Raw genomic sequence first — 288358 nt, forward strand, 5'->3', positions numbered from 1 at the left:
ATGGTATCAATCTGTGCCTGTAGGGGCGCCACCTGGCCCCTCCCCACCTGGTGTCCCAAGTACACCACTGATCCCTGCCCTATCTGGCACTACTTACTGGCCTTGATAGTGAGGCCTGCCTTCTGCAGAGCCTTCAACACTGCGCAGAGGTGTTGCACGTGTTCCTCCCAAGTGGAGCTGAACACAGCAATGTCATCCAGGTATGCTGCGCTGAATTCCTCCAGCCCTGCTAAAACCTGGTTGACCAGTCTCTGGAATGTGGCAGGGGCATTTTTCAACCCAAAGGGCATGACACGAAACTGGAAGTGCCCCTCTGGCGTTGAAAATGCTGACCTTTCCTTGGCCCCCTCAGTTAAGGCAATCTGCCAGTACCCTGAAGTCAAATCAAAGGTGCTCAGGTACTGGGCAGCTCCCAACCGATCCACAAGCTCATCAGCTCTGGGGATGGGGTGCGCGTCGGTCTTGGTGAACGCATTGAGCCCACGGTAGTCCACGCAGAAACGGAGTTCTGGGGGGCCACCAGGTGTAACAGCTTTCTTAGGCACTAAGACCACTGGGCTAGCCCAGGGGCTGCTGGAGGGCCCAATTACCCCTAGCACTAACATCTTGGAAACTTCTTCTTTGATGCTAGCTCTGACCTTGTCAGTGACCCTGTAAAACTTCTGTTTCACAGGCAGACTATCTCCAGTGTCCACATCGTGGACGTACCAGTTAGTGACACCTGGGGTCATGGAGAACAGGGGGGCGAACTGACCCAAGACCTGGCGACAGTCCTTCTGCTGCTCTGGGGTCAGGGTGGGTGAGAGTATCACACCATCCACTGACCCATCTTGCTCCTTGGTTGCCAGGAGGTCAGGGAGAGGATCAATATCCTCCTCCCCTCCAGCATCTGTAGCCATGAGCATAGTCACTTCTGACCTCTCAAAGTGGGTTTTGAGGCGGTTCACATGCAACACTCTCAGGGGCTGCCTGGGAGTCTTCAGGTTAACCAAGTAGGTAACCTCGCTCTTGCACTCCACCACCTCATATGGCCCGGTCCACTTGTCACGGAGCGCACAAGGCTCCACCGGCACATCACCCACACTTTCTGACCAGGGTGGAACTCAACCAGAGAGGTGTTCTGGTCGTACCATCTTTTCATTTCCTCCTGGCTAGCCTCCAGGTTCTCTTGAGCGAGCTTCCTGAAGCGCTTGGTCTGGTTGCGGATGGCCAGCACGTAGCTGAACACATCCTGAGGGGTTTTCCCACGGTATTTCTCCCACCCCTCCCTCACCAGAGTGAGAGGCCCTCTGACAGAGTGGCCATACAGCAACTCAAAGGGACTGAACCCTAAGGATTTCTGAGGCACCTCCCTGTAGGCAAACAACAGGCATGGTAACAAGACGTCCCACTTCTGCCTCATGGGCTCCTCTAGGTCCATAATCATGCCCTTCAGGGTGCGGTTGAATCTTTCAACCAACCCATTTCCTTGAGGGTGGTAAGGAGTGGTGAACTTATATGTCACCCCACACTCCTCCCACAGAGACTTCATGTACCTAGAGATGAAGTTTGTACCTCTGTCAGAGACCACCTCTCTGGGGAACCCCACACGGGAAAAGATCCCCATTAAGGCATGGCCCACCACGGGGGCTGTGACTGTCCTGAGAGCGACTGCTTCCGGGTACCGGGTGGCATGGTCCACCAAGACCATGATAAACCTGTTGCCTAAGGCTGTCTTGGGGTCCAAGGGCCCCACGATGTCAATGCCCACCCGCTCAAAAGGGGTGCTCACCACAGAAAATGGTTGGAGGGGTGCCACGCACTTCCCTCCGCTCTTGCCACTGGCCTGACAAGTTTGGCAAGACTTACAAAAGGCAGCGACGTGCTTCTTCATCTGGGGCCAGTAGAAGTGGGTGACAAGCCTGTGATAGGTCTTGTCTTGCCCCAGATGTCCTGCGAGAGGTACGTCATGAGCCAGACCCAGTAGGAAGTTCCTGAAGCGCTCGGGTACCACCAGCACACTGGCTGCACCGGGCTCAGCGAACTTAGGCTCACTATAAAGTAAGTCATCCTCCCAGTAAATCAAATGTTCCTTGGACCCCAGGCCTGCTGCCTGGTCTGCAGCCTGCTGCCGCACACCAATGAGGGAAGGGCACTCCTTCTGAGCCAGGCAGAATTCCTCCCTGGAGGGACCACCATCTTGCTGCCACTGGGACAGCTCAGGCAATTCCCCCAGTTCGGCCACCTGTTCCCCTGTAGGTTCCAGGGCATCCCCCTCAGGTTCTGCTTCCTCCTGGACCATGGGAACAGTGGGGGCTGGTTTCCCACACCCTCTACCCCTTCCTCTCTTGGCAGGTCCCTGGGTCATTGTTTCAGGCTCCAGTTCTGCTAATCCACCCTTACTGGCTGCCATTGCACGTGTGGTCACACAGATCCACGCAGGCAAGCCCAACATTTCCAAATGAGTTCTGTGCTCCATGTCTTTCCATGGAGAGCTATCCAGGTGATTACCTAATAGACAATCCACAGGCAAGGCATCACTTACAACAACTTCCAAAATAGCGGAGACTCCTCCCCAATCAAATGGAACACGTGTCAACTTGCAGAGGCGCACTGAACTGTCAGTTGCCACCACAGGACGGAGTACATTGGGAATGATCTGCTCTTCTGACATCTGTCAGCGTGACACCTGACAGATGTCACGCTGGCCCCTGTGTCTCTCAGAGCTTCTATCTCTTTTCCATTGATGGTCACCTTCTGCCCATATTTTTTAGTGTTTAGGGGCAGAGAGGTTTCCTGGGCCATCTCTTGGTCTCCTAAAGAGACAAGGGTCATCACTGCTAACCCCTCCTCCCCACTGGAAATTAAATCCCCTCCCAAAGCTACACTGGCTAACTCCGGGGTTGGAGTACCAGTGGGTGCTGGAGGTTTGTTTGGACATTTGGGGGCAATGTGCCCCACCTCCCTACATGCATAGCAAGTAGGCGGGGACCTGTTGTCCTGCTTGCCCTTACGGGGCCAGGACTTCTTAGGCTTGGGGGGTTGAGACTCCTTCTCCTGCGAACTATTTTGGAAGACTCCTTTTGATTACCCTTGTCCCCCCCACTCTTCTGCTGGGGACCCTGTCCACCTTTGGCTGGGGTACTTACCACCCCCTTGTGGACACTGGTGCTAGTCCAGCGGTCCGCCTCCTTAGCAAGCTCACTGGGATCAGTTAACTTGCTGTCTAAAAGATGCTGGGGCAGCTCTGGAACACATAGACTACTCAAGTGCTCCCAACTAATCAAGTGACACAACCCCACATAATCAGTAACTTTGCTGCCCTTTATCCAACCTTCCAGTGCGCGCGTGTACATACTCACACACTCCACTCAAGTACTTGAATCAAGCTTCTTGAAGTTCCTAAACTTCTGGCGGTACTGTTCTGGAGTGAGCCCATACCTGAGACATAAAGCCTCCTTCATAGCGGGGTAGGATAAAGTACCTGCTGCTTCTAAGGGTGCCAAGAGATCCCTCCCAGAGGCCTCAAAGTGCTTCCACAAACCTGCCTCCCAATTCTTCTCAGGCACTTCATTCATCTTCAAGGCAAGCTCATACGATCTAAACCACGCATAAATATCCTCGCCCCTCTGATAATTCTGTACCAGATCTTTTGGTATGTTTACTTTACCCGCCTGTACTGGTTGTGCGCTGCCACCATTAGGACTGGACTCCACCTGTTTAGCTTTAATGTCCACTTCCCTCATACTCAACTCATGAGCCAACTGGAGTTTCTTCTCTTCAAAAGCAAGAGCATTACTCCTTTACTCCGACTTCTTTTCACTTTCAAGGCGCAGTCTCCTCTCTTCTGCTTGGGCTTTGAGTTTAAAAAGCTCAATCTCATGGGCCCTAGCTCTCTGATTATCCTCCAGCTCCTCTGGAGAAATAACCCTACTGGAGTGGTTGCTGCCAACCCTAGACGCTGGCCTATTCACTGGCAAATCACCGGATACAAAAGCATTCTCCTGTGTGCCTCCCTCTCCAGTAACATCTTCTGAATCAACATGTTTGGCCTCCCACCAGGCCCTTAGAGCTTTCTGTAGCTCTTCCTTGTTTGAACTGCCCTTCACTGGGCATCCAAGCTGCTTGCAGAATTGCTTCAGCTGCTCCTTTTTATAGATGAGCAACTCCTTCGTTCACAGCTTTCTGAGACATGATTCTTCCTAGACTTCCAAAAATAGGTTTCACCAAAAAGAAAAATCTTGTACAATCTGTGCTGCTAAACTAGACTAGTGATGTACAAGAAATCACTGCAGGTCAAGTGCAAATATTAGTTCAAAATCCACACCGCTGTCCAACAATGTTAGATCTGGGGGTCTCTAATTGGCAGAGGTAAGTACCTTAGACCAAGTAGGGACCCTTGCTTCTAGTCAGGGTGAAGGAATACACGCAGTAGATAACCCCTGCTCCCCCTCTAGGTAGCTTGGCGCAAGCAGGCAGGCTTATCCCCAAGGCAATGTGTATAATAAATGCACTTAACACAAACAATGATCCCCCATCCACCACAAACTGAGACCACACAGGTAAGTATATTTATAAAAATATAGCTTTATCTATTTGCAGCAATCAAAAATCAACAATACACAATGGTTGCTTCATTGCAGAAAGGTTGCACTTAATCTTGATGGTTGCACTGATTATCAGGAAGTTCAAATGTAAAAATCGGTCTCAAGTCTCTGTAAATCAGTAGTAAAAATACCACTACGGACTTATCTCCATCAGCTCTTTAAATGAAGGGTTTGCCAGAGCAATACCAGCGTGTTCCTACTTCAGAATCAGCCCTTCGAAATACTGTGCCCAATCGATGCAAGCGCTTTTCCCCCAATGGCTTCAGGCGCACCGCGCCGAACAGAGCAGACTCGTTCCCAGCCCCGGCCGGTCCCAGCAGCCCTCCGCCCGCTCTCAGATCCTCGGGGAGCGGCGGGGAGCTAGCTCGGCGATCCGAGCAGGGACAGACAGGCCAGGGGCCGGGGGCACTCATGGCGCTCCCTCGGCGAGGTCGGGTCAATCTTCCCCGGCTTCGGTACTGGAAAAACGGCTCTCGCGAAGGTCCCGATGACGTGGACCAATCCGGTCGCGGCTCCCAGACAAGCCTCCACAGATGCCCGGGAGTCAGCCAATGATAGCGCAGCTCCCAGGACAAGCCCGCAACGCTGCAGACGCCGGCAGCCAATCAGGACACAGCCTCGGTAATGACGCGGCGGCGCTAGGCCAATCCTAGCGCGGTGTTTGCTGAGGGGGCTCGTTTGTTTTGACCAATGGGAGCGTGGCGGCTTCGTTCTTCGGCCCCGCAGCTCCGACCTGGGACGGCAACCTTGGAAGGGTATTTCTGGCCCCGGGCCGCGGCGGTGAACAGGCGGCAGATGATGTTTGAGGGTGCAGGTCACAGCAAGACCGCCCTCACGGCCACACAACCTTTTTAGAGCAGAACTCACGAGGGGAGACACCACGGACATCTGACCCTCGCCGAGTATGTGCCGATGAGCACACCGATCTCTGCCCACGCTCAGCAGTTGGTCATAAGGCACGCACCAGGCCACGATCTTCGCAGCGTCTTGGAGTTTCTTTAGGAACCTTTTAACCCTGGGTTCCAGGAACAGGAGGCCAGCTCTCTCAGGCCCTTGGAGATTCAAGTTGAAGATACAGCACACAGCAAAGTCTTTTTAGTTCAAGCAGGCAGGGTCAAAGCACACAGCAAAGTCCCTTTTCTCTTCTCAGCTTTTAGTTGAACAGCAGAACAGGTCAGTCCTTAGAGCACACAGCAAGGCAATCTTCCTTCAGTTCTCCAGCAGTTTCTCTTCCAGCAGAGGTTCCTCTTTATGGTAGAATCTGATTTTCTGTTGTCAGGGGTCCTTCTCTTATACACCTAAACGTCTTTGAAGTTCTTTCAAGTCTTTGTGCAAGTGGGCCCTGATCCCAGTCTAAACCAGTTCTGGGTGTTGCTGGAGCACTGGGGTTTTCCTGGCTTCCTTCTTTCTTTCAGTATCAGGGACAGAGGTGACAGTCGCCCAGCGGGAGGTGGAGCCAGCATTGTGGTCAGGCAGGCACAGCCCTAGTCACTCCCAGGAGCTATCTCCTCCCACTTCCTTGGCAGCAGATGCAGCCTTTCATCCACGGGCTGACTCAGACAACCTCCTGGGGGCTCTGCAGCCCCTGTCACCCTCAAACCAGACAGTCAATCCACAAACAGTCCCAGGCACACAGAAAGGATAGACAATAGAACAGCCACTTTCTAAAAGTACTATTCTCAAACACAGAATTTAAAAACAACCTTTCCTAAAAGATGTGTTATTAAATTCTGAGTTCAGGGATATCAATCACTTATGTCCAATCTTGTTCCTATGGGAAGATAGGCTGGTATCCATTGGGACAAGCCTCCCCCATGTTAATCTATGGAGCAAGATAACCTTGCAGTAGTGAGCACACAAAATGGCTGCTGCTCACCACCAGAGCATGTTACCTGCACTAGTACATGCTCTACCTTACCCATACACTGCACCCTGCCCAGGGGGGTACCTTGAGCCTTCCATAGGGGTGACTGATGTGCACAGACAGGGAAGGGTTAGGCCCAGCCAGTGGGGACACTGGCCAGGCGGACATGGCAGTCCACTGACTGCACACAGGCACTGCGCTGGTGTGGGTGGCGCAATCTGCGCTGCAGGCCCACTAGCAGCATCTGTCATCACCAGCCCTGGCACACACAGTGCACTTTACTAGGGACTTCATGGTGATACAAATATGCCAATCAGGTATACCTAATCAATATGACAATTTATATAGGGAGCACTTACACTCTGGCACTGATCAGCAGTGGCAGAGTGTCCAAAGCACCTAAACCAGCAAAAACGAAATCCAGCACAGCATCAAAAATACAGGAGGCAGAGGCAAAAAGATGGGGGAAAACCACTCCAAGGGTGTCAGGTCTAACAGATGGCAAGCAACCCAAACTGCCAAAAGAGCCAAGGGACCCATACATGGACTTAATTGACCCTGAATAAGAAAATTGAATAGAAAAAGCGGGTTGGAAGGACAAAGAATAGCGCATAACAGTGGCAAATCATAGGTTGCAGCAAGCAAAAGAACAGCATCTGGTAAAAATGTGAATTCTACATTTAGAAATACCTATAATTCGAATATTCATAAACGCTTCTCTCGAACAAATCTAAACCTTGCCGTTAGCAGTCATTTTCCCAAAAAGTAGATAATCTTTATGGAAAAGGTCCCTACAATACGAACAAGCGAGCTTCAAAACATGACATGACTAAAAACAAAGTAATACATTGGTTTATGACCTGCAGCAGTGTTATTATGCCAGTTACAGTGGTGAGGTGCTGAGGCAATATGTTACCCAGATGCCACGGATCTCTGAGACTACATTAAGATCATCCTACATGATGTCAAACTAGGCCAGGCCTAATCATACTTGGCATAAGGAGCATCTTTATCTTGACGGATCGCTGATTCAGTAAGGTAGATAGATTCCCTTTCAAAAGTAGCAAATTGGTCATTGCCAACGATAGGATTATAACATCTGGCAAAATTGGGAGCAGGTTTACTTCCTCCTGTGGGTAGAACACAAACGCTACTGCATCCAGTCTTTGGCCTTGCAGTGGGTTGGATGCAGGCATTGACCATAAGCCAGGACCTACTGCAAAACCCCAATGCGCACACCTGAAAGGAGTTGTCCTCCTGTTGTGAATTGGGTACAGGGCCTGACTGAAGTCCAAGGGCCTCATTTATGAGGCCTTGCGTCAGTTTTGCGCTTCCAATGCGTCACTTTTTGTGACGCTTCGGCGGCGTAAAACATGCCTCCTGTTTTTTTGTAAAATCTGTTTATTAGCATTTTAAAGTTTTAAGATACAGTATAAATAACAGTCAGTTTACCATGACATTCCGCCCATGCCGGTTCAGCTTTCAAGCATCACAGATCAATACAAAGTGAAATCTTGGAGCCACGCTGACAACGTCTCTGAAATGAAAAACATGTGCACAGACCAAACTATTACAGGTAAGGCCCTATTTGGCGCCCTAAGCATTTGCTCATAACTATCTGTTTGTTCAGTCTCGCACAGCATCTTGTCTATAGGGTGGATCCTTTAACTATGGACTTGCGCCTAGAAATGACATTTATCTAACAGTTACACAAGATAAAACCTTAAACAATAACGGCAAAAACACATACATCCGTGTGTGCTGATCCCCCCTCCCCCCCCCCCTTCCCCCCTCCCCTTCCCCCCTCCCCTTCCCCCCCAGGCACCCGCCCCCGTGTGCAACTACATCTGTGGGCAAATACGTGTCGAAGGCTTGCGTGTCTAAAGGCTGGAAAACTGTATGGCAGGTTATCCGGACAGCACATCAACCCGCGTTGTGCTCCAACCCCTCAGGCCATTTACCTAGGTCGCTACAGCAACCGAGTCGCTAGTTCTCCCCGGCAGTTGCAAGGCAGTGAGCATGCGTTCCCATTGTTCCACCATAGGTTCTTTTTGGAGCCCCGTCGTTTCCTCCCTCCGTATGGATATCCATTCCGCCCGGGCCCACGCCTGAAGGGAAAAGACCCATGCCTGCGCAGCAGGTGGCTTGCACGCCTTCCACCGCCTCGTAAGGAGGCGCTTTGCCACCACCAACCCCAGGTCTAAGAAGTGGGAAGAGGCTTTATCTTTGGGCGACCTCTTGAAGTGGTGTAAGACGTACTCAGGCCAGTTAAAGTGAATGGTGTGTCCTGTGCACCCCTCGAGTATTCCACGTATCGTGCTCCAGTAATCTCCCAGTCTAGGGCAGTTCCATAAGAGGTGGACCAGTCCTGCGTCTAACTCATCGCATATGGGGCAGGACACGTCTGAGCGGTGGAAGTACCTATTGATTAGCTCAGGCATAAGGTAGGCTCTATGGACGATGAAGAGTTGTATTTAGCAGAAGCGCATATTTCGGGGAATGCGCACCGAACTTTTAAGAACTCTCTCCCATTCCTTATCAGTTAGCGCCCGATCCAGGTCTCGTTCCCACTTGCCTCTGAGCGGAGCCAAGCTGAACTCTGTGTGAGCTCTTAGCGATGCGGCAAACCAACGGACCAGTGCCTACCCCGCCCCATAACGTGCAGATATTGTATGGTTAAGTGTTGTTCAGGCTCTGTCGCCATGTCTCCCCATCTAGTCGCCATCTGTGGCACAAGCGACCGATGTAGCAGGAAACCCCCAGGGGGTAGTCCATCCTCGGATACTAGTGTCTCATAGGCCACTAGCGCTCCATCCCTGAAAAGTTCACCCAGTGTCTGGATATCAGCTTCTCTCCACTGCCCCAACATGGGGTGCGTGACGGCCCCTCCACCCTGTGGAGAGCCCTCCAAAGGTATAGCAGGCGCGTACGGGAGCACATTTCGAGTGAGGAACAGGGCTCTATGGAAACATTTGTACGCCACCACCAGTACCAGTCCTCCCCTGTTCGTTGGTAGAAACTGTTTAGTCAGTGCTAGCCGATGCCGGGCCACGCCCCAGATGAAGTCCCGCAAGACCGTGTTGAGCTTTGAGAAGAAGGGGGCTGGGAAAAATAGTGGCAGATTGACAAAGTAGTAGAGGAGGATGGGCAGCATGACCATTTTGGCAAGGCCTACTCTGCCCGTGATTGTCAACGGAAGCGTGGACCAGAAGCTTATCTGAGATCTAAGCGCTGTCACCGCCCGCCCCAGGTTTCCGTCGAACAGGTCAGCTGGTTGGCGATAGATCTGGATCCCCAGTTACCTAAAAGTATCAACCTTCCATTGGACTCTCATGTCCCCCAGGCAGTGCTCCGGGTCCTCCACCCCGCTATTAAACATGTATAAACAGGACTTGACCACGTTTACCCGAAGCCCCGAGATTTCTGCGAACTGACTCAGCAGTTGGGCCAGCTGTTCCGGTATGCAGTTCACGTCTCGCACAAATACCAGCAGGTCATCAGTGTAAAGCGAAACCTGATGTATTGCGTCTCCCAGGGGGATTCCCGCGTCCAAAGTCTGCTGCAGTGCCGCCGCCAGAGGCTCTATCGCCAGCGCAAACAGTAGGGTCGACAGGGGACACCTTGCCTAGTGCCCCTGCCTACTGCCACCGCATCAGCAATGTAGGAGGCCAGCCGCACACGTACTACAGGGTTTTTGTAGAGATGGTTGACCATTTGTAAGAAGTCCGCGTCAAAGTCAAAGCGCATCAACACCTCGTCTAAATACCCCCACTCCAGGCAGTCAAAAGCCTTTTCCAGATTGAGCACCAGGCATCCCACTCTAGGCCACTGCTTTGTTGCCTCAGCCGCTATTCGGAAGAACTGCTTAAGATTCAAAGATGTGGACCGTGCCGGTACAAACCCATTTTGGTCAGTATGTATAAGGTGCGGAACCACCGGCGCTAGCCTTTCAGCAAGCAGCTTTGCCAGGATTTTGTAGTCGACGTTGAGCATTGCTAATGGCCTGTATGAGCCCAGTGCTGTGGGATCTCTATCCGGCTTAGGTAATGAGACCAGGAAAGCCTCCCGCATGGACGGGGGGAGTGAGCCCTCATCAATTGCTTCGTTATACACGTGTAGGAGTAGGGGTGCCAGGGTGTCTCTGTAGGCCTTGTAGTATTCGGCAGGTAGACCATCGGGCCCCGGTGTCTTCCTGGTCGCCAGGGCCTGGATTGCATCTCCCACCTCCTCCAGCGTGAGGGGTGTATTAAGGGCGCCCTGATGCTCCTCTGAGACCACAGGCAAGGTGACCGAATCTTGAAAGTTTCCTAGTGCATGTCTGGGACCGGTTCCGCGAGCCCTGTACAAGTGTGTGTAGTGTCTAACCAAGGCACGATGTATCTCACGCTGCGTGTATACCACCTCCCCCTCTGCTGTGTGAAGAGCTCCCATGGGGGCACCCCGGCCCTCTCTTTGTATCAGACAGGCTAGTAGTCGGCCAGCCCTATCCGCTCTGGCGTGTGTTCGAGCTGTGTGCGCTGCATAGTTTTGACACCGCAGTTGTTCCATATGAGTTTCATGTTTAGCGCGCAGGTCGCTCAGCGTGCGTGCGTGTTCCCCGGTCCCTTCACCCTCCCTCTCCTACTGTAGGAGCTCATTTTCCAAACGCGTGAGTGAAGTGGACAGTGTTTTGCGTATGTTCCACGATGCTCCCTTGCAGTGTCCCCGGATGGCTACTTTGTGCGTGTCCCATTCCATCGCAGCGCTGCTTGCAGACCCCTAATTAACCTCAAAGTAGTCAAGGACAGCAGTGCCCAACGAGGATCGGAACTCTGGCTCCTCAAGCGCAGCAGGCTGCAGCCTCCACGTAGGCACTGGTGAGAGGTCTGCCTCCCAGCTAAGTCTAAGCCGTAGTGGGTTATGATCAGAATGTGTTCTCCCCAGGTAGTCCGATTCGGCAAGCAAGGGGAGCAGCGACTGGGTGCCAGCTATCCGGTCTAACCGGACATGCAGGTCATACACTGAAGAGTAGTATGAGTACAACTTGTCCGTGGGTGTTGCACATGCCATAAATCGTATATCTCCCAGTGTGCGAGCCAGTCTCTAAACGCTTGTGCATTGGACGACACCGTCAAGGCTCGGAGTGGGGGGGAAGGAGCGGTCCAGTCCGACATCCAGTGCCATATTAAAGTCCCCGCCTAACAACCAGGGGAGGCCGTGTGGACTTGATTCAGTGCCGCTAAGAAGGAGGGCTGGTCCGAATTTGGGGCATAGAGTGATCCCAGCAGGATTTCCTGACCGTTTAACTTTCCTCGCAGTAGGCAATACCTTCCCTCTGGATCCACTTTTGCGTCCTTGCAAATGAATGGGACACCTGCCCTCACCCATATCAGTGTGCCGTGTGAGTGCGCAGAGAAGGTGGTGCCATGAATTTGTCCCCGCCAACGCCTGCAGAGTTTATCAAGCTCATCTGTGTCATGTGTGTCTCCTGGAGAAGGGCGATCCCCACCCCATGTCACTGCAGGTAAGAGAAAACTGAATAGCGCTGTGACTGTGTGTGCATGCCGCGGATATTCCATGCCAGTATATTAGTGTGCGTAATGTGTCTGCTTAAGGCGGGGCCTCCGCTTACCAAGGGAGCATCTCTGGGGGAGGCAGTGTACAGAATCTGGGGGGGTGGGGGAGGGGAGTCAATATGCTACATGTTAAACAGTAAACAATTAATAAGAACATTGTAACTTAAAGGGCGAGGCCCCGGTGAGGCGTACGTCCAACTTCAGCAAGATCCACCCTCAAGAGAGGTGGGAAGTCAGCTCAGTGGCTGTCTGGGTGAGGGTGCTGCCAACAACTCAATTTATTTATTTATTTATTTATTTATTTGTATAGCGCTAGACTCGACTCCCGAAGGAGTATCTCTGCGCTTTGCTCAGCCAGCAGGTAACAGAAATGTTGCTCAACAGATCAGAGGTGGAAAGGGTAATCAAATCCCGCCCCAGTCTCAGACCCCTGATGTATCAAAAAAGCGCAAAAGGGGTCTAGAGCGGGCGAGCGCGTAGGTACTGTGCGGGCCAGCGGAGGCAGAGCCCAGGAACCGGGCAAGTGTCTAGCGCTTTCCGTTACTGGCCAGCAGCCACTCTCGCATGTACCTGGTCAAGTATCAGCTTGTAGCAGCCTGCGCATACGTGCCAGGAAACCCCCTCCTCCCCTCCCGATATAACATCAAGTACATCACCAGTGTATAAAGGATACATTAAACAGTGTACTCCGGGGCAGGGGTCCCTACTGGGCCTTTGCGGACCACTAGTCAGTCACATGAGTTGGTCAGCTGTTTGGGGCGTCACCACCGGCATGTTCATGTCCTCGGAGAGCACTGTGGACGGGGATGAGGAGCCAGTGATGTCTATATCTCGGCGTAGCTAGGAGTCTATGCGGCCGGCATCATTCACCACTCCTAAGGTCGCAACCGCATCAAGTGAGTCTTGTCGCTCCATTCTCCGCTTCTCTGGGCTGGGCGCAGCAGGGCCCGGGCCGCGACGGCTTCCTCTCCTCCGGCATCTCCTCGAACGCTGTTCCTGCCATCCGCTGTCTTCTGAGCTCATGGGCCGTGCCCCCCTCGATTGACCTGACTCTTTTAACCAGTCCCAGATGACCAATGGAGCATCAAAGAATCGGGCACGATTACGCGGAGGCGAGAGGGAAATAGCAAGGAGTAGGGCAACTCGAGCTCCCTCAGCTTCTTTTTCACTGCCATGTACGTGTTTCTCCGCCTCTTCACTGCTGCTGTGTAGTCTGGAAAGAGCATCACGTGGCTGTTTCGCACTGTGAGTTCTTCTAGTTTCCTAGTCTCGCGCAGTACCACATCTCGGTCGCGGTAGTTTAGGAGCTTAAAGAGGAACGGGCGAGGTCGGGCTCCAGGCTTGGGCGCCTGCGCTGGCACCCTGTGCGCTCTTTCAACTGCAAAGTGCGGGGACAGCACTCCAGGGGGTAGGATCTCCTGCAACCAGCTCTCGGTGAACCGCTCCGGGTCTTTCCCCTCTTCGCCCTCCGGCAGGCCAACCACCCGTATGTTGTTGCACCGAGAGCGCCCTTCCGCATCCTCAATGCGGTCTTCCAGCATGTGCATTCTGTCCATGATATCCTGGAGTGCTGAGGTATGTGTTTGCACCACAGGTTGCAGTTCCTGAAGTGACTGACGCTGTGTGGCAACCGATTCCGTCAGCTGGCGATGGTCAGCATGTAGAAGGGAAAAGTCTGAGGTGACCTTATCTATCCGGGCCTCAAGCGACGCTTTGGTTTGTTCCAGGGTATTTCCAATGCATTCCACCGCCGCCAGCACAGTATCCATCTTGGCAGCCAGGGCTGCGGTCGGCCCCATGTTTCCACTCTGATGCCCACGAGGCGAGCCAGGATCTTCAGCCGCGTGTTGCCGCTGTTGGGATTTGTCTCTTAGTCTGCCCATTGCCAGTTGTTGCGCGGTAGGCATCCGCGTTGATCACCAACGGTCAGCTCCCTAGTGAGAGGTTGCCACGTAAGGGCTGAGAAGTAGGCCTCTGCACCCACCCCGCTGCAGCTCCGACCTTAGTGCGATGTGTCCTGACCCCGCCAAGCGGCTACACTGCGGCGTCTGAGTGACTGGCGTCTTCTGCCCGCGCTGCGGACATCTCTGGCTGTTCCGCTGCACCCCTTTGTCGTCTGGAGGGACTTCCGAACTCTCGCTGTTTGGACGCCTTACTTAAATCTCCGCGCCAGCAACCTGCGCTCTTCCCGTGTTTAGAGTCTCTGTGCGCTACTGCTGTGTTGTCTCAGATTTGGTGTTTACATTCAGGTCGCAAACTTCTGGTGCCTCCTATGCGCACGGCTTGGGCCGCGTTTCTGGAGGGGCTTCCCAACTGTGAGGAAAGGAGCGGCGATTCTCATCCTAAAATGGCACCCAGTTCTCTGTGGATCAGGGCACGGTGGCACAGCCCTCGTGTCGTTAGCGCCCTGGGGCCCCCTGAGCGCGTCACAGTCCCGGTTCTCCGCACCAATCCAATGCCCTCCCCGGCGGGTGCTCGCAGTGCCAACATGGTCCTCAAAGCCTCCCTGTCGATAAGCTACCAAAAGCGGTGCCTGCAATGCTCCTGGGCAGATGCTAATGCTCGAGTTCACTCACTGTCAGGGCCACTCTCCCATTGCAGGGTCCCAGCATTGGAGCGGCTCTACCTGCTTGTGTTCCCTGGGCTGTCCGGCGGCTGTCAGGGCTCCGCTGGCATCGTCTCTCTCAGCAGCAGGGTCTCAGTAGGGTTCCTCTAATTACCACTCGCATCCCCCTGTGTGGCTCTCAGCCCTGTGTCCGCCGCTCCAGGCGCTACTAGGCGGCCCTCCTGCCCTCGTGTGCCTGCGCCTCTGCGGGGCCTTCCCAGTCCGCCCTGGGTCCCGCTCCTCACCGGCCCGTAAAACTTGCCTCCTGTTGCGCGCTATTTACAAAGAGATGCATCTAAGCAGATGCGTCACTTTGTAAACCCCTGCGCTACATTATACCTGCGTCAGATATAATGTATGCAGGGGGGGTGCGTTCCCCCGCAAAAGCCTTGTAAAAGTGATGCAGTGAAATCTATGAGATTTCACTGCGTCACTTCTAGGACGCTGTTGCGTCAAAATCTTGCGCCTGACTGACTAAGACTGATGCAGGCCTTTGCACATGGGGCTTGCCCCATGTGAAAGGACGCATTGCTGGAGTCGCGTCACTTTTGTGACACTCTCCAGCAATGCGTCACTTTTGCGCTTACAGATACGTCAGAAATACTGACGTATCTGTAAATCCTTGCGACATGATGCGTCATACATTAAATATGACGCATCAGGTATGTCGCAAGGAGTGTGCACTGAGAAGTGACGCATCGCTGCTTTCACGCAGCGATGCGTCATTTCTCATAAATGAGGCCCCAAGCCTTTAAGTGGGGTAAGTGCACTATTATAAAAACACAATAATTCAATAAAAAAAAAACAGTTAACAGAGTTATTGTTAACTTTCTTATAAAAATGAACATATGTTTAACAGGCTCTGAAATTTACTGTAAAACATACTGAATGTTAAGTTGTTGTGTCAAAACCAATGAACTCTCATCATGCACTGCGTAGACCTCACATATGCCATTACTCATGTCATTTTAACTAATATCATTGATTACCTTGTGTAGGTCATTTCAAAAGGCAACATTAATGACATCACTGATTACAACTCTGATTATGTTAGTGATACAACTGTTGACATGACCCGCACCATCATACACTGATGATGGTCCCACATATGACAGCACATATGTCAAGGTATACACCATCTTGATAACATACCTGCTAATATCCATACTGACATCATCAACATGACTTTATTGATTATATTTAAAAACAACAAGAGAGAGTGAGGGTGTTTTACAGGAATGAAAGGTAGGAACTCCTGGTCCCCTTCTTGAGAATTTAGCACAACAGATGGAGGAGTAGCCCCTGAAGGCGTGACAGAGAGAGTCTCTGTGCCTAAAGCTTAAGGCTTAATCTAGCACTATGTGCCCAACCTTTACGCAGGACAAAGCATGTCCTTTTAGAAGACCCCTCACTCACCAACCTAGTTGGTGACATGCTTCATCATTGGGGTCCCACCCCGAAGGCCAAGTGCCAACAGGGTGTGCTTCGACACCTGATTACAGTGGAGCGGGTATTTTTTCTTTTTTATATGTGCAGTGATATTAAAAGTGATACGTGGTTTAAAAAGGGGCCAATACTATTCACTACAAGACTTTATTCCTGAGTGACTGGACACCCTAATAAAAGAACTGTGACACCTATGTCTAGTTAGGTAGACTCCGGTGTTCAAGACGTGTAGTGTTATAAAATAGCGACGTGTGCTATGTGATTTAAAATACAGGTTTACATGTTTCAACCATCTGACCAAGGCTATGTCTAAAGCCAACTCTGCAGCACAGAAACAAAGGCCATGATAGGCCGGGCTTGGTGCAAATGAGATTTGGGCTGGTGGCATGGCTGCAGCCTCCTCACAATTTGCACAGCTGATGGATCTGTGCTTTGGGGTAGGCTCTTTGCTGGTGTTGGCACTTACTTATCCCTATTGTGTCTTCTCCCAAACACTCAAACTAAATCTCCCATCCTAACCCTCCCCCTTGCCCTTCTATCTCCCCTTAAATCCCATTGTATGCTCTTCAAACAGGAAGGCAGGCTACCAAACATTACCCGAGATATGACTTCTACTACCATTCTTTATTCCCGCTAACTTTCCACCCTCCTCAACTGTAGTGCTACCTCTACCTCTTCCTTTACTTTATCTCCTCAAATCGCTTTAGTCCCCATGAACCACTATTTTCTTTTGCCGTCCCTTCCTCCAGTAACACTTCAAGAGCTGAGCTGCCTTCTTATCTTGTGTGATGAATACAAATGTATTAAACATCTAAAATCTAATATAAGACTCTTAACCAGACCTACTCTTCCTTACTGGAATCTGGTTGGTAGATGATGTTTCCTTGCTCCTTCACTAGGCAAGCACCTAGGTTACGGTAGCTTCACATGAATCCATTTGTCGAAGAATGGATGAGTTTGCTATTGAATAACAACAAAAAATAATGCCTCCTCACACTCAGGTACTTTTTCCCCCAGGCCGTGGAGGGTCATTTTTCTTTTCTTCTGGCCTGCCCCACTAGGTATTAACTGGTGATAACAGACAGAGAAAAACTGATCATCCGATATAAATAGGGTGGGTGGTCTGACATCCTTACCCTGATGGACCCTCCCCCTCATCCCTTCAGAGTAAGCTTTCCCACAGCAGAACCAGGGGGCATCACCGCAGAAAAGACAACAATTTGCCGGACTCATCTAACAGAGAGAGTGGACTGAGGGTTTGGTGGAATGGGAATTCTACCTTGTTTGTAGGGGACTACAATATCCACCACACTCTAAATTGGACTCTATGCCAACAGGCAGTGTGAATCTCTCCTTATCTGCTTCTCCACCATGTCAACTGTCTCTAGCTGATTTCTGCAGATTTACAGAATGCTAATGAATAACAGAGTATTAACAGACACATTGCTATTTGCAGTCTTGAACTGTACCTTAAATCATCTTATTTTAGCTTGTAATTTGACAATGTTAACCTTCCACAGACAAGATCAATTATACAAATCTAAAGGTTATTCATTTCAGTGATCTCATTTCTAGGCCTACATATACATCTGGCCACATGATGAACACACTCTTCTTGCTGCATAGAGACATCACAGAAATAGGAGATCTCCTTGTTATCTAGGCTGACAATCATGTCATCTGGACTGACAACCATCTACTTTGTTATAAGTCTCCTCACAAGTACCGCTGAAGCAATAGTGGCTACCTAAAGGCAGTGACCGGATTCTCATCTCTTTAAGATCTCATCTTCTGACCAAATCATTGTTGTAAATCAGCTCTATGACATGCACCAGCCGACTAATTTTTCTCAAGTTGTCCACAATAGGAAATAATTGACCTACGTTCCCTTGGAATTACAAAAAGATGAGGAAAATAAAAATGGAAATCACTGAACAATCTACATGACTAAACCTACCCCCAATGACTGAAAAGGATCCATAGGTCTTCCATCAATAAAGGGAAAAAACTGTTTTATTCCAACAGGGTCTACAGAGTTGTGGAAAATTGGGTTGTTGGCTGGCTGGGGAGAGAACCCTGGTCGAGCAACAGCCACAATTCCTTGCAGGGTGATCCACAAAAGTAATTAAATTAACCTGTGCTTATCCCTGGATAGCTTGGCACAAAGCACAGTCAGGTCCACTTAGAGGCAATGTGAAAAGTATTTATGCAAAACACAAACAGTAATAAAGTGAAAACACAACACAAGAAAAATCCCAAATAAAATTTGAAAACATGAGCACATTTTTATAATTGATTAGACACAAAAACAACAAAAATCCAATCAGTAAAACCAGAGTTATGATTTTTTAAAAGTTTTTAGTACAAACGAACACTTCAAAGATCAAAGCACTACCCGTGAACGACTAGTCGCTTGAGAATAGGTAAAAGTCTAAAAATATGGCCAACTGCAATGGAGCGTGGTTCGGACACAAGAAGCTGATTGGGACTGGTCATCAACTACCTTTGGATTTAGAAGAAATTCTGAGAAAAAGTGTCTGAGAAGGTAAAGTTCAGTGGGGCAAAGCTGCAGGCAGTGTCCAAGGATGGCCCTACCCGTCGGATGGCCTTGGGTTGAAGCCACAGTGAAGATTTCTACATTCAGACTTATCCATTGAAATGAAAGTCCGAAAATCTCTAGCAGGATGAGGCAGAGGGTGGTAGGCGAAGACAATTCCACAAGGTCGGATATTCCTTTTACGAAGGGCCACTGAAAAGGATTTGCTGCTGTGGAGAAGAATGTAGTGGTAGAAGCCGTGAAGTCAATCCTACCGGCGATGCACCTCGGGCAGATCGGCGAGCAGGTTGGCCCTGGTGTCTTCCTGGTCCTTAGAGAACTTTTGGGTCAAAATTTGTTTAACTCCCCAGTTTTGGTTTTTGCCAATCTGGAAACCTTTAGCAACACAAGCAAGGTTCAGGACTGGTGGGACACCTCTTAGGGGCTCAGGGCTCACTCAGGCTGGGTCCATGTACAGGTTCAAGATGGTGGGAGACTTTTATGTCCCTGTGACTCTGTACAGGAGGCCAGCAAACTAGTTCTTGGGGTAACTTCTGGTAGTCCTGGGTGCAGGTGAAGATCCAGGGCTCAACAGCCAGGCTGGTCTTTGAGGGTTCAAGGCAGGATCAAGACAGCAAGATAGTCCTTCCAGGTACAGCAGCAGTCTGGCAGAGCGCACAGTAGGCGGCAACAGCAGGCAGTTCTTTGAGAGTCCATCTAAAGGTCCAGTGGCGAACTAACCCACTGGTCTGAAGGACCTATTTTTTTACACAGGTTCTCTTTGTCTGAAAGATGGGAGAAGCTTTTTGAAAGGTTCTTTGACATCCATGGAATTTTCTTACTCCTCTGCCCTGGCTCTAACCTGGTTGCAGTGACAATACAGGGTAGATAGGCCCTTTATGTGAAGGCAGAGCACAGGCTATTCAGGTGGAAGTGGGGTTGTATGTCAGCTTTGTCCCCTTATCCTGACAGCAGATGGGCCATTGAGGCACATCTAATCCATCCATTGTGTGACTGTCTGGGAGTAATTCACAAAGCTTGTCAGCTACACCCTGTGATGTGACCCAGTCAATGCTACAGGAACAAAAGGGCCAAGGACAGGAAAAAACCAACTTTCTAAAAGTGTAATTTTCAAAGTTGTAATGAAACATCTGACTTTACCATTAAGGAGGGTTTAATTATCATTACATTTTCATAGGTACCAAACATGATATAACTACCTGTTCCCAATTAGGAATTACAGCCTATTAAATGTATTAAGGAAGCCTCAATGTTATCCCATGGGAGGGGTTCGCCTCACAGTAGTAAAAATTGAATTTTGGAATTTTTCACTACCACGACATGTAAAACTTTAAAGTACATGTGCAACCTTTTAACTAAAGAGCACCCTGCCCTATGGGTTGCCTTGGGCCTTCCTTAGGTGTGACCTATATGTAATAAAAGGGGAGTTTAAGGCTAAGCAAGATGGTTTTAATGACAGGTTTAGGCTGCAGTGACAGGCATGGGACATGTTTTAAGGTGCTACTTAAGTGGGTGGCGCAGTAAGTGCTGCAGGCCCACTGGTATTATTCAACCTACAGACCCTGGATACATGGTATATCACTCTACAAGGACTTACAAGTAAATTAAATATGTCAATTGGGTATATGCTTATTAAACTCAACAAGTATGAGAGAGATACAGGATACCTCTCTAACAAAAAGGGACAGGGTTCAATATTCATCAACAATAAAAATCCCTTTTGTGAGACACATTCACATTAATCCATCATTAAACGTATCTTTTTGTGGGAAAACACTCTTCCATCTATCATCCGCACCATTATTTACACAGTCCTGAATGATGTAGGAATGTCTTCTTTTATTACCAATAATAAATCCTCAGTTTGTAACTTTATGCTTGGTACAGTGAGCCAAAAGCATCTACAGTATCATAGAAACATTTCTTTAAAACATTATTCATGATCAATATATCATCACAAAACATTAAAAACATTAAAAACAAAATCTCTCTAATTGTGTCAAATACACAATAGACTTCTTGACATGTATATCCTAAACAAATACTTTTTCATCATTGACGCAAGAAAGAAACCATTGCACTGCTAGTATTCACCTCTAAAAACAAAAATTAGGACACAGTATATCAATGCAAACAGTAATAATTTACAAGAATAACAATTTATATCACACTACCATGTCAATAAAAAATCACAAGAGTGTCAATTTGTATATCATACAGAAATCTCTGTGTGATATATAAAATGATACTCGTGTTATTCTGCTTGTATTTTGAGATGAAAACTAGCATCTCAATGGTTTCTTTCTTGCGTCAATGATGTGAAGATATATTGATCATGAATAATATTTTCAAATATTTATTTACATAATACTGTGGATTCTTTTGGCGTCATTGTACCAAGCATACTTTTAAGAACTGAGGATTTAATATTGGTAATAAAAGGAGACATTCTTAAATCATTCAGGACTCAGTGTATAGATAATGGTGCAGATGATAGATGGATGAGTGTTTTCCCACTAAAAGATATGTTTAATGATGGATTAATGTGGATGTGTCTCACAAAAGGGATTTTTTTATTGTTGATGTATATGCTTATTAACCCCTTCCATGCTGCCGCGATTCTGCGCCTGTGCGGCAGAATCGCAAGTGGGTGGGTTCATGACGGCCCCAAGTCGTCATCAGCACACGAGCACCGTAATGCATGACGGCTGGGGGCCGTCATCAGCATGGAAGGGGTTAAACCATGTTTAAAGGGGCAAGCACTTTAGTACTGGTAAGCAGTGGTACACTGAGTCCTACGGCCAATAATATTTAATTCACTAAAAAAGTGAAGAGTAAAAGCAAAACATTTGCAGAGCAGGCCAGGTCCAACAAGAGTCAAAACCCTTCCAAGGAACATTGCAGAGTTTCCATGTAATTCCAAAACCTTGTGTACATCAAAGTAAAAATGTGTATTCTCTTATCTTTCTGTAACACCAAACCAGACCATATTGTTTCCAAAGTAAAGACTCTGGATCAACTCCTAAAGAAGAAGGTTCCCTTCATCCACCAACAAGATTATAATAGCCCCACTGGCTCCTAAAAAGACATTTGTCCTGCTAAATCCTTTAGGAACAAGCCTTTATCAATTACTGCAGTCACCCCTGCAAGAACCATCCCCAACAACATGCTACGGTCAGGCTCCTACAGCTTCGGCCTCAAGATCTCCAAACTCATGATTAAGAGCACTCTATATCCCTCAGACTCAGACAGCTAACAGACCACATTGGAATGACATGCTATAAGGAAAACTCATTGAAAAAGTAATGTGTCACTGAGAAATACACTTGCATGAATGAATAACACCTATCTGCAAACCATCTAACTGGATCTGCATTGGGAAAGACATAGAAACCCTTCTCTTTTCTGTCTGATATGACTTGGGAACCACTTCTGAAAGACATGGGGTCCCTGCAGTTCTACTTCTTGAACTGTTTCTTGTATTTGTCACAGTTCAGCACCTTCTCTTCTTCTTGGAATAAAGGATCTTTGCATAAAATGAAAACACTGGACTGGAAGTCCTTCTGTCTCTCCAACAGGTCCAATATAATCATGTTGCCCATGTTGCAGCCCATTATTTTAGCACTTGCACTTGTATATCTCAAAGCTCAACAATTGGTCTGCTCTTCTTTAAAACCCACCTCAGTCCCCTGCCTGACCCCATCGAGTCCTTCAAACTAATATGCTACAACTGCATCAACAATAACGAGATCATCTAAAAACTGGAAACCCAAAGGGACTGGGCTTGACCATTGCCTCCAAGATGTGGACCGATCGATACAGAGGTGCTACCTTAAACTCAACTAGTCTAAATGTAAGATTATAAACAAAACAGAAGGAAAGAAGAACTACCAACTTATAATCATCTGGTTCCAGGATCTTCATTTATCATGATTACCACAGACAGAAGTGTAAATCCCTATAAAGTAATGCAAACTTCATCCTATCCCTTGTCCCCCAAGTGAACCAATATCCATCTGGCCCCAAGAACGTTGTAGACCATATGTAATATTGACAGAACTATCCTGCCTGCCTATCCCTTGTTCACTGGCACCTAAGCTGAGTATGCACCACAAATAGAGAAACACATCAGTGGAACCTCCTTACTCGCATAGACAGCAACATCTTGGCACTCTGACCTAGCAAAGGCAAGGAATACCCAAGACCAAATGGAATTCATAAAGTTAGTGAAGACTCTTCTCAAACTTAGACTGGCCACAGAAGCCAGAACTAATGAGACCAGGATCTAATACACAAAACAGAAGACATAACCATGCCCACCAGAAATGGGAACAAATAATTCCCTAGATGATAGTCACAACCAAAAACACAGCTATACCACTCCATGACCCTACACACATAAGCACACTTTCAAGCATAATATCTGAAGCCTCAGCCTAAAAGCATGACTCTTAAACACTCCCTGTCCAGGCCACGCTGATTCATACACCTATCACTGTTTCCATCCATTCCATGCTTTCACTGCCATACATGCCACGGTGCAGCAGCAAAATCACCATAAGAGCATAAGTCAGGTGATTGTCAACAGCAAGGAACCATTTAATATAGAAGCCACTCCAAAGGCCCATTCTTGTCCACTCTTCCACCGAAGCATTCTCCTATAATATGGAGGTGCTCACAGGAAACATTTACTTCGACCTCCTTAGAAATGTAAATTCCTCTTCGATACAATACAATGTAATGTCTAGAATTATTGGACACATTACATTTTGGTTGGTATTTTACATGTGGCCTGTGACCTCATTGGGCAGAAGTAAGCTCTAGTACTCCATCAATCCTGGAGTCTAAATCTGAATGTTGTAAAATTGCTGCTAGCTACTACTTTTGTAATCTGGCTATTATTTTCAATACTTTCTTACAGAAAACATACAATGGTACTTTAGGAAGCTTGGGGTGTTCATCAGATATAATTGAAAATAGCCACATGGCTACTATATTCATAAACCTTGACTGCATATTTGGGTCTGAGCAGATTTGTTTTTCTACATCCTATCACTTGCCAACTTCTAATTATGTCATATCCCCAAAAATATTAAGACGCTGTTAATTAGTGATATTTTCCTTTCAATAGGGAAAGTTGACTACACACATATATCTCAGGTAACCAAATGTTTAGCTAAATATATTAGAAAGCACTCTAAATATTTTGGGGCAGATTTATGAGTTCTAGCGCATCTCTGCAAATCAGCAGGGATGCGCCAGAACTGATGCGTCACGCAATTCCATCCTTGCGGCACCACAGATGCGCCGCATTTACAATGCGGCGCACCATGGTGCAAGGAAGGGCAGATGCGTGACGCATCTTGTGGTGTACGGGCGGCGCATTGCTGGAGTAGCGTCGCAAGTGCGACGCAACTCCTGCAATGTACAGAGGCCACCCATACATAACGTGGTGCGTCACTCCTTACGCCTGCTTCAAGCAGGCGTAAGGATTTGACCCAGCAGCGTCGCAAAACTGACTCGGTGAAATCTTGTAGATTTCACTGCGTCAGTTTTACTGGGCTTTCCTACGAGGGAACGCCCACCCTGCGACAGAACGCCCACATGAAACCTAACGCAGGTTTCATGTGGCGCAGGGCTTTACAACGTGACGCATCTGCCTAGATGCGTCACGTTGTAAATAGGTCGCAGGGATGCGCCACGTTTCTGCACCATTACGTGACGCAATGGCGGCGTAAACGTGGCGCAAGTCCGACATAAATCTGCCCCGAAGTCCTTTTTTGACATTTTAGTATCAGTTGTACAGTAGTACCACTTTCAGTTTTCAATAAATGCTGACATATTGCTGTTTCAACACATTTGTTTTCAATAAAACATTTGCAAACTTTTTTTTAAATAGGACAGAGCTTAAGTAAAAATCTTAGTCTAATAAAGTGCTTTCAATTAACAAATAGCTGGCTCATTTAAAATTCTGCGCATGTGCACATTTGAACCAGATTCACACTAGTACTATTAATTGACTATCCGGTGTAGAGTGAAAAAACAATTCTCTGTACCCTAGTGTGCACGTCTAACAATACCCAACAATGGGAGGGAATTAGAGAATGGTGTCTTGTTTGATGACGACAGCTAGGGTTTCGATGTCTATTGGGAGATCATTCATCGGATGGCCACTTTAAGACTTGGGCTTGAATGGCGCACTTTCTTGTGTCTCTGCCTCCCAGAATCAGTAGGAAATATCACCACTAATTATAACAACCAAATAGCATGAATATCACTTGACTTAGTTATTTCTTAGGTTAACACTATTCTTAAATCAGGTGCAAAAACCATGGGAGCCCTAAACATGAATGCACTTTGAACCTATATTTTTTTTGTACCCATATTTACCAGTTATGTTTGAATGAACCTGTAAAATTCTGATCTACTAGCTATCTTATTTTCCAACAAACCTTCAATTTGGTAAGTTGAAGTTTCTGTACAAGGACCCCAAATCCTTTAAACTGAGGAACCCTACTTTTACATTTCAAGTTGTTCCTGAAACCCTCCATAAAACGTCAGATATACTAGGCATGAACAAATACATTCTGTTGAAATATTGTGCAGTATTTTTGCTTTTTCCGCTAGTTTCTTCTAAGACACCTGAAAATAAACCTGCATTGTATGATGATTCCGTATTATTTGTTTTATATAGCACTAGCATACCCGTTGCGCATTGCTGCGATCTCAGAAGGAAGGAAATTTAAGGAAACTTGTTATGATAACATTCAATTTACATTGTGTCATTTTTATTGAAACTTATTCATTTTAATATGGAAAACATTTTAAAGTGTTGTTTTAATTCTGTTTATTTATTCAGGTGCTTGTGGATACACAGTATTTTTTATTTTTCAGTCTGGTGCGTACACGAATAAATCAGAAGGTTTTCCGACGCGTGAGCTGGCCACATACAGTTGTCCATGTGAGAAGCACGGAGTCTCCAAATATAGTCCACACACTTGCAGCGATTGTCCTTGTGCTTTGTTGATGGTCATTGCAAAAGCGAGTCGCACCGGAAACTGTAAATGTTCAGTATTGGAAAGATTATGAGGGTCCTGAGGGGCCGGGGGGCCGATATTTAACAAATTTTCCTTTTTTTGCCAGAAACCTTCACGGGAGTGTACTCAACAACTTTTATCAATTATTTTTTTTTTGTTTGCCAGAAACCTTCGCGGGAGTGTACTCAACAACTTCTTAAAGTTTCATGCCAATCGGATGAATGGTGTAGTAATGCATAAAGGACAAACAGACAGACATACATTCGTTTTTATATATATAGACTAGCTAATCCGTCGCGCGTTGCTGCGATCTCAGAAATAAGGAAATTTAAGGAAACTTGTTATTATAACATTCAATTTACATTGTGTCATTTTTATTGAAACTTATTCATTTTAATATGGAAAACATTTTAAAGTGTTGTTTTAATTCTGTTTATTTATTCGAGTGCTTGTGGATACACGTTTTTTTTTGTTTTCCGTCTGGTGCGTACATGAATAAATCAGAAGGTTTTCCGACGCGTGAGCTGGCCACATACAGTTGTCCATGTGAGAAGCACGGATTCTCCAAATCTAGTCCACACACTTGCAGCGATGTCCTTGTGCTTTGTTGATAGTCATTGCAAAAGCGAGTCGCACCGGAAACTGTAAACGTTGCGTACACGAATAAATCAGAAGGTTTTCCGACGCGTGAGCTGGCCACATACAATTGACCATGTGAGAAGCACTTTCACACAGACAATGAAAAGAAACAAAATAGAAAGTTTGAAGAGATTGAGCAGGGTGAAATGTGAAAAGTTGGCATCTGTTTCATTAATTGGTGATGATATAAAATATCATCAAAGAGGGGATTGATGGAGCAAGGATTGGCACATATTGCGACTTGCTTGTATTCAGTCCTCTCAACAGAACGTTAATACATTATTCAACATGTTTGTCTTATTAATATTGCATTACACGACACAAATGGGTGTCCGAGGGAAGCCTGTTTATGTGTTTTACTAACTGTAATCCGCTTACATTAAGATGGCTGCTGCTACGTGGGGTTTTCTATTGCGCATATGTCTGTCACGCTCACGTGACATGACGTATCTATGCTTTGGAGGGAATTCTTTGCTTCTGCGCACTAGCACTAAGAAGGCTGCTCTATGTCCTCACATTGAAGAAGCTTGCACTGCTGCTTTTGCTAAGCTGTTCGTTCTGCCTAACATTAACGCTATAGTTAAAAATAAAGTAATGAGAATAGAGTAGAGATAATTGGTATACAGTCCATTCATTTATTCCGTGTTCTCAAACTGTTTCTTTTCTATTCTTACATGTAAAACATTTTGGGCCTGACGCCTATCACTGAACTCCATGTTGAAAGAAACTGCGTCTGCGCAGAAGAAACACAAACCCTGAAGCACTGGCATTGAAACCCGGCCAAGACATGAATTGCTAGAAGATGTTCCTAGGAAAGTCAACTTCTGACCTCTGTAAAGGAAGCTGAACTAAAAAATGGACTACATTGTAATCATTATTGATACATTCACTGCCGGGTGGAATAAAACATACGTGAGAAAATAAAACGGTGGGCGGGAACGCTAACATTAATATTCATTCAACAGTCTCATTTTGGTATGGTGTGATGACCTCTCCTCATTCTTTTGTCCAATCAAAATTGCGGATCCTTACACTTGCAACATTGGGGGGTGGTACACTGACCTGGAAAATAGTATAACTAGGGTAGGCTTAGCTATTTAATTTGTCCGACTTGTCCGAATACCTGACCTGTCCCTGACCCAACGCACTCAATAGGTAATCGGGAGCATAGGTGCTGGCGGAGCACTCTGTCAGAAGGTTTGAAACCCATATCGGGGTTTGCAAGCTGAAGTGCTGGTGAAGGACTTTATTGGAGAAATCGATAACTCTTACCGGGTTCTGGCTGTTAGCTGGGAGTTGATGGTCCTGTGGGGTGGAGGGTTGAAGAAGAGTACCACAATGCGGGAGGAGGCACCCTAATATAAGTGCTGGTAGGTAAACAGCAGAAAAATTTCAGGACAACTGCTCCCAGTAGAAGAGGCTGCTGTGAGTTGTGGTACTGCAGGGTGGAGTTTTCAAGAAGAGTCCCCCTGGTTTGCATGGTTTACAAATAAGGCAAACAGCTTTGCTCCAAATTATTAAGGAGAGGGGGTTGTTGACCTGCTTCTATATGTTTCCTCTTGGATGGTGCAAGGGACCTAGAAGCTCCATACAAGTCACAAAACCGACAGTTTCTGCTCTCAATGCGGTTGAAAGCTCTGCCAGGCCACAGGCCAAAGCTCCGTCGGCACCTGCCAAGGGTCCATGTTCCAGCCCACCATGTCTCAGAGTGCCCAGTGAGTGCTCCCCTGCTTCGCCAGGATGAAAATCCCAGACCAGGTCCTGTATGTATTTGTATGTATTTGAGCTTATATAGCGCACAGCTACCCGCAGTGGGTTTCCCGGCGCTTGCTTAGGGAACCCGTCCTGGTATTCCCCTGTGAGATAACACCGGCAGGGTATCCACAAGGTGAAAGCCAGGCATCCCGCCGCGAGGGGCCGTTGTGGAGATTAAGCAAGCTATTGCCCAGAGTCGAAGGGTGTGAACCCGTGAGTCGAGAAGGCACCGGAGCGAGAATTATCGAGTCTGTGGAATTTTTAGCCCAAGACCCGCCGAGGGGGGGAATTGAACCCTGGTACAGGGCCGATCTCAGCTTCCGGGTCTGCCGCCTCTAACCCCTGAGCCACACTTCTCCACAAGTCCTCAGGTCCTCAGGTCAGCGGGTGAGTTGCCCTGGGACCTGGGGCTCTTTACGCCAGACTGCTGTGTTGCAAAGTGCCAAATTGAGGTCCCACAACTCCTGGATGGCTTCACTGCCTCACCAATTTAAGAAGCTCTGACCGGCAAGAAGTGTGAAAGCCTGGCTGTGGGTGCCTTTCTCAACCCCTGTATTGTAAAGTGTGCAGTAGGGTTTCCCACAGCCCCAAGGAGGGCTCTACTTCACAAGGATAAGAAGCCCTAGGAGGGTGCAACACTAGAGCTTTGGCTGGTCCAGGGTGCAAGTTCCCAGCCCTGGACACCATTTACTAGCTTGCCATGTTGCACAATGCCTGGGAATGGGACCCCCCAGCTCTGGAGAGGGCTCCCCTCCTCAGATGGGTTAGGAAACTCTGATTGGGTCTGACTGGGAGTACATGCCCCAGACTTCCGGGCCTGGACCCTGGGCTCCCTTCTCTGGCCCATGGTGTAGCAAAGTGCCTGAGATGGAGTCATGCACCTGCTTCTGCAGCTCTAATAGGTTGAGAAGCTCTGACTGGGTATAAGCCCCAACTGGTCTGGGGTTGTAAAACCCCATATGCTCCGGAAAGGTCCCCCTGCTTCACTGGGTTAAGAAGTTCTGATCGGGTCATGACTGGTTTTAACTATCAGAGCTCTGGTTGACCGAGAAGCAGAGCCCATGGGTCAGGACTCTGGTGTTCAATCTGCTGTGTTGCAAAGTGCCCAGGATGGGGTCCAGCAGGCCACGGGGGACTCTCTTGCATCACTAGGTTAAGAAGCTCTGTTCAAGACCTGGTTCAGATCTCCAGTTGGCCCCGGGGTGCAAGCCCCTTTCAATGGCATTCAATCACTGGCCCGCTGTGTTGCAAAGTGCCGATATGAGGTTCCCCAGGCCTGAGGAGGGCTGCCAAGCTTTGCTGAGTTAGGAAACTCTGATCTGACCCAGAGACAAACATCTGGTTGGCCTGGGGGTGAAAGCCACTGAGTCAGGGATTCATTCTCCATCCCGACTTGTGGCAAAGTCCCCAGAAGTGGTTCCTGAAGGCCTAGAGAGAGCTTTCCTGCTCCGCCTGTATAAGAATCTCTGACCCGACCCGAGGTCAGAGCTCTGGTTGGCCTGTATGGCAGCCTCAGGTTCAGCCAGACTCCATGTACCTGCTCACCGTGTTTCAGAGTCCATACACAGTTTGCCATGAAGAAATACTCAGAATGGCCCACAGTAGAGGGTTCCCCCTGCTAGTTCGGCCTTGGGCGGGTCCTGGGGTCTGAGCCCCAGCCTGTAGAATCCCTCTGCATCCCTCCAATGTAAGCAGAAATGCTTTAAAGAATGCACAGCATAACCAGATATCTGGGTATGCTGTGCATAGCTTAGCATTCTGTGGCTTCAGCCACCTGGCAGAGCCACCGACCCTGTCCAGGACAGCGTGGCAGCGGACCGAGTAGGAGTCTGGGCCTCCTCCAAGCTGACCAGTTTGAGTAATCCTCAGTGAAAGGCAGATAAAGCCATGATTTCTGCCTGTGAGGCCTGGTCCGTGTAGATCAGGGTATTAGCTACTGGGCAGAGCCACCTAGCCCACCCTGGACAGTGTGATGTCTGACTGTGGAGGAGTCTGGGGCTCCTCTGGCTGAACAATTCCAGTAATTCCCAGTGAGGATTGGGTTAAAGTATGGTTTTTGCGTGCAAGGCCAGGTATCCAGTATTATGCGCCAAATATTTGCCCAGCTGAATGTACAAGTCAATAACCTTTTGAAGACACATGCACCATGAAGTTCACCTTCACAGGTAACACAGTCGCTGTTAAGCAGAACACTTTTCTTATATACTATAGGGGCTGTAAGCAGCTGCCGTGCTTCTATGTGGTTGGTAGAGCACTTGTACACAAAACTATGACATTATGCAAGAGAGTTTAATGTCTTACAAGCAATATGTGTGGGTTCAACAAATCCCCCCCCCATGCTGAGGTCGAAATCTTATGGTATGTTGATGTATTTTGCATTTTTTGTTCTCTTTCAGAAAATAGCATGGCAAACAATGCCTTCACATTGGTATAGAGTCAAAATATCGAGTTTTTATTATCGACTAGACATAATATCGAGTAAAAAATATAGAATAGACATAATATCGACTAGACATAATATAGACTACCAAAATATCGACTAGAAAATTTTAATATCGAATAGAATGGACATAATATTGAATCTAAAATATAGAATGGACATAATATCGACTAGACAGAATATAGACAACAAAAATATCGAATTTAAGTTAAGTTAATAATAATTTTTAATTTTTGTGTAATATAATTTTGTAGCAGGTTGTGGGTTTATAGGGGAATAGGGTGGGAAGTAATTTAAATATAATTAATTAAATATGTTATTTTATTTATTGTTATTTATTTAGAATTAATTGTTAAATAATTATTATTTGGTAATTAAAATATAATTGGTACATAATTTTAAATGATTAATTAATAAATATGTTAATTTTAGTGATTTATTTTCTATAGTGGGTTGTGGGTTTATAGGGGAATAGGGTGGGAAGTAATTTAATTATAATTAATTAAATATGTTTTTTTATTTATTGGTATTTATTTAGAATTGTTAATTAATTATTAATTGGTAATAATTAAAATATAATTGGTAATTCATTTTAATTGATTAATTGATAAATATGTTAATTTTAGTAATTTATTTTCTGTAGCGGGTTGTGGGTTTATAGGGGAATAGGGTGGGAAGTAATTTAATTATAATTAATTAAATATGGTATTTTAGTTATTGGTATTTATTTAGAATTAATTGTTAATTAATTATTAATTGGTAATTAATTAAAATATAATTAGTAATTAATTTTAATTGATTATTGATAAATACGTTAATTTTAGTAATTTATTTTCTATAGTGGGTTGTGGGTTTATAGGGGAATAGGGTGGGAAGCAATTTAATTATAATTAATTAAATATGTTTTTTATTTATTGGTATTTATTTAGAATTGTTAATTAATTATTAATTGGTAATTAATTAAAATATAATTGGTAATTAATTTTAATTGATTAATTGATAAATATGGTAATTTTAGTAATTTATTTTCTGTAGCAGGTTGTGGGTTTATAGGGAAATAGTGTGAGAAGTAATTTAATTATAATTAAATAAATATGTTATTTTATTTGTTATTTATTTAGAATTAATTGTTAATTCATTATTAATTGGTAATTAAAATATAATTTGTAATTTATTGTAATTGATTAATTGATAAATATGTTACTTTTATTACATTATTTTCTGTAGTGGGTTGTGTGTTTATAGGGTAATAGCTTGGGAAGTAATTTAATTGTAAGTAATTACATTTTTTAAATATTTTCTTGTGTCTAATTTTTATTTATTTTTATATTGTAAATTAATTTATTGGTAATTGGTAAATAATTAGTATTAGTAGGTAATTGTTATTATTAGTTAATGTTTATATGTAATTTTAATTGATTAATTAATATATTTTATAAAATTGTAAAATATTTAAATTATTTTGTAATTGGTATTAATATTTATGTTATTCATATTTATAAATGAAATATTTACTTTCTCTACTATTGCACTCACTATCCAACGCTTTCCCTACTGTTGCACTCTCTGGAGTGGTAATAGTAATTTTTACCCTCTCACTATCCAACGCTTGCCCTACTGTTGCACTATCTGGAGTTGGAATAGTAATTTTTACCCCTACGCTACCCAACGCTTTCCCTGCTGTTGCGTTCACTGGAGTGGGAATAGTAATTTTTAACCTTACGCTATCCAACGCTTTCCCTACTGTTGCACTCTCTGGAGTGGGAATAGTCATTTTTACCCCTACGCTATCCAACGCTTTCCCTACTGTTGTACTCTCTGGAGTGGTAATAGAATTTTTACCCTCTCACTATCCAACGCTTTCCCTACTGTTGCACTCTCTGGAGTTGGAATAGTAATTTTTACCCTTACGCTATCCAACGCTTTCACTACTGTTGCTCTCTCTGGAGTCGTAATAGTAATTTTTACCCCTACGCTATCCAACGCTTTCCCTACTGTTGCACTCACTGGAGTGGGAATAGTAATTTTTACCCCTACGCTATCCAACGCTTTCCCTACTGTTGCACTCTCAGGAGTTGGAATAGTAATTTTTACCCCTACGCTATCCAACGCTTTCCCTACTGTTGCACTCACTGGAGTGGGAATAGTAATTTTTACTCCTACGCTATCCAACACTTTCGCTACTGTTGCACTCACTGGAGTGGGAATAGTAATTTTTACCCCTACGCTATCCAACGCTTTCCCTACTGATGCACTCTCTGGAGTTGGAATAGTAATTTTTACCCCTACTCTATCCAACGCTTTCCCTACTGTTGCACTCACTGGAGTGGGAAAAGTAAGTTTTTATCCCTAGGCTATCCAACGCTTTCCCTACTGTTGCACTCTCTGGAGTAGGAATAGTAATTTTTACCCCTGTGCTATCCAACGCTTTCCCTACTGTTGCACTCACTGGAGTGGGAATAGTAATTTTTACCCCTACGCTATCCAACGCTTTCCCTACTGTTGCACTCTCTGGAGTGGTAATAGTAATTTTTACCCTCTCAATATCCAACGCTTGCCATATTGTTGCACTCTCAGGAGTTGGAATAGTAATTTTTACCCCTACGCTATCCAACGCTTTCCCTGCTGTTGCGCTCACTGGAGTGGGAATAGTAATTTTTAACCTTACGCTATCCAATGCTTTCCCTATTGTTTCGCTCTCTGGAGTGGGAATAGTAAGTTTTTACCCCTAAGCTATCCAACGCTTTCCCTACTGTTGCACTCTCTGGAGTGTGAATAGTAAATTTAACCCTCTCGCTATCCTTCGGAAAAAATATTGTATATGTTTTGTTAATAATATGTATATATATATATATATATATATAAATGTATATATGTTTTAAAATTATTTAAAAAAATTAAGTTACATTAATTATTTATTAATTTTAAGTTTATTTAAGTATTTTAAGTATGTTTAAATTAATTATATTTATTATTATATTACTTTTAAATTACTTTTAAGATATTTAAAAAATTCTATATTTGGACTGTCTATATTTTTTCCTATCGATATTTTTGAGTCGATTTTTTTGTACTTACCTGTTTGTAGATGGGAAGTCGATATTCTGGCATTCTATATTTTTACCTCGATATTTAGGCAAGCCGATATTTTGACTGTCGATATTCTGTTAGTGATCCCTTCACATTAATGCTATTTCAGCTAAAAATATTTTGTGCCAACAAGTCCATTCAAAACAAAATCTCAATTTACCTCAGAAGGTATTGAACACTAACCTTTTACTTTCTGAAATGTAATAAATGGTGACTCTTTTGACTTGTAGGCAATATGTGTAATTTTCCCCTGGACGTTTTGGGAAATATATGCGCAATTATGCAAGGTTTTTAAAACGTTTGAGGCCTGTATCTTGCATGAATTTTCCAAGGGACAGTATATTTTGAATTGGGAAGTTACTCGAGATATTAGAAGGAGAATAATATCAGCAGAAAATGCCCATCTATGGCACATTTCCTTCTAATACCTATCTTTCACAGGAAAACATCAGGTAAAAATTCCATATCACGAGGAATGGTGAAAATCTCTCACTTCGAGCTTAACATGACATTTGGTGATAATGATAGAGGTTATGGCTTTATAATTCAAATTATAAACTGACCTAAATTTGAATAGCAGCTTTATTTTACAAATGTGCCACTCAAAGCCCACGTTCAGAATAGAAAATCATACAATTATTTTAAATAAATACTAGAGCACGGAAAGCAATTGTTGTTTCTCTATTATCCTAGCTTGATGTACTTTATATGGGAATAGATAGCTTTCATTTTACAGTGAATTTATCACTTTAATTCCCATTAATCCTTACCTAAGTCTAGGTCCTGAGTGTTAGATATTATCCATTAACCTGAAGAGGTAGCTCAGTGAATTATTTGCTCACTCATGACTGACTATACAACCTGCAGGTCACATGTTTAAATCCTAGAAAAGCTGCCTTAGATTTTTATGCGTTTGTGGTCAATATTCTAAATGTCAATGCATTACAAAATAATAAAATCTTGTTTGCAGTGATACAAAAAGGTTGTATCAACTGCTGTATACAAAAAATTAAGATTAGGCTTGCAATGTAAATAACCAGGCCTAAGCACAATAGAAGGCGAAAACATCCTTTACTACGCAGCAAGAAGTATGCACTACCATTAGAACGTGGGCAATACTACGAACGCGTCGTTACCATGTGTTCCATTATCACACATTCCATTACCACGCAAGTCGTTACAATGACTTTCATTAGAGAACGTGTTGATAGAGCGCGTAGGTCAACCGACTATAAATTTACCATACTCACCTGGGCCCATAATCAATAACACATTTTCCTAATCAGGTAACCTAATCGCTGACTACCAGATATTTTATTCCACTAGGTCCTATACCATTGACTTACCAATTCTCGTCACTGGTACCTACAACCTATTGGATCAGGGAGTTAGCATAAAAGACAGTTCAATAAACAAGTAACATTTGCACTCATATAATAACCACAGACTCGGGAAGTTTTAAACTCTTTATCTAAATTTCATCAAAGGTCATGATCCACAGATTTGAAAGCAATAAGACTATCAATAATCAAAATCAGAAATAGTGTATAACTATGCAAAAGATATATTATGCCAATCATTTAGCAAAAGTATAACGGGAAGGTAAGAAAAAGGAACATGCTATTTGATACAGACTTCGCACAATTCTCTAAGGGTAGGAAAAAGAAGGAACATACTAAATAACACAGCCTTACGCAATTATCAAAGGGTAAGTAAAAGAGGGAACATAATACACAACGATGAAACCAATTTGACCATATAACTAAAGTGAAGGTAAAAATGGAACACACTATTAAATCAAATAACCAAGTTTAATTACTTTAATGGGAGGGTAAAGAAAAAGAAACATCTATGCAATCATGAAAAGTGTTTTAGCATTCAACTACAAGGGGGGTAAGAAAGTGGAACACGCTATTAAACAGCAAAAACATGAATTTATCATTTATTCAAGGGAGGGTAAGAAAAAGGAACATATGCAATTAAACTTTAGCAAATTTAGGGAGGGTAAAGAAAAGAACGCAAATTATACTGACAATTACCAAAACAGATTTATATTTACCAAGAATGGTATGAAGACCAACCCTGGCCACGGGTCAGTTGAAAGAACAGAAGAACCCCAAAGGTTACAGTGCCAGTAGGCCAGCAGGTGCAGATCAGAATCAGGACAGGAAAACCCAGATTTGGATCAGGACCGGATCACCAAAGGTTAAGACTAAGCATGGGCGGAAAATCCGTTCCGCTCGCGGATTTTCGGTAAATTCGCAATCCGCGAGATTCGCGAATTTCCAGCAAAATCCGCGAGCGGAACGGATTGGGCCAAAAGTTCAAGCTCACTTTTGTAACTCTTTTAGAATGGCGCCGGCAAGCTGCCAGAGCCATTCTAAAATAGTTACAAAAGTCAGCTTCAACAGGAAGCTCTAATAGATAAGGTAAAGCAGGTGCTGCTCAAATTCAGTTACACAATCATTCTTCACCCCAAACTTGGGGTGATTAATGATTGTGTAACTTAATTTGACCTTCAACTGGAGCACCTGCTTTACTTTATCTATTAGTGCTTCCTGTTGAAGCTATTTGTAGCTATTTCAGAATGGCGCTGGCAGCTTTCCGGCGCCATTCTAAGTGGGGCTGAGGGCAGAAGGGCACAAAAGTGGGACAGAGGGCAGAAGGGGACAAAAAATGAGTGGGGCAGAGGGCAGAAGGGCACAGAAACGAGTGGTACAGAGGGCAGATGGGCATAAAAAACGAGAGGGTGTCAGTGATTAACCAGGCAAAAAAAACCCTGCGAAAACGCAAAGCACCTCGCGAACACCCGCGAACACGCAAAGCGCCCCACGAACACCCGCGAATATGCAAAAAGAAAAAAATCCGCAAATTCGCGAATTTTGCGGATTGCGAATTTGCAAATCTGCAAATTCGCGAATTCGCAAAATTCGCCCATGCTTAGTTAAGACCAGCACCCGCAGTTCAGTTGCAACGCCTGCGCTACTCCCTCTCTGCAGCTAACAGTCAGAACCCCGATTGGGTAATCAAATTCACTGACAAAGTGCTTCGCCAGCACCTCAGCTTCCCAGAACCCCGATTGGGTCAGCAAATCTTCTGACAGAGTGCTCCGCAGCCCTCTGCTCTTAATCACCTATTGAGTGCGTTGGGTCAGTGACAGGTCAGCTATTCGGACAAGTCGGACAAATTAACTAGCTAAGCCTACTCTAGTTATACTATTCTTCAGGGCAGGGTACACCCCCCAATGTTGCAAGTGTAAGGATCCCCAATTTCGATTGGACAGGAAAGGAGGACAGGTCATCACACTACCTAAATTCTGTTACTTCAGTGTTTAATATTAATTTTTCGTTCCCACCCCATCAAATTTACTTTCACATGACATATTCCTTCCACCTAACAATGGTTGTTCTATTGAGAAATACATTGTATACAATTTAGTCTTCTTCTAGCAGGGTCAGAAGTCAGCTCTCCAGGGGCATCTTGTCTGTGACTGTCTTTTGGCTCAATTTCAATGATACCAAGTTCAGTTTCTGGCCAGTCTGGGTCATGCTCAGAAAGACTTTCAAAATCGAGTAACAGCACCTCCCAGGCCCAAAGAATACGATACATGAAAGTAGAAGAGAAACAGTTTTAGAACACCGAATAAATGAATACACTGTATACCATATTTTTCTACTCTATATCCATTACTTTATAATAAACGATAGCATTATGAATAGGCAGAACGAACAGCTTAGCAAAAGCAGCAGTGCAAGCTTCTCGCATGTGAGAACACAGAGCAGCCATATTAGCACTAGTGCGCAGATGCGACAGATTCCCTCCAGAATAAAACTACGTCAAGTCACGTGGGTTTGACAGACGCATGCGCAGTAGAAACATTCGCATAGCAGCAGCCATCTTAAATGAAAGCGTATTATGGTTAGTAAAACACATAAGCAAGCTTCACTCGGACACCCAAATGTAAATATAAAAACGTAATATTAGTAAAACAAACATGTTGGTAACATAATTAGCGTTATTCAAGGTTCATGAATACGAGCAAGTCACTTCTCGTGCGAATCCTTGCTACATTAATGCCCTCTTTGATGATATTTTATATCGTCACCATTTAATGAAACAGATGCCAACTTTTCACATTTCACCCAAGTCAATCTCTTCACACTTTCTATTCTGCTTCTTCTCATTATTATTATAAGAATTTTTCATTTTCTTATATATTTTGCTATTCATTTCTTCTAATTCGAGTTCATCAATAATTCTTTTTACTCCTCGCCTATCTACGGAATATTTATTTTTATGTTTTTGACATTTGCAACAAATTATTATTCCTAAAACTAGTAAGCCTATTCCCGCCAATGGCATCAGTATTCTACTCACAAGACTTTTACCTACATTAGAAAACCAACTACCTATTGAGGAGAGACCATCAGTAAGCCTCTTCCATGCACTATCAACCTCCAGTGGTTTGAGCTCTTTTTCCAAATTAGTAATTTTTCTCACATACCTCTTAATTTCAACACTTTTGTCTGGTATGTAAGTGCAACAATGTTCCGCCTTCAACATTCTACAGACTCCCCCCTCTTTTGCCAATAACGTGTCAAGAGCAGGTCGATTTTGTAAAACCATAGATCTGATCGCAACCATTTCGGTATTGACCATCAATAAACCTCCAGCAGTGTCAGTTGATAACCGATCCACTACTGTTGACAATTTGCATATTCTGTGTGTATTCAGAGCCACTCCCACTGTTGGTATCAATGCACAAAATATATCACCTACTACTTCACCAAAACTAGCTCTTTTACTACGTACAAATCCATTAGTTTCTTCATTGTTTTCAGTGATTTTATCCACATGATATATCTTTGGGAAACTATTCCAAAATAACAGCTCCCATACCAATGATCTGGTAATTTGTAATAAGTCTTGTTCCCACATATATAATAAACTCCGGGAAACATAGGTTCAGTTCCATCTTTGAAACCCCAACCCACAATTACCTTAAAATTGTGTTCACATTCACTGGAACCAATGAATACATTGTTATAATAACTAGTTCTTTCTCTGTGGAGACGGAGTTTCCCCTTCTTTACGAAATCCAGCAACATAGCAGCATTAGCTCCACCATTTGAGGTGTCCCCTATACTTTCAGCCCATTTAGAAATGTTATGGTTCTTATCATTCGCCTTTCTTTGGAAATTCTCTCTCCTTTTCTCAACCATATTCAAAAATATCTTTTCTTTCTCTTGTAATAAACATGTTAGATTATTCTTGGGTGCATCAGCTATATCTATTGTACCTATAGTTAGAAATTATTCACTCATGTAGCGTGCTACATTTCTAGTAGTATGTACAGGATTCAGGTTTCTAGGTATAGAAAGTTCAGAAAATATCATGTCTAAATTAGAATAATAATACTGTAAAGGTCCTTTCTTATAGAATAAACTAGCTAAAATACTACATGAAATTCCACATGTTAGTGGCAAATGGTGATATGTTACACCTTCAGCTACTGAAGTAGGCAGCTTCATACAAACATAGCAGTCTTCTATTTCCATCGCTTCTACATTGTGTACTAATAGGTTTGCAAAGACATTTAAATGAGTTCTATTTTGATTCTATTATAATGCAGTCCTTCCTCATCTGGTGCTTCTAAGACTACTTTTCGTTATCTAATGCTAAGTGCTTTTTCTTGTGTATCTACTCTTTTTGGTGTATCTAATGTCTGTAAATCTTCTGTATCTACTGGCCACTGTCCCTTAATGTCATTCTTTGTCTCTTTACTCATCATGTAAGGAATAGCTATTGTTAGTCCTATCCAAAGTATAAGTACTATTGCTATACTACATAAACATACTCTGCAGCATGTTTTAAAACAATTTCTTTTCGGTCGTCCATTAACAGTATGATCAGCAATTTCTGACTAAAGGAGATTCAACCCCTCTTTGTAAAATGTTTTCTAAATCCTTGTCAGAGAATTCTGCTCGATATGGTTTTTGCAGTACTTTAGATTTGCCAATGTCAATGCCCATGCTTGCTGTGGTGTCCATTAATTTCTCATGAAACACCCTTGTATATCTAGTAATGCTTTTACAAATGAATAATAATTCATCTTCACTAAGTGTATTTAACCTGTCCAATCCCACATTTCCAGCCATGAATTCCTCCAATTCGATTCACAATTTATATATATCTAATGGCTTTGGCTGTGTCTTTGGTTTCTCTATTTCTCGTGTCCATCTGTCTATCTCTTCAGGAGTTACTACAGTGGCACTTCTCGTACCCGAGGATGTCTCCATCTGTACTTCTCTCGAATTTAAAGGAGTGGTTTTCTTAATTGAACAACCTTCTGGTTCTCTTACTGGTAAATCCATTAAGGAGATTACTGACTCACATTCACTTGCCTGCTCGTCTAATATCAATGGTTCTTTCCTTGGCTGTACTACCGATGTAGTAATGACCGGAGCCTTTGGACTAGCTTGCTTATCTCTATACAAAGGAACAACTGGGCCAATAGTTACTGGGATTGTCAAAGCTTAGGGACTTGTATTTAATTGAGAGATTTTCTGAATTAATTCTCTTCTCTGTTTATTTAAAGCTTCTCTTTCTCTTTCTTGTAATACCTTTTCGATGGAGGTCTCATGTACTATTTGCGGAATTAAAGGCGGTTTTAAAAACGGAGCGTTCGGATTTACTGTACTTGGTTCCTCATTAAAAGGTGGTGGTTTTCATTAATAACTCCTCCATATAATCATCATCTGAATCACCACTAGTCATTAAATGTTTGGTTTTCTCAGTCCTTTTACTTCCTGTGGGCTCTTCTAAAGTTAATACAGGATGTAGTCCTTCCACTAGCATATTCTGTCTCCATTGTTTCATTTGTTTATCTCTTGAATCTCTTTGAACTTTAGGGTAGAATTTACTCAATCCCTTGTCAGTTCTGGGTCTGTCTCGCTCAAAAGCCTCAATCTCCCATTCTTCTAGTGCTTCATACTGCATTAATCTAGGTCTAGGATGTAAATCATTCATTTGAGTCCTTAAATTGACCAAAATTCTGCCATTAAATGTGCCTTCTAAGGGAAATGCCAAAATGCAGTCATTTTTAGTGTAGTCCACCCAGTTCTCTAACCATGCACAAGTGTGGTAACCCCTGTCAAACATCATAAATGATGCCGGAGTATTCGGTGGTGGAATAATAACTCCTTCTCTAGTTTTAATTGGTTTATCTTTTTTAAAGAAATTCTTAACTCTGTTCACAAGTGACATTTTTCTCTCACTTCCGTACATTTTGTTAGGTCTGCCTCTTATAATCTGTACTCTAGCAAACCCTAAGTATCTTCTATCAGGTCGAGTTTCTGGATTTAAATGCCACACAAATCTTTGATGAATCTTGAAATCGTCCGAAAATACACAATTCTGTTTACTAAATGTTTCCAATACTAGTGCGTCTTTTATTTTCTCTTTAACCAATCAACAATGCAATTTCAAATAGTCTTAGCCAATAATTGCACGGCTTCTCCCGTGAGAGGAGGTCCCACGCTCCTGTGCTCACCCCTCCTTTACAATACTATCTCAGCTATACGCCCGCTGTCTCGACCAATACAAGCGCGGCACTGAGTGACGTCAGCGCAGCTCCGCAACTGACTCCCTCCTTCACAAGGTAATGAGACTTAATTCTTTTAGTTTTAAAGTGCAGATTTATTATTTCAACAACGTAAAACATTCGCCTCTATACCCGAGTGACTAGAAAGAAAATAAATATTTCACCGCAAGTAAATCCCTTCCGTTTACTTTTCATACACTACGAGTAGATCCCTTCTGCCTACCCTTCATACAAGCATTAGAGAACCTGCTACTCCTTCGGAATCATCCACTTCGGGATATATACTGAGGCCAAAGTTTCACCAGCGAACCCCTTTGCTATCAATCAAGCTCAGACAAACCTGCTACTCCTTCCGTGTGACCCTTACTAGGTGATATCACAACAAAAGTTTTGCTAGCAAACTATTGCCTATCATTTATTCACACATTCATACAGACACCCTAAATAGTGCTTCCGGTTCTACTTAACCATGCACTAACTTCCTGCGAGTAAGTGACCTCACTGCGAAGTGGCTTCCATTTACCACCCGCTATTCTGCCCCTGGGGACTCCAAACAAACATATAACAGGTAGGAACGATTTTGTTTAATACATAAAATTCATACAGCATCAACAGAATCAATACATTTCAAAACATTTCAAATAATATCACATTTGATCGGTCAACAGTAATATCATAACCAACTAACTAACTGCCTTTATTTAACTAAACCCTAACCTTTCCTCTGCTACCAAAAGGTCGAGCCTGGGCAGCGCATGTACTGCTCTGTGGCATGCTGTTTTGGAGTATGGAATAGAAGCCCCACCCACTCTTTTTTATTTTTTAAACAAACTTTATTGGTTACCATAAAGCATCCAGTTAATGCAAAATATTTCAATGAGGCATTTTCCGTAATTGTACAGCTAACATACGCTAGTAGGATTGTTGCGATGTGTGCTCACAGGCACACCAGAGTCATAATGTTGTTACAAGAAAAAGAAAAAGTTTGCATGATGCAATTGTAATTAGGATGCATGAGTTTAAATAGGTTATCAACATAACTACTAACAGTTTCCCAATACCCCTCCCTCCCCCCACCCGCATTCTGGCCCGCCATGTCGATTTGTTTGGGATGTTAATTGTGTGTGTGAATATTACTTTCCACTCCATATTTCATTGCTTCATTGTGCGAGTATATGTGCCTTCTTTTCGCCCGCCAGACACGCTGCCCAGTGTTGCGCAGGGTGTCAGTTACGGTGGGGTCGGGGTAGCGTGATGCGGAAAGAGGTCCAGCACTTTAAATCCCTCTAGTGTGGCATCCCACTCCATAGAAATCTGATGTTTGGGCAACCCTCGAGTTTCTTCTTGCCCGATTGCCGCACTCTCTGTGCCACTCCAGTGTACTACCTCATCATACCATGTGGATATCGCAGGGGGTGTCGCAGACTTCCACCTCATCGTAATAGGTCTTATAGATAGTGTAAATGCAAGGTCTAGGAAGCGAAGCTGAACTTTCTGGGAGCTTGTGCGTTTGCGGAGTCCTAGCAAACATTCAGTTATATTATTTTCAATCTGCAAGTGCGTAACTTCCCTAACAGCGCCACACACCCCCTCCCAATAATCCCTAAGGTGAAGGCAAGACCATAGCATGTGTACAAATCCCGCCTCCTCAGTTTTGCAGCGAGGACAGCAGTGTTGGGTGTCTGGGAATATTCAGTGTAGTTGGCGCGGGGTTAGATAGGATAGATGCAGAACCATGCATTGTATAAATTAGAATTTGGTATTTCGGGATACTCCCTTGTATACTTGCCCAAGCTTTATCGGATATTTCGCAAGTGAAAGTTTCCGACCATTTTGTTCTCAAGGCGGTGAGTGGGACAGAAGCCTGGGCGCAGATACCAACATACAACCATTTGATGAGATGGCGTTCCTCTCCCATGTAGTATAATGTACGAACTAGTTCATGTGTCGAAGGCTCTTGCCGTTGGGGAGCCCAATACTTTTTAGTGTAATGGGACACCATGGCATGCGTTAAGTAGAGGTGACTGGGCGCCCCTTTGACTTGCATAAAATTGTCATGGTCTAGAAGGGTGTTGTCGCTAAACAAGGTACCTACTGTATCTACTCCCACTTCTGCCCAGGCCTGCAGTCTATTCTTTGTGAGTCTGCCAACATGGGTTGGTATCCCCAGCAATGGGATGTTTCTAGCGTAGGGAATGGCAGAGGGTGTGTAAATCAATGCTTTTTTCCAACACTGACGTGCTGTCTTAAGTAGTGGTGGTGCGAGGAGGGGGTTGCTTTTTGGCAGCAGCAATGTGTGGAGCGATCCTCGATTTATGTCCTGTGTCGTAAAGCCTATCTCTCTGAGATTTCTGCCCGCAGTACAGTAGGATAGTCATTGTAGCTAATAGGCATAATAGTATGCCGTAATATCTGGCACCCCTAGCCCTCCCCTATGTAGTTCTAATTGCAGTTTTTTAAGACTCACTCTTCGGCTACTGGACCCCTATATAAGAACCAGCAATAGTGTGTCAAGGGTGCAGAATGTGGATGGCAGGACTTGTTGTCACAATGCCAGTGGTATCAGTGCTAAGGAACCACTAACCTCGGAAGAAGGTCAGCAGGAGCCATGGTATGCAGAAAGCCCCCCTTCTTCTCCTGGACGTGCCCACACACAGAGTGAAGTGAACACTACTCTGCGTCAGTGCACCCCGGGGAAAAGGGAAGTGGATAAAATAAGAAACACTGCCGGATGGACAGCTCCTCCAGTCCCGTTTCTGTTTCATCTACCATAGACGTTAGTCACAGAAATGTAGGAGTCTTCTATCTGGGGGAACTGCATGTAAGGATGAGAGAAGGAACCAGGGTTAAGGTACTTAACAGAGAAACCTTTCACACCACACTTAAAGTCTTAATAAATGCTCACAACTTACAAGCTCAACACAGCAGTTATATCCTCTGTATGTGAAGGTATGTTCCTTATCCAGGAGAGTATCTTCAGGACCATTCACCTGGTCACTCTGAAGTATGCAATGAATATTTATGTACCAAAAATGCTGGATAGTGTAAAGAAACTCAAAGGTCTGTGCCAAACAGCGGTAGTTTGATAAAGAAGATATGAGTATCAGAAAAGCAAGTTTCAGAAATACGAGCGCTCCTGTGCTTTATATCTCCCAAAATCAGCTAGGTTGGCAACTAGAAACCTGAGCGCTCCTGCGCATGCACGAAATCCTCAAGGGAACTGGTACCAGGTAAAGCACTACTGCGCTAACAAAACAAACACAAAATCAACAAGGTCTGGAAACATAAGCGCTCCTGCGCATGCACAAAATCAGCAAGGGAACTGGTACCAGGTAAAGCGCTACTGCGCTAACAAAACGAATACAAAATCAGCAAGGTGAGAATCCCAAAACCACCAACAGCGCTCCAGCGCTAAAAGAGAACAAGCATTTGCAATGCAATAGGTATCGCAATAGGTAAGTTTGAGCTATTGGTCTTGTAAAAGAGCAAAAATGTTGTTATGTTTTGGATTTGAAATTGGTTAAAGTAATAATTTTCTCATTTACAATGTTAATAGTTCTACCAATTTCAAGTGTGACATCTATAACCTGTGTTCCGCTGAGTGATGTTGTGGTGTTGGTGAGTGGTGCTGTGGTGGTGTAGAGTGATGCTGTGGTGGTGCTGAGTGGTGCTGTGGTGGTGGTGTAGAGTGATGTTTTGTTGGCGACGAGTGATGCTGTGGAGTTCAGTGATGCTGTGGTAGCGCATAGTGATGTTGTGGTGCCCCTGAGTGATGCTGTGGTGGTGCTGAGTGATGCTGTGGTGATGCGATAGATAGAGTGAGTGTGATAGATAGATAGAGGTTGGGCGATAGATAGAGTGAGGGGGATAGATAGATAGAGTGAGGGTGATAGAGATATAGACAGATAAAAGGGTGATAGATAGATACACAGATAGATAAAGTGTATTTATGTTGCATTGAGTAGAGTGTAATTATGAGGTGTGTAATTATATGGCAATGAGTGGTTTTATTTTGAGTGTATTTATGTTGCATTGAGAAGACTGTAATTATGTGGCATGTAATAGTCTGGCACTGATTCTTAAAAAGGGCAGTGTATATTGTATTCAGTAGAGTGTAATTTTGTTGTGTTTAATTATGTGACAATGAGTGGAATTTGGAGTGTATGTTGCATTGTTTGTAGTGTAAATATGTAGCGTGTAATGATGTTGTACTGAGTGGTAATATGGAGAGTGTGTGTTGCATTCAGTATAGTATAATTATGTGGTGTGTAATTATCTGGCATTGAGTGGTATTTGGAGTGTCTTTTGCATTGAGTGCAGTGGAATTATGTTGCATATAATTATGTGGCACTGAGTGGTAATATGGGGAGTTTATGTTTTATTCTTTAGAGTGTAATAGTGTGGTGTGCAATTATGTGGTATTGAGTGGTATTGTTTGGAGTGTATGTTGCATGGAGTGCAGTGTAACTATGTAGCAGATAAATATGTGGCACTGAGTGGTATTGCGTGGAGTGTGTGTTGCATCAAGTAGAGTTTAATTATGTGGTGTGTAATTATGTGGCACTGAGTTGTATTTGGAGTGTATGTTGCATATAAGTATGTAGCACAGAGTTGTATTTAGAGTGTATGTTGCATCGAGTGCATTGTAATTATGTGGCGTGTAATTATGTGGCACTGAGTGGTATTTGGAGTGTATGTTGCATTGAGTGCTGTGTAAATATGTGACATTGAGTGGTATTTGGAGTGTATGTTGCATAGAGTGTAGTGTAATTATGTGGCGTTTATTTATGTGGCACTGAGCGGTATTTGTAATGTATATTGCATTGTTCGGAGTGTAATTATGTGGCACTGAGTGGTATTTGGAGTGTATGTGGCATGGAGTGCATTGTAATTATGCGGTGTGTAATTTTTTGGCACTGAGTGGTAATTGTAGTGTATGTTGCATTGAGTGTATTGTAATTATGTGGTGTTTTATTATGTCGCACAGAGTGGTATTTGGAGTGTATGTTGCATTGAGTGCAGTGTAATTCTGTGGTGTTTACTTATGTGGCACTGAGCGGTATTTCTAATGTATGTTGCATTGATTGCATTTTAATTATGTGGCACTGAGTGTTATTTGGAGTGTATGTGGCATTGAGTGCAGTGTAATTATTTTGCGTGTAAATATGTGGCACTGAGTTGTATTTTGAGTGTATGTAGCATTGAGTGCTGTGTAATTATGTGGCACTGAGTTGGATTTTGAGTGTATGTTGCATAGAGTGCAGTGTAATTATGTGTTGTTTAATTATGTGTCACTGAGTGTTATTGTGTGGAGTGTGTGTTGCATTCAGTAGAGTGCAATTATGTGGTTTTTAATTATGTGGTGGCGCTGAGTGGTGCTGAGTGATAATGTGGTGGTGCTGAGTACTAATGTGGTGGCGCTGAGTGATTATGTGGTGGTGCTGAGTGCTGCTGTGGTGGTGCTGAGTGATGATGTGGTGGTGCTGAGTGATGATGTGGTGGTGCTGAGTGATGCTGTGGTGGTGCTGAGTGATGCTGTGGTGGTGCTGAGTGATGCTGTGGTGGTGCTGAGTGATGCTGTGGTGGTGCTGAGTGATGCTGTGGTGGCGCTGAGTGATGCTGGGTGATGCTGAGTGGTGCTGTGGTGGCGCTGAGTGGTGCTGTGGTGGTGCTGAGTGGTGCTGTGGTGGTGCTGTGGTGGCGCTGAGTGATGCTGTGGTGGCGCTGAGTGATGCTGGGGTGGCGCTGAGTGGTGCTGTGGTGGCGTTGAGTGGTGCGGTGGTGATGCTGGGGTGGCGCTGAGTGATGCTGGGGTGGCGCTGAGTGATGCTGTGGTGGCACTGAGTGATGCTGGGGTGGCGCTGAGGTGGTGCTGTGGTGATGCTGAGTGGTGCTGTGGTGGTGCTGAGTGGTGCTGGAGTGAAGCTGAGTGGTGCTGTGGTGGCGCTGAGTGGTGCTGTGGTGGCGCTGAGTGATGCTGTGGTGGCGCTGAGTGATGCTGTGGTGGCGCTGAGTGATGCTGTGGTGGCGCTGAGTGATGCTGTGGTGGCGCTGAGTGATGCTGTGGTGGCGCTGAGTGATGCTGTGGTGGCGCTGAGGTGGCGCTGAGTGGTGCTGTGGTGGCGCTGAGTGGTGCTGTGGTGGCGCTGAGTGATGCTGGGGTGGCGCTGAGTGGTGCTGTGGTGACGCTGAGTGGTGCTTTGGTGGTGCCGAGTGGTGCTGTGGTCGTGCTGAGTGATGCTGGGGTGGCGCTGAGTGATGCTCGGGTGGCGCTGAGTGATGCTGGGGTGGCGCTGAGTGATGCTGGGGTGGCGCTGAGGTGGTGCTGTAGTGGTGCTGAGTGTGAGAGAAGGGAGAGAGGAATAAAGGGAGAGGAAACCTGCTTGGGATGGGGAAAGAAATATGCACAGTGTAGAGAGACAGGAACAAAGTGAAAGATACCCTGAGTTTGCCTACAACGAGTTTTTGCAGGTAGAGCAAGGAGAGGACAAGAGGCCAGCAGAAAATGGAGGAACGTGGGAGGTAGGGGGCATGTAGAGGAAGGTATAAGGTAGTAGATAGACACAGTGTGGGAGAGACAGTGAGGGCCGATATCGGCAGTTCCCATGAGACAAAGGCAAATAAGAAGAGAGACCGTTGAGATAAAGCCAGTCAGAAAAGAAAAACGGACAGCATGCGAGACATGCAATAGGTCTCGCATTCTAAAAGTTTGAGCTGTTGGTATTGCTAATAATAGTGCAACAGTAGCAGCTTAATGACTAGTAATGTCTGACTTATTGCATTGGAATTGTGTGCTGCTTGTGCTGTACTATTGTGTATATGATGGAAGCTCGCACTGTTGCTGCTTGTGCTGTATTATTGTGTATATGATGGAAGCTTGCACTGTTGCTGTTTGTGCTTTTTTTATATATTATTGATGCTTGCACTGCTGCTGTTGTGTACCTGTTCTATGTGTGAGAGTAGTTAGAGCTGATACTTTTTGTGTTGTAGTATTGTTTATATGATGTGCCAGTAAGTGCCTTCAAATGTACCGCAAGGTCGAGCTGCTAAACAGGGTGGACTGGGCTCAGATGGCGATGAGGCTTACTATGTCCCCTGCATGGTTATTTGGTAACCAAAGCACCTCACACTGAGACTGCAAGCTAAAGCTGCACTTTATGTTCCTGTTTTTACCACCAAAATATGAATCGTGCTGCCTGACAGTCCAATGTCACCAGTTTTTGACATTAGTGAGTTTTCTTTTTTTTTAAAGTTATTTTGTTTCCTATGAGCGATTCAACACTGAATTGTATACAAAAGGCCACAATACCTGGCCTAGTCTTTTAAATACCTTAAAGCACGTTGGAGCCTTGCAGTAGAAGAGAGAGAGAGGTACGTTTGATAAACCACCTATGCTGGCCTTTAAGCCACTCCTTGTGGTTTCCCGCCTTACTCCGCAGTGCCAAATGGGCCGAGAAGCGAGCAATACCCTCTCCCCACAACTGCCATAATCACCCCATGCTGGCGAACTCAAACCAGCTGTGTGCCTACTATTGGTGCAGCAGGTGCAGTGGCGCCATGAACTAGAGCCCTTAGGGGCCTTGGAATGCTGATATTTGTTGTGTTTTATCGCCGCCTCTGCAGCAACAAGGACAGCTTCACTTGCTTGCACCAGGACCCATGGCATCGTGCCCACTAATTACCCTGGGCCATCGTGCCCACTAATAACCCTGGTACAAAAGGGGGTGGTGAAGGACCCTGGGCGCTTCTGTGGGAGTCCCGCGGCCCCTCACGCAGAAGCTGCACGTGGATGTTGCCATTTAAAGTACAATCTTCTGCGCATGCTGCTGGGGAACAGAGAGGGTGCGACGGGCCGCAGCACGCGCAGAGACCCATCGGGCTATAGGAAGCAGGCTGGTGAGGTTCGGCGCTGCCCTCTGCACGAGAGGCCGGCCTGTGGGCACGCTGTGGTGAGCCACGGAATAGCATGCAGCATAGCATGGGCAGCTGCGGCCTCTGGGGGTCGCTGTAACTAGGGGCTATTGTCCACTACATAGCATGAGAGTGCGAGACATGCCGAGGCGGAGCCCCCCACAAATGAAGATGACCTTCCGCCACTCTCTGTAATGAGGAAGTATTTCAAAATGATAAACATACGCCCACATCATGTCTAAAGTGTATACATTAGACATGTGAAATGTGCACAGGTGTGTTCTGCTTGTGTTTAGGCAAGGTGCGTGCATTGTGTGACTTAGTACCTTCAACTTTCATTTGCCCTTAATTTTGAAGCAACCAGCCAAAAACAGGGCAGAACTCAGAACACACCTACATTACGTTGACTTCAGATTAAAAGCCCAAGTTTGACTTTCGTAGTAAACGGAGCATTCGGAAAATGCTACTTTTTTCAAAGACATTTTAATAAATATTTCAATGTAAATCACTTTCAAATGATGCTTCCTAAAAAAAGTCTCCATCCGGAAATGTAATTGTTTTCATGTTTTGGTTAATCACTCTGATGTAGCTAACATTCTTCAGCGTTATTTAAAGAACTGCTTTAATGGCACATATCTATAAGACAGTTAAAAGGCATTAAGGGCGAGAAATAATGCTAAAAAGGACACGTGACATTGTGTAAGCCCATGGGACCGCTCTAAAGTCAGTGACTCGAATACATTTGAGAGAATCTGCGGCATTAAATGACATCAGGACCCCAACGCCTTGGGCCATATAGATAAGGATGGCATGAAGCAACGCTTTGGTGGGGTGACAGTCTGGAGGCGGAGTTCGTAGCAAAGCCCCCTCAGCAGGATGTCTCTCTGCAGCATGAGCTTTGCATATCATAAAGGTAATATCTGAATAAAGCATGTCCAAGAAAAAAAAAAATTGTTCTATAAACTGTCCAGTTTGGAACTGTTAGAAATAAACAGGTTCTGGTTTGTTTTGCTCGTCTCTATCTTTGGATGAAGCGGCAGCGTGAATACTTTTACATGATAAAATCATCACCTCTGCTATTTGTGCGTTACAATTACTTATGCGCCTGGAAGTTATTGTTGTAGGCCTTAAAGTGCGCTGAGTAAAAGTCTATTTTTGGAGCCCGCTTCGGTCTTAAGGCCTGCGATGCTTTCTGCCTCCGGTCAGGTGAAGCAGGTGATGCTGCTCTGTTGCAAGATGTGTTCTTTAGAAGTAGTGCCCCCCCCCCCAGTAGGGAAGATTGCCTGACTTGAGTTGTTTCCAGGCAGCCCCTGGCCTCTTCACACAGGAATGGCTCTTGTGTAATGCGCAAATAAACATTCACACTTCTTTGACTGTTAATCCTGCAGCCCCCCTTGAGTTTCTTTCAGTGTCAGGTAGGATGTCTGTCCCTCAAAGGGATGGATGGGCAGTCTGTCTGTCCTGCCAAAGACACTGATCTCGAGGCAGCAGATGTTTCACGGTCGTGCCTGCTTCACTTTTTCAGGTCTGATCATTTACATTTTAAAGTGTGCCTTTTGCCCTTTAGTGAAATGTACTTAATAAATGTACCGTATTATATAGCGCTTCATGGGTTCAGTGAGAAGTTCAAAACTGCTTTTAAAGAGGAGCTTCAGAGCATGGCTGGGGTGCGTGGGGAGCTAAAGAAATACCACTGAACTATGCTACTTAAACACTTGAAAGAAAAATTGTTTAATATAAGAATATTGAATAAAGCTGAGCTAAAGAACCTGCAGCAAGCAAGGGAAAAGAATGTTAACAAGTTAAACGAGGGTGAAATAAAAAACAAGAATATTGAGAAAATGAGAGGGGAGGACAGAGAGATGGGAAAAGAGCAGAGAGAGAGGGATAGAGAGGAGGCGGTGAGGCAGCGAGGACTAAAAGTGTAGTTAGGACACTGATGGGGTGGGGCACTGGGGAGATTAAGTGACAGCAGACTGGCGGCCGTGAAAGAAGTGTAATTAGGGGGGGAAAAGTGAGGCCGGGTGTGCTGGGGAAGCAACAGATGGCTTATGCGCGGTCACGAGAGCACATGCACTCGTGGAAATCCGCTTGGTTTAACTTTCTAGTTTCACCTCAATAGGTCTCTCTACGAGACCAAAAAAACATAAGGGCAGCACGGGGAGCGCTCCTGTGCTCAAGGCAAACTTGACCCTCTCAGAACAGTGGAGAACTGATAAAGCGCTCCTGCGCGTTTTTCCGTAATTGGGCACCGAAATACCTGAAATCACTCCGTAGAATGGCAGGGATGAATTTTCCGTGTCCGCACCTCGGTAAATGCCGGTCACGTTCAAAACCAGCCTGGAACAGGATTGTCAAACCCTGCTCCTGTAGACAGGAAGGGCTTTGTAGCTTTGCTAGGTGTTTCCTCTTCCGGTGAGAAGTACACAAGGCTTCTGGGGTTTGTAGTGCATGGTGTTCCATGCACTCCTGGTGGCCTCTGATATGTATTGTTTGCACACACTTTAATTCTGCAGCTCGGATAAGAAAAGAAAGGTGATCCTGAAGCCCTGCCTCGAAGGGGATGCGCCGTGATCACGACACTAGTATTAGCAAGTTTGCGAAGTAATATAATAAGCGGGGGAGCACCACCATTTTGGAAAAAGCGACACGCCCCATGTCCGATAATGACAGCAATGACCAGAATGCCACTCTCGCACGCACTGCACTAATTGCTTTCATTAAATTACTGTTGAGCTGATTCACGTATGACCTATATATGTGGATCCCTTTGTATTTGAATGTGGTATGTGCCACCGGTATATTATATTTGCCAAAACTAATTACGTTGAGGGGACCTTCATGCAGGAAGAAAAAAGGCATTGACTTCCCTTCATTAATGGCGAGGCCAGAGGTGCGTTCACAGTTGGAGAATATGTTGGGGAGAGGTTCAAACAGATTTGTGAGTTCTCGTAGGTACACAATAATGTCACCCACATAGGCTTATATCAGGTGGGTCGTATTGCCCATTGGAATCCCGAGGCGATCAGCAATCTGTCGTAACGCGAGCACCAGCGGCTCAATGGCAAGTACAAATAATAAGGGGGAGAGGGGGCAGCCCTGTCTCGTGCCTCTGTGTACTGTGTATTCCTGAGATATGTGGCTGCCAGTGCGTGCTCTCACAGTAGGGGCGGTATACAGCAGTCGCACCCAACGAAGGTATTCAGTAGGGAGCCCAAACCTCTTCAGAGCTGCGAACATGTATTCCCACGTGACGGTATCAAAAGCTTGGCGCAGCCAGCATTAGCATATTCCACAGGGGCAATAGCCATAATGTGGTGTAGCCGTCTGATATTTAAGGATGTGTTACACGCCGACAGAAAGCTGCATTGGTCCTTGTGTATCAGTTTGTGGAAGTGGGGAAGGAGCCGGTTCACCAAGATCTTGATTAGGATCTTATACTCTGATGCTAAGGGCGACAATGGGCGGTACCCCGATAAATCTGCTGCGTCCCGTCCTGGCTCTGGAAGTGATATTACCAGAGACTGCATAGTGGTGTGCAGGAGGTGGCCTAATTTAAGTGCTTTATTGTATAATTCTTCCAATTTAGGAATGAGGGCCTCTGGGTATGAGTCAAAGAATTCTATTGGCAAGCCGTCAAGGCCTGGTGCTTTATTGCATGGGAGTCCTTTGATGGCTGCCTTTATTTCCATTCTCGTAATGGGGCCCGAGAGGCTTTTCTGGGTGTCTGCTGTGAGTTTAGGTAAGGTAGACCCTCTAGAAAGTTGTTGACCAGTGAGTCATCAATGTGCACGGGTTCGCTGTATAGTGTGCTATAATAATTACAGAATGCATCATTTATATCACGTTGTGAGTGGACCATGCCCATCCCTGGAACATTAATGTGGTGAATAACAGGTGGCGTTGGATCGTCTTACAGTATTCTAGCCAATAGTGTCCCAGATTTCTCAGCCACAGTGTGCTTCAGCTGTGTGTACGCTCTGTGGTCTATTATCCGGAGAGTTTCTAGCAGTTCGGCATGCTTTATGCACGCTTCTCGCAGCGGATCCTGCTGAGTCGGATCACTCACTGCTGCCTTCTCCAATTCAGTCATTGAATTTTCTACTCTGCTGAGGTGATTGTGTGTTTCCTGTCTGGCCTCTACAGTGGCGCATATCGCAGTGCCTCGCACCACTAGGCATTGTTCCAATTTTCAGAAAAATAATTAGTGATGGCTAGCGTACCATGAAAGGGTGAATCCTCTAGCATTTAGGGCCAAAGCCTCCATGTGGAGACCGTGGTAGGCACTCTGCCCCATGTAAGGTGGATCTCCATGGGGTTATGATCAGAAAAGATTTTGGCTAGGTATGTGGCATGAGTCACTTAGGCTGCAATATTAAGGGAGCAGAGGAATCGATCTATTCGCGTGTGAAGTTGGTGGACTGGCGAGAAAAAGGAGTATTCCCTGCTTGCTGGATTCAGCATTCTCCAGACGTCCCTCAAGATCCAAACAGCTTGATAGTACCTGCACCATTCAGGGGAGGGTGTGACCTGTCTAGTGTAATATCCATCACTGAGTTGCAATCCCCCCCCCCCCCCCCCTCCGTAGCCACGGGTATGTGTCCCAGCCTGTCAGCACTGTGCTTAATCTGCTAAAATATTTGTCTTGGTCAAAGTTTGGGGCATAAATGCTACCTAATACCAATGGCAGGCCATCAAGCATTCCTCACAGTAATATATATCTACCTTGGTCATCAGTTCATTGCTCCAATTCAGTAAATGGGACCCCATGTCTAAACCAGATGGTCGCTCCCCTTGCAAAAGCCGAGTAATTAGTAGAGAATATCTGTCCCCTCCACTTCCTGCAAACTTTTCCAGCTTCTGACTCAGTGAGGTGCGATTCTTGCATGAAAACTATATGTGCCTTGCGCCTGAGGAGTTGCGCATGGACCCTATGCTCTTGTGTACTGATCCAAGCCCCCGCACGTTCCAGGATATTACTTTATAGGAGCCTAGTGTAGTGGAGCTGTGGTGCATATGTCAGTAATGTAAGTATTGCTCCCCCCAACGTGGAGCCAATTTCCTGTCTTGGGGCAGAATTCCCAAATTCCCTTTGAACTTGTAATACACGGCTCAGCCATTGAACTATGCTGAGCCAAACAGAGAACAGAAACATACAAACAATGTGTACGCTTCGTGGGGGTGGTCACCACCGTCTGTCATGTTGTTTGCATAGAGATATTGACTTTGTAAGCTCAATGGAACTCGGGTATATCTCATTTCTCTATTGATATTAATCACCCAGGTTGTTGCATAAAGTAACAGGAAGAATGTATTGATGTGCCATAGACTCATACATGAATGAATGGCTGGTACTATGGCATACACATTAATATTGGGCACATTCTCCATTAGTAATGACCATGTCCCTAATCTCCCATATGGTACGGTAGGGTCTAAGTGGCCATCACAATTACAGTGCGTAAAAGAAAAGGATACTGTCAGTCACGAGGAGCGTGCACTGTGCGTCCTCCGCTCTTGTGGTCTGGTGATCGAGACTGGGATCCAAGCTGTACTGTTCATCCCAGGAAATCATCAGCTGTCTGAGGTGTCAATGATGGGAAGAGGGTGATGCTGCGCTCAGAGTCTGACTGTAGGGTGTTGTCCTCTGACGAGTCAGTTGCGATCTGAAGGTTGTCATGTCTGAAGGGGGTTGCAGCCGTCAATGCTCTTTCTTACTGACCAAAACTTGCACAAGTGTGGGGCCAGGGGTAGGTGATTTTTACAACCCCTTGGCATTGCAACGTGATCTGCTGCCTCGAGTTCGATTAGGACTATTGGGTAGAGTGCGGGACGAAGCGCCAGAGCTTCAAACTGGGTCCATGACCTCAATACACTCCTCCGCATCTTCCGGACTATCGAAAAAAATAGGTTTTTTGCTTGTGAATTATTTTTAAACGGGCAGGGAATAGCAATGCATATCTGAGATGTAGGGCACGCAGTTGCTTCTGTACTGCTTGAACAGAGGACCTCTGGCTATGCACCATCAATTTATAGACGGTTGCAGAGATATCCGATGATTATTAAAGTGGATCTGAGACTGCTCCAGCGCTTTTTGTAGAAATACGTCCGGGTCTCTGTATTTCAGTATTTTGACTATAAGGGGTTGCAGTGGCATTCCAGCTTTTGGTGTTCCAGTAGGGATCCGGTGGGCTCTCTCCACGCAAAAAAAGGGCGAAAGGCCCTTCGGGGCAACATGTTCTCGAAACGGCCTTGGGGCCCTCGCTGCGTTCTGGAAGCCCAATGACCGGCACATTGCTCCTGTGGTTTCTGCCTTCCGCGTCCTCAATCCTTTCCTGCAGACCATTGACTTGCTGGTGTAACTGCTTGTATATGTGTCGTGTGTTCTTTGACTTGTTGTTCAATTTCGCTCAGGGTTTTCCCATGAGTGTCCACCGTGTGGGCGAGTTTGGCGTGGTCAGCTCTAAGTAGCGTGAAGCCAGTGGTCAGCGATCCGATCTGCTGCTCAATTGTCTTTCGGGAGTATCTGACTTCCTGTAGAAACAAATCTAGCTTATCTGGAGGTGCCTCTGAGTTGGTGGGAGGAATGAAACTAGGCGACAATGGCCTGGTGGGGTTATCTGGGTCTTCCACAGAGTGACTAGTAGTGGTGGTTGTGTCCAAGTTTTTCCCTTTAACCCGCCCCATTGCTCGTGGCTGATCTCCCGCTTAGTTGCAAGTAGGGACAGGAATGTGGAATGGCAGGCGAAGTAGTTGCTGCGTGTCGGGCGGGGTAGATGTACTCTCCAGAGCGTATATATACCAACCAACAGGGAAAGATTTGAGTCGAGAGATGTCAATCTGGGTAATGTAGAAGCAAGATTCCTGTGTCAGCCTGGATTATCCCGTGCAGCCCGAGATGAGTAGATGCACAGGCAGGCTTATAAGTGGCCACAGTAGTTCTAGATTGCCAACACTCCCTCAGGACTCAGGCAGCTGTCGCAGAGATGTGGCTCGAGCCCCAGTTCCTCGGCCTCACTCGCACCCCAACTGGGCACCCATGCAGGTAGGATAGCAGATAATGAAAAGAGGGGGGGGATCAGCAGGTCAGTCAGCGGCAAATGCATAGCACCCAGTCCAGTCCAAGAGCAGTGTCCTGCCTGTACTCCTTCCTCCCCAGAGGAAACTCAGGCCTGTGGCTCCCAGTGCAGGCCTGCTGCGCAGCCACAGCAGAGGTCACGTAGCAGATGGGGAAAGAGAAGGCAGCAAAGTCCATCAGAGGCACACAGCCGTACCTCTTGTTAGTTGATTTTGAATGGCGTACTTGGTGCTCCTTTTCGTGCAGCAGCTGCTGGGCAGTAGCTCACCACAGGGCACCGCACTGAGTCTGCACGCCAGTGACAGCACGCCGCTCCAGCGGCTTTCTCGCCTCGGTTGGTCCTTGGGCCTTGCCATCCAGAAAGCGGGGTGCACCGGATCACAGGCAGATGCAGCAGAACCAGCAGGCCGGCCCGGGCGAGCCGAAGTACCAGCCATACCCACGCCGCCGCGGGCCCTTCACTCCTCACACCAGGGGGTTCGTCCCACAGGACAGCATAGCATAACAAAACAAAGCAAAGCATAACAAAACATAGCATATCATAGCAAAACATAACAAAACATAGCACAGCATAACAAAACATAGCCAAGCATAGCATAACAAAACAAAGCATAGCATAGCATAACAAAGCATAGCATAACATAGCATAACATAGCATAACAAAACAAAACCTAGCATAACCAAGCACAGCTTAACAAAACACAACAAAACATAGCATAACAAAACATAGCATCACAACGCATAGCATAGCAAAACACAACAAAACAGAGCATAGCATAACAAAATCACAACAAAACATAGCACAACAAAACATAGCACAGCATAACATAGCCTAGCAAAACAAAGCATAACATAGTAAAACAAAGCAGAGCATAACAAAACATAGCATAGCATAACAGAACAAAGCAGAGCATGGCATATCATAGCAAAACACAACAAAACATAGCATAACAAAGCATAGCATATCGCAACAAAACAGAGCGTAGCATAGCATAACAAAACACAACAAAACATAGCACAACAAAACATAGCATAGCATAGCAAAACAAAGCATAGCATAACAAAACATAGCATAGCATAACAAAACATAGCATAGCATAACAAAACATAGCATAACAAAACATAACCTAGCATAACAAAGCATAGCATGACATATCATAACAAAACACAAACAAACATAGCATAGCATAACAAAACATAGTATAGCATAACAAAATAAAGCAAATCATAGCATAACACCACAAAACATAGCATAGCATAACAAAACATAGCATAGCATAACAAAACACAACGGAACATAGCATAACAAAACATATCAAAACATAGCATAGCATAACAAAGCACAGCAAAACAAAACAAAACATAGCATAACATAAAACATAGCATAGCATAACAAAACACAACATAGCATAACAAAACATAGCATAACAAAACATAGCATAGCATAACACAATAAAGCAAAGCATGGCATAACAAAACATAGCATAGCATAACAAAACACAACTAAACATAGCATACCAAAACATAGAATAGCGAAACAAAACATAGCATAGCATACCAAAGCACAGCATAACAAAACAAAACATAGCATAGCATAACAAAACACAACACAACATAGAATAGCATAACATAACAAAACATAGCATAGCAAAACAAAGCATAGCATAACATAAAACATAGCATAGCATAACAAAACACAACATAGCATAACAAAACATAGCATAACAAAACATAGCATAGCATAACACAATAAAGCAAAGCATGGCATAACAAAACATAGCATAGCATAACAAAACACAACTAAACATAGCATACCAAAACATAGAATAGCGAAACAAAACATAGCATAGCATACCAAAGCACAGCATAACAAAACAAAACATAGCATAGCATAACAAAACACAACACAACATAGAATAGCATAACATAACAAAACATAGCATAGCAAAACAAAGCATAGCATAACAAAACATAGCATAGCATAACAAAACATAGCATAACAAAACAAAACCTATTATAACAAAACAAAGCATAGCATGGTATATCATAACAAAACACAACGAAACATAGCATAACGCAACATAGCATAGCATAACAAAACATAGCATAGCATAACAAAATAAAGCAAAGCATAGCATAACACAACAAAACATAGCATAGCGTAGCATAACAAAACACAACGAAACATAGCATAACAAAGCGTAGCAAAACAAAACATAGCATCGCACAGCATAACAAAGCACACCATAACAAAACAAAACATAGCATAACATAATACATAGTATAGTATAGCATAACAAAACACAACAAAACATAGCATAACAAAACATAGCATAGCATAACAAAACATAGCATAGCATAACAAAACACAACAAAACATAGCATAACAAAATATAGCATAGCATAACAAAACATAGCATAGCATAACAAAACATAGCATAGCATAGCAAAACAGAACAAAGCATAGCATAGCATAGCATAACAAAACAAAAAAAAACGCAGCATAGCATAGCCTACCAAAACATAGCATAGCATAACAAAACAGAACAGCATAACAAAGCATAACACGGCATAACAAAACATAGCATAGCATAACAAAACACAACAAAGCTTAGCATAACATAATAAAACAAAGCATAGCATAACAAAACACAATAAAACATAGTATAAAAAACATAGCAAAAAAACAAAACTAGCATAGCATAGCATAACAAAATACAACAAAACATAGCATAGCATACCAAAGCATAGCAAATCATAGTATAACAAAACACAACATATCATACATAGCATAGCAACGCATAGCATAGTATAACAAAACATAGCATAGCATAACTAAACATAGCATGACAAAGCATAGTATAGCATAATAAAACATAGCATAGCAAAACAAAACATAGCATAATAAAACACAACAAAACAGCATAACAAAACATAGCATGGCAAAACACAACAAAACATAGCAAAGCATAACAAAACATGGCATATCATTACAAAACATAGCATAACAAAGCATAGCATAGCATAACAAAGCATAGCATATCGCAACAAAACAAAGCATAGCATAGCATAGCAAAACACAACAAAACATAGCACAACAAAACATGGCATAGCATAGCAAAACAAAGCATAGCATAACAAAACATAGCATAGCAAAACAGAGCATAATAAAACACAACAAAACAGCATAGCATACCAAAACATAGCATAGCATAGCAAAACACAACAAAACATAGCATAGCATGCCAAACATAGCATAGCATAACAAAACACAACAAAACATAGCATAGCATAACAAAACAAAGCATAGGATAGCAAAACAAAAACATAGCATAGCATAACAAAGCATAGGATAGCTTAACAAAACATAGCATAAAACAAAGCATAGCATAACAAAACCACACATAGCATAACAAAACATAGCAAAACACAACAAAAAATAGCATAGCATAACAAAACACAACAAAACATAGCATAACAAAACAAAACATAGCATAACAAAGCATAGCATAACAAAACATATTATAGCATACTAAAACATATCATAGCATACCAAACACAACAAAACATAGCATAGCATAACAAAACACAACAAAACATAGCATAACAAAACAAAACATAGCATAGCAAAGCATAGCATAACAAAACAAAACATATAGTATAGCAAAACATAGCATACCAAACACAACAAAACATAGCATAGCATAGCATAACAAAACATAAGTTAAGTTAAGTTTAAAATATTTATTGAGCGCAACATACACCTGAACGGTTTCTTGGCGCTAAAGTAGAAGACAGCCCACTGAGCGGGGACAGTCACTGAGACAGGGCTGGAGAATAAACGATAGACTAGGGAAGAGCCTGAGGGAATAAAAAGGTCTTCAAAGCTTTGCGGAAGGCGGAATAATCAGTGAGGGACCTAAGATAAAAAGGGAGAGAATTCCAAAACATGGGGGCAAGAATGGAAAATTTTGAGCCACCCTGTTTTTTTTTCCGGTAACGGGGCACATCTAGGAGGAGTTGGGCCGAGGAACGGAGGTCTCTGCCAGGGACATAAGCCTTGATGGCCGATGATATAAATAGGGGGGCCAGGCCAGTCCTGGCCTGGAACACCATGCAGCCTAGTTTAAACAGGGCACGCTCCCGCACCGGGAGCCAGTGAAGAGTTTTCAGGAGGGGGGAGGAGTGGTGGAATTTAGGGAGACCAAAGGCAAGACGAGCAGCCTGGTTTTGCACTAATTGCAATTTACGGAGGCTGTACTGAGGGATGCCATTATACAGAATAACATAGCATAAGAAAGCATAGCATAACAAAACATAGCATAGCAAAACAAAGCATAGCATAATAAAACACAACAAAACATAGCATAGCATAACAAAACATAGCATAGCATAGCATAACATTACCACAGCATCACTCGTTCGCCACTACAACATCACTCAGCGCCACCACAGCATCAATCTGTGCAACCATTCAACAACAACTGGTTCAAATATGTTCTCTCAAAGTTTCAAGCTTTATCACAAATGTCACAAAAAGATGTTAATATTTCACTTCTGTTCTTGGATTTTCGTCACAATAAAATACACTGAACATAATTTTCACAAAAGTTATTTACAAAAGTTTAACGCGGGCAACCCAGATAAAAAGGTACACCTGCATGAAACAGGAGCGGCATGCCCAGTCAGGGTCATGACTGGGTTGCCCGGGTTATTTAAACCTCAACTCAGAAATCACTTGCCTGCTGCTCGAGGGAGTTCTGCTGCTGTGACGATTCCCTGGTGCCCATCGCTGATCGCAACCATTGGATTGCGGCCCTGCCTTCTTCCTGCCCAAATTTGGCTTATAGCGAAGAGCTGTTGGATAAAGGGATGATCCATTCACCTGGATATACTTTTGGTCCAGCAGTGTCGTTTATTAAACAATTGTTCGTCTTAATAATTTGGTGTTTCTGCTGAAACGTAGATCTCCATGTGACTTTCTGAAGATTTGAACCTGTATTTTTTCTGCAAATAGACGATGGCAGTACTCGACTCCGTATTTGTGGGTCAAGTTCTTCGATTACTTGCCGAACCATGGCCTGTATTCAGATGGCCTAAAATACTCTTGCTTAAATAGTGTACCGGATGGGAATACAGCCTTTGAGCAGTACTTTTGTCTATGTTCTCCTCAGCCCATGGAGACACTCGATTCTTTCATCTTGTGTCCTGAAGAAGTCCTGCACTAGGACGAAACGCGTCAGCTGTACTTTGTGTCTTTTTCTACGTAACATGAAAATGGAATTAAGAGAAAAAACTGAGGAAATTCTTCTTGTGTTGTCTATTGGATATGGACCTTATTGTAGTTCCTATTTGATCCATTGTAGTTATGTGGGGCACCTGTGCTTTTGGTTTCAATTAAAGCTAGCACCGGCTCCCAAGCATCCCTTACATTTGCAGATTACCATTTACATTTGCAGGTTAACTCTTAGTGTGCATTTGTATTTCTTTCAGGCAAGCAGGCACCCTGGGAAGAAGGATTGTGTTGCTGTCTGTCCAGCTCCGGTTTCACAGGACACTTCCTGAATGATACTCCAGCGGAAGCATTTTAACTATGGCCCAAGGACGGTTCTCTTTTCCCAAAATGAAAAGCAAACAGTTTGGATTCCAGGCAGAAGTGAGGCTGGGGAATGCATGCCCCCTTTCCATGACTCCGCAGCCCCTTGGGGGTCCCTCCCCACAAACTGAAGACCTCTGGTGTAGACCGTCCACCTACATGCCTCAGTGCTCGACTTAGAGAGTGAATGTCCACTCCCACCAGGTCACCAATAGGAATTGTGGAATGGGATAAAACCATAAAAGACAGCCAACCGGTAACCTGTGTGGGCGAGGGATGGATTTACCCCTGAGTTCACCGCCCTGCTTCCTTTGTTTTGAATAATGTAGTCTTAGAAGTTACTGCCTGGATATCTGCACGGCAAACAAGAGTATAGGGGCCATATTATCAAGAACGGCGATTACATTATCGCCGCTTTAGCTCCTGGAAATTGCTGCTAAAGCGGCGACAAGGGGCTTGATAATATGCCCTTGTGAATTCCCATAGAAGCCCAGGTTCAGGTGTGCAAGTCATCAAACCTGGGCTTCTATGGGAATTCACAAGGGCATATTATCAAGCCCTTATCGCCGCTTTAGCAGCAGTTTCCTGCCGCTAAAGCAGTGATAATGTTATCACCGTTCTTGATAATATGGCCCTTAGTTAGTCTACTCAAACAACATGTTTCCACCCAATCCATTGATCATGCTAGCTTGTCAATTATCTTCAACAGAACTCACTTGCATTAGTGTGATTGTACAACTGCATCATGCTTCAACTTTTGTAGACTGACTTTGAAACTCAAGTCCCTAATACCTCACAAATAAGTTCTTCAATAGTTCTTTCAGCATGCTTGCCTCAGCGTGTTAGAAGGTACAGCTGACACTTTCATAATGAGTCTTTGTTAATTTTGAAGCGGTTAGTCTCTTGGCTAATTCTTAGGGATGGCTTTGCGGGTGCATGCATTGCTAATTATGCAGTACTTTTCTGTTTCGTTGTTTCTTGGTTTGCGTGTGCATGCATTGCTAATTATGCCGTACTTATCTATTCCTTGGTTTCTTTTTTTCTAGGCTGTCAAAGAAATCCACTCCGCTGAGGGGGCAGCAGTCACTACCAATAATGGAGGCTGGAGGATTCGCCGCTGAAGCTCCAATGGCAACTGGATCAAGCAAGGAAGGCCGAGGCACGGATTGCCTGGCAAGGGTATGGTCTGAAATGGGTAGTTTTTGTAGCTGCACAGATCCAAAATGGCCAGCAAGATTTATCAAATCTCGGGTGACCGTGCAGTGAATGTTATTTTTGACAGAAAGTTCCTATTGAACTTTGAAGCTCTGCATGTTGCTAATAAAACCACACAACGTAAGTGGGCAGAGCTCCCGTTTAACAACCTCATCTGCTTTACAACTGTTTCTTGACCTAATACAGTGTTTGAACCTGGGAACCACTTTTTATGCATTTATGCCGCCCAATGCGGACCTGGGAAGACCATCTTTTGTCTGGTGAGGCTAGACACTGGACTTTTAGCCCTATGGGGAAAGTGGGCCGAGTGTATATCCGGGTGCCCATCTCACTTGTGTCTGAAAGCTGTAATGGATACCCAAAGGCAAAGAGATATCTTGAGTAGCTATCTATTAAAGTACTAAAGTTAACTGAAATTGCGAATGGACATGAATTAGCAATAACTCTGTATAACCAATTCTCTGTACTTTAATTTGGAAATGGGGCAACAGGACTGGTGGCTTTTAACTTTGTAGATTATGACTGCCCCATGACAAATGAGGTGGGAGGGGTGAAAAATGTCCTGGCCACTAACTAGCTCATGGCACCCATGGGCCACTTGCCCAAAGTGGGCTCCCACCTCAATTCCCTGTCTACTTACTGCCTTAAAATCCCGCCCACTCCCCTAACTGGCCAATCACTGCCCTCCCAGCAAAACTTGACCTGCTCCACTTGCCCGAAGATCCCTGGAGGTGGTGGAGGAGACTCCCCGTTCCAAGACCCCCATCAGGTGAGACGGCGGATTCCTATAACTAATGAAACCTAACTGTGTGAAAAAGAACACTTTAATGAGACCGGTTAATCTCACATCATATAAACCCTACAAATGCCATATCAATTTGTACCCCATCGTCAACATGCCCCTTCCCTAAACACAACCCTTTTTAATTTCAACAACTAAGCCCTCCCCCAAACAAATCTTCTTCCCTTCACGAACTAACAGCTTAAACTCCACTTAACTTGTTGACAACTCTGAACTCCATAACACCCCTCTGCTTCAAGCTGATCTGCCCATACAGCAATGTAATCAACCTTGTTTCTGCCCTTGCCTACAGTCTAAAACCTGCCATCCAGAAAAATCCTGAAAGGAATTTTTCTCAGCACTCACCCAGGACCAAACATTTCTCCCTCAATGGAAATCACTCCCTCATCTGAAATAAATATACGTTTCATCCTCACGACAGTCACCCCTGGAAAAAAACTGTGCAGTCTCATATTGAATGTTTTCACTCAAAATTTGATGTATATCTTTGTCAATGCAAAAATGGTGCATTTTTCTATTAATCTTCCTCCGAGCTCTATCTTTAACTGCATGCTTCTTTGCACCTCGCCACTCCCTCCTAAGCATGAGCTCCATCCAGACTATGGATGCACCAGACCTAAACGTTTTCACCTCCCTCAAATCCTTCTTTATTTCCTTCAACAGCACCACACCAAACCTTTTAACGTCCCTGAATCAATTTCCATCACATGCACTATAAGCACATCTGAGCAGTCCTATCATCTTTGCAGCTTAACCATTGTCAAGAGTTCGCCCATCGCATTCCCACTTTTCCGAACCATTTGACTTGTCACACACACTTATCTTGCCCTCTCTGGTCCTTCTTACCTTTTCTAACCTGCACCTCAATCTCATTGTCCTACACCTGTACTCCATCCTTATTCACGCTATTCCGAACCTTTCCACCAAGTAGTTCTGAAATTAGGAAACCAACGTATAAAAGAGATACTATTCTCACTGAAAATAAAACCACTTAATCTGCTGACCTGCACACCCTGTCCAAGACTCGCTCCTCTCACCATAACAAATATAAGGAAATCTCAGTATTCTCCTTAAAGCTCCTCCCTCTTTCTCTCCACCCTATAGAATTCTCTTCCCCATTTTTCTCACCAAAGGTCCATACTTCCAAAACAGCTTACCCTAAAATGTAACACTGGACAACTTCCCCGCAGTTGAAACCAAACACATAATGAAATTATTGAGGTAATTTCTTCTTTTAACCATCCGCTCCATATTGTGCAAATGTTTGCCATGCTTAAAAGTATGCTCTGGGGCTAAATACCCTTTTATCAGTCTCATAACTCTCTGCCTACTACGTTCCAAAGCTCCACTGGCATGTGTGTCTTCAACAAATCTACTTCCGACACTAGACCATAGAATCTCTCCACTGTGAACGAGACAGAGCCTCTGCAATGTCGTTTATGAATTCCGGCTCATGCTTTGATTGAAATGTAACACTGCAAGTCAAACAGCTTAGCACAAAACTTGAAAGACTTGCAATACTTTCAAATCTTACACCATGTGTCTATTCATGATATTGACCACAGCCATATTGCCCACATTGAAGGACTCCTTCCTGTTCCTGAAATTACTTCCCCCACAAAGCCAATGCTACAACCAAAGGAAACATTCCAGGAATGTGATAATCCTTCCTCCATACATCCAGGCCTCAGGACACTTCTCTGCGCACCATTTGATTTGCCAGAACCAACCAAAACCTACACCCCTGCCGCATCTGTGAAAGTTTGTATGGACCACTCTCCGCCTCCACACCAACACCTTCCAAGGGTATGCCATTGATTCTGTCCAAGAACACTTTCCAAACCCTCAAGTCCGCTTTTACACCTGCAGCCTGACAAACCCAATGGTGCAGCATACTGTATCCCGCTAAAGCCAACCCAATCCTTCTACCCAGTGTGTGCCTTGCTTTTACACCATGCAATCAAAACTCAAGTGACTCAATTGAACCTGAATGTCACACACTGGTGCCTTTTTTTGACCCCATTTTCTTTAGCAGCTGTAACAAAAGGCCTCTCTTCTCTTCAGGTGACCTGGCCTCCATTCTCTCCAAATTAATTTTAATCCCTGATAGGCCAGCACCTCTGTGGCCGTGCAGTCTTTGTAATTTGTAATTTGTAGGGGTATTTATAGAGCGCAACGGTCGCTCCGGAAGGAGCATCTTGGCGCTGATTTCCTGGTAGGATATCAAATTACTTCCTAAAGGCTGAAGAATTAGATGGCTGCCATGGTGTAGTCATCGGGAAGATTAAAGATCCAGGTTTTTAGTAATTTCCTGAAGTGTTTTTCTTGGGTTTGGGACCTCAGGTTTTTGGGCATGAGGTTCCAGGCTTTAGTGGCAAGGTAATTTAAGGTTTTGCCACCTTTGGTTTTCAGATTGAACCTAGCAGGAAGGATTAGATTGTCATTGGAGGAGCGCAGGGATCTGCTAGGGTTGTAGTTGAGATATTTCGGGCCGGAGTTATTAAATGCCCGGAATGCAACAATAAGAATCTTGAAGAATATTCTTTTGTGAAGTGGGAGCCAGTGTAAAGATTTTAAAGCAGTGGATATTGAAGATTTTCTGGGTAGCTTCAAAACTAATCTGGCTGCAGAGTGGAGTACACTTTGAGTTTTTTAAGTGTAGCTTTCTTGGCGCCAGCCAGAAGACCGTTGCAGTAGTCCAGGCGTGCGAGAACTAGGGCCACTGCTACGGTTTTTCTACAGTGTATCGGTAAGAAGTCAAAATTTTTTTTTAGAGATTTGATGATTCCGAAACATCGGCCAGCCACAGTCCTCACGTGTTGGTCGAAAGACAAATCGGTGTCGAACAGGTGTCTTGCAGTTGTTACAGTCTGGGGGGGAGCAGCTGAATCTTCAGGCCACCATAGGCCTGGACAGAAGTTGGTATTTTTTCCCATTGGGAGGATCTCGGTCTTGCTGGAATTGCATTTTAGATGGTTTATATCCATCCAATGAAAAACAGCCTTCAGACAGCTTTTGAGGTTTTGCTCCGCCTCAGTCGAGTGTTCCTCTAAGGGCACAATGAGTTGCGTATCATCGGCATACGATGTTACGAGTATGCCGAATGACTCAATCAGAGATATGAGTGGAATTAGGTAAATATTAAAGAGGAGAGGGCTCAGGATGGAGCCCTGAGGGACCCCAGATGAGACCCTCTTCTCTTTGGAGAGGAAAGGACCTAGGGCGATCGTTTGCGATCTGTCAGTTAAAACCACCTCTGAGATACCGATATCTTTCAGTCTGCTAATCAGAATGGAATGCGAGATGGTATCAAACGCCGCTGTGAGGTCTAGGAGAATGAGGACGGCATTCTTCTTCTGATCCTGCAGCAGCTTTATAGAGTCTGTTAATTCAATCAGTGCAGTTTCTGTAGAGTGATGGGGTGAAAGCCTGATTGTTGGGGGTGGAGTACGTTGTGTACTTCGAGATGCCTTTTAAGTTCTCTATAAACCATTTGTTCGGTAATCTTTCCTAGAGCAGGGAGGAGCGATATTGGGCGGAGATTAGTAAGCTCAGAAGGGGATTTATTGGATTTTTTCATCAGGGGTTTAACTATTCCCTGGTTCCATAAGCGAGGCACAATTCCAGTGCTAAGAGAGGAATTAACAATCTTGTTAATGATTGGGTTCACCACGTCAATGAGTTGATGGAGAATTCTGGGGGGGCATGGGTTAGAGGGTGATCCAGATTTGCATGCCAAGATAACTTCTCTAGTTTGATCTAGATTGACTGGTATGAAGTTTTTAAGACTTCCAACTGGAATTACTTTCTGGGCGGAATAGCTTGAAGTCTGGGATACTTGGGGTGGAGGAAATTTTTTTTGGATGGCGTCGATTTTCTCCTCAAAGAAGTCGGCAATTTGGTTACAAAACTCTTGAGATAGGGGAATTTCAGGTTGTAACGCTCTGGGCTGGGTGAACGTCTTCACTATCGAAAACAATGTTTTTTGTTTCGGTTTGGACTCTTTAATGGCGTTCGTATAAAAGACTTTTTTAGCTGTTTTGATGTTGGAATGATATATTTTCCTCAGCTGAATATATGAAAGTCTGTCTGCCGTGCAGTACGTTCTACGCCACTTGCGTTCGGCTTTTCTGCAAGATAGATGGGCTATTGCTAGATCTGAGGTGAACCAGGGGGCATTGGTCTTAGGTTTTTTATCTGTTCTTCGGGGGCGATTGGGAGGTTCACGTGCTATAATTTCCTGACAAATCCAGCTATGGAAGAGATTAGCGTCATGTTCGGCGTCACCGGTGATATTAGGGGTCTGAGATTGGGTAATGGGATTTAACTCGAAGTTTTCCTGTATCACTTTCCAGTTGACGAGGTTATCCAGGTGTGAGCTGGGTTTACTGGTAGTCTGCGGGTGTAAGGTTTTAATATGGAACGGGATCAGACTATGATCAGTCCATATTTGAGGGACAGGAGGTAGGGTTGTTAGAAGGGGAAGGTTAGTGCAAACCCCATCAAGTGTATGCCCTAGTAAGTGAGTGGGCTGAGAAACTCTTTGATGAAGGTTGAAAATTTCTAGGGTCTGTAGAAAGTTGTTGGCCTGTACGTCGGTTTTGGACTCAAGGTGTAGATTAAAATCCCCAACAAGAGTGAAGTGTGGGTATCTAAGGAGGAGGTGGTCCAAGGAGTCACTCAGCGTGTCCAGGAATCTGGTGGCATTACCAGGGGGGCGATATATCAATCCTCCGGAGAAGGACGAGGATTCGTTAAGTTTGATAGAGAAGCCAAGACCTTCCATGTCTTTTAGGGGGTCTAAGTTGAATGTGTGGCAGTTGAAGCTGTTTCTGAGTACTACAGCGACTCCTCCGCCTCTCCCCTTCAGTCTGTCTTGCCTAAAGATGGAAAAGCCCTGGGGGAGGGCTATAGCTAGATCAGGGTTGCTATCGTCCGTTAGCCAGGTTTCAGTAATCAGGAGGCAATCGAGGTCTGAGTTTAGGATAAGGTCCCTTATGTCTTGGCTGTGCCGACACATGGAGCGAGCGTTGATCAGCCCTCCTTTAAAGTGCGGTATGTTATCCATGGGGTTGGTTACGGGAGTAGGTGACTTAGCTGGGTCTCTGTCGGGAGACCAACGGCAGAGTTTACAGCTGAAAGGACCGTATAGGTTCTTCATATCGAGTTTGCAGTTGCAGTTGTTCAACCCGCGTAGACGGTGTAGGTCGTTAGGCTGGTACCTTACTAAGGGGGGCGTTAGGCCAGAGTTTCCTGCGCCTGTCGCGGATTTGGCGCGGACTTGGCGTGGACGGGCGCAGACGGGCTTGCCTTAGGCGTGCCTTCGGCGCGCAAACGGCGCTCCCGCTGCGCTCATCCGCTGCGCTTCCTGTGCATGCACATATCTAGCTAAGGGGGGGTGAGGCCTCAAGGGGGCGTGGTCAGCGAGCACGCCTGTGATGATGGCGGCCGCTCAAGCGCAACAGCGTTCAGATCGGCTGTGCGTAAATAGGAGCGTAGGGCTGCTGCCCCAAAAGAGCAATGAGGGCGGTAAGCTTTGTGTTTCTGAGTCGCAATTAAAAAAACACAGCAATATACGTGACACCAATACAATTTTTAAAACCAGTAGAATACAAGAAATCGTACCGCCACCTCCCGGCTTCCGCCTCAGGAGTGGGTTTGGAAATCAACGTGAACGCTAGTTATCAGCGTTTTTATAGGCTGGGCGGGGGGCGTGGCCTCAAGGGGGCGTGGTCAGCGAGCCCGCCTGTGATGATGGCGGCCGCTCAAGTGAACAGAAAACGCAACAGCGTTCAGATCGGCTGTGCGTAAATAGGAGCGTAGGGCTGCTGCCCCAAAAGAGCAATGAGGGCGGTAAGCTTTGTGTTTCTGAGTCGCAATTAAAAAAACACAGCAATATACGTGACACCAATACAATTTTTAAAACCAGTAGAATACAAGAAATCGTACCGCCACCTCCCGGCTTTCGCCTCAGGAGTGGGTTTGGGGTTTCACTGGCACTTTGACCCCAATGGGCTGCCCCACCTCCTGAAATGTAGCTGGGTCCGCCACCCTTACCAGCAAAATATCATAGTTCAGGACTTAAGCTGTAAAGTAGCCTCTAACCTTGCGTGGGCACTATTGCTTTGAGCACTATATTAAGAATGTATCCCAAAACGGAAACCTATAATTGAATGTTGATTGTAAAAATGCACAGGGTATATATGTTTTTCTTTCCAATAATGAAACTACTAATACAACATATTTAAACATAAAATATCATCCAAATAATGAGTAACTGAGTAAACTCCGGACTGGAACCCGAAAAGCCACAGCAAAAAGATGCTGAGCTTCTAAAATAGTGCACATGAAATCGGGTAGCTCATGCGCAAAGCTCTGTCTACAAATAAATTACCCAAAAACTGAATTCGCAGCAATTCCTAATCATCTGGGTACACCGCCAGTAGCCGAAAGGCAGATTTCATGTTGCTCTTCTCTATGTATGCACCTACCCATGCCTTTCACACCAGTTCAAACGCCACATCCCCTGAGGCATAAGACAAGGACATCTATTCTTTGAAATGTAATCATTCAGCAAGCTCCCCTCTAGGACAAATGTTGTATAAGGCGAAACTCACCTTATGCTATTTGGGTACCATGCCAATGGGAGATATGATCAAGTTCTTCGAAGGCCAATTGGCAAAAGACAGGGCACAAGTCCTAAAAAAAAGAAGTGGGGGGACACTGTCACCGAAAGTGACGTCACAACAGGAAGTGACTTCACAAAAGGTGGCTCCGATCCCGTCCCAGAGAGGCCAAAAAGTGAAGTCCAGCTATTTGGCAGGGGGGACGGAGTCCACCCAGTAAAATAAGTTGGGGGACGCCGTCCACCCGCATGGTACCCCGACTCGAGCCCTGGCAAAAGATCCTTCCATCCTGCCTCCACTTACCACTTTCATTAAATTGACCCATATAACCTCTAGTAGTGCTTTAGCTGATCGCGGATTCATCACTGCTCGTGGACTTCCATAGCTCATCTAAAAACCTGTCCCCTAAAATCTATGCATTCCACTTCTCACCATGCCACTGCAGTCAAAAAGCAGATGCTTCAAGTTAATTGCAGTATGCAGCTTTTCCCGCCATCCCAGGAATATTTGTCGCTGACCTGACACTTCCCTGGATAGATAAGTCTGTCTGAAAGCACTGTGTGCCCCAGCGAGGACTCTGCAGTGTGTACCTGGATGTTGGCCACTGCATTTAAAGCATTCATGTCTAAAGCTACAGTACTCCCCAGTACAGAAGCCTCTGCTGTACTCCCAAAACACCCATGAAATACGTCCCTGACTTCTAACAGCAGATCCCCCACTGAATGGGTTGGACACCCCTGAAACGGTTAATATATTATCAGCAAACCGCTCATTTTGTAACTGGTAGGTGCAGGCCTGCTGGGCGCCATTCTATGTAACCACAGATCGTTGTCCTTTTAACCCAATTTCCCTACTACATCTTCTGTGTGACCACAAAAGACCTACCCCCGGCTAAATGTTAACACCTGCCACCCCTACGCGTTTTTTTCCGCTCACTATCTCCACTCCTCTATCTGCACCTCGTCTTGCTTGTCCATCTGTTATTCGCCCTTCTTCCACCTCTCGCGTCACTTCAGGATAGTCCACATCTGTGGTGTCCATACACTACCACTCCTCGCTCCAACCACTTGTACCCCGACTTCCCCCATCTTCCACACCACCATCTCCTTGGTCATCCAACCATGTGTCCTCTGACAGGCATGACTTTTTCGCAGGGAGGCGGCGGCCTTAACGTACCATGCTCTGCCCTGTTGTGGTCTAGTGTCGCTGTGGGGCCGGCCAATCCAGTCCATGCCTCCACTTACGACCAGGGTGGTTGAGCCACATTAGACTCTCCTAGCTCACACCCTTCAGCCTTGCAGTTTGCAACCTTCTTGTGGCCACCACCCTCCTCTAACATCTAATCGGGTCGGATTGGGATCACAATTAGGCCCGGGCACTCCTTAAAAACTGTCCCACATTCCCGGATCATGCCCTTTCATTAAACCTTAATTGATTAGTCTCATTGGGCACGTTTATATAAATGTTTGGTCATTTTAACATTTTATAGCTTATAGAGCCAGTAAAGTGGGTAAAAACTGGAAGCACTGATTTTTGGCCTGGCGGGCAAAGTAAAATATAATGGTCCAAGTGCGACAACACCACTATTTTGATATACTGGCCTGGACGACAATGACAATCACCCGAATCAGTATGCATTTTAAATAGTAAATGTAAGGCAAATGCACTTTATATTGATTTCTAGAGCTGCCCTAATGACCCGTGATAGACCGTTAAATTAACCATTTAATTAAAGGCAGAAAAGCTATGTTAAAACGGAATACGGTTTTGATTATATATAAAGATACCTTTAATTATCATTCTCTGACGTTTGCAGCATTTTAAAACATGAACAATGGGCAGTTATTTTTTAAATAAGTTTTTTGTAGTTTTATTTAGTGTGAACTGGTCCCAGAGGCATTGGATCTACTTACATGAGCACCTGTTGTGGTAGAGGAGATCAAATTGGTTTTTATTTTTTAGCCTCAGGACATCAAGTGATTTGCCCAGAATCACAGGTTGTTGAGCCAATGCCGGGACTCCAACATAGTTCCCGAGTTCCAAAGTTGGCCTCTCTGGTCAAGGTAGCCTCACAGCTAGGCTGCAAACACACAGGTGGCCCTCCCCCCACACCTTACACTCAGTGCAGAAACACAGGGGCTAAGGTGACAACACCTAGCCCCCAGCAAAGCCCTTGCATACTCTCTCCCTCCCCATCCACCAATGTCTGAGTATGATGGGATGGCCCGGTGGGGGAGAGGCCAGGGGAAAAACTGTGCGCTTGGGCTGGGTCTAACCCAAGGGGGTGAGGTGAGAATGATACTACAGCCAGAGCAACAACTGGCCCCCAGGCAGGCCGCTTCCCAATAGCCCCCGCCCCAGCCTACTATAGCTTCAGGGCTATGGCCTGGCAGAGGTGAAAGTAAGCAAAGAACAAAGGGGTATATTATCAAGAACGGTGTTAAAAATTATCGCTGGTTTAGCTGCAGAAAACTGCAGCTAAAGCAGTGATAATGGGCTTGATAATATGCCCTTGAGAATTCCAATAGAAGTCCATGTTCTGGTGTGAACATGGGCTTCTATTGGAATTCTCCAGGGCATATTGTCAAGCCCATTATCGCCGCTTTAGCTGCAGTTTTCTGTCGCTAAACCGGCAATGTTTTTAACACCGTTCTTGATAATATGCCACAAAGCTTTTGGGCTGGCCTTGGAAGTGGGGGGCGATGGAGGCTCAGGTCGTTATAACCTTACACTAAACCCACCAGTGAAGCTGCTTTATTCTTCCAGTCCTGTCTCTGTTTGACAGCCCAGCAGGGGAAAAGGAACACTGATTTGTCTGTGGAGCCCACCAGGGGCTAAGCTGAGGTCTGCTACGGCAAAACTCGTGATGCAAGTCCCAGCCCTGACAGTCAGCTTGCCTTACAATACAGCGGCCTGCGTGGGGGGGCTGCTGAAGATTGCAAGGTTCTGTGGGCCTGGTGACAGGGCTTAAAAACGGCCCACAGGTGACACTTGGGTGCCGGTCCATCGGCCAATGCCTGACTGCCCTCCCAATCCGACCCTGACATCTACTTCCAAACCTGTTCTATGAGCTATTTCGGAGGCACTCACACCCACATCCCATGACATCGGCTTTCTCAGACCTATTTGCCCTCAGTCCAGCTGCTGCATCTGGCTTTACTGCCCTATGTAAGCTATTGGTTCCCGTAACACCAGTGGCTTGTCCCATATCCCCACACTTCCTTAGCTTACTCTTTGGGGCAAGGACTACAGCCGCAACTCCCCGTTGCTCTCTGTGCATGCCATAAAGACCTTGGCACACTTGTTTGCTTAAAAACTCCTGGCTGCAAAAGGTCCATTTCCCTGCCTCCTTCAGTGGGGAGATTGCTTCCATCAATTTACTATTAGCCACGACCTTTCCAACAATTTACTCTTAGCCATTGCCTTTTAAAATTCTACCTCACCTACCCAGGGTCAGATTTGGTTCACAATTCGGCCGGAGCACTCGCAAAAAAAAGTGGCCCACATTCCTGAATGGTTAGTATTATTTTTGTAGTTTAATTTAGCATGAACTCGGTCGAAAGTTATTGGAGCTATTACCATGAGCACCAGCTACATCGCACAAGATTAAATTAATTTTTAGGTCTCACACCTAGCGCTACACTGCGCAGCAGTGTTCGCCCATCAAGAGTCCTTTTGACAGGGTTTTCAAAATGGACCCTGGAAATGAACACGCTCGTGCGTGATTTTTTTCTTTTGCGGCCTGCTATTGGCCTTTCCCTGCGTGTTCTTTTTTAAGCTAGCACACAATAGGCCAGAGGCGGGCACATAGCTCCGCCTCTGGCCTATTGGTGTCTATTACGCGCATGTCTTGCCATATGGTTTCAATTATAGTGCCCAGATACGGGCCCGATAATTGAAAGCATTTGGCTGGCGCGCGCACCACTCGCGGCTTTGTTTTATCTCCTGTGCCGATCCTCCTGTGGTGTTTATCGCGCACCACTCGTGGCTTTGTTTTATCTCCTGTGCCGATCACTAGCCTCAAGGGAGGACCCACACACCCCCACCTGCCTCTTCCGGGTTCCGCCCCTGCTCTCTGGTGCATAGGGGCCTCCTGCGGTGTTCATCCGGAGGCCTCCATTTCATGTTTCGCAAGTGTCCACAGTGCTGCTAAATCATTGGCTGCTCCCTGGCGGGGGAGACGGGCTTCTTCTGTGGGACAGCACCTCGGGCCTCCATGGTCTACTGTGCGGGTGCTGCCAGTCCCGCTAGGCCTCCCACGGACCGCAACTCGTGCACCCAGGATTCAACTGGGCCCGGACTCGCCCGCTCCCAAACTCAGCAAGCAACGCCAAAGAGGAACAACTTCTATACCGTGAGTTGGTGCTGCAATAGCCACAGGGCCCTGCCCGCAATGTCCAGCAAGCCCGCTGTCACCGTTGGTATCCAGCGGATTGGGGTGACCCTCATCGACTTCTTTACCGCAGGTGGGTACCGGAACAGCAACTCGGCCCGCCTGTTTAGGGGGGAGCATTGAAGAGTATCCAATCCCAGCCTAGGGGATCTGACAAAGCAGGCCGGGAGCAGGCAACAAACCATGCTTTGATAATAGGTTTGTTTCAGGAGTGTTTGTGCAAGGCTTCCATTGGGCAGGCTCCAAATACAGAGCCAAAACAGGCAGGCAACAATAGCCAAAAAAAGGAGGACGGCAAACTGCAAATCAGCCATTCTCCGCTCCTGCTACCTCAAACCCCATGCTCTTGCATTTTGTTATGTTACATATGCTTTATATGGCCAACTTTACATTTCTTTTACTTGCTAGTGCAGTTGCCTGTCCAATTAGCAAAGTTCATCAACTGATAGTGGGATACCTTGTTCGGGAAACCCTTTATGGTGCGAGGTGATGCCAGTGAGATGTGAAGTTCAGTTATGTTCGTGTGCCCCAGCCAGAGTATCCATGTCTGTGTCTCCCTACTAGCAAGTGTCTCTCTAACCATGTGTGTCTCTCTATTAATGCATGCGTCTCTATCCATGTCTGTGTCTATCTATGTCTGTGTCTCTCTATTTCTTTGTCCCTCTATTACCTGTCTGCTTCTTCATGCCTACTTAGCAAGTGTCTCAATAACAAGGTGTGTGGCCCTATCATGTGTTGTGTCTCACTATCCATGCCTGTGTCACTCTATCCATGCCGGTCTCTTCCTAGCAAGTGTCTCCATGGCCATGTGTGTTTCCCCATCCATGTCCTTGTCTCTCTATCCACATCTGTGACTTCCTATTCAGCTGTGTCTTCACAGCAAGTGTCTTCCTATACATAAGTATCTCTCTAACCATGTCTGTGTCTCTTTAGCTCTTCATGTGTTTCTCTATCCATGCTTCTGTCTCGTTACCCATCTCCGCGTCAATGCCAGTCATGTCCGTGTCTGTTTCTCAGAGCCCCTCCTCCCAGTGCTGAGCCTATGTCTCCAAGCCCAGTTTAATCTCTTGTGTGTTTTTCTGCCCTTCTGTATTTGCCTGTGTGATTGTCCATGGTCATATGATATGATTTTAACTCCACAAGAGCAATGCGAATGACGTTCTACAGGGAGACAAACAGAATCTTAGGAAAAAACATCTGCCTGTGTGTCCATGTATTTGGGTTCTTGCCCTCTATACGAGCGCCTGATGTATGTCTGCATGACCAGGGCTCTGCATCAGTTTGAGCCATAAATTCTGATTGTACCTATCACTGCCCACAAGCACAACATACACAACCACAACCACACACACAACCACACACACAGAACCACACACACAACTACACACAACCACACACAAAACCACACACAAAACCACACATACAACCACACACACACACACACACACAACCACATGCAAACACACACACAACCACACGCAATCACACACACACACAACCACAACTACGCACAAAACCACACATACAACCACACGCACAACCACACCGTCAGTGCACACTTTCACCAGGCACAGACACCATCAGTCGTCAGTACACGCTTTCACCGGGCACAAACACCACCAGCCGTCAAGTGCACGCTTTCATCGGGCCCAAACACCACCAGCCATCAGTGCACGGTCCACCAGGCACACACCACCAGCCGTCAGTGCACGCTTCCACCAGGCACACACCACCAGACGTCAGTGCACGCTTTCACCAGGCACACGCACACCACCAGCTATCATTGCATGCTTTCACCAGGCACACACAGACACCACCAGCCGTCAGTGCACGCTTTCACCAGGCACACAGACACCACCAGCCGTCAGTGCACACTTTCACCAGGCATACACCACCAGCTGTCAGTGCACGCTTTTGCCAGGCACACACACCACCAGCCGTCAGCGCACACTTTTGCCAGGCACACACACCACCAGCCGTCAGTGCGCGCTTTCGCCAGGCACACACACCACCAGCAGTCAGTGCACACTTCCACCAGGCACACACACCACCAGCCATCAGTGCACGATTTCTACAGGCACACACACATCACCAGCCATCAGTACACACATCAATTGTTAACGCATCCACAATTAACTATTGTAGCAATCACAGTATGGCGCACTTTACTTTTAAACATATTCCTCTAAAGTGAAGCATGACACCATTGCTACAAACATGAATACACATTTTTTAGGCCTACAATTTATAGACTTTTGTTGCAATTGGTGTTTCAAGATTTAGCAATGCCAATATCTCAAACTTAATTAATGCGAGACCTATTGCATTGCAAATGCTAGTTATTTTATGTAGGGATATTAAGTGATTTGTCCAGAATCACTGGATGTTGAGCTAACACCAGAACTCAAACATACCAACGTGTTCCAATGTCAGCAGCTCTGAGATCATAACACTACATCCTGTGTTATTTTTTGCCTCAGGGAAAGGTGACTACACAGCGAGGCCTAAGTAAACACTCCTCCACCAAGGCCTGAAATACACTGGGGCCAAGGTGACAACCCCTAAGCGCTAACAAGGCCACTTCTCTTAATCCATCCCTCCCCATCTCATTATAGCCTCAGTGTATGACCTGACAGGGGTGGAGGTCCAGATAGCACACGGCTGCCGCTGCTACTCCAGGGGGCTTAGGTGAAAATGGCCCCTGCATACTCCAACCTTCCCCACGCCCGCCATGGCTTAAAAGAGATTACCCAACGGGAGAATAACAGGTTCTGGACCAAGCCGGCCCTCGAGACAGGGGGCCATGGAGACAATGCCCTAAGGACCAGACCAACACCTGGGCCCCAGCCTCAGTTTAACAACATGGCAGAGGAGCGCCCGTATTACTGGCAACACTTTACCATGGTCTGGCGGGGACTGGGGAAGACAGTAAGTCTCTGTGGGCCAATTTACAAAGGACCTGAAGCACCGGCCCATCACCCAATGCCCGACTGCCCGCCTTCCCAATCTGACCCTACACCTACATCACTAAACTAGGATGAAATTCGCACATCCACAAACTAGCTTCTGAAAGCAACGTGCACTTACCCAAAGAGGGCCCCCACAATAACTCCCTGCCTACTAACCACCTCAAAACCCCACTCTCTCGCCTAATTAACCCATACCCCCAGAAGAACTTGGCCTACTCGGCTACGCCACTCACAAGACGACACCGGTGGGCATGGTCTCCAAGTCCCAGTTTGCAAGGTCGAGGCTCTGGCCTCCTAATATGACTGCCACCACCTATGGGGCCAGGAAACATTCCAGAGCCATATTTACAAGAGTTTATCGCCACAGGAACATCAGTTTTATGACATTCCTGTGGCAATAAGCCTTATTTACAAGGCGGCCATAAGCCACTTAACGTGGCTTAACGCCGCCTTGTGAATAAGGCCCACTTTCACGCAGCACTTAGCATGAAAGGGGTGGGCAATGTGTGTTGGGGTGAGTGTTTCACCGCAACACTCATTGCTTTCTGACGCTGCCCCATATTTACAAGGGTGGTGTAAATCTGGGACAGTGCATTCTGCAGCACACATTGAAACAGCAAATCGCCATTAGTGATTGCTCATGCACAGGACCAATCATTAAAAAATCACGAGTGGCAACTTCTATGTGTTCTGCATAAAGCAGCACATATATCAGTTACAATTCGCCATTAATGATTGTTTATGTGCAGGAAGGGACACCTTCCTGCACATAAACAATCATTATCTGCAACGCAGGCACCCTTGCACTATGGTGCAAGGGTGCCTGCGTTGGCACTAGGGCAGCGGAATTTCGCGCTAGGGAAAATGCAGGGGTGCACCGTATTATTGTAAATACGGCGCATCTCTGCGTTTTCAGAATGGCAGAGTGCAGCATTAGCAATTTTGGCTTAAGACCACGTTCCACCATTCTCTTGTAAATTTGCCTCAAAGAGCGTAGCTGGTGTTTGCCCAGTCGTAGTCTCCAGGGCAGCATGTGCAGAGGGGCCAGGGAATCCACTCCTGTACGTGAGTTTCTCCAGCGGCCTAAAGTTTGCAGGACTCCACCACAGGAGAAAAGCCATCAGAGGAGAAGCTTCCTCACTGCATGCCGGCCAGCCATGCATTCAATCTTTTTAAAAGGCTAATGTTAACTTAATCAATGTTCAAATATAGAAATTAATCAGTAAGCAGAAAACATGCATAATTTAATATTTGCATGCTGCTGGAAGCCTTCTTGAAAGCCCAAAAATCCTACCTGTGGAAAAATTCCAACCAGTCAATACTGAAGAAATGTCTGGGAGTATAATTTGTAGCTTAGCAGTGATGCAGCAGTAGAAAAAGCAGTGGGTTTATGTATGTGCATAAATAAAAGTACACAGTATTGTATTTTATGCTTCCTACGCAAAACTCATTGATTTAAATTTGCACTAAAGGTATGTGAGCATCACAGGTTTGACTCCTAGAGGGTAGTAGGTACGCGTATTCTAATAATTTTCAATCATACGAATAGCAATGCATTCGTCCAGAAATAGACCTCTCAATGAATCTATCATGCAAAAACAGTATTTAAAACAAGCATTGGAAATGCAATAGGTCTCGCAGCATTAGAGTTAGTGCTTTTAGAATTGTTTATGGGTTTTTTTGTAAATCTTTAGCATTTTTGTTTCCTGTAGCCAATGCTAAAGAATTAAAAAAAAAAGCCATAAACATTTCTAAAAGCTCTAACTCAAATGCTCCGAGACCTATTGCACTGTGTGAGGGTGAGGGAGTGAGGGTGAGTGAGGGTGAGGGTGAGTGAGGGTGAGTGAGGGGTTGAGGGTGAGTGAGGGTGAGGGGTTGAGGGTGAGTGAGAGTGAGGGTGAGTGAGGGTGAGTGAGGGTGAGGGTGAGTGAGGGTGAGTGAGGGTGAGGGTGAGTTAGGGTGAGGGTGAGTGAGGGTGAGTGAGGGTGAGGGTGAGTGAGGGTGAGGGTGAGTTAGGGTGAGGGGTTGAGGGTGAGTGAGAGTAGTTGAGGCTGAGTGAGAGTGAGGGTGAGTGAGGGGTTGAGGGTGAAGGTTTGAGGGTGAGGGTGAGGGGTTGAGGGTGAGTGGGGGTGAGGGGTTGAGGGAGGGTGAGTGTGGGTGAGGGTGGGTGAGGGTGAGTGAGGGTGAGGAGTTGAGGGTGAGTGAGGGTGAGGGTGAGTGAGTGTGAGGGGTTGAGGGTGAGTGAGGGTGAGGGTGAGTGAGGGTGAGGCTGAGGTGTTGAGGGTGAGTGAGGGTGAGTGAGTGAGAGGTTGAGGGTGAAGGGTTGAGGGTGTGAGGGTGAGGGGTTGAGGGTGAGTGAGGGTGGAGGGTGAGGGGGTGAGGGTGGAGGGTGAGGGGGTGAGGGTGGGGGGGTGAGGGGGTGAGGGGGTGAGGGTGAGGGGGTGAGGGTGTGGGGTGAGAGTGAGGGGGTGAGGGTTAGGGGGTGACTGCATAGTCACATCATCTCAAAAAAGCAAATCCCCTTAAGAAATGCAGAATGAAATAGAACGTGAAGCATCCATGTGCCTCAGTTTCTTTGGTTTCAAATGGACTGGTAAGTAGGGAGACAGAAGCAGCGTGTTCGTGTTCCTATTGTGAGCCAACACATAATGAGCACAGTGCAGTGTGCTGAGGACAATAACGTGCTTGGCGCTATTAGAAGAAAACAATTAGTGATTATCAGTTAAAATTACAGCCATACGTCACCTGCAGGCTCGTGCCTTAGTAAATCTGTAAAGGAGCTCAGGCGGCTTACGCGCCCACTGCGGAGATATGCAGCTTGCAGGTCATAAACTTGAACACTATACTGTTATAATTTCTTTTAAAATGCTAACCTGCCCGGACTGTCGTTCTGTAAAAGTGTCCTCTCCCCATGCTGGAGGATCATGAACATCACTCGAACCACAGGATAATTAACAGAGGGCAAGGAAATTGTAAACACTTGGTAAAGGCATTTAAATTAGTATGTACTGTACAGTGCTTTAAAGTATAGACTCTAAAATCTACTACTATTATTGCTACATTTATTAGGCGTTTGTAAATGAAATAAATGGATACCATTCTTATTTTTGTTGGAAGTGTGCAAAAGCATAAACGAGCCACTAGTGCTGCAGCGACTCCCGATACTGATCATGTTATCTGAGCGAGGAGCTGAGCGAACTGATTTTCCTCATGAAAAATGCAATGGCCCATAATGCTAAGAGTGACACTTTGCATCTGTTGGAAAGGCCAGGATGCAGGGTGGGAATGAAAGAAAAGCATCAGCTCGTGCATAAAACATGAAAACAGTGAGCTGGGGCCGTAAAGGGAAATGCTACAATTAGTGCTGTGTATGAAAATAAATTCCTTGGGCATTCAATGACAATGGTGGAGATATAATTAACAATGTTCGCATCGGCCTGAGGTATTTAACGGGTACCTCTTAATACTGGGAACGCAGTTGGCACCAGTGGAAAGATCTGACTCGAGCAGCAACTGGGAAGTATTGTCTAGGGCTGTGCGCCAGGATTCCAGGAATGTAATGAAGGTTTCCAGCAGGCAGGCGGGTTTCTACTGGCATGACATGTATATTAATGCCCTGGCTGCTACAAATAAAATCATGAGAGCAGGTTTTTTGTTCCCTTTATCAGTGCACACTTCAGGCAGCAAATGTGGGCAGAAAACACTTGAAGTGTTAGAGCAGCAGGACTGACAAGTAAACAAAAGCACAAAAGTCATGTTACAAATGAACATAGGTGGCTTTAAAGGAGGTTTTGTTTAAGCAGCCTAGGGGCCTTTGCCGTGTCAGACGTGAACAAATGCCTGGCATGTTTCCTTTGAAAAGGCCCATGCGATCTGAACAAAAACTGCCGCGATGGCCTTATCATGCGGGGACTGTGCACGGAGGCACAAAGGGGGGGGGGGGGGGGGTACGGGGCAGGCTGAAGAGATCTCTGAGCATCACTAACAGGAGCGAACAGCAGCAGCCCTCGCCGCAGGAGCAGCTGCTGCCCGCTCTAATCACATACCCAGAGTACACGTTTAAACAAGATATTTCTGAATGTGCCTGTAGTGGAAGTTCTTTTTCCTCCAAGTCCCAGTCCATGGTGGAATGTGGTTGAAAAAAAGCGAAAGAGAAAGCAGGGTAACCTGACCCAGGAGGGGGGAGGAGGGAGGAGAAATGCGTCTCGGCCGGAGCAGGGGGCGGAGCAGGGAGAGCGGGCTTTAGCACGGCGTCAAGGAGGCGAAAGACACCGGCCGATCAGCAGCGCGGAGCCGGTAACCGAAGGGGCAAGGTAAACGCAAGCTGAAAATACAAAGCATTAATGCAGGCGAGTGTCTCACTTGAAATAACTTTAAAACACCACTAATCCAAGCTGGTTACTCGTGCCAGAATCTATCAATGAATTTTGCCTGCAGCTGCCACAAATGAAAGTTTTAATATAAAACGTGTGGAACAGTGTTCAGGACACAAAGTTGATAGCGCAGCCAGAGGGGTGTTGCGAGAACCAAAAAGCTGGGCAAACCTGCTGAGAAGAAAAAAAGGAACTAAAAACTTGAATGAAAAGCTGACCATGGAGCAGAGAGAGGCAAAACGTAATGAGGCACTGCAATCAGTTTTTGATCAGGAAACGGATGGAAAAAGCAGAACGGAAAAGAAAACAGCCCTAAACAAGACGGAGGGAAGAGAGGGGAGGGGGGGGAGGAGAAATGCGACACGGCGGGAAGGGGAGGGGGCGGGGCGGGTAAAATAAACAAACAAGACGGAGGGAAGAGAGGGAAGAGAGGGGAGAGGGGAGGAGAAATGCGACACGGCGGGAAGGGGAGGGGGCGGAGCGGGTAAAACAAGACGGACGTGCACGCGCTTTTAAGCTCAATGCGCATGCGCATTGAGCTTAAAAGTCACGGGCACTGCAAGGAATCGCCACGATTCCTTGCAGTGGATAAAGAGTGGATAAGCCCCCATAGTCTCGCTTGCTCGATGCGCATGCGCATCGACAGGCGAGACCTAAAAAACTCTAGAGAGGAATGGGCAAGAGGATAGAGGGTTAGGAGTGCGGTATAACTACTATGGTAGAAATATTTACATTGTAGAATATCGCCATAGGAGTTAAAAGGGTAAGTTCAGGCCCTCTCCTATGTCCTTGTTCTCTTGGTTCGGTAACCCCAATTTAGAGGCAAACCGGAGTTTGTACCCAAATCGAGATTAGAATTTGTGCGAAATTACAGCACAGGCCTACCCGGTTTTGTGGGCAAAAAATAGGAACATCTGGCGAAATTTGTGTGGTGAAAAGCACAATATTCTGGCTTTCAAACTTCGGAACGGGAAAAACATGCAGTATTTCTCCAGCACAGGGAAAACCAAATCCTGCAGTGTTAATGATTTTCTGTGGGTAATTACTGGGTGATTTTGTTCAGTCTTATTACAAACTAAATTACATATGCACTTTGATGTTAAAATCCAGAACTTTAAAAATTAGACTTTGGCTACAAAGATGTTGCTGATGAAAACCGAAACTATGGAATAAACAAATTACAGTAATTTAAGTGCTATTGCATTAAAGGCACTTTTATCCTGGCAAAAACGTGACAAATAATTAAGCATGAAGCAGCACGAAGACGCATGTCTGTTGTGATATGTTGATGATGTTAAAAATTTCAAACAAAGCCGTGCATTGCCAGTTCAGCTCCTGCACTGTTTAAGATATTTATTAACAGAACCACTGGAACATTTCACGGCATAACTAGCACATTTTAAAGGCTATTAGTATTTTCAACAACGCTTTAATGGTTTAATGCAAAGTTGTTTCTACTTTCTTGCTCAAACTGCCCATCTCAATGTGCTTGTAGGGTCCTTGGTGTCCTGGTATATTGAATAGGTTGTGTTGGATGCCAAAAAAGAGAATTCTTCACTACCTTGTGGCCCTAGAGGCTTTGGAGTGAACCAGAATGTATTGACACTGGGGAACTTTCAGCTTTGACACCGCAATACCAACTTCAAATGGGGTTGCCAGAGTTTCCCCCTCTGACATACACAGGCAATGCCACTTCCTTCTTAAGAAAAATGGCTGCTACTACTTTCTCAAAGTAGTGGTGTATTCAAACACGAAGGAGGCCATGCCTGCCCAGAACTATTGTGCAGTTCCTTCAACCCAAAAACTAGCATAGGATGACACTAGCCAGATGAGGAAGGGGTAGTCAAAGAGGGCATCCCATTGATGATAGAGAGTGGGGAATCAAGGCAAGGTTTCCCCTCTTAGGGCACACCAAAGAGGTGCCACGTAGGCACTCTTATTCGGAGGCGGCCCCTCACTCCTTTTGGGACAAACGGAAAATGACAGGGATGTCACAGCTGCTCATTCATGGTCTTAAAGATTTTCGTCCCCAAATGTTTTTGATTTTAAACTACAATAAAGGTAAGATACATTGAACAATAATTTATGCCCAGAGACTGGCAGCGCAGAGGGCCTCTAACACCATTAATGTGCAGAGGCTGGTTGCAGAGCACTGCTCACTTCACCATTTGCTACACTCAGCGAGTTCGCCCATGTATCCCACTGTCCATCGTATACTTCTTGTATATTCTGTTGCTGTATATTTGTGTCTACTCCATGCCTTGGCTCGACCTAATGAATTCAATCTCCCTGTCTCTGCCAGGATTGTTATACAGGGTGCACAGGATCACACCGTGTGGGCATGCAGCGGGTTACACAGCACATTTCAACCGCTGGATGGGAAATTCAGAAGGGGGCATAGAGACTATAAAGAACAATAGGGAGGTTTATGGGGCATGGTATTGATGGTATGTGCTCGTGATCACACTTTTTTCGGCACGCGGGGTCGCAAATTTTTCGTAACATGTGGGGTGTACAGAGATGTGAAGGGCACTCAATAGTAGACGTGATTATCGATGAGTTACCATCCTGGGGTAGGAATGTTTTGTAGGTTGGGTAGATGTAGTGCTTTTATTGTTAAAGCACTACGGATGGAGCTCCCCAGACCGCCTGTGGGAGAAAAATATATATATTATATCCATGTGTGTATTGATACTGTAATCAATTATATACTGTTACTATGTATTTTTGCTTACTCCATGAAATTGTATTTACTATATATGTTATATATGCACTACATAAAATTCAATATAATAAACAACGCATTCCTGGGCTTGCTTGCAAAGGCACACATTGCAATGGAGCATATTCATTCATTCAAGAACTGCTTCTTTGATGACTTTGCATGGATGGGTGCCCTTTCATTAGCGCACCCCATATATACCATGTACCTACTTCCCAACCTCATTTCAGCTTTACCTATGCACCTCTTGTATTCCATGACAAACTTCCCAGTCCAGTCTCTTGTCTCTCTCCACATGTTCCCCTCCACAGCTTCTCCATTTTTTGACCGAAGCCCAATACCACAGCCTCACCTCCTGCTTTCTACCCTACGCAGCTTCTGCTTCCCAAAGTACCAGCCACACACTATCTTCAGAGGGAAAGACAGGGCTCTGTGCTTCTGCCGCCTACTATTTTACCCTATCCGCATACAAAGGTATGTTAGAATGATACTACATTCAGCTAAAATACTCCCAAAGACGGATTCTATATATAAAAACTGAATACTTTATAAAGAAATTGAAAATGACAATTGTTTTAGGGCTTGTATTTTTATATGTACATTTACAAAGAATGAACAGTGAAATAATCACAGATAAGCAGCAATGGAGAGAACACAGAAACAGTATAATCTCTATATATAATGGATACAACTCGATCTTTTTTCCAAGAGATCAGGGGCCTGATGTACAAAGCAATTGTGCAGTTGCAAAGCCTGTGATTTGCAAAATTACAGGGTTTGCGACTGCAAACAGATATTTGTTACGTACTATAGCTATTTTGTGATTTGGTAACAGGTTACCGAGTTGCAAAATGGGTTTAGAAACCAATAACTCTGCCATTTGGAACAGGCTGTGGTTAGGGCATCCCTTCCAAATAGGGATTCGTTAAGGGATGTATCAATCTTTTACAACTGTAATTCAGTCGCAAAACATTGAAAACGTACCGGCTCCCTAGTTGTGGTGGTAACACATTTGCAAAAGGGAAGAGGGTCCTGGAGCTCCTTCCCCTTTGTGATTGTAAAAAAAAACTTTGTTGGGGGAGTAGGCAGTGGTTACAAAAAAATACTCTATTTTCTTTTTAATTGCAGTTTAGTTTCCTTACAAGTAAATGACCTGCATTTAAAAAATAATGTTTTCTTTATGAAAATGCAATGACAGACATGGTGGTCTGCTGAACCCAGCAAGCGACCATCACTGTGATGAAATCCAGTCGGCTGGAGTCACATGTCACGACCTACGTCATGAATACTGATGAGCTAGGTAGGACTGCGACCCGAACCGGTTTAGGATTTTATGGACTAAACTATTTGTACTTAGGTCAGTTCATACACTGCTAATGCATTCGCAAAAAACTGGTAAATAATTTAGGACCACTTTTTGCATACGGAAATTTCGTACATCAGACCCCACGTCTTCTTTTTCCCTAAAAGTAGCAACAAGGAAGGAAAGTAATGCAATTGTACACAATAAAAGCAGCAAAACAAAACACAACTTTAAAAAAATATAAAATTGCTTGGCCTGAAATCCCATTTCTACCTACTGTACTGCTGGTTAGGGACACAGAAGCTCTGAATCTTTCATTCTGCCCATAACTTTATGCCAATGTTTTGTGCTGGCTATATTTACAGGGCGGGTTAAAGCAAAGCTTTCCAGTCAACACACAAGAGCATCATTCGATGATTAAATATATGGTGGTGTCAGCACTACGAACGCAGAGTTTGCAAAAAGAAACTAACAGATGCAATGCTTCTTCTGTTACTACAAAAGGGAATAAAGAAGACTGAAAGTGCACTAGAATTTTTTGTCCTGCATAGTTACATGGGGGGTTGCAAAAAGATACCAGAAACTCAATCCAACGGTCACCTGGACACTTCAGGGTTGAGTGTCCAAGTCTTGTTCTAAAGCAAAATCTGTTGACTGGTGACATCTAGTGGGTTACGTAGCCAAGAACTGGAACACAATAGAAATAAATTGACCATAAACAGAAGCTGTAGACTCTAAACAGTATCCCTGGAATTTCCAAAGAAATTTGTGGGTTAGTGGGCTTGAAGAGGATTCTAATTTCAGTAGCCTCCCTATAAGCCCCCTTTCCACAAGCTCGGTGCAAGTCAATGAGCATCTGATGGGCCCCTGCCTTAGGCCTGCCTAAACAGTGAGCATGGTCTCCATCCTAAATCTGACACTGTGCAAAAGATGATGCACAAATCCAAGAGACTTATAGGCGAAGGAAGACAATTTCAGTCAGAACAACTGCACTTTCTGGAAAATGTTTAAAATTTACTCGGAGGGGTGGTCAAAATATTTCCTCAAGTCTTTTTCGGGAAGTGCATTGATGAACTTCAGAGGTGCTGCTGAGGGATGACAGCAGATTCTCCAAAACGGATTAAAATCTCCAGATTATGGTGAAGGACACATTTTAAGACAAAATATGGTGCTGTGCTTCAGTCTCACTATATACGCAAGCTGCTCAAATAGGGGAAACATGGAATCGCTACTGTGCAGACGTGCTGCAACCATGAGCACAGCATTAGTAAAAACTCTTGGTTCAGAATTGAGTCTGAAAGGCCGAATGACAAATTCATAATGTGCTCCTTCACAACCTCAAAGCAAAGGAAAAGTCTTTGGCTACCATATATCAGGATGTAGAAGTAGACATCTTGTAAATCCGGTGAGACTAGCCAAATTTGCATCTCCAGAATTTGGGGGATCTGTGCAAGGATGATTAGATTCACAAAGAGGGAATGCTTCTGTCCTAGCTGCGAACTAGGAAGAACCAGCAATAGTTCCTCTTGCTGAAATCTTTCAGTGGCACATGCCACATATTGCCACTGTGAGAAAGGTATTCAGGTATTTCTTTAATGGAAGGGGGGAATGTGAAGAGGGAAAGGCAGAGATTTCCAGATGAATTGAAGGGAATACCTAAAATGTATTCCCCTAACAACTACTGGTTGGTGGGTTTCTGCCTCCGATTATGCAGAACAAAGACACTGAAGTGTGGCGGAACGAGACAGCCCCTAGAAAAAGGATTTGGTGTGGATCGTCATTTGTAATTCAGTCTATCTCACTTATGGTCCACAGGACAGTCAAGTAAAGATAGAAGCATTGGATTAAAGACTATTTCGCATTTAAGGCTAGTCAAAGCAGGCAAACACATTTGTGTAGCTATGGCTTAGGTTGTGGAGGTGATGGTCAGCAATCCAGGAAAGCGGTGTGTTTACTCACTAGCAGGGATTCCTCATACTCCAAATTCACAAAGAAAGAATGGATACTTATCTCGTAGCTTCCATCAGAATACAATATCAGCGACCTTGCAGAGAGGCAGAAGAGAAAGGAATGCTACATATTTTCTGCCTTAATTCTATCAAACAGTAGCATACAATTTCCTAGTTGCCATATGTATCAGACAATTGTGCAGGTACCTAAAACAAGCTAAGTGACCCTCAGTGTCAAATGCCTCAAAGTAGCACTAAAAGCATCAAGTCACTCGTGCTTTTCAGTACATGAGCAATTTCGGGGATGTTTGAAAGGGAGCAGGGGATGCTGAAAATGTCTACTAGGTACTTTTAGGAAATTGTCGGAAATGTGATTGGATAATCCATGAAATAAACGACTGTGTTAGAGGGGAGCATCAACAACTAGCATTAGTGGCTACTTATTCAACATTTTAGGGCCATATTTAAACAATTAATTACCAGAATTACATTATCTTGACACCACATATAAAACATTCTGTTATATAACATTATATGTAAGGTAAACATTAACACATTTGTTGTTCATTAACATATTTTAACGCAAATGCTTTTTATCACTACCGATGGGGGTACAATCGCTTTATATTAAACACATTCAATGTTTTTCTTAACTGTCGAAAACAAATTAAAACAAAACATTTTTCAATTGTTAATGTGGAACAGGTGGTAATGGCCAGTTGCAAGGAAAGGTAGCCCATAGGTGGGTCTCAACAATAATAGAAGGTGGTGCAGTCACAGCTTTTCTTTCTGGCATCAAATTCTACCAGGATCAACTATTTCAAGGCCATTAATAAAAGAGAAGTTAAACAGTCAAGAGATGCAAACCTTTTCTGGCATAGCTCTGAACTAGCAAAGACATACGTTCACCAAATACTGCTCCTTCCATACAAACATGAGATGTCGTTCAGAAAATGTTCCTTCAAAAGTTACAACTGTGAACTAAAAAAGGCTTCTACTTAAAAACGGAATAACCTGAAATAAACAAACATTTTAAAAAAGGTAATCTGGTCTATACGGTTTGCCTACCCCAGGTACCTTACAAGGAATGTTTTGAACCCAGAGACTGATGGAGCCAAAATGTGGGTGTTTAGACCCTGAAGTGGTAGGTAGACTGTGTAAGAGGCCATTCAAAAGATAATAAGAGTCATCTTGGTCACCTAGCGTAGTTTAATCTGGTCAATTGTTGTTAACACAAATGTCTGTATTTCAAGTGCCCTAATTCAAAAGTTTGCCCTTCATGTGATAGTCGGGGAAACAGTCTGCACTTCATAGAGGTGCCAACTGAGCAGATAGTGACTTTCCTGAAATCACATCACATGCCAGTGGAGTAATGCAACTTGATTAAAGAAATTGTGGGTCGGAGTGCGGATTACTTATAAATGCCACCATCCTATTTCTTTTGATGATCGAAACATGCAACAGGTGACATTTGCACCATTGTCATTTGCCTTTTCTGTAAAATTAAGACTACATTGTGTTTTTTCCCTTTTAAAATTCTACCCTTTAACTCAGATAAGAATGATGACTGTTTTATCCTACAAAATTGTATACGTCTAACTAGAGGGATGCTCAGCATGATGCCCCTACCATCGATTGTCCTGCTTTCATTACAAGGTTAAAACATGATTGGCAAAAGCCGCCAACCACATGTAAAAATGAACTCACATTCCAAGCAGATACTGAGTTATTAAAAAGGCATCTCCAAGCATGCTTGAGACCTATTGTTCTATTTTACTTAAACTTGTGTTCCTTTTTCCAGGTTTGGGGCCACAACACGCTTGCTGCATCCTATTGCTTCTTCTACAGCTGATAATAAGGAGTCTTTTCACTGAAATACATAATCAAGTAGGGTGGTTAAGAATCTCCTACATAAAGTGCTTACAGAGCTCTTAGGGTAAGGAGCATCACAGGGATCATTAACACGGTTTAGTGGAACCAAGGAAATAAAGCCAGGGAATGGCATAAGACTGGTCAGTTCATAGAGGGAACGCCAAATAAACATGTGCCTAGATCCCGGGCTCCCAGCCACAGAAAAGGAAAGACACTTGGGTATAAAATGAACTCTGGTAATTTAACCCTGTCCAAATTTGCACTGCACGCAACACATCAAAGATCTTCCTTTTTCTTGCTGCAGTCGATGCAAACACGGACAGGGTGGTCCCAGCCGCGGGAAGGCACAGGCCGGCTGTCCTGGGAACACATTTTGCAAAAGCCCTGGCCACAGGCCCGACAGTGGTGCTTTGACATCTTGGGCGTGAAGCTCTTCTTACAGTGGTGGCAGTGGGAGATCTGTTCATCTGACACCCAGTAGCTTGGTCTGGCAGCCGCCTTGACAAATCCTGCAAGAGAGAAGTAGTGTGGGCGCATGAATTGTGCAACTGGTTTGTGACTAATGTAACATATGGCTCTGAAAATAATTTCAAACCAAATGGTTTGTGTTACTGAATGGCATAGTTCAATTATTTGCAGAAACAATCCTGTATACTCAAGATACACATAAAAATACCACTATAAAGGAAACAAAAGCAAAAAACTCCATTCAAATGGAACTAGCAATTGAACACGATCAGTTAAACGAAGTGCAAATCCAAATGTTACTAAAGTATATGAAAACATTTTATAGAAGCACTTCTGATTATATCACGAGTTGGTGTGGAGAAATGTGTTTTAGAACATTTAAATCCTGTCTTTGCATATAGACAGTATTGCTCTTCTGTAGTTCTCCAGATCCTTCCCAAGTTCCATTCCTGCTTCAGACATCTTTTAAAAAGGCCATTCTTCTCATGTACACTCTTGCCTGGGAGGAGGAATGGAGCTGATCCATTATTGTCTCAGTGACTACTGCAGGATATTAAACAAAGTTTCTTGAAACGAGTGCTGGTGATTCATGTCTGTCAATACAATTCTATAAAGGACTCAGAGCAAATTAAACAGAGGCAGAGTTACCTCGCCTGCAGAAGGGAAATGGATAGGCAGATCTTATTTTCAATAAATTGCAATAAAAGCAGTGAGGGTGTATTTTCACACCCAGGTCCCATCAAGGACATCATGATGAGCAAGGCAAAGGTGGGAACGAATAACATAGATGAGTAAAGAAACGTTTTCTACGTAAGAAAGTAAAACCAGGCCCGGGTTGGACATTACAAAAGTGTACATATGCAATGGGACGCCCACCTTTATGTAGAGAGGGCTCATCAAATAAGATTGGTGATTAATGTGAAATAGAACCTCACTCAATAGCTTCCTTGCCTCAAGTACAAGATTACAAGTTGTGTCAATCAAGGTATGAGCAATCTATCTGTCGGATGAAAAGGTAAACTTGGGGAAAAACCACTCTGTCTACCATAGAAGTGATCATCTTGGAAGAGGTGTGGCGCAGCGGCCAGGGTGCCGGACTCCGGACCACAGGGTTCACGGTTCGATCCCCGGTGCCAGCGGCAGGTCAGCCCCGCACCATGTGACTCTGGGCAATAGCTCACTTAATCTTCCCGAGGGTCCCCAGCGCCAGTAAACCACTTCGGAGGTAGATGTGCGCTTTACAAATTCGAGTTTACTATTATTATTTGGAGGATAGTTCCTAACCTTACATTTATTTTTATTTCATGTATATACATATATTTTACACAGGCAGTGATTGCACCTGTTTAGGTATGATTAGCTCTGACTTGCCAAAGAAAAGGCATTTTTTGTTTTCTTAAGCTCTTGGGGCACAGTTCAATGACTGCATAAAACTATTCAATAAAACATGTTCAGCCTATTTGGGTTAGGCAAAGCAAGTTTCATGCAGATCCGTCAATATGGGCAAAAAAGGGGGTGAGGAGTGACAGTAAAAAAAATCCCCCCCAACAAAAACAACTTTAACTCTAATAGGTTCCTTTATTCTCCAATACAGAAAAGTGGCTAAATGGAATAACACCTAACTTAGCATGAATGTAGAACATTATGCCAGAAGGTGCCTTTGTTTGGTTTGGTGTAAATCCGTTCAGTAGTTTGAGAAATTAATGCTTACACTTTTTCTGTTGGGCCCGGAAAGGGTTCAAAGACAGAACTAGCTGTCACATTAATTCACTGAGCGTTTGTCGATACACAAAAGTCACAAAGGAATCACACATTAATTAAAAAATAAATAAAGGCAAACCAATGGAGGAGGAAGCTTTTTCGACCATCGTCCATAGTAGATTAACAAATCCACCTCAATCTGATTGGCGAGCTGGAAAAAATAACAAGCTTTGGCAAAGTCAATGGGTTTCACATTTGGGACCTTCAATGGTTTTAGGGAAAAGAAAAGCTTTTGATGCAGCCCATAGCATTATTGCATGTCTACAAAAATTTGAGTCTATTTTTTTCTTTTTACTTACCGATCCATGTAGGATTGGTAACGAAAAGAGAAAAAAAATGTGCAAAAGCGGTTTTGTTTTTTAATACTGGTGGGGGGAGCCACAAGGGATTAAGCAACAAAGGGGAAGTGGGTGGAACAACATAAGGGTGTGCAGAAACAACACAGGATAGTGGAGAAAGCAACACAGAGGCATGGTGGAGGGTTTAAATTGAGTAGGGGGAAGCAACACGGGGTGTAGATCGGGAGAAGCAGCACAGGCCCAAGGTGGGAGAAGCAACACATAAGCACTGGTGGAGGAACCATCTAGGGCAGACATCTTCAAACTGTGGGGCGTGACCCCTAGGAGGGTCGTGGAGTTCTAGGAAGGGGGTCGCAGATTCCCAGCTTTACTTGTCCCTGCAAAAAGACAGCTGGGATCGCTAATTGAGATTATCAGCTGCTTGCCTGAATGAAAGGCAAATGCGCCTCATCAGTCAATCTGCAAGTGATGCTTGGGAGCAGTTCTGTTTCTTTGTGAAGACAGAAGGTGTGTTTTATTGAGTAGAAGTGCTAAGAGTTTAACAACTGGGCTGGGAAGTTTTTGCTTTATATTTTAATGCATTTACACAGCCCTTAGTGCCCCTAAAGAGGTATTGAAGGGACAGTTATGTAAAAAGAGAAAACTGCATTGCATATACTCCGGGATTATTAAAACCTACATTTTTAAAGCATAATTTTATCTTAAAACTACTTGCACGTTTTGCAGCATTCTATCTTCCCATGTATGTAATGTAAGTATAAAAAATTGACTTACATATTCACATTGCTTTCCGTCACAGGCTGTGACTTCATACCACTAAAAATACACATCACTATTCTCCACTGCACCAATCAAGATTTAAGTCAATGGTTCTCTGTTTACACACAGACCTCTGCAGTGCATTAACTATTTGAAATGTTATAATGTACTACAGTGCATTTCCCACTGAGCAATAACTTTTTTATATTTATTTTTTTACGCTGCCCATTATTTTATATGTAGATACCTGAAGGTGAAGACCTTAAATGTACAGAATATTTTGGGCTCATGTATGAGAGACTTGCATCGCCAAAGCATCACTTTTTTTGATGCTTTGGCAGCGTAAGAATCTCAATCATACCTATGAGGCGGTGCAAAATCACCCAGCATGGCTTTGCATTGCCTCATAGGTATGGAGTTAGACATAGCAGTGCAAGTTACTGCATTGCCGTACTCTGCATCAAGGAGGTGTTCCTTGGGCTTTGCATGGGGTTCCCAAGCAAAGCCCAAGGATTTTGATGCTGCCCCCTATTTACAAAATCATGTAAATCTGGGGAAGCTCCAAAAACGGATGCCTCACTAGTAGAAGCTTAACGTGGAGAAATGTTTTCATTTCTCCTCGTTTTTCATCTTTCCATGTGTGCTGCATTCTGCTGCTCACATAGAAATAGGAAAACGTCCCAATCCTGCTACGTTGGTGCTAGGCAGCAATTTGTGATGGGAAAAGGACTGGAATCACTATATTTCATAAGAAGGTCAGAAAGGAAAAAAACACGGGAAACATGCCAAAGGATGCCAGGTCGAACAGGGGCATTTATGTTTGTTGATGAGAACATGTTTCTAAAAAAACTTTGTCAGAGGGGGTCCTTATGCCTAAAAAGGTTTGACAAGGGGGTCTCGACATCAGGAAGTTTGAAGACCACTGATCTAGGGTGATGTGGAGCTGGAGGATAGACAGCACACAGGACAGAAGGCAATCATGGAATGAGAAAGAAGCACAAGGGTTAGAGAGCTACAATGAAACACGGCAAAGGTGGAGAAGAGAAGCACACAAGGGAGGCGGCAGAAAAATATGTTTACTCTTGTGGAATGTATACACAAAAAGAAAAAAGTAGCGCTTGAATAAGTGAGCAGTGGAAGAAATTGTAATGCGTCCTAGCTTCAAATACAGGAAAAGGAAGGAAATCCTGCACATCTAACAAATAAGAAACAAGCAAATGAGAATCGTAAGGAAGCCAATCAAAAGAAAGCAATAGGCGGGCTCTAAGACCACTGTAAGATAATGATTTATGTTGCAAAAGATAGTGCATACATTGTCTTAGACGTGACTTAGACCAAAAAAGGACATGAGGGAAAAAGAGCCTACTTTGGCCACCAGGCCCTGAAAGGACTTCTGTGGATTTCAAAAAAAAAGTTGACAATGCCTAGATCATGTGGACCCTCCTGGAGTCTCAAGATTTAAAAATCCAGCACTGGATGCAAGTGTTTGACCACCCTTGACAGTTGGGTCTTTGCAGCCAAGTCTCATTGTGCACGCCCTTTGGCCAAGTTTAAGAGAGGATTTGACAAACGAGGTGGGTTGTGCACAGGGCCTAGGCAAATGCCAGGCCCTGTAGCGAAGTCACATGGCATTTGGCCTTTGGCCAGGTGCAGCAGGAGTTAGCCACCCACAGTGGGTTAAGGGTAAAAATTGTTGCAATCTTAGTTACACCGTAAGGAAAGTTGTATTTATGATGCTTGTCTTTTAAGGTGCGAATTGCAAAATGTAGAACTAGGTAGATATTGTTTTTCCTATTTTGGTGGCTAAAGAAATATTTTGTGTGCATAATTGTGCTGTAGTGTGAGAGCATGCTCACAGCATTACGGCATATTTCCTTAATCCTAATTGCATATGATAAATCGAGGTATAACAAAATAAAACAGAGGTGGGGGAAAAGTGAATCTCATTTGCAAAAGCAGTAAATCTCGTATACAATATTTTGCTCACCAAGAGGGTACTCTACGGCCGAAGACACTACGTCCAAAGTGCCTTGTGCTACTTCTGTCACTTTGCGAGCAAACAAATCCACACCTTCTTCTGAGGGTGACTCTGCTACAAACAAAAGAATGAAATAAGAAACTTCTGAAAATATCCACATTTCTAAATTTTACTCAATTGAAAGTATCAAGAATAAAATTGACAACGTTTTCTTTAAACATTGCAATACCTAAACTACCTAAATAGGTACATTACAGGAAAAATAACTATTTTTGGAAGAAACCTGTAACCAACAGAAAGAAAAAAACAAGCATTGGCTTAGCCAATAGGTCTCGCCTTTGGGATTGTATAGGTGTTTAGCCAGAGCTATTGGTTTTGTCAAGCTATGCTGTAGAGCATTGCGGCTGCTGTACAGCATGTTGAAAAGTCATATTAAAAAAGTGTTATAAGCATTTTTGTTGCCTTCCATGTAAGCAAGACGACATTACGTACAGCAGACCAACCCTATTAAAAAATGAATATAAAAAATGCCTTCTAGTTTACTGTTCGTGCAATGCTGGCAATTTCTTCGTGCCTGTTCTTATACTTGTAAACACCAATCATTATGTTAAAAAACAGCAATTTATCAGGAGACAAAGCCTGACATTTGATCTCTCTTTTGAAGCGATTCAGACAATTCTACCAACCATTAATGAATATGGAGTTACCTCATCCACAGCAGGATCCAGCAAAGAAAAAACTGGATACGTCATTAGAAACTAAAATGGCCCCAGCGCTCCTCAGGGCACTGCCTTTCGACTAGAACCACGAGTAGAACAGCAAGCTGGAGCCTCACACAACAGTCTCAGCGAGGCATCCCCACCTTTGTCCACAGTGGCAAGGATCAAAGTGACCCATTCCAACCCAAACATGTTTTGTATTAACAACCAGCAGAGGTGTGCTGCATACACTTTCGAATCAACAAACGGACCCCATTTTCGATCCCCTTACATGATGGCCCTTCTACGGCTCTCCACTCCCAGAGCACATTTGATAAAGACAACACATGACCCTGAGGTAACCAGGTTCAGAACATTTAAAAAAACGTGGTTGTTCAATGATGCAAGACTTCTGAAGAAAGCTTCATATGAACTAATTGACGACTCTAACAGCGACATTGTTGAAAACTGTAGGAATGGGAGGTGCCTGGCCATTAGTACATTCTGTATGGCGGCGGGGTGGCCGGGCCGCACCTCTTTGTGCATGTAGTGCAGGGGCCAAGAGCGGTCCAATTTTAATACAGAGCAACAATGGTACGTTGAACATGCCATACTGGGGTAAGAGGAACGGTATTGTGTGTATGGATTTGCGCTAAGAATCCGTATGAGGCTTTGAGATATTTCGTGGACGGTGGTTTACTTTATAACATGAGCCGACATCCTGATAAGGAAAGTATGCACAATGCGCGCCCCTGCTCGCTCCGGAGCTCCCTGGGTCAGGGGAGTTAACGTGAAAAAAAAAGGCGGGACATGCTGCCTTTTTCGGCCATTTGCGGGCTTTTGTTACTGAAAGGTAGGCGCAAAGGCCAATAGAATATGTGGGAGTTAACTAACTCCCATGGAAAAGTTTAGGAACAGTGTGGCGTGCTCACAAGAATGCTCCCATAGAGCAGCGCATGCGCCCTGCACTAGGCTAGACCTAAAAAGCAGGAAATGGGACTCTCTGTACAGGTTACACCATCTTTTTGTAGGACTGGAGCTGTTCAAATGTATACAGCAGAGTCATTTTGGAGGTAATATTGAGCAAGGATCTGTGAAGATCTATGGTATTAGTCACTGGTGAACAGTATACAATGTTTATGAATACAGAGTACAGAAATTGCTACTTACCTAGTAAGCTTCAGTTTGTAGCATGTACTGCTGTGGATTCAAAAGTCATCTAGTGGTGGGCTTGGACCTTTGCAAGATCTTTTTCTTTGAAGAAGTCTCTTGAGCCACAAGATGCGGTATGACTCCTCCTTTTGATGTATGCTGCGCATGGGTACCAGCTCCATTTTAAACTGTTTTCATACAGAGGGTGAAAGTATGCATGGATGTAGTTAAGGTGCGTGAACCACAATGAAAGGTATGCAAAAGACAAAGGCTTCCATAGAAGAGGTTGGGCGCATGTGAATCTACAACACTACAATCTATGAACAGATGTTTGCACGGTATGTAGCATTTTACGTTTATAGCATGTTTGGCGATAGATACGCATGCTTAACACAGACTAAAGCAGTGTCCTACAGAAGCAGTGGCTAGAGTGTTGATGATGCAGTTGTCTGGACTAAGGTCCTTAACACCATCCAGCCTACCATGTCCAGTTATTGGGCTAAGATGCCCACACAGTATTGCTTGGTAAAGCTGTGGGATGTTGGCCAGGTGGCAGATTTACAAATATACGCTTGTAGGATGTTTCTTAGGAAGGCGGTGGTTGTTCCTTTTTCGGGGTTGGAATGCACCACTGGCAGAGCAGGTACAGCCCTATTCACTTTATGAAAGCAGTTTTGGATAAATGTGACTATCTGTCTAGCTACGACTGCCTTGGAGATGGGATAACCATTCTGAGGCTTCACGAAGGGGACAAACAGCTGATCCAATTTACAGAGTGGCTTGGTCCAATCTATGTAGCACAGAAGAGCTCTTTTGACATCCAGTGTGTGCAGTGCCCTCTCCGTAACAGAATTTGGTTGAGGGACGAAGACTGGGAGCTCTATGGTTTGGTTAAGGTGGAAGGGTGATACCAGCTTAGGGAGGAACTTAGGGTTCCTTCTTTGAATAATCCTGTCCTTGTACACCTGGATAAAGGTTTCCTGTACAATACGTATTTGCAGTTCAGTAACACACCTAAGCAAAATAATGGCCACCTAGGAGGCCACCTTCCATGCAAGGAAATGAAGGGGGCATGATTGCATAGTTTCATAAGGTAGTTCCATGATCCTGGTGCAGACTACACAGAGATTTCACGCAGGAGGCACTCTAGAGAGCATAACTCTCTTCAGACCCTCCACAAAGGCCTTAACAACTGGAATTCTGAAGATGGATGAGTTTTCCCTGTTCTGTATGCAGACTGGAACTGCAGCCAAGTGTAGGTCAATACAGGTGTAGGCGAGGCCAGCTTTTAACAAATGCATAAGATCGGTGATAATGTCATGTACAGCTGGCTTTAACACGTTAAAGTTGTAGGAAATGTAATAGTCAACCTTTTCCATTCTGCCATATAATAAGCTCATGTTGAGTGCCGTCGAGCTTCCTTTCAGATGGACATACATTCCTGGGGAAGGTTACATTAACCAAATTCTAGGACCTCAGGTGCCACATCGCAGGGTTGAGCTGTCCAGTTTCTGGATGCCTTAATCAACCTTGCCTCTCAGTGAGATTGTTTGGCCTGAGCAGGAGTCTTTTTTGGGGGTCTGACAGACATTTCCAGGAGGGAGGAGTTCCACGACTGTCTTGCACAGGTTGCGGCTACAAGTATGAAATTAACTGATATTTGTCTCAGTTTCCTTACTACACAGGGAAGAAGTAAGAGAGGCGGAAAAACATAGGTAAATATCCCTGACCAGTTAATCTATATTGTATTGCTCATGTGCTGTGGGTGTGGTTACAAGAAGGTGAAGTTTGAGCATTTTATGTTCTGTGGTGTGACAAACACGTCTATCTGTGGGGTGCCCCATTACTGGAAGTACCTGTGTATGACCTGGGAGTGGGGTTCCCACTGGTGGACTCACTGGTCCGTCCTGTTGAGCAGGTATGGGTAGTTGTTGTCCACAGCAAGGAGATGCTCCGTCATGAGGTGAATGTTGTGACAGAGTGCCCAATGCTAAATCCTTTGGGCTAAATGAGACAGGAGAAGTGTGTGCCACCCTGCTTCTATAGATAGTACACAGAAGTCATTGTGTCTGTCTTGATGAGAACTTCTTTGTCCGTAATGAAAGGTAAGACGGCTTTCAGAGCTAAGTATATTCCCTTAACAGTCATGTTGTTGAGATGCATGCCCCACCCTTTGAGAGAGGCATCTGTGGAGATTGTCACTAGTCGCACTGGGCCTGCGAAAGGCCTGCTGTGCTGTTGCACTTCTGCAGAGAGCAGTGCACCCTACCATGTACCAACACTAGATCTTCCTAGTGACCCTCTGCTTAGGACCACTGAACAGTAAGAAACTCCTGGAGGGGTTCAAGTGAAGACTTGTATGTGAAACAATGGTGGTGCAGGAGGTCATGATTTCTAGAAGCCCATGAGAAGTCTGCACTGTGCTAAAAGAGACAGAAGCTACTGAATAGCTGTGCCTCTTCATTGATTGGGATAAGCCTTCCCTGTGGCTGAATCCAATCCAGGCTCTAGGAAAGGTTGGATTTGCAGAGAATGCAGGTAGGACTTGGTAGTATTTATTGTAAACCCTAAGCTGTGAGCAGGGACACCTCGGACTGAGTGTGTGCAAGACACTGCAGCTTGCTGCTGCTCTTGATCAGCCAACAGTGGAGGTAGGGAAATACATGTTATGTTATGTTATGTTAAAGGTATTTGGTACCGCGCACGATCACCAATTGGTTTCTTGGCGCTCAAAGACAGGTGGAAAGAGGACACAGGGGAGTAGAAGCAGCTAGTCGTGAGCAAGATGGAACAAGTAGGTTTTCAGGAGTTTGCGGAAAGTAGTATAGTCAGGTGTAAGCCGAATTGAGAGGGGAAAAGAGTTCCAGGTAGACGGGGCGAGAAAGGAAAAACAAGCACCACCGTGTTTCTTACGTTTGAACCTGGGAGTGATCAAGAGGTTGTGAGCAGAAGATCTAAGATGTCGAGAGGGGACGTGGGGGTGCAAGCAGAGAGAGATAAAGGCAGGGGCAGAGGCAGATAGAGATTTGAAAACTGTGCATCCCATTTTGAAGATGCAATGGTGCGCAACTGGGAGCCAGTGTAGTTTTTTCAACATCGGCGTGACATGGTGGTGTTTGGGCTGTTGAAAAATTAGTCTGGCTGCCTGGTTTTGCACCAGTTGGAACCGATGAAGATGGTATGCGGGAATCCCCACGTACAGACAGTTGGCATAGTCAATACGTGAGGTGACCAGGGCCATGATGACAAGGGTGAGAGCCTCTGATGATAAGAACCTTCGGATCCTCCCGATTCTGCGAAGGTGAAAGAAGCAGGCCGAGGTAACAGCGTTGATGTGGGGCTGCATCGAAAGGTCACTAGAGATAATGACTCCTAAACTCTTCACAGAGTTGACAGGACAGGGGGGGACCGAGGTCTAGGGGCCAGAAGTTAGGGGTCCAAGGGTGCGAAAGCCCACCGATCAGAACCAACTCTGTCTTGCTAGGGTTGAGCTTCAGCTGACTCAAGTTCATCCACTCGTAGATGGTGAGCATTATTGATTGGAAGTTGGAGCAAGAGAGAGGGAGGGGTCGATGGGAAAGATGAGTTGCAGATTATCTGCATAGTTAAAGATGGTAACAGAGGAGTGACGGAGAGAGGCAAGAAGGGGCTGCATATAAAGGTTAAACCAAAGAGGGGACAAGGCAGAACCCTGGGGAATACCACAGGAAAGTGAGATTTGGGGAGCAGAGAAGGTGGACAGTTGTACCGATTGGGAGCGACGTTGGAGGAAGGACACAATACAAGACAGGACCAGGCATGTGATGCCCGCATTTCTGACACGGTCGATCAGGATGTCATGATCGACCGTGTCAAAAGCGGCCGAGAGATCTAATAGCACCAGGGCCTGGGCCAAGTTCTTATCAGCCCCCTGTCTCAGCGCATCCATGACCGCAACCACCACTGCCTCCGTGGAGTGGGCCGGTCTGAAACCTGCCGGTTAGTCGTCAAGGAAATGAGTTTCCTCGATGAAGGCGCTCAGGCAACGGGTGACGTAAGTCTCCAAGACCTTCCACAAATAGCGGAGAAGGGAGATAGGTCGTTAGTTACCTAAGACCGCATGGTCAGAACATAAATGCCCTCCCTTCAGAAAATGTGCACCCACCACTGCTAGGCACTATCTTAACACCCTTGGAGCTGCCCCGCCAAAAAGTACTTTAACTGGTAATGTTGCCCATTTACCACAAAGTGAAGGTACAGTCGATGAGTAGGGTGATTGGGGATATGGAAATAGGCGTCCTTGAGATTGAGTGCGGTCATGAAATCTCTATTTTGGAGGAGAGGGATAAAATCCTGCAGAGTTGTCATATAAGAATGTTGGAAGAGTATATGATTGAGGGGCATCAGATAGAGGATGGGCCTGAGAGAGCTGTCCCTTTGGGGTATGAGAAAGTTGAGTGAGTAGACGCCGCTCCCTTGGTGCTGGGGGCGCAACCTCTCTCTGGTGTGCTTTTGTAGGAGTGCATGCACTTCTTCTTGAAGGAGAGAGAGGTGTTCTTTTTAAGGTCGTTTGTACGGGGTGAGATGTTTGGAGTGGCTTTGTGTAGGTGAAGGTAATAGCTGTGTTGGACCATAGCTAAGATCTTGTTGGACGTGAGGAAGGTGGGCAAGTCACTATTTGGAGGTGGCAGCTCCTTTGCGGGAGCCACCTTTGCCCCTACCTCTTGCTGGTAGAAGGACTGCTGCTTTTGGTAAGTGTGTGGTTGCTCACACAAGGTAGGCTTTGATCTCGCTCTGGTCTGCTGTTTCCAAAAGGAGCCAATATATGTGGTGGTCTAGAGCGTCCCAGTGGACTGTTGTGTTCATACTCTTCTTGATTTTTTCCAGCATCTCATCACCCTGGGGCCAGAAAAGGCAAGAAAGTCCTCTTCTTCCTGAGGGACATGCATGTGCAGCTTGTGAAATGCTGTGCCACTCTGTATCACCTCTTGTGAAGTCATGCGGTCACCTGTGGGTGAGGCACTTGCTGGGTAGTGGTCTAGGTCAGGGTCACATGGAGGATCCATGTTGTAGCCATCCCAGGGATCATTAGTGGGGCCTTGCCCTGAAGGCTAGGCGTGAGGGTCAAAGGAGCCATAAGGGTTACCTGACAACGCGTACGAAAATGGGACCCCACTGGTGACTGGTAGAGGCACTTGGGGTGGAGGGGATAGACGTGGCAAAGTTGGGGGAGACTGGGGTGGCATTTGAAGTAGAGGCAGGCTGTGTGGCAGAGACGGAGGGCTGGTGGCTCTGTCCTCGGTGTACTTGTGACCCGGGCATGACCTTCGTCTTTGGCACAAGCTTAGTTTACCTCATCTCCTTGTTGTTGGATTCGCTCGAAGACAATGTCTGCAAGAAGTGTATTGGTTGCGAGGCCAAGAGACCAGAGGGGATGTCTTCGCAACGCTGTTCGATGGCTAGGGGACCTTTTTCCCGGAAGACATCTGGGTTGTCCAAGGTGCTTTCCTCGTAGATCTTCCTGTGTGCCCAGGCTGCCCCTTCAGTGCATCAGAGTCTTTCTTGGATTTGAAGGCAAGGCACGATGGACAGGATGAGTCAAGTGACAGGCACAGATTGCATACCACATGGTGGTCTGCTGGAGGAATAGTGGGAGCAGGGGTAATGTTGAAAGTGTCAATTTTCTCACCCACGCAGAATTCCCTGTTGAATAAGGCCTGGGAGTGGATCTGTGCCCCAAGAGATGCACAAGGCCCTCCATGCCCTACGGTGTCAAAGAGGGCCTTCGCTGCTTGATGGTGTTCTCCTGTCAGGAAGGAGAAGTACAGGAAGTCAAAACAGACAAGTAAGTGATGAAAGTAATCACGTAGGGCCGACTAGAATGTATTAATGACACAACAAACTCTGAGCCCACTCAGTACAATTCCAAACCCGATGTCAGGAAAAAATTATCCAACATAGAATCGGTACCCATGTGGAATGCAAACTAAGAGGAGGCATCACACCACATCTCGTGACCCGAGAGATTTCTTTAAAGGAAAACAACTTGCAAACATCTAAGCCCAACACTACACAACAGAAGTAGCTAAGTATGTGTAACTACAGCAACACATGCTATGAACATTATATTGATCCTAATCATTAACAAACTATTCTCTCTGATGTTCATAAACAATTGCATACTTAACCTACAGGTAAGCAGAGGACGGATTAGATAATGCAGTCATGCAAACAATCTTCTCAGGGAGGCCTGCTTTACTACGGTAACCACTCTGGGTTCAGCATCAATGCAGTCATGCCTAGCAAAGGTATGCACTGATCTCCAAAGGGTGGCTATGGAAATGCTTTGCATTAGCACATCTTGCAATACCAAGCCGGTTATCACTCGATGGAACGAGCCTTCAGCTTACCCAGCAGTTGCCTATTGGCCCTCTGGTAACGGGCATTCATTTAGGAGACTAGGATATGTGTTATGAATTGTTTTGAGGAAGAAAGTCCTGTTGGAACTGTCTCATGTTTATAAAACAGCAGTTTACTTTGTGTATGCAGTTATTTCGGTCTAATTAGTGCCACTAAGGTCCGCTGACATCTAGAATGTGAAAGGACCGCTTTGCTGCAAAGGATGACTATGCGAAGAAAGTTGGAAGGGATATTTTTCTAATGAATATGTTAATCAGTGATAACGGAGCAGAAACTTGAGCCTCTAAGAAGGCTATTTTGCAGGGCAGGAGCTGGAGATCTAGTTGCGGCCAAGATTGAGGATGAGGCCTTAATAACACAATAGTCAGTTCCCTGGAAGATGGGGAAGAAGGATGGAGGGGAGGTGGTTTCCTTATGGGAGAGGAAAAATCTTATATAATCCTTTAATCAGAAGAATCGTTAAAAAAGATGCACAAGATGAGTATTTATGATATGTATACACAGCATTCAGCAGTACCTTAACAGATGCAATATGTATACCAAATTTAGCCCAGTAATTAAAATAAAGTAGTACAATTTCGTCTTGGCAAATCCTTACGTTTGCCTGTTTCCCGAGGCACCAGATGCAAAAACTCCTAACTGAATATAAAAGAAGATCTACAACCTTTAAATGCTCTCGCTCCTTGAGTGTATTATCAGATCATAGTGCACTTACAGCAATTACCCCAAATGTGTCAGTTTTAGCTGTCTTGTGTTACCTATTTTTACCAGTCTTTAATAAATTTTTAAGAACATTAAGACTTATAAAAATATCTTCTTTTGGAATACTGTATATCAGCTACAGGGTATACCTTTTGTTTTTAAACACTGAATGCTTTTGAAACTTTTTTAACATTTACTATGAGATGATTGCTTTTGTTTGTAGAGTTGTCTGTTCCATTTTGTGCCTATGAACTTGACCGTCTTTGGAAGTTGAGTCTCAGACATTTCTGGTTTCAATAGTGCCTTTTTCTTTGAAGTATCTGAGAGACGAGTAGAAGCAATCGCCAGAGAAACACTACTCAACTATAAAAAAGAGAAGACCCAAGCAAAACGGGAGGTATACGTATCCACTTTTTCCACGCAATCTGCTGCTATCAAGAAGATCATCCTACGACGTTGGGACATATTACAAACAGAACCAGACTTCAATGAGTTATTTCAGCAGCCCCCATTATTTGCAAATAAGAGATCGAGCAACCTAGTTGAGATTATAAACAGAAAACCTACACCAGTCGCAGTACAACACAAGGGCATGCAAAAGTGTTACAACTGCTCACATTGCAACAACGTCATTACAGGAGTTTTAATAACCCACGCTTGGTCCGGGAAACCTATATCTTTGAGGTTTACAGCTAATTGCAATACCCAGCACGTTATTTATATGATTCGCTGTCCGTGTTCACTACATTATATTGGAAAGAGAGAAACTTAAGAACCAGAATCACGGAGCACAAAAGCAGAATAAGGACACGCACCACTAGCTCACCGTTAGCCCAACATTGGAACGAGACACATCATTCCATAGCCCAACTTCGTTTCACTGTCCTTGAGGTGGTGATCATTCTCAATGATAGAGACATGACGAAAGTCTTGACCCAGAGGGAAACATTCTGGATCAAGAATCGAACACTCTGGTTCCTTTTCGCCTCAATGATAAGTTAGAACTAGCTTGCTTCTTGTAAGCAGATTTAAGGCACCGCACTAGATTCATCTCCAGACATGCTGAGATACCAGCATACCACTCACAGGTGGAAAAACGCACACTGGTTTTACGTCCACATTTTTGTTCATTACCCACAGATTACTTTTTTGTATTAGACAAAAGATCCTCCACTTGTTTTTTTAGAATTAGAGTATTCTCGCTAATTAGTTTAGCTGACTAGCTTTGTGTGTTAACAGAGGAGCTATACCACATCTGTATATTTATCAAGCTCAATATATGTTTCTAGTGTTGCTTCTTGTCATTGTTTACATGCATATCAACTGTGATTTGGCTAAACACATTTGCCAGGAGTTGGTATTTTTCTCAGCAGTTGCTTTGCTACTATTCAACTGTGTTCGAGTAGTTAGTGAACTTGATTACAGAATTCCTTCCAGTCTGATTACTTCTGTTTACTGTTAACAGATGATTGTTAAGGGCATTGCACTTAAACACGTATGCTGTTTTTATTATCAGTCCTTCATGTTTACTATTTTCCACATCAGCAATTCAGTTGTGATATTTAGAACTACTAGTAATGTATTATTGATGAGGCTGGAAGACTGTCAGCATTGTAACTTTTAGCATGTAATTTCAATACTTTGTTACATGTTATACACATCTGGGCACCCACACAGTGAGCTATTCACCTACTCGTCTTTGTTGTTTACGAATTCGTATCAAAGTGGAGTGTTGTTCTTTTTGCCATGGTTTAATGAGTCACGCTTCTGAATTCTTTAAGCCTTTTATGTTTTTTTTTCACGTTTATTTGCCCATTTTGGATGTTCACTGCACTTTCCTGATAGGGATATCTATCTTTCGAATATGGAAGGCACATTTCACGAGTGTATGAGCACAGCTTAGTCTGCTTTCACGCTCTATGTACACTAATTTACATCATACGCCAGTATCCCGGCAGAATACTGATTGTTCGACAACCGAGCTGCTCGGAGCTTGCCATAGCACTTTTCGCGGTTATAGGAAGTTTCCAGGGGCGTTCTCCTTTGCTTCACGTAAGTCCCTCACAGCTGGTCATTGGTCATTAGAGCATGATTCGTTTTACAATCATGCACGGATGTCACAACATACCACCGTTTTGTTTTTTACAGAGCGGGAAGACTTTCCTGAAACGCTTGTGTCCTGCCAGTTGCGGCAGTTTTTTCGATAGGTGATACCTAGTATCGCACTTGCACTGGGGATGGGGTTAGGGAGGCCTGCACGCTTCGTAGTTGGCCATAGACTCATAGTTGTATATTTCCTTCTACATTTTCACAGGACTCTGTTACGTTGCTCTCGTCTATTGACATTTTACATAGATCTACTCTGCATTTCTCCACAGGCGAGGACTCTCACTTACTTGGTAGGTGTTTCATATACAGCCTAGTAGTCTTCCCCTGGTTTTCAGCTTTTTGTCGATTTGCAAGAATCTTGATATTTGTTTCAGGTCTTGCTACAGAGTCCCTTTGTCTAAGTTAGATCGCGCATTCATGAGTTACCACTCTGCGTGACTAGGTATTTTTCGGTTTGGCCTGTTTTGTCACAATAGAGGACACGCTTTCACTTTCTAGAGCACAGAGTTTGCTTTTGAACTAACACACGGACTGTTTCTCTATTTGGCAATGAGGTTGTTTTCTTTTTCTTTTTTCACCTTGAACCACCGCGTGGAGTGTGTACCCTGTCATTTTGATCTCTCAATGTGATATCATTCTCTTCTCATGTTTGTTCTGGCTTGTTTAACTGCATGGAAATGTATCATTTGATACTCAATTATTGATTGGAAATGTAAAATCTCACACTCCCCTTAATGAATGAGGCATTGATAAATGATTGTCTTTGATCAAGTGTTGCAATTTGTTCAAACAAAATACTGATGTATATATAGTTATGCGCACTCCTGGTGGAGAGCAATAAGGTAGAGCAGACCTTGTCTAAGACAGGGCGTCTTAGTTAGTAGCTTCTTTTTGAAACTTTGTTAACATTTACTATGAGATGATTGCTTGTGTTTGTAGAGTTTTCTGTTCCATTTTGTCCCTATGAACTTGATCATCTTTGGAAGTTGAGTCTCAGACATTTCTGGTTTCAATAGTGCCTTTTTCTTTTATTCCAGCAGGCCTTCTATGTTCAGTGAAGAAATACATCTTTGTCTTCGAGTCATGTGCCAAAGATTTCATCACTGCAGAGGAAAATAATGATGGAATCTTCCTCTTTGAGCCTGAATTTTTGTGGCTTCGACAGTTGGTTTGTCTGAAGAACGTTTTAATAAGGTCTTTGGGTCAAAGGATTTATCAGAAAAAGCATTAAAGAGTTGAATTATTCAGTCAATGAACTCAATTTAATTCAACGCTTTAATGCTTTATGTGATTCATCCTTATACATGATAGTGAGTTGGATATGTGATTTTCACCAGCCTGTTTCTAACTAATTCAACAAGTACTTTTTTGAACTTTTTATTATGTGATCCCCTTGTTTGGCCTTTACTTTAGCATGTGTTCATACCTAAACTCACAAGGGATTATTGGGTCACCTTTACTTTGTTTCTCTAAGGGTGTTCCAGGGCTGACCTTGATCTTTGCATGGCACAGTTCACCCACTATATCATCTACACCTCGCATCCCTGAGGACCCAGAGAAAACCAGTTTGCCGACATTTATGCATTAAAATAAGTCTTCTTCAGTGTCAGAATTAGCATTCATGTAGCAGATCCTTCTTTCATTTCAGAAATCGAAAACTGTTTATCGCCTAGTTGAATTTTCCCCAGAGCTCTTCTGCTTACTCCCTAACCCAAAAGGGAAAATAAGAAGTTGAAAATGGTGGTCACATTCTGTGGTATTGTGACTTAACGATTGCCATTACAGGAGTAGATAAAAAAAGATAAAGTTTTATTTTAATTTCTACTGTAGAAAATACCAGTCCCAACCAATAAATGATGGGATAATACACAGAATGTGACTCTGGAATAGTTACGATGTACCATACGACTCACGGAAACGGCTCAGACTACGACCACCATCAACTGTAGTAGGATACTACTACTTCACCTACAACCCAACCATATGTCACCCATAGTACACAATCAATGCACTGACTGGGCAGTTGAAAATGGCATTACCTTTCTGTACTGTATATATTTATTACTAGGGGATTCGTGAACAGATTTAACCATCAACCACATGAACAGTACATTTGTTGTGATTATGCTAGAGCTGAGAGGAAGCACTTTGAAAATCGGTAGAATGGTCTTCTCTTTGAGACTTGGGTTACCCTTTATGTAGGGATATCTAATGAATTATTACATTATACTTCCATCCTAGGTGCTGCTGGTGAGGTATTGCACAAGTTACTACTTGTGTAACGATATATCTGTAACAGACATTAGTTAGTGATAGATTCCTTACCTTAGAATATCCCCAGGCGTCAGACTGGATCCGGAAAGTTTTGCGTAGCAGTACCCTTGCGCGTCGGTAGGCGTCGTCTGCGGCTCCACGTCCGTCGTCGGCGCCGTGATGACGCCGTCGGAGTACTTAGATGCCGCCTCCGCGTGCTGACGTCAGTTCTTAGCCACAGCTTTTCCGCGCCAGAAGCGCAGAGCCATGACAAAAACCAACACTGGTGCCAAGAAACTAGGGCCCTGAAAGGGGATGACCTTAACCCTAGATATCGGTTCGCAGAACGGGGAGGATGGGTGGGTCGGTAAGGAATCTATCACTAACTAATGTCTCTTACAGATATATCGTTATACAAGTAGTAACTTGTGCATCTGAAAGAGACACGTTAGTGATAGATTCCTTACCTTAGAATAGATACCCCAGCAATACCATCCCAGTGGTGGTGGGTCTGCGAACCAATAATCACACCAGAAAGTCCGGAGGACGGAACGGCCAAAGTAGCCGTCCCTCCGGACTTGACTGTCCAGGCAGTAGTGCCTTGCAAACGTGTGCAGCGAGGCCCACGTAGCTGCCTGGCAAATGTCCTGCAAGGGCACACCTCGGCCCAAGGCAGTTGTAGTGGCCGTGGCTCGAGTGGAATGAGCCCTCAGCCCAACAGGGGGATCCTTCTTAGCCAAGGAGTAACACGCCTGGATGCACAAGATAATCCACCGAGAGATGGTCCGCTTGTGCATCGCTTTCCCTTTCTTAGCGCCCGCGTACCCAACAAAGAGTTGATCATCCACCCGGAACTGTTGTGTGCGATTCAGATAAAATGAGAGCGCACGTTTTGGGTCCAGACGGTGGAGCCTCTCCTCCTCTCTCGAGGGGTGCGGAGGCGGAAAGAAGGTGGGCAATGTGATGGATTGCCCAATGTGGAAGGCCGTGACCACCTTAGGCAAGAAGGAGGGCCTAGTCCTTAAAACAACCTTGTTCGGATGGACTGAAAGGAAAGGAGGCTTACAAGAGAGAGCCTGGAGCTCACTCACTCTCCTGGCAGAGGTGATGGCTACCAGGAAGGCAGTCTTCAGAGAAAGAAGGCGAAGAGGACAGTTGTGAAGTGGCTCAAACGGAGCGCACATCAGAAACGTTAGAACCAGGTTCAAGTCCCACTGTGGCATCACGAAGGGAACAGGAGGAAAGGTATGAGTGATGCCCTTCAGGAATCGATTAACGATAGGGGACTTGAACAAAGACGGTTGGTCAGGCAGCCTTAAAAAGGCTGAAAGAGCTGAAAGATAGCCCTTGACAGGGCCCAGAGCAGAGCCCTGCTGGGCAAGAGAGAGAAGAAAGAGGAGAACCTCAGAAAGAGGGACATTGAGGGGATCCACAGCCTTTGCTGTGCACCATGCCACAAATCTGTTCCACCTGCAGGCGTATACCGACTTTGTGGAGGGACGCCTGACTACCAGAATGATGTTGCAAACTTCAGGAGGCAAGTCAAATGGCCTCAACTGTCGCCGCTCAATCTCCAAGCATGGAGGTGGAGACTGGACAGGTTCGGGTGGAGGACCGTCCCCTGCTGCTGCGACAGAAGGTCCTCCTGAAGAGGCAGGCGAACCGGGGGATCGACTGAAACTGAGAAGCTCGGGATACCAGTACCTTCGTGCCCAGTCCGGAGCCACAAGGATGACTTGGGCCCGGTCGCGCTTGATCTTCAGCACTCTGGGCAGAAGTGGTATAGGCGGAAAGGCGTACAACAGACCGCAACTCCACTCGCGACGAAAAGCGTCTCCGAGCGAGTGCCGCCTTGGAAATTCCAACGCGCAGAACTGATGACATTGCGCGTTCTCTTCGGTGGCGAATAGATCTAACCAAGGCTCTCCCCATCGCAGAAAGAGGCCTTGCGCCACGTCTGAGTTCAGACGCCATTCGTGATCCATCGAGCACCGACGGCTGAGTTCGTCCGCCCTGGCGTTCAGAGAACCTGCCAGGTGTTGAACCACCAGAGTCACGCCCTGATGTTCCAGCCATTGCCGGAGACGCAGAGCCTCCTGGCAAAGGGTCCACGACCCCACTCCGCCCTGTTTGTTGCAGTACCACATGGCGGTGGTGTTGTCCGTGAACACCTGCACTGCGCTCCCTCGGACAGACGGGAGGAATGCTTTCAGTGCCAGACGAATCGCCCGCAGCTCCAACAGATTGATATGGAGCCGGGGCTCCGCAGGAGACCAGAGTCCTCTGATCTCCGCCTCTCCCAAGTGGCCTCCCCAGCCCTGGAGGGACGCGTCCGTCACAACTACGTGGGAGTAGCAACCACGTCCTACTTCTGGCCCAGGAACGCACTTGATGGCCCCCTTGGCCAAGAGGGCCGAAACTTCCTCCTGTAGGAGCCGCAAATAATCCCCCGATACGCGGTGGTGTTGCGGTGGCATGGCTTGAGGGGTCGTCTCGAAGGGGAGGGAGTAGCCCCTTCGGACGATCTGCAGCACCCACCTGTCCGAAGTGACTGTGCGCCAGTGAGAGTGGTGATGGCGAACCCTGCCTCCCACTGGCGTCACATGGGCCGAAAAGCACGGACTAGGAAGGTTTAGAGGTGGATGCCGCGGGGGCAGATGTGGACAGACTCCGCTTGTTCCCCCGACCGCCTCCATGGCGGTTCCCACGGCCGCCGCCGCGCTGGACGACAGTTTGCGGCGAGTGGCTGGCGGCACGTGTGAGGACGCCCCTTCCTTGGCCACGAAAGGAGCGAAAGGCACCCATTTGCTGGCGCGGGGCAGAGAGGCCCAAGGACTTGGCCGTAGCCCTGGAGTCCTTAAAGCGCTCAAGCGCGTGGTCTGCCTTGTCGCCAAAGAGGCGATGGCCATCGAACGGCATGTCCATGAGGGTGTTTTGGACGTCTGCCGAAAAATTGGCGGATCTCAGCCAGGCGTGGCGTCGGACCGCCACCGTCGTAGCCATCGCTCTGCCCAGCGAGTCAGTAGTATCCAGTCCACACCTGATTGAATACTTGGCTGCGTCCCGGCCCTCCACAAGGGCTTGGCCGAGTTTGGCCCGTACCTCCAACGGGCACTCCGTTTCCCACAGAGAGTGGGTGTAACGGCCCAAGAGGAATGCGGTGTTGGAAGACCGCAGTCCCAAGCTAAGGGACGAGAAGATCTTCTTACCATAGTTCTCGTACCTCTTGGACTCCCTGTCCGGCGGGGCCGTCGGGAAGGCGGTCTGAGAGTTAGAGGCCTGGATGACCAGACTCTCTGGGGTGGGGTGGGAGGACAGGAAACATGGGTCGCCCGGGGCCGGGCGGTGGCGTCTGGCCACGTTCCTATCTACAGGCGAACCTGTAGCGGGCCTGGACCAAGTGCCCAAAAGAACGTCCGTCAAGGCCTCATTAAACGGCAGCAGAGGCTCCATGGAGCATGACTGCGGCTTAAGGACCTCAGTGAGGAGGTTAGTCCTCATGGCCGTGACGGGGAGCTCAAGGCCCAAGGCCTTGGCGGCCCTCATCAACACCACACCATAGGTAGCTCCCTCCTCCGAAGCCACGGTAGGAGGAGAGACAAATCCAGTGTATGGAGAGGTGTCCAGGCCACTGGCCTCCCCAAGGTCTCCTGCCCAGTCCATGTTAGACTGGCACTCTCTGGCCAGAGGGTCTTCAGACCCCTCCCAATCCTCCTCATCCCTCATCTCCTGAGATTCAGGGTCGTAATTGAATGAGGACGGTTCATAGAAACTAAAATCTCCAAACGGCGTCGAGATCGGCGCAGATAGGCGTCGTCCCGACGTCGGAACCGAATGAAAGGAGGCATCGGGGACGGCGTTGCCCGAGGACGGCGCCGGAGGGGACACCACACGGACCGACGCCTGGGTGGGTCGTAAGGTCCACCAGTGACGATCCATCGCCCGAGGAAGGTCCAGCGGCGTCCTGCGGCACCGGACCCGAAGGCGCCGGCGACGCCGGGGCCGCTGTACCCTGCGGCGCCGGGCCCGAGGGCACCGGCGGTGTCGGAATCGTGGGGCCCTGCGGCGCCGGGCCCGAAGCACCCAACGGCGTCGGGGTCGAAGCCCCCGACCCACTAGGGCCCCAAGACGGGTTCGCTGGGCCCGAAGGCGCCGCGGAACCCGTCGGAGGAGAAAGGGACCTCATGGCCATGAGGAAACGCTCGATCTCCTCCGGCGTCGCGTTCAGCCCAGGGACCGGGGGGTATGGGGCTGAATGCGGTGCCCGTGACTCCCGAGGAGCCGCGTGGGCGGTGTCACCCGAACCCCCGGCCGCATCGTGCGAGCGTCGGGGGGAGTCAGAAGAGCGATGATGTCTCTTCGACTTCTTATGCTTCTTACCTGACGACTTGGACCCGGAGGAGTGGTGCCGACTCCCGGAGCTGTGACGGCTCCGTCCCCGCGACCTGTCCCTCGACCTCCCGTGGGACCGGAACCGGGACCTCACACGGCGCGGGGCTGACTGCCGGAGTTCACAGGCGGTGGGGATCCGTGACCGACATGGTACGGTCGCACTCGTCGCAATGCTTGAATCCGGGCATCCCTACAGGCACCGTCGGAGTCGTACAGACTTCGAATTGGATCAAAAGATCACCAAAAGTTAGTCAAAAAGTGACTAGGGAACTGCTCTTTTCAAATCTGCGCTGGCTGGCGCGGAAAAAAGAAGAACTGACGTCAGCACGCGGAGGCGGCGTCTAAGTGCTCCGATGACGTCATCACGGCACCCACGACGCCGACGACCGACGCGGAGCCACAGACGACGCCTACCGACGCGCAAGGGTACTGCTACGCAAAACTTTCTGGATCCAGTCTGACGCCTGGGGATATTCTAAGGTAAGGAATCTATCACTAACGTGTCTCTTTCAGATGTATGAATATGGAGTGAAAAGAGTATTTATCTTGCACAATTCCAAGGCAGATGAATGTTCTTGCATTGCATTCCCTGTGTGAGGGACAGAAAGTATCAAAACAAGTTACAGCAGAGAAAGGTGGTCTAGGTTACCTTATTTCCTTTTTATATTTAGCTCATCACTAGAATACAGAGAGAGAGAGCCTTACCTTTGCCTGCCTTGTAGCATTTCTTGCACACGCGAACAGGAGCAGGGCCCCAGCCTCTTTCTGGCACAGGCATTGTCTGGTTAGAACACATGTGACAGAATCCTTCCCCACAGGCGCGGCAGTGATGTCTTCTTTCCTCTACGTCAAATGCCCTCTTACAACCAAAGCATTCCTATAAAAAGTGGTACATATTACAGTCCTATACAAGGCATGAAGCATAAGCAATTTTAATTGCAAGAAGGCAATTTTATATAAAAAAAAATTTTTTAAATGAGATGTATGCATACAGTTTAAATGAGCTTAAGTGAAGAAAATATTCAGGTTGACAATGTTTACTTGAACTACTAAAGCACCCGGCTAACTAGAAGAGTGGTGCTCTCTGAAAAATATAACTTTTGCGTGTTTATCAGTACACTGATCACAGGACCGTCTGGTCTCTGAACAAAAATCATTCGACAGGAAGGGGCTGGTTTCTGAATGGGAAGCGCCTGACAAGAAGGGTTTGGTCTCAGGAAGAGACATACTGGAATAGTGCTTTTATGGTAGCCATCATGCAATGAAGTTTCACAAAAGGAAAATTGGACTGCAGTGTGTCACATACAGTCATGGAGTTTGCTGCTGGCCAGAGACCATAGGTGGTAGTTAGAAGGTGTCCCACGAAGGCATACACAAATTGTGTAGGCGAGTCAGCCCGGCTTACAATATGCATGGCTGAAAGAGCTGAGTTGTCGGTATGTGTGTGATTATGTAAAAGTGATCATGCTATGATACTTATTCCGTTCCCTATACACCACCCTTGACTTCAACTCAGCAGTCAGAGCAAACCACCACTGTTCATGAACCTGGTGCTGCCTTTCTAGGTGAGACATAACTCATCATTTTAGTTGCTTCTATAACGTCTACAGGACCAAGGTTGTACCTGAGTAGACCGGTCTTGAAGTGCAATGGCAAGTGAGATAGAAAGTCAGCTGTAGTTGCTGGTGTTCGGTGAGTGTTACAGAAAAAACATTTTATTGATAAGCATCCACAGTGGGATTTTGGTAAATGTACAAATCCCTGACAAAGTTGTAACCTTACCTGGCATAATAATGGCCATTCTTGGATGAATAGAGCTCATCCATTGCATGCCTTAGGCATATCTCTGCAGTGGGCAAATAGATTTCTTAATCTAGCTTACTGTATTGGCATTTATGACCTGCAAATTACACATGGATATTGACTGCAACTGCAATATTCTGACATGCTATTTTCCTTGCTGGAGCAAGAATAAAATGGGGTTGTAGATGGGAAAAGACACAAAACCCACATTCACTCTCCAGGCTGCCTTAGTCATATTGGAGACTATAGCCTGCAGGTTATACATAGTTTCGCTTGATGATGCTCAAGCCCAAGAACTCCTACGATGCGTAGCTTGGAACCTGCTAGGCGTGCACATGTTATGCTCGACGAGAATTTACAAGCTTATAATATGCTCTCAGGACAGCTGTAGGGGTGCATGGTACAAGTCAAGGCACAGATGCACATTGGGAGCACTCTAGATGCTGTGCCAGAGCTTTGGGATATCAGAGTATGCTGAACATAATGCTCTGCACGTACTGCAATACTGGGATATTAGTACACGGTGCAGATCAGTAACAGGTCATCTGACAAGCCACTCTCAGCTTTTAAGGTCACACTTAAAATTACATGCCCCTCAGGATCCAGCTGAGCTTGAGCACAAGCCAATAGGCATTTCTAGCCTCAGGTCAGACTAGAGTGCGCAGGAGCAGCCCTCATTATAAGTGGCCCATTACAAATTAAAAACCCTTAGAATAAGGCATGTATGCAAGAATTGTAATAAGATACCCTATCCATTTATTATTTCATTTTAAGCTACAAAATTGAAACACAATCTTTTTAGTGAATATGCAGCACTGTGCAAACATTAGGCAATTTAGCTGAGCAGTGCAGTGACTTCTGAAATGACGTCTGGTTATCCCTCCCACTCCCATCATCCCCACCCACGTGCTCCCTCCCCCCCTCCTTCTGCTGCTCTCTCTACACATTCACCCTCTCCAACTTAACTGCTTCTCCAGGTCTTCCTTCCTAGCCCTTGGAGACTCCTCTATCTCCTGGTTGGTGCTCTCTTCCCTGCATCCCCTTTAGCCCTAATCTACACTCACCGTCCCAACATCCCTATTTTTGCCTCCTCCTTTTCCTCCTACTAACCCATTCTCACTTTGGCCTCATTAACCTGCTACCTTCTGTCCTCCTCACCGGTTCTCTCTTTCCATTGCCTACTCTCTCCAACTTTCCTCTCCCACTTCATACTCCTCGACCACCTTCTTACATCTTACATCTGCTTACTCTTATACCTTACTATGCTGCTCCTTCTCCTCTTCTCTTTCCCTTCCTCTTGCTTCTTCTCCACTCTCCTTTCCGAAACGATCCCTTTCCTGCCTTTCTGACCTCTGCTACTTTCCTCCTCTCCCCTCTCATTAGTGCCATCCCTACTGTTCTCCCTCTCTTTCTATTTCTTCTCACTCATACTCTGCTCCCACACCATCTTTCTTCCCGTCCTTCTGTTCATTCTCCTATGCCTTCTCCTGTTCGTTCCATTTCTTGTTCGAAGTACAACCTTTGCATCACTGTTGTTGTTACTATGAAAGGAGGCCATTTCTGGAAAAGAGGCAACAGCGTTTGGGAGAACATTACCTTCTCCTGATTAGGGTAGGCTTTCCCTGCGACAGCATTTAGAACTGAACTGAAAAAAAGCTGGATTCACAGGGGCTGAAGATGGAACTTTTTGGCATTGATGGTGAACCCTAGCCTGTGGAGTAAATAAACTGCTGTGTGAGTGTGTACTAGGAATTGCTCTCTGCTGCTGATCTTTATCAATTCAGAAAAGGGGTTGGTGATGAACAGAGTGTCTGAATTAAGCAGACCACTCTTACCCAGTCCAAAGATCAGGGCTTGATCCATCACCGTTATTTAGCTCACTGCACCATCCCAGCTCAGAACCTGGCTATATGCAAATTAGTCTGTCCCTGGCCCAGTGCATCATGGGAACAGGGCAGACCAAACTACCAAGCCAATTCTTCACCAGAAAGGAGACAAGCTTCCGGGGACCGGTTTCTGGCATTTCAGCCGTCGTCGGCCCGGCTTGCTTGAATCCTGATGGTGCAGTGAGCAAGGGACTCATGTCTGAGTATACCCTGCCACACCTATAGTGGCCAAAAACGATTCAGAAAAGGGGGTGGTGATGAACACCCCCTTTTCTGAATCGTTTTTGTCCACCATAAGCGTGGAAGGGTATACTCAGATGTGAGTCCCTTGCTCATTGCACCATCAGGATTCAAGCAAGCCGGGCCGAAGACGGCTGAAATGCCAGAAACCGGTCCCCGGAAACTTGTTTCCTTCCCAGTATTTGAATTGGCTTGGTAGTTTGGTCTGCCCTGTTCCCATGATGCACTGGGCCAGGGTCAGACTAATTTGCATGTAGCCAGGTTCTGAGCTGGGATGGTGCAGTGAGCTAAAAAACGGTGATGGATCAAGCCCTGATCTTTGGACTGGGTAAGAGTGGTCTGCTTAATTCAGACACTCTGTTCATCACCACCCCCTTTTCTGAATTGTTTTTGTCCACCATAAGCGTGGAAGGGTATACTCAGATGTGAGTCCCTTGCTCATTGCACCATCAGGATTCAAGCAAGCCGGGCCGAAGACGGCTGAAATGCCAGAAACCGGTCCCCGGAAGCTTGTTTCCTTCCCAGTATAAGAATTGGCTTTGTAGTTTGGTCTGCCCTGTTCCCATGATGCACTGGGCCAGGGTCAGACTAATTTGCATGTAGCCAGGTTCTGAGCTGGGATGGTGCAGTGAGCTAAAAAACGGTGATGGATCAAGCCCTGATCTTTGGACTGGGTAAGAGTGGTCTGCTTACTTCAGACACTCTGTTCATCACCACCCCCTTTTCTGAATCGCTGATCTTTATCAGTCAGTTGTCGAGATACAGAAGGACATGAATGGCTTTGGAGGTTGTAGTGACCCTGACTGGCAGTGCTTTGAATTGGTAGTGCTGTCCACTTACCTCAAAGTGCAGATACTGATGGTGGGGGGATGTATGGGGAGGCAATATTAGGTGTCCTTCAGGTTGAGGTTTCCATAAAACCCCGGTTCAGGGCAACAGCATGAAGTCCTACAGAATGATCATGTGGAAGTGCTGTGCCAGGATGTACTGATTCAAAGGCCTTAGGTCCAGGATTGGTGTAAACTCCCAACCTTTGTGGGGATTAAAAAGTACAGGAAGTAAACTCCTTTGCCGAGCTGGTTTTGGGGTATCAGCCTGATGGCACCTTTAGCAAGGTGTTCTCACACTTCCTCCTTCAACAAGCACACACAGTTGTGGCCGAGGATGTGACGATGAGGTGGAATGCTTGGTGATATGGTTTAACTCTAGGCAGTAGCTCTGCTGTACCACAAGGACCACCCATTTGTCATAGGTCATTTCCTTTCATTGGTCTTGCATGGGCCTTTTAATCTTGGAGAAGGTCTCTAGGAGAAGGTCATCCTCTTTTACTACATGCATCTTTACATTATGATGCCCTACAGCCCTTTATATTACATCTTAGTAAGCAGTGTTGTCATTGGCAGGGGAAGCCTTACCAAGGTATGGATCATCTTCAGGGTTAATTAGGTAATATTCCTGGTGATCATCACATCCTGTCCAGGAGCCATGAGGTCATATGTGTTCCCGGGGTGATACAGGCTGTCCTCGTCAGATTCACTGTGGCAGGTAGGGCCAGTGAGCTGGGTATGTTAGGATGTGGAAGTAGGCATTGAGGTCAGTTATAAAGTCGCCTTGTTGTAGTAGAGGTATAACATCCTGTAGGGTGACCATGTGCAAATGTGTTCGTTTATGGGCCTGAGGTCTAGGATAGACCTGAGGGACCTGTCCGTCTTGGGAATGAGAAACTAGAGGGAGTATACCCCTGCACCTTGTAGGTATGATGATTGGCTCACAAGAGGGCTCTTCTTTAACCCCTTCGATGCGCACCTTGGCCAACGGCAATCGCAAGCACTACCTCAGTAGTGCTGCGCACGTCCGTTGGCCGACGCTGCCCCACCCACTCGTTCAATTTCGCTGCGGTTAAGTGGTTAAAAGGTAAGCCACTTCTGTTTAGGATTTTTAAAAGTGTACGGGCACTCCCTTGAATTGGGCTTAGTGAAGTTTTTCCACAGACGGGTGAATGTAAATGTTCTTCTGTTTAGAGTCCGCCACCTCTCAGAGCTACAGGAGGATCTGTGCATCGCTCAACTCAGACCTTGGAATTTGGGGTTCCCTTGGGGCAGGCTTGGGTGGCGGTCTCTGAGTCGACTTAAGATCAGAGGCAGTACCTCAGGGTTGAGGTGGGGAGGAATGTTGGCATTACTCAGTGCCCTCATCGAGGGCTTGCTTAGAGTCATGGGTGGCTCTCAGGTTCTAACGGTTTCAGCTGCTGCCCTTTGCCTGGAGTTTGTGTCTTATGAAGATTGGCTCAGGGTTAGATGTCCAACTCTCTCTGCACTTTTGAGGTAAAACTAACTTGAGTTCACTCTCGAGCATGTATGGAGGGATAGAGGCCATGGAAGTGTCTAAGGTCCAATGGGCTTTAGGGCATGGAAATCCTCTTCCTTTTACTCCGACTCCAAGGCCTCACAAGACAGCACCTCCAGGCTCCTGTTACCTTGAGATGGTGGAAGACTCAACAGGCCTAGTTTCTCTCTCTTAACTGAAGATGTTCTCGTAGCTGAAAGTATCCAGGATTTGGAGATTCCTGTGGCTGCATTTTGTGGTGTGCCCAGCACCTCCCTCTTTGGTACATAGGGGTCTGTTTGCACAGAAAGGCGGTGCAGGCAGCCTTGTTGTGCTGGAAGGACAAACACAACTTACAATATCTCTGTCGGTCTGACCATTGGACGTTTGAGTTGCACCCAGGGCAGAACAAAAAAGGAGTTCTCTTCCTAATAACCACCCACAGTCATTGGAGTACAACCCGAATCCTTGGTGGTGTTGTTGACACTGATTGGTGCTGATCGTTCCCAGTGGAGGTCTGGCAAGTTGTCCATGGTCAAGTTGCATCAAAGCTGACTGGTTCATGAAGTTAAGCTCTTACAGTCTAGTCACTATTGCCGTCTTGTTGCTGGGGTTGAAATCCCAACACTTGCCACAAATGTTCCTGTCGTAGAAGTGTTGGCTCTCGAGGACCTAGTACTTGAATGTCAAACCCAATGGTCTAGGAAAACAAAACTCAGGAGGAGTTTTTGTTCTGGTGCATTGTGCCTTAATTGTGTAGTCACAACTGGTCTTATAACTCAAAAACAATTTCAAAGAAAAACAACTTGCAAATGTCTGCTTCCAAAACTGAAGGGCGGGCGTATGCAGACTATGTGTGTCTACAGCCACACATGCTACACAATTTTTACAAGCCACATTTTCCCACAGTATGAAAATATAAGGTTAGAGAGAACCCTCCACCGTCTTCACACCTTAAATAATGTGATGTCCAATTACAGACTATGAAGTGCCATAGATTCAGCTTAATTTTAAAGAGAAGGAATTCTACTGTAATCATTCCTCCGTGTAGCCAGATGTAAACTTCAGTAGCAGCTCAAGCACAGTGTAGTTTACATCTGCAATTTTTTAATTGTAAAAAGGATAAAATTATCACTTACTGGATTGGATAAAATGTGTCACCGATCATTTCACTCAAATCTTTACAAAGAAAGTGAATATAAATGGGCTGTTTTGCAAAGATATTTCATTGCTTGCTTTGTTCTTAAGCACCGTTGCTCTTTCTCATTTCCCTATTGCTGTTATTACCTCTCCTTTAATACACCATATTGGTCTTCATATCCCAGAAAAATTACTGCCATTCCAAGAAACCATTGTGTATTATTCCCAGGGTCCTTTACTCTAGTTTCATATATAGTTTATTACAGGTAATTTAAATACATTATTTCATTATCACAATTATTTATTGGAGTTACACTGTATTTCAATCTACTTAATATAAATACAACAGGATGACAAAGGATTTTGCAAGCAGGTCACAAAGGCACTCAGGAAAAAATCTGTTCTGGCAAAGAATGTGTATATTTTGAGACTCCCAAAATGTACGGATTGATTTAAAGCAGTGGTTGTGGAATGTCCACATAAGTGCAGCAGAGGCCAAGCGGATGCTCACCCTGATCTGAGAATTGGGTCTCCAGTAGGCGGGTGCGACCTGGTCAGTCAGCCAAGATGTCACTGCACGGGTAGGCCCCAAACTGTACTCATTCAGAGACTGGATCACACCAGTTACACCATCCAGAACCCGCTGGGCGGCATTATGATGCTCCATTGACACAGTTTCACACTAAGAAGGAACATAGAAACAAAGATGATAGCATGTCTTAGGATTGTTGCTGAATGTTTTTCTGAATATTAACACAAAAACACACACATATATATTCCACTACAGCAGCTACTGATGCTACCCTCTTTTGACAATACCAAATCTACAGTAGCAAACACAACAGGAGACACTGTCTTCTCTAATCAGATGCTCCAGCAAATCTGCTTATATAATAAATTATTTAAATAAATATAAGGAAGACCATTTTTCGCAGTGACTAGGTTTACACCCATTGGAAAGTAACTTTACCAGATCAACCACCAAGCCTGAATCAAATTAGGTCATTACGCTCCCTTTTATACTCCCTATTACAACTGTTACTCTCTCTCTTTGGTGTAAACATACTTGGTCTTGCAAAGTGGGAGAGGATCAGATTTGCTTAGGAATGATTTGAAAATGTTACCTTTTTGAAAAGAACTTCTCTGAAGGTGGCTTGTGCTGCAGTTATTGCAACCATTCTACCCGTGCCTGAGAGGGAAGTGTTCTAGTTGTACAGGGTCTTTTATTATTATGCATTAACCATTGAGAAGAGATGCACGTACCCCAGGCCAGACGTGTCGAACCTCCTCTCTCACAATCATGCCCTCTGGATCCTGGTTTCCGTACCAGTACTGCCTGCTGCGGTAAATGATCCCACAGACAAAGCACTCCAACACATACCTGAGATGAGCAAAAGGAACATGCAGACAGTTAATGTCACAGATACCCTGCCAGCAAGAGCAGAGAAGTCAGCCAGAAATATGTTATTTCTCTGTAATCCTTGCCAACATCCCCTGCATTGCAGCTAGACAATGCAACCCGCACATACGGGAAGCAACATAATTAGGTGCAGCATGGAGGAAGAGGGAAGTCCTGAGGGACCTGTCCTTCTTGAGAATGTGAAACTAGTGGGAGTATACCCCTGCGCCTTGTAGATGTGATGGCACTGGGTCTATGGCGCCCTTGAATGGGAGAGTGTCTACCTCTTCCCAAAGCAAGTGTTGGTGTTGTGGGGAGAGGATGTGTCTGCAGGGTGGGATGTTGGAGGTGTGCCAGTGAACTCCAAACAGTAACAATGACAAATGATGTCTAGCACCCACTGGTCTGAGGTAATCTGCTGACATATGGGGGAAGAACGCTTGGAGTCGACCCCCAACAGGTGTTGTGTGGTCGAGAGGAAGAAGGGGCAAGTCACTGTTTGGCAGGGGCCTCTTCCTTGAGGAACAAGCCTTACCTCTGCATTTGAAGATGTTGCTTCTGTAGGAGTCACGCAAATAACCCCTTCTGGAGGGATGCTGAGGCTCCTGAAATTGGAAAGAAGTAGAAGTGTCTGGGAAAGTGACTTTGGAGCCACCTCAGTGGGAGGGCCACCAAAAGGACCCACGAGGGGAGAGTGTTTGGAGTGCGCCTATGGCCTTGGCGATCTTCTCCAGCAACCTGCGGCCCGAAGAGGTGCTCATTGTCGAAGGGCAGGTTGAGGAGATGCTGTTGAACATCTGGCTTGAAGCCAGAGACGGAGCCAGGTGTGCCTACAGAGGAGGACGGTGGAATTAATGCAGTAAGCTGCAACATCAGCAGCATCTAGGGCCCAACTTCTGGTGGTATTGGATATGGGTTTGCCTTTAGAGAATTCCTCCATTTCATCCCAGTAAACCCCGTCAAATCTGGAAAGTAATCCAATTGAATTTGCAATGTGCCAGTGATTGGCATTTTGCGCAGTGACTTGTTTGCCAGCAGCATCAACCTCTTTACTTTCCTTATCCGCCGGCAGTGCGGCGCCGGCGCCCCGTCCATTTACCCTTTTGCGGGCAGTATGGACTACAAAAGAGTCGGGGGGAGTTGGCCTTTAATGTAGTTCTAGTAAAAAGCACCAAACATCATTAAATGAGACATGGCTACTCCAGTGAGCTCAACCAAGAAGTAATGGACAGATTCTAAAGCCAATGAGAGAAAGGGAGGTTATAGAAAGCCAATGGTTTAAAGCCCATTCTATGTATATTATTTACTATATGTATATTAGAAGCAATAGATAAAGTGAAAGTTGTGCTGTCAAAAGCCAGACCTGAAAACAACGAAGAAGGCCATATCTGGGGAAACTGAAAGGCTACACGTGTACGTAAAGACACTGTGTAGTGTTCTTATTATTACTTTGTCTTTCTTCCTTGTTGCCTAGGACATGCACCTTCCATTATGTTCTTCAGTAGAACATTGCTGGTTTAGAATGTTATCTCTTGAACTTAATGTCAGTTGAATCTGCTTACTGAAGAATGAGGTCTCTTGTTAAGAAGATAAAATAAAGACCTGCAATCAAGTATACAGCCTTGTGTTCACTTGCCTTTCAACCCCTCACTTTATTTTGGCGACGATTAGACACCTACCCAGTGATCACAAGAGAGCTCAACTCAACAATTTTTTTTTATTACTCAAAATGTTTAAACTGTAAAACTCTTTACCTTCTTATCTTCAAGCAACTCAACACTGGATATCTCTGCTAACTCATTTCCTAAGAGTCAGCGATTTTTATCCAAAGTTAACTGGCGGTGCGACTGGTGTCGCGTGTAACCTCTTTCTGTGAGCCGCTTTGAGGAACTGCTGCTTCATCATGCAAACGGATCCTGGCCTTTCCCTCCTGGAGCCTCGCCTGTCGAGTGTAGTGTCGCAACCAACCCAAGTTGTTTCCCGACCTTTCACTCAGTTGCGCGCCTGTTGCTGCATCGAAGGATTTTGCTTTGCGGCCTAGCTCCTCGTCGTGAGTTGTTGCCTAGCAACCCCAGTCTCCTGACTCTGCCTGATCTTCACGTCACTTTGTTCCTGTTGCCTAGGGAACCGTGACGTTACATCTCGCCTCCCGCGATATCTCCTCACGCAGCGTGACTTCAACGTCACGTTGTGGGGCGCCATTTTGAAATCCCACTTGTAAGGTTCTTCCAGACATTATCGATCTTCTGAAGTATGGTTTTTCCACCACGCTGATCTGCACAGCACTTCGCAGGTCATCTACGTCAGTGAGGTACATTTTATTTACTACGCTGACCTGCACAGCAAGTGGCAGGTCACCTTCATTTGTGTACTTTACTTTATTTTTATTTTTTTTCTCGTGTGCAGTTTATTCACTACGCTGATCTGCACCCCACTTTGCAGGTCATCTTCGTACTTGAAGTACAATTTATTTGCCACGCTGATCTGCACAGCACGTGGCAGGTCAACTTCATTTGTGTATTTAATTCATTTGTATCGCTAAGTCCTTCTTCTCACTTAGAAACCATTTGCCACTGCCTACAAATAGTTTTGCTAGCCTGCAAATTAACAATTGTTATATTGATTTTTACGACTACGCACTGCTATAATTTATGCTATTACTGACATGCGTAGACTCATTTGAATTGACTCCTTTCACTCCACTGTGGTGGTCCACGTGTCTGCAAGTCCACATCTGCTGTCTACGCTGACCTGCATAGTTCATCTAGGTTTATGAACATGTTTTTTTCATAGAGTTACACTCTCTCTACTGTTTATAAACCACATCTAGCTCTATCAGTTATACCCTGTCAAAATTTTTGGTTTCATTTATTAGTACCCTCTTAGTGCTCATTGTTGTACTCAGTTCATCAATATGCAGAACGTCACTGCCCCTCCCTTCTTTCTTCCTGCTCCTAGGGAACCCACCATACCCTGGTTAAAATGGATACAAGTTTTTGCTCACTAAGCAAGGGTATGTGGGACGTCCTTAAGCGCAGAAAGAAAGACTTCCCTGTTAATGCATTGCTTGGGCTCGGAAGGCCACGAGGTTTATGAGCACCTTGCCGATTTGCCTGATGGTGAAGGTGACTCACTCAAGGAGTATGAATTGTGTATTAAAAAGATCAATTTGCACTACCTTCCAAAGATGAGCATGGTTTTAGAACGATTTCACTTTGGGAGGATAGTGCAACGGTAGGGTGAAACTGCTGAACAGTATGTTAAAGTTCTACGCAAACTTGCTTCAACTTGCTCGTTTGCTGGAAGTTTAGATGAGAGACTTAGGGATCAGCTCACGTTAGGTTCTTCCGTAGACAAAGTTAAAGATAGCCTATGGCAAAAAGACAACCCTTCACTTCAAGATGTAATCACTACCTTGAAAATGCACGAGCATTCCAATGCGTGTGCAGAAACTATTCACAAGAACAAGCCAACGGAGAGGCAAGATTATGAATTGATATGAGAGAACTCAATAACGCAGTAGTAGTCGATCGCTATCCTCTCGCCAACATAGCAGAAATGTTGTCATCATTGAATGGTGCCACCCACTTTTCAACACTAGATTTGTCATCGGCCTATCATCAGGTCAGACTTCATCCCCTTGTCAAGAATTGACAGCTTTTAACACGCCATTCGGCACGTACAAATTTCTCAGGATGCCTTTCGGTTTAATTTCAGCCGCCTCGGTATTCCAAAGGGTAATGGAAAACATTCTAGTTGGTATTGATGGTGTCAAAGTCTACCAAGACGATGTCCTTGTTCATGGTGTGACTCAACAAGAACATGATGTGAGAATAAATAAAGGCTTGTCCAAGTTGCAGGAACCAGGTCTCACTCTCAGGTTGGACAAGTGTAAGTTTGACGTAAAAGAGATTGAGTATCTTGGGCATTTGATTTCTGAATCAGGTATCAAACCTAAACCTTCCTTAGTAGAGGCCATCACCGATTGCAAGTATCCTGAGAATAAAGATGAAATCATTACATTTTTAGGGATGGCAGATTTTTACAATAAATTTGTCCCTGGGTTTGCTCAAAAAACAGAAAACATCAGGGCCTTATTAAGAAAGGGATGTGAGTTCATTCGGGACAAATCTTGCTGTGTAGAATTTGACTTGATCAAAGATGGTTTAAATAATGCACAAAATCTTTCAAGTTTTGATCCTGCTAAGGAATCTTACATTATGACAGACGCCAGTAGTAAAAGACTTGACGCTGTGCTTTTACAAATTGGTGAAAAAGATGATAATACTATTTTATTCATCTCAAGTCCACTTAGAGGAGCGGAGTGTAACTACTCGGTGGTTGAAAGAGAAGCTTTAGCTGTCTATTGGGCTGCTCAGAAGCTTAAGAAATTCTTGTGGGGTAAGCGCTTTACCGTGGTCTCTGACCATAAACCTTTAAAAGAAGTGTTTGAGAAGAAAGGCATTGATTGTGTCTCCCACAGAATAAAAAATGGGTAGTCTCATTGCAAGACTTTGAGTTTCAGGTTTCGGATTTGCCAGGCACTAACAACATTCTTGCAGATTGTTTATCTAGACTTAGTGGTGTGGCAGCTTCTGATGCTAGTGAAGATGTCTTGTTTATTGGCGAAGACTCTTCTGAAGATTTGAAAATTTGTTTGGTAACCGAGGGTGTGGTCACGGAGGAAGAATGGATTGCAAGTCTGAAAGACGATGCTGTTTTGCAACGGGTTGTCTGTTTTGTGCGTGATGGCTGGGGTGAGAAACGCGAGTGTGATGAAGAAACCAGAGGATTCTGGTGTGTTAAAGAAGAATCGTCTGTTTACAAGGAACTACTTATCAGAGGAAGTAGACTTGTTCCTCTTTTGGCTTTGCTTCATAAGCTGATTGAAAACACACACACTAGTCACATGGGCATCGCTAAAACAAAAGAAAGAATTAGAGAAGCCTATTGGTGGCCTGCAATGGACACTCAGATTGAAAGGTCTGTGCGTTGTTGTCCTCAATGTTCTAAGATACTTAAGCGTAGAACTCAGTCCATGGTAGTCAGGAGACAAGCTACTGGTCCTTGGGGAGATATTGTTCTCGATATCCTGGGTCCAGTAAAAGTCAAGACTCAGGATCACTATGTTCTAGTTTGTGTTGATATGTTCTACAGGTGGCCCATCATAAAAATAGTCAATTGTGTGGATTCTTCTTCAGTAATTAATTTCCTTGACGATCTCTTTGCAAAAGAAGGCTTGCCAAGTTCAATCTTGACAGACAATGGGTTACAATTTACCTCTTGTGTGGTAGAACAATTTTTAGGTGAGAGAGGTATTACACATAAGCAAGCAGCTCTATATCACCGAGAATGCAATGGGGTAGTTGAAAGGTGTGTCAGAGTTCTCAAAGAAAGTATGCAACTAGCCCTTGTGTCTAGCTGTAATTGGGAAGAAGCAGTCAAGAAGAAAGTATGCGAATACAGGTTCACACCTCATTCCTTAACGGTTGTTACGCCTTTTACCTTGTTTAAAGGAAGGGTGGCTAGCACGCACCTGAAACCTCTTTGGGTTACTTCAAAAGGGATGGAAGTAGGTGGAGTGGTTGAAAGTACGGTTGGTTGAAAAGATCGTGAGTTGAAGAAAATGGAAAAGAGGAAAATTGTCTTTGATGCAAGAAAAGCTGTGAAGAGAACTGTGGTCAAAATTGGTGACTGGGTCAGAATTAAACTCCCCCGAAAGAAGAGTTGGCATCTCAAAGTTCAGCCAACCAATTAAAGTCATCAAACTTTGGGGAATGCAGTCAGAACACAGGATCATAAAGTGTGGAACCTCAATAGACTTGCCAAATGTTCCGAAGAGGATTCCTCTCGGGCCTCTGCTGTTCCTCACAGTCTGATGTGGGAAGACCGTGCAGGCTGAGGAGAGTTCCTCTTCGTCTTCAAGATTGTGTATAGTGTGTTTGTTTTATTAAACTTGTTTTCTTGTTCAACTTACTTTTCTCTTCTGTTCTGATTATGAAAAGAGGGAGGTGATGTAGTGTTCTTATTAGTCTTTCTTCCTTGTTACCTAGGACATGCACCTTCCATTATGTTCTTCGGCAGAACATTGCTGGTTTAGAATGTTATCTCTTGAACTTAATGTCAGTTGAATCTGCTTACTGAAGGATGAGGTCTCTTGTTAAGAAGATACACTAAAGACCTGAAATCAAGTCTACAGCCTTCTGTGTTCACTTGCCCTTCAACCCCTCACTTCACACTGATGTTGCGTCCTTGTAAAGATAATACTCCATTTGTTATCTTCCAGAAGGGGTGGCACATACCCTGCTGGGAAGGGTTCCCATGTGTAATACTTGGACCCATTAATTATTCTGGGATTAATTTTAAGGGATTAATCACATGATAATGAATTATAAGTCTCTATCAGTCCTGACAAGGTTGAAAAAACATCTTGCCGAGGCTGCCAACAGGATCTTGTGGAGGCTTCACATCTCCTTCCCTGGGTGCATCCGCTACAGACCCATTCTCTACAGGAGCATCCAGCTCGTCTTTTGCTCACTGTGAAATATCGGCTTCCGCATGACTATGTGAGGACTGCTGACTGCGTGCGTGCGCCGTCCGTGCGTGGGCAGGCCAACCCTCACAGGTTTTTTACCTTTGATACTTGCACAAGTGCCACTTTTGCCTACGTAATCGTTTGTTCTTGTGCTTGAGTGTGTAACATATATTGCAGTATTATACCACAAATTATACTCTATTTTCTCTTGTAGCCTGCACACTTGTCACTTTTCCCTCCTGTGCACTTTTTACTACCTCATGTATTTTTGGTAGCCCACATTTTTACTACCTCATGTATTTTGTTTGCTCACAAGTGTCAATTACCTTGTCTACCTCATGTATTTTTTGTTTCTCACAATTTTTACTACCTCATGTATTCTTGGTTGCTCACAATTATCACTTTACCGTATGTAACGTAACGAATGCCTCTGCAATCTGTTGCTCGTGTAACGTTCTCAGTTTGTATCTTTTCTGTTCCTATTGTGAAGCGCTCTGACACCTTCGGGTAAAGTCCGCGCTATATAAAATTGCATAAATAAATAAATAAATAAATAAAAAACCCTGCGTTTTTCCATACACAGTCAAATTCAATCGTTTTCAGAGGATGATTATTTTCATTTTACCCTGTAGGTGGCAGTGTTACTCCATCTACACACTTTTTTTTACTTAAGCCCCCTCACACTTGCATTAACCCTGTTTAATGTGTTCCACATGTTCTTTACCTTGGCCGTGTGTATCAGGGGCGTAACACAGGCCCCTGCAGGCCCCGCAGTGCGGGGGGGCCTCACGCTCCAGGGGGCCCCTCACTCCCAGCAGAGGAAGACTGCTGCAAGCAAGGCAGCACGCCTAAATTAAACAGTGCACACAACCCACGGAACGGTGAAAGCCTCTTTAAATTACAGGGAAGTAATAAGACAGGCCCCCGCCGGGGCCCCCACGCTCCAGCCAGGGCCCCCTCACGGGGCCCCATGCTCCAGAGGCCCCCTCAAGGGGCCCCCATGCTCCAGAGGCCCCCTCACTAATCTTAGCAGCAGAGGCAGAGGCAAGCAAGCCTATAAACGGTGCGCACACACCACGGCCGGTGACGTGCCTCGGCCTCTATTTTAAAAATTAATTATGGGGCCATGTGCTCGCCCTGCCGGCCTGCCTGAGCCTTTTTTAATTAATTAATATTTGGTGCGCACTGCGAAGTACAGCTCTCTTGTTTTCATATGGAATGGAATGGGATGCGTGCATGCATTATCATGGGCTGGGCAGTGGGCGGGCAGATGGGCCGGTATTTAATGCCGAAAGTAATATAAGCCAGGCCCTGTTCTGCCCAGAGGACGGAGTCGGTGAAGATACACTTGCCGCAATTTAGGAGTATAATACAGGCCCCGGGCCTGGTTCTGCCAGGCGCTGCGCAGTGGAGACCGTGACGAGGACTGCCAGCCCCAGTTTCAGTTTGTGAGTGAGAGCGAGGTCGGTCGGTCACTGTGGTTACTGACATTATAAAAACATAAGATTACATAATGAGCTGCAGTAATCTCACTTAAATGTTTTCATCTGCCCATATGCATGTGTATATAACCTTATAAATCGAGCCTTTCTCATCCTTACAAGCACATAACTGTCTTGCCGACTCGGGGAGCTTTGCCTGTTGTAACTACATGTGCTGATTTCAGAACTACCAGAAAACTGTAGGGTTTTGTTGACGTTTTTCGGCATTATAAACACGGTTGCCGGTGCACGAGTATTAAGTACTTAAGTCTGTATTTTAAACACATGATCAGACGTTGTTACATTGCCAAACGTGCATTCGCCCCGCAGCTTTACAACTGGGGGCGACTGGCTGTCAGGATTACGCACTTTAGGACCCAGGGGTGTGGACCTTCACCTAAGCTTTTGCGAGGAGACAGGACTTGACTGCTACCGGGCTCAGGTTTACTGTTCACAGCGTTCGTAATGGACTGCAATGGTAACCTTTAACACAGCACAGGAAGATGAGTACTGGCGCTTGTGCACTGTCATCACATCACATCTTGTACATATGTACTACGCAGCCTTAAGCGCTCAGCTTCCTGGGGAACTTTCTCCTGCTTTCACCCCACCCTTCCTAAATTCATCACATAATGCAGTGGATGCAGTTTGCATACTGTCGAGAGGCAGGCTGCAATAATTAAAAAAGTTAATCACAACAGTTGGTTGTCACGTGACAATTATCATGATTCAAATGTTTGATTAATTGCAGCCACGCGACAGTGCGCAAGCTGCAACCACCATCGTTGCTCTCACAAACTGCACCCCCACCGCCGCGAATTGGAATTGCAGAAGAAGTAAAATATAGCTGCAAGCCAGAACTGGAATGGCAGGCAGCCGGCCTGGCCAGCCCACCCCGCGGTAATTGTAAGAACATTCACTGAATGACTCACACAGTAGGTCATGACTTGTGTGTGAACCTTTCATGCTCCTAGGAGAGGACCCGCCGCTCAGCTCTTGCAGTGAAAGGCCTGGTGTCTCTGCCATGACTTAGGCCTGAATAGAAGTGAAAGGCTACGCATCCCAGAGACAATTGAGACCTAGTGATAAAAGGTCATGAATGAATGAACACCTCTACTAATCTAGCTCTACATTTAAAAGGCATCACAACTAGGTAGTAATCCAGCATTACTAGTTAAAGGTTCTTCCTCACTAATAACCCACCCTTGAAGGTGATTTACCATCTATCCGCATGATGAGTTAGCCGTATAAGTAAAAGGTCCTGTATTCATGTGAATGTAATTGTAATTTAAAAGGTTATTTATTCATCCAATGGCTCCATATTGCCACATTATTCCATTAAGAGGATCAAAAGTTAATATTCTCAACTATTTTCGGAGTTGTTAGGGACACACAAGGGCAGCCTCATCACCAGGCACACTATTACTGGGTAATAGTGCACTTTAGAAATATATAAATCGCTCAAATTATCCAGTCATGAAGGCTACCAATATGCTTGGCTGGATTCACGAGATAGCCACCATTGGAAGTAAAAGTATATGAGTTTGAGTTTGAGTTTAAAAATTCTTATATAGCGCTCTTACACCAGCGGTTTCATGGCGCTGTAACTGGCAGATCTCCACAATAGACAAAGAAGGGAGGTCGGGTAACAGAGGGTTAGATGAAAATTTTGCTAAAGAAGTAGGCTTTAAGTTTCTTTCGAAACTGGGAATATGGGGTTAAAGATCTGAGATCAAGGGGTAATGAGTTCCAAAGGGTTGGGGCAAGGGTCGCAAATTTTGAGCCCCCCCACTTTTTCCGGCGAAACCGGGGAACTATCAGGAGGGATTGAGAAGAAGATCGGAGCTCCCTAGTTGGCAAGTAGGGGATAATCTCCGAAGAAATAAATGCAGGGGCCGTACCCAATCGAGCCTGGTAAGTGATAGATGCAAGCTTGAATTGGATACGTTCCCGAACCGGAAGCCAATGTAAAAGTTTCAGAAGGGGGGTGACATGTGAGGATTTAGGAAGGTTAAAGACCAGCCGCGCCGCCTGGTTTTGGATCATCTGCAACCGCCTAAGACTATATGCAGGTATACCTGCATATAGGGCGTTGCCATAATCCAGGCGGGAGATGACCATCGCAAGGACGATCAACTTCAAGGCCTCAAAGGTGAAAAATCGAGAGACCTTGCGGATGGTACGAAGAGACAGAAAAGAAGAAGAAACCACAGAACTAACCTGGGAGTGAAGGGTAAGGTGAGAGTTGAGTTTGATACCCAGGGTTTTGACCGAAGTAGAGGGGACCGGAGAGGGACCAAGGGAAGGGGGCCAAAAAAGTGAAGACCAGGGACTGGAGCAACCACCTGTCAACACCAACTCGGTCTTATCAGGGTTGAGTTTCAGGTGGTTGAAATCCATCCAGTCCCTGATGAAAATCATAGTAGACTGGAAATTAGAGATAGAGGCAGAAGAAGAGGACAGATTGAAGACAAGTTGAAGGTCATCCGCATAGTTGTATACGGAGACCTCCATTTGTTGTAAAGAAAAAATGAGGGGAGAAATGTAAAGATTAAACAGAAGAGGTGAAAGGGAGGAGCCTTGGGGGACCCCGCACAGGACCTTCCGAAAGTCCGCAGTGAAGTCACCCAGGCGAACTGCCTGGGTGCGGTCCCTCAGGAAGGAGGACAACCAAACCAGGGCCGTACCCCCGATCCCCGCCGCCGCGACACGGGAGAGTAAGATGGTATGATCCACCGTGTCGAAGGCGGCAGAGAGATCAAGGAGGACCAGTGCTTGGAATTGATTGGTGTCCCTCCCCTCCCTATGCATTTTCGGCTGATAAAATGGTCATACGGGCTAATACATTCACTGTCAGTGTAGGACCTTCAAATCAAAACTTTGAATCCCGGCGACTCTGCTGAGTCGCCTATATTCTGATGGCAATAAAAGTATTAATCACGGAGCTCTGCAATAGTAATCCACCATGTTGTAAGAGCTTAGAGATGGTTTAATTCATTGTGTGTGCCATAGGTGAAAGCTACTGAATCCCTGTGCCAGCCCACTATGTAATGTAATGTAATGATGATACTTGTAAAGCGCACTGTTACCCCATCTCGGGGTGTCCTGGCGCTGAAGACCGCTGGGGAACCCGTCCTGGCTTTCCCTGTGAGATGGTCCCTTCTGGGTATCTCCAATGTGAAACCAGGCATCCCCGGCGTCTGTGGGGGGCCGTTGTAGAGATGAGGCAAGCTTAATGCCCAGAGTTGCCTAGTGTGATCCCTGGTTAGAGTAGGCACCAAGGCGAGAATTATCGAGTCCGTTGACCCTGGTCCACTACCCTGCCGCGTCGGGAATCGAACCCTGGTCCCAGGCCGTTCTCTGCTTCCGGGTCTGCCACCTCTAACCCGTGAGCCACACCACTCCTACTAGGTGTGAAAGTTACTATATCCCCTAGATAACCCATCCCTTTGATGGTTCAGTAACAGAAGCAAACGGGTCCTAATCCCCACTGTTTTTTGCTTTTGTAGTGAACAGTTCTTAATCCTATGAACTACCCATGGGCGTCAGAGGCTCTGAATCTCTAGCGATAATCCTGACCTAGGCGTGAAAGGCCTGTATCCTTGTTCTAATTCAGTCACAACTGCAAAGATCATAGATGAAAATATGTAAAGGATGTTCACCCAAGGGAATCCATACCGTCATGGTGCAAGGCTCTGTGTCCTTACGGTAAACTAGCCTCAGATGAAAGACCTTGTATGGTGGTCGTAACTGAGCCATAGGAGGGGAAGTCTCTGTAGTTCTATGAAAATGAAAAATGTACATTACAGGGTGTAGCACATTATATCCTGGATGCAACACACGTCCTATAAGAGAAATAATGCATCCTGGTTTGGTTTTCATGGGCTATGCAGAGCTAGAGGTGAAGGGCTCTATCTCACTGGCTGGGGAAAGGGTTACACTCCTGGAATGCCTGCACATTTGCTCATTCTTCTGACGCACGTACAATGAACAACAACCTCTTGGGTAACAGCCTGCATCCAGTCCCTAGAGGTAAACCAGAACGTAGGCTGTGCTGTAGGTGAATATATGTGCAACTGAGCCAATCCAGCCATATAACAAAAAGCACAACAACCCTAAATCGGTGTAGAGCTAGGGGTCAAGTGACTCTTGGCACCAGCCATATGGTGATTCCCATGAGGAACTCTGCCCTAGTGGTGGGTACACTGGTGATTACACAATACTTTACATGCGTAGAGCTTTTAAGAATGTGTGTTTAAAGTTTAGTAACTGTTTCCTAATGAGGCCTCAGAGGCTGGGGTCTAGATTAGCTTTTTATGGTGGGCCCGAGGGACACTTATATTAAATAAATGGTTGTATCCATATAGTCTGCTGTGGCTAAGACAGACTCAGCTCTTTATTTATCTTGTAAAAGTGACAAGCAGTAAAACAGTAGTAAGGCTGGTCTAGATAGGACTTTCTCAGGCTAAGTTACACTGATGTAGGCCACTCAGTGGGTTTCCTTTCTTTTATTTATTTCAATTTTAATTATACAGCCCCCTCGTCCTAATAAAAACTTTAGTTTGAATAATTTGTGCCGTGACTCATTTCTTCCTTACTGAAGTGAGCAACTCAAGATGAATACATTCAGACTGAATATTGTCAGACTGAAAAGGAAAGACCGTATTTAGAATTCGCAATCAATGTTACAATAGCTTAAATACTCTTATCACACATGCAAGCACAGTAACTCCACTGAGCCATAAGCCAGATGGAATAAGTTGATCCCACCCTGAGCCAATGCCCAAGTAAGGTCAGTACTGTAATGAGCCTCAAACTAATAATACCTTTAAGCCACATCGAGACTAGACCTAGTAACTTCATGCTTCCCTGAGCATGGGTGCAGCAATCTCAGGCTCTGAGAAGAGGCCACACATTGCAGAATAAAATAAAGCCCATAAACAATGCCCCGAATGGGTCCAAGTCTGTAATATATATATTTTCTAAAGAACACTGAATTTGACTATCTCCTTCTTAAAAAGATGATACTGCATACAATGTGTGTTTGGAAGGCAGTATTCATGTTCTTCTTAAAATACTGTACAATACTGTAGCTGTTTTGGTTAAGTCAGCAACACAAGACAGTTAATGACACTGGATCATATTGACTACTGGTACCAGTATTAAAGAAGGGCTTATCCACTGGAAATGTGGCAATGGGGTCTACAAATGAGCTCAAAGGTGAAAAGATTGAGGTACTGTCGCGTCTGAGTAGTACACTCAGTCTTTGGAATGTCACTCATAATTACACTGAAATTATGAAAATGTCACACATGGCAATCAAACCTTGGCAGCTATGCCCACAGCAGCCCCCGTGTTCCAGCCTCCAGGGGCCCCATCAGCGCTGTAGCGCACACAGTCAGCACTACACTCTCTTGCCGGCGTTGGCTGCACCAGTGAGTTGCATCATAACAGTCCTGCCTCATAAATTAAACGGTGGGTGCAGGTGACCAGCTTCCAGGCCCAGCAGCAAGGGGGTTGAAGGCAACTAGGCCAGAGCACATTTGCAAATTTACATACTTTGGTAAACTGGTTACTGAGGCTTAGCTTTCTTTTTAGTTCCAGTACCCCCTGGGCCCCCACTCCGCCTATGCCTTACATTTGAAATTTACATTTACTGCTGAAGTGTGAGAATGCATTTCATGAAAAGGAATATATAGTAAGGTTGCCAAAAGGAAAATGCCAGCAATGTGTTTAAAGAGGCTGGAAAGACCTCTTGACACTAAATAAAGTTGTAAATAAAGTATGTGTTTATTTGTAATGTGACATTTCTGTCTTTGTCCTTATTCTCGCCCATCCCTTTCATGCTCACCATGCACTCACAGCATTCACAATGCACTCACACTGATCACCATGTCCGCCTGGGAGGGGGGCCCCCTCCATGTGCTTTGCAGGGGGGCCCCCTCAAGTTTCGTTACGCCACTGGTGTGTATTTACTATTCCTTCGGTCACTGTGAATTCTCTTTTTTTGCCTCCCAATGTGTTCTGTTATTACGAATTAATGACCTCAAGATATTTGTATCCCGAGGAAATCAAACCGTTAACAAGTCACCCTGCGAAAAGATAAATTGGTATCTTCCTTAAGGGACGTGCTCCTCTGCCACAGGTAAGGCCTCGGATTGCTGACTGGTGAGTTATGAGATATGTAGTGTCCTCCTACAGCCAGGAGCTAGGATTCTTGACTCTTAAGGACTGGTTATCTTTCATGAGATAAGTAGTGTAACAGCCGATGAGTCCTGGGCAGTTCGTTTTGCCTTCATTCTCTATTGATCCTCAAGTTGCATGGGCTGGAGACATGGTCTCCACCCAGAGTTAACCCTCAGAAGGCAAGTAATAGCTTGAGTGATTTCTCCTAAAAGTGACGTGATGTACACCTAAAAGCAGCAGCCACCTCCTTATAATGTTCTAGCATAATTCTACAGGGTGCTGTGAAGATGCTGCTGCCTACAGTGAGCCAGGGAAGCCAAGGAGATGAGGACTTATGTTATACCTGTACTGGCAACTCCAGGAAATAGCATTTGACGGCCCTGCCCTCATGCTGCCTATATACAGTGTGGAGGATCCATGCACCCAAGGGCATACTCACCCAGACCACGCAAACTTCGCAAGTCCTAACCAGGGATTGTCGTTGGAAGCCACAGATTTTGGAATCACTATCACCTCGCGTCCTCCTTCATAGCATTTCTTTGAAAAGAGAAAGAGAAAATGCAGAAGGAGGATTACAATAGCCTGTACAAAATGTTTACTAATAAATGGCATCTTGTTCCTAATGGGATTTTTTCTAGTCATGTAAAGAGGAAGGGGTTTTGCTCAAACTGAAAGAAAAAAAAGATTTATGTTTAAAAGTACACTGCTGTTCTCTTTCCAAATGTCTCTTGAAGAACTCAACCCATCATCAGCCTTTCAACATATGGTGGTATGTATTCAGGCTAGAATCAAGGCTGTGATTCTCAGTGCAGTTTCAAAATGTAACACTACATGTGCTAGTATGTATTTACGCAACACTACTGTCGTGTCTGGGACAATTTAACTCAACCGAAGAGCACCTTCCAAGAGCCCACCGAACACCAGCGACTATTCCTTATCTGCCCTCAACCTTATTTTTAGGCCGAGCCTGTAACAGCGAGCATGTGCTGTTCTGGCAAAGACTTTATGTAAGGGCTTTTGAAATCTCACCACACGCTCGTGCTTTTGGTTTTGTTTTCGTCTCAAGCTATTGGGCTTTGCGTGCGTCTTTCTAAGAAAGACTTGTAATAAACTCCAGGAGTATGACCCATAGACCACGTTGGGATCAGGGTAGGTAATCAAGCTAAAAAAACAATATCCCAACTGGTATTATTGTCTAGACAGTTAAACATAAATGCAGAAAGCATTGCGAGAACAGAAATAAGGAGACTCAAACTGTTTTAGAACGTGCACATGGCATCGTATATTAGGGAACAAAATGATAATAACAGTAGAATGCTTTCTGCATGCATGTTTAACTGTCTAGACAATAATACCAGTTGGGATATTGTTTTTTAGCTTTTTAAGTAAGAGAGCACGCAATTGGTCAAAGGCGGGTGCATGTCCCGCCTTTGCTCCGCCCACGGCCTATTGCTTGCGGTTACCCGCACAGGCCAAATCTGTTTTCAATTATCGTGTCCAGACACAGGCGCGATAATTGAAAACACATCGCTCACTGTGGCGCGCTCGCACGCACCACTCGCGGGCTTAGGTCTTGAGTGTGGAGACCGCGGACCCAAGGCATCTCAACACCTCTCTCTTTAATACAGAACACACGGGCAGTGCTCGGTTACATAATAAATTCCCTTTAACAAAAAACTGCACCAACAAGTGTGCTCCACTAGAACAGATGCAGCCGCCAATGGGCGGATTAGTGCTGCTTTGTGTCATTTTACGAGCAGTCGTGTAGCACCTTTCTGCTGTTTGCACGCTTGCAGCGCTCCAGCATTCTGACTACAGAACTGGCGGTCAGAGTATCACAGAGTATAGTATGTGTGTGGAGCGATGTGTTGAGTGAAGTGCGGCGTGGCGGCTCATTGTTTTAAATGAACACCCATGTCTAAGCCGAGTTTGAGGTGTGTGTTTGTGCCAGGGCGAAAGAGTCATCGGACACTAAAGGGCATATCGACTCGTGCCAGGGGGGAGGTTGGCCCAATGCCCACCCCGGTTGGTTTGGGTTGTGTACCTGAAAAAAATGTATTGGCATCGGAAGGCGCAAAGGCTCTGCTGTGGGGCAAACGTGTCACACCTACAGCGCACACACTCCAGACAACTTTAGTAGCAAGCGCATTAACCCACCGCGCTATATCAGCAACAAGTGCAACGTGAGCCACTCGCTCGCCTGTGCAGATGGGGGGCCGGTTTCAGTTGTAACCCTGAACCCCAACCTTGTGCGAACTTGGATGACCCATGGTCTCCTAGCTCTCCAGTTTCCTAATCTTTCCCAAATTAACTGGATGTGCTTAGAAGCGGGCTCAACGCAACACTGCGCTTTATATTTTAAAAACTGGAATATACATAGACACTGGCCCACAAGACTGCCTCGTCCTCGCTGTGAGCACAAGTAGTGAATCACTTTACAAGCAGAGATTGTCAGGAACTATATTAACGGGTCGATAAGAGCACTTCAGCGAGCCTGTATGGGATGCAATTATGTGCTCCAGACAAGAGCCACAAACCGAGAAAGAGAGGCTAAAAATCCCTGAATCTAGTACACACACCACTCTGCAACTGTAAACGCACTGTACAACTCACTTCCACAGTATAAGCGCCAACCAAAGCAATGACAATCAGAGGCTGCACGTGGGCGAGGTCTAGCACTGAAAAGGTGGAGTCTGGAACCCAACTAGGGTTCAGATCTTAGCTCCCTCTCACTGTGCGATCTTGGGCAGACCGTTCATCTCCCTGCGCCCATGGCTCCTTAGGTGGCAGCACTGGAACGGTTCAGTAATGTATTTAACGACCTACTGATCACCTCCTTAAAACGAAAACTGAGGTTTACCTAACATTTGTACACAGACTAATATGCAGAGGGCATTGCTCTAGCAGCTGACCTAGTGCTGTGTGTGGTCTGTGCTACTTTAGTCCCTCTCACACTCTTGTTGATGACACCTGCTCCCTGTCTCATGACAGCTGTGCGTGTCCTCGCGCTCCGAGCAGGTATCCTGCACTCAGCCTTCAATCGTTCAGCGTCTTCCTAGGAGCCAACTGCCATCGTATTGTCAAAGTAGGAGTCAAATGTCTTTGAGTGCAATCCGGGAGACAGAGGTGGGTGAGGGTGGGGGTGGGGGTGCGGGTGTAGCAGAGTGTACCTAGCTAACGTATTCAGCACTGACACTATTTGCTAACCCTAGCTTCACTCACATACCACGCATTTAGCTCCACCCTACACATATTTTAATAAGTACACAGCACTGCAATTTTATGCATAACTTGTTTACACATGTGACTGACAAGTCATTGCAGGCTTATACTGCCGCTTTAATGTTTCCTATTTTTGAATGACTCGGTGCAAATGTATCGGTTGACGCTTTCCTAAATACTTATAAGGTCCCAAATGCGAGACCTATTGGCTATGCCAATGCTTGCTATATATTCCTATACCTTTAATGGGAATAGAAGTCTCACTGCTGAAAACAGACAAAATAATTATTAATTTATGAAAGAGCGGCCTAGTTCTGATGCCTCTAGAACCCCATTAGCATGCCATGCAGTCAGTTTCGACCTTCTATGAGACAAAGGCTCTTAAATCTGTAACCTCTCCTGCTCTTCGTACCGTCCCAAAGGACTGCCATTGAAAATACACTCACAGTTTTTTTCTTCCGAGCTTTCTCTTATCTCCCTGAAGTAACTATTTCTGCTAATGTCTAATCCTATTTGTAGTTCTCTGCCCGGCCCTTGTCTGTACAGTTGTTCAAAGCATTGTCCTTTGCGGTCCCTCCCCTTGTTTTAGAGAAGTCAACCATTCCCCATCACTACTGGTGCAAGTCGCCCTGGTCTTATGCTGGCCGCACAGGTTAGGGACACTGATGGCATGGGGGACATCAGTGCTTAATTTTCCTGGCCAGTGGGGCTAGGGTACTGGCCCTGTTAGGGTTAAGACAATTCGAAATCCAGAATTGAATTCGGATTCTGATCTCTCTTTGGCCAAAAAATGTCAATGTGTCTGTCTGAACCTGCTTCTTTCACTTAAAAACCCTCCTCTGAAGCTGGACACCAGTAGGGCCTAGATTAGTTAATAGGGATATGGTACGTTCAAGGCTGGTTTTAACCAGTGATGTCTCAGACTGGACTGTTCCCAGCAATAGACCTCCTTCAAGAACATGGAAGCTCTGAGGTTCAAAAAGGTAGTGATGGGCCTATGCTAGAGCTAGTGTTCTCACACAAAGTGCATGATTGTAAAACCTCATTCCAATCACAGATCTGACAGCTCCATTCTCCTCTTCTACCTGAAACACAGCCCATTCCCTGGAAAATAAATGACCTGCCGCGCATCTTCAGCACTCCAGAACAGTCCGCATAGAAGAGTTTACAGCAACGAAAACTACTGTGAAAGTCAAACCTTTAGAACCCAGCAGAACGACCAGTATGGGAACATATCTAGTGCGCTTGAAACGTCGGCTCAACCCAAAACAAGAACACCGAAGCTCGACATCAAATGGATCAAACGGGAACTATGCGCCTTTAAATGCACTAGCTAGATTCTGAGAAGAAGTCAATTATTATAGAGAACAATTCTATTGTTAAAGACATAGGTAAGGCAACTAGAATCCCATCAAAAGGGTCAACTTCGCAGAACACCTTTTAGAGGCTTCGAACCAAACAGGCAGCTATTTAACAATTGCCAAACACTATCTAATTCCAACACCTTAAAGAACAATGCCTATTCATCTTAACAACTCTGCTAGAACGACTGGAGGTTTTCAATTCCTTCTAGAACACACCTGCTACATCTTATCACCCAATGCTTCAATCCACTGCCACTAGATTCAGAGCCTTCACAGGGAGGTGCTGATAGAAGCCCACAGGAGAAAAGCATCAAATCTATCCGTCGAACATTACCCAGCCATATGTATTAAATAATTTTGTCCCTCACACTTATGCCTAACGCAAAAATGATAAACGGGTCCCAGTTGAAAGGCGTAGGCCCGGTCCTCTCTAACATGCCGCAAGTACCACAATCCAAAGGAAAACAACCACAGGCCCAAAGACCCTAGCAAGCGGCCAATCAACCTCGAAACTAGCATACCCAAATTATGGAAAGTCAAGACATGAGGCAAATTTAGGAATACATGGAACTAAACAATCATTCCCGGGGACGCCCAACCAGGGTTCAGATCTTCAATTCGCACAGAATATGCACTGGGTAACACTAGAGAAGTGCTCATCCTCTATGGATAAAAAAAACCACAAACAGACCTAATACATTTTGGCCACTCTGCAACTTAAAACAAGGTGGACCACAGAATTCTTCTGAAAATGCATGCAAATGTGGCATGTAATTGTGAATCGTCATTGGCTATGATCCAACTACTTCTTTTGACACAGCAAAACAATAATGGATGGGTTCAGTAGTTATCCTCAAGATCGTGGTTATGGGCGTACCCATTGGATCATGTCATTATTGCTTAGTCTTCAACATCTAAATGCGCACTCTGGTGTGATTCTGCAAATAATGTCGGTTGAACATCCAAATGTTTGGTGATGACACTCAAATCAACTTCTAGCTGATAAAGAGCAGAAAACCTAGCCAACATTTCCGCATGCCTGACCTCTATGTTCACTAGCTGCAAACAAGCACTTTGTACTTATAGTCCATGCTTATGAGAAGCAAGGCTGGCAGTCTCTATTACTGCCAGCCTTGCTCATCGTAAACAAGGACTATTCGTTCAAAGTGCATGTTTATGCACAGATTGCAGGTTTTAAAAACAAATTAATAAAAGGCATTGTCATTTACAATGCCAATAGCTCAAGTTTTAATAATGCAAGACCTATTGCATTGTAAATGCTTGTTTTAGATGCAGGGGAATTGGTGGTAAATATAATTAATGGCAAAGCACTGTTGCTGTCCTCTCTAGTGACATTCTCTTAGATATCATTGGTTGTACCACTGAATATCAACATTAACAATATTGTGGTACAAGAATGTCGAGGACAGAATATAGAGGAGTAAAATATTGAATGGTCAGTGAACATAGGAAAGTATAGATTTACTATTTCTAATTCCACATCCACGTACCTTGAAGATATATGTGCGACGTAGGTACATATATGTGGAGTTAGATATAGAAAATCTAGACCTACTTACCTGTCAATTTTTTCTAATATATTATTCTCGATATTCTGTCCTACCAATGGTGTGGGGTGGATTTTCAGGGATCACCATGACCACCCGATACTGTCCTGATGTTGCAGTGATGTTGAGGATGGTGTGTCTTCTCCAGTGATGGGCTCAAGGTCTGATATAACATTCCAGGCTGGGGTTCAACACCAGTTTCTGGAATATATCATCCCCCGAACGTCAGTCAATCAAACAAAACTTCTGCAAGTTCTCGTGAGTGTGGCGGGCAGTTGGGCAGATCATGAGAGTAGTGTTTGTGGGGGCTTCTCTCAAAGACAGATAAAAGAGAGGAAATGTCCTAAAATGTATTTCTTGATTTGAACATAGTAGCTCAAGGGGGAACAGTTTAGACCGGGTGCCTTCCATAGCAAGACAAAATGGACAATAGACTTTTTGAGGGTTCACCTAAAGAACAAGCATGATCAAAGGTTAGTGAAAGTAACAAACGTTTTAAAAAACCTCCAAGTTGAAAACATTGCTCATGCAAGCCATTCACCATAACACCAGAGGACCAGATAATAATACTGTGCAGCCCAGTATTACATCAACTTTCACCTCTTAGGTCCTGATTACGGGTGTGCTGGTTTTTGGTGCAAGGGCAGCAGAGGGCTGCTAATCCTGATTCTGACTGGTATCTCCACACGAACCATCGGCGATCATGGGTTTTCTCTTCTGAAAGGGATGAACCTTATGACTCTAGAGATGCTGGGTCACTTTCTATGTGAATTTTCCCAATTCCTTGTAAAAAAAAAAAACGCTGATATTTGCCACCATCTCTGAAAAGGTGGAAAGTGGTGCTTTGTAGGCCAGTGTGCAGTGATAGGATGGGGCAGGCTTGTGTCTGTGTGGGGAGCATTGTCTGTTAAACTGTGAGAGACTGCCCTATGATTCTGTCTGCATAGCTTGATGCGTGTCACAGGGACAAATGTCTCCAGCCCCAGAATGATCAGATCCAGAGTTTGTGGCCCTGATAATCTCAGGCCTGGCGATACTTGAAATTACGGGTGGCAGATTCCCCCCAAAAGTATCACCCTGGGTAAAGTTGCACTACTCATTACCAGCACCTTAATCGGGTAGACGCTTATCAAAATGTATGGCCACCTGGTGATCTCCCAGTGGCTTTAGTGAGAAAAAATACTGATCCTGGCAAGTTAAAAAACAAGCAGTAGCCTCCATCATTAGGGTCTTTGAGTTTAATGGGGTTCAGCTCTGCTGAGAAGCGATGTCTGCTGCCGCTTTTCTGCAGTGTGTGTTGGGAGGTTCTTAAGAGCTTTTTGGGTGTGTACACCAAAGGGATTGATGTGTGTATGTCTTTAATGCATGTTGTGAGTAAGCACACAGGGGTGGATGTACATATGTCTAAATGGTGCATGTCTATATATTTAAAAGTTGAGTGTGGACAGCAGGCAGGAATGTTTGCAAGGTGGGTGTCATTTCAGGATGTTGTCTGTCTAGATGACAGAGAAGCCTCGTGCATCTCTTTCCAGTGCTCGCACTCACCTAGGGCCAGAGCGAGGATGACCTCGGCGCTCCTATGGTACCCCATGTCGAGGCTACCACTGCCTGGTCGTTCTTTGTCCTGCAGCGTCCGTTCGCTCCTGGCTCACCCCCTGCCGGAGCCCAGTTGCCCTGCCCGCCGCCTTGTGATCTGCGTGGGCTGCGCGCGCTCTGAGCTGCTGCTGGCTGGGGGCTCTGCACTTCTTGGCCAGGCGGGAGGCGGGGGGAGCCCCAGCTGTTTCATATACAGCTGTGTGTCCCGGCGACCCCGCCCAGCCCGGGGCTGAGGAACACATCAGCAGGACTGTCTTTGGTGGATCAAAATCCCAGGCTGCCATGGGAAAACCGGTGCATTTGTGGAAGGCCTTATCCCTTGCGGGGCACTATGCTGCTTGCCTGCCTGGCGTGAAACACCAAAGTGGGCAACAGGCCCAGCTGCTAATAATTAGGGGGTGTGAGTATGCCGCCGTATGGCGAGGCCCTGAAAGACAAGCGAGGAGCAATCTGCCAGTGGGGGTTCTCAGTAATACGGAGGAGAGCGTAGAAACTGGGCCAACGTGAACAAGTGAAAGTGAAAGGCACGCCATGAGCGTGCACATCGGCGTGCCCAGTGGCGGCGCATGCGGGGTTCACCGCTGTGCTGGAGGAGTGGGAGGGGGCCGCCAAAGCAACAAAAAAGCAGCCCCTGCACACCATGCTGCACACCGAGGAGCCTGCCTGCCCGAGAAGAGCTACCGGGAGGCGACCAAGGCGGGTGAGTGGACTGCGTTTATGAGCAAGTGCAATGCGTTTAACAAAATCGGGGATACTGCTGAAAAACTGGAAAAAAAATGAAATAAAGCTGCATTTAAAGCACACTTCCATTTCTAAAATGGCATTGCTCCGTGCACGCGTTCCTCACTGAAGCTAAGGCACCAGAAAGACGGCACTTTTACAAAAACATGTTTGTTAGTAAAGAACACTTCCATTTCTTGTAAATGAAGCTGTGGCGCCAGCGAGCTGCCAGTAATTTCCTTTCCTGAAAGTAGAGGCCGTAAATCTTGCTGAAAGCGCCAGCTGAACATGATTCAGAATGAAAGCAAATGTTACAAACTTAAATAAACGGCAACAGTTCACAGTCACAATGGAGCGTGTGTTCAGGCGCGCGTCCCGATCCGGCCTGCAGCCTGCGCGTGCCCATCTCCTGTCTCCCTTGAGAGCCCTTGAAAGCATAGTCGACGACTATAGGTCTCGCATTGCGACAGCGCTTCGCGCTGCATCGCAGGTGCGAGACCTAAAAAAGCTACCAGTACTTAAATGAAGTGAAAATAAAGATTCTGGTGCTGGGAGGACCACAGCCTCAGTCACACTGCCCTTCGTCTGGCCATCAGGTCCTGGATCACACTGAAATAATAGGATCTAGTGATTTTCATTATTTGAGAGCTCTTTCCCAACCCCCTAGTCATGGTAGTGATTAAGAGTGCTAACATGTTGCTCACCTTCTGCGAGAAAAATCTTCAAACTACTCCCAATCAACCACTTACTCTTCACCCTCTGAGGCGGAAGCCGGAGGTTCTTACGCTCTGTCTTTTTCTCTACACAGCCAGCAGACCTACGCTTGACTAAAAAGGCATTTTAGGTTGTTTTAATACTTATTTGTGCAAATTTCCTCGCTTGATTTAAAAAAGCGTTTTATTTTCGAATTGACTCCTCTTACCTCCCTCTACCGCCTGGGCCACTCTCAGCTGAGTGTTGACGGTGAGAGTTGGTCCCGGGGAGGTGAGGGCGGGACAGCGGCCATATTGTGTGTGGTTGCGCCCTGACGCGTTCTAGCTGTGTACAAAAGGGGACGGGCCTACTCCGTGTAGCGGACGCGTTTGCGGACGCGCCGGATGCCCGCCGGAGTCACGCCAGAGTCCAGCCCGTCTGCGCCCGTCCACGCTGAGGACGGGCTGGACAGCTGGACGTCTGGTCAATCTACCTCTAACCCCCCCTATCTGAAATATGCCCCTCAGACTCTGCTCGCACTTAAACCTTCGAGTCGCACTTGCTCGCATACCTACTCCCCTGAGGATCTGCTACGCCCTTTTACATGTGGCTGCGGGACTCTTAACGCGGTAAGCCCCACCCCTTCTCTACCTAGGTTTAGACCCAAGTCATTCATTACCAATCCGGTAAACTCGTCTGAGACAGAAAGGGGTGTCCTTCTGAATGCTCGCTCACTTATCAAAAATAATGTCATATTTAGGGAATTCGTTTCTATCAGAAAGCCTTCTATGGTCTTCATTATCGAAACCTGGGCCAAGGAATCCTCTGGTCCGGATCTTATCGAAGCAATACCAGAAGGTTACTGCCTGTCCCGCCACGATAGACCTGGTCGGGTGGGTGGAGGACTCGCCATCCTATATAGGGACCATCTTCACTGTCACACGGTCGCCATTACGGACCCTAAAGATAGTTTTCAGGCCCTTTCCTTTGCCATAAAAAGTGGACACAGAACCCTCCTAAACGGTATCTTGGTATACCGCCCCCCAGGCCTTCGTACCAATTTTGGACAACAGCTGTTCCAAGTCCTTGAACCCTTTTTCGGCCGAAAAGACTTCACTATATTAGGAGACTTTAATTTCCATTTAGAAAGGTCGGACAATAAAGATACCATTTCTCTGCTGGACACTATGTCAGCCTGCGGCTTTAACCAGCTGGTCAAAGGGGCCACTCACCGAGCTGGGCATACGCTCGACGGCATTTTTACCAACGATGAGAGGATATCGATTGAGGAATCCATCCATCTGTCATGGTCTGACCATATGGCCGTCCCATTCCTACTTAGTTATCTCAGTACACCTATGCCCCCAAACGCACCTACCAAACAGGAACTTCGTAGGAACTACAAAGCCATCTCAAATAGTTCCCTCTCCAGGTGGGCATCTAAATGGTGCCCCTCTCAGGAAGAAAGTGCCCCCATAGCTGCAATGCAGTTTGACAGAACCATGACGGAAGCTCTAGATGAATAAGCCCCCCTACAACTCTGCCGACGTACCAGGAAAAGGCCCTCAGCCCCTTGGTTCTCGGAACACCTGAGACTCCTGAGACAGGAGGTCAGGAGACAGGAGCGCCTCTGGCATACAGGATGGAACCTAAAAGATAAGGAAGCACATAAGGTCTTGCTTTAGAAAATACAAGGCCGAAATTATTAAAGCCAAACAAGAGCACTTCACGACCCTGACCACTTCATTGTCTTCTCCTAAAGAGCTCTTTAGGGTTGCAGATTCACTTATAACCCTTCAATCCCCTGATCCTGTAGTGGCGTCCCAAGAGCTCTGTAATAACATCGCCTCTTTCTTTCAGACAAAAATATCTGACATACTCAGCCCTGGAGCTACAAAAATCGCTCATGAGCGGGCCCCCCACTTTAGGGCGTATGGACCCCGCCCCGGTAAAATTAACCCTCCCGGGAACCCTAGACTCCTTTCCCCCTCTCTCCGTGGACACGCTTGATTGTCTCCTCAACAAAACCAAATCAGGCTCTCCTTTGTATGTCCCCTAAGGATTCTTAAAGAATGCAGGGAAACTCTCCTCCCTCCTCTGGTAGACATCATGAACAGAGCCATGAGAGATGGTGTCTTTCCCATTCAATGGAAAAGAGCGGTTGTAAAACCTCTTCTAAAAAAGCCCTCCCTGGATCCGTCGGTCTTAAAAAATTTCCGGCCCATTTCCCTACTCCCTGCCCCAGCAAAAATGCTAGAGGCGCACCTCAATTCGCACCTTGCCGCTTTCATTGAGAGCTCGGAATGTCTCGACTTCTCCCAACATGGTTTCAGGAGGGAACACAGCACTGAGTCGGCCCTCACCATAGTGTTGGATAACATATGCACACGGGTTGATGAGGGCCAGACCACCCTCCTGATCCTCCTAGATCTGACTGCGGCATTCGATACCCTCTCTCCCTCAGTACTAACAACTCGGCTGAGGGAGATTGGGGTGCATGGAGCAGCCCTGGATCTTCTCACGTCTTTCCTCACCCACCGAGTACAAAGAGTGAAGCTGGGGGAGTACCTATCTCCATCCCTCCCTGTGCAATGTGGGGTCCCTCAGGGGTCGGCTCTTAGTCCGACCCTATTTAACATCTACGTGACCCCACTTGCCAGGCTTATCAGATCTTATGGGATGGAGATAGTTTCCTATGCAGACGACACCCAGATCCTAGTCTCTCTCTCCCACGTCTACCTCCTGGGGCATTATCCATATCCTGAGAAGGATTAGGAACTACCTTTCCCTTCAGGCAAGGAAACAGCTAGCTGTTGCCCTTATCGGCTCCAGAATGGACTACTGCAATGCGCTGTATGCGGGCTTGAAAAAGAGCCTACTGCAGCGCTTGCAGGTAGTCCAGAATGCCGCTGCCAGGTTCGTCCTGGATCTTCCCAGGCGCACCTCAGCCACAGCGGCTAGAAAGCTGCTACATTGGCTACCTGTTGAGGCGCGGATCCACTTTAAGACCGCATGCTTGACATACAGGGCTTTGGCCAGAAATAGCCCCACTGGTCTAGGATCTATCCTGTCCCGCTATTCTCCCACTAGGAATCTACAGTCCTCCGGCAGACTCCTGTTATCGACCCCCCGTTTCAGGAGAGTGAAATGGGGAGGCAGGGCCTCCCTCCACCCTGGCCCCTAAGTGGTGGAATGCTCTTCCCCTGGTAATAAGATCACTACCCACCTTTCAGGCATTCAAAAGGGCTTTGAAAACTCACCTTTTTGCGCAAGCGTACCTGTAGCGATGTAGCGAATTTTATTTTTGATCTGTTTTGTTAGGCGCCTTGATGCCTTCGGGTTATTGTTTGCGCGTTATAAATTTTATTCATTCATTCATTCATTCATTCACTGGGAACCCTGGTTATGGAATGCCTGGACTACTGTAGTCACATACACTGACCGACTTGAAAGGTTGTAAATGAAGGCAGTCAGAATTTGCCCAAACCTCAGCAAAAACAACTATAATAAACCAACCCTAAATCCCGTTTTGGGCTCGCTGTGGTTGACAGGATCAAGTTCAAGGTTGTCTTTAAGGTTCACAAAGTGTATTTGTGGAAAGGCACAGAATACTTGTGATCGCTGGCCATCCATAATGCATCAATCAGGAATCTATAATCAGTGATTGCCTATCTCACTAACCAGCCAACCTATAAAAGACTGAAACAAGGAAGCAGCTCCTTGTGAGCCTGTGTCCCCAGGCAGTGCTATGTCCTGAACCCAAACCTGGCACCCAAATCAAACTACGAGTGGTTCAGCAAATGCTTAAATACCAAACCTTCAAACAAAGGTGTGGAATGGTGTCACATGAAGAGCATCAACAAAGTCACCTCCTACATTAAACATCAATGTCACACATTCATCATCAACTTTATTCGATTTTTACAAGAAAACCACGAAAGTCAAACAGACACCATTAAAAACACCATCAAATAATTTCACACAAACAGTTCATGAAACAAAGTAACAGACACTTTTGACAGATCCATATTAAGAGCAGTTTCATATTACGCCAGTGGCCCAAAATTAACCATAATCGCAGCTGGACCAAAGCCTAATGGCAGCCGTTAAAAAAGCTGAGAACGTGTAGTACTGAATTGCTAGCGAGCAATTGTGAAAAAAAAGCAGGTCTAACATGCCTAAAACTAGCTTACTTGAGAATAGGGATAATAAAAGACTTTCTTGGAACCTCATAAAAAGGAAACAACATTAAGAAGTGCATAATATCCTGAGGAGACTTTCTGTAGCAGCCACAGGGTAAAAGGCACTGCCCTCCGTATGCACCACGGGGATGGGCCAAAAGATAATCAAAGCAGTCCAGACGAAATCAAGTCAATAAAACCGGTTGTGGTTACTTTTGAACCATAAAAGATAGGGCTACGTTGAGGACACCGTCTTCAGCAGGGAGTATCTACTGGGCTTCCTCAGCTCCACTTCTTCCCTGGCCCATGTACGCATTTTGAAGAAGTTCTTCTTCACCTAGTACTTATCCCTTCTTCATATTCCCTCTGGGCTCTCAAAGAGATCAGCCCTTCCCATGATGGTAACACTTTCTCGAAGATATTTTAACCAGCAAATACGGTTATAGTGGTCAAGGGAAAGACAATCCCTTAAAATGTCCTTACTTAGGTCAGTTCTCTTCTTAATCCAGGTTTTCATCCACAGTGATAGAGGACCATAAGCCAACACATGTTCTTCATGGGCTATGAATAATGGAATACACTGCGGTAAGCAGAAAATCTGTCTAAAAAAAGGTATTTTCAACAGATTGCAGTACATCATGCTCGATATAGCCCCAGGTCTCACTCCCGTAGGTGACCTTTGATATACATTTAGCTTTACAGATCTGCAAGAGTGCCCTAATCGGTCTACTTCCTATTCTGGAGGCAAAGTTAAGAACAGCAGCAATAGCCCTAATAAAATCACCCACAATCAATCTTTAAGATGCCAATGCTTGATCAGAGGAGGTTTTTGACAAGACTTTAAGCGGTGTGGACTGCCCAAAAATGGATAGTCTGGGCCGCAGTATGAGTTCCCATTAATCCTGATGGGTCAGGTAATGGTACTTATAAGAAGCAGTAAACCTAACCGCTGGAGTAACTGATGCTCATGGTATCGGTAGTTCTGTGCGGTATGGAGGGGGACGGGGCTTCAGAGGGCATTAGAATAATGAGCCAAATTCTGGCCACCTTGAAATAGAAACCCCATTACTGAATAAAGCTTCAAATTAACAGATAAATAAATATGGCAGTTTACAGAATACCTGTGCTTAGCTAAATTTCTATTATGACTGACCATTTAAAAATGCTGCATCTTTGACAGCGAATATCACCTTTTGTGCTTCCTTCAATTTTCTAGTTAGCTGCTTGAATGTACGTTAAGGTTCCAGGTATGGTCCATCAGGGTGTTAAGGAATTCTAGCCTCATACTTACAAGAGCCTTGGGCCACAAACTGGTGCATCCCTAAATTAGTCTAGAAAGGAGCGATGGCAGAATTTCAGTCTCCATCCTTCAGACCTACTTCCTCCTTATCAAAAGAAGTTCTAGACAGATCTCTTTACTATCAAACTGTATTTCCTAGCTGTGAATCCTCAACCACACCTGATGTTTTATATTTGTCCCAGAGGATCTCCTGAATTTTTCTCTTTTTAAGGGAGCATCATCATCATAGGGTTCCCTTAAACTGTAGAGTAAACCCAGTGTGTAGATAAACACTGGATGTACCCCAGGACAGAGAAGATTCTGAATTGATCTCCCCACATTGCACCCTTGAGTGGGTTATCCTCCAACTGCTTTGTCCAGGTCTTGGGTAGTGGCAAGTCTGTGTCTAGTTTTGCAGCTGTATTGGACTAGCAAATATCTACTGGCCTGACCATGTAAACTCAGTTCAATGACCTTGGGTCTTTCTTATTTATTTATGTAAAATGGGTGTGAATGTTCTAGATTACAATAATGATAGCAAATACTGGAACGAGTAACAGCGGAAACATGGCTGCATTCATTGTTGATACATCAGTCCTTAGATAACAGCAGACATCTATTATTATGAACTGTGAATGTTACACGCAAGACGGCTGCGGACCACAGAAAAAATATAAGGCAACCCAGGCCTCACTTCTTCCACTCTCTTGTTCCATCCTCTCATTCTCATGAAAGGGGATAAACATGGCTTGCTGAAAGAGGAGAGTCTAAGGAAGGAATTTACCTGCCTGGTGACAGGTAAGTAACAGCCCCTTGCCCAGCCTCCTTTCTGAGATGGGAAATCTGACCAACCTGATTGGTTGGGAATCTGAACTTGGGAAATGCACTGGCTCCGTTTGACAGTAGGCTGCTACCCTGCTTCCAAGACCCAAGCATGTTAAGCTGAATCCCTACGCCAGGAACAGTGCGATGTTCAACAAAATATATCAAACAATGTATTGGGGAGCTCTGCAACACAGATCCTTCAACTAGAACAATAAAGTATTTATCAACATTTTAATTGAGATTGGCATAATACAAGCAACTGTGAACTGGAAAGTTTCACTTAAAGATGCAGTGGAAATTCATAGGCTTCCTCAGGCGAGCATGCATAATTAGGGCAATTATTCAACAAAGTCATACCACTGTTTGAACCACTGAAGTCTGCTGCTCTCTTATGGTTGATGTACAAACATCCAAAAGGCAACCACCACAATGATTTAGTCTGCAACAGGTGAAGTCTTGCTCCCACCAAAAGAATCACAGCTGAAGGTTTACAGCAATAAAATAATACAACAGCAGTAAAACCGTGCAAAAATTTACCACAATAAATTGACAAAACAGAATTTAAAAAAATAAGCATGGAAATTCGGGAAAGAAATGAGCTATGAAATTGTTTAGAAAATATTGGTGCGAGAGTGCAATTCTGATTTCTTTTTGCAATGCAGCGATAATCTCAAAACAATATCTGAAGTCTGCCTGGCTGCCAAAGGCAAATGGTAAATCACTGGGCAACATATCATGTTGATCCCATTTTGAACCAAGGCATAAATGCCACATGTTAGGAGAGGAATCAGGTCCCAGAAGCATTCAGGACCTAATTCAGGCTGCGCCTAATAGGCCACTGCTGATCTTTGAAAGTACATTTGCAACCACAAAAAGGCAGCACGCATTACCTAACACTTGGATCTACACTTGGGGTTAGTCACATATTCCAATTGTATAAAACACAAGGGTTGAGACAAGTGAATCTGTGGTTATCATTAAGAGAAGTAGAAGCAAACTTCAAAGCATTTGGCCACGTCTTGTCAGTAGCTACAACTAGTAGTGTACTGCGGCCAGAACCGTAGAAGAACCACTGAATGTGAACCTCTGATATTAGGAGAGCAAATCCATCTGACTGTTACTCCACAGGATTTCAATCTAGTACAACCACACATTTCAATCCATAGACAGGCGAAGAGTACCCACTAGTGAGGTCATGGAAGTTTTCAGTTCATGTAAGGTGCAAAATTCTGATTGGGATATGGCAAATTGGCAGCAGTATTTAAGATTGGACACAGACTAGCAGACGGTTGCGTGTTCCTATACCTTTCTCAATAATAGAACATTAACATCGGTTATTAATTGACCAATTGTTCAACACTTAATACAACTCCTTATGCGAGCAGCCCATTTATTTTAAGAGGCGTCAGGTTAACTATTCGGTAAGTGAAGAGTTGACTATCTAAGCCACCATCTATGTATCTCAGCAACCAATGTTTCCTGAATGAGTTAACAGTGGAATAGATCATGGCAATGATCGTCAAATTTATCCGGTGAGTGGTCTGACAAATAACGGAAGGCACAAATAGGAAAAATTTGAGGCGGCTTCAGGGTTGAGCTGTGCATTGACTAGTACTGGAGTTACAGACGTTCACTGAAAACTCACCTATTATAGAGGCGGCAGACCCGGAAGCTGAGATCGGCCCTGGACCAGGGTTCAATTCCCCGCCTCGGCGGGTCTTGGGCTCAAAAATTCCACGGACTCGATAATTCTCGCTCCGGTGCCTTCTCAACTCACGGGTTCACATTCTGTGACTCTGGGCAATAGCTTGCTTAATCTCCACAACGGCCCCTCGCGGCGGGATGCCTGGCTTTCCCCTTGTGGATACCCTGCCGGGGTTATCTCACAGGGGAATACCAGGACGGGTTCCCTAAGCAAGCGCCGGGAAACCCTTTGTGGGTAGCTGTGCGCTATACAAGCTCAAATACAATACAATACATCTCCACACGGAATTCACAATAATCTGCAGACATACAGTTTAATGTAAATGATCCCAAGACAGAACACAGCACTCCCCTCCGTTTAGAGCTTTGCTGCTCTCTAGCTAGGTATACACGCCACAAATACCTAGACGTGTGTATATATCTATTTATATATATATATATTACCTACTGGCGGTCGCCAGTAGGTATATATAGTTAGGATTTTTTCTCTATGGGATTTTTGAAAATTCTATGTCTAATAACTTTGGCGTTTGTGTACGGAATTGGCTGAAATTTTCAGGAAAATGGAACATTTTGTTTCTGAGCAGTCCCTGACAATTTGGGGGGGTTTCATCAAGGGGGGGCCGAGAAAAAAGGGGGGTCCCAAAACGCGTTTTTCCCATGTTAATTTCCATAGGGCGGTTGGCCTCACTTTTAGCTCGAACGGCTGAATGGATTTGCACGAAACTTGGCAAAATTGTAGGGACTGTTAGCCCGATGTGCCTTTGCTAGGTCTCAATATATGTGCTCCAGTGGATTTTGAGTAATTTAGGTTCAAAAAAAGATATATATCTGGGCGGAGCCTAACCACACATCTGATCTGATTGGCTGTCAGCACTTCATCCAAGAAGTGTTGGCAGCCATCTTGGGACCAATATACATGATAGCACCTCATTAAAAAGCATTGTAGTTAATAGAGGGTTTTAGGACTTTAGTTACATTATAAATCATTTGTTGATGGTACCATACTCGTTTTAGGAATTGTGGTGATTTTACCATGTGAAAAAACCTTCTGCTGTGATATCATGAATATTGTTTGAAAGAAAACTAATATCTCATGATTTTCCCACAGTGGTTTGGAAGGGGATCTATAAGCTAAACTGAAAGCATATTTTCTGTAAATTCACATTATCTTTCTCAGTCATGTGAAAATGAAGTCTGACATTCTCAGTAAAACATGTACATCCAACAAGGACAGAGACTGTCAGTTGGTTCCTTTGTGTTCTACTGCAGCCTCCTAGAGTGTTCTAAAGAACAACTAGAGCGCTAACAGTCCTACTTATTACAAAGGTATGGCACACCTGAAGCCATCTTGATTGGAATAAAGTGGTAACTCTTAAAACATTTAATTTAAAAAGAAACAACATGAGGGGGTATATTTTGCCATAGAAAGTATGATTAGTGCTGCAGAATGAAAAATTAGGGCACATTTTGAGTGACTTCTCAAATCCTTTTCTATTTCATTAAAACATTCTGACATGCAGTCTCCCAAAATGGCCACCAGAGACAAAAGAGCCCAAATGTAGCCCAAATATCACCCAGATGTAGCCCAAGTATAGCCCAATGACAGAATGTCCCAGAGTGTTCTAAAGAACAACTAGAGCGCTAACAGTCCTACTTATTACAAAGGTATAGCACACCTGGAGCCATCGTGATGGGAATAAAGTGGTAACTCTTAAAACATTTAATTTAAAAAGGAACAAAATGAGGGGGTATATTATGCAATAGAAGGTATTATTAGTGCTGCAGAAAGAAAAATTAGGGCACATTTTGAGTGACTTTTCAAATCCTCTTCTATTTCATTAAAAAATTCTGACATGCAGTCTCCCAAAATGGCCACCAGAGACAAAAGAGCCCAAATGTAGCCCAAATATCACCCAGATGTAGCCCAAGTATAGCCCAATGACAGAATGTCCCAGAGTGTTCTAAAGAACAACTAGAGCGCTAACAGTCCTACTTATTACAAAGGTATAGCACACCTGGAGCCATCGTGATGGGAATAAAGTGGTAACTCTTAAAACATTTAATTTAAAAAGGAACAAAATGAGGGGGTATATTATGCAATAGAAGGTATTATTAGTGCTGCAGAAAGAAAAATTAGGGATCATTTTGAGTGACTTCTCAAATCCTCTTCTATTTCATTAAAAAAATTCTGACATGCAGACTGAAACATGCACTTTGAATACCAGCAGCAGACGTCCCTGGTGAGCAGTAGCTTTACTACAGTGATCTAATGTGCAACTAGAGTGCTAACATTCAGAATTTATGGCAAATGTGTGACACATCTGAATGCCTTCTTGATGGAACCAAAGTAAACAAGCATTGAAAATGCAACAGATCTCGCCCTCGTTTAAGTTAAAGCCATTCTGTTTGTAATGAGGTGGCTTTTTAGCTTTGCTTTTATTAGTGTTTTTTTAACTTTCATGTAAATAACATGCATCTGTATGCATATAAGTATATGTATGCATGCATTTATGTTTGTATTTATATAGATATACAGATGATATATGTTTATATATGTATGTATATATATATATTCACTGAAAAAACCATAGGTTATAGACCATATATAGTTAGGAATTAGCATTTACAAAACCTTGAAAATTCACTGAAAAAACCATAGGTTATAGACCATATATAGTTAGGAATTAGCATTTACAAAACCTTGAAAATTCACTGAAAAAAACATAGGTTATAGACCATATATAGTTAGGAATTCACATTTACAAAACCTTATTTTACTCACACAAAACCATTGAAATTCCATATATAGTTAGTTGCACTAACTATATATCGCGCACCCGCAATCCACTGCTGATGATGTCACATATTACATCATTCATGACATGGTCAGTGACATCACTGATGACATCACTGATGACATCTCAAATGACATCACTGATGACATCACTGATGACAACATCCAGTGACTGTATGTTTCTGTAAAGTTAAAATATGTCTTACATATTGAAGAATGAGTGGATGTATAAGTGTCTGGATGAAGGATTTAGTAGGTGCATGACTGACTGTATGAGTGAGTGATTAAATGTGTCTCACTGAGTGCATGGGTTAGTGACTAAACTGTCTTAATTTGTGCATCATTATGTCTGTTGTTCTGTAAACTGTTGCATGTGTTGATAAGTAGCTATATGAGTAACTATATGGGTTATTGATTGGTTGCCCAAGTATTTGTATGGGAGACTGAGTGTGTGTGTGGGTGGCTGGGAGGTGTATGACTCTGTGCATAGATGTGTGAGCAGTTGATTCACTAGATGTATGGTTTCAAAAGTGCATGTGGAAACAGCTGTATGGGCGGTTGACTGTGTGCATGAGTGTATTGGTGAGTGAATGGATATCTCAGTGCTACATGTCAAAGTAAGTACATATGTAAAACACAGTACATGTGAGAGTTGACATATATAAATAACTGTGCATAAGAGCCAGTGAATGTGTGAGTGGCTGTATGGATCATTGTGAACTTGTATCAGGGATTGTATAAGAGAGTAAATATGTGTTAGTATATGTTTGAATAAGTAAAGTTTGTATAACTGTATAGTTGAGGAAATGGAGGTGTGATTGATTCTTTGCATGACTGACTAGGTGTGTGAGTAACTCCATGGATGAGTGACAGTCTGTGAGTGTCTGTTTACACTGATTGTATCTAAGGTTATATTAGAGTCTGAAGAGGTTCATCGTATTATCACATGAATGATATCATCAGTGATGTGATCAGTGTTGTCAAATGAGATGTCATCAGTGATGTCATCAGTGATGTCATCTGAGATGTCATCAGTGATGTCACTGACCATGTCATGAATGATGTAATATGTGACATCATCAGCAGTGGATTGCGGGTGCGCGATATATAGTTAGTGCAACTAACTATATATGGAATTTCAATGGTTTTGTGTGAGTAAAATAAGGTTTTGTAAATGTGAATTCCTAACTATATATGGTCTATAACCTATGGTTTTTTCAGTGAATTTTCAAGGTTTTGTAAATGCTAATTCCTAACTATATATGGTCTATAACCTATGGTTTTTTCAGTGAATATATATATATATATATATATATATATATATATATATATATATATATATATATATATATATATATATATATATATATATATATATCCTTCAGCACTCCTGTAAGTACCTATAGAATGAAACTCCAAGTACCATTTGCAGGGATACTAAACAGGGTCTGTAACAGCTGCAGCATATATTATGCCACTCTACGGGACAACATACAAATTCCACACAGAATTCCATTGCAGACTGCGTGGCGTGTTGCAAACCATGAGTGAAAAAACCACATGACACACTCCTGCGTGTCGAGCCAAAGTCACTGTATCTAATATATGTTAAGTCACCCCTTAAGCAGGCCTTGAGCCCTAAGGTAGGGTGCATTATATTTTATGTGAGGACATATCTGCAGGAGCAGATATGCCCCTGTGGGGTCTAGTTCTATTACTAGATAGTGCAAGTAAGCAGGGAATCCATCTTAAGTTATCTACTGGGCACTGGTCAAAACGCATTTCCCAGCTACATAATGGCTTCACTGAAACATATGGTGTTCAAACACCTCGTATTAATAAACCTACACTGATTACAGTGATGGACTTGAGAACACATACTTAGAGGTACACCCTGAAACCTATCAGCCCTCTAGTGTGCTAGCTGACTAGTTCAGTCCAGCTTGCGGCCACAGGTGAGTTTCTGACCCCCAGGGGACACTCCGAGAGAGGTTAGGAACAATGCCTGCCCCGGAGAGAGGTGTTATCACCTCCTCCTCCAGGAAGGCTGGTAACATTACCATTCCAAACAGAGGGCTTTAAAGAGACCACTGCCTTTTGGTATGCACAGGAGAGGATGCCGCCCCCCTGCCCTGAAGTCATCTGGCACCAGGAAAGGTGGTGAAAATTCGCTTATCAGGAGGCATGTTGCACTGCCAGGCTGGGCACACCTCTAGTGACCCAGTCTGATGTGAACACAACTTTAGAACTGCCTCCATATTTTGTGTGGTGGAAGTAGGAATTCTGGGCCAGGATGATGCCCACTTCCCACAGGAGGTGGTCATCTAGGCAGTGTAGTAACCCCAGGTGTAAGTAGCCCATTGGCTACCACACCTCACTCCTCTTAACACCCCTAAATTGAGTATTTAGGGGATCCCTGATAACAGGACTTCCGATTCAAATTCAAGGCAAGGATTGGACAAGAAGAGTCCCATCACAAGAACCGAGGAGCAACAGCTGACTTGGCGCCAACTCTGCCATCCTAACTGCTGCCTCCAACAATTGTGGAAGAAGCTGAGTTGTCCGGCAGCTGTGCAGTCTCCAAGAAACTCGGAGGGCTGCCAGTGGATCACTAATTGAATGAAGAAATTCCCTTGGAGTAGAGGAGCATTGTAATACATTGTATTCTGGAATTTAAAGCTGCCCTGCGCTGTGTCACACTGCTGTGCCTTGCTGCCTAATAGAGTTGCATCTCGAGTGTGGTGATTAGTTGTTAGCCCTGCATAGCGCTTTGTAGCTTCACCTGATATAGCGCTTTCCTCTGCTGGCCTCAGATAGTCTTGCCCTGCATAGCGCTCCATTTTCAGTGTGGCTTTTGTTGGTTGAGACGCTCGCAACTTTTGTTTACCAGACAGCCATTTGGTTGATTTGCTGACCGTCCCTGACCCTCCCTGGACCTCGCTCCCACCTCCCTGCTGCCCCTCCCACCCACAGAGTTACAGGCTGCCCACATCCTCGTAGTGAACTGTGACCACCCTGCTAACACCAGAAACGGTCGCTCCCCCCCTCCTCTCCTCTCCTGGCTGGTATCGTATTTATTGAAGCTGAATTCTGCCTCGCATTTCTTTTTATTTACATTGTATTCTGGAATTTAAAGCTGCGCTGCGCTGTGTCACACTGCTGTGCCTTGCTGCCTAATAGAGTTGCATCTCGAGTGTGGTGATTAGTTGTTAGCCCTGCATAGCGCTTTGTAGCTTCACCTGATATAGCGCTTTCCTCTGCTGGCCTCAGATAGTCTTGCCCTGCATAGCGCTCCATTTTCAGTGTGGCTTTTGTTGGTTGAGACGCTCGCAACGTTTGTTTACCAGACAGCCATTTGGTTGATTTGCTGACCGTCCCTGACCCTCCCTGGACCTCGCTCCTGCCTCCCTGCTGCCCCTCCCATGCTCCGCCCCCTCCACCATCCATATATGACTAATGCATCAACGCGCAGCGTTCACGCGCAGCGTTTCGCGCCCCAGTCGCGCCGAAGGTGCGCCAAAGGTAAGCCCGTCTACGCCCGTCCGCGCCTGGTCCGCGCCCAGCGCCAGACACCCTGATCCACGCAATGCCCAGCCCTCCCGCATTACATACGACGCCACCACCCTCTTAGCCCTAAACCCCGGCCGTCACCCCAACTGCGCCCAAGCCGCTCCTGGACTCACCCATGAACCCTTCTCATGTAACTCCTGCAAGTTCGACGGCACCAAGAACAACTCCTCATCCACGAACACACAACAGCTAGCTGATTCCAACCACCTAAAATGCATCCTGCTCAACACCCGCTCAATCCACAGACACGCCATCGACCTCTGGAACCTACTTGACACCACCTCTCCCGACGTCGCCTTCCTAACAGAAACGTGGATGAATGCCTCATCAGCCCCAGACATCACCATTGCCATCCAGGAAGAATACAAGATCATCCGTAAGGACCGCACCGACCAAACAGGAGGAGGCATCGCTATCATCCACAAGAACTTCATCCGCATCTCAACCTGCTCAGACATCAACCTTACCAGCGCCGAACACCTTCACTTCCAGATCCACACCGATCCCAAAACCACACTCAGAGGCACCCTACTCTACCGACCTCCAGGATCCCGCGCACAATTCAGCCACGACATCACCGACTTTATCACCCCACACGCCCTCCCCTCCGAGGAATACATTCTACTGGGAGACCTCAACTTTCACCTGGAAAATAGCAATGACAGCAACGCCACCACCCTTCTGGACAACCTCGCCAACCTCGGACTCAAACAACTTGTTAATACCCCCACCCACATCGCAGGTCACACACTCGACCCTATCTTCTCCTCCAGCAAACATGTCTCCTTCAGTCACACCACAGTTCTCCATTGGACGGACCACAGCTGCGTTCACTTTACCTACAACAAGACCACAACTCACAACCATCCTCAACCTACTCTACGAAGAAAGTGGAACAAAATCACCATCGACCAGATCTCCTCATCGCTTCTTCAAAACCCCCCTGTCCACTCTTCGAACGCCAACCAAGCAGCCATTAACCTCACTCAATGGCTAACCAACAGCGCCGACATCCTTGCACCGTTGAAAAAACGTCAAACCAAACTAGGCAGCAAAAACGCCTCCTGGTTCAACGATGATCTTAAGAAATCGAAGAAACTCTGTCGCTCCCTCGAGAAGGCCTGGAAAAAAGACCCAAACACCAGCACCAGGGACGCCTTCAAAAACGCCACCCGCACTCACCACCAACTGATCCGGACTGCAAAGAAAGCCGCATTCAAAAACCGACTAGATAACAACGCCCACAACAGCAAGGAATTATTCAATATCGTCAAAGAGTTTACCAACCCCTCAGCCAACTCAAACGACATCACCCCCTCTCAAGCCCTTTGCAACTCCCTAGCTTCGTTCTTCCACAACAAAATCGCAGACATCCACAACAGCTTCGACAACCAATCCGGAGACCAACCCACCCAACCCTCTGCAGGACCTTCACCCCCCTTGAACACCCTTAATGACTGGAACCCAATCTCCACTGAAGACACCATCCACCTGATGAACTCCATCCACTCAGGATCCCCCACAGACCCATGCCCACACCACATCTTCAACAAAGCTGACTCCATCATAGCACCTCACCTCCGAGACGTCATCAACTGCTCCCTCAACTCCGCCACCTTCCCAGAAAGTTGGAAACACGCCGGACTTAGCGCCCTTCTGAAAAAACCCACAGCTGACCCCACCGAACTCAAAAACTACCGACCCATCTCGCTCCTTCCATTCCCGGCCAAAGTCATCGAGAAAGCTGTCAACAACCAACTCGCCGCCTTCCTCGAAACCAACAAATCCCTCGACCCCTCACAGTCCGGCTTCCGAGCCAAACACAGCACGGAGACCGCCCTCATCGCCGCAACAGACGACATTCGAACTCTACTGGACAATGGAGACACAGTCGCCCTCATCCTCCTCGACCTTTCCGCAGCCTTCGACACAGTCTGCCATAGCACCCTTCTACAGCGCCTCAGAAACATCGGAATCCAAGGAAAAGCACTGGAATGGATCACCTCGTTCCTCATCGGAAGAACCCAGAGAGTCCGCGTCCCACCATTCAAGTCAGAGGCCACTGAAGTCATCTGCGGCGTACCACAAGGATCCTCACTCAGCCCCACCCTCTTCAATGTATACATGAGCCCCCTCGCAGCCATCGCACGCCAACACAACCTCAACATCATCTCCTACGCTGATGACACACAACTGATCCTCTCACTCACCAAAGACCCTAACACCGCCAAAACCAACCTACATGAAGGAATGAAAGAAGTAGCCGAGTGGATGAAGCATAGCCGTCTGAAACTTAACTCAGACAAAACAGAAGTCCTTATCTTAGGAACCTCCCCCTCCGCCTGGGATGACTCCTGGTGGCCAGAGGCCCTTGGAAAAGCACCCATCCCGACGGATCACGCACGGAACCTGGGCGTCATCCTAGACTCCTCACACTCGATGTCCAGACAGGTCAGCGGCGTCTCATCCTCTTGCTTCAATATTCTCCGCATGCTCAAAAAAACATTTCGCTGGATCCCTACCGAAACCAGAAAAACGGTCACCCATGCACTGGTCACAAGCCGCCTGGACTACGGAAACACCCTATACGCCGGTACCACCGCAAAACTCCAGAAAAAACTCCAACGCATCCAGAACGCATCAGCCAGACTCATACTGACATTCCGCGTACAGACCACATCTCCAGTCACCTGAAAAAACTCCACTGGCTCCCCGTCAATAAGAGGATTACTTTCCGCCTCCTAACCCACGCACACAAAGCACTTTACGAACTTGGACCCGATTGCCTCAACACACGACTCTCCTTCTACACCCCCTCCCGCCAGCTACGCTCCTCCAACCAAGCCCTTGCTACCGTACCTCGCATCAATAAAACCACCATGGGAGGTAGATCCTTCTCCTACCTGGCTGCTAAAACCTGGAACTCACTCCCCACTCACCTTCGTCTCACTCAGAACCACCCAGCATTCAGAAAGCAACTTAAAACTTGGATATTTGATAAGTAATTCCCCTCCCTTCCTCAAGCGCCTTGAGACCCTCTGGGTATGTAGCGCGCTATATAAATCCTTTGACTTGACTTGACTTGACCCTCAGTTGCAGGCACCAATGACGCAAGGTGTGGTCCTCCAGGCTCCCACTCCCCGGCCAGTCTGACGTAGCAGTTCCCCAAGAAGAGGACAATGCGCTCCTGAACGTTAGATCTGTCTCCCCATCGAGTGGGAGGCCACCAGGACCAACCTGAGCCACACAGGACCAATACGCAGGTACCAGACCCCTTGCAGCAGCCAAATCTTGTTGTGCCCCGCCCGGACACCAACACTGAGGAAGACAGACCTGCACGTCGAGGGACTTTAGTGACAGTGAGACCCATTTCGTGAGTGGCCCTGCTGTCCTGTTTGCCCTTCTACTGCAGAAACCAAGACAAGAGTGAGTATGCGACTGCTGATGCCTCAAAACACCTATGCACTAGAGCCCGAGTCCAAGGGAGGGGACGCTGCCAATGGGGTTCCCAGACCCACAAGAGTAAGCCCACATTTAGGTTTGCTGAGACTGGACTTCAAGTCGCTGCCTTTAAGCCCCTTTCTGCAAGTCCCCTCCAACTGCGAGAGACTCCTGCACCGGAATCCGACCCCAAAAGACACCACTGCACCCAAGCCCCACAGCCCGAGGACATGTGAACCAAGGGGTCCATGTGCGTGAGGATCTCAAGGGTCAAGTCCACCTGTGGGTTCCCTCAGACTGGTCCCCCAGTCCCAGCCTGCAGCCTCTTTGTAACTGGACCCTTCTACATCTGAAGTTAATGGGTCACAGAACGCTGTGACTTGCTTCTGCACCCAGACGCCCTAGAGTTTCTTGAGGTGACCTATTGGTGTGGCCCTGGACCTTGCCCCATACTCACCTCAAAACCTGAATAACAGTCCTGTAAGTCACTGGCAAGTGCCTGAATGCAACACACGTTTTTCCTCCATAGGATACCATTACTGATCCAGAAAATGCATTGTGTCCATTTCTGAAAACTGTTAAAACAATTCATAACTCCAAAAGTCCTTACCGATTCTGATGATCTTGGTATCTAAATTTATATGAAAGTGGGATATGAAAGTGGGTGTTATTTTTTTTAATTGGTGTCGGATCTTTCTCATTTCAGCCTTTTAGAATGAGAGACCATTATCAGCCATGCATCCCCGAGTGCAAAGCTTTGGGGGAGCAGTTTTGCCTATCCTAGTATTGAAATACTGTGGCCCCTTTCTATGAAAGGCCTGATAAGCTAACATTCCAGCCTTGAATACAATTGTATTGCCAACCGGAAACAAGTGAAGCTGTCTTAGGTAACAGGACGTGGAGGTCCGACTTGGTGACTTCAAATAGGAGGCAAGCTGTGGTATTTTACACAACTAGCAAGCCCTGAATTAAGTAGCTGGTAGACCCAGATACAAAACATTGGACTAGTCCAAACTAGACAAAATCAGTGCTTGGGCAACTATTTTCTGTGTTTCCCAAGGGAGACAGGCCAAAAACGTTTTTAGCACTTTCATTATCCAGAAACACATCTTCACTACAGAAGAAACTTGGGCCTTACAAGAAGGATGACAATCAAACAGCACGCCTACATTCCTAGCCACTTCCATGGGAGATGGGAGAGGCAGACAGTACCATGGCCAACATTCAGTCCATCCAGGAAATGGATTGGGGCCAAAAAGCTGAATTTGTCTCTTGTCCGGAATGCATTGCAGCAGATTATTGGATCATAGCCAGCTGACGACTGCCCTCATACCGGCTGAGAAAGTCTCCTTAGCTGAGGTGGAAACGCCCTCATAAAAGACAGAGTATCATCTGCATAAGAGGTGATTTTAATGCCATAAGATTCCACTAAAAAAGCAACCAGGGACATATAGATGTTGAATAGGGTTGGACTCAGTTTCAACCACTGCAGCACTCCACACTTAAGAGTCTTGACATCCCAAAAAATAGGGTTGCATCCAAAGTGCCCGCTCTCGGAGATTCAGAAAAGGGAGTAAACCACATCAATGCCGATACTCCCACCCCGACTGCTGACAAGCATTGGGAGTAAGATATCATGGGATACCGTGTCGAAAGCTGTGGTACAAAGAAGTGAAAACAAAGCATTAACATTTGAGGAAAGAATGAGAGATAAATACACACTTAGTGGCTGATTTGTACAAAGTGAAACCAGAAAACCTTCATTAATCATGGCTTCCTCGCTAAACCAAATTGTGTAACCTTAGGGAAATATTTTATTTTACCAATCTCCTTTCTATGGCATATATGAAAGCACCTTCAAATATGTGAGTTCAGAATACCAGCTGTAGAAAAACATATTGTGATTAATAGGCTAATATTTATAAGAATCTGGACCAGGTACAGGGTTCAAATGACAACTATCTTTCCACTTAGTTCACTAATGGCACTGTTGTTGGGGTGGGTGCAGGAATGGGTCTAAGTTCATGTTTAAAAATATTAATGTGAAAACTTCCACAAGTTAAACATATGCACTTTAACAGTGATGTTTCCTGTATGATTTAGATGGCAAACATTTTCCAGGCTACGCTCGTGCATGGGCTCGAAGAGCCAAGCCTGATCCTTGTTTCAGCTCTGGCTCAGTTCGCCCTTTTAATTTGTTAGCTTGCCCACCTCTAATTTTGGATCCTAATGCACCAGTTCTGACCCATGAAGGTTCAAGCTGGTAAGCTCTTCATTATCAGATTTTATCCCAGAACAAGAAAAAGGCAGAAAAGGGTGAAAGAAGGGTAAACAGAATGAAGGAAAAGCAGTGACAAAGAGAAAAAACATGGATGCAAAGGAACCAGCAAGAGTGAGATAGGAGGGCAGTGAGTGTCTGGTGGTGAATGAAGGAGGCACAAAGTGAATTAAGATTAGACAGCCTTGGTATTTGGTAACCCCGACATTCGTCAGCTCCGGAGGTTCGGCTATGAGCTTTTGAGAAAAATAATGGGTCTCTCCACTTTTATTGTTTTTTACGAGTCAAGCACTGCTCCAACGTACTTTGTTCAAATGCTCCTGGTTATAGGGTGTCTTATCCCAACATCTTCAAGTAAATAAGCTCCTTTTCTGGACCCCAACAGAGAGCTTAGAGAAAACTGGGCCAGGGCACTTATTCTTTCACATATTACACACTGCTCTGGGCTAAAAGTTTCTTTTCTCACCAGCTCCTGGTTATAGGGTCTCTTATCCCACGATCTTCAATTAAATAACCTCCTTTTCTGGACCACAAGAGAATTAGGAGAATTAAGAGAATCTTGCAACCCACCATCCTGCCCCACTGACTGTTTCTCGTGGTGATATCTTCTCAGATAATATTTGCTGATGTAACAAGGCAACCCCATTTCCATTACCTTTCTCTTCACTTACCTTACAAATAAGCACTTTGTTGTTGTATTGGTGAGTAAACTGGCACAAACTATCCGCCTCATGGGGAATGTTATCCTTCAGGTGGTTCATTCCATTCTTGCATCTAATCCTTAAGATGAAAACAAAACACATTCAAAGTAATGATCAATACGAATTCTACATCTTTTAGCAATTAGTAGAGCACAAGAATGTTAAGACCGCCCTCCTTTTGAGGTTTTAGTGACACAGTGATCTACAGGAGGAGGGATGGGGAAAGGCTGCCGTGTGGCTTGCTACAGAGGTTCTGACTCTCGTTTTCCTGGTGGGATAAAGAGAGGCAGAGGCTGTGTAATAGGATAGTGTAAGGTTGTGAGCAGCTGGCCTATACAGTTTATACAGGCCGCTGCTGCTCTATTGTCTTCAATGGAGCGCTCAACATTCCAATATTCAACCACAAAGGCACGGTTTTTAGTGATTGCTGTTACTTGGTTGAACCGATGGAATCAGCTGATGGCAACAAAAGTGAAATGGAAGGAGCTGCAGCCTAGTTGTTAGTGCTGCAGACCTTGGAGCCTGGGGACCTAAAGTTCGAATCCTGTCCCCAGTACTCAGCCCAGCATTGTGTGATTTTGTGTAAATCACTTAAACTCCCTGTGCTAAAAACAATTAATGGGTAAAATGCATTTGTGAAATTCCTACTTCATGTACACCAGCTAATATTGTCTCTCTTAGACCTCCCCCCCATTTAATGTACAGTGCTTCGTAGCACGGTTTGTGCTATACAAACACCAATTCAAACATACAGGAGGGGTCTAATTCAGATCTAATTCAAAGGCATTTGACTATCTCGGCTGGCTTCAAGACAAGGTCAGAGAGTTTGGGAGATTTAAAGACTAGCTAGTGCAGACCACACTCTGGCACCAAAAAGTATGACAATGTTTTTCAAATGTTACAAAGGAAAATGTATTTCATTTAAAGGCATAATTGTAGTGTTACCTGGGAGTCCATAACATGGGAAGAAGGAGTAGGAAGTGCCAAAGGGGAAGGGGCAAGAAATGTGAAAAAAAAGAAACAGACAGGACAAAAAACCTACTGAGGGGCATATTATTATTGATGTGTGATTATGATCTGTACATTTAAATCTATGATCAGCTGCCACCCAGAACAAGTGCTATAAAACTTTAAAAATAAAATAAATAGAAATAATAGAAGCACAAAAACCCGTATTTTGGATCCTTCAGGATTAAGACATAATGGTAGGGTGCAGGTATCGGAGGGATGTTAACACTGGTGTTGCCAACCTTACGCACAACATTCCAAAAACGTGATTTTTGAAGAGAAATACAAAGATGTAAGTAAAAGTGAAATCAAGACTGACACTTTATTTAAATGGCCAATGGTAGAAGGAAGAAGGGCTAGTAAGTATCTTGCCAATGAAAAGACGCAGAGGTGGTCTTTACAGTACTCTTATGGCACTTGTTAGCGAGTTCCGTTTTAAAGGATAAACACACTGATGAGCTCTTTTAAGTGATATCTCAGGAGGCCACAGTACTCACTGGCAGCTCAGACAGACGGAGGAGCAGGTGAAATACTCATCCGGGAAGAAGGAATGAAGAGCAATTTTATCATCCTGGATCTCCCCACAGAAGCGGTCACTCAGCGCCTAGAAGACACAAGGAGGAGAATGACCATCAGAAATTACTCACTCGTACAAAGCGTAAGGTTGCAGTTTCAGTATCAAGAGTCCGAGAAAATGACCAATGTGAGATAAAAGCATGAGCAGATGACTCAGAAAACTGTAATTCAAGTAAAGACTCACCACAACAAGATCATTTTTACATAAAAATTTGTATAAACATTCCATGTTTGAAGTGAAGGGCAGCAGGGATTTTGGGGTCTGTTAGAATAGGACTCAAATCACTGAAACTGAGCTCCATGAAACCGGGGGGCATTAGTTGTCAGCAATTTTGAACAACACTGGGTCTCTTCAACGTGTACCACTGGAATGTACTGATCAAGCTGCATGCACAAGCAATGCTGTGGAACCCTTTCCTACTGTTTGCTGCTCACAGAGTACACACAGCACAAAGTGCATCAGCATTTATGCGATTTGCCTTTGTAGCCAACCCTAAAAGCAACACCACAGCTCTTGCTGAAACCACCATCATAGCAACACACCAGTCAACTGCATCCATAGATTCTCACATGTTTTTAAGAAATGCCTAATAAGAATGATCTTCTAGGTCAGAGAAAAGTATACAACGTAGAATATGCTCAGAAAAGGAACTTCAGGGATTCCCCTTACCCCCAAAAATCAAAAATGCTTCTGGCAAATGTTAGGTTCTAAAGCATGGCCTTCTGGGGCGCACCACAGCTTACCACACAACTCTATCATTCAGTAAAGAAGTACTATGCACTTAAAAGGAAAATTCTAGCAAGGAATGGCTGGTGATGTTGAATTAAAGAACTTGTGATTGATTCCCAACCACATATTAACATATTCTACTAGAAGTTTTTGTCCACTTGTGATTGATTCCCAACCACATTTTAACCCCTTCGCTGCTGGCCCGTTTCCGCCGCTGTGCGGTAAACAAAAGAACAGGGGCGGGCCATGACGAACCCCAGCCGTCATCAGCACACGAGCACCGTAGTGCATGACGGCTGGGGTTCGTCATCAGCATACAAGGGGTTAACATATTCTACTAGAAGTTTTTGTCCACCAAACAAATTATTGATGAAAAACTGGAGGAAAAGAGGGCGAGAAATGTCTGTAAGTAAATTTTTAAACAGAATAATTCAAGGAGTAAAGAGGATGACAGGAAGAATTAATCTGGTTGGTTGTAACACTGAATGCAACAAAACAAACATGTAAGATAAGCAACACAAATCATTAACGGTTTGCCTGGGTATTGAAAAATAACCAATCAACAACAGTGGAAAGTTCATCCTAACAACACATCCTTTTTGGTTTTTTTACCTTGACAAGATTATAACAGGCAATCTTCTCCATTATGAAGAACTGTTTCATTCCCATTCTGTCCCCCAGTCAGCCAGGTTATAGGCTTTAACTCCCACACAGATCCTGGGAAGAAAGCCTTATACATATATGCAGAACTGGCAATCAGGCTCGGTACCAAGACAGGTTTTATGTCATGAACAATTGATGACTCTAGTCTCGGATCTCTTGTGCTATTTAAGCATCCATTCAACCCGGAGTGATTAGTGCAAAATTACAGACCACCATTCATGTCTGTTCACACAGGAAGGTGAAAACAAAATGGAATTGGGTGGGGCTTTACAATGATAAGAAGGAAAAAGGAGGAACAACAAAGTGCATCTATGACTTTGATTGCGGGATGACAGCAACAGCCAATGTTCTCAGCAGCAGGTTAGAATGCAAGTAACACAGATTTGTTTTACCTTCAAAGCACTATAAACGATGGCTGGGGGTCTGGGCGAGCGGGATGAGGTGTCCTTCACATTTTGCTTCACCACCTCCTGCAACCTGGAGAAATCAGTGGGAGGGACGACTGTCTGCGTGCCGACGTAGCGCATAGAGCTGAAGGCATCAGCAGTCAGATTCAGGTCATGGAACCTCTTCTGAAGCTGCATCTCAGCAGTCCCTGGGGTTTTGCTTCCTGAAAATGTATCCAAATTAGTTTTATTTCAAAACCTTGTATGACATTTATCTCCAGATACTTCTTCCAGGTACCATGCACCCATCAAAAACCCCAAATCCCATTGTGTGAAAGTTAGTCCAAAACGTAAACAGACTTTTTTAAAGATTCCATATACAACTATGAGATTAGACATGTTGAATTACCCACACAGCCCTTCTGTGCAATCAAAGCAAGACACATTTGGTAAGGTCAAAAGCCCATGGCAAGTTTAACTATGCAAGCTATTATGTGGTCACTCATCCTTCCAACTACAGACTCTTTGGACCAACATGAAAACCCGCTCAGGGGATCAGTCGAAGCCTACCACAAGTATTCTGTAGGTTTATGTGCTGCAATAGCTGCAAAATACTTCACCTTCCAAAAGTAGACACAACATTGCACAAGCAATCTGTTCACTACCAAGTACAAGCACATTTCTTGCCTTCTGTTGCACCCTCAGGGTAGCAGAGAGCTTTTTGGATGTTGGGAAGGCACATTTACTATTCTAACTTCAGTCGTAGAACATTTGGGAATACTGCCATTTTCTCAAAACAGCTAAGGAGGCTTATTTACTATTCTGACTCCAGGCTATAAAATGCTGCTCTGGGGGTTCTGCTTAAGCCAAATACCAAGAAATATCTAATATTGTCCCTCCCCCACCAAGGTATCCTTCACACTAGAGCATGACATCTGAAGAAACATGACAAAACCACCCAAAAACTATTGGAACTCCACTGGGCCCCCTCTCCCAATTCGAACTAATCTCCAAAGCATCATGACCGCCAATGTCCTCATCTGTCTGACAAGCTCGACTTCTTTGGTGTTTTTTCGGTATACTGACAGCAAGGACAACATCAAACTAGAGACAGAGAACAAGCATTGGCAAAATCAAAAGGTATTGCCTTCTGGACCTATTGGCTTTGCTAATGTCTTTTGGCGGTGCTGTGCAGCATCAGGATGCTAGGCACACTGTTAGAATATATATATATATATATATATATATATATTCACTGAAAAAACCATAGGTTATAGGCCATATATAGTTAGGGATTAGCCTTTTCAAAACCTTATTTTACTCACACAAAACCATTGAAATTTCATATATAGTTAGTTCCACTAACTATATATCGCGCACCCGCAATCCACTGCTGATGATGTCACATATTACATCATTCATGACATGGTTAGTGACATCACTGATGACATCACTGATGACATCTCAAATGACATCACTGATGACATCACTGGTGACAACATCCAGTGACTGTATGTTTCTGTAAAGTTAAAATATGTCTTACATATTGAAGAATGAGTGGATGTATAAGTGTCTGGATGAAGGATTTAGTAGGTGCATGACTGACTGTATGAGTGAGTGATTAAATGTGTCTCACTGAGTGCATGGGTTAGTGACTAAACTGTCTTAATTTGTGCATCATTATATCTGTTGTTCTACAAACTGCTGCATATGTTGATCAGTAGCTATATGAGTAACTGTATGGGTTATTCATTGGTTGTCCAAGTATTTGTATGGGAAACTGAGTGTGTGTGTATGGGTGGCTGGGAGGTGTGTGACTCTGTACATAGATGTGTGAGTAGTTGATTCACTATATGTATGGGTTCAAAAGTGCATGTGGAAACAGCTGTATGGGCGGTTGACTGTGCATGAGTGTATTAGTGAGTGAATGGATATCTCAGTGCTACATGTCAAAGTAAGTACATATGTAAAACACAGTACATGTGAGAGTTGACATATATAAATAACTGTGCATAAGAGCCAGTGAATGTGTGAGTGGCTGTATGGATCATTGTGAACATGTATCAGGGATTGTATAAGAGAGTAAAGTAAATATGTGTTAGTATATGTTTGAATAAGTAAGGTGTGTATAACTGTATAGTTGAGAAAATGGAGGTGTGATTGATTTTTTGCATAACTGACTAGGTGTGTGAGTAACTCCATGGATGAGTGACAGTCTGTGACTGTCTGTTTACACTGATTGTATCTAAGGTTATATTAGAGTCTGAAGAGGTTCATGGTATTATCACATGAATGATATCATCAGTGATGTGATCAGTCATGTCAAATGAGATGTTATCAGTGATTTTATCAGTGATGTCATTTGAGATGTCATCAGTGATGTCATTTGAGATGTCATCAGTGATGTCATTTGAGATGTCATCAGTGATGTCATCAGTGATGTCACTAACCATGTCATGAATGATGTAATATGTGACATCATCAGCAGTGGATTGCGGGTGCGCGATATATAGTTAGTGGAACTAACTATATATGAAATTTCAATGGTTTTGTGTGAGTAAAATAAGGTTTTGAAAAGGCTAATCCCTAACTATATATGGTCTATAACCAATGGTTTTTTCAGTGAATTTTCAAGGTTTTGTAAATGCAAATTCCTAACTATATATGGCCTATAACCTATGGTTTTTTCAGTGAATTTCATTGGTTTTTTAATAGCAAATATCAAAAGCTGTAAAATGTCAAGTACGTGATAGGTAAAAACTTTTTCGTGTTTATGCACGCTGATGTGCTTTGAACGCTGCCCCCCTCCCCTCTTTTCTCTTAGTAGTACTCTCTCTTTGCAGATAGTGAAGAGTAGTTAACGCAGGCCTTTACCCCCGTTGTAATCCGTCGTGCCTGCTTGTCTCTCCATTTGATTGATTGTTATCCAAGCATTTACTGTTTTACAATTGATTCTCTTTGGTTCATTCTCTATTTACAAACAAGCACAAAGTCGCAATACTCTGTTTAGTCTTTGCAGATAGTGAAAAATCGTGAAAAATCGTGTAAAAAAATAAAATTAATCGAGCAAAATCAGTAGGCCACTAATTTGACCTCGCTAAAATAGAAATATTAGGAACAACCCTTCATGAGAAATACGAAAATAGTGAGATGAACTGAGCTCCACACCATGAGGGCTGCAAGACAGCTCGGCTCCGTCACCCACCCCGCCCAAAATAACGACAAACCCTATGCAAATATTAAAAATATAGACAACACACCAGCAAAGAAACAGGGTAAAACATTTTATTAAATAACTATTTACATAACTATTTTATACTTTTTATTGCCCGATCCGGCTAGCTCAATCGATCGAGCATGAAACTCATGCACTCTGATAGCAAGCGTTGCTACTGATGCTATGCAGACCAAAACTGGTTTTCAGTTTGTACATTTTCCTAGATTTTTCCATCCAAGGTTGGTTGAGTTTGTAGAACGATGGCTTCAGATTTTCAACATACGGTGTGGTGGCGCGGACTGGGAGGGGGCGCTTCGCTCCTGCCCCCTCCCCAAGTAAGATTTTCATACGTGAAAGTACGTTAATGGTTTTGGTCCCTGAGTTGCTTCAATATCACTGCCATTCTCAAATGGCATAAGTTCTGGATGTTGGGTGCCATAGTTCTGAGCAGCGCTTGTAACACTGTCTGAAGCTTATTTCCACCTACTGCAGCTTCACTATTCTCAAAGTAAGTGAGTGTCGTTTGTGGACCTGACTGCATTTGAAAACAATGTGATATGGTACCTCCCTAAACCGCTTGACGGAGGCCCCCGAGGGGCGGTGTGATGGCACGGACTCGGAGAAGACGCTTGGCTCCGACCCCCTCCCCAAGTCTTATAGCACCGGTTTAGCCTGAGATCGCCCCCGACATAGGCGGCCGGCTCCCGGGGTCCGGCGGAACTTTTTGCCTTTTGATGACTCTTCTATTCTGGACCTTGTCCCACAATCCGTTTGACCTGAAGACACGCTGTAGTGGGGCGCCCCTTTACCGTTTTAGTTGCCATTCCGCCCGCTTTTGCTACACTGTGCCTCTTCCGCCATTCAGCTGTTTACCGCCCGCTCTTGCGACTACAGCGTCTCGCTCACCATGTAGTTGAGTTGCTCCCGCTCTTGCGATGCAACGATAGGCGACTGCCACAGGACTCTCAAAATGGCGGCCGGCACTTCAGATTTGGGCGTGGTCCACTAAAATGGCCCAGGGACACCTTGGAACTCGGACGCTTCCCTGATAGGGCTTGGGTCCCATTCTCGAAAGCGTCCCCTCAGCCGTGAAGATTCTACAAAAGTCTTGGGGGCCCCCGACTCCCGCAGGCTTCTGGTGGGGAGCGGCTGCCATGTCTGCTCGTGGAATGGCCACGACAGAGCTACGAGATGGTAGAAGCGCTTCACGGGCCGCGAACTGGGCCGCAAACTGGTAGCGAAACGGGAATTCGCCATTTTGTGCTTCGTTTTAATTAAATTACTAGGTATAAGGGGGTGCGGGAGACGTATCCTAATCCCTTATGTTTTCTGAGGGTGGCTGAGGAGGCTCATATATGTTGATACATGTCTTCCAGCGGCTGTGCGTGAGCTTTTTTTTTTTTTTGCTGCGTGACGTCTGTTAACGTTCGATTCGATGGAAATCAGGAAGTGTTGACCGCCAATTTGTCAGTGCGATAAAATATTTTGTTATAAATGAATCCTTATTGATAAACATTGTCTGCGCCATCTTGCCTTTTTTCCAATGCCACAATTTTGTCGTGCACGGCAGCCATTTTAGATGCCAGGCCGGTCCCAGGCTATCACCTAGCCCTGCGGATGTAGTTTATGGCCCCAGCTGTAGAGAATCCAGACATGCCAACCCTCCCGATTCAGGCGTGAGACTACTGATTTCAGTGCTAGTCTCCCGCCTCCCGATTTCTGCAAGCAAAAACCCGGGGGCATATTACCAACAACTAGCGATAATTTTTGTCTCTAACTTGTTTAGAGACAAAAATTATCGCCGCACATCGGCGATTTTTATCGCAGATAAACCTTGCTATTAGCAAGGTTTATCGCAAATGCGATAAAAAACGGCCGCAATGCATGAATATCGCTGAAAAGTCAGCGATATTCATGCATTATCGAGCAAATGCTCTTAGCCATGTTATCCACCTCCCATTGGATAACATGGCTAAGAACTGCTCAGGGCAGGTGTTAGCTTTTTGAGATATTCGCGCTTAGTGCGAATATCTCCAAAAGTTGGTAATAGGAGATAGCGATGTTAGGGACTGTTTCCAGTCGCTAACATCTTGGCACGCCCACTTTGCATGTCATTAGTGATAAATATCACTGACATGCAAAGCGGGGCCCAAGATGGTCGCTATCTCCTTTTAGCTGTCACTAACTGGTGTTAGCGACAGCTTGGTAATAGGGAGATAATTTTATCTCCGCTTTCTTGGCTTTTAAAGCCAAAAAAGCGGAGACCCTTTAATAACCCCAACAACATTCCTAGGGGGTCAAGAGGGGTATACCTTGCCCCCTTTCATTAAATTCCCCCTTCGTTTTTCACCTCTTCTTCTCTCTCGATCCTACCGAGAGATAAGATGGCGGCCGCTCAGGACTGTTTAGAATGTTGACAGACACCGGGGAGCCAATCAGCTTCGCATCGCAAAGTTCCGTTTCGCGAAAAGTAAGCGGACCGGAGCGCAGCCCGGAGCGCTGTTACAGATATATATCTTGTTTTGAACGTTAATTTCTCAAAATCCACTGGAGCACATATATTGAGACCTAACAAAGGCACATCGGGCTAACAGTCCCTACAATTTTGCCAAGTTTCGTGCAAATCCATTCAGCCATTCGAGCTAAAAGTGAGGCCAAAGGCCCTATGGAAATTAACATGGGAAAAACGCGTTTTGGGACCCCCCTTTTTTCTCGGCCCCCCCTTGACGAAACCCCCCCAAATTTTCAGGGGCTGCTCAGAAACAAAATGTGCCATTTTCCTGAAAATTTCAGCCGATTCCGTCCACAAACGCCAAAGTTATTAGACATAGAATTTTCAAAAGTCCCATAGACAAAAAATCCTAACTATATATACACCTACTGGCGAGACGCCAGTAGGATATATATATATAGATATAGATATATATATATATATATATATATATATATATATATATATATTTTTTTTTTAAAGGCACGATGGCGGTTGCCTCATTCCACTGATGCGCGGATGTGTCAAAAGGCATGTGCACACGAGCGGAATGATGCAGGTGCCTTTTATTTTGATTTTTTATTTACTGATACAAGATAGGCTGATGCCATTAAGATCGATAAATAAAAAATGAAGAATTTATAGCACAAAAATGACAAATAAAAAAAGGTCAGCCGATGTTAGACGGGTGGAAAAAGAGAAAGGAGGAAGATGAAAAGCAGCACTTGGAGGGTGGGGATAAGTACAAGAGGGAGACACCACCACAGAAGTGCACAGGCGAGAGAGAGCAACACAGAGCACAGGGGGGGGGGGGGGGGGAAGAAGCACATGGACGAGAGAGAACAACACTGAGTGGGGAGAGAAGAAAGACAGAAAACACATGTACTTGTGACATGCTTGAGCAAAAAACACATGAGAGAGCAGCACGGAGGGGGAGAAAAGCAGCTGGATATGAGAGCGGACACAGAGCGGGAGAAGAGAAGCGCAGCACACGAGGGAGACAGTTGGAAAATACATGCACTCTCGAGGAGTGCTCAAGCCAAAATAAACAAGCATTGGAAATGCAATAGGTCTCGCACCATTAGAGTTGGTGCTTTTAGAATTGTTTATGGGTTTTTTTTGTAAATGTTTAGCATTTTTGTTTCCTGTAGCCAATGCTAAAGTATTACAAATAAAAAAAGCCATAAACATTTCTAAAAGCTCTAACTGAAATGGTCTGAGAACTATTGCACTGTGTGAGGGTGAGGGTGAGTGTGAGTGAGGGTGAGTGAGGGTGAGGGTGAGGGTGAGTGTGAGTGAGGGTGAGTGTGAGTGAGTGTGAGTGAGGGTGAGGGGTTGAGGGTGAGTGAGGGTGAGTGAGGGTGAGTGAGGGTGAGTGAGGGTGAGTGAGGGTGAGTGAGGGTGAGTGAGGGTGAGTGAGGGTGAGTGAGGGTGAGTGAGGGTGAGGGGTTGAGGGTGAGGTGTTGAGGGTGAGGTGTTGAGGGTGAGTGAGGGTGAGGGTGAGTGAGGGTGAGTGAGGTGTTGAGGGTGAGTGAGGGTGAGGGTGAGTGAGGGGTTTTGGGTGAGTGAGGGTGAGGGGGAGTAAATGAGGCTGAGTGAGAGTGAGGGTGAGTGAGGGGTTGAGGGTGAGGGGTTGAGGGTGAGTGAGTGAGGGTGAGGGGTTGAGGGTGAGTGAGGGTGAGGGTGAGTGAGGGTGAGGGGTTGAGGGTGAGTGAGGATGAGTGAGAGTGAGGGTGAGTGAGGGGTTGAGGGTGAGGGGTTGAGGGTGAGTGAGGGGTTGAGGGTGAGTGAGGGGTTGAGGGTGAGTGAGGGGTTGAGGGTGAGTGAGGGTGAGGGTGAGGGGTTGAGGGGGAGGGGTCGAGGGGGAGGGGTTGAGGGTGAGTGAGGGTGAGTGAGTGAGAGTGAGGGGTTGAGGGTGAGTGAGTGAGGGTGAGGGGTTGAGGGTGGGTGAGTGAGGGTGAGGGTTTGAGGGTGAGGGGTTGAGGGTGAGTGAGTGAGGGTGAGGGGTTGAGGGTGAGGGGTTGGCGATTCTAAGGTGGCCCCTTACTGCAAAACTGGTTGCGGAAATCCTGGTGCATGAGCTGGACTGCTGCTGGGGCGCATTGGTGCTGTTACAAGGGTGTAAGTGCAGCAAAATCACCCGATTGAGCGCTGGGCGCTGCGCATCTAAAATGACGGCAGCGCACTGAGGGGGAGACTTCCACCGGCTGCGGCAACGGGAGATGTGCACTCTGTTTGTGAGCGGCTGGGAGGCGATTCGGCGTGCAGACTCACAGCGGAAAACTGCGGAGGCGGCAGTCCTGGGGGAGAAGTCTGGAGGGCGAGATCGCCTTAACCTTCCTGTGGTGCACTACGCTCCCAAGATGGCAGTTATGGGATGCGGGCGGAGGCCTGATGCCGGCGAAGGTGAGAGGCAGACCGAGGCGGTGAGGCGAGGAGGTGCTGAATGCTGGAGTGGCCGCTGGGACACGCACCTTGCGCCCTGACCTACAGCATTGAGAGGTGAGGTGGCAGCGCTGTACCGATCCTGCTACGCAGCAACAATGGTGTGGAGGCACCGAGGACGGAGGCTGACTGGTGGCTGTGAGGCGTGAGACTGCTGACCGGCGCTGGGTGCTGGTTGAGGAAATCGCAGGCGGCGCAAGATTAACTGAGACACGCCGTCTGACTCTCTGAGGCTCCTTACTGCAGAGCAATACTTGTGGGAAAATAGAAGTGTTTCCCTTTCATAACGGACTTGCTGGGGCTGTATGGCAGAGGGGGAGAGACCACGAAGGCTATGGCGGAGGGAAGAGAGGGGAGGGGGGAGGAGAAATGCGACACGGCGGGAAGGGGAGGGGGCGGAGCGGGTAAAATAAACAACCAAACAAGACGGAGGGAAGAGAGGGGAGGGGGGAGGAGAAATGCGACACGGCGGGAAGGGGAGGGTCAACCAAACAAGACGGAGGGAAGAGAGGGGAGGGGGGAGGAGAAATGCGACACGGCGGGAAGGGGAGGGGGCGGAGCGGGTAAACCAAGACGGACGTGCACGCGCTTTTAAGCTCAATGCGCATGCGCATTGAGCTTAAAAGTCACGGGCACTGCAAGGAATCGCCACGATTCCTTGCAAGTTGGGGAAAGAGTGGATAAGTCCCAATACTCTCGCTTGCTCGATGCGCATGCGCATCGACAGGCGAGACCTAAAAATTAGTTCCCTAAAAGAAAGCAGTGGAAGGGCCCAAAAAAAGGGTATGCTCCAAGGGAGGAACAAACACATGGACAAGGAAATACATCAAATAAGAAGCAAGCAAAGGAGAATGACAATATTGACAATGGGTTAGGCCCAGTGTATGCTCTTGGTAAGAGGACCATAGGTTTTTCGAAACCAGACAGCTTGCACTGTCTACTAGGTTAACTTAAAAACAAGGTACCTGACCCTCTCCACCTATGTACAGAGGATTAGGAATAATATTCCTGTATGTTATCAGGACTGCCCCAATATTAATACAATGTAGCAAACAGCTATAGACAAGTCTCTGTAAAGAACACTACATAACAAACAGCTAACAGCCTACTGCTCTCTAAACCTAGCTAACCCCACCTTTCACCTGCAGACTACACATCACAGAGGTACTGCTGAACAATCTTCGGATCCAGACTAGCGTCTGGAGAGAATTCAAAAGTTATGGAATCTATGGCCTAATCTATGGCCTAATGTTGTCTATCAGATATACAAGTACATCTGCATTGTGTGGGGCTAGACTGCACATTGTGTAACAGCTAAAATTGCTGATCTACAGAGTACTTCACATTGAATTAAACATTGATTTTGCAGCAGGAGGAATCTTCCCCAGTGGCATATGTTGTTGCTATGTATAGCCTATTAATCTCGTACAGCAACAGCGGAGGGGAGGGAGCTATGCACCTTCAGCAAATGCGTGTGTGCATCAAAGGTTTTACAGATGGAAAACTCAGGGGAATGACTCAGCTGTTCATACTTCCCAATAGAACAGCAGTACGCAGACTGGGTAATGGTAAAACTGATCATTTACATTGTTACGAAATTGCTTTCTTATACATAATTCTGACAATGTAAATCAAAAATGTATCATACTGCTAATGTGATTATTATTATTGTTATTTTAATAATCTGGACGAAGTAACAATTTAACAGTACATAGCATGTTTGGCACACAAGGATGTTCGAATTTGATATCAACAGAGTAGAAAAAAGCATGCGGCGACTGCGAATCGCTGAAAGAAACGTGTATTGTTTTCCTGCAGGACCATCATCTACAAGACATTCACAGAACCTTGTATGGATGGTTTTCATACAAGCCAATGAGCTAGTGTGGTAAGACAGAATGTTTCGTGTTTGTGTGAGCTTCTGATATACTGGTGCTCATGCAACCCATTAAAGCAATGCCCACAACCGGAGGGCATCAACATTGCCCAGTCAGGCATAAATGAAACTACCTGCGAGGATATGGACTCCTGCATGCCTGTGGAGTAGAGGATCTAAGGAGCTGGGGTAAATGTTCTGGAGGAACCCAGTCAGGTGGAGTTTGTTGCAGAATGCGCTTAGATACACAGCAAAGGTCCCAACACCCAGCACACTGTGGGATGAGGTTCCAGTCTCTCCCACCAGCAGGTGGGCAGCAAGAATTGTGATCCATTTTGGGAGGACCCAGGTTAAGGAGGGGCTCTTCCCAAGAGAATGGATCAAACTATTGGTGGGAGCAAAGGATAAATGGAGCACTATTAGGCTGACCCAAGGCATCAACCGACCATCCCCCTTGGCATTCCAGATCTTTTCTCCAACTCTGGACAGAGATGCTGAGATTGAAACACTGTCTAGAACCAACATCTGCAAGGCACTAAGTTTCCACCCAAGACAAATTACCAACCTAATACCACCTATGTGGGTGAATGAACATAAATGAACTCGCTCCAGGAATCAGGAGGTGAGGTCTGATGAGACCTTTGACACAGGTAAGCCTCTTCCCCCAATTCCAATTGTTGAGTGGAGAGATCTGAGGCATGCATGGTATGTATTTTTACTATGGCAATCACCACTGAGTAGTTATGATTCAGCCACACTTTATTTATTTATTGAAAGAGTTTTATATAGCGCTGGCTAGACCTGAAGGTATCAGGGCGCTTTACATGAAAATCAACAATGTAACAGAAAAAGAACAACAATTACAAAATACATCAAAAAATAGGTAATAAATTAGGAGAGGAGAGAAAGGAGAGAGAAAAGTAGTGGAGGGGGCAGGGGAGGTGAGAAAGGGAGGATAAGGGGAGAGACGAAAGGAAGTCTGTCTAAGGACCGACTGGGTAGGTCACGACCAAGGAGGAAATCCATGGCCCATCTCCCCTATAGCTAAACCAGGTAGCTCCATCGGGAATCAGTCAAAATAGTTCAGTCTCAGTACATTGAGAGAGGAGGGAAGGAGAGACCTAGATAGAGGGAGGATGTGGGAAGAGACGACAGGAGAGACTAAAAGAAGTCGGTCTAAAGACAGACTGGGTAGGTGACGTCCAAGGAGGGAAATCCCTGACCTGTCTCCCCTATAGCTAAACCAGGTAGCTCCATTGGGCATCGGACAAAATGGCTAGGTCTCAAATTGAGGAGGGAAAATTCACAGATAGACAGGGTGGAGGCTAAGGGCCAGAACAAGTGAGGGCAAAGGTCAGTAGCAGGAAAGTGGAGAAGAGTAGAGCGGGGAGGGGTAGGGGGAGGAGGGAGTATACATGACAGGTCAGGAGATAACATTAATCCTAAAAACCTGCGAGAGTATGCAGTGACTATCCTTTTGTGTATATATATGCAGCGGATGGGAGAAAAACTACAGTTTAATTCAATTTTTAGGTCGATTCTCCATGCGCTACTCTAGGAGAAAGCCTCTAGGAATCACTTCAGACTTTCTGCAAACTTGTGAGAGTGGTGTTCGATTTTCCACACATGCTATTGGCCTTTGCGTGTGGCTTTCAAAAATGAAAGGCGGGTGCATGTCCGACCTTTTCTGAAAATGTTTACTCCCACAGCGTTTGGCTGTCGGGAGTGAGTAGCGGCGCGCAGCGTGCCATCTGTTGTGGATCCGGTTTCATTTCAAGACCTTGCAGCTTTCCTTACAAGGCGCGTCCCCTCCAACCCGGCCAAGAGACAGACCCCACAGCCACAAGAGTGCACGTTTCTTTTCCAGCCCTCGCATTTATGACAATAAGATACTAACAAGGCGCGTACCCTCCACCCCTGCCAAGGGACAACCCCAATGCCACGACAGTGCGCGTTTCTTTTTCCAGCACTCGCATTTCATCTATGTCAGCACTCTCTTCCTGCACTGTTATCTTTGTATTAGTAGGTTATTGTCAAGACATGTGCTGTACTCTGTAGTTGGCCTCTATAGTCGCCTCTTTTTCAGTACCATCTTAAAAATGGACCACAACTTTTAACATTCACGTTTTTTCATCACTGTGTTGAGTGCTTCCTTTCACATCTCTGCGTAGCTGTGGTACGTGCTACCTTTGACATCTCCACACAGTGCACAGCTGTGGTGCGTGCTTCCTTTCCCTCCATTGCATAGTACACAGCTGTGGCAAGCGCTTCCTTTCACCCCACTGCACAGTAGTGGCATGTGCTTCCTTTTACAACACTCCACAGTGCAGATATGTGGTGTGTGCCTACTTTCACCCCAGTGCACAGCTGTGGTGCGTGCTTCCTTTCACCTTATTGCACATTGTACAGCTGTGGTGGGTGCTTCCTTTCACCCCACTGCACAGCTGTGGTGCGTGTTTCCTTCACCCCACTGCATGTCCCCCTCAGTCACACCCACGTAGTTCTTTCGTTTTCTGTTTAATTAACAAATTCAACACACAGATGCCCAGGTTGCCGATGTTAGCATTTGTGAACTCAATGAACCTCGCAGTTTTTCTTACAAGGCGCGTCCCCTCCACCCCGGCCGAGGGACAGACCCCACAGCCATAAGCTGGATTATAACCACAACATCACTCAGCACCACCTCAGCATCACTCAGTACTACCTATGAATCTTTCAGCAGCACATAAGCATCACCTCGGAACCAGCGCACCACCACTTCAGCATCATCTCAATATCATTCTGGATCACCTGTGCATCACCTCTGCTACTACTCACAACCTCCTCAGCATCACTCCACACCACTTTAGTTTGGCATAAAAATGTAACATCTATTAATTCTCCACAAATAACTCTCCACTACTCCGATCTAATTAAAATACTATTTCACAACATCCACCCTCCCGTTGTTTTTATCCCACATCTAACAATAAAAACTATAACAAAAATTAATTACAACAAGCAAGAAAAATTGACAGCATTGCATAAACAAATAAATTAGAACACATTTTTTGTATTAATTTTGGTTTTTAATACTATACTTTTTTTTAAGTTTCAAAAACCTTTATTGTTCATAAACACGGTACATCAGTGTAATATAATCGTCCGATACAGTGCCAAATTTCAAACATATGATCAACACATTCCCGTGTATGCAGATATGTATTATGTATAACTGAATCTAGAATAAAACTCCCACCCTCCCGCCCCTCAATAAATTTGCACAGTGTACTGAAGGCAATCCGAGACTTTGAATGACATTCCAAATAATAGCAGTGTGACAGGCATCTCAGTATGCATAACAAGTACATTACAATATAAATGAAATTGTGGTAGTACATGGTGGAGACACAATAAAACCCCAGTAGGCCCATATCCTGCAGTCCCACCTCGTTCGTCGCAAGACATGAAGCGATACACCCATTGTGACGATTTCAACGGAGCAACCCCTGAAGGGTGTTTAGCTTCAAAAGTACAATACCTCTGCGTCAAACCGCTAGGGGTGGGTCCCCATCGCTGGCATGTCCCGCCCTATCTATCTCCTCTTCCTCAGTTGCCTCCTGTCTGAGAAGGTAGGCTGTGAATGGGCCCCAAATATCCTTTGGGCGTGATCTAATTGGCAGTAGTTTCGCGTAAGATTGTAGCTGGTCCTGCCAAGTGGTCATAGTCAATATCCAGGACTTAAATTTGGGGGCCCTCCCTCTGCTCCACCTACACGCCACCTGCCGCTTGTGTGTATGTGTGTATGTGTATAGGCATTTATATAGCGCACTACTTACCCGTAGGGTCCCAAGGCGCTTCGACCGCTGCGAAACCCTTCCTGGCTTCCCTGAGAGATGGTCCCTTAATGGGTATCTCCAGGGTGAGACCAGGCATCCCCGGCGGTCTGGTGGGGCCGTTAGTGAAGATGAGGCAAGCTAATGCCCAGAGTTGCCGAGTGTGATCGCTGATCAGAGTGGGCACCGAGGCGAGAGAATTATCGAGTCCGCTGACCCTGGTCCAGAAACCTGCCGCGCCGGGAATCGAACCCTGGTCCCGGGCCGTCCTCTGCTCTCGGGTCTGCCGCCTCTTGGCCAGTAATAGGCTCATCGCTAAAAACCTTTTGTGTACAGTTGCAATGTTTTGCATCAAGCCTAGCAGCGCTATAAGCAGGCATGGCGCTATCTCAGTCCCCAACATGTCCGACAGACCCGCAAAAATCAATGTCCAGTATTCTGCTACCTTGGAGCAGGTCCATGCCAAATGTAAAAAATCTGCTCCTTCCCTCCCACAGCGGTTACATCGATCAGTGTCTCCAAGGTGGAACCTGTGTAATTTAGAGGGGGTATGGTGCAGCCGATGTAAAAATTTAAAGCGAATGAGACGCAATCTGCTGTTACTCGTGATTGCGTCCGTTTCAGTGCAGCTGATCTCCCACTGATAATCTGTTAGCAGTGTTTGAAGGTCTTTATCCCAGTCTTGCCTAGCACGCAAGGTGGTAGTCAGTGGTGCACTCTGCATATGTTTATAGAGGAGTGACATGACATGGTGGGGGGCTTCTGTTTGCAATAGAGTGTGCAGGGGTGCAAGTGTGTCAGGTTCATTAGGAAATGCAGGGGTAATAGCCAGAGCACTCTGCCGGAGCCGGGTGTACAAAAATGTGTCCATTATTGTAGGTGGGCGAGCACCCAAAAATTATTCTATGGAGCAAAACTGGCAGTGTATGTATAGGTCTCCCCACGATTGGTACGCAAGCCCAGTTAACATTCTGCGGCATATTTCTTCACATGTTACTTGCAGCCGGGGATCATTCAGTAAGGGCATCCTAGGTAAGTACAGGAATGGGCTTCCCATGGCACGAGCAATCCGTTGCCACGCTCCCACTGTGCAGTCGACCTTGGATAGATCTCGGTCTCTCTCCTTTATGTGTGTAAATAGATGACCATGCCGGTGCGCCGGGGTCATATCGCCGTCCTCTACTGCCAGATGGTTCATATAAGGCAGCGGGTGGAACCAGTACGTAGCAAAGTGAGCTTGCGCACAGTCATAATAACATTCAAAATTGGGGACTTCAAAATCCCCCCTGGTGGTATGGTAGCATTAGTGTGTCACGATTGAGTCGCGCCTGCTTCCCTCCCCATATAAAGCGATACAAAAGGGGATGATGGACGGAGCGTTTGAGCAAATCAAACACTCACCCCCAGGCAACTGATCTGGGTTTAATCCATCACCATTCTTTAGCTCACTCAGCCACTCCAGTTCAGACATGGCCATATGCAAATCAGTCTGACCCTGTGTCTCATGGGAACAGTCCAGCCCGAACTGCCAAGCCATGTCTTCCCTGGACCGGAAACAAGCATCCTGGGACGGGTTTCGGATTCATAGTCCTCATCAACCAGGCTATCTTGAATCCAGTGGCCAAGTGAGCAAGGGACTCACGTCTGAGCATACCCTGCCAACTTAGGGCGAACAAAGCGATACAAAAGGGGATGATGGACGGAGCCAAATCAAACACTCACCCCCAGTCAACTGATCCCTCCCCATATAAGTCGCGTTAATTGGGTTCTGAGCGTGCAAAAGAAGAACCTTCCTGGGTTATACGGGATATTGATGAAGAGGTATCATAATTTTGATAGTATTACCATCTTGATGAGTGAGATACGGCCCGCCATTGATAGTGGTAGCTGTATCCATTTGGTAATGCTGTCAGTGATTTTATCTATAGCCGTCCCATAGTTAATCCTCATTAGGGCTTCCTTCTGCCTCGTGAACCGTATACCTAAATATTTTAGTACATCAGTCTCCCAGACTAGAGGGTAATCTAGTTGGGGCAGTTGTGTTTTATCCGTAAGAGGTAAGATAGCCGACTTAGCCCAGTTAATCTGTACTTCAGAAATACCCCCGAATTTCGTGATTTCGCGTAACACAGGATTGGGATTGTCTTGGGGTTGGCAAATATACCTCCAACATCAAACACTGATACCAACCACAACTACAACACACATCATTCTTTGTGCCTCTCTTAACTTCTAGGCCATTTGGAAAAGTGGGAGTGGGCTAATCCTCAGCTTAGAAAAACTGTTCTCTGTTGCCAAATATGCAGAAGCCTGTTTTTAGAACCACATTTTATCGGTCTGCGGTTTTCATGTAAGTGTATTGTTTTCTTCCCTCAGGTGTCTACTTTCGCCTTTTCTGCTGCAGGTTCATCCCCCAGCTTTCCTTCTCCCGAGGCTCCACCATGCCTCCTGCCCAGAGATGCTCCTCACTGCCCTCCTTACCTCTTCAGAACTCCAGTACAAGCCTTTCTTTAGCTACAGATCGCACTGATGGAACTTCTCTTTGTATTTCTGCTGACCTAGAGGCATTTGGAAAAACGAGAGTGGACTGCTTCACATGCTACATTAACTGTGCTTGGTGTCTGCAGCTGCGAGAAGTCTGCAGTAGGGGATGCAGTTCCATCTGTCTTTACTTTTCTTCCTGAATGTGTATTGCTCTTCTTCCTAACTCACTGCTGCCGGTTCAACTGTATTCCCCAACCCCTCCTGCTCCTCACTCCCTTCGCCACTTTTCTCACCTCATTGTAGCCTTTTCTTTGGGCTATGACTGCACTGAGTCTCTGTGTCTCAGCTGAAAAAGAAAGTGGGAGTGGGCCCACCCAGTAACACCTAGGCTTTTTGGACCGCTGACGGAGGCCCAGTTATTAAAAGTTTAATTTACCCTCGGGTACTGGGACCCCCGCCAAGCCATTTTAACATCACTATACCTTACACCTCACACTGCACACTCAGCAATATACCTGCTCTGCTGTAATCAGGCGTCGAAGCACACCCGGGACACGCTAGGTGTTACTGGGTGGGCCCGATGATGAAGCATGCCACCAACTAGGTTGGTGGGTGAGGGCTTCATGAACACACTTACAAGGTGTTCCTACCCCCTGACAAAACATATTTGAGTCCATTAACTTAGTAGTTGATGAGCTAGTCTCCTTTTGATTAAATATATATAAACCACGGGGATACAGACTAGCTATCTGGTCCTCTCTCTCTCTTGATACGCATAGCCTCAAACGCTACCCATTAAAGTCAACTGAGAAACATGTAACAGAAAAAGGCTGCAAGTGGGGAATTGGGGACAAGTACGGAAGAACCAAAAGGGAGGCTCGGCTCCCGAGGGTTTCTGGAGCAAGATGGCACCGTCGGCTGGCTCGGACCTGGGCCGTGGGGCTCGGCTGCAGAGGTGTTTTGTCTAGCAAGTCACTTGTTTTGGAAGCCCTCACTTCGTAGGTCGACCTGGTGATGGGGGCAAAAGGAATAGCAGGGCCACTCTTAGTGCTGGCCTCTGATGCGGACGTCCCTCGTCAGTAGGTCGGTTTTGGAGGGTTGGTGTCCAGACTGGATACTTAACAAGCCTTGGCTGCTGCAAGGGCTTCGGTAGCCGGAGGGCACGGGGTGAAGGGTTTGTAAGACAGTCCAGCTGATGTGTTTGAACAGTGCAAGGTCAGGCTTGCTCCTCTGGCTTAGTAAAGGTATGGGAGGGAGCTGTGGCTTGCATACTAGGGAAGTGTCTAGGGGCGGATAGGCCAGAATTATCACCTCGGAGAAGGAGCCAATCAATATATTGTACAGGATTGATTGAGGCAGAACAAAAGTCTGATGTAGATTCCAATCCTTCACGCAGAGGCGTGCAGCATGGAAAATTGTAGCGTTGCATTAGTTAGAAAACTGTGCAGCGGTGCAAGAGTCAAAGACCAATAATGTCATTATAACAAGCGGTCTTCACTTTTGAAGCACTGCACTCGTGCTTGTGGCAGCATCCACCTTGCGGGAGCGAGCAGTGACCCTATGTTTTAATTAACGAGGCAGCGATGCTGCTCGCTCCCGCAAGGTGGATGCCGCCACAAGCACGAGTGCAGTGCTTCAAAAGTGAAGACCGATAGCTAAAGGCCCTCCTAGAGCAGTGCATGTGCGTTGCTTAGGCGAGACCTAAAAACACAGTACGGTTCATATCTACACCCCACATGATATGGAATTAAGGGCTTCTTCAAAGCTTGAACTATAATCTGTGTTTCTCACATTGTGTGACTTGACCACTATTTGGGTGCGTCTAAGTGACTTTTCTGTTATAGTATCCAGACATATCACCCAACAATGAAAAAAAGCTTACAAAAGCCATACGTATTGGCTTTGCCAATGCTTGCCTAACAGTATTAGATAAATGAGTAACAATGATTTTCTTCTGGATAATAAGAATAGAAAACATGTCAAGTCTGAGGTTGTGATTTAAAGATTAATACAATATGTGGAATAGGGGGTGGTTTTCAAAGTGGCTCAATTTTTCCCATTCACAAAACTTGCCTTCTGCAGTGTCTCGCATTGTTAAGCATGCGCATCAATTTCCTCCCCACATCTTTCTGAGACCCTGCCTCTAAATATCTCATAAATCATCTCCTTCCTCTTCATTTCTCTCTTTATTTAAGTTCAAATGTATTATATTGAAATGATAAAATATTGATTACAACAAAATATCCAGTTAAAATAAAAAGAATATATCATTGTTAAGTAAAAGATCTTTATCTATGCCCTTTACTTTGATTCAATTTGTCAATTGAAGAGAAGCAGTATCTTATTGCTTCTCTGATTCGACATGAAGGGGTTCTTCATGTCCACTAATGTCCATTCTTGGACATAGTTATGCAAGAATGATTCAATATCACCCTAGGTTTGATTGTTGTTTGGTCGACCGTTCTGATGGATGGCTCAAGATTAGCTAGTAGTTAACAGAGGAATAGGAGTTGTGTGGAAAGGAGTAGAATATATAGTCCCTTTCAACTGGGTTTTGGGTTCTCCATGAATTAAGTTCGAATCTGGAGCATAGAGTTTCAAGTGCTTCATAGATTTTGCTGGGACGGTATGAGAACTGGGACTTTCTGTCTTTTGTGGGATCCATGAGAAAATTAATGTCACCTGCAACGATGATGGTTGTGGAATCTGGGATCGTTTTTAGCTGGGAAGAGAGATCATTCCAAAAGGATGGTTCATCTGCTGTTGGAGCGTATACATTGACCAGAAAGAACTTGTTGTTTTTACAAAAGTTTGGATATAATCCACCCACCTTCCCGGTTTGTCTGTTAAATTGAAAATCATATTTATATTCGAGTTCCTAGCTACTCCATTTTTCTTCCAAACAGCAGCTGAGCACGATACGTCAGCAAATCAGTGTTTTCGCATCGAAGTGATGTGTAAAGAATCGATTTTGGTTTCTTGAAGGAAAACTATATCTCCTTTGAGTTTGTATATGTAGTCAATGATTTTTTAATTTTTTTTTGCACACTCTGATAATTGATATCGTGGGACTCCCTCACCCCCTAAAAGCCCCCCCCCTAAAGTATCCAAACGGAATGGCGAAAGGAGAAAACACTCCTCCATGGCAACAAATATACTGTATTAACCATTTGGAAATGTCTACACAATCAAAAAATTGACAATGACAGGAGTAGCTGCTTATGCATAGTAAAAACAAATTCATTTTTTGGCTAAATCTTCATTTAGTAGTGGTAAGCCTGTAGGAAAGTAGGATCAGCTTTCATGGTCACCCCCAAATTTTTACTGGTGTCATTATAGTTTGCCCACTAGTCTGACTAGGATCCTGCTAATCAGGACCCCAGTCTCTGTGCTTCTTCCCTAAATTTGACATTGTGAGTACTTAGATACTCCAGATTGGCCACTGGTGTACCCTGATAAGTCCCTAGTATATGGTACTTAGGTACCCAGGGCATAGGTACACCAGGGGTCTCCCATGGAACATGCATTATGCCACCCATGGGAGACAATTCAAATTGTGACTACAGGCATGCCATTGCAGCCTGCGTAAGCTGGTGCAAGCTCCTTTTACGACAGATACTCGTTTCCTTATATCTGGGGTCAGTGCACTTAAAACCTATAAGTCACCCCTAAGGCAGGCCTTTCCATCCTGAAGCCAGGGTGCTGGGTTGCAAGTGTGAGGGTGTCCCTGCAGGGGCAGGACACCCCTACAACCTTCGGAGTTCATCCATTTTCCCGGGTTGCAAGTGCATCAGCCATTAAAATACATACGATTCTACCCTGCTGCTGCTGAGCCAAGCTTGAGCAGAGGAAGGCAGGACAGTAGGTATCCTGTCACAGGGAGGTGTGCCCACCTCCCAGACAGGACTTAAGTGTATTGGGACAGGGTGGGGGCGCTTGCCAGCGCTGCGCAGACTGCTTGAAGGCCACATTTGGTTCCTTCTTTGCATACTCCAGTTTAAACCAGTTCAGGCTGCCATTGGCTCCAGCTCTAGCGCGAAACTGTACAAAGGACATGGGATTATCCTCCCCACTGTCCAGCCCCTCCTCTGAGAGGGACCCTGAATCATTTCAACCCTTTCCTGAGGGTACTTAAGGGCTAACCTGAGGGTGGGTGCCTAGGTTCATCGTGGGAAAAGATTTAGATCACATACCACTTCAACTTCAGCCATCTGGGCACTCTGGACCTCCCTGAGGTTGGGAACCGAGACTGCAACTGGGAAGACTGCTGCTGCTCTCGGTCTTATCATCCTGCAAGTCTGCTGCAACGTCTGTGCCTGTGCTCTTTACAGGTTCTTCACAAGGCCTGTGGACATCAAAGACACCGGAATAAATCTCCCTTGGAGTGAAGGAGTCACTCCCCTGCATCTGCAGGCACCCACCACCACGCAACTGATCCTTGGCTTCCACGGATTCCGAAAGGCTCAGTAACCCAGTTGGTGATTCTGCAACTCCCTCGAAGCTCGCACTGTCTTTTCACTGAGTTTGAGGCCAGTATCCCTCGTCTGGACTGCTGGAACAGAACCCTAGTGCACAGCGCTGACCTTCCGTTGCCAAGGCTTGTTGACTCTCTCCTCCAGAGATCTCCGGGCTCCAAGAAGCTCCCACCTCAAGCATCTCCTCCAGCCAAGATTTTCGCCAGCATTGCATCCTTTTCACCGTGGGCCTTCATCCTTTGGTGAGCTGCTCGAGTCCCTTTTGCCTTCGGCCTGTGGGTCCTCTCGAAGATCTTCTTTGGCTTCAGAGGCCCCTGATTGCTCGAAGCCTGCTGTGAGTTACCTGCTCGTGGTGGGTCACTTGGACCTAACTATTCCAGACACTGCACCTTTTTCTTCAACTACGTTGGTTGCCATTGTCAAGACTTGTTAGTGCCCCTGCTGGACACTGACCCCTTGGCTCTTGACATCCAACATGGGACAGCTTGTGCACGGCTTCTGGTACTCCTCTGCATCACCTGGTCCGTACACCTGCAACTTCAAGGGCACTGTCATCTTTCCTGTATCTCTGACATTCGTGGGCATTCGTCACTGGCATAGACTCTGTCCCCTCTGCTTGCAGGTACCTCTCACCTTGAATCCATCTTTGGGTTCTACTGGCCACTTTCACCTTCTTCGCCAGCGGCATCTTTTCCGAAGTCCTCCATTGAGGTCCATGGTTTTTTCCGACGTCACTTCACACCTATGCACCCCCCCTGGTGTAGGTATCCTAATTCCTGGGATACCCATGGGTAGGGTGACTCTCCAACCTTCCATCTTCCAGATGGTTTCTTCGAGGTCTGCTGGGAAGGGTCCTTCTTTAAAATTGCAACTGGAACTTACCTACTGACTAACATTGAGCACGCAGTAGTGTTCCCACTCTGCACACGACCATGGTGGGGTTCCTGGATAGTCACCTTGGGTCTCTGTCTTTTCTACGTCTTCTGTGTCCATTCTCGACTCAGGTCGTGGTTCGCATTCCACTGTTTTAGCATATGGTTTGGTCTTCCCCTGGGGACCACTGTATATACTATGCTATTTACGAAATCTTTTGCCAAAGTATTGTGTGTATTGCATTGAATCTCCTGGCAGGAGATGATACGTTGTGTTTGTTAGTGTTAATAATAAATATTTTTTTTTATAACTACACTGTGTGGTTCTTTTTCACTTAACCCATACAACATGATTAAGTACTGGTAAAACAAGCTGCCTTACACTCCTTCTGGACTAAGCCTGAAGACTGCTCTCCACAGCTTCCACTTAGAGAGCTTTCTAAGGTTGTCTAGGACCACTACTACAGTAACGCGCTCTTTCTTGGAGCGCCAGAGTCTACGTTTAAGATCCTGCAATAAGTGCAGAACGCAGCAGCAAGGCTGCTGCGGAATGTTACGGCCAGGCAGTCAGCCAGGCCTGCTTTAAAAGCACTCCATTGGCTCCCTGTCAAAGAGAGAGTTACCTTTAAGGCCCTGTGCATCGCCCACAAGAGCATACAGGGGAAAGGACCAGCTATTCTGAAGGACATGATTTGCCCCTATAAGCTCACAAGAGCCTTACGCTCTGACAATAAACATTTCCTTCAGACAAAGAGAATTAGGAGAGCCCGCTCAGGGGGCAGGAGTTTTTCTATCCATACAGCGCGCGCCTGGAACTCCCTCCCATTCTCGCTGCGCTCCGAACCAAACCTTCTCAGATTCCGGAAACATTTGAAAACTTATCTTTTTCCAGAATAACTGTAGCACCTCTGTTTTCTATTAGTAGCCTGCTCTTGGTTTCTATAAGCGCTGGGATGCCCCAGGGTAACCGTGCGCGGTACAAAATTCAATAATAATAATAATAATAATAATAAAATCACCATACAGGGTGCCTGGATTAATGCAGAGTGCTACACTTACATAAGTGAGCGCCATATACTAAGCCAGCCTCTCACATAACCTCTATAGAAACTAGAGAATGCAGTCCTGCCAAGTAACACGCATCACGTGTGACACTAACGCATTTCAGTGTGGTGTTCCGCATCACCGCACTGAAATGCTTTGTCATGCATTTTTAATGCCACTGAAACTGGCTACCGTGCTGGTGCAAGCCGTGCACCGGCTCTGCTGCTTCAGACTTGCCGCCAGCAGCTCTGGCAGTGTGGCTCATTTAAATTCTTGTGCTCCTCAGCTCTGGGTGAGTGAGTCACTGAGAGCACTGGCTGCAGTGCTACAAGGTTACATTTGCGGCCTCAGCCGCCTGCCAACCTTGCTGCATTAATTAATTAATTAATTCCCGGGACACCCGCGGCACCGCGAGCCAGGCTGTCTTCCAGCCCAGACTCTGCCCATTAAACATGGGCCAGCCCATAAATCTGGATGTGACATCACGGGGTCCTGCAGCAGGTGAGGCCGCCACAGAAGAAGCAGAAGCAGCAGGGGATTCGTAGTGCGCACATGCCAATAGACCCGATTCCAGTGTGCTGCCTCAGCTGCTGCTGGCACCGCATAAATTAATAATGATATAATAATATAATAATATTAATATTAATAATGATATACCAATCAGCCGGCTGCAGCAGTGGCCGTTCTGGCAGCCCGAGGCATTAGTCGCACACTAATTTCAGTGACAGCATGATGGCCCGTTGGGCCACGGCTCTGCATGACTGGCATGATCGGCGCGGGAGTCTGCCAGCAGTAGTGCAGCTCATCATGTGTGCCAGTGGAGACGAGACCCCATCACCACGGTGACCCTGTGCGGCTCACCGCGGTGGCCGCCGGACGACCACGGAGTCAGGCTTGACTGAGAAGACCCGCATTGTTCAAGTAAGTTTTTACTGTCCATTTTTCGTACTAATTCCAGTTTCCGCAACTGCTGGGCAGGAGCTGCTGACATGGCCAGGCTGCGCGAGCAGGTGATATTTCTTATGTACCGCGGTCAGTTCTAGACAGACCTTGTGACAATGTTCTTACCAAACCCTAACCGCTGTTCCTAAACCTGCTTGTTACGCAGAACCACTGCTCATGCTGCACTGACTTGGAATTGCGGCTTCATTTGTTGTGTGGGTAAGTAACTTCATGAGGCGAGGTTTGGAGGAGTCCAAGGGAGTGTGGTGGTGGGGAAGACTGAAACCGAAAACATGTGGTCGTGCCCACAGAGACATTCTGCTAAACGTAACAAGTGTTCTTGCCTCTTTTCTCTTGGCAGGATAGGTTTATTTCGTTGTACGTCATTTTGGTATAAAATGCATGTCATGAGTCTGAAAGACTTGTTTAATATCAATGGTTACGCATTTGTTTACAGTAGTCAGGTTACAGGAGAGATCACTACTGGGTTAGTGCCCTTCCATTTCTAGTGCTCTGCCACAGTTTCAAGAAATTCTTGAAATTTCTTGTTGCTCAAGTGGCTGTAATTTCTGATATTTAGAAGTTTCCCTCGTCGTCACAGCATGATTTTTGCTCGCGAGAAAGTGTCACTCATAGTCGAGATGTCACTCATAATTTCACTGAAATTATAAAAATGTCACACATGGCAATCTGAAACCTTGGCAGCTATGAGAATGATTGGATATATTGAACATATCAGGAGTGTCATCCTATCGAGATTCACAGATGATTTACGGGTTCTGAGTAGAACATTATTAAACAACCACAAACAAGGATTCAATACAGTAGACTATATAAAGTCTTGGGGCGTTGCCTGGAAATAGTATGAACTGCATTGGGGCCTAAGACATAGGCTAGGCAATAGTTGAACATAATATTGAGTTAAGAGCAGTAACATATAGGTACCAGACGTGTCAACATGTATCTACTCTTATTGGGTAAGTATCTATACATCAGCTAATAAGGTTATCAAACCATTTCACAAACATATTTAGGTTGACGGTGGCATAAATCATTAATGGTCTCTAACATTTAGGTAATGGATATAACATATACATCTTAGTAGAGTATTCAACTTAATGTCATATGGTATATGAATGGTATGCAAATATTAGCAATAGATTGCTCAGTAGTACAGTGTATAAGGTACGTATGCGAGATATTATCGGCTAACAGAAGTCAAATTGAGGTTTAGTTCCTTATGCAGAAAGCATTTCCGGTATGAGTCAATGTTTGCTCCTAGAAGAACCAATCTTATGTGTGGAGGTGACCATAGTCATATCTTCTTTGTCATCCAGGAATTTAGAGCGGGTAAGATGGTCATTAAAGATGTGTGTGGAGCCTTATATTGTTACACAGTTTTTTGCAGGGCCTGCAAAGGAAAATCAACAGTTCATTGCTTTCAGCCTGGGTCGCCGGCCAGGAAACCCTTCCTGGTCCCAACCATAGACTTTGAGATGCCCCGTGACACAAAGACTTTGTTTCTCCACACGATGGTAGCAGAATGGCTTACATATAATTGGACGCGGGTAGATCTGATTTGGAAGTTTCCTTGTAGGTGCACGGAGCGTGTTTTGAATTCAAGGCCTTTTTCAAATTCTATATCTGTGTTTTGTAAGAACAGTTTTTCCAGGAATAGGAAGGCAAGAACCAGCCGTGTCCTCCTTCCCTTCGGGGATGCCGAAAATATGAAGGTTACCCCTTCCGCTTCTGTCTTCCAGTTCCGCCAGCTATCTGGTTAGGGTTTGGGTTGTGCTATTAGGGGTAAAGATATTTTTGCATGATTTAGTTTCAGATTCATCTAGACTGCCGATTCTTCTTTCCGTCTCTCTCTGCAATCCTTGTGATGATTTGATTGCTATCTTATCGGATAGCACATATCTCATTTTGCATTTGCGTCTGTGTTATTCTTACTGGATTTAGCGAGATCATGAACATCTGCCAATTTCTTTAAAATCATCTCCATTGTGGAGTTGTCATTTTTTGACTTGACTGGCGAGTTGGGTCCGCTTTGACTCTTTAGACTAGTTTTAGATTCTTTTTTAGCCATTCTGATCAACGGTAGTAGCGGTTTCAGTGGCTTGATAAAATGCTGGTTATTTGTCGTATTAGGCACCGCTGCGCTGTTATTGACTGCATCAGACTTTATATGGAGTTGTATTCTGGATTAGCAGAAGACTACTTGTTTAGAGAGCTGCAAAGGACTTGGAGGTATGAGTGTAAGCGATTATGAGATTTGCTCATGTTCTCAGTTTTCCGTTCTGCAGCATTAGCACTTTTGTCATTGGTACGTTGTCACATGCAGCATGAAGCGTTTGTATAAGGGAAGCTCTGGGTAGCAATGGGCCTAAGGCAAAGCAGAGGCTGTTCCTAGATTTAAAGTGTATGGGAAAAGTTCATGTCATTGCACACCCACAACATAGTACAGAGCGATTACAGAAGGAGATGAGCAGGAGTGTGATTTCAGAAGGTTTGCGCCTCCTTTAATCAACACGAGAGCTAGCGCCTGCGTAGATCACATTGTAATGATGAGTGAAAATGATAATGTATGCTGTCACTTATATGTCGCAAAATTACAAGGTGCTAGTTTCAGGTGCTATTATGCGCTTCCAGGCGGAGGACACGTCTCTGACAACATTTAACAGCATGGGATTTATACAGCAGAAATCCGGCTAATCTGCGTAAAAAATATACCACACACCATGTGGGGGCTGTCATTGTGAATGTAATTGCAATCTGGCTACATCCACTTTTTCCAAACCTCTTTTCTTTGCAAACGCCGGACTAGGATGGTTGTAGTAGCATTTGGGCATAGGTATAGGTTCAGTGAAGAGCTTCCATTAAAAAATCTTTATTATTTGCGGGGGCAGCCAGATGTTCTGAAGGATTATGTACGTCTGCTTTAGGGTGTCACCATTTTAGGACGTTGTTTACTTGTTGTCACAGCCTCATTATTACAATATGTCTTGCGGGGGTGAGCAGTGTTGGTAAAGAAAGAGAAGCCAGACGCTTCCAACAATATTCGGGCAAGGTTATCACCCCCGTTCTATTCAGTGTGTCCCATTTTGAGATGCTTGCTGCCTCTGTAGATTTAGCAGTGCTTTGCCAGGATTTTAAGTCATTAGCGAGCACAGCGTTAACCAGATGAGAGACCTTACTTGTTTTCGATCTGGAATAGTCCAGGATTGGCAAGTTGTGATTCAGTTGTCTGAGACAATTGCACTTAGTCTCTGATGTCAGAGTCTGTCTGGTGCTGTGTAGTGTTACGGAGGTTTATCAGCAGGGCCATTCTCGAGGCGGACCTCTGGATACCAGTAGTGATTGGTTCTGAGATTATGGTATCTCCTTATTTATGGTCACATTGCAATGTCCCTCCTGTTACTAGGTCACATATCCGTACCGTGTGGGCTTTTTTTTTATTGCTGAGGAACAGAGATCCAGGCTCATGCAGACATCTTTCTCCTCATTCAGGACACACCTCCAGTTAACTAATGAGCTTTTAAGTGATTCCACGGTACGCACATAAGGAAACTGAGGCACAGTCTTTGCCCACTAGCCTCCTAGACTGTGGCCATCCTACCTCTCTGCTGAGGGTAGGGCCCACCAATAGGGGGTCAATCGGTGCTCAATAAAACATCAATAATTTAAGGGTGCAGCACACATCCTCTCACTTTTACAAGTACATTCCTTGTGTGAGCTGTTTACTGGAGGGCCGCTGGGCTGATGGTTCATTAGTTCACATCAGATGGCTCTGAACCTGATCTAAGAGTCAAACAGATAAGCCTAATATGGTCTATGGAAAAAACACTTAGTCCACTGCTTTCAGGTACATCATTTTCCATAATAGCCACCCATTATAACTCTGCCAGTCCCTGTGTCATGGTGTTTGCTGAAAACAGACACCTTAAAATCACCTCTGGGCATTATGTTTTCTTGACTTCTGCAATGCCAAGACAAACAAAATTCCCATGTACCAGTGCTTTAAATGTGAAAGAACCTAGCTCTATAAATCAGATGTTACAAGAATCCTTTTGTACTTTTCCTTAACCCACATTTCTATCCTGTCACCCTCTGTGGTGCATGAACGCCTTTTGTTCACTGCACTGTTGGTACAACTATATATTTCATACAACTTGGAACAGGAGCCCGGCCTGAGACTAAGGTGAAAGAGTTAAAGAAGATATTGTTAGCCGCACTTTAGACCTTCAGTCACTCTAGAAAAAAATACAAACGTGTTTTCTATGCTGACAGATACTCGGGTTGACCTTTATCCTCTTCTGTTACATAACTTGTCCTACAACTACAACCCAGAGAAAGCAAATGTGCTTTGCGGGGACGAAAATATCTGATGATTTAATACAACTACCTGTTATTTACATTAAAGAATATTAACATTTGAGTGGAAAACAATACTATGACCTATTCGTAATTATTTCTATCATACAGAAATGTACAAAAAACACACACAAACACATCTGTAATTTGAGGATTCATATATATATATATATATATATATATATATATATATATATATATACCACATTCCCCTTCCAAAAGAAAAGAGACGTATCCCAGAAGAGAGACATTTAGGAGCACTTTATTACACGTCAGACTCGGGCGGATGCATTTCGGCACTTGCTGCCTTCCTCAGCGCCCCTCTCCAACTGCTCCTTTGGCTGCGAGGCATCGTCCAATCACGCTACTGTAGGTGGTTACCTAGCTCCTCCCACCAGGTGTAGTTCAGCTTTCAGGTGCAGTCCCGTGTGGCGGAACTACATGTCCCACAATGCTCGTGTAATGCCTCGTGGGAACGTGAAAGTGCTGTGGGTTGTCTTTTATGGAGCCGGATTCCGTGATGAGCGCAGCCTTCAGAGTTCCTTGGGAGGTGAGGCCAAAGTGCAGTTCAGTGCCCCCTCGAGTCCCCCTTCCTTGTCACGCCGCAACCTCTCCGCCTGGTTCCCTTCGCGGGGGTTGGCACAGGAATCCCGGTCACCCATGAGAGGATAAATTACCCTCTGACCGCGTTGTGTCTCCAAGCGTCCTGGTGGGTGCTGGACTTCATTGCTACCGCAATGCAACAGGAAATGCTCCAACGAGCTGGCCAGTAAGTCCAAACCACTTGTAGCAGCGGGGGATTACGTACATGCGCTCTGGCTTAGCGCACAAATGTCTGCCACATTCCCCTTCCAAAAGAAAAGAGACGTATCCCAGAAGAGAGACATTTAGGAGCACTTTATTACACGTCAGACTCGGGCGGATGCATTTCGGCACTTGCTGCCTTCCTCAGCGCCCCTCTCCAACTGCTCCTTTGGCTGCGAGGCATCGTCCAATCACGCTACTGTAGGTGGTTACCTAGCTCCTCCCACCAGGTGTAGTTCAGCTTTCAGGTGCAGTCCCGTGTGGCGGAACTACATGTCCCACAATGCTTGTGTAATGCCTCGTGGGAACGTGAAAGTGCTGTGGGTTGTCTTTTATGGAGCCGGATTCCGTGATGAGCGCAGCCTTCAGAGTTCCTTGGGAGGTGAGGCCAAAGTGCAGTTCAGTGCCCCCTCGAGTCCCCCTTCCTTGTCACGCCGCAACCTCTCCGCCTGGTTCCCTTCGCGGGGTTGGCACAGGAATCCCGGTCACCCATGAGAGGATAAATTACCCTCTGACCGCGTTGTGTCTCCAAGCGTCCTGGTGGGTGCTGGACTTCATTGCTACCGCAATGCAACAGGAAATGCTCCAACGAGCTGGCCAGTAAGTCCAAACCACTTGTAGCAGCGGGGGATTACGTACATGCGCTCTGGCTTAGCGCACAAATGTCTGCCACATTCCCCTTCCAAAAGAAAAGAGACGTATCCCAGAAGAGAGACATTTAGGAGCACTTTATTACACGTCAGACTCGGGCGGATGCATTTCGGCACTTGCTGCCTTCCTCAGCGCCCCTCTCCAACTGCTCCTTTGGCTGCGAGGCATCATCCAATCACGCTACTGTAGGTGGTTACCTAGCTCCTCCCACCAGGTGTAGTTCAGCTTTCAGGTGCAGTCCCGTGTGGCGGAACTACATGTCCCACAATGCTCGTTTAATGCCTCGTGGGAACGTGAAAGTGCTGTGGGTTGTCTTTTATGGAGCCGGATTCCGTGATGAGCGCAGCCTTCAGAGTTCCTTGGGAGGTGAGGCCAAAGTGCAGTTCAGTGCCCCCTCGAGTCCCCCTTCCCTTGTCACGCCGCAACCTCTCCGCCTGGTTCCCTTCGCGGGGGTTGGCACAGGAATCCCGGTCACCCATGAGAGGATAAATTACCCTCTGACCGCGTTGTTATATATATATATATACACACACACACACACACACATCTATGTAGCGTTGAATGCCCGTTGTCCTGCTCATCATATTATCATTGTGGCAGATTTGTAGTTTTCTTGTGCAAGAGTCGTGCGTAATACATCTTATAAGAAGTGTTCTACAATGATTTTGGGCGCTGCTCATCCACATTGTGCTACGCTCTGTTGGGTAATAGTGGTACACCACACCATGGTACTCCTTTCACCATGGGGGTTACAGCCTTCAGTTCCACCACATGACCCAACTAACAGTTGGGGGTTACTGATTATAGTAGTATGGCACTGGCCCATTTATTTGAATACTAATATAAGTGGGGAAACTGTATACAGGCTCTCTCTCTGCTAAATATGTGCAGTACGTCATAAATGGGTTCAATATTTCACTCCATCCTTTGTGTAGATGTTACATCTAGGGGTGTAGAATTACTAAAGCCCGACGACCAGGAAATATTGTTTGAGGTCAACGAAAACACGTTTTCAGGTTTATTTTGTCCTTGAGACAAGGAGATCCAACCCCCTGCAGCACACACCCTTTGGTTGCCAAATTACAGTACCACATTATGGATCAGGAAAGGGCATTGCCTGCAGTTACGGTGATATTTGTTTGTATATGTTAATGTTGTCCAAACTTGTATTAATGGTTCATTAATACAAAGCCTTTACTGTTAGGGTGAGGGCTCTAAGGAAATGTTGTAGGTTCAGACTGCACTACTGACAGTGGTTCCAGAATACAAATGTGTATACATATTTTCAAAACTGAACAATATGAAGCTATGAAAATAATGCTTACAGAATGCTCCCTGATTACATGCAAATATAGTGCCTAGGATTAAGCTCTGGGAAGTCTTGTTGGATTTGGGCATGCCCAAAGAGCTGGTGGCGCTGCTGATCAATCTGCATCCAAACACCTATGCCAAGGTAAGATGGGGTGGTCCAGGGGAGGTCACGGACAGTTTCAAAGTTGCTAAGGGGGTTAGACAAGGGTGTGTGTTGGTCCCCACCCTTTTTTCTTTGTTTATTAATGGGGTGACTAAGTATTTTTCTAACTTTCCAACGGACGCCCCCTCCCTTGCTGGAAGGAAAATTCCCCTCCTCATGTTCGCGGACGACACTCTTATTATTTCTAAAACGAGGCAGGGCCTTCAGTCTGCGCTGGCCCTTTTTGAGTGTTTCTGTAGCGAGCATGAGTTAGAGGTGAATGTCAACAAGACCAAATTTATGGTTCTGCGAGGCCCCAAGGCTGTGAAGACCAAGGTGTCGATGAGCGGAGCCATTTTGGATCAAACTGAGGTTTTTACATATCTGGGTGTCGCACTAAGTGAGAACCTGAGCTGGAAACCCCAATTGGATCTTATGACCCTGAAACATGCTCAACTTGGGGGAGCCCTATTGAAGGAGCACGCAAAATCTCTCACTAAACCTCTGGCACCGTTGGTAAAAATTTATGGCTCCAAGATAATTCCTGCAACTATCTACGGTGCAGAACTGTGGGGGTGTAGTGATTTATCCACTCTGAGGGTGGCACAGAATAGGTTCCTCAGAATGGCAACTGGTCTCCCACAATCAACACCTTGCTTACCCCTGCAGCTTGATTTCGGTGTTAAATCTATCGAGGAAGTGGTACGGTATAGACCACTGGCGTTCTGGCGTCGTCTGTGGACTACACCCGAATTAACCCTGTTCGCTGAGGCCATCATTGAGGTGAGGGGGCTCGAAGGGGCCCATAGGGTTCCCTGGTTCTCTCATCTCAGGATGCTTTTGAAAAATCTGAGCCTGGAGGCATTATGGGTTGATCCAGCGCATGCTACCTTTCCATCAAAAAAGGCACTCAAAGATATTTATTGGCACTGGATCGCTGAGAGGAGATCCACCATGGTTGTTGGTCCTACTATGTCACTGGAATTTTTGGTTGTTAAGGATGTCCCTAAATACGAAGCCTACTGGGACTTAATAACCAAGCCAAATGATCGTAAACTGTATCATCAATTACGAGTAGGCTCGTTACCCGTGCGGGGGCTTACGCACTCCTGGTCGACTGGTGGCAGCGATAAGTGTCCTTTCTGTGTAACAGCAGTAGAGAATATTGAACACTTTTTCTTCTGCTGCCCTATGTACTCGTTACCCAGAAAAGTTTGGCTTTCACCAGTTTGCCGCTTATTAGGCACTAGATCTGCTGTTGCAGCGACTAGGATTCTAAAAACTGATACTTCTCCCCCTATCGCCATTGGTGTAGCAAAATTCATGAGCTGGGCTTGGTCAATCCGCATTCGCAACCTTGGTAAATGAAGTTCCCATTGTATATGTTTTTATGAGTTTTTACTTGCAACTTAGTATTGCTCTTATGTAGTCAGGGGTCCTTTGTACATCATTGTCTAAATTTAATACTTTTCTTAACATGGTTTTAAAATGTAACGTATTTATTATCTTATATGTAAAAGCGTATGAACTGTTTTTTTTATGTATTTGTCTTTTATGATGCAAATCGAATAAAGACCTCTTGACTGGCAAATATAAGCAAGAGCTTAAAGCAAGATTGAGGATTCTTTGCTATCAAAATTAAATTTTCAATTTAAAAAATGTAACTAGGAAAAAAAGGTTTTTCTAAACCATTGTGAAATTTTGGGTATAGTTTCTTTGAAGCGTTATTTAGTAAAATGCGTTAATGCATGCATAGAATTTTCCTAAAAACAAAAAGTCTTGGTTAAAGCCAGACCTAAATAGGGCCCAAATCTTAAAGAAAGTCACTTCCATTAGTGCAGATTTACGGCTTTCATGAATTCATAAAAAAATATACAGAAGTAGATCAGATCTGTGAACTGTATTTTAGCTTGACCAAACATGCGTGAGTAGATTTTCTCATTAGCAAATCTGTAGACTGGTAACAAGTCCACTTTCCTGCCCACAACTTTTTCCCCCAACCCTGGAAGAAGTTTTACTCCTGCCCTTGTCAGGAGTAAATTTCCAGCCTTTCTAAAAGATTAGAGATGAGCTGATGAAAACCCATTAAACATATAAGTTATTAGGTTTGCACAGACTCAAAAGGGCATTCTAACCATGGGGAACTATTGCTTACCACCACCTCCAGCTACAGTATGTAGATCAGCAGAAAGCTGGTAACATAAGAGAATTGCTAGTAATTAAATTCTACTATGGTGTGAGCTCGGACATAATCAAAGAGGCTATTATCAGAGCAGTTAAATAATGAAATGGCATAAAAAGGACAAGTGGATTTTGTTACAGGGCAAGTAAATGTATGAAGCGAACTGTCCCATGGACAAGTAGATACTTTATTAAATTCCACACCCCTAATGTTGTGTGAATGAGAGTGCTTGGGGACAAAGGTGATTGGGTACCCCTGTGGTAGGGGCCATATAGAATGTATGGAGTCCACAAAACTACAAGGTGATTCATACGGGTTAGTGATAGCGCTGTTGCTCTTTTTCCTTCTCACTACATGTCTCCAAGAGCTGATCCTTTGATTGTCACGACCCTGTTGAATTAATTGTGAAGAGGTATGTATAACACATACAGAGAATAAAGCAGAAAGGATACTTTGTTGCTCGGTGGACAAAGCCGATTCCAGCTGTGGCCTGACAAAACGAGATCCAAACAATGAAGTGGCCACATCACAACATACCTCAGATAAAGGAGGGCACATGTCCAACCTTCTTATGACTTCATGTCTTTAATGAGAGTGAAGAGCCTAGCAACAATAGTCTTAAAGCTAATACACAAACAGTAGTGGCAGCTAGCAGTGACTGGCCACGACTGGAGTGTGGCACACCTGAAAATATGCTCTTTTTCGTGATTGGTTATTTCCTAAAGTATGGGGCCAACTTTCAGTTTGAGTAGATAGTTGGCTTCAATCCAACAGCCCCAAGATCAGATACAAGCTGACACTCTGCATCTGTTCACTGTTCACAGCTTACTTGAAGATGCTCTACACACCAGCAAACAGAAAGGTGCTACTTTTAGGGACTCAGAGTCGCTAAGTATTATCCACACAAGAGGCTCTGCATTATTGCCAAACACACTATTATCCTCTGGAGGTACTCAGTCCAAACAAATACTCCTGTAAGCAAGATGAAAATTTATGGGTTACAATGTACTGTGAGCCTCTGCACATTTAGACCTAGCTGACCGGGGTCTAGCACAGACTGCCCTATGGTCACTAGAGTATGGTGTTATAGCAATGACCTGCACCAGCTGATTATGAGCAAATATTCACTAGGAAGTATGATGACGATGTGTTTGCACCACACATAAAGGAAGCCAGACTCCACTCTTTCCTTGTACACCCACCCCAGAAGCATGTAGACACGATCTAAACAATAGACAGACCCACATACGAAAAATGTCAGACTACAAACAATAACAGGAGTCACGCCTGAAGAGGGAGTGCTTGACAGCAAGTCAATTTTGCCCCAGCTATGGTTCACTATATTCTCATAAGACGTGCAATAGTCTCCCTGGTTTTTTGTACACACTCCCCATGCTGAGCACAAGCGCTCTCCAGAATAACTCATTATGTTATGCAGGATTATTGTAAAGTGCATAACATTTCCTAAAGTTACCAAGCAGGTTATATTAATAATAATTAGTCTTTTGGCATTTGTGTAAAATTATAACTATTCTTGGACACTACATTTAATTGTGAGTTCTACTTGTGTCTCCTAAACTAGATGTTCTGCCCATACAAGATCCCAACAGCAAGCCGAGCAATTATGCTATACTCTGAATAGCCTAAGCAGAGATAGTCAACAACTCAGTGTGCTTGCTGTTGTACCTGGTTTCATTGTTTCCAAGGACAGAGGCAAAACTTGTTACAAGGATTGCCTAACTAGCATCAGGTCACAGGCCCATTATCTGAAACTCAGATAAGAATGAGCAGGAAGGAAGGAATTAGAAGGCAATGTTAAATTATTAACTTGCTCCCATATTATCTCAGTAGTAGGTGAATGGTGCAACTCTGGCATAATGAAGCTAAAGCTAGAATGAGCGACATTATACCAATGTTTGAATCATGCAGCACTGGATATCTCATAACCAGTGCTTAATTTGTGCCGGTGCTATCCGGTGCTTAGCACCGGCACTTAAATGTGAGGGCCGGGTCTATGAATCTGCGCACACCCACATTGATGATCATGTAAATATACCTTCTTTATTGTTGATTGTACTCTGTCTCACACACTCGCGCCCCTGTAGCATGCGTGCGTGTGTAGAGTCAGTCAGACTCAGATGCATTGTCAACACTCACCGGAGCGGCCGCGGCGTCTTCTTCACACTGCACTTGCACAGTGCACTCAGCGCTGCCTGCCTGCTCCGGTGCTCCCGCTAGTTACTCGTTCGTGACTAACTACATTATTATACCCAGGCTGGCCTGTCCCTACCCTGACACGGAGTCAACAACGTCATTTAATGCCTGAAATTGCTCAGAGAGTCTCAGTCAGTCACCGCCGCATAATGAACTGGCAGGCACAAGCAGTGCAACGTTTAACGACTGACGCGACTTAGAATTAATTACCTCTGAAACATATTTCGCCCGTCCCACCAAAATAGTACTCCTACAATGAGAGAATATTTATTGCCCTGAAATTAAGTTCACTCCACAACATCATCTTTAATGCTGGAAATGACCTCGAAGTGCTCTAAAATTAATGATACAATATGCCACAGGCGCAGATAATATAAATAAAATTGAATAATAAATAACATATATATAATTAAATAATGTGTGAAGTTTCGTTTTTCATCATGGAGTTGTTGATAGTTTCTGTTTGCCAGTGACTGGGTGGGCGGGCTGCGGAAGTTCAGTTGGTGGGGCTGGGATGGAGCCTGGAGGTTCTGATGGGGGTAGGGGCTGGCCGGGGGCTGTGCACGCGGTAGCGCGCGCAGATTTTATTTTCACATTGGCTCTGACTGCCCTCAGCAACGCCCCAGCATAACCGCGCTGCGCAGTTACAGCGGCAGCTCCACATTAAGTTAGCCCGGCCCAACCAACGACCAAGGTCATGAAGCCGAAGGGGCGAGGGCAGACCTGGGCTGTGCTGCTGCTGCTGCCTGCTGTGCAACTGGCGTGACTGGGTCTGGTGCCTGAGTGGTGATGTGACGTCGCGTCGTGGCACTGAGTGCAGCAAGTACTGCAGTGTGTGCACTGCAGACTGCGGCCTGGCCCTGGTAGCAAGCTGCAGCAGGCAGGCAGCAAAGTTACAACTGAGCACGCAGTGCAGTCAGTAGCTGTTTGTACTGCCAGCCTGCCGACCGGTCCCACCACAAATAAAGGTAAGAAGTGTAGAAGAAGCTACAAATTAAGTTAAGCAAAGCACCACAGAAACACTTAAAAGTTTTAAATTAAGCCAGTACTGAGTTAAGCTGACCCGGTCGGTCAGCTGACTGAGCTGCTCCCACACTTTGTTTTATAATTATTCCGGCGGGTGGACGAAGGAAGGGGAGGGGGTGGGGGGAGCGAGGTTGGGTGCCGATTCAGAATATATGTTTCATTTCAATGATAAGGGGGCATGCTGGGCAGCTTTCTATTTATACGCTATTACGCTCCAATTTCAAGCTCAAGGATTCAAAATGTAGGTATCTTATTGGACAGTTGGTCAGAAACAGAAGGTGGACACATTGATTTCATATTATAAACGTTGAGACCAAATTGTATTTTTAGCTGTATGAATACTTTTGTTATTGTAAACACATGTTTGTGCGTGGTGCCTTTTGTAAAGCAACAGAGGCAGCAATAAAACAGGCAGATGGACGACGATAGCCAGGCACGATGCTCGGTGTGTTATCTTATATGGTTGAGTATAAACAAGACACTACTCGCTGGCTGGCAGTCTGAGCCAGGGACAGAAGAGTTAGAGCAATACAGTACTTCAGTGCTGTTGACATGATTTCAGATAGCTGAAGTAAGAGTGTCTAATAAGTCACAGCCACTCACTCGCACATGGAACCAACGTCATCTCTCATCATCGAAGAATCGTCACTTTCTGGGGGAGGGGGGAATGAGAATCCTTTTTCGTTACGCCACCGACCGGTGTATGCACCAAGGGCTATGCCTCAAAGAAAGCCACACTGACTGAGTCTCTGTATGAAAGCAGTATGTATCTCTTTTATAAACTGTCCCCCAGGAAATGTATTTTTATTTAAACCTATTTTTATTAAACATCCACAGCAGGCCTTGTATGATAGAATTATTCCCAATTACATTATTTACTGATATAGAGCGCAGGACCCTGCCTTTCACAAGCACCAGGAGGACACTGTGACTGCACAACAACTTAGTTCAACAACAGTATTTGCATAGCGCTTTCTTACCGCGGCGCTTCTGAGGGTTAAACTGGTATCTTTCTTCATTCAAATAAGTATAACTAAGCTTTTGTGTAAATGCGAAACAAACGGTAAAATAAACAAACTGAACTACTAGGCGGTATTACTGAATAAAGATCACAAGAGGGCATTAGTAAAAAAAAGGCATTCCAGGCAATAACGCTTATGTAGACAGTATAAACTCCCAGCAAAGGTGTATGCAAGATTGCAGAAGATGTTCAATATACCGCTTTATACAAAGTGTAACAACCATTGGTGAATGCAATGCATAAGTATTGTGATGAAGTGCTTTCTGTGTGGTTCACATGTAATATTTATATTGGTCTTCATAACCCGAGGGAGGTTGTGAAGTACCTTAATGTGCATCAGGCCCTTGTCCCCTCCCTTGCCCCCCTTGTAGAGCCTGGTTTAAAGGGTGTTGTTTGTGGTTTACCCATATGGACATGATGCATGAGGTCTGGCAACATGGTGGAAGCAGCTATAAAAAAAAACAAGAGTGGGTGGAGCCAGTTGAGAGAGTGGGTGGAGCCAGAAAAAAGGGGTGTGGCCTCCGACAAACATTTCAGCACCTGCACTTCATATTTTACAAATTAAGCACTGCTCATAACATAATAATACAATTACTTTTTTTAGCAGGCTGATTACCCAAGACTGGGGGAAATGCACTCCAAATATGTGTATCCTGAGGACTTTTGTCAAGGCTATGTCCAAGCCAATGCACCAGCAGAACAAAACAAGCATTTACAATGCAACGGTCTCGCCTTCGCAAAAGTTAGAGCTTATGGCCTTGTAAATGTCAAATGTTTTATTTATGTATTGGTTTTGAAAACAGATAAATAGATGTCATTGTCATTTACAATGCCAATAGTTTAATCTCTCGCAAATGCCACACAAAAACATACAGACACACACAGACCCACACACACCCACAAAGCCCCACACACACACAGAGCAACACGCACACAGAGCAACACACACACACAGACCCACACACACACAGACCCACACACACACAGAGCCACACACACACAGAGCCACACACACACAGAGCCACACACACACAGAGCCACACACACAGAGCCACACACACAAAGCCACACACACAAAGACCCGCACACGCAGAGCCACACACACAGAGCCACACATACAGAGCCACACACACACAGAGCCACACACACACACAGAGCCACACACACACAGCCACACACACACTTACAGACTGCAAGAGAGGGATAGAGAGAGGGACAGACGGATGTGCAAATGTGTATAGAAAGATGCACACCCCAATCGCACTCTCCAAACTCGACATGTTATGTACAAAATGCCACATAATTTTAATATCGGTGCTAGAACAGGGACGCAAAGGGTACTTCAAACCTTTCATATTGTACCTAAACAAAAAGGGGTCACATTTACTGTCCAACATAGACATTCCGCGTTTTACAGAGACGCTCCTGACATCGATTGCACCCTAATCTGGCACCCACTTCTGCAATTAGGGTCTGCAAAGAAGACCCCAAAGACCAAGCTTTTCCTCACAACCTACGGCGCCAGAGCTTCTTGGGTGAATAAATACGGCCAGCCGGCTCCTGGTCAATTAGGCCAGAAAAGGAGGGGGGGGGGGGATATTGAGTGGTTGGAATGCAAAAGGCACATAAACATACTACTGTGACCGACAGAGTGTGAGTGACTCAAACTCTGCCTAAACTGTGGACTTTGAAATAGCCAGGCAGAGTCTCGGCTGCCGCACTTGGCTAAAACGTGTGAGTTTGGGCCCCGCTCTTATAACACCAATTCTCGGTTCCCTCGTGCATGAAAAGTGGGAACATGAAAACAGGCACAAGCCCTGACATCCACCCCCTTATCATACTGAATACAAGTTCCTTCACATATGCTGATTCCTGGGAACCGTCTGCCCGCTGTAGCGCCTTCTTCGAAAAGGAAAGCAAGACACTGGCACATGACTTGCTGATCGCCAGATGCTCGCGTCACTTCAACTCAAGGGGTCCCTGTTTTATCAAATGCCAGCTGTAAACTCTCATGAGAGCTCGAGCTGTAGGCTACTACGGCTAGCTAAAGTGTTCATTTTGTCGCCGGACCTTTCGCACATTTAGAAGGCAAATGTTCCCCCTGGCGCATTTGTTCTTTGGCAAAAAATAAAACGCCAATGGACCAGCCACATACCTGCCACTCGGACTCTGAGAAGAGGTTGACGGGTGGAGCTGGGGTCTTTGGGGGCAACAAACATTCGCCACAAAAAAAGCAGCGTGGGAAATCAGGCAATAAATCTATCTCTGTAAATACGTGTGTCAGATACGTGTCTGTCAGTAGCTGGTTTATTTGAGTTTTTCTGGCTCGTGTTTGTGTTATCCACCCTGTCACGCGGCTTCTGCGACTAAACAAGCCAGTATTTATTTTATTTACTTCTGCCCAGAGCTTGGTAGGTTGGAAAATTAAAACCGCGGGCTTTTCAAGTTTCAAACATATTTATTTATGGCAGAAAAATAATATGCAAAAATATTTACAAAACAATGATAAAAAATATTGAATGCATTTAGACACCAGTCTATTAGCATTTTTTTTTACACACGTATCATCAATAAATAAATACAATGATTTCACTTTGTATCTGTTCTTCCAGAGGGGAAAAAAAGATCATCACCGGACACGTTCCTGAAAGACAAGACAAGAAATGAAATAGCGCAACTGTAGAGGTTTTCGGTTTCCTGTCCGGAAGCAACGCGAATCCTCGGTACTGCCATATGTTTTTTTTTTATTTCTACTTCTCGAGTGGCTTTTTGGTAGGCACGGCTGTGTGAAATGCTTGCATGCTAAAGTACATTTTTTTTAATAAAAAAAAATGTAGACAATTCCAACATTCTTTGTCAATAAGGATGTTCCGGCAGAGTGGAGAGTGGACAGTTCGACAGTGAGTGAAGGCTCATACTCAGCTCAGAGAGGTACCGGAGTTGAGAGGTCACAGTTCGGCCCTTCTCCCTGGGGGTGCAGCTTGGCGCCTTGTATAAGACTCAGGGCTACAGTTCGGCCCTCGCTGAGAGGCCAAAGTTCGGAGGTTCAGTTCGGCCCTCGCTGAGAGGCCAAAGTTCGGAGGTAGAGTTCGGCGCTCGCTGAGAGGCCACAGCTCGCCCTCTGCTCACAGCCCACTCACTCCAGTCACCCACGCTCTTGATTAAGTGCTCCCACAACAGCCCTCTCAGTCACTTGCGTGTCCCGGAGCCCCAGAGTGTCCTGCTCGCCCCAGAGTGTCCCGCTCTGCGTCCTCCCAGCCCCGGTTCAGCTGCACATTGTCGGACGCCGGCCACGCTGGAATCAATGCAATCTGTGCATGTTTCTTGTGGGAGGAAGTATTTTGAACCTTTCAACTCAATAGTCAGGACATTGCACTCAATTCTCCTGTCACGCAAATTAACCATTTTTCTCACAAATAAACTTTGTTATTTCTGAAACCAAAAGATTCGCTGGGGAAGGCTGTCTCGGGTGTTTTGGTGTCAACGGGCACCTAGATTTCCCCTGACGTCGGCGCCCCTTGTTAGCCCTGCCTGCAGTCAGGCCCCTTATCCATATGGTTCCTTCTGCATCCATGGCGATGCGTTACTTTTTCAACCATTAGTTAGTAGGATTGGGGAACAAATGGTGCGCGTATAATGTCCCTGCGTGAAACTCAACGACTGCGTTGAGCACATTAAGGCCACGCCCCCTGTCTATAGAGTTATTTTTGATTGTGTTTTTTTCTTACCATGTTGTAATATCATTTCAATGACCTCGCTCACGCAGTACAATCAAGTTTAGTAACTGCGCCCCCATGTGGCTGGACAACAAACTGCGCGTTGTTACGCCTTCAGACTGTGCGCAGCTTCTCCGCCGGACCCGTTTGACCCATTCGCTCTCATTCTCTACGCTGTTATTGTGCCTGCTTGGAAGCCGGCTGCACAGAGTGGGACCTGAAACGGACAAGACGAACTGCCAGCCGCAGAGAGGAGGAGGAGACATGAAGTCAGCGTGTGAGGCACTTCTGTGGCACAAAGATGCTTAGGGCATGTGGTTTCCTGTTAACTGGTATATAAATCAAAGTTCTGTCACGGGATAGTGTACTTCATACAATAGACTGACCTGACCTCACTTTTTAATGAAACGCGGGCGAAAGGTCCGGCCATTATGCTATTATAAAGTGATTGACACGGTTCTTGATGAGGCTTTCCCTTTTTATGTAGTAGGAAAGATGACTTAAAAGGCGGGATAAATCAAATGCCAACGTACCAGTAGATGCGAGAAGTCGACGGGCCCCGGTGCCATCTTCAGAGAAATGAAACAAAGCAAACCTTGCCAAAAAAAAAAAAGAAAACAACCGCCCACCGCCGGAATGACGTCACAAAGAGGCGGAGAGCGAAAAAAAAAAAATCGCCGGAACGCCTACAAATCTGCTCCGGCAATGACAGACAGATCTCTTTTCCAATGGCTAGCCTCCATTTATGGAGCTAGCCAATGGAAGAGCAGGCGGGACAAAGCCCCCGTACTGCTTCTCAAAAGATTTCGCCTGCGCGAACGCTGCTGCGCAGCGGACGCCAGGCGAAACCTAAAAAGGAAGCAGAATGACACAATCACTGTTGCCAACTGGGTCATTCTCTAGGAATGTGCATACATTTGGACATATGTGTGTGCATGAGAGATCTATGAATGTCCACCTATGGTATGACAGGTGGCTTTTCGAACTTTTTTTTTACCCATCTAAGAGCCTTGAAGCCACTCGGAATGATTAACAAAACAATTAAATTGTAAGTGCGCTTTTCAACTAGTGAACAAATGGCATCTGCCGGGCCCGCCTAAAAAATATTACGTAAAAAAATTAAGAAGATCGCAAGGGCCGGGAATCGACAGAGGGTGGGGTAAGCGGATGGAAGTAAAGGGGTAGCGCAAGTTGTGAGGGCGCAACAGAGACATATGAAAGCACTTGAGGGGTAGCATTGTAACAGGGAATCAAGAGAAAAATGGTTGAAGGGGAAACAAAGGGTGAGAGTATTTGAGGGGGGTAAGCAGCATGTGAGAGAGAGAAAGGAAAATGCATGCACTTTCATGGAGTGTTAAAAAAGAAAAAAAGAAGTTTCCCAAAGTAAGCAGTGGAACAGCGCAAGTGAGACAGTAAAAAATATGGTCAAGCCTCTACATTCCAGAGGAAGGGTTAAACACAAGAAGGAAAAGGCAGGCCATTGAATAACAACATAAGCAAATGAGAGTGACAATAAAGCCAACCTAAAAGAGTGGCCATGACAGTTGTCAGTTAAAACAAATAGGGAGTCCCCTTACTTATCCAATACGGGACAAGGGGAATCAAAATTATGAAATGCAGAGGAGTCCCTGATTAGCAAGCTAATCAACTACTCAATGTAGCTCAAAACACATACTTTAAACCACTTCAATTCCCAGAGCGAGAGCTCTCTAGATCATAGTGCCATTGATACATCAAACATTTTAAAAAAGCATTGCACAAATAGTAAACAAAACTGTCATCAATAACTGTAAGGAAAGTTCATACAAATTTATACATTTACTATTCATCCAATTTCTCAGGTACATAAAACACAATGTATTTAAATCACAAAGATTAAAAACAAATGTAAAAAATGATACATTAGGCTAAAAACAGTTGTCGACACAGCGTTTCGGTTAACTTGAAGATAAATACACCTTCTTCAGGACAGTTCTTTAGCTTAATTCAAGTATGGAGACCTATGTCCTCCTAATGACAGTTGTCACTCATAAGTCTAATGATTCAATTGATGCAATCCACAAATGCAATGTTGCTACACAAGCAGAAGTCCAAAATGTACAAACTGAGAATGAAAGAGATCAGTTGGAGCCAACGCGTAGGAAAGATATACTGCAAATGGGCAAATAACAGAGAGAGAGAGAGAAGGGTTATGAGAGTGCAAATGAGATAAAGAAGTCACCTACCATTCCCAAGCAAGGTAGTTCGTGAGGTTTCTTGAAAAACAATGGCTGCCGGTCCCAAACTAGACAACGGAACCTCCAGTCCACAACGGTTGGACAACGCCTTTAGCTCCCTGGTGAAAAACTTTAGGTAGGCCTCTGAGGCGTTCCCCAGGAAAAAGAACATGTCATTGTGAAGCCTTTCCGCTTTGGTCCGGTAAATAACAACATCCGACACGGCCAGGACCTTCAGTAGCAGCCTCAGGCGCTGGTTTGGCTTACATGTGGCCCCAAGGAGTCCTTCTGTGTCCAAAATAATGAGGGAGTGGACAGGATCATAGGCAGTCCAGACACCCACAGTGCATGAATCTTGACTGGGAGAAGTTCTGAAGACCTCCTGACCACCAAAAAACACATGATTAAGGGTGTGGGACTTGCCATCCCCGGTGTTGCCAAATATAGATAGCACTTTCACAGTTTGGTCTTCAGTGCAGCCGAGCTTGGAGAGGAATGCCACTTCATCTTTTACCTAAAAATACAAATGTCAAAACTAAATCAGGGTCAACTTCAGCTCGTTTATAAAATGAGACACACAATGAATGTGAAAATGAAATGCCATAAGATGAACAAGGACGAGATCAGATGAGGTTAAGCTTCCACATGAGTTACATCTAAAATATAATGACCATCTTAAAACGAAGAGTGTCTTTTTAACAGATTGTCCCCACGACTACAACTAGAATACAGTACAATCCAACCTCTAATGTAGGCAATCCTCTCTGAAGCAGTAAATAGCGTGATACCTGGTTACACAACCTCTAATGTAGGCAATCCTCTCTGAAGCAGTAAATAGCGTGATACCTGGTTACACAACCTCTAATGTAGGCAATCCTCTCTGAAGCAGTAAATAGCGTGATACCTGGTTACACAACCTCTAATGTAGGCAATCCTCTCTGAAGCAGTAAATAGCGTGATACCTGGTTACACAATGGTAACATTGGCCATTACCAGTCTGTGACTGAGACTGTTGTAGCGATCAGTTTTTATCACTGCTGCTACAAACACATACTGCATCTTTGTGCACCATTGTTGTGTAGAAGAAAGGTCAGAGCACAGTGGAAGCGGGACCACAGCACTGGAGTGGGGGGGGGGGGGGGGGGGCGCAGGGGACGAGCAGCAGCAAAGATGCAAAAGGGGGAAAAGGCACAAAAAAACAGGAGAAATACGAGAAAGTGAAAAAAAAAGCGATAGAAAGGAAGGTGAAAACAGAGCAGAGGAGCAGAATGCATGAAAACAGAGGGCAGAGAGCAGTAGCAGAGTAGAGATGCTCCCCACTGGACCACCGGGAATGAGGTGAAGGCAGGTGCCCGCAGGTGGAGGAGGAGGAGGACCTCAAACTATGGACCCAAAGGGTCGGGGGCAACAGCTACCAGGCGGAGTTGTGCAGCAAGGAAAGCAGTTCAGTGGCAAGTTCAGTGTGATCGGAAAATCACTTTTAAGAATTAACTAGCCTTGTACCATTTCACTGCAAACTTTTGAAAAAACAGCTCAAGCAGTCTGCTGAAAACAATCTTTTGGATACCTTCCAAGTCACATTCTAGACAGGACACAGTACAGTTCTGGTGATCCTATTGGTTTTGGTTGATCTTTGTCACATGGTCGACAATGGAAGTGTGGAGACATTAATACATTTGGAACTGTTAACAGTCATCAATATCATGTATCACTACATCCTGAAGAAAAAACTAGGAGGAGTTAAGCTGAGAATGAGTTGCCAAGTCAAATGGGATTCTATCTGACCACCAGCTGGGTTTTTAACCCATTGCGCTGTGTTCTTGTACGAAGTTGGCTCTCTATATAGGGATATGGTGCACCAAAACGAGCTGCACTGTGCAGAGTCCAGGCAACACTTATTGCTTTACAGAGGAACAAGTAACAAACCCAAAAGCACTCTTTTGTGGTAGTGAGTGCGAGCAGTTTAGGCTTATTAGAGAGTAGTGCTAAGCATTTGTTATGCTTACAGAGGCAATAAATGAGACACACACACACACACACAAGAATAAACATGTGACCAATTTAGAGAAATAGCACATATTTTTATACAAATTTCAACACTAAGAAGTTCAGGATCAAGTAAGTACTTTTCGCGATACTGATTTTTAGAGGTAAACAAAATGTTCACTTAAATGTGCCCTTAAGCTGTAATGATGTGCTATGGGAAAAAGGGTATAAACTGCATAGTTACCTGTAACTTAATTTTCCTCGGGTCCCCTTCAGAAATGAAGGTGGTAGGGGGTCAAGGCCCAAAGAACCACCAGCAGTTAGTCTTTACCTGCCCTGGAGCATCGGGGTGCAAAGGTGCTGGTTGGGTTGGTAGATTTGCAGCGCAACACCAAAAGACGGGGGCACACCTAGAAATAGGCGGCAGAGGGGGACTTGGGGACAAGTCCAGGAGAGCCCAACGGGGTTCGGGACAGCCCTGGGGGCAAGGAAGCAATCATGTTCTAGGAAACCCCGGCTGGGGTGCAGAGTGGTTTGGTTGGCTGGGCTTGTGCCTAAAGGACACTCACAGTTGTCGGTCTCGCTGGTTGAGGGGATACAAATGAGGGCAGCTGGGTAATTCTAGAAGTGAGGGCAGCTGGGCAGCTGGGCCACTCTCGAAGTTGGTCTCTGAGGTGCTAATGTCCCTCGTCGGCTGCTCAGTCTTGGAGTCCAGATTGGACTCAAACAGGCTTTGTTTGCTGCAAGGAGTCTGGTACCCTAGGTATTGGTGCTGTGCGGCTCTGGTTGGTCCTGGCGTCTTCTCATTTGGTGGGGGATAGATCTGCTCTTCTGAAGCACGGTAACCTCTTCCTGGGCGGCTGCTGTATCAATGAGACCAGGGAGCGACAGAACAGTGGAACGGACTTTGCTGTTTGGTGCCTGCAAGCTGCATGGGAGTAGCTCTTCTACTCCAAGGGAGATTGCTGGCAGTTTCCGAAGTTTGACCCGTTTTTACGTGAAAGGAGAGCACAGTCCAGGACCGAGGTCTCACCATATGAGTTGGAAGGTTTTGTTTGAACCACTGCAAAATAAGAGGATTCCCATCTCCACATCGGAGTGGTTAGAACTAACAGGCATATTGGCGCCAGAAATTCCTTGTTGCCTTGGAAGAATAACCTTTTCGGGAACCAATATACAATAGAGGGGCTGGACGGGCTGCTGGAACATAAGACACTAGAGGTGCAGTCCTTGAACACCCATTAGAAATAAGTTTCTTGCACACCGTGTGGAGCCCTAAGGTGCCCCGCCTAGAGAATATTAGTGGCATTATTACTTCACCTACCTCTTGACTTCATGAGGTTTTTAATGTGTTTTTTGTAAATAAGAGAGACTAGTATCTGGCTTGTCTTGAAGAAGGTGGTCGCTACCAGAAAAACCCCACCGAAACGTGTCGACGCATTTTTCTGCTCACCCGATTGTATCCAAGGAATAGGTTCATGCCCAATAGATGATTGCACTGATGAACATGTGAACAGACACATGAAATTAATTCCATATGGAACAATCTAAGCATGATGTGATCATTATATTGCACTTTTTCTTTGTCTCTCATTTATGTTTTTGTGGTTTTTATGTATTGTTATGACCCCAATGAGGTTGTGATGTGTGTCTTTTTCAATTTTTAAACAAAATAAATAACATTGTTTTTAATAAATCCATATATTTGTTGTATACATCTTGGTAGTAATTAGTCTCTGTACTATAAATGTTTAAGAGGGCCCTTTTTCTAAAAAATGTATGTGATGATTGTGTGAGTCTGCCCCACTGGATTGTGAGAATTCTAGGCATGAAATATACGTTGAAAACCTTTTGGTGATTCCAAGAGTACTTTTATTTTTTAGTTTCCATAGTTCTGGCAGCCCACCAGGGATTATGGCAGCAAGACGAGTCTGGTTGTCGCAGTTGTCGGGACAGATGCAGGCAGGCAGGGTTTGGTGCCAAACATTCAGCTGTTGGTCCTCAGTTCTCGCTTTCTTTGCTTTTCTTTGTCCTCTTCATCTTGTGTCTGTCGAATCAGAGTTCCAGGTGTCAGGGGTGCTACCTAAATACTCAATTTAGGGGTGTTAGGGGGAGTGTAAGGTGGGCTACTAACCTTTGGGGTGCCTTCACCTCCTATATGACCACTTCCTGTGGGGAGTGGGTATAACCCTGGTCAAGTTTATCGAATTTCACCAAAAACCAAAATGGTTGAATTCTATTTTTTGTTTACTTCAGGTAGCCCACCTTAGGGGTGTAAGTAACTTGATAGTCAACATGCCTCCAGACTAGCTAATTTTCCCATCTGCCCTGGTGCCAAATGGGCCTTGGGCAGGAGTGGCATTTTCCCTGTCTGGAGGAAGCCGGGTTATATATCAAAGGTGGCAGTGAACTTTGACGCCTCCTCATTTGAAATGCTGACTACTTAGCAATCCTGCTTGAAGGAGGTGACAACACCTCGAGCCAAGCCAAGCACTGTTTCTGACCTCAGAGTGTGGGCTCTCACCTGCAGTGGGGTCAGAAACCTGTCTGTAGTGGCAGGCTGATCTACACCAGTCAGCCAGTATACTAGAGATTGGTAGGTTTTCAGAGGGCACCTCTAAGGCGCCTTTTGGGTGCATGTTTTAATAAATCCACTACAGGCATCAGTATGGATTTATTTAGACAAGGTGTTTCATACCAAAACACCATAGGTTTCTGTGAAGCCATTATGAAGCTTGGGAACTCGTAACGACCGGTGCCCAGTAAATGTACTCAAGATAAACATAAACCTGCTATGAGGTGACCAACATACTTCATGCAGTGGCTGGGGACTTGGCACATAGGGTGTGTGCCATGTTGTGTATTATTTTTGTCTGCACCATTTCACGCAGCCCGCAATGGCAGTCTGCATGAGTTTGTTGGTGGTTCCCATAGGATAGCACCACACATGCTGCAGCCCTTTGGGAGCCTCTTTAGTACCCAGGCCCTAGGTACCTTGGGTACCAAATACTATGGATTTGCAAGGGTGCTAAAGGTTTTGCCAATTGTAGGAGAATTGCACAGTTACCCTGTTTTTGGGAAAGAGCACTGAAGCTGGGGACCTGGATTGCAGGAACCCAGTGCACTTCAGTCAACGCTGCATCAAATACCAGGAAGAAATGGGGGTGACCATGGCGAAAAAGGGACACTTTGCCCCAGTTCTAATTCAGGGCAATGCTGCATCCTGCCACCCTAGGCTGGACTATACAGCACTGGATCAGCACTGAAAGACCACGAGTGAGGGGCTAGTGGATTAACAATGGTGCCATGGGCACTGGGGAAAGGAAGACAAATGGATCACTCTCTCCCCCTTATACAACCATACACTGGCTAGACAGTAAATTACAGTTGAAAATTAGGTAAATTGGGCCCTTAGCCTCCTAAGTTCCTGGGCCACAGCACCTCCTGCACTACTGATAACAACCTATCCCCAGTGAAGCATCACAGCAATGGTCCTTTGCTGTAGGTCCATGGCAGCCGGCACCCCACCAAGAGAGTACCCTTCTTTTTGAGACCTCACAGTAGAGCACCATGGCCGAGATGCCCAAATGAGGAGAGCCGTTGTTGTATCAACGGTGCAACAGGCTCTGGTGCAAGCAAAGTGAATTGTTGCTCATCTGAACACCAGTCATTGATTGAACAGAAAAAAACAGCCATCATTTTGGTGCATTGGGCCCATAACCCCAAGGGGTCATGGTGTCACTGCTCTTGCGACACTATTGATAGCTATGCTCCACAGAGGTGCTTTTCCCCTTGGCCTGGCAGCCATTGTCCAGTACTGTGAGGCCCACAGGAGGAGGCTCCCTCTCATAGGCGCTGCTGCACTGGACCATGGCTGTGAGGTCCACGGTTTGATGGGCCTTGCAGCTCTGGATAATGGCTGCAAGAGACATGAGCAAGGTGACCAGTGGCGTAGCAATGATCCCTAATGGAAGCAAATGATGCTGGATAGTAAAACAAAACCATCATTTGGGTGCATTGGGTCCCTTACATCCCTAAGCCCTGGTACCACTGCACCTGTTGTACTACTGATTGTTGAGAGAGACTCAATCACATATGCCTCACAGCCATAGTTCAACACTGCATAGCCAATGGTTGATCCCTTCCTCTCCAGAGTGTCAACCATGACAGCAAAGTCAATGGAAGAGAGGCAAGTAGCATTGTAATGGTGGCAGTGTGTCTTCTTACAAAGTAAAAGCATTCCTCACCCTCTCTGCTTCCTGCAAAGTCAAATTAAGCAATAATTTGGGTAAATTGGCCACATAATACCTACCACTGTGGTTAGGTGTCTCTGCACCTGCTGCACTACTGATGACTAAGTCCCTGGCATGGGTCCATGCACATAGTCATATTACAGTCCAGTGAAGCACTTACTATTGGGCCTGGAGGAGGGGCCCTTCCCCAAAGCCTTGCAGCCCAACACCACAGCTGGGAAACCTAGGGCAAGGCACCCCACTTCCAAAGCTCTTACAACCATGGTCTAGTGCTGTGAGGCCCAGGGGATCAGAAGCCCAGGGAATGGGAGCCTTCTACCTTGGGACTCACAAAAATGGTCTAGTGCTGCAAGCCCAGAGGAGGGTGTTCTCCCTCCTTGGGACTCTCCACCATGATTGAGAGCTGCAAGAGTTTGGTATGTGAAGGACAATGGTCCAATCTCTTTGGATCTCATAGGCATGCATAGTGCTGCAAGGCTCATGGGAGAGGGCTCCACTGCCTTTGACTTTGCAGTCATGATCTAGCTCTATGAGGCCCAGGTAGAGACAACTTTCCATTATCACGTCACACATTGTACATGCAGAGACATCCGAAGATGTTTGTTGGGGAGCAAGGGGGGTCTATAAGTCGAATGGTGTATTTTAGTTATTCCATTCTAAATTCCCTCTTCTAAATTAGTCTATCTTAAAATATTACTCGGCTGGAGATTGATATTATTGAATGTGATTACAATTGACACAGAGTTTGATTTACAATCCATTTGCCACCTCCTGGAATAAGCCTTGACTAATGCAATTTTTGAGACAAGAGTTTGAAAGTGAACAACGCTAATATCCAAAAGGAATTAAATAGTCTTAAGCTTAGTCTTAAGCTTTGAAACAATAGTGGTAAATATCAAAATCTACCACTTGTACTGTCCAGTAACTACCCACTGCCACAGGACCTGGTACAGTGGGAATGTTTTATCCATGGCACTAGGTAACAACATCTAATCTCAGATTTACCACCTAACGTAAATATGCTGAAAACAAACACTATTCTAAAGCTGGGAAGGGCTCACTACACAGTGACATTTACCTGGAAAGGGCAGTACTTTGGCTGTGCTATCAGAGTCAGCGCCACCCCAGTTTTGGACTAGCTGGAAACTAGAGGTGGGGCGAGCCACTGACACCATAAGCCAGGCCCAAGCCTGATGCCTAGCTCTGGCTCAGCTCAAGGTCCTGCTGGAACAAAGCCCATACCTGAACTGAGCTTTCAAGTGGCTTCTGCCTGCCACCTTCTCTCTTCCCTAAATGAGGCATTACAGCTAGGACTGCAGACTTTTGAACTAGAAAACCAGATTTTAGCCTCCGCCTCCGCTCAACATACTGTAATTCTGGACAAATCACTTAATCTACCTGTGCCTTTAAAAAATGTATGTGAACTTCAATAATGTAACTAGAGCTCATGTAAAGCACTCCAATGCTTTCGGTTCGAGCTGTATAAAAACTGCAAAACAATGTACAAGGAAGTAAAAACTAGGGGCCTGATTATGATGTGGGCTGAAATTACTATGACCATCGGTCAGAGCCCTTCAGCACGCATCGTAATCGGCTGGTCGGATTCCTCTCAGACTAACCCGTTTTGATGGGGTCGGTCGCAAGGAACCCGAATAAGATTTCCAAATGGCCTCCGACCGGCTCAGAGAGCCTGTCCCCCATTAGGAAAGCCATCAGTAATCCCTCGGCTGAGGGATTACAATAGCAGAGTCCCACTGCCTTTCTGTGCCAGCCTTTCCAACACAGAAAGACACTGGGAATCTGTCTTTGGGGGGCCCCAGCAGTGCCCCCATGGGTGCACAGGGGGCACCTATGGTGCCCCCTGTTGATTCCTGCACCCCGTGGCAGGCATCTTGAGGTGCCTGCCATGACTGCATCTCTGCTCTTTACAATGAGAGCATGCATTCCGTTCGGGATGCATGCTCCCATTGTAAAATATAAGACTGTTCGGTCGCATCCTAAATGCTGGTCTGGAACAGACGACAGGAGATCGTTCGGCTCCAGTTCCCAAACGATGTCTGTCCGACATCGTAATCGGGCCATAAGTGTTAACATAAACAGAAAACACAGAAAAGACTAATAGACACCCATATACTGGCTGATTTGTACAAAGTAAATCTAGAAAACCTGGATAAATTACGGTTTACGCGCTTAAATTGTGTGATCTTGGGCAATATTTTATTTCATCAACTCTCCTTTTTCTTCACTATTCCTTGTGAAAGCGCTTTCAAACATGAGCTGAAAATACCAGTTGTACAAAACCCTATTGTGTTTGATTTAATAGACTACAATGTCACTCCATAATAAAACAGGGTTTACATGACAATTGTCTTGCCTCTTAGTTTCCTAATGGTTTACCTATATAAACTATTAATTTTAATAAGTACCTCTCACTGCAGTGCTATAATGTTACATAATAATGTTAAAGGCGGCAGCGCACTAAAGGTGTGACAATGAGCATCCCGCAATGCTTTTCACAGTGAGACATTAGACCCGATTGCTTCAAACCTTCACACTGTGTCTCGCCTACCTGGCCCAGGGGAGGTAGGGGGCTCCTCCCATGGGCCATTGGGCCATGCAGCACTACACTACAGCTGCGAAGCCCAGGGGAGGAGACGCAACTTGCTGTTAATTGCGTGGGAGTGGAACAAGAGATCTGTGCGCCAGCCTGGCTGTAACTCATTGGCACGAGGCCCCATGTTGCTAGGCTGAGTGCGGGGCCCTGGGCAGCTGCCCACTCTGCCCATGCCTAGGCCCAGTTTATGACAATTGATATTGGGTCAGCTTGTGCACTGCTGTATTTTAATGTAGGTAAATAAGGTTGTTTCGCTCTCCAGAGTATCACCCTCTGAACAGGGTGTAAACAATATCACTCCACTAGCATCCCCCAAATACATGGGGTATGTCCTTCAGCAAGGCGTGTTCCACCGCCTCTATTCCCAGTTGATGTGGGATAGACGTGTATAGCGGTTTTACATCTACTGTACATAGGAGTATATCTTCATGGTCTACAATTTGAATTTGGTGTAGTTTCCCTAAAAAGTCGGTGGTGTTCTTTATGTAGGTACGTTTATATTGACATGACACTTGGTTGTAGATATCGATCTAGGTATTTACCGATTGGTTCATGTAGGCTTCCACAAGTTAACACTATCGGTCTGCATTGTGGCTTCGTTGGATGTTTGTGTACTTTAGGTACCATGTATAGTGTGGGGGTCCTTGGGTTAGGTTGCAAGAGGTATCTTCTTGTTAATTGTGCCTTCCTCATAAGCTTTATTTACGATTTTCAATAAAACTTCTTTGAATTGTCCGGTGAGATTTCCATTGAGTCTCATATAGGTTTCCGAATCTTGTAGATGCAATTACACCTGTGCATTATAGTAACTTGTGTTCATAACTAGGGCTCCCCCTTTATCTGCTTTTTGGCATGTGATCTGAGTTTTCTGTGCAATGGACTTCAGAGTCCCCATTTCTTTGGCTGTAAGATTCTTATGTTTGGGTTGTTTTTGGAAGTTTATCTAAGAGACATTCTGTTTGACTAACAGTTCAAATATGTCTAAGCTCTTATGGCTCACTGGTGCCATATAGGTGCTCCTCACCTTCAATCCTTTTAATGGGTCCTCTAATTTCTCTGTGGGGTTGGTGACAACATTCTCAAAGAAGTGCCGCAATCTTAACTTCCTCATCAGTTTGTAAAAAACTGATATTCAGTTCCAAACTGTTTGTCTTCGTGGTGGGTACAAATGAGGTACCCTTTTGTAGGGTCTTTAGTTCAATCTTGCTGAAATGGTAATCTGATATGTTGATCACTAAGTTGTCTGTGGGCCCTTCTTGCCCTTGTCCTTCTTCGCCGTTACTGTACGGGTCTGTGGGTGTTCTTTGTCTTTTTCTTTTACCCCTCCTGGGTCGTCCCGTTCTCCTTGACCGGACTCTAAAAAAGGCACCGCAGAGGTTGAGGGTGTCTTTGTCCCTGTGGCTGATATGGAAGGTCTCTCCATGGTTTTCGTGAGGTTTGTACTGTCACTGTCTGATGAGGAGGTATCAGCGTTCTGGGTATACGGTCTGTTCTGCCTACGTTTGGCATATATATCTGCCCACGAATAGACTTCCCCCAATTTATAATCAATAGTGTGTCTGCGAAATTTGCGGATTTTCCGTTCATTGACCTCTTGTGTTTCGCCAGTTGTGTGTTGATGTCAGCCAATGTATTTGTGAGTTCCTCCGTATTCATGGCTCTTTCCAATTCAGTTTGATGCCTGTGATTTCCTTTGCTAGTTCTTCTAAAATTCTTGATAGTTCGTCAATTATCAGCAAGATCAAGTCTAGAGAACACTTGTTTAGTATTGCTAACCATTTATCTTTGAATTTTTGTACGTTCTTGCACAAGGATGGTTTTCAAGGGATTCTGAGGCCTTGAGGTATCCTTTGGGCTTTGTGGTACCTGAGCATAGAACTGGTGTGCAACCGTTGGTTGATTTCTTTTTTAGATAAGTGGATTAACTAGATTAATTGCCTGATGTTCTGTTCTTTGGTTCGGTTGGTTGTGAATTTGTTGGTCTCCTCCTGTATTAGGGCATAGATTCTTGAAGCCTCCTCACTTGCAAAGGCAAAAGTTTCTGCCTGAGATTCTGTTAAGTTCGATATTTCCTCGATTTGCATGTTGGCTGGCGTGCTAGGTGCTGCGTTCAGTGGCAAAGTATAACAATTGATATTGGGTCAGAATGGATATTTCTGTGAGATTCTTGGTGAGTTTGTCCTGGCTACTATCTTTAGACTTACAAAATTTAAGACCCCTAGTATAGCTAATCTTGCCACTTAAAGTTAAAAAAAAAACCATTTAAGTTCTAATGGCGGGAGAGTAACCACCGATTCTTCTTATACACATAAGAGTTTTAGTGCCAATGAGAAATCACGATAGGAGGAGTTGTTCCCAGCCATATTCCCCAAGATTTCTTGACACATGAAACCTCTTAATGAATCAGGCTTGCTGTTTTTAGGTCTCGCCTGACCCAGCGCATGCGTGGTCTCTGGCGAGACATTTAGTAACTGGCTTTTCAAAGTGCTACCCAAAGGCTTTTGCCAGCCTCCAGCATGCGGTTAAGCGCGGGTGGACGTGCACAGCTACCATCTGTCTTTCTGTAATGGCTCATTAAGCCTTATAGCACGTGAATCCCCTCACCTCCCCCTCCCTTCTCCCACTTCCTCCTCGTCAGCTTCATCTTCATTTTCCAGTAGCGTGCTTGCTGTCGCGCACACCCCTGCTTTCACTTTTGCATTCGCGCTCTGCACCCTTACAGCGCACCTCGCTCTGCCCCTCCCCCACCACAGACCACGTCCCCGCAATCACTTTCCCTTTTGGGGGCCGTAAACCGGATTCCACACTAAGCAATCTCCTTCACACCGATGCACTTTGCTGCCAGCCTTCTCTCAGCTCCCTGCTGTTAGCTGTCCACCAAGGTCCCATTCAGAAGGGCGCTACAGCGGAGTCGCAGCAGAGCGTGGCTCGGACTTACAGCTTTAAGCTAAGTGCAGCCTCATGTGCGAGGATGTGCAGATCAACTGGTGAGGCAGAAGGAGACACTTCTTCAGTGGAGCGTCAAACAGCCTTTTACCAGAACCAAGTGACAGGGCACGACAGGGGAAGAGTGACACTAACTCTAAGGTAGGCTGCAGTCCTGGTCTTCCTACGCAATCCATCACGTAAGTCCCTTCACCATCACAAATGGTTCAAGGTAGCTGTTTTAATATTCCAATGCTTGTTATGATGCAAGCCGCTGAATCAGAATAGCAAGTGTAATGCTGTCAGCCTTGAAAATATCACCGCTAATAAGTTTCAGTGGCCACTTACATTAAAACACACGGCGTCACAGAGCTCAAGTGCCAGTACAGAGCCATTTACGCAGCTGGAGAGTGGAGCTGCGTGAGATGGGGCGGCTGGCCGCTGCTCTGCAAGGGAGGGCCATGCTCAGCTTCACATAGGTTCATGGGTTAATCTGTTTCAAGGAGTTATCGGCTGCCAACGCCTTGATCAAGGCCTCCTCTACCCCGAGTGCCCCACTACTTGCAGGCCTTTACAACTAATGCCATGTACAAGAACAAACTCGAACCTAGAGTTTTTTGGTTGTTTTTTTTCTCCAGATTTATATAGCGCGAACTCGACCCAAAGGTATTGGAGCGCTTTACATGAGCACCAGTTACATGACACATTTATTTTATGGTAGGCTCGGGGAGATTTTGTGGTGGTTCTGGACCACTCAGTGTTGGTCTCCAGTGACATGGTTTCAGCGTTCTGGGTCAGGAGGCGCCTGCGTTCTATTCATGGTTGATGCTCCGGGGAGGCATTTTGGCAGACCTGACTATGGTATCATGGGCAAGTTATTAATGGTTTTAGTTGTTTAACATATGTTTTCAGCATGGAGTCCAGCGTCTCGTGATTACTCAAAATAGTCAAAGTCATAGCCACAACGACTGCAAAATATTATAATAAATTCATGTTCTTCCCCAACATGGTCTCCTTCCACCAATCCTGCAAAGCCTTTATTCTTTCCTCACAACATGCTGCTTTCTCTTAAACACTCCAACTTCCTGCTGCTATTCTTTTTACTTTGCTGTAGGAAAACACCATCAAAATCTGTTAGAAACTCATCCAAAACCCACAGATCATGTTTATGGCATCAGAGTTACATGTGCAATTTGACTTGTCTCGTAGCACCACCATTGCTTTGACTAGTTCTGCGATAGAGCTTTACTTCATGGTTTGACTTCAAAGCATTATGTTTGCAAAATGTAGTTGTCCCGTTAATGATTGTAACTTTTTGTGTGTGTTACTATTTTGGGCAATAAGCAGCATTTTACTTTTACCCTGAATCTATGACAGTCTGGATGAATATGTATTCATGTCAACTTCAAGGACTATGAACAAGAACTGTTTACATACTCTTTTTTGTACAGAAAATGGTCCCCTGTATGGCTCTGGAAATGTGTGCCTAGTCTCGGTTCCCCACAGCAAATATCGTAGGTTTTTGCCTGTTTCCCCTAGCACACATGTGTGTGTGCTGAAAGTTTCCTATCACACAAAATATGACCTAAAAGGTGTATTTGTAGCCTGTAGGCTTACACCATATTCTTCATGCATTGCTGAGCATGACAACGGTCTGCTCACTGGACTGTAGAGAACTGATGGTGGTGGCCACAACATATTATAGGGAAAAGCCAGACATGTTTTTAACAGTCGCCTTTGGAAAAGAGTTGCCTAATGGCCTCTTCTGTATTTTATAAATTGGTCTTCCAGAACCCACAAATAGGTCTTTCACTTCTTCCATCACATCAGGTGTAAATTTTATTGTTATTTTAATTGAACTGCATGTTTTCCCTGAAGTGTGTCTGTGACAAGTGGCTGTGACCACACGGGAATCCATTTTGATGTCTTGCACAGGAGTGGGTCCTGATATGGAGGGTGTGAGGGCACCCGAGACCGCAATGTGAATTGCAGGACTTCTGAGGGCCTTTTGATATAGATAACATACTGTGGAGGACAAGAGACAAAGGTCCCCATTGTAGCGTAGGGAGCCCCCTGCCTTCTTCTTGCCTCAACAGAACTGTTACACACACCCTGTTACATGGTGGCTAAGTTAAGTCTAAGCTAAGTATGTTTTTATTTTGGGTTCCCCTTGACAGGTGGCTACCAATTCCACCCCACCAACACATGATAATGCAATGGAAAGCCAATGAGTCAATGGAAGGACCAGGCTGGGAGAAATAAGACCAAGCATTGGCATAGCCAATAGGTCTAGCTTTTGGGACCTTATAAGTATTTAGTTATGCAACAGTTTATGTTGTTGCACCAAGGATATTGTGCGGCATAATTAAATACTAAAAAGGTTCCAAAATGCGAGACCTACTGGCTATGCCAATACTTGTTTAACTGATATCCCCAGCGTATAACCCTGGATAAACCTTGGATATAGGAGCTTATAAAGCCAAATTCCAATCTAATAGCAGCTGATAGAACTAACGAGTTAAAACTGCAAAGTTTACATAAAATCTGACCTTCAATTCTATCTAAAAAGCTCCAGTCCTTAACAGGGATTGGTTCAATGGCATAGAGCAGGGTTGGAGGGATTTTTGCTTTAAAAACCATCAATAGATGTAAAAAAGGCTGTCTGCCCAAGGCACTATAGAAAATACGCAAACTATTAGCGTGGGATGCTGCTTTACAGCAACTATGTTCAATATGAAGTTTGTTCTTCGTACTACCCGCTATTAGTTTCCCTAAATAAAGATATGAATCTACCACATCCAGCTTTTCAGGACCAATTTGCCATTCAAAATTACTTGATTTTCTACTTTTATTACATTTCATGATCAGGATTTTACTTTTTGAAATGTTAATCTTCAGGAAATGGGCCACTGTGTAATTCTGTAGTGATATCAGCTTTCTGTTCAGCCCGATAGCATACAAGAGACATGCAAATGGCCGGCTACTTATCTTTGGTGCATCTCCCTCTGACTGAGAAAAGCAATCGAGTAAATCTGCTATATATAACGAAAATAACAGCGGTGCTAACAAGCAACATTTTTCAAACCATTTTCTGAAGGAATTACATCTGATAAACCTTAATTTCCTCCCATTAATATCTGACACCAAGTTTGAGAATGTAGTGCTATAATCTTCTATATCTATACTAATATAATAAAGAGAGAGCTCAAACCTTTGAGGCGGGTAATCTCAGGAACCACAGCATCAATCACAACACCCAATACAGCGTTGGAAAGGGCAGTTGCGTGTCTGCATTGTGCTGTGGGCGTGGGCTGGGGTGTGACAAACGCTGGGGGCGTGGGTTACATTCCGCCCTTCATGCCATGTCTCATATCGTGTGCTGTGGGCGTGTGCTGGGGGCGTGTGCGGGCGTGGGATTACGGAAACAAAAAACGAACGTTGTGCCAATATTTCATTGTTTTTTCTTCCCAGGTTCTGTACATTCCAGCTCCGGGTGTCCATCCTGCTCCCTTTAAATACCCCTGCACCCCATAATCATAACCCACCCTTACTCCTTAAAATACCCCAACACCCTTAAACACTAACCCATATTAACCATATAAATATACCCTGTACCCCAAAACCCAAACCTATCACTAAACCCTAAAAATACCCCTGTACCGCAAAACCCAAACATAGCCCTGAACCCTATAAATACTGAACCCTAATACCCCTGTACCCCAAAACCCATACCTATCCATAAACCCACCCCTGTACCCCATAACCCAAAACTATATCTGAACCCTTAAAATACCCAAACACCCCAAAACATATACCTCAGTACCCCAAAACATATACCCCTATACCCATACTTACCTTATCCAAACATTTAAAAAAACATGCTTTTAACATTAATGCATTTACAATGAATTTCGTTGTAAATGTAAGCGTGGTAAAAGCATATAAAATGTAATGCCATGTGTTATAATGGCATTGCGGAGTCATGGTACTTTCGTAATGAAAGTATGCGTAGAGATGGTATGCGGAAAGAAAGTTGCGGAATAATGGGTGTTTACCCTCCCCCGGTAAGTACATTGGTGGCACGGCGGCCCACATCTCCAGCAACATACTCATATTTTTTCACCACCAATTTGAAAAATGCACAGGTCTCTCTCATTAATGGCCAGCACCGACATACACTTTTAGACACACCTCCCACCACAAGTTCTAGAATTGCGAACTTTAGAGCTGGGGAGCTACGTTTGAATCTCGGCATCAGCTCAACATCCTGTGATTCCAGGCAAATTGCTTTGTCTCCCCGTGCCTACCACAAATGACTGTGTTCTTCTGTAATGTAAATTGTGCTCATGCCATGTTGTCGAGTTTGCGCTATATAATATTGCAAGGAAAAATAAAGTAGGGAAACTCTAGTTCACACACTACTCAACGCGCACTCTTAAGTGCATCAGCAGTGTACTGTGAATTGGAGCATTTCACAGGCCTGTCACAGATAAGAAATGCTATCAAAACAAAATCCCACAAAACAATATACTACTGGCCGGCAGCAATTCATACCCGGACAACGTCGGGACGGGCTGCTAGTTAAGGATAGTAGGGGAGAAGGCAGACCCATTTTTTGCAAATTTTCTCCATAGTAATGGTCAATCTACCTTATTGAAGGCCATTGAAAAATCTATGAAAGCCATATATACATTTGACCTACGAGAAATCGTATATTTCTCCTCAATTAGTTTCAACATGGAGATATTATCACATCGTGTCCATCTGCTGGCCATCTGTCATTTTAGGTCTGCTATATAAAGTTATACTATGTAGCATCGACTTTGTAAAACAAGCATTAAAAATGCAATAGGTCTTGCCTTTCATTAAGTTAAAGCCATTTACTTTACTATACAATACCATTAGCAAAGCAAATGGTTTTAACTTAATCAAAGGTGAGACCTATTGCACTTTCAATGCTTGTTATACTTGTCAAGTGATTTATTTTTATCTTTTTTTGTACAAATGCTCAACTGTATCTTTTATGGATGCGTTGCACCCGAATAAAGAAATATATATATATATTATAATTTATAACATGGCTGGGATACAGTCTGCTACAAATCATAAAATACCCTGTGTTCTTTCTTAGAAGCACAAACTCATTCAGTGAGCACTTGCTTTCCCCACCCCCTCTCCGCATAAGGGTAATTGCACACAATCCGAGTGTGAATCAGTGGCCTCATATTTTGCAACAAATACACATGAAATACTGTGGTAGAATGTACAGAATAGAAAATAGGTCTAACATAACATAAACAACCTGTGATTGTGACTCTCAGCAATTAATGTGTTCACTGCACACTTCTCGATGTGTACATGTCGTTTTTATTTAGAAAATTATCATATGCACTCAGGAGTATTAATTTCCTGTATCAACCTTGTCAGTAGAGATGGGCACACAAATCATTGCAGCTGTTGTATTTATCCACTCAACACATCTTCTTTCTTCAGCTCTTTCTTGTTGCTCTGACCAACAATTACTTATGTCATACACAGGCCGACAATGTCACAGACCACCGTGATGAAAATATAACAATGAAAATAAATATTTCCAAAAATTATACTGTATGTTCTTTCATCCTACATGCATCAGAGATAGGTATCAGGTGCACATTAAAAAGAGAGGCTGAATTAAAAAACGCATGTGGATATGACTTAACGGCTAAATCGGTCGACTTTGAAGCTGGCGAGAGGCTCAAATATCCAGTGATTCTGGGCAAATCACGTAATCTCCCCATGCCTAAAAATGAATGTGTCCCTCTATGATGCAACTGGTGCTCATATAAAGCACTCTGATACCTTTTGGGTCGAGTTCGCGCTACATAAAGCTGCCAAAATAAAAAAAAAACAATCTGAACATTCATGGGTTTAGAAAACAAGCATTTAGAATGCAAAGGTCTCGTCTTTGTTAAAGTTAGAGCTATTGGCATCGCAAATGGCATTTTTTTCATTTTATAAAACATAAATAAATGGTATTGTCATTTACAATGGCAATAGGTGAGCATTAGAGAGTAGTAGAGAGTATTAGCAGACACAGAGCCCCACACACACACACAGAGCGCCACACACAGCGCCCCATACACACACACACACACACACACAGTGCGCCACACACACACACACACACAAACACAGAGCGCCACACACACACACACACAGAGAGCGCCACACACATACACACACAGAGCGCCACACACACACACACAGCGCCACACACACACAGCTGTTGCGTTTGAGCGTTACTAGCATGCACGGACCTGAAACATGCATGTCAAAATTTGGGAACACCCAATGGCAAGAATTTTTCTGCAGAAAAGTTTTAAACAAGAAAAACTATCACAACCAGGAAACAGAGGCAAGAAAAAAAAAATAAGGTCACAACCAGGGAACAGAGGCAAGAAAAAAAAAAAAAATCGAGGACGAGGGGGAAAAAAAACACAGCGGCGCCGGCACGCGCATCAGGCTACAGACTGGACCTTAAACTGCGTATGGCCTTGCGCAAGGGGCTTAATTATTATGCTTTTTTTGCGCGCTCCTGTCTTTGCATGGCTGCTTCACCCCTTGGTGAAGAGTATATTCTACTATCGTCTGGGCAAGGACAGCAGTTATAGTTCACCCCAACTGTCAGAAAGGACTTATCTAAGCCCCCTCCTCGCACAGAAAGGTGTGTGCCCTCAACATGTGGTCGTACGGCCCCTGCCTCCATCCCAGCCCCTCAACACTGATAGTTACCAGGGCTCTCCGGCATATTCCTCCATCTTGCGCTCTCGTCAGCCTCCTCTGAAACAGGACAGGAAACCTTGACCCTGCGTGCCACCTCCTTTGCGGTGTGAAGTTGCAACAGCCCTTGTCACGTGCACATGTAGAATCCAAAGTGTATACAACTCCGCGGTGGACATCTTTAAAAGGGTAGCGGTAGTTGACTGTAAGACGTTAAACGTTTTAAGAAATAAATGGCCAATTATATTCGGGCATTACTCTCGCGAGCAGAAGCGACGGACTCAAATGCAGCGTATACAACGGCAATTCTACAAGACGAGTAGGTTTCTATCGCTTGAGACTTCGAGTACTGTGTCCCAATCCAAGATGGCCCCCACGCCAAGAGTCGGTTACGATGAGTAGTTCAGAAGTCCTATTTCCGTGTTTACTAGATAACCGGTGCCGTCACAGTAATTAAAGCTACCATAGGTATCCATATTTTACAGGGTCCGGCACCCTGTAAATGGGGACCTAACCTCTCAGGTTACAAGGCCTAGTCCCGCTCAAGACCCGTTAGTGCAACAAAGAGACCTCAGAGCGAGGCTTGGAATGCATTGCCATTGAAAGTAAGAGAGGCAGTTTAGTCCGGAAGGGGCAGAGCTAAAAGCATTCCTCGTAGTCGCCTGGAAGAGTGCCTGAGGAGAGGTGCGTGTGGATGGGGTGATGGTTGGTGGGGTTAAAGATGTTGTTTATGTACCGTCAGAAAGATGCTGGCTTAAAACAGGCGCTAAGTCAAATTTGAAGCTGGAGCGCAGCCTCTTCTGTCCTGAAACTGGGTTGCTTTCTAGGTGGAGTTGCAGAATCTCTCAGTCAATTCATCCCCATTTGGAGGGTGTCACCTACTCTATGTGCTCTACTAGGGGATGCACATTTTCTTTTTCCAAGCCAGAGAACAGTAAATAATAACAAGCCGGGCCCCGAGGGACAGACAAGCACTCGACGTGCTCTGTAAGCCCGGTCCTTTTCGGATTGAGGGGCGTGTTTTTCGAGGAGAGAAAGAAAGGAAAAAAACACGCCCCTCAATCCGAAACGGACGGGGCTTAGCTACCAAAAATGATGTCACAGAACCCTCTTCTACAATGACTGGCTTCCGTCTAGGCAGCCAGCCAATGGAGAAGAGGGGCGGGTTCAAGCCTCTCTACTCTAAGACATGAGATCTCGCAAGCGAGACTGCACATGCGCAGCCTACGCTAGCCGAGACCTAAAAAATGGCTTCCTGGAGCCCACTCGTGAGTAAACATGGTGTGTAGGGAACGTTTCAACTTCCTTCATAAGTGTGGGGTGACAATTGACTTTAATTTATTTGGGAAAGGCTCGAGGGATAAGAGCTGATAACCCCCCTACAGGGCAGTTTGCTGTAAATATTGCAATTGCCTTTACATAGCGCTTACTGCCCCTGACGAAGCGCGGGATTAGTTCTCGCACAGTATCGATTAGCACTTAGCCTGACCCGCCGCTTTCTAACTGACCATTTTCTACCATCTTGATTCTGGAAGAGCTCCATTCACAAAGGATGTACTTTTTCTTACTGAGACGTGGACTCGAGCAGACAGCGATGTAGAACTTGGACTGGCCTGCCCTTCGGGTTATAAAATCATGCATTGCCCTAGGCTGGGGAATAGAGGTGGAGGAATAAGACTCATCTTTAGAGACTCCTTGGCCTTTTCCCAATTTGAGGTAAAAGCGGTTCAACGATTCGAACTTATGGGCTTTTCGCTTAAAGGACACAAAGGTGTCTTGCAATCCGGACTGCTTTGCTATAGACCCCCGGGTTCTGCACTATCCAAAATACCAGATCTGGTCGATTTAATCTGTAATCTTTCTGATTCGCACGCCAGATTACTTATTTTGGGGGACTTCAATCTGTGGCCTAATGGGCCTGCGGATACAGCGTACACAGAATTGTGCCAGGCCTGCAGCAACATTCAGTTGCAACAGCTGGTACTTTTTCAGACTCATATGAAGGGTCATGCCCTGGACTTGGTTATTGCGGAAACCACCCAGGTGGTGATTAGGGATATAGCCTTCCAATGCTGGACGGACCATGCACTAGTTCATTTCTCCCTCTACCTTCCTGTTGAGTCCTTGAGAAAGAACGGTTCGGACTCCACCAAAGTTAGTAGGCAATGGTCCAAACTTCTGAACAACCCTGACCTTCCTCTTTTGCTCCCCGGAGGTTTTAATTTGAAGGAGAATGTGGATGCGAGCTATTCCAGCTTGTGCCAGCAAATCACCAACTCTCTGGATACGCTGGTTCCTTTACGAAAATCTAGAGCCAGACGTAGGCCTGCCATGCCATGGTACTCGAACATCCTTCTCCAATTGAAACACCGGTGCAAACAGGCAGAAAGGGTTTGGAGGAAGTCTTACTCTGAGGCTGCTAAATCCCTATATAAACAAGCACTGCTGGACTATAAAGCCCAGATTAAGTGCGCTAAAGCAAAATACTTTGAGGACATGCTGCTGCAGGCAACTAATAAATCGCAGACCCTGTTCAAAATAGTTAACGACCTTTCCAGGCCGACCTGCGCGGCTAATAACATTCCGGCCTCACAGTCTCTCTGCGACTCCCTGGCAACTGCATTCGAGGACAAAATTGCCAACATCCTGAGTGGTCTCTCTAACGCAGGCACTCCTTGTCCTCAGTCCTCAGTTGCCCCTATATCATCTTCTACTTCAGACGAGTCAGAAGAACAGGCAGTTCACCGGCGGCTGGAGAGTTTTACTCTCCCTCCGTTCGATGAGTTCTGCGCATTAGCAAACGGGGTGTCTTCGGGTTCCCCTCTCGACCCACTTCCCCACAAACTTTGGAAATCCTTTCAGGAGAAACTCTTCAGCCCTTTACACTCCATCTGCCACCAGTCCTTTAGCACTGCCACGGTCCCAGAATGCTGGAAGCTAGCAGTGGTCTCCCCGCTCCTAAAAAAACCCACTCTTGACCCCACCTGTCTGTCAAACTATCGGCCAATCTCGCTGCTTCCCTTCCCAGTCAAGATCATGGAAAAGCTTGTGACCCGGTCTCTATCCAGCTTTTTGGAAAGTAACACCTGTCTAGATGTGGCCCAGTTCGGCTTCCGGCCGGCTCACGGTACGGAGTCGGCGCTGGTGGTCGTGTTGGACGCTCTCCGTTCGCGGGTCGACAATGGTCGAGCAGCCTTTTTAGTGCTGCTCAACATGTCGGCCGCGTTCGACACGGTCAGCCACTCCATTCTTGTCAACAGGCTGGAGGAGATCGGGGTAACAGGATTGACACGAGATTGGCTGATCTCCTATCTCCAGAATAGACACCAGGTGGTGGCTCTACCTCCTTTTCGATCAGGCATCAGGAGAGTGGGACAGGGTGTCCCTCAAGGGTCAGCGATCAGTCCCATCTTATTTAATTTGTACCTCCGTCCCCTGATCAGTCTGATCAAATCCTTCGGCATTTCAGTGATTAATTATGCCGACGACACCCAGCTCATTTTCTCCCTTGAAGGAGAAGATGCCGTGTCTACAGAGGCCTTCCACCGCTGTATGACCGCCACTGCCGACTGGCTGAAAAACAACTCTCTCCAGTTCAATAGCTCAAAGACCGAGGTACTTCACTGTTCATTGGACCGTGCCCGGCGTCCTTTACCAACTGACCTTTGGCCTTCTTCCTCCTTGGGCAATGTGGTGGCGGCGGACTCTGCCCGCAACCTCGGAGTCATGTTTGGTTCCAATCTACAGTTGGATGGTTTTGTCAACAAAACCATCTCTACATGTATGATGCTACTCCGTACTTTGCGGAAAATTCTTCCCCTGCTTCCGACCCAGGCTAGACCAGAGGTGGTGCGTGGTATTATCCTTAGCAGGATAGATTATTGCAATGCACTGCTTTTAGGGGCTCCTGGTACTCTGATCAACAAGCTGCAGCGCATCCAAAACATGGCTGCGAAGCTTGCTCTCTCTAGGCCGCGCGCAGGTTCCTCCTCCCTCGCGCTCAAAGACCTACATTGGCTGCCAGTTCAGCAGCGAATCTTCTTCAAATCATCATGCCTGGTCTTTAAGGCTTTGCATGACCAAGTTCCAGCCATGCTACATAACCTCTTTTCATGGTACCATGCAGCGAGACCATTGCGCTCCTCTTCGGCATATCTTGTGGTGGTTCCGAGGATCCATAGGCTACGGATGGGGGGGGCGGTCCTTTGGATACGCGGCTGCCAAGCTTTGGAACTCCCTTCCTCTGTCTCTGAGGAGCCTGAGGGCCTTTCCATCTTTTAAGAAAGGTTTAAAAATCTACCTCTTCCCCAGAACAGTATAATAACGTGACTGTGTAGCTGGTTCAGTAGAGTCAAAAGCGCCAGGATACCCTCAGGGTGACAGTTTTGCGCTATACAAATGTGCAATACATACATACAAAGGCGCAGTCCCAGCAGGAGACGCTCAGAACAAAGGGCGCCCAAAGCCAGACAGTAAAGCGCCACTTTACCGTTAAGCACTGCGTATTGACCCTTCCTGGTCTAAAAAAGCACCTGATAATGGGAAAGATATGCAGAACTCTTCGGGCCTGTCATAATGATGAAACATAAATTATTTCTTAAACATCTGTTCCAATTAAGGTTTGCTATGCAAATTCGTACAATGAATAGAGTTTGTGCACTTTAATTCGAGCGCACAAAGTACCGTCGGCCCCATGCGATTCCTCGTTTAACGCACCTGTAGCAGAGAAGTATTCGGACTCCAAGGATTCCTTGAGTCCCTTTCTCCTCCTCCAGAAACCATAAATCACTCTGGCAGGTAGCTGGGAAGCAGCTGCTAATGATAGTTTTGCTCTGGAGTACAGGAAGTCAACCTTTAACCCCACCTGCTGTTGTTTGTCTCAGGCTGGTGACAAAAGAACAGATGTCAGCAAGATGCCAACTGTGGGTCTAGTCACAGAGCTGCAATAAACCTGGAAAAGCAGAGAGGCTGAAATACACACACACTGTCAAATGACAAACTTGAGTTCCGGTCGTTTCACAAAGTTTCCCTGACTAAGCGGACATCCAGGCAAAAAATTAGACACATCAACATTTTTGCAGTTTCACATAGCGCAAACTCGACCCTCAGATCTCGGAGTGCCTTACATGAGCACCGGTTACATTACTCTGTGTCACTTTTTTTGGGCACGTATTCACAAGTTTGTTGAGCCGCTGCGAACTGGGTTCACCAGCTCCAACGTCGCCAGCTTTGACAGTGCTCTCCTCATTCTTTCCAGCCAACCTACTGAAATACAATTTACCTCGTTTTATGTGGCATGCATACCTTGTTTTCATTTGCACAAGCGGGAGAGGTGGTATTCACAGATTCCCTGAGGAGCGGGAGTCCAGTCGCTGGAGGAATTAATGAAACATCTTCGCATGGACTCGGTGTAACTGTGAAACGGTGGGAAAGGCCAGGAGTGACGTGTATCTGTGAAGTGCATGCTCGCCCTATCTCTTGGCAATATTATTGACACAAAAAGGATGTTTGTTACTCAACTTATTTGGACTTGTACCCAGTTCAACAACCAGGATTCGAACCTCTGACCACTGGATCAAAGGACTGTAGGTGAGACAAACTTACACGAAGGAAGACAGGGAAAACGAAAGCCGCGAAGGTGAAACAAACTTACACGACGGAGAAACCGAAAGGCGCGAGGACTGTAGGTGAAACAAACTCACACGAAGGGATACGGGGAAAACGAAAGGCACTTTTGCCATTGTTGAGGATTCGAACCTCTGACCACGGAATCAAAGGACTGTAGGTGAAACAAACAAACAAACACGAAGGAAGAGGGGAAAACGAAAGGCGCTTCAGCCATTGTTGAAGCTAAATGTTGTAATATTAAAAATGTGCTTAGCGGCTAATTAAGAGACCCGTCTCCCGCCGCAAGTAAAAGATCGAATCCCGGTGGGCGGGGCAAAAAGGGGACAGGGTTGCAACCAGGATGGATTGAAATGCCTCCGGTGCAACCATTTCACTGCCTTTTGCATAATTCCTGACGTCAAACGAATGAAAACTGCAGGCGGAGCTGAGACACGGCTTCGGAATCTGTACTGATTCCAAGAAGCTCCTGCATGGCGAGAGCAGCGCTTGCGCTGCTTTCGCCAGGCCGAGACCTAAAAAAAAAAAAAAAAAAAAGTTAAAGAAGTGCAATTTCCATACATAATGACCATAGATAGATTTAAATGATTTGGTAATGTGGCAACAAAGCGTCACACTTGCCATAAGAAATTATCCCTTACAAGTACACTGCAACTGCGAACAGTTCACACACAATCAAAACAAAAACTCAGCAGCTTTCTTGAAAGGACTACTCGTCCCAAAATGCACCCACATTTAAAAGTAAAATGACAGTCCATGACGACATAATAAATTAATTCCTCCTGGCATATGCGAATAAGTAAAGGCATTATAAGATTAACAAAGATAATAATGGCTGTGAAAAGGACTAAAATGGGGATATGGGGTTCATATCTAATGGGATACGAGTCACTAGTTAAAGAAAGTGGGGAAACTCTAAGAGGGGGGAGGGAGTGCGAAACTACATCCGAGCTGTCACTCGCCTCTGCCTCTCCCAAGGGGGTTTGTTTAGTGTCTTCTTACCTGCAGGTTCTCCTCCTCATCCACAAGCAGGAAACTGCGTCCGGCTCCCCCTTCCTCCTCCTCCTGCTTGGGCTTCTGCAAAAGGCAATCCTGGTCCTGAGGGTTCATCTCGGTCAGCAACAAGCCGGACATCATCCACGCCTTGCGGTCATGGGACCAGCAACTCCCGAGCACTTTCACTTCTCATGTCCCTTCTCTTCCCAACAACACCTGCACACCGTGAGACGACAGACCGCGGGCATGGAAGAGGGACTACAATGACGTCAACCCTCAGTCAAAACAAAGCAGCAATCACGTGGTCCTGTTTACTTTCAGGAAGTGCAGTAAAACACGATTTCTGATCAGTTTTACAGAAGAAATACTTCCCCAGACATTGACCACGGATTTTCATTTACATTTCAGTGAAGTTTTCAAGGTATTATTATGCACGAAATTATCTTTGTACTCATAATTTCTACTGATATACTTGTTAGGTAGAGTACTTCAAAAAGCTGTCACTTGCTTTGAAAATAAGTTGTTTTTATTGTTGTAATATACACTTGCTTTCTCCCTGAATCGGAATGAGCGTCATTCAAAGATGGCCGATATATTCTGCCTTAAGATACATCGAGAGTCTTTACTTTCGACATTAAATAAAAGTGCTATGGCATCAAGCAAACAGAGTGTACAGTGGCCATCTTTAAATACTATAGATTACAATTGTAGTGGGTATGCATGAATACACCGACATAGTTTTTCAATAAATACGTAAATTACTTTTGTGTACGTATAAGTTTAACTGATACTTTAGCATGCCTCTTTACGGTGCAAGAAACGATATGTTTCAACTTGTCATTCAACTGTAATAGTATAGCTTTTGTGAAGTATGCGTCAGGCCCCAACTCTTTAAAATTACTTTGAGCAAAGCTCTCCAGCATTGAACATTTTTAAAAGTGAGAAATAATTATCTTCTTTGATGCAACTGTAGGACATCAATGACAACATAGTGGCATCAGTAAAATGCCTGTGTCTGTGTGCCAACTGGTCTATGGCTAATTTTGTGTTTGCCTAATTCTATCTATCCTTCTGTTTCAGTTTGCGCGTTTACCTTAATACTGCCTATTTCTATTTGTCTTTACTCATGTTAACACTGTTAGAGTATACCTGCATACTATGAACAGCTTCTTAGCGTTTTATTCATAAAGCTGAAGCTTGCAATTATAAACAGTTTGTCGAGTTGATTAAATCTGACCTATGTTTTGCTAACAGCAATATATCTGCCTTTCTATCTACAAATCTGTAGGTATACATCTCAGAATCTCACTTTCTTTTTTTCTAACATAACAACATTTAAGAAGAGAAATGTGGCAGATCCAGCCGGAAGTTTAGCTTTTCTTAAAGAGGACTCCATCCTCACTAGAATCAAAGAAACTCCTATATACATATGCTAAGCTCATTGTAAACCACGAGTGACCATACTCACAATTAAGCTGAACCGTAGTTCTTAATTGCATCCCCTGTATATCATAATAAGTGCACGTTTGTCAAGAGATCTTATGCCACAGTTCCTCAAACAGAACCAGCAACATATACACACTCAATAGTAAGCCAGGGCTGAAAGTACTTACATGATTCAGACCGAATTCATTTATGAATCTGTAAACATAAAGCGACTAGGGAATAGGGATTAGTCACCTATAAAATCTCACTATCGCCTCATGACCTTATCACCACACCCAAGAGTGTATGTATATAACAATACTCACATCACGAGTCTTTTCAAGCGTGTTGCTCACCTATAGACATAGAGCTTGTTTAAGTATCCAAACGCTCACAATAAAAAGATGCAAACTAGATATTAAACCTCACAGTTTAGTATTTTAAGTCCAGACTTACTTGAATTGAATAACTGGTGTCAATGTCCGTCCGACTCCCTTAGTTTGAGTGAAGTCGGAAACGCCATTACCGCGGTATAAACAATGTGCGCAATGACGTCAGAGCAGCCCAAAAAACGCCGCCATCTTGTAATGGCAAATGGTCTTATTAAAACGTATCACAGTGGAACGTGAAACCCGGGTACATGGGAAAATCTAGTCTCAGTGAAGTAATTTATCATGAGGCACAGTAACATTGTAGTGGTGATCGTGCCTTTTTCACAACATCAGCTGTGTCCCCCGTAATAGGAACGTCAGAGCGGACCCAAAATACCGCGGCCATCTTCGAATGGCTCACGATTCAATTAACATAGCACAGAATGTCAACACGAATCCTCAAGTAAACTGGTAGTGTCTAATGCATTCATGAACTCCACAGACATAGTAATAATCAGACCCTCCAGGATATCGCGATTTCGCGATTTCGCGGTTTGCCGCGAAATCGGCACTTTTGTTAAAATGCCGCGATTTTCACAAAAGTGCCCGCGAAATCGGCATTTTTGTAAAAATCCCGGTATTTTTACAAAAGATAATCCATGCCTGGGGGGTCTGATTGGTCTCGAGTCGTTCATTTGATTTCCTCGGGCGCACTGCTTTGTTTGGAGACATTAGATTGTTACTGGAAATGTATCTTTTCTTCAAAATTGCTGAACATAACTACAGATGTGTCGTGTTTTTTTGTTGTGGTCAAGAAAGTAACACCACTGCCCATATTTTATGTAAATATTTCAGGCTAACAGTTCATTTTATTGATCCTGCAGGAGTGGTATGACGTTTCTTTTTCTTCCGAAGCCCGCCCTGCTCTGACTCCTGAGAACTGCCCCTCGGTGTCTGATTTCCATGAATGTGGCGGCCTCTCTTCATCTCCCGGGCCGAGGAGATCCCTATTCATTGGCAGTGTTAGGGGGGTAGGCGGGAGGGAGGCTGTCAACCGGATCGGGCTTTAATATACAAACTGATGAAGTCAGACTGCTGAACACACCTAGAGGGCCGTTAACAAAGACCCCACCATAGGCCTTGTAGCCGGGATTTTCTTTTACATGTATGAGAATATTAACGAATTAATATCAAGACGCTGTCATTAAAGAACCAGTATTACCTTTTTTCATGTAAAATTATTGATAAAAAGGATATTGCACATTAAAATCATTTTATCATAACACGGATGTAGTGCGTGGAACCCTTTGCACTTAGGGCAGACGCTGCACAAATTTAAAACATGTTTTCTTTAAGTGAATTAATTTACTTGTGGAGTCATGCAGAAGACATGCCTCAGTTACAAAGTTCCTAGCAGTCCAAAGTCCTTCTCCTGGAGCATGACGGCTAGGTTTGGAGATTCTCAAATCAGTCTCCAAGTACTTCAACGAATACAACACGGTCCTAGATCTCCCGGAGAGCCGCAGAGGCAAAATGTATGCATGGGGAATTCCAACCGATAGGAAAAACTAACTTATGTAAATGTAGTGCAAATTTGCATTTGCACATTTAACTTGTATTCTCCATATCGAACAAATTTGCGCAACATTACCACACATTTCTTCTGCCTTTGTCTTGTGTGAAGGCGATGTGCCGTTCTCAGTTCACATCAAAGATGCAATTAGTGCAGCATCTTAGATGAAACTCAGAATATTTCTGCATTATAATATATTTACTAATACGCCACAGCCCAAAAATGACATTCATAACATTCACAGTGTTCCCATCCCCATTAATTTGGATTCGTGGGGTGTAGGCTTTGCAAACGTAAAAGGCTTTTGTATTCATGGGCCCACACATGCAAGTCTTTTAAGTCTTTTAAGTCTACCTGCAAGAGATCTGTGAATAACCACCACCCTTCTTAAAAGCGAGCCAGCCTAGCATGTGCTGCTTTCCTTTATTTCTTTGGATTAACTGCACACTAATCATCCCCCGTAGTTATTAGTGGTTCATGGACCCTCTGCCCCCAGCCCTCAGCAACCTGACAAGAGGTTTGAAGTGCTCTGTAAAGTCAATACATTGATTGATTGATGGAGAGGTTTTGCTTGGACCTGCCCCGGAGCAGGATTTTCTGTTTTTAGGTATACAGCTTGTAAATTTCATAGTAAAAATGAGCAAGAAAATCTGGCATATTTCCATTGGTTGTCAACTGTTTAGTACTTAATTGAGTTGCAATTTTTTATTCCACAAGCATATGTTGGTTGTTCTGGAGTGATGACATGTACAGTCAGGCCATGCTCTTGGTGTTTTCCTGGCTCAATGTTACAAGATGAAGACTAAAATCACAGTAGTAGCACCTATTCTTATCATATTGTCTATTTACCTATCCTCGTACTGCTTTCTGACGTTTCTTTAGGGGAGTTGTGCCTCTCCCCACTTACGAGGATTTTACTAAGATTGTCATTATGCTGATAAAGTTATTGGGTATTGTCTTTTAGGGAAGATAGCTGTGCGTGCCCAAGTACCACCCTATACTCCTGGCCACATCACTGCATACGATTTTGCAGGTGGGGTGCCCACAAAGCAAGCTGCACTGTCACTGAATACTTATTTTATTTACATATATTTAAATAGTGTGCACCAGATGCCTGAATTGCTTCTAGGGGCAGACAGAAAAGAGAAGGATGCAAAAAAGTGTGGAACATGTTCTTGAAGAGATGTGTTTCCAGCAGTTTCTTGAAAGTGAGCAGGTTGTTTGCGTTGCACAGGTGTGGGGATTGGTAGGGGTGGGCAGCTACTTAGAAGAGACTTCTGGATTTGCCATTGGACTTGGGAATGCATAAGGAGTTCTGCATGTTGGAGTTTAGGGGTTAGGAGAGGGTGCATTCACAGTACACATATAGCTGCAGAGAACCGAAAGTGCACCGTGCATCACGTTGAGGCATAAGTAGGGCTGTGAGCCAAAGGGTGTGCATCACGGTGGACTCGGGTGAACTCTGAATTTGACATCTCGCTCAGTCACGCCATCACCTACTCCAGGTCTGGTTCGACAACAAGCAGAGCACGCACTTCAAGAGACCAATGGTGCGGACTGTCCAACGACGTCACGCCCCAGGAATACTTCACCACTTCATTTCCCCACGACCAGCACCAGGATTTGACACGTTGAGAATTCCCAAACCATATCCAGAGATACACTCGAATATCTGTACATGCTTTTCGAGGGAAACAAAGTGTCTACATTGTAATTAAACCAAATATACATAGCTTCATGTTGTTAAATAACTAAAAAAGCTAAGATATCTGTGTTTGTTGTAGGAAAAATGGCCAAATAAAATGCCGCAAAATTGCCGCTAAATTTCCATATTTGTGCCGCTAAATTTCCATTTTTGTGCCGCTAAATTTGCGAATCCATGCCGCTATATCCTGGGGGGTCTGAATAATTTTATTAAGGTGGTTAGCTAGCCTACAGATATTGGTAATTCAGACACAGAACTGTCTAACATCATCACCATGTTATGATAACCTTATACCTATCAGAAATGCCCAGATTCTCACAAATGGATTAAGGAGTTGCCAGGGTATGTCATTCTATCAGGGAATTTAACCCCTTCTCAACAGTGTTACAAGACCAGATCCACTTATTTTCCTTTAAAGTGAGTAGACGATCAACATTATGATAACGTTTAGTACTCTTAACAACATCCAGAACAAACCATTGCATCTCATTTGGTAAGTGCGACTTCTGTTGGTAATGTTCCACTAAAGGAGCAGTAATGATATTACATCTGATGCGAGACTGATGTTGTAGTACTCGTTTTTTAACATCCTGCGTGGTTTTACCAATGTAGGTCAAAGAGCAAGGACATTGGATACACTAAATACCATTTTTTGGATGACAATTATAATGGTGATATAACTTAATGTTTTTACCGTTCAAAGTACAATCCTTTGTCACCCTCGTTGTCGCACATGCCGCACAATTGCCACAAGGATAGTGACCAATAATGGGCGTTAAGCCCCACTGTGTCTGGATAGTGCTTGGTGGTGGTTCTTTGTAAGCCTTGACAAAATGATCTCAGAGGTTTCTTCCCCTTTTAAACGCAAACCTTGGTTGAGCTAAAAAAGGCTCCATTTTATTGATCAAATGCCAATTGTGTTTGATGATGTTTTTTATTTTTTTAGATTCTGAGCCATACGTCATCACACAAGTGATAGATTGGGAATTTGTTGCGCCGGTACTAGATGTGTCTTTTTTCACCAGTTGAGCCCCACGCTCATAGTACCACGCCCGTTTCATAGACTGTTTAACTAATCTATACGGATAGGATCTCATCACAAGTTTTGATTGTAATAGCTTGGCTTCTCGAAAATAATCCTCCATCTTGGTGCAGTTACGTCGGATGCGTAAAAACTGTCCAAAAGGGAGGTTATCTCGAAGATTCCGCGGATGATGGCTATTATATTTCAGCAAGGTATTCCTTGCAGTGGGTTTTGTATATAAACTCATGAACAAGGTGTTATTGTCATTTGTAATTGTCAGATCTAAGAAATTGATACTTTCGTTATAGCTCTCCAGAGTAAACTGTAAATTCTCATCCTGCTGATTAAGCCAAAGATGAAAACTTTGTAACAATTCTTGTGTACCATTCCATACTATACAGACATCATCGATGTACCTCAGATAGTGTTTAAGATGTTCATTAAAGGGATTATTATTATAAATCAACCTGTCTTCAAAATCAGCCACATATAGGTTGGCTATGTCTGGCGCAAAAATAGAGCCCATAGCCACACCTTTACGTTGGCTGTAAAAATCCAAACCGAAAAGAAAATAGTTCTCTTCTAAAGCAATCTTTGCACATTTCACTATAAAATCGGTAGGGACCTGATGAGGACGTGTCCGTTTTTCTAATGTATTACCAATCGCCAGAAGAGCCTCACTCTGTGGAATACTAGAGTATAAACTCTCAATATCCATTGCAACAAGTATATTCGCGAGTGGATCATATGGTTGACCTTCAAGTTTTATAATCACATCCCTACTGTCCTGTGTGTAAGCTTGACTCAGAGGAACAAAGGGTCTCAAGAAAAAATCAACATATTGTGCCAATGGTTGTAATAGTGATTGGCAGCCAGCCACAATTGGTCTACCTGGTGGATTTTGACTCTGTGGATTTTTGGTAACGTATAAAACGCTAGAATGGTATGATCCTTTTTATTCATGTAGTCAAATTCTTTTTTGCTTAGCCACAGTCCATCTAGTCCCAAGGTAGTTAATGATAGTATTTCCTTTCTTATTCTCAAAGTGGGATCTCCTGTTAATTTGATGTAATGAACCGGATTGTTAAGTTGTCTTAGAACCTCCCTGTCATACTCTGATTTATCTTGTAAAATCATTCCTCCCCCTTTGTCCGCCGGTTTGACGATAAGACCGTCACGGCTGGACAAAGATCTAAGAGTTGTTCTTTCTTCTTTTGAAAAATTGAACTTAACATATTTCCTATCTTGAAAGACCTGTTGGATTTCATTAAGTACCACATTTTCAAAAGTGACAAGATCTTTTGGCATTGTGTTAGTTGGTGGGAAAAAAGTAGAAGGGCATTTCAGACCACTGATATTTGTAGTGAGTGTCATAGGTGAGTTTGCAAAAAATTGTTTTAGAAGTAAGGTTCTAAAAAAATTTGGGATTTCCACACAAGTCAAGAACACATCATTTCTATTTGTGGGGACAAAAGATAGTCCTGACTTAACACTTCCATCTCTTTCTGACTTAGTGTGTGTGATGATAGGTTAAAAATCTGGACAATTTCCATATTTCAACTGTTGGTACTGGTGGCTACAGAGCCCATATCTACCACTCGTAATAGTTGTTGCGAGTCTGTCGGAACCCAGGGGTGTACTGGTTTCTGTACCAGCCACTACTGGTGTTCCGAGAGCGGCCTCTCTGTTGTTGTTGGCCTCTCGATAAAAAAGAAGAGGATGAATTATGTCCCCTACCACCTCTAAAGTTTGAACTGCCTACTCGACTATTAGAATCCTCAGAGTAGAGGAGCCCGTATCTGAAAAAGTTGTATGTTTAGGAGCCCAATTGAGCTGATTTGTGGTTTGTTTGAAAAAATCCTTCTTTAAGTAGGGATACGTCCGTTCTCTACTATAATTTTTCAAATCTTTCTGTAATTTCTCAGTTTTTTTCAGAATATTATTTCTCTGAAAATCAGTGATTATTGCATCCAATTTTAAAAAAAAAATCATCTATATCTATCGCTACGGGATCCTCACAAATCTGTTTCTCAAGATCTGCAATTTCTAATTTTAGTTTTTCAATGTGTCGTAGGGCTGTTTCAATGCTTAAAACCATCCAGCTTCTACAGCATTTGTTAGAGACGAAGCTGAACCCAACCTTATAATCTTCGTCATCCACGAAGATCGCTGGAATATTGCGTACTTGCAACCCAACTGGAATAATATTATTACTGAGGCAGTCAGTCAAGAATTTTGCATGCAACTCAGTACGAATGAGCTTTTTGTGAAGTCTTTCTAGGTTATTACGTGCAACAGACTGTTGAACGTTGAGATTGGTATTAGTGCTTTGTGGGCCCAATAGGGATGGTCCCCTGCTATCTTCGCAATGTAATCATCAGTGTACGTTAGAGTTTCTCGTTCAGACATTTATAATAATATAATAAGTAACAATTGATACAAACAAAAAACAATCACAAAAAGAGACAAAAAAGCATAAATCACAGGGGAGTAGGCTAATACCTTCAAACAAAAACAACCACTTTCTTTAGAAAAGGACCCTTGCAGACTACTGTCTGCGCTAACAATCTCAAACAAGACACAGCCACCCAGTTATCCCAAGAGGACTGGGTATGATTGATTTTTTTTTTTAATGTATTTTTATTGCAGACAAAATAAAAGTTACAAGTTCTACATTCCATATTTCCCGACCCGGTGGATATAGCGTACCATATTCTCAAACCTCATCACACAGCCCATATGCCCACATCCCGGAGGCCGGGCGGCGTAAAACATGAGAAATTGAAGGGTCTTACATCGGGGGTCAATTGCATCCACCTAGTAGTGAGATCATGTGTCCGCTTTTCCATTTTTTAACGATCCCTCTCCAAGAAAACTCTCCTCCCCAACAACCCCCCATTCGTCACCAACCTTATAGAGCTAGAATCAGCAATCAGGGGCGTCTTGACGCGGCTAACTATGTCAAGCCCCACCGCTTTTCCCCCTAAGATTTGAGGTCCCTCAGGTGAACCATCAGTGCCACCGGAAACTCCCCTCCCTCAGTATCAAAGAAACAACTTCCCTAGTATCAAGCGGGAGTGTCCCTCACCAGCCGTGCAACAATGTTTATGTTTATGTTTATGTTTATTAAATTTGTATTGCGCACAAATACCCGAAGGTGTCTCGGCGCAGAGGATTATACGTTGACGGAAATAAATGTAAAGTGAATTTATTGATCAAAGAGCCACGTTTTCAACTGTTTTTGGAAAATTAAAAGGGTTGGACTGGTTTTGATGAAGAGAGGGAGAGTATTCCATAGCCTCGCCGTGGCTACCAAGAAACGTCTGTCTCCCCAAGCAACTGTTCTGGTGCGAGGAAGAGGAAGAAGGAAGTTGGATGCCGAGCGGAGGGACCTGCTGGGGGTGTAAATCCTGAAGGCATTTATTAAAAATTGAGGACCTGAGTTGTGGATGGCCTCATATGCAATACAGAGGGCCTTGAATTTTATACGGCTTCTGACTCTGAGCCAGTGCAGTTGAAGTATGGCCGCCGAAGCGGATTGGTATTTGGGGATGGGAAGAAGTGCCCTAGCTGCCGCATTTTGGACTGATTGCAGTTTATCCACAACCTGCTGTTGGGCATTTAGCAGGAGGGCATTGCAATAGTCCAGTTTTGAAAATATTAGAGTGGTTATCAGTGTTATTCCTGCAGCTGGAGGTAAGTAGGGAAGTAGTTTTTTGATTTTTCTGAGGGTGAAGAAAGAAGATGAGGTCACAGTATTAACATGATGGATAAATGTTCATTTGGTGTCGAATATGACCCCCAGGTTCCTGACCTTGGCAACCGGTGCTGGTGGAGGGCCAAAATCAGTGGGCCACCAGATGTCAGACCATACCGGGGACAGGATGCCAAAGGTCATCACCTCTGTCTTATCCGAATTTAGTTTTAGGCAGTTCATCAGCATCCAGGAGCCTATGGCTAGCATAGCCTCCTGGAATCTTGATGCAACTGCCAGACCATTCTTATGGACCACCAACACCAATTGGGTGTCGTCTGCGTAGGTAGTCAGACTCAGCCCATAAGCTTTTATGACCCTCACCAGGCCCGACACATAGATGTTAAATAGTGTCGGACTTAGCGAGGATCCCTGGGGTACTCCACAGGGTAGTGTGGATGTGGGCGAGTAGAAAGTACCAAGTTTCACAGATTGGGAGCGGTTGGCCAGAAAGGAAGTTATAAGGTCTCTGGCCAGATGGTTAACCCCCAATCCTGAGACACGGTCGATTAAGATGGAGTGATCGACCGTGTCAAAGGCGGCGGAGAGATCAAGCAATATGAGTGCGATATCTCGAGGGAGTTTCTTACTGTGTCCCTGTGAAGTGTCGCTGCATCTTCCTCTGTACCTCCACGTCTCCTTTCAGTGGTTTGTCTTCCCACCCACCCTCCCCAGTGTCCCACCACCTCCGCTCATGACCTCTGTCAGACATCTATGGTTATGTGCCAGGAGCGTTAAGTGTTTTAGTCGTGCAATATACCTTGGATGTGTCGGTGGGGCTCCTCTTCATTATTCTACTCTTCCTCTACATCATTTACCTCACGGTCCCGTAGGGCCTGTACTAACACCTCCCATGCTGTCGCTGCGGCTAGTGCTTTATCGTCCTGGCGCCTACGTGCCAACTGATATCTGAGGGAACTTTCGCTGGTAGCCCATTTCTCGAATTCATTCACCCACCGTCTATACGAAGGACCAGTCGTTGCCTTCCAATGTCTAGTGATTTCTCGCTTGGCCAATATAAGTCCCATGTCAATAGATTTGCTAGTATTCCTAGTTTTGGGGGTGTGAGGGAACCAGTGCAACACGCTGATAGCCATGTCGAACTGCAGTTGCCTTCCCTTCACCTCATTCAGTGTATCTCCTATCCCCTTCCAGTAGTCCCCCATCATTGGGCAAGTCCACAACATGTGATCTAGTTCGACACTCACCCTGGGGCACCTAGGGCACGCTGCCTCACTCACTCCAAAGTACTTGCGAATTTTCCCTGGCGTTAAATACACCCTGTGGATTATGAAAAAATGCACTAGTTGGAAGCGTGCATTCCTAGTGCTCTTCCGGGCTCATCGCATTATCTGCGCCCAAGCCATCTCAGGGATCTCCCGTCCTAAGTCAGCTTCCCACTTGTTTCTCCACCCAGTCAAAGGCGGTAAGTTTTCTCGGAGCATCCTAGCGTAGAGACACGTGACCGCTTTGTATGTGCCCGCTGCCATCATGGCGTATTGACAGGCCATGGTTGTCGCAGGTTCCAATAACCCCTCCTTCCAGTGCGTCTGCATGGCTCTATTGACTGCGGTATGCAATAGGTAACCCCCCATCGGTAAATCAAACCTCTCCTGGAGCGTTTGGAAGGGTAAAAGCATCCCGTCTTCGTACAAATCCCCTATGACATGCAGTCCCGCTTCTTCCCAATCCTGTAGTCGCGACCAGTCCCCACCATGCGGCAACGCCATCACCATCCCGATAGGTATTTCCGGCGCATACGGGTGCCGTACTCCCGCTCGGCGTTGAGACCGGTTCCAGCAAAAGCGGAACGTCTGCTCCTCCATGGTAAGGTCACGTAGATCCAGCTTCTGTTGTAGTGTTATGTAAGCCAGAACATGTTGCGGCGTTCCCTCCTCCCCCCTCCCCCCCCCCGCTGCGGCCCTCGGAACACTCTTGCCACCTCCTGTGTGAAGAGCTGCAATTGAGCTGCCAAATAATAGAGTTCGAAATCAGGGACAGCTAGTCCTCCCTCGTCTTTCGGGCGAATGAGTGTATTCTGGGCGACCCTGCGTCTCCCCGTGCCCCAAAGAAATGAGGATATGTGCGATTTCAACAATTTAAAAAAGGAGCAGGGCATCCACACAGGAAGTGTGCGAAAATAATACAGGAGGCACGGTAGCGCCACCATTTTCAAAAGGGAAATTCGACCCATCAGTGAAAGAGGTAAAGTCGCCCAAAAGGCCATGCTGCTCTTTAGTGCTCGCAGACACCTACCCACATTTCCATCCAACATGTCCGCCGCCGTGTGGTATATATACACCCCTAGGTATTTCATACAGGTGGGTTCCCACTTTATCAATGGGTGTCCGTCGGGTCTGACCTCCCCCTGCCGCATAGGGAACATGCACGTCTTGGACCAATTAACTTTGAGGCCCGAGATCTCTCCAAAACGCTGAAGCAGTCTCTCCGCTCCAGTCAGGGCGTCCCCTGCATCTTCAAGGAATAAAAAGATCGTCTGCATAGAGGGAGATAAGTTGTCGTCCATCCCTGCTGTTCAGCCCCCTATAATGTCTCCCGTCCTGATCTCGACCGCGAGAGGTTCTATTGCCAGAGCAATAGGAGGGGGGACAACGACCACCCATGTCTCGTCCCACGCTCTACAGGGTATTGGCGTGATATTAGCTTCCCCACTCGAACTCTCGCCACCGCTGAAGTGTATAAGACTCTCGTCCACTGTATAAAGCCTTCACCAAGCCCAAATCGCCTCAATACCCTATATAAATAGTCCCATTCCAAGCTATCAAAACTTTCTCTATATCGACGGACAGTACCAAGGGCGATTGTGTTTCACAGTTGTCGTCGCACATGAGGCGTATAAGCCTGCGAATGTTCGAAGTGGTATTCCACGTAGGGATAAAACGTGATTGATTTTTGTGGACCAACGAGGTCATACAGGGAAGAAGACGGGCCGCCAGGATGCTTCTAAGAATCTAGTAGTCAGTCATCAACATGGACAGCGGCCTGTATGATGCCATGTTGCCACTCTCCCTCCCTGGTTTCAGCAGCGCGATCACTAGCGCTTCTCTCATTGATTGGGGCAAGTGGCCCACCTACTTGGCTTCCCTGTACACCTCCCAAAGCCTCGGCGCCAATAGATCTATATATTTACTATAGAACTCTATTGGCAGACCATCCAGTCCTGGTGTTTTGTTGCGGGACATACGCTTGATAGCTCCCCGGATCTCCCCAAGTTCTAAATCTTTCCCCAGATCCTCCGCTTGATCATGGTCTACTTGCGGCAAATCTAGCTCATTCTAGGAAAGCTTCTAGAACCGGATCCCCACTCTCCAACATGCTCCTATATAGCCTCTCATAGTAATGTGTAAAGCACTGCATTATTTCGGCCTGAGTATATGCCATAGTGCCGCCATCCCCCTCTAATGCTAGGATGGGGGAGTGTCGCCTTGTAGGGTTGGCCATCCATGCGAGCAGTGTGCCTGCCTTATCCCCTTCTGCATGTACCCTTGGCGTGTATGCCTTGTAGTCGAAACTGCAAAGTCGCTCTACCTCGACAGCCACAGCCTCCCGAGCCGTGCCGACGGTCTCTTGTAATTCGGGGTGCCCAGGCCTCGCCACTTCTGCCTCTCGCAGGTTTCTCTCTGCCTTATCTAAATCTCCTAATAGAACCTTCCGCACCCCCGCCTGCTTCCCAATACAGAGCCCCCTGATGACTACTTTGAAAGCGTAGATATTAACAACAAAAGAGTGTTCCTGTACTGTTTAAGGTGGAAGAAGACACAGAGCACAAGGAACCAACAAAGCCCAATTGGTTTGTTAATAAAGCCCTCACTCACCGACCTGGTCGGTGACTTGCTTCATCATCGGGCCCCACCGGGTGTGACCGAATGTCACCCCGGTGTGCTGCGACGCCAGAATTACTGTGGAGCTGGTCTTGTGAGGGTGGGAGGGCTATGTGAAAATTATGTGAATAGTGTAAAGTGGTGACTTAAAAATGCCTTGTATGTATCAAAAAATTAATTTAATCAAGGATCATCAAGGACAAAGTTAAAAAATGTGATGGCGAGTACGGCCAACTAATTGTATGGTCTACTCCCACTAGCATTAAGTGACAATGTGAGTGGTCAACATGAACATGATTCAGCCGGTGTGGTATAATTAACCTGGCATTCGTCAGGACCTATGGTGTTAAACCTCGGCGGTATGGGCACTCTAACGCCCACCCAACCAGAGGACTTGAAAGTTAAAAGTCTGTGAAGTGCAAAAAAAGGGGGGGCGGGCTTCACCACCCGAAGGTAGGACGCACACACCTCCGGTCTCTAAAGTTTTTAGAGACAAAAATTAAAAAGCACCTGTGGGGATTAAAAACAGACAAACAAAACAAGACAAACAAACAATTAGAATTATTTGTCAATAGGTTCAGGCCAATTTATTGTGCTCAAGGTGTCAGGGTGCGCAACTCATACAAAATAGCAGAGGTGCGTGGCTCTGCCAGTGGCTGAGACTAAATGGTAGGTAGTCTAGTTTAATGCAGTGACACTCTCATGATAGATTGCCAAATTGTAGGATCTAGCAGTGTGAGTGCGCAGGGAGGGTAAGTAGGTGAAAAAGGAGGCGAATGGCAGTGAGAACATTCAGGCAACACTTGATCACTCTGCGATCAATGGGCCAAATGGCCAGGGACCATTCAACACAAACGCGAAGAAAGATGTGAGAAAAGATAGGTTCTCACTTCACCAGGGATGAAAATCCACCCCATAGACCACGGGAGGGAGGGGACGGCGCATTTGGCACATCCTAAAAGAAAAGCATAAAATGGGAAAGAAAGAGGGACAAAACACCGTCAACAAGCAGTAACAGTACTTAGCTTGTATGGTCGTTTGCATCCAGCATGGTACTCACGCCCACGGCGTCCGTCTCCTGCAGGTACGCCTACTCTGCCCTCGGGACCGGGTCTCGTCGATCCGGAATGAGAGGGTGTGGGTGGTTTTATGCGTCTCCGGTAAGGAAAACCGCGTCTCGCGCTTCCGTTGAGGGAGGTGTGCGTCCTGCGCATGCGTGAGGAAAGCCGAGAAAGACTAGAGCGTGAACCTAGTCCGGTCGAGAATACTCACTTCCGGAAAGGCAGGACTGTAGGGCGCGCATGCGTGCCCCTTCGGTTGTCCTTGTCGAAGCAGAGGGACTCGAATGGTGGGGTTTAGTGCGCATGCGCGAAAGACAGGGCTGTACACCGCGCATGCGTGCCCCTTCGGTGATCCTTGTTGAAGCAGAGGGACTGGAGTGATGGGGTGATGGGGTTTAATGCGCATGCGCGAAAGTTTGTCGGCCAGTGTCAGGGGAAGTAAACAAAGCGGGTTTTGTTATGGTGTGCATTGAAAGCCAAAAAACCTTTCAACGACGAGACCCGGTCCCGAGGGCAGAGTAGGCGTACCTGCAGGAGACGGACGCCGTGGGCGTGAGTACCATGCTGGATGCAAACGACCATACAAGCTAAGTACTGTTACTGCTTGTTGACGGTGTTTTGTCCCTCTTTCTTTCCCATTTTATGCTTTTCTTTTAGGATGTGCCAAATGCGCCGTCCCCTCCCTCCCGTGGTCTATGGGGTGGATTTTCATCCCTGGTGAAGTGAGAACCTATCTTTTCTCACATCTTTCTTCGCGTTTGTGTTGAATGGTCCCTGGCCATTTGGCCCATTGATCGCAGAGTGATCAAGTGTTGCCTGAATGTTCTCACTGCCATTCGCCTCCTTTTTCACCTACTTACCCTCCCTGCGCACTCACACTGCTAGATCCTACAATTTGGCAATCTATCATGAGAGTGTCACTGCATTAAACTAGACTACCTACCATTTAGTCTCAGCCACTGGCAGAGCCACGCACCTCTGCTATTTTGTATGAGTTGCGCACCCTGACACCTTGAGCACAATAAATTGGCCTGAACCTATCGACAAATAATTCTAATTGTTTGTTTGTCTTGTTTTGTTTGTCTGTTTTTAATCCCCACAGGTGCTTTTTAATTTTTGTCTCTAAAAACTTTAGAGACCGGAGGTGTGTGCGTCCTACCTTCGGGTGGTGAAGCCCGCCCCCCCTTTTTTTGCACTTCACAGACTTTTAACTTTCAAGTCCTCTGGTTGGGTGGGCGTTAGAGTGCCCATACCGCCGAGGTTTAACACCATAGGTCCTGACGAATGCCAGGTTAATTATACCACACCGGCTGAAACATGTTCATGTTGACCACTCACATTGTCACTTAATGCTAGTGGGAGTAGACCATACAATTAGTTGGCCGTACTCGCCATCACATTTTTTAACTTTGTCCTTGATGATCCTTGATTAAATTAATTTTTTGATACATACAAGGCATTTTTAAGTCACCACTTTACACTATTCACATAATTTTCACATAGCCCTCCCACCCTCACAAGACCAGCTCCGCAGTAATTCTGGCGTCGCAGCACACCGGGGTGACATTCGGTCACACCCGGTGGGGCCCGATGATGAAGCAAGTCACCGACCAGGTCGGTGAGTGAGGGCTTTATTAACAAACCAATTGGGCTTTGTTGGTTCCTTGTGCTCTGTGTCTTCTTCCACCTTAAACAGTACAGGAACACTCTTTTGTTGTTAATATCTAATACAGTTTGGGGACTAAGAGTGTTTATGACTCTCCCTATCTCTCTTGTTGTTGATTAGTATTAAGCAGCGCACAGCTGTGAGAGTTTCTCTCTTTCTTTTTCCCAACTTAAGCCAGGAGACGGTCTCCCGGCTTACCCTTACCCTCTTAAATAGTGCCACCCACTATTTACTACCCCCCTTTTTCGATTGCATAATGGCGAATCTGGGACTCACCTACTCTGAAGCAGAAATAGATGCCATTATGGCCGATCCCAATCTCTTTGCAGACCCAGCAATTTCACAAGCTATAGCACACACTTCAGACTGGGAGAAACTAACGGAACAAAAACGTGATCGTATCCGCACTATCTTACATGGTACCATTATGAAGCAATACCTCTCTTCAAATTCCGCACCAAAAGGCCTGCTGGTGACCAATGCCCCCCGCATCTTTTTAGATGATGCGCAATTTCGGAAAGATTGGGCCATGATCGCGTGGCACTGCACGCGTGACTGGCTCGTCCTAATAATCAAGACTGCCCTGCGTCTATCAGACATCCTACTGATAGAGATACAGGAAACGGAATCACAATTTAAAACAACTGTGACCGGTTATAAAAAGAAATTGGATGAGATTAATCGTGAAATGAATGAATATAAAGAAAACCTATTGCAGTCGAAATTAACTAAATTTCAGAAAGATCTCAAAAAATTCGAATTTAACAAAATTTACCCTTACGCTGCTCCGGAGTACACAGCAACAGCAAAAGGCCTGAGTGACTTAGATTCAACAGATGACAATTCCTCGAATAGCAGCGGATCGAGTTCAGGCTCATTCAAACGAGGAGGGAGACGAGGAAACAGGGGCCATAGAGGCAATCAGAGATACCAGAATCATAACCAAGCACCAAGTTGGGCAATGGCACCACATGCTGGTTATGGGCCTCCACCATTCCCCTTTCCACACCCACAATTCCCAATGATGGGTTGGAACCCAGGTTGGCATCACCCACCTCCCCAAAATCAATACCAACAGCCTTTTTTAGAACGGGGCCGCAGAGGCAGAGGGAAGAACAAGAGAACCCCCAACCAAGTCTCTTGGCAAACAGACGACGCTGTCGGGAACCGGACCAGGAGCCAGACACCGCAACCAGGGACGAGCAACCAGCAAGTCTGATTATTAATCTGTCGGATACCCAATTAACACCTGTGGAACAGCGAGTGTTAGAGAAAGGGCTGGGCTTTGTACCCACAGCCCGCCCCGATAAATTTAAGCTACACTGCGAACTCACTGACTTCTTTCGCAAATTAAAACTTAAAGCCTTCTTCGAAGGAAAAGAAGACCCCAATGCGGAAATACGTAAAGGTGACACTGGTTTAAGACCAAAATCAACATTTGTACCCCCACCTCATTCTGTACCAGCTGCCATCACAGCTTTCGAACAAGCAGTGTTTCTGGACTTAGAAACAAGCCCTGAACCACGGAACTACGGTAATTTCAGTGCCGAAGAGTATCGAGCACTGGAGAAACTCAAAAACAATAATACAATCACAATAAAACCTGCCGACAAAGGCGGTGGCATTGTAATTCAAAATACGACGGACTATGAGAAAGTTTGTGAGGGCCTACTAAATGACATCAATAATTACCTTCCACTTACCGAGGATCCTTCTCCGGAACTCCAGAACCGCATTACCAACTTGGTCAAGGAAGCCGAATCGAGGGGTCATATATCTAAAAATGAAGCTGATTTCCTCTCTATAAGTAAGAACATTATTCCTTACTTTTATACTCTCCCGAAGACCCATAAAAACAAACTGCCGCCCCCTGGACGACCGATTGTGTCAGGAATTGGGTCCTTACTGGAACCCCTGTCCACCTTCTGTGACCAGTTCCTCAAACCAATTGTTCAAAATACACCGACATACCTTAAGGATACAAAGAGCCTGTTATATCAACTACAGACTATCACCTTCGAGCCAGATACCATCATCTTGGTCACTTTAGACATTGAGAGCCTGTATACCAGCATCCCGCAAGATGAGACAATCACGGTATTAAAAGCTGCTCTGAACTCGGTCACCTGGGAATACAATACTCCCAGAGAATTTATCACAGAATGCGCAACAATCGCACTCAAAGAAAACTTCTTCGCCTACCAAGGACGGCTCTTCTTACAATGTTCTGGTACCTCGATGGGCAGTACATTTGCTCCCAGCATAGCGGGGTTGTATGTTGCAGATTTTGAGGCTAATAACATACAGTCTATCAACAACCCATTTGGCAGAAACATTTCGTACTGGAAACGGTACATTGATGATGTGCTGCTCATCTGGAAGGGAAGCATGGAACGACTAATGGAATTCCTTTGCTGGATCAACACCCTAAACAGATACTTGAAATTTACCCATACAGTGAGCACCACGGAGGTGGTGTTCCTTGATGTAGTAATCACAAATAGTGGAACTACTCTGACTACGAAGACCCACTATAAAGCCACAGCCAAAAACAACTTGCTACAGTTTTCTAGCTTCCACCCTCGCCCGTTAAGGGAGAATCTCCCTTACGGACAATATTTACGCATTCGCCGAAACTGTAGCAACATAGTTGATTTCAAACAACAATCAACGGACCTAACGACCAAACTGATACAAAGAGGTTACCCAAATCATCTTCTAAACAAAGGTTTCAAACGGGCACGGAACCAACCACGGGAAGCCCTCTTGGAACCCACCATAAAAACAACAACGGAAATTCCCTTGACTTGCGTTACCACATACAGTGCACTATCCAACCAAATGAAAAAGTCAATAAATAAGAATTGGAAAATTATCACAAGCAGCAAGAAGGATTGGCAGAAACCACTGTTTTCTTTCAAGAAAGGTCACAGCCTGAAAGATTCCTTGGTCCACACCAGACCCAAAGAAATACTCGGAACCCCTGTGAGGAGTGTCACTGATGCATGGAACCTACCCAAAGTCACAGGCCACTTTCCCTGCTCAAACTGCTCTGTCTGTCACCTGACAGCCCCCACCAAATCCCTGGCCCTTGAACCAGGAAAAACATGGTGGCAGAAAGCACATACTAACTGCAATTCCACAAATGTTGTGTACCTTATCACATGCCCATGCTCACTTCGGTATGTGGGCATGACAACCAGAAAAATTAAACAACGGATATGTGAGCATAGAAGCAACATTAGGTGCAGGAAAACAACGACAAGAATGAGTGATCACTTTCTACAAACTAATCACACCACCAACGATCTTAAATGGACTGTGATTGAACAAATCCATGGGGGCACTAATATCTCTGAAAGACTATTTGAAAAGGAACAACGGTGGGTATACCGCCTGGGCACCCATGTCAATGGCCTCAATGACGATATACCTTGGGGCTCTGTCCTGAAGTAATACCAAAGTAACCTCTGATCCGTAACTGTTCCAGTCATTCTGTTCCAGTAAACTCCTGATGTCTGTGGTGCTTGTGTCCCTTATTTATCTGTCCAATAGAAGTTATACCCAGAAACTAATATTCATTTTATTTTTCTATGGGCTATCTTCTTTTCTCATCGCTATTTTAATTCTATTTCATGGGCGATGTCTGCCTATTTCTTACAATTGAAAGGTTTTTTGGCTTTCAATGCACACCATAACAAAACCCGCTTTGTTTACTTCCCCTGACACTGGCCGACAAACTTTCGCGCATGCGCATTAAACCCCATCACCCCATCACTCCAGTCCCTCTGCTTCAACAAGGATCACCGAAGGGGCACGCATGCGCGGTGTACAGCCCTGTCTTTCGCGCATGCGCACTAAACCCCACCATTCGAGTCCCTCTGCTTCGACAAGGACAACCGAAGGGGCACGCATGCGCGCCCTACAGTCCTGCCTTTCCGGAAGTGAGTATTCTCGACCGGACTAGGTTCACGCTCTAGTCTTTCTCGGCTTTCCTCACGCATGCGCAGGACGCACACCTCCCTCAACGGAAGCGCGAGACGCGGTTTTCCTTACCGGAGACGCATAAAACCACCCACACCCTCTCATTCCGGATCGACGAGACCCGGTCCCGAGGGCAGAGTAGGCGTACCTGCAGGAGACGGACGCCGTGGGCGTGAGTACCATGCTGGATGCAAACGACCATACAAGCTAAGTACTGTTACTGCTTGTTGACGGTGTTTTGTCCCTCTTTCTTTCCCATTTTATGCTTTTCTTTTAGGATGTGCCAAATGCGCCGTCCCCTCCCTCCCGTGGTCTATGGGGTGGATTTTCATCCCTGGTGAAGTGAGAACCTATCTTTTCTCACATCTTTCTTCGCGTTTGTGTTGAATGGTCCCTGGCCATTTGGCCCATTGATCGCAGAGTGATCAAGTGTTGCCTGAATGTTCTCACTGCCATTCGCCTCCTTTTTCACCTACTTACCCTCCCTGCGCACTCACACTGCTAGATCCTACAATTTGGCAATCTATCATGAGAGTGTCACTGCATTAAACTAGACTACCTACCATTTAGTCTCAGCCACTGGCAGAGCCACGCACCTCTGCTATTTTGTATGAGTTGCGCACCCTGACACCTTGAGCACAATAAATTGGCCTGAACCTATTGACAAATAATTCTAATTGTTTGTTTGTCTTGTTTTGTTTGTCTGTTTTTAATCCCCACAGGTGCTTTTTAATTTTTGTCTCTAAAAACTTTAGAGACCGGAGGTGTGTGCGTCCTACCTTCGGGTGGTGAAGCCCGCCCCCCCTTTTTTTGCACTTCACAGACTTTTAACTTTCAAGTCCTCTGGTTGGGTGGGCGTTAGACTGCCCATACCGCCGAGGTTTAACACCATAGGTCCTGACGAATGCCAGGTTAATTATACCACACCGGCTGAAACATGTTCATGTTGACCACTCACATTGTCACTTAATGCTAGTGGGAGTAGACCATACAATTAGTTGGCCGTACTCGCCATCACATTTTTTAACTTTGTCCTTGATGATCCTTGATTAAATTAATTTTTTGATACATACAAGGCATTTTTAAGTCACCACTTTACACTATTCACATAATTTTCACATAGCCCTCCCACCCTCACAAGACCAGCTCCGCAGTAATTCTGGCGTCGCAGCACACCGGGGTGACATTCGGTCACACCCGGTGGGGCCCGATGATGAAGCAAGTCACCGACCAGGTCGGTGAGTGAGGGCTTTATTAACAAACCAATTGGGCTTTGTTGGTTCCTTGTGCTCTGTGTCTTCTTCCACCTTAAACAGTACAGGAACACTCTTTTGTTGTTAATATCTAATACAGTTTGGGGACTAAGAGTGTTCATGACTCTCCCTATCTCTCTTGTTGTTGATTAGTACTTTGAAAGCGTCCCTCTCGGTTGCCCTGGCCGCTGTCGTGTTGGCATTATCAGCAAAATACTGGGTGATTCCCTCCTCTAACGCAGCGTGGAAGAGTGGGTCATCCAAAGTGTCAGGTCGCAGCTGCCAAGTGGGAACGCTCGGGGTCTCAGACATCCAGTTCATGGTGATCAATAAGGGATTGTGATCCGAGATTGTTCGGGCAAGATATTCAGCACGCCCACAGTCGGGATCACCAATGGGGAGCATAACATTGCATCCAACCGGACATGCAGCTCATGCACACTAGAGAAGTAGGAGTAATCCCGAGCAGTCGGGTGCTTCACACGCCAAGCATCCACCAGTCTCCAGCGCACCTGCCATTCCAGCCTGCCCTTGGCCAACCGATGAACCGGGGAGTCTCCAAGCGGTGGGTGAGATCTATCTAGTGAGATGTCCGCCACCGAGTTGAAGTCACCCCCAACTACTACCAGGCCTGTCAGATAATGCGCCAGTGTCTCCGTCAGTTTCCCCAAGAAAGCCAGCTGTTCAGTGTTGGGTGCATAAATGCTACATAGTGATATATCGCGGCCCGCAGTTTACCCGCCACAGCCACAAATCTACCCTCGGGGTCGATCATCTGTCAGGCAGCCTGAAATGGGACTCCAGCCCATATCCAGATCAGTGTCCCTCTAGCGAATGCGGAATAGGTGGTATTAAAAACTTGGCCTCGCCATCTGCGCTGCAGCGCTAGTCCCTCAGCTGCCGTCAGGTGTGTTTCCTGAAGGAATGCAATCTGGACCCCTCTGTGAACTAAATAAGCATAAACTTTGTGCCTCCTAGTCATCGTATGGAGTCCCCACACATTCCAGGTCATACATCGCAGGTCAACAGTTTCAGCCATTATCCCACTCCATCATACAGCTGGTCAAGCAGGCCATCGCCCTTGCATCAGTGGTGGAACTAACCCAACTCTTCCCTTTCAGCCCCCTCCCACCCCCTCCCAACAACAAGTGTCAATGGACACCAAAGAGGAACGACCCCAACGGTAACCTCCCCTCCTCTCCCCAGAACAGGACCCAACAGTAGACCATCAGCCCCCGTCCAAACTATCCCCATACCACCCAAACTCCTAACTATCCTGCAGTCGTCACTGCAGGGGCCGTATGGGCCTCAAGGGGATGGCTCCAGACCGACAGGCAGCCTCGCCAACCCGACACCCCAGCCCCCAGAATCCCCCATAATAAGCTTGCGGCAGTCCATTGTGCGTTACCAAGACCATTCTTCCCACCACTAGCAATGCCCCACAGATCCCGCAAAAGCAAAGCACCAAAGTCTCATGTGTCAGGCATCTAAAATGTCTTCCGCCGAGTTCGGTGTCAGCTTTGGGCCTTTAGCGCTATGCGTCTCCGAGCCTGTGCGATGGCTCTCAGATTCCGTGCCGTGTTTTGATGGAGTCGGACTGGCGCCCGAAAGCGCCACCACTGCTTTCAGTGCCGCCTTCCGCTCTTCCACAGTTTGAGACACCGATGGCGTCCGGGTGCCCCGCCGCCTCCTGCGGAGCCTCTGGGATTTTCGCACCTGAGTCAGTCACTGCATCTCCTCTTCCCGGCGATGTACACGGTCCGTTCCCGCCTTATAAGTTTCAAACCATGCCCAGGCCTCCTCTGGTGTGTGGACAAAGTGAGCAGTGCCATCCAATTCGACCCCCAATTTGGCCGGGAAGAGCAGGGAGTATCGAATACCTTCATCTCTAAGCGCCCGTTTGACAGGGAGGAAGGAGGCACGGAGCTTTTGTGTTTCGTAGGTGTAATCAGGAAACAAGGTCACCTTACTATTGTCCACTTGATAGGGCCCGAATCCCAGGCTTTTCTGGAGCAACAGGTCACGATCCTTGTAGTGGAGCAGCCTAGCTATAACCGGCCTGGGTGGTTGGCCCGGCCTTGGAGGTCTAGCAGGGACCCGGTGTGCGCGCTCGAGTGTGAAAAAGGGCGACAGACCCTCCGGGGCCACTGTCATTTTAAGCCATGAGTCCAGGTAGCCGGTCATGTCCCCTCCCTCAATTTTTTCTGGAAGGCTGACCAAGCGGATGTTGTTTTGCCTGTTCCTGTTCTCAGCGTCCTCAGCCCTCCTCTCTAGTGTTTGTATCCGAGCCAATGCATTGTCCACCTTCACTTCTAGGGCTGAGGGAGTGGGAGTCAGCTCCTGTAGCGTGACCTTGTTTTGCTTGACCCTGTCCGTCAACTTGGCGTGATCCGCGTGGAGTAGCCCCAGCCCAGAGGGCACCTGCGCTATATCTTGTTGCAGTGCATCTCTGGTAGCCGCAATGGCCTCTAGTATGCGGTCTTGCAATTCTTGGAGGTCCGTGGGCCCCGATGTGGTGGGTTCTTGCGTCTCTGTGTTTGTGGCGCCGTCCGTTTTCCCCTTAAATTTCCCCATGGTGCTGGAACCCCTGCAGAACCGAAACACCTCCAAGAGCGCACGGGTAGTGCTAGTCGGAAGATGTATGGGGAGGGGTCGTGAGCTGATCCCACGGTTTGTAGGCTACTCCCAATTCTCGTTCCCCTAAAGAGCACTAATGGCGTCGACCTCCAAGCCCGAGAGCACAGTCGTCGTCCAATGCTAACACTCTCCAACCTTTTGGAGTGAATGCAGCTCCCACCTCGGTATCCCTCCGTAGAAAGTCCAGGCCGCCAGCCCCGCCGACACCAGGTCAGGTGATCCTCGGTGATGGGAAGCCCGGACAGTCAGCCGGGCTTCCTACAGCTTATGTCAGTGGGCCTGCGCACTGCACACAAAGACCGCCAATGATAAAGGGGCCCTTCGGGGACAGCGATCGAAGGGCAACCAGCCCAACCAAACTCACTCAATCGTAGGCTCTGACCAGGTCGGATCACAAGGCCATCCAGTGGTCATCTCTGAGCATTGGCCGCACATCACCATCACCAAAGGAGTCCCGCTTAGACACCCGGCTCCCACCGGCAAGCCCCACTATGCTCCAACCCCAGGCCAGGAACATTCGGGAGTTCTCCTCCTGCAGGGGTCCACAGCGGTCAGTGTTCCAGCACACCAGTTAAATCCCCCTCGGCACCGAGCGACCAAGCGGGTTCCCAGCCCGATGCTCATCCTGCTTGCAGTTGTCAGGGAGGCAAGGTCCCCTGGCTGGCAATTAGGCTGAGCTCCGTACAATTTCTCCCCTTCACCGCCCGCACTCCGGGCAGACCACTGTCCCGTCGCCGGTGCACTCGGCGTCCCTCGGCGTCCCTCGGCCTCAGTTCACAGTCGGCAACAGGGCCCTGCCGCACCCGCTCACCTCAGTGCGGGAGTCCCCGGTGCCCCAAGTGCCACCACCGCTCGGTCCAGCGCCAACCGCTCCATCTCTCCGCTCACTTCGCCAAGACGGCTGTCGTCATGCGCCGAGAACCAACCTCGGGCGGGACGCTTTCCTCCTAAGCTCCACAGCGCAGCCCGGCCCCACTCACCATACGGCGCCTGCACTTCTCGGTGCCTGATGTCACTTGTCCCGATATTCCAGGGCCACCTCACACCAATGAGGGTCGGTGGCTCCCGGAGCCCGTTCAGTGGTCAGCCGCCGTTTTGTCTCTCTGCCGGCCACAGGTTTCGTCAGCACCACGCTCCTATTCTACCGCTTCTCGAGCGTCTGCACTCGTGTCCGGCGGCGTCGCTGCAGTCCCGATCTCCTCAGCCGTACAGCCGGATACTGCAGCACGGTCTGCGGCCCTATTTTACAGGATAAAACATGGATCAGGCGCGGAGCTCCGAGCTCACGCCACCATTTCCGTCGGCGTTCAAGCCACGCCCCCTCCCATCAGGACTGGGTATGATTGATAACAAAATACAAAAGTGTCCCCTAAGGAATTATTCAGCAAAGAAATTTTTAACTTATCATTTAGTCACAACAAGTGAACTTATAATTCGACAATGCATGGGGTTATCTTCATGTACCATTATTTAATATGGTCAATTCAAAGATGCAACATGGCAACATCAATACTACTAAACATTTGAGATCTATTCGTCAGTAGTATACAACATCTTTCGCTATTGTATGGACAAATGGAATACCATGCACACACAAGTTTTTATAACATAGTATCAGAGTTCCAGGTTTACATGAAGGTTCATATATAAGCAAAACGATGTTTAAGCGTCGACGTTTCGGTCCAATAATGGTTTATACATTCCACAGGACCATCTTCAGGAGGAAAACGTTGCACATCAATATCTAGAATTAAGATTAAATACATCTACAATCAATGATAGATATATTTAATAACCCTGCAAATCACGTATCGTCTACTCACCCTAAAAGAACCACACCCCAAGTGTGAACAAGTGATATGAATCAACAGCACCAAACAGCAACGCCCAGTGAGTACTGCATCCAAATATTTACAAAAGTGCTCCCAGAGATATTCTACCTCTTCTAAAAACCACTCAATATTTTTAAAAAACTTCCAGCCGAGGTTTAGCATTTCTTAAAGAGGACCTCATCCTCACTAGAATCAAAGAAACTCCTATATACATATGCTGAGTTAATTGTAAACCACGAGTGACCATACTCACAATTAAGCTGAACTGTAGTTCTTAATTGCATCCCCTGTATATCAAAATAAGTGCACGTTTGTCAAGAGATCTTATGCCACAGTTCCTCAAACAGACTAGCAACATATACACACTCAATAGTAAGCCAGGGCTGAAAGTACTTACATGATTCAGACCGAAATCATTTATGAATCTGTAAACATAAAGCGACTAGGGATTAGTCACCTATAAAATCTCACTATAGCCTCATAACCATATCACCACACCCAAGAGTGTATGTATATAACAATACAGACATAGAGCTTGTTTAAGTATCCAAACGCTCACAATAAAAAGATGCAAACTAGATATTAAACCTCACAGTTTAGTATTTTAAGTCCAGACTTACTTGAATTGAATAACTGGCGTCAATGTCCGTCCGACTCCCTTAGTTTGAGTGAGGTCGGAAACGCCATTACCGCGGTATAAACAATGTGCACAATGACGTCACAGCAGGCCAAAAAACGCTGCCATCTTGTAATGGCACATGGTCTTATTAAAACGTATCACAGTTTAACGTTAAACCTGAGTACATGGGAAAATCTAGTCTCAGTGAAGTTATTTATCATGAGGCACAGTAACATTGTAGTGGTGATCGTGCCTTTTTCACGACATCAGCTGTGTCACCCGTATAGGGACGTCAGAGCGGACCCAAAATACCGCGGCCATCTTCGAATGGGTCACGATTCAATTAACATAGCACAGAATGTCAATACGAATCCTCAAGTAAACTGGTAGTGTCTAATGCCTTCATCAACTCCACAGACATAGTAATAATTTTATTGAGGTGGTTAGCTAGCCTACAGCATGATATTGGTAATTCAAACACAGAACTGTCTAACATCATCACCATGTTATGATAACCTTATACCTATCAGAAACGCCCAGATTTTCACAAATGGATTAAAGAGTTGCCAGGGTATGCCATTCTATCAGGGAATTTAACCCCTTCTCAACAGTGTTACAAGACCAGATCCACTTATTTTCCTTTAAAGTGAGTAGACGATCAACATTATGATAACGTTTAGTACTCTTAACAACATCCAGAACAAACCATTGCATCTCATTTGGTAAGTGCGACTTCTGTTGGTAATGTTCCACTAAAGGAGCAGTAATGATATTACATCTGATGCAAGACTGATGTTGTAGTACTCGTTTTTTAACCTCCTGAATGGTTTTACCAAATTAGGTCAAAGAGCAAGGACATTGGATACAGTAAATAACATTTTTTGTATGACAATTAGAATGGTGATATAACTTAATGTTTTTACCTCTCAAAGTACAATCCTTTGACACCCTCGTGGTCGCACATGCCGCACAATTGCCACAAGGATAGTGACCAATAATGGGGGTTAAGCCCCACTGTGTCTGGATAGTGCTTGGTGGTGGTTCTTTGTGAGCCTTGACCAAATGATCTCAGAGGTTTCTTCCCCTTTTAAACGCAAACCTTGGTTGAGCTAAAAAAGGCTCAATTTTATTGATCAAATGCCAATTGTGTTTGATGATGTTTTTTATTTTATTAGATTCTGAGCCATATGTCATCACACAAGCGATGGATTGGAAATTTGTTGCGCCCGTACTAGATTTGCCTTTTTTGACCAGTAGAGCTCCACGGTCATTATACCACGCCCGTTTCATAGACTGTTTAACTAATCTATACGGATAGGATCTCATCACAAGTTTTGATTGTAATAGCTTGGCTTCTCGAAAATAATCCTCCCTCTTGGTGCAGTTACGTCGGATGCGTAAAAACTGTTCAAAAGGGAGGTTATCTCGAAGATTTTGCGGAAGATGGCTATTATATTTCAGCAAGGTATTCCTTGCGGTGGGTTTTGTATATAAACTCATGAACAAGGTGTTATTGTCATTTGTAATTGTCAGATCTAAGATCTAAGACCTAAGATCCCTTTAATGAACATCTTAAACACTATCTGAGGTACATCAATGATGTCTGTATAGTATGGAATGGTACACAAGAATTGTTACAAAGTTTTCATCATTGGTTAAATCAGCAAGATGAGAATTTACAGTTTACTCTGGAGAGCGATAACGAAAGTATCAGTTTCTTAGATCTGACAATTCCAAATGACAATAACACCTTGTTCATGAGTTTATATACAAAACCCACCGCAAGGAATACCTTGCTGAAATATAATAGCCATCATCCGTGGAATCTTCGAGAAAACCTCCCTTTTGGACAGTTTTTACGCATCCAACGTAACTGCACCAAGAGGGAGGATTATTTTCGAGAAGCCAAGCTATTACAATCAAAACTTGTTATGAGATCCTATCCGTATAGATTAGTTAAACAGTCTATGAAACGGGCGTGGTACTATGACCGTGGGGCTCTACTGGTCAAAAAAGACATATCTAGTACAGGCGCAACAAATTCCCAATCCATCACTTGTGTGATGACGTATGGCTCAGAATCTAATAAAATAAAAAACATCATCAAACACAATTGGCATTTGATCAATAAAATGGAGCATTTTTTAGCTCAACCAAGGTTTGCGTTTACAGGGGGAAGAAACCTCTGAGATCATTTTGTCAAGGCTTACAAAGAACCACCGCCAAGCACTATCCAGACACAGTGGGGCTTAACCCCCATTATTGGTCACTATCCTTGTGGCAATCGTGCGGCATGTGCGACAATGAGGGTGACAAAGGATTGTACTTTGAATGGTAAAAACATTAAGTTATATCACCATTCTAATTGTCATACAAAAAATGTTATTTACTGTATCCAATGTCCTTGCTCTTTGACCTACATTGGTAAAACCACGCAGGAGGTTAAAAAAGGAGTACTACAACATCAGTCTCGCATCAGATGTAATATCATTACTGCTCCTTTAGTGGAACATTACCAACAGAAGTCACACTTACCAAATGAGATGTAATGATTTGTTCTGGATGTTGTTAAGAGTACTAAACGTTATCGTAATGTTGATCGTCTACTCACTTTAAAGGAAAATAAGTGGATCTGGTCTTGTAACACTGTTGAGAAGGGGTTAAATTCCCTGGTAGAATGGCATACCCTGGCAACTCTTTAATCCATTTGTGAGAATCTGGGCGTTTCTGATAGGTATAAGGTTATCATAACATGGTGATGATTTTAGACAGTTCTGTGTCTAAATTACCAATATCATGCTGTAGGCTAGCTACCCACCTTAATAAAATTATTACTATGTCTGTGGAGTTAATGAATGCATTAGACAATACCAGTTTAGTTGAGGATTCGTGATGACATTCTGTGCTATGTTAATTGAATCGTGAGCCATTCGAAGATGGCCGCGGTATTTTGGGTCCGCTCTGACGTCCCTATACGGGTGACACAGCTAATGTCGTGAAAAAGGCACGATCACCACTACAATTAAGGGTGGGCATAAAATCCGTTTCGCGGGCGAATTTGCGGATTTTCCGCGATTTCGCGATCCGCGAATCTCGCGAAATCGCGGTAAAATCCGCGAATCAGCGGGGACGAATTTTCTGCCAAGCAAGGGTTACAGCAGCAGGTGCAAAAGTTGAACCTAATTTCTTTGTAACCTTTTACAAAAGGGTTACAAACAAATTAACTTCAACTTGGACACCTGCTGCTAATTGATTCCTGGCGCCTCGTTGCCTACTTGCAACTATTCTCTGACCCTGCTCTGACCCTTGAAGCAGGGTCAGAGAATAGTTACAAGTAGGCAACGAGGCACCTGTCCAAGGAATTAAACCTCATCAGGAAGCACTTACAGATATAAAAAACAGGAAGAAGGGAGAGGATGGCAAATACACCAATTTTGAGTTGTCAGGAGGGGTTAAACTAAAAGAGACCTTTACAGCACAATTTTCATATGCATTTTGCTAAAAATAAAAAGCTGTATGTTCTGTAGGGGCAACTCAGGAATCTGGCCCTTCAGAGATCCAGCCTCTCTTTCTTTCTCTCGTTCTCTCTCTCCCTCTCTCTTTCCCTCTCTTTCTCTCTCTTTCTATCTATCTATCTATCTATCTATCTATCTATCTATCTATCTATCTCTCCCTCTCCCATAAACGACTGCATGGGTAACTTCGCTATGCAAGCGGCTCGCGAAGACGCAAAAAGCCCTGCGAACACGCAAAAAACCCAGCGAACACGCAAAAAACCCCACGAACACGCAAAAAAACAAACATCCGCAAATTCGCACAAATTCGCGAATTTTGCGGATCGCGAATTCGCAAATCCGCAAATTTGCAGATCGCGAATTCGCAAAATTCGCCCATGCTTAACTACAATGTTACTGTGGCTCATGATAAATAACTTCACTGAGACTAGATTTTCCCATGTGCTCGGGTTTCACGTTCCACTGTGATACGTTTTAATAAGACCATTTGCCATTGCAAGATGGAGGCGTTTTTTGGGCTGCTGTGATGTCATTGCGCACATTGTTTATACCGAGGTAATGGCGTTTCCGACTTCACTCAAACTAAGGGAGTCGGACGGAAATGTAAGCCAGTTATTCAATTCAAGTAAGTCTGGACTTAAAATACTAAACTGTGAGGTTTAATATCTAGTTTGCATTTTTTTATTGTGAGCATTTGGATACTTAAACAAGCTCTATGTCTGTAGGTGAGCAACACGCTTGAAAAGACTCGTGATGTGAGTATTGTTATATACATACACTCTTGGGTGTGGTGATAGGGTTATGAGGCGATAGTGAGATTTTATAGGTGACTAGTCCCTAGTCGCTTTATGTTTACAGATTCATAAATGAATTCAGTCTGAATCATGTAAGTACTTTCAGCCTTGGCTTCCTATTGAGTGTGTATATGTTGCTAGTTCTGTTTGAGGAACTGTGGCATAAGATCTCTTGACAAACGTGCACTTATTTTGATATACAGGGGATGCAATTAAGAACTACGGTTCAGCTTAATTGTGAGTATGGTCACTCGTGGTTTACAATGAACTTAGCATATGTATATAGGAGTTTCTTTGATTCTAGTGAGGATGGAGTCCTCTTTAAGAAAAGCTAAACTTCCAGCTGGAAGTTTTTTAAAAATATTGAGTGGTTTTTAGAAGAGGTAGAATATTTCTGGGAGCACTTTTGTAAATATTTGGATGCAGTACTCACTGGGCGTTGCTGTTTGGTGCTGTTGATTCATATCACTTGTTCACACTTGGGGTGTAGTTCTTTTAGGGTGAGTAGACAATACCTGATTTGCAGGGTATTAAATATATCTATCATTGATTGTAGATGTATTTAATCTTAATTCTAGATATTGATGTGCAACGTTTTCGTCCTGAAGATGGTCCTGTGGAATGTATAAACCGTTATTGGACCGAAACGTCGACGCTTAAACATCGTTTTGCTTATATATGAACCTTCATGTAAACCTGAAACTCTGATACTATATTATAAAAACTTGTGTGTGTATGGTATTCCATTTGTCCATACAAAAGCGAAAGATGTTGTATACTACTGACAAATAGATCTCAAATGTTTAGTAGTATTGATGTTGCCATGTTGCATCTTTGAATTGACCATATTAAATAAAGGTACATGAAGACAACCCCATGCATTGTCGAATTATATTTTCACTTGTTGTGACTAAATGTTAAGTTAAAAATGTCTTTGCTGAATGATTCCTTAGGGGACACTTTTGTATTTTGATATCAATCATACCCAGTCCTCTTCGGATAATTGGGTGGCTCTGTCTTGTTTGAGATTGTTAGCGCAGACACTAGTCTGCAAGGGCCCTTTTCTAAAGAAAGTGGTTGTTTTTGTTTGAAGGTATTAGCCTACTCACCTGTGATTTATGCTTTTTTGTCTCTTTTTGTGATTGTTTTTTGTTTGTATCAATTGTTATTAATTATATTATTATAAATGTCTGAACGAGGAACTCTAACGTACACTGATGATTACATTGCGAAGACAGCAGGGGGAACATCCCTATTGGGCCCACAAAGCACTAATACCAATCTCAACTTCCAACAGTCTGTTGCACGTAATAACCTAGAAAGACTTCGCAAAAAGCTCATTCGTACTGAGTTGCATGCAAAATTCTTAGCTGACTGCCTCAGTAATAATATTATTCCAGTTGGGTTGCAAGTACGCAATATTCCAGCAATCTTCGTGGATGATGAAGATTATAAGTTTGGGTTCAGCTTCGTCCCTAACAAATGCTCTAGAAGCTTGATGGTTTTAAGCATTGAAACAGCCCTACGACACATTGAAAAACTAAAATTAGAAATTGCAGAACTTGAGAAACAGATTCGTGAGGATCCCGTAGCGACAGATATAGACGATTTAAAAAAAATTGGATGCAATAATCACTGATTTTCAGAGAAATAATACTCTGAAAAAAACAGAGCAATTACAGAAAGATTTGAAGAATTATAGTAGAGAACAGACGTATCCCTACTTAAAGAAGGATTTTTTCCAACAAACCACAAATCTGCCCAATTGGGCTCCTAAACACACAGCCTTTTCAGATACGGGCTCCTCTAGCTCTGAGGATTCTAATAGTCGAGTAGGCAGTTCAAACTTTAGAGGTGGTAGGGGACATAATTCATCCTCTTCTTTTTTATAGAGAGGCCAACAACAACAGAGAGGCCGCTCTCGGAACACCAGGAGGGGCTGGTACAGAACCCAGTACACCCCTGGGCTCCGACAGACTCGCAACTACTATTATGAGTGGTAGATATGGGCTCTGTGGCCACCAGTACCAACAGTTCAAAAATGGAAATTTTCCCCATTTTTAACCTATCATCACACACACTTAGGGGGTCATTAGGATCGCGGACGGACTTGAGTCCGTCCGCGACCCCAGAGCATGAGGGAACGTCCGCATGGGCTGCGGCGTTCCCTCTGTGCAGATTAGAATGTGACCGCCAGGGTGGCGGTCACATCCTCTATTTGTAACATTGCTGCGGGTGGAGCTTCAAGCTGCACCCGCAGCAATGTTAAAAATGCATGCACAGCATTTACGTACACAAAGCGGCAGGCACCGCGCGGTGCCTGCTGCATTGTGCACGCAAATGCAGGGGGGTACCATAGGTACCCCCCATGTGCACCCCCCACTACACCTAGGGGGCCCGCAACGGGCCCCTGCAGTGCAGTTACACATGCTTTTCCACGGCGGAAAAGCAGCCGTGGAAAAGCATGTTCCCAAGCACATCCTAATCTGGCTGACGGTGTCTAAGAGACACCTTCACCATTTTAGTGCTTTTCCGCCGCGGTTGTAAGCCAGCCGCGGCGGATAAGCTGCGGACCTAAACCATGACCCACCAGCCATCCTAATGTGGCGGTGGGTCCTGGTGGGTCCGCAGAGGATTTTCCGCATCCTCCGGGCCGGCGGTGGCTTACGCCGGCCCGGAGGATGCGGAAAATCCTCCATCCTAATGACCCCCTAAATCAGAAAGAGATGGAGGTGTTAAGTCATGGACTATCTTTTGTCCCCACAAATAGAAATGATGTGTTCTTGACTTGTGTGGAAATCCCAAAATTTTTTAGAACCTTACGTCTAAAACAATTTTTAGCAAACTCACCTATGACACTCACTACAAATATCAGTGGTCTGAAATGTCCTTCTACTTTTTTCCCACCAACTAACACAATGCCAAAAGATCTTGTCACTTTTGAAAATGTGGTACTTAATGAAATCCAACAGGTCTTTCAAGATAGGAAATATGTTAAGTTCAATTTTTCAAAAGAAGAAAGAACAACTCTTAGATCTTTGTCTAGCCGTGACGATCTTATCGTCAAACCGGCGGACAAAGGGGGAGGAGTAATTTTACAAGATGAATCAGAGTATGACAGGGAGGTTCTAAGACAACTTAACAATCCGGTTCATTACATCAAATTAACAAGAGATCCCACTTTGAGAATAAGAAAGGAAATACTATCATTAACTACCTTGGGATTAGATGGACTGTGGCTAAGCAAAAAATAATTTGACTACATGAATAAAAAGGATTATACCATTCCAGCATTTTATACATTACCAAAAATCCACAGTCAAAATCCACTAGGTAGACCGATTTTGGCTGGCTGCCAATCAATATTACAACCATTGGCAGAATATGTTGATTTTTTCTTGAAACCCTTTGTTCCTCTGAGTAAAGCTTACACACAGGACAGAAGGGATGTGATTATAAAACTTGAAGGTCAACCATATGATCCACTCTCGAATATACTTGTTACAATGGATATCGAGAGTTTATACTCTAGTATTCCACAGAGTGAGGCTCTTCTGGTGATTGGCAATACATTAGAAAAACGAACTCGTCCTTATCAGGTCCCTACCGATTTTATAGTGAAATGTGCAAAGATTGCTTCAGAAGAGAACTATTTTCTTTTCGGTTTGGATTTTTACGGCCAAAGTAAAGGTGTGGCTATGGGCGCTATTTTTGCGCCAGACATACCCAACCTATATGTGGCTGATTTTGAAGACAGGGTGATTTATAATAACAATCCCTTTAATCAACATCTTAACACCTTGGCTGCTAGGTGTTTTCCCCTCCTGTGCTGGAAATTGCTTTTTTACTTTATTTATGACGAGCTCAGCTCGTCATCAGCACAGCTCAACCGTGCATCATGACGAGCTGAGCTCGTCATCAGCATCGAAAGGGTTAAACACTATCTGAGGTACATCGATGATGTCTGTATAGTACGGAATGGTACACAAGAATTGTTACAAAGTTTTCATCTTTGACTTAATCAACAAGATGAGAATTTACAGTTTACTCTGGAGAGCGATAACGAAAGTATCAATTTGTTAGATCTGACAATTACAAATGACAATAACACCTTGTTCATGAGTTTATATACAAAACCCACCGCAAGGAATACCTTGCAGAAATATAATAGCCATCATCCGCGGAATCTTCGAGATAGCCTCCCTTTTGGACAGTTTTTACGCATCCGACGTAACTGCACCAAGAGGGAGGATTATTTTCGAGAAGCCAAGCTATTACAATCAAAACTTGTGAGGAGATCCTATCCCTATAGATTAGTTAAACAGTCTATGAAACGTCCGTGTTACTATGACCGTGGGGCTCTAATAGTCAAAAAAGACAAATCTAGTACTGGCGCAACAAATTCCCAATCTATCACTTGTGTGATGACGTATGGCTCAGAATCTAATAAAATAAAAAACATCATCAAACACAATTGGCATTTGATAAATAAAATGGAGCCTTTTTTAGCTCAACCAAGGTTTGCGTTTAAAAGGGGAAGAAACCTCCAAGATCATTTGGTCAAGGCTTACAAAGAACCACCACCAAGCACTATCCAGACACAGTGGGGCTTAACCCCCATTATTGGTCACTATCCTTGTGGCAATTGTGCGGCATGTGCGACAACGAGGGTGACAAATGATTGTACTTTGAACAGTAAAAACATTAAGTTATATCACCATTCTAATTGTCATACAAAAAATGTTATTTACTGTATCCAATGTCCTTGCTCTTTGACCTACATTGGTAAAACCACGCAGGAGGTTAAAAAACGAGTACTACAACATCAGTCTCACATCAGATGTAATATCCTTACTGCTCCTTTAGTGGAACATTACCAACAGAAGTCGCACTTACCAAATGAGATGCAATGGTTTGTTCTGGATGTTGTTAAGAGTACTAAACGTTATCATAATGTTGATTGTCTACTCACTTTAAAGGAAAATAAGTGGATCTGGTCTTTTAACACTGTTGAGAAGGGGTTAAATTCCCTGATACAATGGCATACCCTGGCAACTCTTTAATCCATTTGTAAGAATCTGGGCGTTTCTGATAGGTATAAGGTTATCATAACATGGTGATGATGTTAGACAGTTCTGTGTCTGAATTACCAATATCATGCTATAGGCTAGCTAACCACCTTAATAAAATTATTACTATGTCTGTGGAGTTGATGAATGCATTAGACACTACCAGTTTACTTGAGGATTCGTGTTGACATTCTGTGCTAAGTTAATTGAATCGTGAGCCATTCGAAGATGGCCGCGGTATTTTGGGTCCGCTCTGACGTCCCCATACGGGTGACACAGCTGATGTCGTGAAAAAGGCATGATCACCACTACAATGTTACTGTGGCTCATGATAAATAACTTCACTGAGACTAGATTTTCCCTTGTACTCGGGTTTCATGTTCCACTGTGATACGTTTTAATAAGACCATTTGCCATTACAAGATGGCGGCGTTTTTTGAGCTGCTGTGATGTCATTGTGCACATTGTTTATACCGCAGTATTGGCGTTTCCGACTTCACTCAAACTAAGGGAGTCGGACGGACATTGACGCCAGTTATTCAATTCAAGTAAGTCTGGACTTAAAATACTAAACTGTGAGGTTTAATATCTAGTTTGCATTTTTTTCTTGTGAGCGTTTGGATACTTAAACAAGCTCTATGTCTGTAGGTGAGCAACACGCTTGAAAAGACTTGTGATGTGAGTATTGTTATATACATACACTCTTGGGTGTGGTGAAAGGGTTATGAGGCGATAGTGAGATTGTATAGGTGACTAGTCCCTAGTCGCTTTATGTTTACAGATTCATAAATGAATTCAGTCTGAATCATGTAAGTACTGGCTTACTATTGAGTTTGTATATGTTGCTAGTTCTGTTTGAGGAACTGTGGCATAAGATCTCTTGACAAACGTGCACTTATTTTGATATACAAGGGATGCAATTAAGAACTACGGTTCAGCTTAATTGTGAGTATGGTCACTCGTGGTTTACAATGAGCTTAGCATATGTATATAGGAGTTTCTTTGATTCTAGTGAGGATGGAGTCCTCTTTAAGAAAAGCTAAACTTCCGGCTGGAAGTTTTTAAAAATTATTGAGTGGTTTTTAGAAGAGGTAGAATATTTCTGGGATCACTTTTGTAAATATTTGGATGCAGTACTCACTGGGCGTTGCTGTTTGGTGCTGTTGATTCATATCACTTGTTCACACTTGGGGTGTGGTTCTTTTAGGGTGAGTAGACAATACCTGATTTGCAGGGTATTAAAGATATCTATCATTGATTGTAGATGTATTTAATCTTAATTCTAGATATTGATGTGCAACGTTTTCGTCCTGAAGATGGTCCTGTGGAATGTATAAACCGTTATTGGACCGAAACGTCGACGCTTAAACATCGTTTTGCTTATATATGAACCTTCATGTAAACCTGGAACTCTGATATTATGTTATAAAAACTTGTGTGTGTATGGTATTTCATTTGTCCATACAATAGCGAAAGATGTTGTATACTACTGACGAATAGATCTCAAATGTTTAGTAGTGCTGATGGTGCCATGTTGCATCTTTGAATTGACCATATTAAATAATGGTACATGAAGACAACCCCATGCATTGTCGAATTATATTTTCACTTGTTGTGACTAAATGATAAGTTAAAAATTTCTTTGCTGAATGATTCCTTAGGGGACACTTTTGTATTTTGATATCAATCATGCCCAGTCCTCTTCGGATAATTGGGTGCCTATGTCTTGTTTGAGATTGTTAGCGCAGACACTAGTCTGCAAGGGCCCTTTTCTAAAGAAAGTGGTTGTTTTTGTTTGAAGGTATTAGCCTACTCACCTGTGATTTATGCTTTTTTGTCTCTTTTTGTGATTGTTTTTTGTTTGTATCAATTGTTATTTATTATATTATTATAAATGTCTGAACGAGAAACTCTAACGTACACTGATGATTACATTGCGAAGACAGCAGGGGGACCATCCCCATTGGGCCCACAAAGCACTAATACCAATCTCAACGTTCAACAGTCTGATGCACGTAATAACCTAGAAAGACTTCACAAAAAGCTCATTCGTACTGAGTTGCATGCAAAATTCTTGATTGACTGCCCAAGTAATAATATTATTCCAAATGGGTTGCAAATACGCAATATTCCAGCGATCTTCGTGGATGACTAAGATTATAAGGTTGGGTTCAGCTTCGTCTCTAGCAAATGCTCTAGAAGCGGGATGGTTTTAAGCATTGAAACAGCCCAATGACACATTGAAAAACTAAAATTAGAAATTGCAGAACTTGAGAAACAGATTCGTGAGGATCCCGTAGCGACAGATATAGATGATTTAAAAAAAAATTGAATGCAATAATCACTGATTTTCAGAGAAATAATATTCTGAAAAAAACAGAGAAATTACAGAAAGATTTGAAAAATTGTAGTAGAGAACGGACATATCCCTACTTAAAGAAGGATTTTTTCCAACAAACCACAAATCAGCCCAATTGGGCTCCTAAAAACACAACTTTTTCAGATACGGGCTCCTCTAGCTCTGAGGAGTCTAATAGTCGAGTAGGCAGTTCAACTTTAGAGGTGGTAGGGGACATAATTCATCCTCTTCTTTTTTATCGAGAGGCCAACAACAGAGAGGCCGCTCTCAGAACACCAGGAGGGGCTGGTACAGAAACCAGTACACCCTGGGTTCCGACAGACTCGCAACAACTATTACGAGTGGTAGATATGGGCTCTGTAGCCACCAGTACCAACAGTTCAAATATGGAAATTGTCCCGATTTTTAACCTATCATCACAAACACTAAGTCCGAATGAGATGGAGGTGTTAAGTCATGGACTATCTTTTGTCCCCACAAATAGAAATGATGTGTTCTTGACTTGTGTGGAAATCCAAATTTTTTTTAGAACCTTACGTCTAAAACAATTTTATGCAAACTCACCTATGACACTCACTACAAATATCAGTGGTCTGAAATGTCCTTCTACTTTTTTCCCACCAACTAACACAATGCCAAAAGATCTTGTCACTTTTGAAAATGTGGTACTTAATGAAATCCAACAGGTCTTTCAAGATAGGAAATATGTTAAGTTCAATTTTTCAAAAGAAGAAAGAACAACTCTTAGATCTTTGTCCAGCCGTGACGATCTTATCGTCAAACCGGCGGACAAAGGGGGAGAAATAATTTTACAGGATAAATCAGAGTATGACAGGGAGGTTCTAAGACAACTTAACAATCTGGTTCATTACATCAAATTAACAGGAGATCCCACTTTGAGAATGAGAAAGGAAATTCTATCATTAACTACCTTGGGACTAGATGGACTGTGGCTAAGCAAAAAAGAATTTGACTACATGAATAAAAAGGATTATACCATTCCAGCGTTTTATACGTTACGAAAAATCCACAAACAGAGTCAAAATCCACCAGGTAGACTGATTGTGGCTGACTGCCAATCAATATTACAACGATTGGCAGAATACGTTGATTTTTTCTTGAAACCCTTTGTTCCTCTGAGTAAAGCTTATTCACAGGACAGTAGGGATGTGATTATAAAACTTGAAGGTCAACCATATGATCCACTCTCGAATATACTTGTTACAATGGATATCGAAAGTTTATACTCTAGTATTCCACAGAGTGAGGCTCTTCTGGTGATTGGTAATACATTAGAAAAACGAACACGTCCTCATCAGGTCCCTACCGATTTTATGGTCAAATGTGCATAGATTGCTTTAGAAGAGAACTATTTTCTTTTCGGTTTGAATTTTTACGGCCAACGTAAAGGTGTGGCTATGGGCGCTATTTGTGCGCCAGACATAGCCAACCTGTATGTGGCTGATTTTGAAGGCAGGGTGATTTATAATAACAATCCCTTTAGTGAACATCTTAAACACTATCTGAGGTACATCGATGATGTCTGTATAGTACGGAATGGTACACAAGAATTGTTACAAAGTTTTCATCTTTGGCTTAATCAACAAGATGAGAATTTACAGTTTACTCTAGAGAGCGATAACGAAAGTATCAATTTCTTAGATCTGACAATTACAAATGACAATAACACCTTGTTCATGAGTTTATATACAAAACCCACCGCAAGGAATACCTTGCTGAAATATAATAGCCATCATCCGCGGAATCTTCGAGATAACCTCCCTTTTGGACAGTTTTTACGCATCCGACGTAACTGCACCAAGAGGGAGGATTATTTTCGAGAAGCCAAGCTATTACAGTCAAAACTTGTGATGAGATCCTATCCGTATAGATTAGTTGAACAGTCTATGAAACGGGCGTGGTACTATGACCGTGGGGCTCTACTAGTCAAAAAAGACAAATCTAGTACCGGCGCAACAAATTCCCAATCTATCACTTGTGTGATGACGTATGGCTCAGAATCTAATAAAATAAAAAACATCATCAAACACAATTGGCATTTGATCAATAAAATGGAGCCTTTTTTAGCTCAACCAAGGTTTGCGTTTAAAAGGGGAAGAAACCTCTGAGATCATTTGGTCAAGGCTTATAAAGAACCACCACCAAGCACTATCCAGACACAGTGGGGCTTAACCCCCATTATTGGTCACTATCCTTGTGGCAATTGTGCGGCATGTGCGACAACGATGGTGACAAAGGATTGTACTTTGAACAGTAAAAACATTGAGTTATATCACCATTCTAATTATCCAATGTCCTTGCTCTTTGACCTACATTGGTAAAACTACGCAGGAGGTTAAAAAACGAGTACTACAACATCAGCCTCGCATCAGATGTAATATCATTACTGCTCCTTTAGTGGAACATTACCAACAGAAGTCGCACTTACCAAATGAGATGCAATGGTTTGTTCTGGATGTTGTTAAGAGTACTAAATGTTATCATAATGTTGATTGTCTACTCACTTTAAAGGAAAATAAGTGGATCTGGTCTTGTAACACTGTTGAGAAGGGGTTAAATTCCCTGATACAATGGCATACCCTGGCAACTCTTTAATCCATTTGTAAGAATCTGGGCATTTCTGATAGGTATAAGGTTATCATAACATGGTGATGATGTTAGACAGTTCTGTGTCTGAATTACCAATATCATGCTATAGGCTAGCTAACCACCTTAATAAAATTATTACTATGTCTGTGGAGTTGATGAATGCATTAGACACTACCAGTTTACTTGAGGATTCGTGTTGACATTCTGTGCTAAGTTAATTGAATCGTGAGCCATTCGAAGATGGCCGCGGTATTTTGGGTCCGCTCTGACGTCCCCATACGGGTGACACAGCTGATGTCGTGAAAAAGGCACGATCACCACTACAATGTTACTGTGGCTCATGATAAATAACTTCACTGAGACTAGATTTTCCCTTGTACTCGGGTTTCATGTTCCACTGTGATACGTTTTAATAAGACCATTTGCCATTACAAGATGGCAGCGTTTTTTGGGCTGCTGTGACGTCATTGTGCACATTGTTTATACCGCAGTATTGGCGTTTCCGACTTCACTCAAACTAAGGGAGTCGGACGGATATTGACGCCAGTTATTCAATTCAAGTAAGTCTGGACTTAAAATACTAAACTGTGAGGTTTAATATCTAGTTTGCATTTTTTTATTGTGAGCGTTTGGATACTTAAACAAGCTCTATGTCTGTAGGTGAGCAACACGCTTGAAAAGACTTGTGATGTGAGTATTGTTATATACATACACTCTTGGGTGTGGTGATAGGGTTATGAGGCGATAGTGAGATTGTATAGGTGACTAGTCCCTAGTCGCTTTATGTTTACAGATTCATAAATGAATTCAGTCTGAATCATGTAAGTACTGGCTTACTATTGAGTGTGTATATGTTGCTAGTTCTGTTTGAGGAACTGTGGCATAAGATCTCTTGACAAACGTGCACTTATTTTGATATACAGGGGATGCAATTAAGAACTACGGTTCAGCTTAATTGTGAGTATGGTCACTCGTGGTTTACAATGAGCTTAGCATATGTATATAGGAGTTTCTTTGATTCTAGTGAGGATGGAGTCCTCTTTAAGAAAAGCTAAACTTACGGCTGGAAGTTTTTAAAAAATATTGAGTGGTTTTTAGAAGAGGTAGAATATTTCTGGGAGCACTTTTGTAAATATTTGGATGCAGTACTCACTGGGCGTTGCTGTTTGGTGCTGTTGATTCATATCACTTGTTCACACTTGGGGTGTGGTTCTTTTAGGGTGAGTAGACAATACCTGATTTGCAGGGTATTAAAGATATCTATCATTGATTGTAGATGTATTTAATCTTAATTCTAGATATTGATGTGCAACGTTTTCGTCCTGAAGATAGTCCTGTGGAATGTATAAACCGTTATTGGACCGAAACGTCGACGCTTAAACATCGTTTTGCTTATATATGAACCTTCATGTAAACCTGAAACTCTGATACTATATTATAAAAACTTGTGTGTGTATGGTATTCCATTTGTCCATACAAAAGCGAAAGATGTTGTATACTACTGACGAATAGATCTCAAATGTTTAGTAGTGTTGATGTTGCCATGTTGCATCTTTGAATTGACCATATTAAATAATGGTACATGAAGACAACCCCATGCATTGTCGAATTATATTTTCACTTGTTGTGACTAAATGATAAGTTAAAAATTTCTTTGCTGAATGATTCCTTAGGGGACACTTTTGTATTTTGATATCAATCATGCCCAGTCCTCTTCGGATAATTGGGTGCCTCTGTCTTGTTTGAGATTGTTAGCGCAGACACTAGTCTGCAAGGGCCCTTTTCTAAAGAAAGTGGTTGTTTTTGTTTGAAGGTATTAGCCTACTCACCTGTGATTTATGCTTTTTTGTCTCTTTTTGTGATTGTTTTTTGTTTGTATCAATTGTTATTTATTATATTATTATAAATGTCTGAACGAGAAACTCTAACGTACACTGATGATTACATTGCGAAGACAGCAGGGGGACCATCCCTATTGGGCCCACAAAGCACTAATACCAATCTCAACGTTCAACAGTCTGATGCACGTAATAACCTAGAAAGACTTCACAAAAAGCTCATTCGTACTGAGTTGCATGCAAAATTCTTGACTGACTGCCTCAGTAATAATATTATTCCAAATGGGTTGCAAGTACGCAATATTCCAGCGATCTTCGTGGATGACGAAGATTATAAGGTTGAGTTCAGCTTCGTCCCTAACAAATGCTGTAGAAGCTGGATGGTTTTAAGAATTGAAACAGCCCTACGACACATTGAAAAACTAAAATTAGAAATTGCAGATCTTGAGAAACAGATTCGTGAGGATCCCGTAGCGACAGATATAGATGATTTTTTTTTTTTAATGGATGCAATAATCACTGATTTTCAGAGAAATAATATTCTTAAAAAAAATGAGAAATTACAGAAAGATTTGATAAATTATAGTAGAGAACGGACGTATACCTAAGTAAAGAAGGATTTTTTCCAACAAACCACAAATCAGCCCAATTGGGCTCCTAAACACACAACTTTTTCAGATACAAGCTCCTCTAGCTCTGAGGATTCTAATAGTTGAAAAGGCAGTTCAAACTTTAGAGGTGGTAGTAGACATAATTCATCCTCTTCTTTTATATCGAGAGGCCTACAACAACAGAGAAGCCGCTCTCGGAACACCAGGAGGGGTGGTACAGAAACCAGTACACCCCTGGGCTCCGACAGACTCGCAACAACTATTACGAGTGGTAGATATGGGCTCTGTAGCCACCAGTACCAACAGTGCAAATATGGAAATTGTCCCGATTTTTAACCTATCATCACACACACTACGTCAGAAAGGGATGGAGGTATAAGTCATGGACTATCTTTTGTCCCCACAAATAGAAATGATGTGTTCTTGACTTGTGTGGAAATCACAAAATGTTTTAAAACCTTACATCTAAAACAACTTTTTTGCAAACTCACCTATGAGACTCACTACAAATATCAGTGGTCTGAAATGTCCTTCTACTTTTTTCCCACCAACTAACACAATGCCAAAAGATCTTGACACTTTTGAAAATGTGGTACTTAATGAAATCCAACAGGTCTTTCAAGATAGGAAATATGTTAAGTTAAATTTTTCAAAATAAGAAAGAACAACTCTTAGATCTTTGTCTAGCCGTGACGATCTTATCGTCAAACCGGCGGACAAAGGGGTAGGAATAATTTTACAGGATAAATCAGAGTATGACAGGGAGGTTCTAAGACAACTTAACAATCCGGTTCATTACATCAAATTAACAGGAGATCCCACTTTGAGAATAAGAAAGGAAATACCATCATTAACTACCTTGGAACTAGATGGACTGTGGCTAAGCAAAAAAGAATTTGACTACATGAATAAAAAGGATTATACCATTCCAGCGTTTTATACCTTACCAAAAATCCACAAACAGAGTCAAAATCCATTGTGGCTAGCTGCCAATCAATATTAGAACCATTGGCAGAATATGTTGATTTTTTCTTGAAACCCTTTGTTCCTCTGAGTGAAGCTTACACACAGGACAGTAGGGATGTGATTATAAAACTTGAAGGTCAACCATATGATCCACTCTCGAATATACTTGTTACAATGGATATCGAGAGTGTATACTCTAGTATTCCACAGAGTGAGGCTCTTCTGGTGATTGCTAATACATTAGAAAAACGAACACGTCCTCATCAGGTCCCTACCGATTTTATAGTGAAATGTGCTAAGATTGCTTTAGAAGAGAACTATTTTCTTTTCGGTTTGGATTTTTATGGCCAACGTAAAGGTGTGGCTATGGGCGCTATTTGTTCGCCAGACATAGCCAACCTATATGTGGCTGATTTTGAAGACAGGGTGATTTATAATAACAATCCCTTTAATGAAGATCTTAAACACTATCTGAGGTACATCGATGATGTCTGTATAGTACGGAATGGTACACAAGAATTGTTATAAAGTTTTCATCTTTGGCTTAATCAGCAAGATGAGAATTTACAGTTTACTCTGTAGAGCGATAACGAAAATATCAATTTCTTAGATCTGACAATTACAAATGACAATAACACCTTGTTCATGAGTTTATATACAAAACCCACCGCAAGGAATACCTTGCTGAAATATAATAGCCATCATCCGCGGAATCTTCGAGATAACCTCCCTTTTGGACAGTTTTTATGCATCCGACTTAACCGAAAAGACTCGTGATGTGAGTATTGTTATATACATACACTCTTGGGTGTGGTGATAGTGTTGTACAGGGATAGTGAGATTTTATAGGTGACTAATCCCTAGTCGCTTTATGTTTACAGATTCATAAATGAATTCGGTCTGAATCATGTAAGTACTTTCAGCCCTGGCTTACTATTGAGTGTGTATATGTTGCTAGTTCTGTTTGAGGAACTGTGGCATAAGATCTCTTGACAAACGTGCACTTATTTTGATATACAGGGGATACAATTAAGAACTACGGTTCAGCTTAATTGTGAGTATGGTCACTCTTGGTTTACAATGAATTTAGCATATGTATATAGGACTTTCTTTGATTCTGAAGAGGATGGGGTCCTCTTTAAGAAATGCTAAACTTCCGGCTGGAAGTTTTTTAAAATATTGAGTGGTTTTTAGAAGAGGTAGAATATTGCTGGGAGCACTTTTGTAAATATTTGGATGCAGTACTCACTGGGTGTTGTTGTTTGGTGGTGTTGATTCATATCACTTGTTCACACTTGGGGTGTGGTTCTTTTAGGGTGAGTAGACAATACCTGATTTGCAGGGTTATTAAAGATATCTATCAGTGATTGTAGATGTATTTAATCTTAATTCTAGATATTAATGTGCAACGTTTTTCGTCCTGAAGATGGTCCTGTGGAATGCATAAACCGTTATTGGACCGAAACGTTGACGCTTACACATCGTTTTGCTTATATATGAACCTTCATGTGAACCTGAAACTCTGATACTATGTTATAAAAACTTGTGTGTGTATGGTATTCCATTTGTCCATACAAAAGCGAAAGATTTTGTATACTACTGATGAATAGATCTCAAATGTTTAGTAGTATTGATGTTGCCATGTTGCATCTTTGAATTGACCATATTAACTAATGGTACATGAAGATAACCCCATGCATTGTCGAATTATATGTTCACTTGTTATGACTAAATGAAAAGTTAAAAATTTCTTTGCTGAATGATTCCTTAGGGGACACTTTTGTATTTTGTTATCGGTTCCTAACACTGCCTGCACAAGCGGACGCACATCTTGCACATCAATGGACAAAGACCGTTACCGTATATGCACAACTTAACTAAACAGATAAAAGATGACGTGCAAGCTCATTGTTAAAGAACGCATCTAAGGCATCTTACCTTTTATAATACTTACCTAATGCTGCATACGTGACAGTTTACATATCTGTACTCACTATAAATATTGTATACCGTGTTTCCGGTCCAGGGAAGGCATGGCTTGGCAGTTCGGGCTGGACTGTTCCCATGAGGCACAGGGTCCGACTGATTTGCATATGGCCATGTCTGAACTGGGGTGGTGTGGAGTGCAAAAAAACAATGGATTTAGGCCCAGCTCTCTGTACTGGGGTCAATGTATGACATTGTTCTGCATTCTGTCCATCAACTGTGGTTTTTGCATTTGTCACCCCGAGTGGGATGGGTATGCTCAGACGTGAGTCCCATGCACTCCTCACCACTGGATTCAAGCAAGCCGGGCAGAAGACGGCTGTAATGCCAGAAACCGGTCCTCAGAAGCTTGTTTCCAGTCCAAGGAAGGCATGGCTTGGCAGTTCGGGCTGGACTGTTCCCATGAGGCACAAGGTCAGACTGATTTGCATATGGCCATGTCTGAACTGGGGTGGTGTGGAGTGCAAAAAAACGATGGATTCAGGCCCAGATCTCTGTACTGAGGTGAATGTATGACATTGTTCTGCATTCTGTCCATCAACTGTGGTTTTTGTATTACAACCATTGCACACATTCTACTTCATCCCCGGACAACGTCGGGACGGGCTGCTAGTATATATATATATATATATATATATATATATATATATATATAAGCAGGAGGGGGTTCAACAAACTGAAGTAACGGACGAAGAGAGCCACACCATTGTGAACCTCACTAACAAAACCCGGACAGCTACTGAAGAATCAGTTTTGAGGTTAGGTTTGAACTTTTGCCCACGAAGACATATGGAATTTGCACAAACCCGGATTGATCTCGATGAATTCACCCGTAAGCTTAAACTACATAAGTTCTTTAAGACGAAGGTACAATCCACGACACAGAAGAGGAAAATAAGGAAACCTTTGGCAACTGATATCCTCGCAACCAGAGACCTTGGTGCGATTATGGTACTGGAGGATCTGTATGATCGGAGCGAAACGGAGAACCACACTGATCTGAGTGGGTCGCAACAAGTCTCTATTACAGGAGTGGCACAAGAAGGAGAGACCACTCCGTTTAAACCTGTTTCTACCTTCAACCCTCAATTGGCATATGATGCCATTGACGTGTTCTCAGATGCCGTCATAAAGGATTTAACAGCATTTCGCAAGAAACTATATTTCACTAAAAGAGGGAATGCTGGTAATTTCTCTAATGCACAGAACCTGGCCCTTAAATCCCTGTGTAAAGATAAAAACACAGTATATAAACCTGCGGACAAGGGCGGGAACATTGTGCTGCAAACCAAGGAAGATTACCTAAGGAGGCAGGTAGACAACTGGGCTGCAAATCCACGTACCAGAAGATAACAGAGAGAGAATATCAAGTGTTAATGACTACCATGTGCTTATCACTAAATGGCATAATGAAGGTCTCCTTGAGATGGAAGAATATATGTTCCTGCGACACCTTAATCCTATTATTCCCACTTTCTAACACCTCCCTAAGGTGCATAAGAACCCCACTGCACCCCCTGGGAGACCGATTGTGGCATCGCAGGGGAGTCTCACTGAGCACTTATCTATGTTTGTGGATTATTTTCTGTTACCTTTTGTTTTGACTTTGAAGTCACATATCCGTGACACTACAGATTTTTTGGAAAAACTGAGTATGATTGAGTGGAAGGAAGGCTATACCCTGATGGTGTTGGACATTACTAGCCTCTACACCTCTATCGACCATGGTGATGGCCTGTTGGCCATGAAGTACTATCTAGACCAGAGACCTTTGAAATTTATGAGGCATAGTCAAATGTTGTTGGAATTTGTACAATTCTGCCTAACTAATAATATTTTCCTTTTCCAGACAGAACTGTTTCGTCAGCTGTCTGGGACAGCGATGGGCACCTGCTTCGCCCCCAACTACGAGAACTTGTTCGTAGGCTGGTGGGAGGAGCAGGTGGCCTGGGGGGCAGACAACACATCATGAACCCAAAATTTGATCAGTTGGTATCGTTTCATAGACGATTTGTTTATCGTCTGGAACGGCACAATTGAGAGCGCTAAACATTATATGGGGAGATTGAATGATAACAGTGTTAACCTTGAATTCTCGGGTGAAGTGAGCCAAACCACGGTGAATTACCTCGACGTGACGATCTATGTTGAGGGAGGGACACCTAAAAGCAAACCTTTCCGTAAACCCACAGCGGGCAATAGTGTTTTGAGAGCTACCAGCAGTCACCCTGTGAGCCTTGTCAAGAGTATCCCCTATGGGGAATTACTCAGGATAAAACGTAATTGCACGGATGATGTACAATTTCAAACAGCAGCCCATCTATGCATTGAACGTTTTAAGATGAGAGGGTACGGAGAGGAACTCCTCAATGATGCATATAAAAGAGCCTACTCCACATACAGGAAAGATCTGTTCAAAAGCAAGGATAAGAAAACACTAACTACCAGTGGGGGCAAATTTAGGCTCATAACCACCTTTTCCCAGGACGCCACTTTTCTTGAAAAAACCATAAAGAGAAGCTGGCATATTTTGCAGACTGATCACCTACTCAGGGATGATCTACCTACCAATCCCCAGATCACATATCGTAAGGCACGTTCTATCAAGAATGATTTGGTGCAGAGTCATTTGGTCGAGTCTCCCAAGACCAATGCTTTTGGTGAAATCTGTGGCTTCTCCCCATGTGGGAAGTGCAAGGCGTGCAAGTTCAGTAAAAGAGTAAGATCTTACACTATCCCTAATACGGGGGTACAACTCAGGATCAATAGATTTATAACTTGCTCTACGCCCTACTGCGTATACTGCCTTACATGCCCTTGCGGGCTGCGGTATATTGGCAGCACTGTCAATCCACTGAAGATGCGTGTTTTAGAGCACATGCGGGCTTTTGCCAATTTCGATGAGGCGTACCCGGTGGCGCGCTACTTCGATCAAGCACATAAGCGTAACAGGGACCTGTTAAGCTTTTTTGGCCTGGACCATGTACCACTAAACCCGAGAGGAGGGGACAGGCTTGTCCGACTCCGTAGACTCGAGTCCAGGTACATAATTGACCTGCAGACCAAAATGCCATTGGGTATGAACATACATGAGGAACTATCATCTCATCTGGGGGAATAATTAACTGGAGTAGATCAGTCAAGAGGCACCTTATTGGGACCATTTGTCGACTATGAATTTTCAGCTGCATATGTATACGACTTGGTCCCCCCTTTGAGGTAGCTGATGACATGTATTGTCCATTTGATCGGTATCAATTAGATTTTGCTTTTGTTACACGTTATTTAATCTTGGTCCCTTAGTCATTAGGTATGATTTGCGGCATATGGACTTTTTTAGTCGTTCAACCTTTTGTATAGTAGCTTCACCTGGATAGGCATTCTTCGTGCCTCATATGTCAGCCAATATGAGATTATGTTTTGTCTTTGTCTATTTAATGAATTGATAGGAGTTAGGGTCCTCCTTGATTCTATGGTTGAACCATCAACGCACTGGCCCATCTAGGGCTTGATCAATTGAGATTACCATTATCTAGGTTCCATGGGGGGTATGATTGGGTAAAGCAGATGTATTCTAGCCGTTTGTACATATGTACTTTGACCTGATTAATTTCTGTATAGATATGCAGTAATTGTGTTTCATTTTAATTTATATTGATGTGTTCGATATAATTGCCCATTCAGGGCGCGATTTGAATGTTTAAGTCACGTTATTAACTGTTGCACTTAAACACTCTAAGATGGCGCTTATGCTTTTTTCCCCCCTCCCCAGAGGTATGTCCTATGTTTATTTTCATGACCCTGATGTTTAAAATGAAGACGCCTCTGCCGGTTCGGTAAACTTCGAGAAAGGTTCCGACCGAAACGCGTCAGTTTGCTGTGGTGTAATTAAATTTGCAAGAACGTACCCCCGTGAGTGCTTCCTTCTTCCTGCGGGAGAATTACGCTTTGGGAGGTGGAGCAGTACTGGATTTGCGAGTGCACCCTCGCAACGGGAGCACCCGCCTGCGAGTGCGGCGCTTTGGTGTTTTTTGAGCCGTAATATATATATATATATATATATATATATATATATATATATATATTTATATACGTTTTATATTTTTTGCCCCATTGACTTCTGTTGAAGCAG

At 45.0% G+C, this 288358-nt stretch overlaps 1 protein-coding gene across 4 annotated transcripts; it reads right to left on the reverse strand.

Annotated features, from left to right (window-relative positions):
* Positions 1-85435: 85435 nt before the first annotated feature.
* LOC147690379 (zinc finger FYVE domain-containing protein 1-like) lies at positions 85436-237989 on the reverse strand. 4 transcript variants are annotated; one of them, XM_086938020.1, is made up of 11 exons: positions 237739-237989; positions 212581-213085; positions 169260-169477; positions 167396-167502; positions 165861-165969; positions 136391-136488; positions 121614-121731; positions 120862-121032; positions 113662-113833; positions 95261-95365; positions 85436-90495 (listed from the first exon to the last, which is right to left on the reverse strand). In XM_086938020.1, exons 1-11 carry the CDS (start codon positions 237871-237873, stop codon positions 90263-90265), a joined length of 1971 nt encoding a protein of 656 aa, XP_086794146.1. In that variant the 5' UTR covers positions 237874-237989; the 3' UTR covers positions 85436-90262. The 4 variants fall into 4 exon arrangements, with proteins under 4 accessions (XP_086794146.1, XP_086794145.1, XP_086794144.1 ...); XM_086938019.1 differs by having other exon boundaries at positions 95261-95362; positions 237739-237979; XM_086938018.1 differs by having other exon boundaries at positions 95261-95362; positions 169260-169473; positions 212577-213085; positions 237739-237979.
* Positions 237990-288358: the final 50369 nt, after the last annotated feature.

The sequence above is a fragment of the Lissotriton vulgaris genome, chromosome 9, assembly GCF_964263255.1.
Source record: "Lissotriton vulgaris chromosome 9, aLisVul1.2, whole genome shotgun sequence".
NCBI classification, from domain to species: domain Eukaryota; kingdom Metazoa; phylum Chordata; class Amphibia; order Caudata; family Salamandridae; genus Lissotriton; species Lissotriton vulgaris.

What these genes read in the sequence shown, in the direction of transcription:
- LOC147690379 (XM_086938020.1), bottom strand. Translation starts at nt 237,873, where the DNA reads ATGATGTCCGGCTTGTTGCTGACCGAGATGAACCCTCAGGACCAGGAT. An exon ending in TTCGACACGTCTGGCCTGGG is followed by an intron (nt 121,033 to 121,613) that starts GTACGTGCATCT and finishes GTTCCTTCTTAG; the next exon opens with TGTGAAACTGTGTCAATGGA. An exon ending in ATGCTACAAGGCAGGCAAAG is followed by an intron (nt 95,366 to 113,661) that starts GTAAGGCTCTCT and finishes TTTTGTTTGTAG; the next exon opens with CAGAGTCACCCTCAGAAGAA.